At 44.3% G+C, this 288,358-nt stretch overlaps 1 protein-coding gene across 1 annotated transcript; it reads left to right on the top strand.

The window, feature by feature from the left end:
* Window positions 1-80,217: 80,217 nt before the first annotated feature.
* Window positions 80,218-287,791, top strand: RALGAPA2 (Ral GTPase activating protein catalytic subunit alpha 2). Its single transcript, XM_065893630.1, has 37 exons — window positions 80,218-80,323; window positions 102,648-102,758; window positions 107,914-107,966; window positions 127,765-127,822; window positions 137,572-137,615; window positions 140,202-140,379; window positions 141,234-141,349; window positions 144,535-144,673; window positions 146,337-146,536; window positions 153,651-153,878; window positions 161,543-161,710; window positions 162,709-162,846; window positions 166,353-166,501; window positions 170,664-170,775; window positions 177,445-177,682; window positions 180,883-181,047; window positions 191,136-191,336; window positions 192,722-192,858; window positions 197,592-197,682; window positions 199,031-199,207; window positions 208,394-208,587; window positions 209,392-209,490; window positions 209,721-209,876; window positions 231,895-232,023; window positions 235,773-235,901; window positions 236,993-237,051; window positions 242,289-242,397; window positions 246,940-247,050; window positions 248,336-248,404; window positions 249,187-249,324; window positions 249,803-249,986; window positions 254,686-255,457; window positions 256,299-256,370; window positions 260,902-261,025; window positions 263,351-263,506; window positions 269,030-269,188; window positions 287,639-287,791. The coding sequence occupies exons 1-37, from the start codon at window positions 80,218-80,220 to the stop codon at window positions 287,789-287,791; spliced, it is 5,622 nt and encodes a 1,873-aa protein (XP_065749702.1).
* The last annotated feature ends 567 nt before the right edge of the window (window positions 287,792-288,358 follow it).

Here is a 288,358-nt window from a genome sequence, read left to right as displayed (position 1 = left end):
CTCCCTCAGCTCACACAGAATGGGAGAGTCCTGGCAGGTGGTCAGGGGCTGGAGGAGGCAGGCTGGGCACAGGGAGGTCTGGGGAAGAGACCTGGAGATGCACCCATGGGAGTGCATCCAAGTATGAAGATCTTTCCATCCCGTGTTAATACTCACCAGAGCCCTCTGTCTACTCAGCTGTTCAGTGCCTTTTCCAGGTTAGATGCTCTGTGGCGGGGAGGGGTTTTCTCAGCAGACAGGAGCCCAGATAGACCAAGGGGAGCTGGGAGAGCTTCACTCTTGTGACCGGGTGATTTCTGGAGAAGTCATTCCAATCATGGCAATGTTTGGGGAAGATCGTCCTCTTCCAGGGAGGTGAGGTCATACCATCAAGATATCTCATCTGTGAAATAAAGTTCATAAGTCTGGAAGGAAGCTGACGCGTCCACCGCATCCAAGGGCTCCATCACCTGGGCTCAGAGCCTCGGAGGGACTCAGCGGGCATCCAGTGGCAGCTGAGGTCGGACCATGCCTCTCAGCTCGGCTCAGGGCCTGTCCATCTCCCCGCCCACCCACCTGGGGCTGGTACTTTGAAGATCATTAAAGAGCGTTTGAAAAGCCAGCTAATGAAAATATATTACCACCCCCTTGTTTATCTGCTTTTGTGTTAGGGCAAATTGAGAGCGTGAATCGAGGCATTCAAAAGTGCAATAGATTTGCTAGACGCTGGCAACGTACACAAAGGTAGGTGTTATTGTTTCAGTCCAGGCCAGAGGGAGCGAGATATTCATTTTAACAGGAAAATTATAGGCTAGCATCTATGACTGCATGTGAGTTTATGTTCTCTTATCAGTTCCTGGTTGGTTTTCAGTGCGTTCATCATCACGTATTCTGTTGGGCTGAAACAAACATTTCTAAACATTAAAATGCTCTCTTTTTCTCTCCCATCATTCCCAAATCTTGATAAACCACTGCTCTCTAACTTTGTGGAAAGGAAACCCCGAGAGGAGAAATGGATTATGTCTCCTAAAACTTTCAAACAAAGTCAACCTTTTCTGGAAATGAGGCTATTAAGAGCCTGGTGTGGGTTACTCATCTCAGACCACTTGTCTACCCTCCAGATCTGTGTCATAGGATTTCTTTCCTTGCAGTGAGTTTGATCCTTTCATTGCCCAAGGTCTCCCAGGTAGTAAGAGGTAGAACCAGGCAGCTGGACCCCTGAACCCACATCCTTAACTATGTTAACTGGCTGGGTGGGAGGAGCAAGCACTCCTCGAGGACAAACCGTCTTTGGAGGAAGCAGAAGTTGCAGTTGGGGGGAGGGATAAATTAGGAGGTTGAGCTTAACATACACACACTACTATATATAAAATAGATAACTAACAAGGACCTACTGTGTAGCACTGGGAACTCTACTCAGTATTCTGTAATAACCCATATGGGAAAAGAACCCGAAAAAGAATGGATACATGTATGTGTATAACTGAATTTCTTTGCTGTATAGCAGAGACTAACACGACCTTGTAAATCAGCTGTACTACAGTAACATTTTAAAAAGGAAGATGTGGATTGCTGGGATTGACATAGCGGGAAGCCTGGGTGGGAATCCGGAATAAGTGCCTATTTAGTAGTATCTCAACTAGAACTGAGAAAGACGTGATGCAAAAGTTGAAAGAAGGTGGGATGCACGTTTGGAGAGGCTTCAAGGCCAAACTCAGCCCTGAGTAGTTGAGTCAGCAGCTGTGACAGAGACTCAGAGTCTGCGGCTTCAGTACCTTGGGTGGTGATTCTCTCATGGAAAAGAGGGTAGGAGGTCGGCTCTCCAGGGCTGGTGTGGCGGCTTCCAGGACCCAGACTCTGTCTATCTTCCTGCTTCTCCATCCTCAAGGCCACGCACTGGCAGCAGGAACTTCAGCCACCTTGTCCGTGTTCTAGCTCCAGTCCTGGGGAGGGGGGGAAGAGCTAAGGGGAACAGGTCACAGCCTTCCAACTGAGCCGGCTCCCCACAACGAGCTTTCTTATGGAAGTTCTAGTCACCTCCATGTACAGCACAGAGGCTGCAAGGGAGGCTGCCAATGCCATCTTTTTAAAAAAATTGTTTTATTGGAGTATAGTTGATTTACGTTTTGTTAGTTTCAGGTGTACAGCAAAGTGATTCAGTTATACATACATGTATATCTATTCTTTTTCAGATTCTTTTCCCTTATAGGTTGTTACAAAATATTGAACATAGTTCTCTGTGCTATGCTGTGGGTCCTTGCTGTTTATCTATGTTACATATAGTAGTGTGTATATGTTAATTCCAAACTCCTAATTTATCCCTCCGCCCTTCCTCTTTGGTAACCATAAGTTTGTTTTCTATGTTTGTGGGTCTATTTCTGTTTTGTATATAAATTCGTTTGTATCATGTTTTTTTCAGACTCCACCTATAAGCGATTCATATAATATTTCTCTTTGTCTGACTTACTTCACTCAGTATGATCACCTCTAGGTCCATCTATGTTGCTGCAAAGGGCAATGCCATCTTTTAACAGCCATTGCTTCCTGGAAACAAATCAGTGTTCTAAGACCTAAGTGGAAAATGGATATTGGGCAGGCATAGCAGGTGAGTGGCTGTCAGGAACCTCAGCAGACTATTTTCTTAGTCCTTGGGAGACATTGGAGGATTCTGAGGAGTGAGGTGATTAGGTCGAGAAGGCAGAACCGTGGGAGAAACAGAGGGATGAGTAGAGGCTTGTGCTGTGTGACCTCTCCCTAAAGGGAAGGAGGCAAACACACGTGGTCCTCTCTCCATCCCCTGGGAAACCCAGGCAGCGGGACGGCACTGCACTGAGAGATGCCGCCCCTGCAGCACTTGAAGGAACAGGCCTGATGGTCATGAGAGGTAGTGTCAGCTGTCACGTGATTAGTAACTTTATCTCATATCACACTGAATATCTCGTTTCTTCTTTACTCCTGGAAAGCCACCTGAAAACACTTTCTCTTCTGTCTTTTGAGCTCATTCTGACACTAATACCAGGTTTTTTTTTTTTTTTTTTTTTTTTTTTTGGTACGTGGGCCTCTCACTGTCGTGGCCTCTCCCGTTGCGGAGCACAGGCTCTGGACGCGCAGGCTCAGCAGCCATGGCTCACAGGCCCAGCCACTCTGCGCATGTGGGATCTTCCCGGACCGGGGCACGAACCCGTGTCCCCTGCATCAGCAGGCGGACTCTCAACCACTGCGCCACCAGGGAAGCCCAATGCCACGTTTTATAATTGAATAGTATTTCAAACGCTGTTCAATTTGAACCACGTTCAGCTGCCCTTGGAGTTTTTGCCCTTGGGGAATTTGTCATCCCATTAGCACCTACTCATGGACTTTGTAGTCACAATCGAATAGGCATTTACATCAGGGAGGTGGTCAGGAGTTTTATGACTCAAAAAACTAAGCCCAGATACACAAAACAAACACAGCAGTCCTAAATAAAGAATATGGGCTAGGGTGCACAGGATTTATAATAAATTGTAGTGGAATCCGTTGTCGAGCTGATGGGACTTTGAATTTAATCATTACAATACTTAGGGACCTCTTTCAATAGTTTACTACCTGGATTTGGAATATTGGGATTTCTGAGATGTTTCAGAGGTTTATGGGGACAGTAGGATGGAGTATTTGAAGTTGGAATTGTTCTGTACAGGGCCTTGGCTCCCTGCCTCGGTTTTCCACACTGTGCATATTCAAAACTGTAGGGCTGTGTTTGAACTGCAGTTTCTTTGATAAAGGGACCCACAAATGGCAGGATGTAGTTCATTGCCATCAGCACTAAAAGTCAGAAGACTGGCACTAGTGTAAGGAATGGGATGAAAGGGCCGGTTTTCAGGCCACAGACTCTTCGAGGACTTTCAGGGACTGAGCTACATAAAAGCAAGTATCGCCATGCCGGCTGCTTGGAGACGGCATAAATCGAATCAATCCTCGGGGCACCTCATGTTCGCCCGACTCATACCTCACATAAGGGGTGACGTATATGTTTTAAACCCCATAAAGATGTATTTTCACTTTTGTGTTTTAAAACTTAGGTCTCTTATGAAAGAACACGATTCTGCTTCCAAAAAGCAGATGTAGAAGTAGAAAAGGGATGTCCCTGGCGGTCCAGTGGTTAAGACTTTGCCTTCCAATGCAGGGGGTGTGGGTTCAATCCCTGGCTGGAGAACTAAAATCCCACATGTCTCATGGCCAAAAAACCAAAACGTAAAAAAGAGAAGCAATATTGTAACAAATTCAATAAAGACTTTTAAAATGGTCCACATCAGAAAAAAAAAGTCTTAAAAAAAAAAGAAGTAGAAAAAATTCCATTTGTTACATCACCAAATTGCATTTATCCTGTGGGGAAGAATTTTGGTTTGAGTTGGGCACTTCGGCCTCTTTTTTTGGCTAATCACCAACATTAAATGTTTCTTTTTGACAATGGGTTTCTAGCAAAATGTCTGTTTTCATTCAGTGAACTACTGAGAATTATGAATTCCAATATCTGGGCAGATCGGTTAACAACATGATAAACATGGTTTCACAGCTACAAAGATGGAGACAGGGTCTGCATTGCAGGGCCTGGTCCAAAGGATTTATAAAAAATTATAACAGGGCTTCCCTGGTGGCTCAGTGGTTGAGAGTCCGCCTGCTGATGCAGGGGACACGGGTTCGTGTCCCAGTCCGGGAAGATCTCACATGCTGCGGAGCGGCTGGGCCCATGAGCCATGGCCGCTGAGCCTGCGCATCCCGAGCCTGTGCTCCGCAACGGGAGAGGCCACAGCGGTGAGAGGCCCGTGTACCGAAAAAAAAAAAAATTATAACAGTAAAAACAGCAGATCTTCATCTGAGTTCAAGAGTGAGAGTTATTCTTGCTAACAGAGATATCACCTCATTTGCCTACAAACACATATTCATGAATAAGGGCAAAACTAGCAGAGTGCAGGTGAATTTTTGGTGGCTGAAGGTCAAGGTCTCCTCTGGCTTTGCTCAGCTCCTCCCCCATCACATTCCTGCCATATTCTACCTGTAGGGTAATCTTCCCTTTAGTTTCTAGTATCTACCAATCCCTCCATGAAGGCATCCCAAACTAACATACAGGTGATGTCGAGGTGCTTGCTATACTACGGTAGCTCTCATACAGTTACCCTAATCCCCTTCCAACCAGATGGCTGCCCCTAAGCCCTGCTTGTATGAAATTTTGGATCAACTGCTGCTTAGAGAATTTAGTTTATCCCAAGCGGACAGAAGAGGCTTCTCTCTATATCACTGCAAAGCTGGTGAATGAAACTGCCTGAGGACCAGGCACCAGCCAGACATCTGGAGAGCAGTGAGTCTGCTCATCTTTGGAAACCCAGAGAGATCCAACCAGACTTTGAGACCTTTATGATGTCAAAAGCGAGAGAGAACCTTTGTCTGGAGCATGAGCGAGGCCCTTGCTGACTCTGACACCTAAACTACAGGGTTGCTTCCTGCCAGGAGGGCGCAAAGCAGAACGATGGCTCAGCCCAGCTTCCCGGGGCCTCCTGCCTCAGCATCCAGAGAGGGAGGCAGGAGTGCTTAACGTAGGGACCCCTGGCCAACCTCCCCGTCACCACGGTCAGCTGTGGCAGGACACTGTCATCTTGTCTTTGGAGAACGATGGGCGTAAAACAAGCAGGGAGAAGCCCAAACGAGGACAGTGGCATTTGCTCATTTGGTAAATATTATACCAACTGCATGCTGACCTGACCCAGCCATCAAGCGAGGCGCCGGGGATCCAGCCAAGAGGGGAAACAGTGCCTCCCCTCAGGGAGCTCTGTGGTGGAAAAAGAAGAGAGAGGTAGTTGATGGAGATGAGCCAGTGCTGGGTGGAGGTCTTGGGGGGGGTCCCTGAAGACGACGCCACGCCCCACAACCTCATGCTTACTTGCAGCTGGTGGGCAGTTTCCAGGTGCACCGACAGCTTCGCACCTCCTGCACCTGCCCGTCCCTCCCTCTTCTCTACCTGGGGATGCAGAGCAGCTGATGCCCCTAGGGCAACACTCCACCAGGTGGTGGATACGTGCCCTGGCTTCCTCCCCAGCCTCTGTGGGGTGGGGCCAGGCTGAGGCAGGGCCCACCCCTCACCCAGGGGCCCAGCAGGAGGGAGCCCTGGTCACCCACACACCAGCTCACTCATTGACATGGACTTTGTCGACTCCCCTGCCTGTCAACCCCCTACCTCACAGGGCCTCCTGGGCCACCTCCCAATTAGCCCCTTGGCTCAAACCCTTGCCTCGGGCTCTGCCTTTAGGGGGGACCCAGGCTAAGGATCAGCACATGGCACTTTCGTGACCCTCCCGAGGAGAAGGCAGCCGGCCCCAGGTGCACGCTTGGCCGGGCAGAGTGGCCCACCTTGGACGACACGCCAGCTGCTCTCATGACCAAGCAAATTTGCGCAGGTCACAGTCTGACCAGTTTTACACCGCCATCCTGCAGAGGTGACTGCAAGAGGGTTTATAAAGGACTTAGGAAAGTTTGCGCATCTGAAGCACTTAAGGTGGCCCATCTTTTCCCAGCTCCCCACACGATGGGTACATTTCAAGTGGTACCCATGGGGTCACTGGACACCCATCCTACTCCTGGTGTCCAGGCCTAAAGAAACACAGCCCCTCCCTTTCCTGAGACAGGAAGCACAGGTGCACGATCTCCCAGGCAAATTCCTTAGGGCCAGGTGTGTTTCAGCATGTTGGAAGGATAAAACCCTACGTATACCATGTAAGACACCTTACCCCTGGTAGGGTCTCCGACCACATCCCCTGATCAAACAGTTTAAAATTTCTGCAGCTTTGTGTTGAACACGAGTTTGTCCCAGCCCTACAGAAACTTTTGGTTCTCAGCACATTTCAGATTTCAAATTGCAGGTAAGAGATGGTGGAGCTGTCCCACATCCAACCCATCCAAGTCCTATCACCTCAAGGCCCACTGCCTGCCCCTTCTCTGACTTCTGAAGGACTCACAGGACCCACAGACTATAACATAAAATACAGCCCTTGGGCTTCCCTGGTGGCGCAGTGGTTGAGAGTCCGCCTGCTGATGCAGGGTTCGTGCCCCGGTCCGGGAAGATCCCACATTGCTGCGGAGCGGCTGGGCCCGTGAGCCATGGCCACTGAGCCTGCACGTCTGGAGCCTGTGCTCCGCAACGGGAGAGGCCACAACAGTGAGAGGCCCGCGTAATGCAAAAAAAAAAAAAAAAAAAAATACAGCCCTTGATACTACTTTACCTTATATTGTTCTCTCATTGTTTTCATGCACTAATCTTATCTTCCACTGCAGTTATAAAAATCCTTGAAGGCAGCAATTATGTTTTATGCACCATCCTGCATTTAGCGGGGCTTTTTTGGTTGCAGGAAAAATGAATTCATATTCAACTTTTAAAAATTGAATTTTTGCTCTCATAACTGAACAGTGCAGGAATAATCCCTGATTCAGGTCCAGCTGCATCCAGGGGCCCTACCAGTCCATCAGGATTCTATCTTAGAGCTCTCTGTGCCTCTGGGTGCTGCTCCTTCTTTGTTGATGTCATTCCTGACCAGGCTTTCTTTACGTGGCAGCCCCTAGAGGCTTGAGGTTTACAACTAGCTGAGCAGTTTCCAGGGAGAGACAGCTTCTCTGTCCTAATGTTTTCACAAAAATTCCCACCACTCATTCCCATTGGCCAGCTTGGTCCTGAACCTGTCTCCATAGCCAAGGGCAACAGTGCTTTCCTTGACCAATCTGGCCACCTGTTTCCCCATGGAACAAATGCTTCCAGACTTGGCTGGTAGGAGACAAAATGGGACAGCTCCTCAGGAGGGAAAATTACATACACATTTACCTTTTGACCCAGAAATCCCCCCTCTAGGGAGCCGTCCCACCAATGCAGTGGCAAACAAATGCAGTATGTGCACACGAATTATTCATCATAGAGCTACTCATGATTGGAAATAATCCAATGTTCATCAGCAGGAGACTGATTTAATAAACTAAGGCACATCCATGCAATGGAGCTGCTAAAAGGAGTGAGGAATGATGGTTCATTTTATGTGTCAACCTTTTTTCGCCGTAGGGTGCCCGGATAGTTGGTTAAACATTATTCTGGGTGTGTCTGGGAGGGTGTTTCTGGATGAGATTAATGTTTAGATTGCTAGACTGAGAGCTGAGGGAAGCAGATGACCCTCCCTAGTGTGGGTGGGCTACACCCAATCAGTTGAAGGCCTGAAGAGAGCAAAAAGGCTGACACTCCCATGAGTAAGAGAGAATCCCTCCTGTCTGACGGGCTTTGAGCTGGGACATTAGCCTTTTCTTGCCTTTGCACTGGAGTGTTTGACGTCAGACAGTGCAAATAAACATAGGGCTTTACGGTTGCTGAGACTCCTAATACTGGTCCCATTGATACACTCAGCAGCGCTTCCTCAGTAAATGGATGTGTCAGTCAATTAATCCACACGTGAAGGTTGATACTGCAGAGGTTATTTAGCCTGGAAAACAAGAAACTACTCAGACCGGTATAAATCTATACCATGGCTATTCGGGGTCTTTTGTGTCTCCATACAAATTAAAAATTTTTTGTTCTAGTTTTGTGGAAAATGCCATTGGTAATTTGATAGGGATTGCATTGAATCTGTAGACTGCCTTGAGTGGTATAGTCATTTTGACGATGTTGATTCTTCCAATCCAAGAACATGGTCTATCTTTCTATCTGTGTCATCTTTGATTTCTTTCATCAGTGTCTTATAGTTTTTGGAGTACAGGTCTTTTGCCTCCTTAGGTAGGTTTATCCATAGTATTTTATTCTTTTTGATTCAATGCTAAGTGAATAGTCAATAAATTGGGAGTTTGGGACTGACATATACACACTACTATATTTAAAATAGATAACCAACAAGGACCTACTGTATAGCCCAGGGAACTCTACCCAATATTCTGTAATAACCTAATCGGGAAAAGAATTTGAAAAAGAATAGATACATGTATATGTATAACTGAATCACTTTTGCTGTACACCTGAAACTAACACAACATTGTTAATCAACTATAGTCCAATATAAAATTAAAAAAAAATTTTTAATAAATAAATCTATACCATGGATCATAAGCATTGCTGGTTGTAGGCAGGAGGGGGGACCAAAGCAAGCAAAACAGTGGTCTGACTCAACCTTGCAAGATGGTGAAAATATGAAAGGCAGGAAAACGTGCAGGTCCAGAATCATTTAGCCACAGGGTCTGGGAAAGAATCTAAGGATCTGAAACGGGGACTTGTCACAACTCACACTTCATCTTCGGAGCAGAGCGAGCCCAGAAGCCACGTTGTGGAAGATTTGACACAATACCTTCTGAGAAATTGGGCCATTTTAAACTCTTCCTACTGTTAAGCTAGCTTGCATCCAACTGCTTAAACTCCTTTGTGGACTTTCTAATCAAGCTCCTGCAAGGGATTACTCTAATGCTCTGCGGTAATCCGTCATTCCGTGTAACAAGACGTTTCACGATAAATCACTAAAAATGTCCGCTGCGCCATGAAAAGCAGATCTCTGTTTGGTGGCGTATGCACGGATGAAGGAGAGGTGGTTTGTGCTGGGCATCCCACCCTGCTGATCCCCAGCAAAGCTGTAACAGGTGCAGCCACCGCCCTGACTGGCACAGCTGGCTGAGCCCTTGAATGCAAGATTCCAGCCTCCTCCGCCCCTCAAAAGTAGCTTTGGATGATGATGCCCCAGGAGAAAAACAGACCAGATTTGCTTCTGGTACTATCTGAGTCCATTCGTAGTCTGTGCTTGCCCACCAGGCCCCCAGACAGGGCGAACATCGCCTACTTGTTGTGGATTTGAAATAGGTAAATGGGAACCTAGGTGACTAGACTAAACCCAGCCTGGGGCCAGGGTCCCTCTGCAGTGAAGCCTGGAGGTAGAAACCTTGGAGCAAAGACCCGACAAAGGAGGAAGGGGGCTCACCCAGGACTCACCCGGTGGAGTCTCGTCCCAGCAAAGGTTCCAATCTTTGTCCCTTGGGTGGGGCAACATGGGGACTGTGCCGTTTCCCACAGTGGTAGCCTCATCACGATCACACCCTGTATTGGCTGCCTCCCCATCCTTCCCCACTTCTCAAATCCCTGGGATGAGCTGATTACACAGAAATGTTTTCCTCAGGGTCTGCTTCCTGGGGGACCAAGTCAGGACAGTCCCAGAGGCCCACAAACCCCTCTGAGCCCATCAGCACGTGGAAGGGAGTCCAGACTCCTACCAGAGAATCATGCTAGAGGCAGTGTTAGTGCTGTGAGGAGTTGACTGAGAACCACGGAGACAGATCAGCAGGGCCAGTGGTAACACAGGGGCTGAATTCTGTAGAAACAATGCAGGCAGAGACTGATATTCCTTCTGTACGATGTGGGTATGAGAGTGAATCCAGACGAGCCCAGCCAAGGCTGGTTCATATCAGCAGAACTGTCGACTCCTGAGCAAGAACAAATGGTGGTTTTTAGACCTGGAAGGTTTGGGGTCATTTGTTATGCAGCAATACTAACTGCTACATGATATTGAGGTGTAATTGACAAATACAATTGTATATATTTAAAGGGTACAATGTGATGATTTGATATACAAGGAAAAAATTGCTCCGGCTGTTACCAAGTAAGGAAGAAAATTGTAGGAGAGTGCCACTGCCTCAAATGAGGTAGAGAGTGAGGTGAGAGATCACAGCTGGCCTGAAACTTTTGACTAGTGGCATAAAAGGACTCCAAACACTTCCTTCCTTTAATGTGTTGTTGGTTGTACTGGCAGAGGCTCAACTGTAGGTACCTTCTCTGTCATCTACCCCAAATATTTGCTCTGGGGGCTCGGGCTGTTTAGATAACTGTTACCCACTTTCAGGCAGAGGGTGAGAAGGTGTGCGTAGTAGCCAGGTGTTGTTTCGCACTGCATGGTGAGACATATAAAGGCCCTAAAACCCTAGGGGTGAGATTCAACTGAGATGTTTCCATCTCACGGTGGTGGGAAAGAAACAAAGGCAGGTCTGGTAAGAGAAGCAGCTCCTAAAACACCAGGGGCTCCAGAATGAACCACACCAGTCTAGGAGCACCGTCTGCCCTCCTCAGTTCTCAAAACGCCTCCATGGGGTGTAAAAATGGGAGAAAATATTTGCAATACCTATATCCAAAGAGAACTTGTATTTAGAATATATAAAAAAATCTTTTTTTTTAAATATAAATGTATTTATTTTTGGCTGCGTTGGGTCTTCACTGCTGCACGTGGGTTTTGTCTAGCTGTGGTTAGCGGGGCTACTCTTCATTGCAGTGTGCAGGCTTCTCATTGTGGTGGCTTCTCTTGTTGCGGAGCACGGGCTCTAGGCATGCGGGCTCTAGAGTGCAGGCTCAGTAGTTGTGGCACGCAAGCTTAGTTGCTCCGTGGCATCTTCCCGGACTAGGGCTTGAACCCACGTCCCCTGCATTGGCAGGCGGATTCTTAACCACTGCACCACCAGGGAAGTCCAAGCATATATAAACAATTCTTGCAACTCCATATTAAGACAACTCAATTTTTTAAAAAAACAGGCAAAAGATTTGAACAGGTACTTTCACCAAAGAAGATTTTTAAATGGCAAATAAATTCACGCAAAGATGTTCCACATCGCTAATCATCAGGGAAATGCAAGTTAAAATCTTACTGAAACACCACTACTAATCCACTAGAACAGCTAAAATTTAAAAGGCTGACCATACCAAGTGTTGGCAAGGATGTGAAGCAATTAGAACCCTCTCACTCTGCTGATAGAAAGACAAAATTGTGCAGCCTCTTTGGAAAACAATTCGGCAGTTTCTTTAAAAAGTTAGAATACTTCCCATATGAACTAGGTATTTCGTTCCTAGAGAGAGGAAAGCACTTGTCCAGGTAAAAACGTGAACATGAATGATCATAGCGGCTTTAAGTGGAAAAACCACAAGCTGGACCAAGCCCAAATATTCCTCAGCAGGTCAACGGGTAAACAGACTGTAGTGCATCCATACAGCGGAATACTACTCAGTAATAGAAAGGAACAAACTACCGATACGCACAACAGGGATGAATCAGACAATCAGCGCGGTGAGTGAAAGAGGACATATTGTATACAGTGTATATTCTGTTTCCATGTATATAAAATTCTAGGGGTTACAAAATTAATCTAAAGTGGCGGAAGGCAGATCAGTGTTACCTGGTACTGGTAGGGTTGAGGGAGGGAAGGATTATAAGGACATAAAGGAACTTTTAAGAATGATGTCTGTGTTTATTGCCATAATCGTGTTTTTTTCCGTGGGCATACGCATGTGTCAGAACTCATCAAATTGTATGTGTTAAAGATATACATATAGGAGAAATGTGAAGGCAGATAAAGGCATATGGCACCTGGCACATTTGGTGCTCCCGCTCTGGAAAAATTCATAAGCAAAGTGGAATGGGGTAAGGTCTTTGAGCCGCATTCCGCAGGCGGCCTGGTGACTTCGGAGCCCAGAGCCAACCTCTGTCCCCAGCAGACGAGGCACATGAAATCTGTGTGACTTGTCCAAGGTCATTATTCAAGTCACAGCCAAGCCAGTGATTTGCCCTCCCAGATCCCAGCTGTGGACCTGTGCTCAGGTCACCCGGTCACCCGGCTTCTCAAGCCCTTCGCAGCCGCCCGTTGTTTCTCTGGCGTTGTGTTTTCTCTCCGAGTGTTGGACCGAGAGCGTTTTTCTCTGAAGTTCAGAGTTTTTAAGGGCGCTCTTGGAAACCAGTCCTGGTCTTCAATGAAATGGTATTCCTCATTCCATTGTATCCCCAGGTCACAGATAAACAGCTCTTTAGTCCCCCTGAGTCGCTTTGATCACTGGTGCCTTTATCCCAGATCTGCACCCAGCCGGCCTCACCCCCCTGGACCCTGCATGGGCCCAGACTCCGTCAGGGTAATCTGTGGATCAGTGCGACATGTATATGCTGAGCCAGAGTCATAAATGCCTTCATTATCCGGACCACCCAGCTCATATTTTATCTTCAATATGAATGCCCTGGCCCACAATGGCCCTGTTGTTCTGCACCCTTAGGCTGCAGCCAGGCCCCGCCGTAATCTCCCCGTTCAGAAAGGACCCCCGGGGCTCAGGTTATCCTTTCTACTTTTGTGAGCGCTTGCAAAAGCCTTTGGGAAACCGGTGCTGTTGACAGCAGTGTCTCATGCCACTTGTCTCCCCAGCTCCTCCCGGCCATTCAGGGGGGATTTCCAAGGGCCCCGAGCACCACACACAGAGTGGCCGCCCACCCGCCCGCGCCCACGTGCCGGGACCGCTCGGGCTCCACCCGATGCTGGATGCTGGGGAGGCCTCCCGGTCCCCTCTGCCAGGCTCTCGCCTCCCACTTTCTTCTGCCATCTCTCTTGAAAGGAGCTTTGGCTCCACACACAGAACAGAAATGCAGGAGGGCACGAGAAAGAAAAGCCACTGGCCAAACAAAATTCGTTTCATCTGCGTCCGTATACCCTGGAGGAGAGATGCCTGTCTGTGTGGACAAAACCCCCTCCTGTCTGCTCATTATTCCAGCGGTAAAAGTGACTCTTTGCTGCTTCCAAACTGTGGCTGGAAATCTTCAGTTTTAGGTGCTGAAAAAGACGCCCTTTTGCAGAATTGTCCGCTAGCATCTGACTCTCTGCGTGGTCCATAGACCCGCGGCATCAGCGTCACCAGGGAGCCTGCCAGAAACGCTGACTCTCAAGGCCCTTCCCAGTTTTACTGAATCAGCATCTGTACTTTCATGAGATCCCCAGGTGATCAGAGCCGATAAGATCTTCTCCCCAAACCACTGTTGAATATTCTAAAAAGAGAAAGTTAATTGGTCACCTTGATACAAAAAAATGGGGAGAGGGTGATTGTTTCCCAGGCCTTTTGGGCAACTTCTAGCAATCAAGAATTCCCTGAAGGGTTGATTCCCCAGTGGCCTCGGTGAGAATGCTTCTGGAAGAAAATAAAGAACACAGCCCAGGGTGGGACACAAAGGACATACTTGGGGTGGGGCTGGGGAGCAAAGAGAAAGCCACGGGAGATGTAATCTCCCCAGGGCCTTGCTCAAAAGCCACCCGAGGGTCACCAGCTCAAACAACTCTTGCAGATGGCAGCTATCTTTACCCATCTTCAGAAATCTCAATCACATGCCACGAAAACATGTCTATTTACGACGTTGCCCCTTTGTGGAGGTGGTGTTTGTTCCTTCTCTTTTTAGATCCCTTTTTCCATAACGCACACACCACACACATATCCAAATAAACGTGTTCAACGTGGACTACTGGAAAAAGAGAAGGGGAAAAGTTGTTTCTGCTTAGCTAAATCTCTCTCCAGGAAAAATCAAGTTAACGCCGCTGCCCTGGGGTATTCTTCGCTCTGCATCAGCTTGTTCCCTCTGGACCAGGGTTTCTCAACTGATGGGGATTTTGTTTCCCAGCAGACATTTGGCAATGTCTGGGCACATTTTAGGTTGTCACAGCTAGAGAGACGGGATGCTACTGGCATCTGATGGGCAGAGGCCAGGGATGATGCCAAACATCCCACAATATGTTTGGTGGCTTCTAAACAGCCCCAGGATAGAGAAGAGTCTGACCCACGGTGTCAAGTGCTTCTTGGAGAAACCCTGCTCTTGGCCACTCCTGGCCCAACCCCATCCATGGCCACTTAATGTTTATCCCACCAAGAGTTGCTTCTTCCTGCTCTGCCCAGACAGGGCCATCTCTCTCCCTCCTTAGGGAAGACACAAGGGATTTAATAAGAATCTCAAATCACATTTATTAAATGCTGCATCTATTCCAGGCATTGCTCTGGGTGCTTTCCATGTTCTTTCCAGCAACTCATTTACTCTTTTCAACAAATTTGGGGGCTACTATTATCATTATATCATTATTATTATCATCCCCCCCATCAACAGAGGAGGAAACTGAGGCCCAGAGAGGAACACTTTGCCTGAGGCCTCCCAGCTGGTTAGGGGCACAGCCGGCATCTTCACGCGAGTGGATTGTCTCCAGAACCCATACTTTTAACCAGAACACAATTTCAGGAAGTAAATACTTGCCAAGGAACTGAGGGTGATGGATAGAAAGCATGCTGCACGCCAGCTAGGACTTCAGGAGACCCAGCCCTTCCTTCTCAGGAGACCCAGCCCTTCTCAGGAGACCCAGCCCACCCTTTCTTCTCAGAAGAACATGCTCTTTATACACATTGATTTCCTCCTGGAGCCAGGCTGATCATGGGAGATTGGAGGGAAAAGCGGCAGCGTTCATTATAGGAAACCCCAGGGTGAAGAAATTTACAATGTCTCTGGGAGAAGGCATCCCATTTCCCTGACATTTATTATGGAGTAATGAGGGAGAGGAACAGAGTTAGGTCCTCAGGGCTTGTGGCTGCTGATGGAAAAGATGAGGAAGTCGACTGAAATCTGGCCACCTGGCTTGTAAAAGGAGAGGACAAGTGAGCCATGGTGATTCCGTTCTTAGGGTCTGAGGAACAAAACGCAGTGCTGGTTGATTTGACCTGAGGAGTTCCAGTCTTTCTAGGAGAAAAGCTTATTCACCCTCAAGGAAAAGCTTCAAGAGAAGCAAAGGTTTTATTCTGGAATCGTGATTTACCAAAGTACCAGCCCCTTTGAGTGTTTCACCAGCCGTGTGGCTAAATGGATCCTTCCTTACTGGTCCACCTGGCATCCACAACCTCCCCAGCCCACATGGCAGCCAGGACAGTGCTAGGTGGTTCACAAAAGACAGTCAAAAACCGGTGTATGGTAAGTACAGCCATCCACCAGGTTTTATGGAGAGAAACTGAAGTTCCAACACTTAATTTGTATTGAATCATACAGCTTATTTCATTGGCACAGGCAGAATATTTTTAGATGAGGCTTTCCTGATAAGAATGTAAACCAACACAGTGATAATATCAACTAGGAATGAACAGATTCCAGAGTGCCAGCACCACCCTCACTATTTTACATACAAATCTCCTTTAAAACTCACAACAACCTTGCCACTCATGGATGAGGAAATTGAGGTTCAGAAAGGCACATTAACTTGCCCAAAGTCACACAGCTGGCCAGGGGCAGAGCTGCAACTCAAGCCTCGTTCTAATCACCAGGCTGTCTTGTGACCTCCTCTCAATTAAGCTGTCCTTAAAATGCTCACTCACAACTTGGGCACCCAGGGTCCAACGGCACCGAAGTTGCAGCTCCTTCCCTCTTGCAGTTTCTCAGAGTTGTTCAGCAGCATCCCCACATCGCTTTGCCACCAGTCTGGCCTGTGGAGCATGAATTGCCTTCCAAAGAAAGTAGGTCCTGCTTCCCCTCCAAGCAGCTCCTGAGTTGGTCAGGGGCTCTCAGAGGAGAAGAGAGATGTTTGTTCCCTTGGAATAAAGAAGACCACACAGACCAGGCTTCTTTGCCTTCGGGGAGAAGGAGTTTAAAACAAAAGTACCAGGAAGAATATACTGATGCAGGAAAGGGAAGAACTCGCCATGGTTACTTTGGTGCATCTTTCTTGGGATGCTTTACTTCTCTCAATCTGTTGAGCTGCCGTAACAAAATAGTAGAGACTGGGTGGCTTCTAAACAATAGAAACTTATTTCTCACAGTTCTGGAGGCTGGACATCTGAGATCAGGTGCCAGCAGGGCCAGATGATGGCCGTCTTCGGGGTCTCTGACTTCTTGCTGTGTCCTCACATGGTTGAAGGGGGCAAGGGCACGAATCCTATTCATGAGGACCCCACCCTCATGACCTAGTCACCTCCAAGGCCCACCCCCTCACTGAGGGTTAGGCTTCAACATATGAATTTGGGGGAAACACATTCATACCACAGCAACATCTGTGTCCGTGGTTCTCAACTAGGGCATAATGTTTTGGCAATGTCTGGGGACATTTGGGTCACAACTAAGGGGTGAGGGGTGGTGATATTGACATGTAGCTGGTAAGGCCAGGGATGCTGCTAAACGTCCTACAACGCACAGGACAGCTGCCCACCACAAGGAATTACCTGGCCCCTGACAACAGTGCCAAAGTTGAGAAACTCTGCTCTAAGTAGTAAAACGTGGGCTTTCCAAACCCAGGTCAAGGGCAGGATAGTTGGGCCAAAACTGCAAATTACCATCAGCTTTGAGAAACACATCCTTCACTCTTACCTGCCCCCATTTCTCTCTCTGTCAACAAATGAATGGGATTCAGAAATTTTCAGATTCTCCATTCCCGACCCCTGAATCTGGACACAAAAGAAAATGATTCCCAGGGCTCACATGCTCACAGGCCTGATGTGCATGACAATCCATGAGGCTGTGACTCGTGTACTTTTCCTTATGGAAGTGGGGTGTGTAAAACAGTCAGCCTGGCAAATTGTGGGGAAAAAAATGGAAATGGGGACATGCCAGAAACACATTTCACAGGGACCTTCTCACTCCAAGGTAGCTAAAGTGGAATGTATAATTTAAAAAAAGAAAAGTAGATCTAGCAAACACCCAATAAACAACAGAAGTCAGAGGTGCTATCTTTGCAGCCTGAGATGTTTGCAGCTGGCTCTGCAAGTTTGGGAAAGAGCATCACTGTGCCAGCCCAGCCGGGAGCTCTGGGACCAGGGCTGCCCCTTTGAGGAGGCCCAGGCTGGAAGGAAGGGGCCAAGCCCTGTCCCTCCACCTTGCTCAGTCTTTGGCCATCAACCACCCACATTCCGGGCACCCAGCACCTCCTTTCCTAAAGGGGGAACTAAGCTGTGTCTCCCCAGAAGCAGAGATTTGTGGGAAAGGGATTTCTGAGGAAGCGCTCCCACCCCGGGAAGAACCTGGGGTGGGATAGTGGTCCAGAGAAGGGAGGGAGGCTAAGCCAGGTGAGACCTTGGGCAAGATCCCACTGAGAGACTTTGGCTCAGCCCTGGTGAAGGGCAGGCTGGAGCTGACCAATCAGGGCGGCCGCCACTGTCTCCATCCTTGTACCTGTCCCCCAACTCCCCACCCCCACCCCTGACACCGCGAGTCACAGGGCGGGGCCCTAAATTCCCAGGCACTTCCGGTCTCTGCGCAGCAGGCAAAGTGAGTTCCGGCAGTTTAGGGACAGCCCCGCGGAGACGCTCAGGTGCCTGCTGTGGGTGTGGAAACATACCTGGGCAGGTGTGCTTGAAAATGCCAACAGCCCAAGGGCACAGAGTAGAGCTCTGGCAGCACCCAGTCCAATCTGAAACCCAAATTTATAATGATTGTGGCAGAGAAGGAAAACTGAAAATAGAACCAATGATTTTAAAAGTTTGTAAAACTACTCACTTAAAGTCAACCCGCACTTTTTTCCTTTAATAAATTAGGGTCTGAGTGTAGGGGGAGGGGAGGTAAGGAGAGGTTGGTAAAAGGGTACAAACTTTCGCTATGGGATGAATAAGCTATAAGGATCTAATATGAACTATGGTGACATAGTTGACAACACTATATTTATTGTATGATTCAAATTTACTAAGAGAGTAGAACATAAATGTTTTAATAAAAAAAAGGTACGTATGTGAGGTGATGGATATGTTAATTAACTAGATGGTACGAATTCTTTCCCAGTGTGTGTACATGTATCAAATCATCACAATGTGCGTTTTAAATATCTTACAATTTTATTTATCAATTATACCTCAATAAAACTGACAAAAGAATCAGGGAGCTATTAAGAGGCTTTGGGCTTGCTGAGAGAGTGCAAGGAAGCACAGATAATGGTGCCATTTACTGAGGGGAGACGGCTGGGGGCCTGGGTCTGGGCGATCCTGAAAGTAGAGCCTGCCACAGGAACTTGGGTGCCTGAAGTGTATTTGGAAGGTGGTCCCAGGAAGCTGAGTCAGGGGTGGTGATCGGGAATAAGAATCAGTAAAGGATGTGCCTCCAGGCTGGGCATCACCGTGGACCACTGGACTCAGCCCCACTCTGGACCCTCTTTGTGGGACGTGCTTCCAGGTTGTTCCTCTGAAGGACGAGAGGTTAGGATGTTTTCCCACCAGCCCCCATCATTCCCTTTAGTGGAGAGTCTCCCCAGGCCCCCCACCCCAGGCATGAACTCCCCTTACCTCCTGCCCTTCCTGCACCTGCTGAGGACTGTGGACTCCCGCAGCTTCGGAGGCAGCGCTGGGGCAGGAAAGTGAGAAGGCCGTGGCGACGGTGGGGGGATGCGTGCGTGCACTACAGATGCAGGACCGTCAGAGGTGGGCAGAGGCACCAGAAAAGCGGCTGTAACGAGAAAGATCGGGTTTCCAAGGGTGGGGTGGAATTACAGCTTTTTCATTTTCAATTTAATAATTATTTATTGAGCATGTAATATACCATAGTGCATTCCGCCCAGGTGCATGGGAGGTAGACATGGAATAGACACCAGAGGGAGTAAAGACATGGTCCCTTCTCTCAGGGAATTACATCTAGTAATAAAATATAATATAATATGTAATGTAACATAATATAATATGATGAAATATAATGTAACATGTAATAGAAAATATAACATAATGTAATATGTAATATAATGTAATATATAATATATGTAATATATAATATAATGTAATATGTAACAAAATATAATGTAATCTGTATTATAATATAATATGATGTAATATAATAAATAGCACTGGCTTTGGAGTCATGCGCATCAAATTGAAGTCTGCTATTTTCTACCTACGCAAAGTTAAGACACATCACTTGGCCTTTCTGAGACTATTTCTTCATTTGTAAAATGGGATAACATTAGTTCCTCCCTCAGAAGCCTGTGTTGAGTATTACATGAAACCATGCATGTGAGGGGCCCTGCACAGGGTCTGGATTCAGCAAAACACTCAGTAACTATTCCGCGCTATTGTTGTTGCTGTGGTTAAGAAGAGAGATAAGATATTTGCCACGATCCTTATAAGGCAAAGAGATTTTCCATATAAGGCAAAAATTTTACTTATCAACCTTCTTCTAGTCACTTCTAGGATTTTGAGGGGAAAAAATCCCTAATACATGATTATCTAATAAATTCTATATGGCTACAGAATGAAGAGTCACCCCAAAATAATCATTTAAGAATATTTTGCTCACATTCAGCCTTACCTCTTTCCAACTTCAGAATTTAGTCACTGTAGCTTTAGAACTCCCCATTTGTATCAAGAAGTGGCCTGACAAGAGCATTTCTTTTCCGCAAAAACTGTAACCCACACCACCATTATTTAATTGCCCTGACAGCATTACGGCTTATCACTATCATTTTTAGTCTTTCTTTTATAGATTGAAATCAGTGACTCTCAATTTGGAGAATGTGTATCTGTGGATGTATATGTATGTGTGTGGGTGGAAGGAGGGGGCTGTATCAGTTATCTTCTGACAAGCATGTGAGTTCAGCTTTGCGAGGGATGAGAAATCAGCCTGTGAAAGCTGCAGGTGGTCTCACTTGGAGCCCAGTCTAGAAGCCGAGGATCATCTCATGTGGAAGCTGAAAAGTAGCAGGGAGGTATCTCCTGTAGGTTTTAAACCTATAAACTCATTGCTCTTGTCTAGCTGGCTTAAACACGAAGGCCTTCAACAGAGGCTTGACGTGATTCGTGTAGTATCTGGACTTCTGATTCTGGGATACAAATGCAGGGGTCTTCAGGAAGCAGGCAGGTAATGTCTAGGAGTAAAGTGGCCAGACCAATGTATTTCATATTAAGCAGGCATGGCCTTTGCTTCTAAAAGAATCATGCATTCTCCCATTTTTCTTGAAACACATGGCTTTCTGTATCTATCATTTTGCATCTTTGAGAGAGATGGGAGCATAAAAATTATTTGATTTCCCTCTTCCCTGTATGTGAAATAACAGAGCAAGTGAGTTGATAATTGACAGCTTATATCAGCTTAGACACAAGGAAGGGGGTGAAGTGGGGTGGGGGCTGGGATAAACTGGGGACAGCGTATGACATCTTGTCAAAGATAAACAAAGCTGGATCCCGGTTAAAGTGGTAAGGATAGGTTCTAATCAGTAATAACTATTTGTCCAGAGGTGACTAGGGGTTTTAAAGGGAGAATGAGGGAATTGGGAGAGGGGATGGGCAGGGTCCCAGTAGAGCCAGGGAAGTGAAAAATTACAAAAGCAGGAAAGGGAGTGTTGGTCCGTGTGACAGCCATCTGGGTTTGCTCACTGGCACTCCTGCCCTCCCACAGAGGCTGGGAGACGGGGCCTTATCCTCAGGTGTCGCTGGAACAAGAAGGAACTTCTTCTGGCAGCCCTGAGCTTTCTCGGGCAGGCACTTTAACTGGGTCTTGGGTCATTCTAGGGATGTGGCCTTGAGCTTTTAGGAACTGTTAGTGTTTCTTCACGTCTTTTCAGGCCAAGTTTCAGGCCTAGTCGAGAAGAGGCTCAGAGGAGCCTGGCCAGAATTTGGTCAAGGACAGAATCTCCATCAGTCTCCATGGTGTGTCCTCTGCTCAGCTCAAATGGGTTATAGCCATTTGGGACCCAACATTGCTAAGACTTTCAATTTCTGAAAGAGAGCCAGAAATGCAGATACTTGCATGAAATCTCCCAATATTTAAATTTTGGTAACCTATTCCAATACATATATATATATATATATATATATATATTTTTTTTTTTTTTTTTTGCTGTATGCGGGCCTCTCACTGCTGTGACCTCTCCCGTTGCGGAGCACAGGCTCCGGACGCGCAGGCTCAGCGGCCATGGCTCACGGGCCCAGCCGCTCCGCGGCATGTGGGATCTTCCCGGACTGGGGCACGAACCCGTGTCCCCTGCATTGGCAGGCGGACTCTCAACCACTCCGCCACCAGGGAAGCCCTACATATATTTTTAATATGGTGCAGTACAAGCTAACAAAACCTGCCTGTGGCTGGGCTCTGGCCCTTGGGCCACGAGTGCGCAGTGGTTGCATAAGCTCATGGGGGGAAAGTTAATCCTTGACCTTCCTTCTTGCCTCTTAAAAATGTCACCCTTTGGCAATAGCACTTTCCCAAATCTTTATTCTGTGTTCACTTTGATTTACGATGCACAAATAAAAACACGTCCGGACATGTGACCTTTTACCTCCCAGGAAGGTAGATAGGGACATTTTCCTATTTCACTGCTAATTCTAAGGCTGATGAATCCTTTTCCTTTAAGAACTTGCCTTTATCTCATTCCTTTGGGCAACACGGCTACTTTGCAGAAAAACTTGGCAAAAGATTCTATTTAGAAAAGTGTAGAGCCAAGCAAATTCCCCTATCAGCTGCACTGAAACCCATGACCCCACAGGAGGAGAGCCTGTATCCTGCTATTTCTGCCTGTCCTCGGGAGGACCTGTTATTAAACACAGAATTGGGTACTTCTGGCTTGTAGCCCTAAGAGAAGTTTATAAGCACAGATTTAAAGGGACATAATAAATACCTCCCTGCAATCATTGGAATTGCCTGACGTTATTGTTACCTTAAATGCCAGAACTTTAAAAAGAAAAGTTCTTGTGAAGGAAGAGTCAAACTCCTTCCCTCCTCCCCCATCTAGGCCAGGAGTTCATTTCTGAACCCCTTCTGCCTGCATCCACCTCCTTGGAAGCAGCTCCAACGATAAGGTGCTTGAGCACCAGCCCGCAGGAGGAATTCACCGATCCCTCACACTCATGGTGTGCTATGGACTGAATCGTGTCCCTCCTCAAGTTCACACGTTGAAGTCCTAATCCCTGGTACCTCAGAACACGACCTTATTTAGAGCTAGGGCTTTTAAAAAGGGAACTAAGTTAAAATGAGGTCAATAGGGTGGGCCTTGATCCAATATGACTGATGTCCTTAACAGAAGAGGAGATTAGGACACTGACACACACAGAGGGACCACCACATGGGAACACAAGGAGACGACAGCCACCTGAAAGCCAAGGAGAGAGCCCCAGAAGAAATCAGCCCCCCTGACACCTTGATCTTGGTCTTCCAGTCTCCAGAACTGTGAGAAAATGCATTTCTGTTGTTGAAGCCTCTGGCCTATGGTACGTTGTTATGGCACCCCGGCAGACTCATGTATGGGGGCTCGGCTGCTTTGGCCCCTGTGCTGCTACCAACACTCACAAACTTACCCCTGAGCATCCTAGACCATGGCTTGTGCTGACCCAAAGCTTCTGTTTACGGAGCGATTCTGTGTCCTCATGCTTCCTCCTGTTGGGCAAAGCACACAGACCAGCCCTGCTCTCAGGTTGCTGGGTCAAGGTTTGTTGCCCTTTTCCATCTCTGTGGCCAGGAGGTCACAGAGTATGCTTGGAAGAGACCTAAGGCTGTCTGCCTTGGCGTGAGGCTGTGGGAAGAGACTCCCCTTCGAAAGGCGTGTGTGTGCACGGGTGTGCGTGTGTCTGTGCATGTGTGTTCATGAATGTGTATGTGCACGTGTGCTTGTGCCCGTACGTGTGGGTACGAAGCATGCTTATAGTCGGCCCATGGCCACGCTCATTTATGCAAAAGCCACTTTATTCTAGAAAATTCAAACTAGTCTGCAGTGACAATGAGGTGGGGGGGAGGGGGAGGGGTGAAAGGCAATGAGGTTTGAGGATAAAGAAAATGCTTTGTGTTCTGACTGTAGCCATGATGTCATGAACTTACCTTTCAAAAGCTCATGAAATCCTATCCTTTACAACATGGAGGCTGTTGATTGTATTAAATCAAACCTAAAAAATAACTTCAAAAACACGTTGTTGTTTTTAAAAGCCATTGTCTGAGGTTAGTTTCTAGATATTTGGCACCTTGCGGTGTGACAATGAAGCCTGAAGGCTAAGGCCAAGCTTTAGAGAGAGCTCTGTGGAAACCTCCTTCTGTGACCCAAGAGTGTGATTTCTCCACCTTCCTGGCCTGGCAAACCGTGAAGTCGGTCGGCAAGGGCCGCCTGTGTTGGGAAGTGAGTGACTGAATGGGGAAGTCTCAGCGGACGACAGGGAGGGAGTACAGTTTGCACAATGTTCCCAAAACCTCTGATTCAGGGAGAGTCGCAAGAAAAGACCCTCTGGTCTGAGTCCTACTTTTGTTCAACCCCTCCTTGTTCCGGAACCAGGTTTTCTCAAATTTCTACAACAAACCTAGCTCAGTTTCCACTTTGATGTGCAGGCTTTGATACCCGCAGGATCAGCATGAGTATTTATGAGGCGGTGTTGATTTCAGCATAACCTGGAGTGAATCCTGTTAGCGTCAGGAAGGGATGTGCCCAGACCATGCTCAAGGCCCGGCTTTACTCGCCGTGGTCTCATTTTAAATTCTCAGGCTGGCAAGGGTAGATGGAACCAGTATATCGCTGCTAAACCAAAGAGAGTAGAGTTCAAGGATACAGTCAAAATTGAAGAAAAGTGTTTAGAAAGCAGAGAAAGAGATTTTCACCAGATGCTCCTTCTTACAAACACTGTATTGAGCTCCAGGAATTGTCACAAATGGCAAACGCCTGGGTGAGCATCGGATCAAGAGAGAGAACATCACCAGCAACGCTGAAGCCCCCTCATGCCACCTCCCTGTCTCCCCCTCCCCCCAACCCAAAGCTGACCACTACCCAGACTTCTGACAACATTAAATAATTTTACCTCTTCTTGACATTCATATAAATGGAATCTTACAAGATGAATTCCTTTGTGTCTAGCTATTTTGTTTAAAATCATGTTTGCAAAATTTATCTGTATTTATCTGTACTTACCATCATAGACGTTTACTCCCATTGCTGTATAATGCTACTCTCTATGATTACACCACAATTTATTTACCCATCTACTTTTGCTGGGCATTTGGATAATTCCAGATTGGGGGCTAATATGAGTAGTGCTGTTTTGAATATTGTAGTACATTCTTTAGATGAATACATGTTCAGAATTCTGCTGAGTATATATCTAGAAGTTGAATGATTGTCTTGGATGATCAGTTTTAGTAGATTCTACCAAATAATTCTCTATAATGGCTGTAGTAATGTTCACTTCCACACCAGTGTGTGTGGAACAATTCCTGTTGGTCCTTGTCAACACTGCTTTGTTTTAAATCATTTTTTTCATTATCACCATTCCAGTGGGAATCCAGAAATTCCCGAATTCCAGAATTTTCCAGTGGGATTTATAAGTGTAAATCTTCCTAACTTTGGATTAAAGAGTGGTTTCTTAGACCTGACACCAAAACCACAACCAAGATAAAAAAATAAATAAATAGGACTTCATCAAAACCAAAAGCTTTTGTATTTCAAAGGAACTCTCAAGAAAGTGAAAATACAACCCACAAAACGGGAGAAAATATTTGCAAACCATATATCTGATAAGGGACTTGCATCCAGAATATACAAAAAGCTTCTACAAATCAACAATAAAAAACAAATAACTGATTTTCGAAATGAGCAAGGAGTTTGAACAGATATTTCTCCAAAGAAAATATACAATGGCCAATAAATACAGAAAAAGATGCTCAACATCTTTAATAATAGAGATATGCAAATCAAAACCACAATGAGATACTACTTCATATCCACTAGGATGGCTATTGTCAAAAGACCAACAATAATAAGTATTCATGAGGGTGTGAAAAATTGGAACCTTCATACATTGCTGATGGGAATGTAAAATGGTGCAGCCACTTTGGAAAGCAGTTTGGAAGTTCCTTTAAAAAGCTAAACATAGAATTACCACAGGCCCCAGCAATTCTACTCCTAGGAATAACCCCAAGAGAACTGAAAGCATAGGTCCACACAAAAACTAAATGTTCATATCAGCATTATTCATAATAGCCAAGAAGTTGAAACAACCCAAATGTCGATCAATGGATGAATGGATAAAGAAAATGTGGCACGTATATCCAATGGAATATTATTCAGCCAAGTACTGACACGTGTGCTACAAGTTGCATGAACCTTAAAAACATGCTAAGTGAAAGAAGCCAGACACAAAAGGTCACATATTGTATGATTCCATTTATATGAAATGACCAGACTAGGCAAATCCACCAAAACGCAAGTAGATTAGTATTTTCCAGGGTTTGGGGGTAGGCGTACAATGGAGGAGTGAGTACTGATGCAAGCAGGGTTTCTTTACGGGGTGGTGGAAATGCTCTGGAATAAGGTACTGGTGATAGTTGCACAACTATACTGAAAAGCACTGAATCATACATTTTAAAAAGGGTGTATTTTATGGTATGTGAATTACGTCAGTTTAAAAAAGCTCATCTCTACTTCCACATCGCATCATGTGTGCATGCAATGTCATGTTGTGTTTTTTTTTTTTTTTTTTTTTTTTTTTTGCTGTACGCGGGCCTCTCACCGCCGTGGCCTCTCCCATTGCGGAGCACAGGCTCCGGACGCGCAGGCCCAGCGGCCATGGCTCACGGGCCCAGCCGCTCCGCGGCACGCGGGATCCTCCCAGACCGGGGCAAGAACCCACGTCCCCTGCATCAGCAGGCGGACTCCCAACCACTGCGCCACCAGGGAAGCCCTGTCATGTTGTGTTGATTGACCATCCCGATGAAACTTTCATTTTCTATATAAATTCTAGAAAATTCCCATTCTTCCACCTTCCAGCTCTATTTACTTACAGCATTTTAGCTTTGGCACAAAGACATTATTCTGTTGGAAGGTTTTTTGTAGCTTAAGAACTAAATAAACTACAGTCACCGCGACTCAGTTTGAATTCAGGTCAACTGAATTTTTTTCTTTCCTGCTAAGTAAAATTCTGTGAGTTATTGCTCTTCGTCTGTGGTTAATCAAACTTCTTAGATATCAAAAGTACGATCTCGGGCTTCCCTGGTGGCGCAGTGGTTGCGAGTCTGCCTGCGGATGCAGGGGACACGAGTTCGTGTCCTGGTCCGGGAGGATCCCGCATGCCGTGGAGCGGCTAGGCTAGGCCCGTGAGCCATGGCCGCTGAGCCTGCGCGTCCGGAGCCTGTGCTCCGCAACAGGAGAGGCCACAATAGTGAGAGGCCCGCGTAACGCAAAAAAAAAAAAGTACGATCTCGGCCTACCGTTCATGTCAACTCTCACTTTGGAAAATACAAATTTACACATTTTCTTCAGCATCATTTCCAGTATCCTCTATCACGCCATGCTTACACGCCGTCAATTAACAAATACAGCCTTCATTAACAGACAAAAGTCTTTGAATAAATCATATATCTCATTCATGAAAATCATTTTTAAGTTAAATTGAACTTTGTTGAAAGATGGTGTTTTATAGCTTAACTGGACATTTTTTAAAAAGGAAATGAAAAGCAATTATTCCAATCCAGTTTTTATTAAAGTCTTGTCAGATATGTTCCTATTTCCAAATATTTCTCAAACTATGTTATGAGTTGAATTGTGTCTCCCCCAAAAGATAGGTTGGAGCCCTGTACCTCAAAACACACCCTTATTTGCAAATAGAATCTTTACAGTGGTAATCAAGTTACAAGGAGGTCATTAGGGGGGACCCTACTCCATCTGACTGGAGAAATTTGGAAACATGGACAGACACACATGGAGGGAAGAGAGCGTGAAGAGACACAGGGAGAACCCCATGTAGAGGCAGAGGAGTGAGGTACCTAAAGACAGAGGAAACCAAGGTGGCCAGCAAACCACCAGACACTAGGAAGACACAAGGAAGAGGCCTTCCCTGTAGGTTTCAGAGGAAGTGTGGGCCTGGCCACACCTTGATTTTGGACTTCTAGGCTCCAGAACCATGAGACAACAAATTTCTGGGGTTTTATGTTTGTTTGTTTGGTTAGTTGGTTGGTTGGTTTGGGGCCTTGCTGTGTGGCTCGTGGGATCTCAGTTCCCTGACCAGGGATTGAACCCAGGCCACGGCACTGAAAGCTCAGAATCCTAACCCCTAAGTCACCAGGGAAATCCCAAATTTCTGCTGTTTTAAACCACCCAGTTTGTGGTACTGTGTTAGGGTAGCACTAGGAAACTAATATGAACTACGTAATTTCTTTCCTAAGGATAGTAAATGTGTGTGTGTGTGTGTTTATGTGTGTTTTAAACAAATCCGGACTATTTCATTGTTTCTCATTCAAATTCCCTTCTGCTATTTTTCAGCTCAGTTACACGTCCAGACAACAACATGGTGAAGTTAGTTTCATGAGCAGAGTCAACGGCCTTCTGTAGTGATGTAAGTGATAAGACACCATATCTGTCCATAAGTGTCTCCAGAGGTGTGTACAGTGGTTGAGATGACCCTTTAGGGGTAATGGCACTGTCTTTGGTTGAAATCGCCTCTGTCAAAGGCATAAGGACTCACATCCAGGGGACAGACAGCAGGATATCCTAACCTGGATTCTGTAGGCAGTGGGCCCAAGATGAGGCTTGCATGCCAGGCTCTATTGGAGGTGCGGTCACAGGGCAGCAGGAGTGAGGGGAGAAAGGGAGCCAGGATGCAGCCCGCAGCTGAGCTGACCTTCGCTGCTCTAGAAAGTGCAGCTGATGGCTCAGCCTTGCCTCTGGTCTCCCGGAGAGGCCACGAAGAACACATAACCTCGGGACAGCCCGTCAGGGAAAGGAAGGGAGAAGCATCTATTGTGAACCCTTCCTGTTTTCCACTCATCTGCTTCCCTCAGGAGGTGTTAATGTCTCTGTGTTTCGGAGTGGTCTTACATTGACCCTCCAGTAGCTATTGAGGAAGAGAAATCCCATGTCCAATGGGGTTTCAATGATCTATTGTTTCATAGCAAACTACCCCCAGGCTTAGTAGCTTCAAACAATAACAACTTGATAAGTTTTACCGTTGCAGGTTGATGTGCAGGTCTTATGCTGCCTTCACCTGGGCTTACTCTCGAGGCCAGATTCAGCCAGCAGGTTGCCCAGGGCAGGGCTCTGCTGGGGCAGCTGGTGTGACTCAGGTTCCCCTTCTGGTGTCTTTTATCTTCAGCTTCATCCCAGCACAATGTTCTCAGGTGAGGCCATGAGAGGTGGTGAGAGCAGAAGCAGGACAGGCTCCTGACACATCACTTCCGCCACATGCTATGGTCTAAGTAGGTCACATGGCCAGCCCAGAATCAAGGAGAGGGAAACAGACACTAGCTCTTGGTACTTAGATATTTCATCTACTGTATATGGTGTGGTACTCCCTCGGAGTCCACTTGTGTGGGGAGGAGCCAGGTCAGGCTGTCCCCGGGTGCCAGACCTGCTGGGGCTTCCGCCCTGATGGGTGCCCTAAGGCTCAGAGGAGGACCCTCTCACCCAGGGGCACTGAAACAACAGCAGTTGTTGTTAGGAGACCAGGGAATGGCAGCTGTGGCCAGACCTCCCATGTCTCAAGGGCGGCACGAGGATGTAAATCCACAGGACTCACGGATACAGGATGACAGGTGCTGATGGGGTCACAGGGAGCGTTGAGAAGACCCAGAGTAGGACTTAGGAACTGGAGTGAGGGGTCTGGGAAGGGAGGAGGGTCCATGGATAGCGTTCAGCACAACCTGAAGGTCACCCAGAGCAAGGTGAGGACGCTGGACACCTGGCACATCATTGGAGGGCAAGGCCACCTGGAAAACAAACTTTCCTCTGGCCTCAACTCTTTGCCTGGTGCTGCCCCTGAACAGAATATATCTGAGCTCAAACCAGAGTATCAGTGAAAACATTCTTTAATTCATTCCATCGTTAGACTTTCAGTTGTTCACATAATTTCAGTGTTAAAGAGACCTCTAGATTCTGTGTCAATCATAGTCTCTGTTCCCCCAGAAGAGACCCTAAGACAATGACGAGGGTGCAAGTGTTTATTTTTGAGGTGACTTTAGGAAATGGTGGTGGGGAGAGGGGACAAGAGTCAAGGAGAGGAAGCAGCCAGTAAAGGCCGCCTAGTTGACAAGTTACCGAAGGCCTCACGGGGGCGCTCCTATGGGGCAACTTTGGGGCACCTCGTGGAGCCCACCTCTGAGTGACCTTCACCGGTGGGCAAGTTGGTTGGGGTCTTTAAAAAAATTTTTATTTTATATTCACTTACAGTTGGTTTACAACATTGTGTTAGTTTCAGGTGTACAGCAGTGAATCAGTTATGCATATAACTATATCCACTCTTTTGTGTTTTTTTAGATTCTTTTCCCATTAGGCTATTACAGAGTATTGAGTAGAGTTCCATGTGCTATACAGTAGATCCCTTTTGGTTATCTATTTTGTATATGTAGTGTGTGTATGTTAATCCTGAACTCCTAATTTCTCCCTCCTCCTCCCTACCTTTCCTTGAGTAACCATAAATTTGTTTTCAAAGTCTGTGAGTCTGTTTCTGTTTTGTAAGTTAAGTTCATTTGCATCATTTTTTAAGATTCCACATATAAGGGACATCATAGGATATTAGTCTTTATTAAGCAATTCCCACCAACTGTGGGTGGAGGGCCACTCCTGAGGATGGAGGGTCTCCAGAGTCCCAGGAGGTCCTGGGGGTTCACAGCTGGGAGCTTTTGGGTGGCATGCTCAGAGATGGGGGACACTGAGGGGACATGGGAGGTATTGGGTGTTGCTCTGGTGACCGTCCATGTCTTTAGAAACATACAGTTTATGAAATCAACATATGAAAGATCAAATCCACACTTTTGACCAATACTATCACCTTCCAATAATTTCTTTCCATTGATTTCCACCCTTCCCAAATCTGAGTCTCAGAAAACACAAATTACCAAAGAGTGGCTGTAAAAGCAGAACCACTGCAGGGCAGTAAACAGAAGCCACAGGCCGCAGGGATAGGTCATAGTTTGCTCTAGGCTGAAAGGACTTACGTCTTGCTCAGTAATACAGAGTTCACGGAGCAGTTGGCTCATAACCTCCCTTTTTAGGGTCAAACTTTCTGGTTGGGCAATCCTAGCTTCTTGGGCACCACCTGCAAACCGAAGCCCGCAGGGTAAGGATCGTCAGGTTCCTTGACAATGTGCAGAGGACGGTCACTCCCTAAGTGGGAGGGGCCTGGCTCTGGTTTCATGGACTTTCTAACTGAGCTGCCTGCCGTACACGTGTCTGAAAGTCAGTTGTGCCTTTTCTGGAGGCTGCCCTGGCCTGGTTCTTGGTGAGCTCAGGCTCCCGCAGGCAAGGAGATCACATTTTACCCTGTCTGACTCTGTTAATAATGTCCTGATCCTTCCAAGGCCTTCCCGACGGCCAGAGGTGCCCTTCCATAAAAATAACCACCAGCGGCAACAGGGGGATTGCAATCAGCTCAGTGAGCTGTCATCTCACAGCACGAAAGAAAGAGACAGGTGAGGGGGTGGTGGGGGGAGAAGAGTGTGGGGTGTTAAAAAAGCAGGAGAGAAGAAGCAAAAAGGTGAGAGAGAGAGAAGGAAAGGGGTTGAAAAAGGGGACAAGCATTGGAGTGCAAAGAGCTTCTGTGAGGAGTGAAGGCCAGCCAGCACGGAAGGGACCCAGGGCGGAGGCTGCCATCAAAGCTGTGACCAAGCCAGCTTCCACGGTGGGCAGTGGAGCTTAGCCCCAGTGTGGAAGATGCCCCTCGAGTTACCCCCGAAGGGGAGGAGTTGGCACCTGTATACACCAATCTAGGGCAGCCGTTGTTTGAGGGCTGCTCCTGAGGGGTCTCAATTCCCTGATGCTTCTACCCTGTCGCAGGAAGTGCTCGATGGCAATGCAGGGAGTGCCAGCTGGAAATGAGGCCCCTGGACACAGCAGGAGGCAGAGAGGGTAGAGGGCAGGGCGGCCAGTGCGAGCCACAGGTTTCTGCCCAGTTTCTTGAAGCTTCTCCTCTTATAAACCTCTGTCATTGACATTTCAAAGGAAAACAGTGATACTATCTCTGCTTGACTTGAATTTGATTCCAACACTTTCTTATAATGTCCCAGACCGAGGGGACCTGGTGAATCCTCCCCCTGGGAAGCTATACTCCTCCTGGGAGAGCAGAGCAGGGAGGAGCACCTCTGAGGACGCAGCCGTGGAGTTGCCTTCTGACTTGTGGTAAACTGGTCTCAGTTTCAATTCTTGAGAAAGGGAAAAACAGAGATATGTACTTTATGTGAAAGCCTTTCAGAAAAAGTTCTCATTGCTTGAGGTGACTCACGGCAGGTTGTCTTAAGCAAATAAGAAAAGAGCAAAGAATGGGAGCTTTGGAAAAACCCTTTTGAGTCACAGCCAACGAAGTTCCTTTACTGAAATAATCAGAGCATCTTGTATGGTGGTCTCACAAGATGGTCTGATGGCATGGATTTCAAGGGCAAGTTTAATGTGTCTCTAAGTAACATCTGACCCAATGGAAGTCTCAAAATGATGACTATTTCACTTGTTTAAAATACTCATTCATTTAACAAATACTTGTTGAGAATCCCATAAGAGCTGGGCTCTGTTCTCCATGCTGGGAGAACAGCAGTGAACCACACACACAAAGACCCCTCCCCTGGGGGAATTTCTTGTCTTGTGCAAAACCGACAATGAATAAATAAGCGAAATACAGAAGAGGTCAGATGGTGATAGATGCAACAGAAAAGGACAAAGCAAGGCAAAGAGTGAGGTGGAGAAAATCTGGGAGCTGCAGTTTTAAGCAGAGTAGGTGGGCAATACCTAAGCTGAGTCTGGAAGGAGGGAGGGAGGGAGCCACTGGCACCAGTGGGGAAGGGCCTTCCAGGCAGAGGAAACCTCAGGTGTGAAGCCCTGAGCTGGGAGTGTGCCTGGTGTGTTAGAGCTGCAGCTACAGGCTGGGGTGGCCAGGACAGACCACTGAGGGGCTTGGACAGAGGAGTAGTGTAGTATGAATTCGTTTTCAACACAGTCCCTTGGGCAACTGAAGTGAGAACAGCCTGGTGGGGGGGTGGGGGGTGGAGAGGGCGGGGCAAAGATGGGAATAACTTAATCTCCATCCTTGGTGTCAGTATCTGACTGTGGTCACTTTAGGGGTGCTAATCACGGAAGGAACTTTTGAGAGCTGGCAGAGGAGCAATTTGGAAAGAGTCAAGGGCTCCTTTATGCCAGGAAAATTTCCCACAAAAACTTCTTTACATTTGGTGATTCTAGTCCACATATATGGCCAAAGAGAGTGAGACACTAACTTTAAAAGGCAGGCTGAACCTCGTATAAAAATGAGCCAAAGGGGCTTCCCTGGTGGCGCAGTGGTTGAGAGTCCGCCTGCCGATGCAGGGGACACAGGTTTGTGACCCGGTCCGGGAAGATCCCACATGCCGCGGAGCGGCTGGGCCCGTGAGCCATGGCCGCTGAGCCTGCACGTCCGCAACAGGAGAGGCCACAACAGTGAGAAGCCCACGTACCGCAAAAAAAAAAAAAAAAAAAAAAAAAAAAGAGCCAAAGGCCTTAACAGACACCTCACCAAAGAAAGGATACAAATGGCAAAGAGCATATGAAAAGATGCACCACATCTCCTGTTATCAGGGAAATGCAAATTGAAACAACAAAAGATATGACTGCACACCTCTTAGAATGGCCCGAATCCAGAACACTGACAACACCAAATGCTGAGGAGGATGTGGAACAACAGGAACCCTCATTCGTTGCTGGAGGGAATGCAAAATGGTTCAGCCGCTTTGGAAGACAGTTTGGTGGTTTCTTACAAAGCTAAACATACTCTTACCATATGATCCAGCGATCACTATTTGCTCAAGAGTTGATGAAAACTTACGTCCACACAAAAACCTGCACACAGATGTTTACAGAAGCTTTATTCACCATTACTAAAACTTGGAAGCAGCCTAGCTATCCTTCAGTAGATGAATGGGTAAATAAACAGTGTTATATCCAGATAATGGAATATTATTCAATGGTAAAAAAGAAATGAGCTATCAAGCCATGGAAAGACATAAATACATATTACTAGGTGAAAGAAGCCAAACTGAAAAGTCTACATACTCTATGGTTCCAACTATACAACATTCTGGACAAGGCAAAACTATGGAGACAGTGAAAAGACCCATGGTTGCCAGGGTTTGAGGGGAAGGAAAGGATGAACAGGCAGAGCACAGAGGATTCTTAGGGCAGAGAAACTACTCTTGTATGATCCTGTCATGGTGGATACAGGTCAGTATACATTTGTCCAAACCCATACAGTGCACAACTGTCAAGAGCAAACTATAAACTCTCAGCAATAATGTGTCAGTGTAAGCTCATCAATTGTAGCAAATGTCCCACTTTGGTGGGGGATGTTGATAATGGGGGAGGCTATGCTTTGGGGGAGATATAAGGGGAATCTTGGTACCTTCTGCTCAATTTTGCTGTGAACTTATAACTGCTCTAAAAATGAAAGCCTATAAAATAAAATAGGTTGATGGAAAGCACTTGCATATAAATTGTTCTCATTAATTAACACGAAAGGGGAAATTAGCATTTGGTGACCTGCCCTAGGCTGGGCATCCACCGCACCTGCTGTTTCGCTGTCACCAAAGCCCTTCAGGGTGGGATGTAAAGCTAAGCATCCTCTGTGATTCATCTCCACCCATCCTACCCAGCACTCTCCAGGCCTCGGGGAGTGGGGAGGGGTGCAAATTCCAGCTGGTTCCCAGGAGAACTTTTCTTTGGACTTTATTTCCATGAGTTTGGCTCTCTCTGGCCAACTACAGTCAAGTTCTCTGGTGGAGACCAAGGCAGATAGAAAGATATGCCCAGAATGGAGCGTTCTGGTACCCACTCGATGAAGTTTTTTTGTGGCTGTTTAAAATAATAGTTCTGATGACTATGTAACAATATACGAAAGGTTTGGGGGAAAGGTAAAACAAAATACACAGCCGAATTCATGCCACAATTACCGGTATACATTTTAAGGAAATTGACAAGAAAGAGAAAGAGAGTAGGAAGAGCATGAGTATGACGTAAGTGCCACAGGATCACGTGACTAAAGCGTCACAGGGCTATGATCCCTGGGAGTGCATTTTCATTTCTCAGTTGTTTCGAACTCCTTGCTTCCTGGTCTCTCCTTTGCTACCAAAGAAAGTCTGCTTTCCGTGAACTGACAGTTTTAAAGCGTTTGAACATCAGACTGTAGATGGCTAAGTGGGTCTGCTTTCTCCTCTCCTGCATCTGGAAGCTGAGACTCAAGTCTTATTCCGAGGGCTCCTGTGTCCCACGCGGGAGGCCAACCTTTGACTCACTCTGTCCGTTTCAAAGTTCCGGGGACAATATAACAATTTCCTGGCAGTAATCGTTCGTCATCAGCAAATTAAAGGAACAAAGATACCTGATACTGTCTTTCCTCCTTCCTTCTCTCTTTGCACAAATTTAGTCCAACAGGAACTTCGCAGGTCACCTTTCTTGCCATGTGACTTTAATACCCTTCCAACAACCTCAGACACTTTGCTGCAACTTTATGAATGAAAAATCCCTGCTAACAAATGTCAAAGGAGGAAGATTCAACTCTTGAGCTTTAACTAGAAAAGGAGGTAAAAATATGATTTATAAAGAAGTCTGTTCAGACTAAAAGGTTCAGAATAGATGGTTAAAGGTACTAAGTCCACATGTTTATGCCTATAGGAAGGCTGCCATTTACTTCCATCAATGCATATTTTGTGTGTGTGGGAAGCAATTTATAGCATCACTCAGGACCTTAATTTTTCCTTCTATGGGAAGTTTTTAAAACTTGCTGTCCCAAATGCCCGCTGGTAGTACTACAGTGATAGTCATTGAGTATTTATACTACCCGGAGATTTTTGATCTGCGAAACTAGCTGTCACACTGTTTCAAATGCATTTAAAAAGGATTCGAGGGCTTCCCTGGTGGCGCAGTGGTTGAGAGTCTGCCTGCCGATGCAGGGGATGAGGGTTCGTGCCCCGGTCCGGGAGGATCCCACATGCCGCGGAGCAGCTGGGCCCGTGAGCCATGGCCGCTGAGCCTGCGTGTCTGGAGCCTGTGCTCCGCAGTGGGAGAGGCCACAGCAGTGAGAAGCCCGCGTACCGCTAAAAAAAAAAAAAAAAAAATTCAATTTATGAAGTCTTTATTTTCTAGATTAACCCCTAGTAAGATGCTCCCATGTAACAATCATGTATTTTTACGGCAATTTCTTTTCCCTCCCTGTGCCCCTTTCCTTTCCTCCCTCCCTGCCTTCTGAATTAATCATCTGTCACTTGTGCTCCTACTGCTGTATTTCTTGTAATGCTTAAATTATTCAGAGTATTTAACAGGCAAACTTTTTTTTTTTACATTTTAGTAGGTAAAAATGCAATTAGTGACACTCTCCAGTATATTTCCTCTTGTCCTCCTCTCCTGCCTTGTTTTTCTTACTTTGCCTTTGTTCTCTTGCAAATGGGAATGTGGGAAAGCTACACCAAGATATGGGGGGAAATGTAGTAAGGCTCCATCACGCATTAATGTTCTAATTAACGTGGTAGCTGGCAGCGCTCTGCTAATACACTGCTGCATCCCAGTTCCTCTGCTGTGACCTCACTCTTTGATGTAGCTGCTGTGTGGCTCTGCTTCCAACCTTAGCTGTAAAAAGTAGACCCCGGCATAAGCTGGCACATGCCATCATCTCCTGGCCCTCCTACAGACGCTGCATAGTTCCTGCTCTGCTCTGAGCCAAGCTGGCTTGTCCTTCCTCTCTTTCTTCCCTGGTTCTGCAGTTGGACGTGGCTGGCACATAGATGACTGTGATTCGAAGTGAACATTTCTAAGAGTTGTCTTTGACAAGATTAGGTGTCTCAGGAGCTCCCCCGTACCCTGGCTTCCCTGCCATCGGGAACCTGACCCTCGCACTATTGTAACCTCAGTCTGACTCTGAGCCCCAACACCACCTCTCTCAGGTTTCCTCCCGTCCAAACAATGACCCAAATCTGCTGAAGAAAGAGTCCAGATATTTAGACCAAAACTCTTAACACTTCTTTTAAAAATAGCTATCTGGACCCACTTTGTATACAATTAGCACAGCAGGAATTGTATAGGCCCACGCAATGTCCAAATAACTCCATTTATTCTGGTGGTGGACATCCAGAATTTACAAATAGTGCACACATGTTATAACTGGATTTGTTCCCAATAATATACTGGTCCCAGTGTAGCCATTTACTTGCAGCAATGTTTACTACAGGGTTTGAAATAGCCACATGTTTGTGAGAGAAACAATCTGGCGCCTCTGTTTTTGAGTAATTTGCCAGCATAGGGGAAGCTGCTGGGTCACAGAGTATGTACTGGGTTGGCCAAAAAGGTCGTTCCGGTCTTTCCATAGGATGTTACGGAAAAACCTGGATGAACTTTTTGGCCAGCCCTATACACATCAACCCTCTTAGGGTCCCTGGCTGGGTCTGAAAACTAGATTGATGAAGATGAGCAGGAGAAAAGCAGACAAGTTTATTTATTATAAGTTTTACATGACATGGGACACTTTATAAGGAAATGAAGCTCCAAAGAAACAGATCTGTGTACTTTAGTGCTGGGTTTGATGAAGTGTGGAGAGCTGCGGAGGAACATGGTAGGTTAAGGAGTGTGAGGAATTGTAATAACTGCAGGAACTTAGCAAGGCCTGTTTGCTAGGAGTCTTTTCAGTGTCCCTTTATTTTTGGAGAAAAGGATGTTGCTTTCTTCGGGGGGGGCGGGCGCACCCCTCACAGGAAGGTTTTATAGCCTGTTCCAGGGAAGGTTTAGGTGGGAGGAGGTCCGCGTGACCGTCTTGGTTTTGTCTTTTTCTCAAATTCCTTCAGCTTAAAATATTCAGTATGCCAAGGTGCCATATTTTGGGGTGGCGTGTCCGAAATCCCATCAAAACACAACAGTGAGTTTTAAAATATCATCTTTTGACATTGCATTTTGCTTAAAACTACTTAAGGTGACATTTCTGCAGGACCTGAGCACCACTTCCAATTCGAACTTGTGTGTTAGGTTGATTCAGGTGGTTGCCGGCGTAGAGATTTGAAGAGGAAAGAGGGTTTTCTTGAAGTATAAAAACATTTATTGAAGTCTATTTAAAAAAAGAGTATGAGGTATATAAAAAAAAGAGTATACATGTCAAGAGTATACAGTTCAAACTGAACACACCCTTGGAACCAGGACCCAGATCGAGAATCAGCACCTTCCCCATCCCCAGACAAAACTCTCCAGCAAAGGTAGCCATACCCTGACTTCTAACAGCACAGATGAGTTTTTTCTATTTTTGTACTTCTTTCTATTTTGTACTTTCACTCCACATCATATTTGTGGTATTTAACGGCTGCATGTAGTCGCAGTTCATTCATTTTTATTGCCGCAGAGATTTGCATTTCCATGATGTGAATAGACCAGAATCCATTCTACTATTGCTGGGAATTTGGTTGTCTTGTTTTAGCTGTGACAAAGAGCTCTGCTGGCATATGTCTTTTGGTGCATTTCTAACGGGTGTACTAAAGTGACATTGCTGGATCATAGAGTATGGACATGGCGGCTTTATTTGACATGGCCAAGCTGTTTTCCAGGGTAGTGGTGTGTCAGTTCACACTTCCATCAGCAGGTCACGCGTGGTCAAGTTTCTCCACATCCTCACCCACACTTGGCATTATCTGTGTTCTTCGTTTTAGCCATTCTGAGGGTGGCTGTAATTTGCATTTCCCTAACGACCAATTAAATTGGGCAAGGCCCGTATATTCATTGACCATTTGGATATACCTGGGGAGATAGACTTTTAATATTTCCAAGGAGTGTTTGCTTGTGCCATACAAAATGAAGTAGAAGAAACATTTTCCATGAAAACATAAAAATGCAAAACTAACTTCACCCTCACTTAGCTTTCCATCCAAGTATACAAACACAGGTGGACATCACTTTCCTGGCAGGTAACCATCTAACTTAGATGGATTCATGAAGAGCCTTCCACAGTGGTACAGGCGGGATTCACCGGAGAGCAAGAAGCACCCAGGGACACACAACAGTGAGAGCCATTAACACCCCAGACCTAAAGAGGCAAAGGGAGCAGTCCCAGGAGACAGGTGAGAACCGCTCCAGGGAGGAGGACCTCCTGGCAGAAGCCGTGGTTGTGAAGGGATACAACCACTGCCAGGAAACATTTCCCAGAGCAGAGAGGAAATGGGGAGGAGATACCGTAACCCCTCTCTTCCCCTGCCCTACATTCTTGGGTCATGCTGGCCACTGGCCAAATCCAACCAAAGTCCAATGAACAAAGGAGCCCCGAAGAGGTGACCCAGGGCTCAGAGCAGGAGAACAGGAGAGTGGAATGGCCCTGCGGGGGGATGGAAGTGAAGCAAAGAGATTAACCAGCGCATGCAGGTGCTGCAGAGTGATGGGAAGCGTACGAGAAGCTCTGGACTCTTGTCACTCACTGCTGTGTCATTGAGAAGATAAATAATCTTTCTGAGCCTCAATATCCTAATCTGTAAAAGAGGTTTGCCTCAACGGTCTGTGAGGTTCCTTTCTGTCCCCTGACTGTTTTTCGAAAATTGTCGAGTCACTGCCATCTTCATCAGGATGGGCTAGCCTGGTCTCCAAGGTCCCCGCTGATCCTATACAGCACCCATTGGCTTTTGGGTTTACAAACCGTGGCCTAAGCTGTCTAGGTGAAAAAACTCTCAATTAAAACCTGCTCCTGGGTAAATCTTATATTGCCACCTATAAATAGGTTCCTGCTTCATTAAAGTAGTGCCCAGTGAGAAAGAAATGATGCAGCTGGTCTGGGTTTCAGACGTTCCATCCTTCTACAGCAGAGAGCAGTCTAGATGCAGGGCAGGCCCATTGGGGAAGATGATGTGGCATAAAGCACAGGGTGGTACTAAAGCCACCAATATAGGGTAAAGTAGAGGTCCAGCCCCATATGCTAACCAAATACAAGGAAGGGGGAAGAGAATTTATCAAAAGCACCCCTGCAAAATGTACCAGTAGCTATTAAAATCTAAAAAAACACACCCCCTATGCTCCAGCAATTTCACTTCTGGATATATCCCCTAAAGAAAGCCTCGAGCATGGTTTGCTGAAACTGACTTGAATTGGAGTTCTACCCCTTATTACCTCCTTATCACCTAGCCTGTGTGGTTAGAGTGTATTAATTGACTAATAATTTATCTTGACACTGTATTTGTGGAGACTGTTCTTTGAACTTCTGTTATAAGCTTGGTTTCTGCTGTGTATTGGAGTGTTTCTGTTAAGAGTTATGCCATCCAGAGAAATTCAATGCCAGGAAGTGTTGCCCAATAGATAGAGGGCCAAAGGGAAAGCCGGAGGGCCAGCTGTCCTAGCCAGCTCCTCTGCTATTGCTGGCCAACCTTGGGTGACCTTGTCACCGCTCCTGTTCCCCTTATCTGGCGCTGGCAGGTCTTCGCCCCAGATCATGAGGTCACTTTCATTTATGAAGAACCTCAGGAAAACCTTAGGTCTTTCTCTGCTTCACAACGACGAATACCTCTGTGACCATCTAAGGTGGATGCCTATCCTTTCTCTGGCCGCACTTGCAGGATCTTAACTCACTGACCAGGGATGGAACCCAGGCCCCGGCAGCGAGAGTACAGAGTCCCAACCACTGGACCACCAGGGAATTCCAGGATACCTATTCTTTTATCAGCTGCATTTGCATTGTTGATGTACAAAATAGCTGTTCAGACATCAACCCGTGGACGTTGTTTATTAAATGAGACTAAAGTCAAATTGGCATTTATGGCCTCAAGAAGTCAGTGAACTTATGTGATGAAAATTTTATCAGCCATGTAGATTTTCATCTGTCTTCTAGCTTGGAATTGGACATGCCACTGAATTTAATAATTGATGAATAAAGAGTTCTACTGAAATTATGAGTCAAATTATTCAAAATTTACATGATATTGCAAAACATTATGTTTCCTCTAACGATGTGAGATGGTGGGATTTTTTGATTGAGTCAATGAAAGCATGGGGTTTTAGCTTAGTTTCAACTCTCCAATTTTGTCTCCTACAAAAGATGAGCCTTAATCATCAAGGTTTTTGAGTTCTTTAAGAGGAAATTGTATAGTTAAAAAAGTAAGAAACACAACAAGATGGTTTTCACAGACATAATGTTGGGCAAAAGAAATTGAACGCAAAAGACAATAGACTGTAGGATTTCACGTGTGTGAGGTTCACAAACAGACCAAACTGGTCCAGGCTGACAGAGGTCAGAGTCGTGGTTACTTCCGAGGGTTGTAGGGGAGGACATGAGACAGTCCCCTGAGTGCTCAAAATAGCCTATATTTTGGTGATTTCACGAGTGTTGACATATGTAAAATTTATCAAGCTGTATCCTTGCTATTTTTTCCCTTTGCTGTATAGGTTATAGCTAAAAATAAATAAATTATTAATTAATTAAATAGCTTATAGCTAAAAATAAATTAATTACAATAATTTTTAAAGAATTGAGCAAAAAGAAAAACCACCTGGAACACAGTGATAGCTTAAGATGAGTATTTTGCAAATCATCCATCTATAATCTAGACTTACTCTGGTACTATTTTAAGGAACTATGAAAACGAAGAAAGACACTCCACAAATAGTTTGAGCTATATTTCGAAAACAATTGATTTAGGTAATTAATAAATCAGTTTGTTGTATATGAATCTCTCAGAATGAAGAGGCATCATCTTTACTAAACCTGATTTATTTCTCAGCCATACAGAGAGCAATCTCACTGCCCAAGTTATCTGATATCAATGTTTTGGGTCACATAGAAGGTTCCATGATATCATGTATTTTAATTACCTTATTGTCCATAACGTGCATATCTAATTACAAATAATTTTCCTGTAATATTTGCTTGTATGTGTTTGTTCAGATAATATCTTGTGACGAACAGGGTGATAAACATTTTTCCTTTAATATGCTTTCAGAATTGTACAGAGTTTTCTGCAAAGCATCAGCTGTATTGCTAAAAATGAATCCATTTCTTGTTGTGTTCTGCTGGTTGTTGGATGGAAAAAATGTTGACAAATTATTAAATTAATCTTGAAGCTCTAATTATTGTAATTTCTTTTGCAGCAATCCGTTTGAAGGAAAAGAAGTGTCAAGTCCCTAAATTATCAGTGAGCCAAGAACACTTGTTAATAAATCCTGTACACAGAGCTTGCTGGACAGTTTTACGTTTATTTTCAATTGCATGCACAATGACTGTTCCCAGTTTATTTTTTCTAACTTCTGCCCTAGAGACCTGGCACTAGATAAAACTCAGATATACAAGAAAACAAGGAAGTGACTGATAAAAACCATGACATGGAGTCTAGAACTAAACTGCTTATTCTGTCCACAGAGATCATAAAAATTCTTGCTCGTGGTCATTTCTGGATGATTTCCACCGCAGGGATTGGACAAGTCCCCATCTTCCTAAGCCACAAAGTTAGGCTGCCTGAGGCTGGGGTGACCTACAGCAGACACTGTTGACAGCCTGCCCAGATTTCTTTGTACGCTCTTCACTGTGTTTACAGGCCACCCTCACCAGTCCTCAAGGACCCCTCAAACTTCGGTGTGTTTTTCCTTCCAACAACCTGAGGCATGTTCTCCAGCTACCACATTGCCCAAATGTGCGGACAGCCTGGAGAACTGGGAAGTTACTCACCTCCAGTGACCGTTGGGTGTGGGACTTCGAAAGCCCAGCTCCCTTGTCTCAGGTTGGAACAAATTTTCAGATTAACTTACCCCCCAGAGTTCTTCATGGGATCAAGCAGAAGTCACCTTCTGCAGGACTTTGCCAGGCCCTGTATCCTTGCTCCGTGCCCTTCCTCCCTCCTTCTGCTCCCCGCACTGTTTCCCCATTTCCTTAGTGTCTCCCCGGGGGTACTTCCTTAATCAATCGCTCTCACATAAATCTTCATCTTAGGGCTTGCTTCTGGAGAACTTGAACATGACCCTGAACCCTCATGTGCAACCTGCAACGTGGGTTTCACAAATGCTGCATCATTACTGAGATTGGAAGGGGCTCAGGAGCTGAAGACTGCTCACCATGACTGCTTTTTCTCTGCTTTTTTTTTTTCACTATTGCAAGAATTCAGTTCTAACTTACCCCCCACCCCCCATACACACACTCCCTTTTACACATTCAGCACCTTTGGGATGTCAACTCGATTCTGCATACAACACCTGCATAGTCAATTGTATATAACTTCAAAATGACCTTGAGTGCAAAAATGTTGGACCCATCACCTACGTACCTAATTCACCTCTAATAGGTTGGGGGCAAAAACAGAAATCCTTCCAATCAAGGTCTTACAAGTTCAGTGTTATTACGAAGCATCGTCATTACAAAGCGGCATACCTAGTTGAAATATAAGGCAAATATTCACGACTCATGAATTTAAAATATAGGCAGTAAAGAAATAAACAGAATCTGTTGCACATTTTTCACTCCATGTGTATGATTGTAAATGTAATAGTGAAAAACACTTCAACTCTTTTGGAGAAACACAGTCAAACATTCACTCATGAAGACAGATCCTGAATTCACAATATTCCTTACTATAGATGATTGGCTACCAATTTGCACTTTGGTAAGCCCAGGAGACCTTATTCAGCAATCTTGTCTGTAATTTTTAACATCAAAGAGAATTCTTCCTTTTCTAGTTACCTTTAAAATCTCCCTGGAACGATAGGGGGGAATAATTGGATATGTTAGTGTAAATAATTTGGTGTCTATTTTTGTGAATATGTTTTAAAATAATCAACCAATCAAGTAACTGTTAAGTCCCTGAGATCACAGCAGATGTAGCATGCCTAAAAATAGAATACAAAAACAGAACCATTCTTCTCAATATAGTTTTTTTCTCACACCTCAAGGATTAAAACAGAACTAGTTAGTTGGGTTATTAATCTCTGTTACAAACTATTTTTCTGAAGAGTAAGTTCTGGATAATTCAGGGGGCAGTTCTTGTCCCCTATTTCCCAACACTGAAATGAAAATAGGGTAACAGTGATGTCAAGGCATGGAAATAATTGACCCAATAAGTGGCCCCCGGTTCTTGATCTTTATGGAACTGGGTCTTTACCCAAGGGCTTTGGACATAAGAATTCAAGAATGGCTGTCAGAACCCCACTATGGGCCTCAAGTTCTTTTCTGTTTTTAATTAATTAATTAATTTATTATTTATTTTTGGCTGCGTTGGGTCTTCGTTGCTGCGTGCGACTTTCTCTAGTTGTGGCGAGTGGGGGCTACTCTTCGTTGCGGCGCATGGGCTTCTCATTGTGGTGGCTTCTCTTGTTGCGGAGCATGGGCTCTAGGCGCACAGCCCAGGCATCAGGCATGTGAGTGAATGAACCTCAGCTGATTCCAGCCCTTGGCCTTGAAGCCTCCCCAGCTGATAGAGAGTGACATAGAAATGAATTGTGCCCACCAAGTCCTATCCAGTTTACAGATTTCTGAGCAAAATAATTATAAACATTGTTTTAAGTTGCTAAATTTTGAGATAATTTGTTACGCTGTCCTAGCAAGGGAAACACCAAGTGAAGACAGAGTTTCAAGCTCTGCCTCCTGTCAAAGCCTGCTGGGGTCAAAATAAGATGATGGCTGAGACCTCACCGCTGGGTTGATCATGTAAAAGGCTCTGGGAACACTGAAAGGGGGTGAGGGTAGAGCTGGAATGGAGTGGGTTTAAGAAAGAAGTGGCATGGAATTGTAAACAGCCAGTAATGACAACTCATTCAAGGAGTTTTGCTACAAAGTAGATTTGAGAAATGGGGCAGTGGCTGGAGAGAAAGTGGGATCGGGAGAGAGGTTTTGCTTCATATGGCAAACATAATGGTACATATGTCGACAGGAATCAGCCAGTAAAAAGGGGGAAATGGATGATGTAAAAGCGAAAGGAGAACACTGCTGGAGCCCATTCCACAAGAGGTAAGAAGGTTTGGGGTCTATGACTCTGTGACACAGCTGGAGAAGTTGGCTTTAGCTGGAGATGGGCAGTTCATTCATAGTTACAGAGGGAAGGGCACAGATGCAGGCAGGTGAGGGGAAAGATGAGTAGGTACTTGTCTGCTCACTTCCATTTTCTTAGTGGGAGAGTAGGGGGCTGAGGCAGTGTATGGGCTCACCGAGGAGTATTGGGGGCTCACTGGAGGTCCCTCATCATGAATTGAAAGGGAGACCAGGTAGTGTGGTCACGTCCTTGGCCAGCCACATTCGGTGGCCTGGGTGCAAGCACAAAGGTAGGGCATCAGACTTAACCAGGGGTATGGTGTTGCCAAGAGGAAACAAATAAGAGAGAGGGGCAAGGAAGCCGAGGGTCTTTGCAAGGGAGTGATTATATTCACTGGCTGTGGAATTTAAGCTGCATAAAGAGGAAAGGAGAGATGTGTGGGGTTCAGGGGCAGCAAAGATGCAGTAGGATCCACGATTGTCGGTCGCGGTAGAGTTCAAGAATTGCTTGAGCTCATACACTTTAATTACCCCCATTCTGAGAATGAGGAACTTCTGCTTAGAGAGATGAAATTACCTTGCAAGTGAAGTAGCCAGGGAGTGGCCAAGCTGGAGTTCATCCCAGGCTGCCCAGCTCCTGTAATAGTGAGAACACTTTTCACAACCCAGCTTCTGGTCAGAAAGAAAGGAGAGGAAAAAAGAGCAATCAGCATTGATGGTCACCAAAGTCTCCAAGCACCAGATCTGGAAAACACCAGATCTGGAAAAATCTCCAGGAGAGATGCCTGGGGTCCTGAAAGCTTGGTTTTAAGTCCTGAGTGAAATTATATTATGTGCTTTTTGAAAGGTCTGAGCTTATTTTTTGTGGAAGTCAGTTCTTAATTGAGTTCTCTTTAGAACAGGGATGCAGCAGAAAGGTTGGCATATGGGTATAGAAACTACAACTGGTCATTTCAGTCTATCTTGTGTGACTGGTACATGCATGCTTCCCCACCGAGGTATTTCCTGCAGCCCATGGAAGATTTCATCAAAGGAAGCTTGTGTTGGAATTACATCATGATCCCGATTGTTTCAAGTTTCTATTACAGCCAATTACTTATAATGAGAACCAGGGGGCTCTCTGTTTCGTCCCTGATGAGATGCTTTGGCGGGTGGTTATCACGCCACAGTTATGAGAGGATGTTTGCAAGAGGAAGTTTTGTAAGAGGAATTTGACAAGGCCCTCATGTGTATTCTGCCCACCATTGCATTTGCAATAACATCTCCTATAGCTGACTGTCCTGTAATTCTAGTCCGGCGGCAGCTCTGACGTTGGTAATGTTTATTTCCAAAGGAGGTGGCTTGGCTGGGAAAAGGCGATAGCTAAGAGGTGGTTCGTGTGTGTTTTAAAAGGGCAGGTTAGCCCCAAGGTAATTATCTTCTCTTTCTTTTTGCTTGTAGGGAGAGAGAGAGGGGGAAAAAAAAACAAAAGAAAACAAAACATGGCTAAGTTCTATGATTTAGGAGATGAACACATTAAAATAATTTGAAGAAAATTAGGTCATTCAAAACAAAAGTTGTAGGGAAGGAAGGATTTTCTCTGCCCCTTGCTTGGACCACGTTTCTCCCACTTCACCCCACAAGCCCACCCCTAACCTCACCCCCACTGGGACTTTTGGGACCTCCCATTACTTTATAAATACTGATCCAAGGCACAGGGAAAAGAACGTAAGTTTTAGCCTCAGAAAGACCTGAGTTTTTATCTAAATTCCATCTATGAATGAGTAGCCTTGAGCCAGATAAGGCTGTCTGAGCCTCAGTTTTGTCCTCCATAAAGTGGGGGTGATAATGCCTACGTGGTAAGGTGGTTTGTGAGGCTTACATGAGATAAAGCATGGAAAGCATCTAGTTGCTCACAACTGGCACATTTTGTTGCTTTCTTCTCCTCGGCATGTCCTTTGATTCCCCCCACCATCTCGTCCTGACCTTGGTATGTAGTGCTTGAAATTATTTGGCGTGCCCTCTCTCCCTTTCTTTCACCCATTCATCCTCCCTTCCTTCCTTCTTTCCTTCCTTTGAGGCCCCCAAATTCCAGTTCTCTGATAAAGCCTTTCCAACTATCAGAAGCTACAGTTTACGTATCAAGTTTCCCTTGACATTATATGTAAATTTCCATGACTCACATGATTTACTGTGATAACAATCACACGTTCATTATTTCATCCCAGCATCTGATTTACAAGATGGTTCAACATTTCCCTTCTTGTTTATTGTCTCCCCACATTTATATCATACCTGAAATCTTACATTTTTACAGTGTTTAATACTTTGTTTCCAGCATGCTTTATCATATATTATCTCAGTTGAGCTTTATAACATCCTGGGAGGTAAGCAAGACAGATATTATCATTTTCTACGTTGATAAATGTGGAAACAGGTTGAGCAGGCTTATCTACCCACCCAAGGTCAGAACTCTGGTTTCCAGAAGCTTGTTGTAGCCATCTTGACCCAAAGCATATGCATGACCTTCACAAGTCACCTCCTACCTGGTCCAATCTCTCTTACACTGTACGTGACCCTAATTCCATCAGTGGAACTCTCTGGCTGCAGAACCCCGGGAATGTGGGTCACTGTGTACCCAGTCACTTTTCCAGGCTGCACAAGGACATGTTTGAGGTGCCCCTGATATTACATAAATCCTCATTTTTCTTTAATCTGAGATTTCCTTAAGTGCTGAGATAGACTTTGGTTTTGATTTTCTAACAGTTTAGGGCTATCAGAAGCAACATCTTAATCTTTATGGTGAGGACAGAAGATTCCCAGCAAAGCATTAAGTTCTGGCCTAAAGATTTGGCAAGTATTTGACCAAACAGGTTCAGCCATTCCTAATCATAATTCATAAGTTCAAAAGTATGCCGATTTTTATTGTAGCAGAACCTATTTAGCGCTTATCTCATAAGCAGCTGCCATATATTTAGATTAAGTTGATCATTGCTCTTTATGTCTCAATCCTTAACCTGCCCGGTCACCATATCACATCCCCATAAAACAAAACTCACAACACTCCCATTCTGACACTACAATAACCCTCTAATTATATTTTGATTCCAGGAGAGGCTGTGTTCCAAGGGATTTGAATGGCCTCAGACAGGCCTGTGGAATCTTGCTGACCTCATTTGTGTTGCATATGGCCCCATTTCAAACTTGAACCCCACCACGAAGTGCGTGAGCCTAGGTTACAAACACAATGCTGAAAAATACAGTCAGTGTTTGAAGCTTTTTAAAATGAATCATGCTGGCAGTATAGCATGTTTCTGATTCCTCTCGGAACCAGCTTTGGACTCATATGTCGCTGGCTGTTATCCATTTTCACCCCCGTTTTCTTTCAAATTTATCTTGACAAATTGTTACTATTTTGAGTATGTATTTGTGGTTTTCTGTTTTACCCTCCAAGGAAGCTTTAAATGATTAACCTGTTACACATAAGACCGAATTAATGCAGCTATTGTCTCTTGGTCTCCGGAGCTAGATTGAAAAGACAATCCTACATGCAGGAAGGAATATTCGTAAATGAACTTTCAATTCAACAATGTGTTGCGTGTTTACTTTGCAATAGCGACGGGGGAAGGAAAAACAAAGATTTAAACAGGGGCTTGTTTTTGGAGTACATGAGATTTGTCCATAAAATAATTAGAGAAATATTACATATAATCTAAAATAAAATGCTAAAATGGAATATAACCAACGGATAGATGAGATTATTTGTGCTACACCTAGAAGAAAAGAGAATTATCAATATGAAACCCAAGTTGTTGAGGAATTGGTGCCCACTAGGGCATGCCAGGCACCTTGCCTTCTGGGTTCTCAGCATATTAGGTGTCTTGAATGATGGTTAAGGAAAGTACTCATTAGAAGCCTATTTGCAGAGTGAGAATAGAGTCGTAGAGGTAGAGAACGGACATGTGGACACAGTGGGGGAAGGGGAGGGTGGGACGAATTGGGAGAGTAGGATTGACATATATACACTACCAGGCGTAAAATAGATAGCTATTTGGGAACCTGCTCTAAAGCACAGGAAGCTCAGCTTGGTGCTCTGTGACGACCTAGATGGGTGGGATGGGAGGGCAGGTGGGAGGGAGGTCCAAGAGGGAGGGGATATAGGTATGCGTATGGCTGATTCACTTCATTGTACAGCAGAAGCTAGCAGAGCATTGGAAAGCAATTACACTCCAATTAAAAAAAAAAAGCCAAGACATTTCTTGAGTCTGCTTTTGTTATATATACTGGAGAAAAATCACTCCCAAACTTAGGACCTTGGAAACAACCAGCATTTTATTATCTTTCCAGCTCTGTGGGTTGACTTGGGCTCCACTGGGTGCTTTTCTGCTCCATGTGCTGTTGGCTGGGCCTCTAGCCGACAATCTGGAGGCTTTTCTGAACTGTATATCTGCCACGGAGAATTCACATGGCCGGTGGTTGACGCTGGCTGTCGGCCGGGAGCTGAGCTGGGGCCAGACACTGAGTGTCTCGGTTCTCCTCTCCTCCAAAGAGCCTTGGGCTCCTCAGAGCATGGTGACTGTGTTCCAAGAAGGAGTGGAAGCTGCCAGCCTTCTTAAGGCTCAGGACAGAAGCCCCAGAACATCACGTGCCATATAGTCTATTGACCAAAGCAGTCACAAGGCCAGGCCAGAGGCAAGGAGAGGAAAAGTAAAGGCCACCTGTTAATGGCAGAGTGACGTGTGCATAAAGGTGAGGGAAAGAATTTTGTTGGAGACTGTGTACCACACAGCTTAAGCAAACACACAAGACATGCTCTCGAAGGCAAGAACTTTACGTTGGTCTGTCTGCCAGATCCATCCACTGCTACCAGTTCTGCCACCAGCCTCTTGTCTTCCTCTTCCTCCCACCTTTTTCCCTTGAGTGAACTGAACCTACGACCTCTGAGTGCATTCCAAACGCAGATGCCTGCACCTTTCTGCGGACTGACAGTCTTCTGTCACAGACTCACGTCCCAGGCTTGATGCTACCTCCTGCACCCCAGCCCCTCAGAACTACCCTTAGTGCGCCACCAGGGTTCTCGCTCGGGCCTCTGCTTAGGGCCCTGATGCCTAATTGTCTCCACAGGGGTTTCATAGACTCTTAGTCCCACCTTGCCCTTGTCGAATCTCATCTATTGCTCCCAACACTCTGGTTCTAATATTGCTAGAAAATGGGATGGGAGTGGATGGATAGCCATGAAAGATCCCATAGATCTTAACACTTTAGACAGGTTTTGATTGAACAGAGGATGAAAAGTCTGAGCAAAGCTGTACACTTAGGACCAAGCATAGGATGTTTACAGAACAGAGAGGGTGGAGGAAACTTGGCTTGGAAGAGGAAAAAGGTGTGTGTGGGGGGGAAACTGGGGTATTAGGGCTGGATGATGACAGTCAGGCAAAGACTGTTAGATTTGCTGTGATAAGGAGCAGTAAGCCACTGTGCATTCTTTTTTTTTTTTTTTTTTTTTTGCGGTACGCGGGCCTCTCACCGTTGTGGCCTCTTCCGTTGCGGAGCACAGGCTCCGGACGGGCAGGCTCAGCGGCCATGGCTCACGGGCCCAGGCGCTCCGCGGCATGTGGGATCCTCCCGGACCGAGGCATGAACCCGTGTCCCCTGCATTGGCAGGCGGACCCTCAACCACTGCGCCACCAGGGAAGCCCCACTGTGCATTCTTGAGCAGAGGTTTGGCCTGGTGAAATGTTGCTGAAGCGAGATTAGTGCAGTGGTGGAATGTCAGGGAGAGTGGAGAAATCGCAATCAAAGAGGCCAGTGGTTACTGGGTTCATGGGTGTTGAGTGCTAGGATTAAGGGGGCTGCAATGGAAATGATGAAAAAAGATGGATATGAGACAATTTCAAGGAAAAAAATGTACAGGGCAGTGACTTCTTGGATATGAGAAATTAAACTAAAGATGACCAGGAAGTGAACAAATGAGATGGACAATGGGAGGCTGCTGTGGGGTGGGGGAGGGGTTGGAATGATTGACAGCAGCGTGCAGAAAGCAATGGACAGGGAGAGACCAGAGTGAAGGAAAAGTCAGACAGGAATGGCTCCCCATCCGGGCTGGTGGATGTAGAAATGAAGAAAGGTTGAGTCAGGAAATGTCAAAGGCAGAAGAGATGGTCCTTAATGAAAGTTTCAATTGAGAAGAAAAGAAGAAAGGATAAAATAAAAGTGACTTATCTGGATTTCAAAAATTTTGGAGCCATTGGCAGAAAGAGGGACATGGTGAAGGAAGGTTACTTGGAAGGGAAAGTGAATATCATACAGGGTGAGAGGAAGGTAGCAGTTGGTACTCTGGTAGGAATATCTAGAAAGGCCAAGATGTGGGGTGAGAATTAGGTGAGGCAACATTAAAGATTAAGTCCCTTGTTCAGAGTTGAGATCCCGTAACAGTGTAGTTGTGGTGTTCACCTATACTCCTGGACCACCTTGGGTTTGCTCTTCACCATCTTGAGTCAAGGCTAAAATGTTAGGGTAAGAAGGCAGATGGTGCAGGGATGGGACCGGGAGCCCCAAGATTCCAGCTCTTGCATTTATTCTTCTGAGTTCTTCATTGGGCTCCCCTCTTGCATACCTGGCCTCCATCATCCGGCATGAACTGTTCTGCTCACCAGGTCTGAGGGAATATGCGTACATTACTGAGGTATCTCCCAAGTGCGATTCACATCGCTCAGCCTCAAATGAATTTGAAGCCATGGATCCCAGCCGTAAGTCACAGGTGGAGGGCCAGGCTGAAAGCCTCACAACCCCTTATGCAAACACACATTGATAGCCCTGGACCTGAGGTGCTCCTGCATCCTCCTGCTTCTCCCCCACCTCACAGGGAGCCTGCTGCCTCCCAAGATGCCTGGGAGGAGCGAGCCCTTCCCCACCTCTTCTCTCCTCTCCTTTTGACTTGGAACATAGATGCTGCTCCTAGCTTGTCTCTTTGCCTGCCCAGTGGAATCTGGGGATCTTTTTCAGTCCTGTTCTCTCAATTAGCAGCCTGCATCTAAAGAAACTCCATGAACTTCAATCTTTTAATCAGTTAGAAGCATCCTTCCTTTCCTCCTCAGCTGATATCAGGATTTTCCAATATCTTCTCTCTTCTCTCTCTCTCTTAAATCTTCTGAAGGTAAGTTGAATACGTCACAGCTTTTACTCCTAAAGACTCCAGTGTATATTATCTAAGAATAGGGATATTCTCTCAATGACCAATGCAATTATCAACTTCATCTACTGCCTTTGTAAACGTGATTTTCAAGTACACACATTAAGACAGAAATCCACTGTTTTCTTTTCAGCGATAGCACTACCGATAAAGCTACATCTTTGCCCCGCCCCACCTCCAACCCTGGCTCCCTCCACCCTCCTAGATCTCGTCACTGTTGTAAGTCTGGTTTCTATCTTTCCAAAAGTTTATTTTATTTCTTAAACAGTTTTACATACATAACAGCCCAAGAAAAAGGCAACATATTTGAACAATAAAAAGGAACTACTGATATCCAACAACATGGATGAATCTCAAATGCATCACGCTAAGTGAAAAAAGCCAGTCTCAAAAGACTACATACGGTAAGATTTCATTCATACAACATTTTGGAAAAGGCAAAACTTTCAGGAGGGAAAACTTATCAGTGGTTGCTAGTTGCTTTTTCTTTCGACTATTTATTTTAGATCTATCCAGGTTGATATGCAGAGCTCTAGTTCATTCCTTTTTCATGGCTATACAGTTACTCTATCGTATAAATGCATCATTTTTCATTTATCTAGGGACATTTAACAATATTTTGCTAATATAACAAACAGCAATGAATATCATTGTACACATTCGAATGAGTTTCTCTAGGATGGATATGAAAAAGTAGTATTGTCAGGTGGTAAAAGGTCTGTGCACTTTCAGTTTCAATAATTACTGTCAAGATGCCCTCTGATACGGCCATACAAAATTGGACTCCCATCAAAATGGTGTGGGAAGACTCACCTCCTGCAATACCTTACAACACTTAATATTATCATAAAACATAAAATTTCAAACATAAAAATTCACCCAGCTGCTTTTACTACACTTTCTAAAACATTTGAAATGACAATTTTTTTTTTTTTTTTAACAGAGACTGCTGCTGTCGCCTGATGCGGGGTAGGATGGAATGGAGACCGAGGTGGGGTTCGCTATGGATCAGTGTTTGAAGGGGCTTGAGTATTTCTTTCTTATTGACTTTGGATGTGGATGAAGTCATTCAGTGGGAAGAAAGTGGAAAACTTGGGCTGGACCTTGGGAAATACTTGCTTCAGTTCAGGGAGTGAAAATAAAAGAGGGTGAGGAACAGAAAGAAGAGATCAAAGATAAGGACAAAACCAAGAGACAAAGAAGCGCTGGAAAGAGCTGGTCGGCAGCACTTGGGGTCCGAGGGCTGGTGGGAAGCAGGCTATGCTCATGTCTACTGAGCCTTTATTAGGTGCCGGGTTCTGCACTGTTTTGCCTGATCTTTCTGTGTCATCTTCACAATTCGCTTTATAAGTTATTAACCCTGAGGCCTGTTCTGCATTGTTTCTCAGCTTCCCCAGCGGGATTAAGCCCCAGTTGCCCACAGTGGCAATTTGCTTAATAAGGCAAGCTTTCCTGGTTTGTCTTTTCCCTGTTTACTCCCTCACTCCCAATGTCACCTTCCAAATGAACTATTTGCACTCACATGCTTGTGTCAGGGTCTCAGCGGCGTTGCTGTGGGTAGCAGGCCCTGAAATGTAGCTTTCCCAAGCCCTCAGGGGCTGATGCACTGAGAGCTCTGGGTGCAGTCTGGGGGACAGGTAAGGGGTCCGCAGAAGCCGGGTGGATGTTTAGCAGCTGGGGGACTCGGCATGGTTTGAGGGTCTGCATCAGGGAGAGCGAAGGCGATGTTAACCAGCCAGAGGACAATGGCTGACGCTCCTCGTGGGCATGGGAGGACAGACCCCGAATCCTCCAGTGGCCGACTTTGCCCCCCAAAGGCCAGCCAGGTGCTCAAGAACCAGGGGCACAAAGGGCTGTCGCCCCAGGAAGAAGTGAGAGGACACCATCCCCAATGACCCTAAATCTTCCTCCCGAACATCCAAAAAGCCATTTTGCAAAAGATTCTGGGAAAGAAGCAGAAGAGACGGAAATTGGAAAGACCAAGCATCGCTTCATACGACAGTGAAACGATCAGATGGGCAGAATTAAAAGTTAGCTGTTTTCTCTCGCTCAGGGTTATGGGAGGCTCAGGATCAAGGTCAGACCGTAGGAGGAGCTCCCTCTTCTCTGCACATATAAGCCATGTGGTGCGTTCAAGTGGGCGATTCCCCTGGAGCAGCCGGTGGGTCTGAGCTGGGGGCATCCACAGTGGGAGCCAGTCCCCTTCAGGGTTCAAATATCTTGGAGAAATGTCATGTGCCCCACCGAGGGGCAGAAACAGGAAACACACTTCACTTCACCATCTCTTGTGGACACGCTCGGATGTGAATTGGTCTCTTTCAGGGGCTTTCTTTGTTTGCATTAAAGCCCTTCTCCACCCAGGAGTTGTGGCCCTCTGTGAAGAGGATGCTATGCAATCAGGCCAAGTTCTCCAGTGCTCCCTTTCCAGGAGGGCATCAACATGCAAAGGGCACTTGTTGGCCCTATGCTTTGTATTCCGCTGAAGTGGCTCCTTCTGCCGTCTGCTGAGATGGGAGCTGGCCTCCCTCAGTGGTGCGGGACCCGCTCCAGCCCCTCCTGGCCAGGGCTGGGGGACCACGGGCTTCCCAGTGAGACTGACCCAGAACTGCTACTGACAAAGTGCCCATGAGGGAAAGGGCAGCATCGAAGGCTTAGAACTTCTGGCTAAATCACAACACAGATGTGATGGTCTTAGGGGATGGGGGGACATGCCGTTATAGAGAAAATAGGAGGCTGCTCCGGGGCAGGCACAGAGCACTTTGTGTTTAATTATTAATTCCCAGGCAGCCCGATCACAAACGCTCAGCTGACAAAGCTTCGGCCCTTCCCTGTGGCCATTCGAGGAAGCAGTTTGAACCCCCAGGCTTGAATAAACACACAGTGAACTCTGCTTCCTATGTCCTGGATATTATCTGTGAACAGGGCTCCAGACCATTTCCTTTCCTGGCAGAAGAGTGACTTTTCATGAGGACAGCTCCAAATGTAAGGGACAGAGGCCCGTCTGCAGCTCACATCCGGGGGGTGGGGGTGGGTAACCACAGCAACAACAAAAACGCCTCCAATAGAAGCAATTATGCCTTGAGCCCCTTCCACACCTTGGGCAACCTCCCTGCTCCAGAGCCACCCTTGATGATCACAGGCCCCACGTTACATTTGAGGAAACTTGGGCTCAGAGAAGGAATTTGCCTCAAATTTTAATCCTACAACTGCTAAGTGATTGAACCAAGAAGCCAACATGACAGTCCAGACGTATGGTTGGCAGTTCCCCCTCCAAAGGTCTAAAATCAAGTCACTTCACTCAGAAATTTAAAGATAAAAGAATACCCCAAAATTCCATACTGGTTCAGAAAACTGGGTGTCGGTCACCTGCCACGGGTTTCGTTTCCTGCATGATGCGAGGTTAAGCAGGGTGGGTGGCTAAATTTCATGTAGCTTTATGTACATGACGTTTTCGGTAGAAATTTTGTGCACAGTCCCATGTTCCCCTCATGTTGGCGGACAAGCATGGTGACCTCTCCTTCAAGTCTCTGAGTGTCTGAATCTTCCTTTCTAGAACTTTTCCTCTTACCTCTCAGGTCCAGAAACACGGCTGAGAAACAAGGTCTTTGGAGGCGTTCCATGGAGTGCACTTTCCCCGTCACATCCCAGACAAGGTTAACCAATGCTCAGTTGTCTGTATCCATTTTAAAACCGTTAAATTAGCGAGTTCAAATTATACTTCAGACCCTATAAGATGTACCCGCGGTTTGGGTTCAATCACATCAATTTTATCTCACAGGGCAATCATACTGCAAATATACACACGTTCCATACCAAGTAGTGAAAAAAGACAAAGACGGCGGCAAGGTCACTGCATGGGAGTGTTTTCCTCAGCCCATCATTCACGGAGGTGAGCCACACCCTGGCTGTGTCACACCTCTTCTTTCTATGTGCCCACTGTCACCATGGCTGCAGGACAACCCCCCAAAACTGGTTCTGGGAGACCAGGTTGATCTAGCAAGGTATTACTTAAGTGTTTTTATATTTGGGGAGCAGAAGCCACTACTTAGTGGATTTCTGCTGGATTTCTCACTGCTCCAGGGTAAAAAGACAGACAAAATCACTGTTAGATATTTGTTAAAAGGTGACGTTTGAATGATCTCAGTCGGGGTTTTCTTCCTACATCAGGTCGTGTCATATCACCGTGAAGGCTCCCCTGTCCGAGACAAACTCTATTTGCAACAATTGTTCTTGACACAGCATCCAGCGTGCCAGCATAGAGCTCTCTCCAGTCCCGACTCTAATCCTGCAGCGGTTTCCAAGATCCTGTGCTTTGGCCCCGTTGACACCAGCATGCTGCAGAATGCCACCCTCCCTTTCTCCCTTCGAAAGCAGCTCTGCATTTGTCATCCCAGTGTGGCTTCCAAAGGTGCTGTGAGGAGCTCTGATGCAGCGGCACGGTTAACATTTCTGAAGCCCCTCTGACCCCTCGGGTAACGTGCCAGGCGCTTTGGAGGGATAAGCGTCGAGTCCTCCAGCGACTCTGAACTACTTATGCCAGCCAGCACGCGGCACGTCACAGGTGGCCCTCAGAGGCTCAGCTGAAGACGTTCGGCGAAGGGACATTTACAGAGGCGCAGCTGGGCTGGAGGGTCAACAGGAGATGGTGGAGCACCCCAGGAATAGCAGTATTGGGGGGGTCTTAGCACTTGAGGCTTGAAGTAGCAAGGGTCAGAGGGACGAGTCTGGTAAGAGCTGGAGTCACTGAGCGTGGCCACTTGCCAAGAATTCGGCCATAGGCAGAAGGGAATATGGGTGGGGAGGAGGGTGGGGGAGGGAGGAAGGCATGGGTATCCCTGACCCCTCTCTCCTGCACCTTCCAACCTCCTACAAATGCTCCTGTTGGTGACACCTGGCTGGCAGGCCAGGGACACTGCCCCCAGAGAGGCCAGTCTCCTGGGCACAGAGCAGGGCAGAGCAGGGCGGGGAGTGGATCTGGGGGAAACACATGGAGAAAACCCCACATAACCTAATTATTCTTGTTTTTGCCCCCATGTAAAATGCCCATGGAAAAGACAGGGCAACTGGAGCTCAGAGGGTTTCAGTGATGTGTCTGGGTTAGTAGGGGGCACAGGTAAATAACCACGTGTCTGATTCCGGAGCTCACAGTGTAAGGACCTGCCTTGTCATCTCTGTGGTCCTGCACCTTCCTCCCCTCAGATCCAGGTGATGTGAGCCCTGGATATTGTCCAAAGCTATTATTTTCCCTGTGACTAGCAGCTTGGAGCCCCAAGTCTGTTTTCAGGCCAACTTTCTGTTCAAGAAAGTAATTTCAACAGTAATTTCCACACTGTAGATTAGTCCGAAACTGTCAAACTACAGACTTGATTTAGGTTCCATCTGTTATCTTCCCAGGAGGACACCTCACATAAAATTCCCCCTAACAGTCCATGTGCCTTCGGTGACTGTAAGACTGAGCACTGCCCGCCCTCCCACACCGGGTGGAGTGGTCCCACGCCACAGTCATCTCTGAATACCCCAAGCCTTGTGTGTAGAGCAGGAGCTCGATATCTTTCGTTCCTGCTCAAGAGATACTCCGATTGGGTCAGAACGCCACTGTCAAAGGCAAGGGAAGCACAGAGGTAAAAACGTAAACAAGAGTTCCTATAAAACTTATTCCTGCCAAATCTTGCTCTAGAGTTTGAAAGAATACAGCTGTTCTGCCTGATAGCTTACCTTGTCTCAACCATCCTCGTGGCTCATTACTTCAAACTTTCAGGGACTTGCTTCTTTTTGTAAACCACAGGAAACCTGGAAAGATGTCGCACAGCTTTTTGTGGCAAACATACATTACAAACCTGGTTCTTAGGCCTGGAACGTTTTGAGTGACAAAATAAATAATGATAACAATGGACCATAACCCATAGAATACAATCAACATCCAGGACTCCATACTGATATAAATAAATAAAGAGGGGAGAAGGGGGGCTTCCCTGGTGGCGCAGTGGTTGAGAGTCCGCCTGCCGATGCAGGGGACACAGGTTCGTGCCCCGGTCTGGGAAGATCCCACATGCCGCGGAGCGGCTGGGCCCGTGAGCCGTGGCCGCTGGGCCTGCGCATCCGGAGCCTGTGCTCCGCAACGGAAGAGGCCACAACAGTGAGAGGCCCTCATACCACAAAAAAAAAAAAAAAAAAAAAAAAGAGGGGAGAAGGGAAAGCTTTTCATTACAGCAGACTTCCAATTACTAAATGAAGAAGGAATGATGGAATGAGAAAATCACCATTTAGCAAACACCACAGTCATAATGATTCCAGATAAGAAACATCAGTGGAAAAACAGGTGGTAATGAAAGTATGAAAACAAATTATTTGCATAGTCTCAAAGTATCTTCCCACAAGATAATGATTAATTTCAAAGGGCAAAGGTAGTAACTTTGGGGAAACCTGGAGACACCACCTTAATGAAATGAGCACAGTTGACAGCACCATCATGAAACATGCTGGCATTTGGTACTTCCTGATCCGATGCACAGAGAAGGACACAACATCACTTCTGTATGTATTTCCCCCCAAATGCAAGACCTGAATTTAATCATGGAGAAACATCAGGCAATCTCAGATTGATGGACAGTCTCCCCCCAAACGGTCTAGAACTCCTCAGAAGTGTCAAAGTCATGAAAGATAAGGGTTGAGGACGAAAGATTGCAGGAGACTAAGGAGAAACAACACCTGAGTGCAATATAGGGTCTCTGACTGGAGAATAAAGGACATTAGTGGGACAATTGGCAAAATTTGAGTAAGGTCTGTAGGTTAGTGAACAGCATTGTATGCATTAATTTGCTGACTTTGAACAATGGTTATGTGAGACCTTAACACGAGTGGAAGCTGAGTGAAAGGTATAAGAGAAACCCCATACTTACTGATTTTGTAACTTTTTTGTAATTATTTGAAAATGAAAAGTTAAAAAATTAAAGTAAACTGACTCTTCCACTAAATAGTTTCCCTATACATTTAAAACATGGTTAGAATTAAGAAGTGGATTTACCCAAATTAAAAACACTTCTATTGCACTTCTTATGCATTTCTTTTGGTCCATTCTCTATATGATCAGTCCCTTCATTCCAATTTGCTATATGCAAGCAGATTTCAAAACCATTTGCATGGTAATATCTTGAAGACTCTCCCTCTCTGCTTCTCTGTCTCTCTCAGACATATGGCCCTGCACTATTTTTTCTTTCCCATACCTCTCCTGTCCTTCCCAATCAAAACAGATGGATGAGTGGGTAGATTGGTGGATAGATAAGGCCAAAGAGCATGCTCAGCTAGCTCTCGGGGACAGAGCTGAGGCCCAGATAGGGAAACTATGCCTGGGAATGAAACTGTTTGGAAGGAAGACTCTAGAAGTCAAAGAGGAAGCCTGGGAGGACCGATCGCCATTTGGAAGCAAAGCAGGGCCATCTCAAGGAGTTCAGAGTACATGTTACAGCTCTGGAGAGAGGAAAGTCAGGGGTCGTGCCCCAGTGGAAGCACCGTGAGGTGGCGGAGGTGTGGCCTGATGTAGGGAGGTGGCCTCCAGGTCACCCTGCAGACAGTTCTCCTCATTGCTCCCTGCATCTTGGTGTCCAAGGCTTTTTCTGGCCAGAAGGGTGGTGAACCAGCACAGGGCGGTATGAAAGTGCCCAGCTGGAGTTCATGCCACTGAGTGATGGGAATTGGTGGGTAAATATCTCAGCTCCCTTGCCGTATAGGACAACAGTGAGTTGTGTTCCACACGTTTCCCCAGAGGGTCTCCAGTGGGATTGAGCTCCCATCGCCTATACCACATGCCCTACCTTCCCTGATCACGCTCCCATTCCTTCACTGAGCTTTCCCAAATCACCTTCCAAATCAACCACATGCATCCAAATCCTTGTCTCAGAGTCTGCCTTTGGGGAAACCCCCAGCTAAGACACTGGGGAGAGGGATCTTTCCCTAACTGCACAGACACCAATGCTGCAGGCTCTGTCTGTCTCCGATGGAATGGCCCTGCTAATTCCATGTCTTCTGTCAGCCTCATGCTTCATGCCCTTTGAGGATGGCCCAGAGCACTTGACTTTGTTTACCTCCACCACTCCCTAACTTTGAGAAACAGGAGATTAGATTCTCCCTATGATTCTGGTCCAGCCTGGCTAAGCTGTCCAGGTCCACACAGCTCAGATGCTATATAGGTGATCATGTCACCAAACCCAGTTGAGGGAGACCTAAGGATCGACTCCGGACAGTATTCATGACGGTGAACTTCTTCACTTCCCCGGGATCAAAGCACAACCAGACCATCCTGAACTACTGGGGCGATCCCTGAGGAGGAGGAGGTTCTAATTACCCTGTTGGAAGGTAGTCAGGACACCTCCTGTCAGTAGCAATTAGTATAAATCTCTTAGTGTCCACTTAGTTTCTCTATTAGGTTGTTGGAAATGTTTCATTTTCTTCATGGACCTGTATAGGCTTGAAAAGGAAAATATTTTAGCAAAGAAGCTGAATGATCCAGGCAGAAAGTTGCCATGCTTAACTCTTACAATTAATTTGTTTCTTGAAGAGAATGCCATTCAATCCTCATCTGTTTTAAGTGATGTCTTTTTCTGATTGTCAAAAGGAGTATATCCTCATGTAATGAATCTGGAAAGGCACAGCTCTGAAAATAAAAATCAGTGTCTGCATAAAATCTAGGTTAACATTTTGGGGTCTTGTGTTTTCTTTGGTCGGCATTACATAGAATTGTAGATGCTTGCATGTATTTACACAGAATTAGAAAATCTGTATTATATTGCACTTACAAAATTCTACTCTCTCTGCTTTAATCTGGCATTATAATATTAACATTTTACCTTGCCATGATTCATTTGTAAAATAAGTTTAGTGGTTGCATTCCATTGAATGAATACACTATAACCTATTTATTTTCCCTATTTATTTTATTTTAACCTATTTTAACCTGTTTATTTTATTAACTGTACACTTAAGTTAATTATAATTTTTGGTATTATTAAACAGTGCTTTGATATCTGTACATAAATGATGCTGCGATAGATATCTATGTACATATTTTGACTTTCTTATTATTTCCTAAGGCTGGTTCCCACATGGAGAATTATAAGGCCAAGAGTACAGACTTATTTAAGACCAAATTTCTTATTAAAAGGGCTGTCCCAACTTATGACCACCAGTGTATTAGTGTGCTCATTTAACTGTTAATTTAAAAACAACTTTACTAACTTGACAGGAGAAAAATGGCTTCTCAGTTTTGTTTAATTTGTTGTTCTTTGCTTGGTAGTGAAGTTAATATTCTCTTCTGTGAATTTTTTGTTTATATTCTTTGCCTATTTTCCTATTAGAATTTTGGTGTATATAAACTTCAAGTAGTATGAAGTTTATATGCAATAAAAATAGAAACATTTGGTCTATCACATTTATTGCAAATATTTTTCAAGTCTTTCATCAGACTGTAAACTTACTGTGCTTTTAGAAAGTTTGTTGATGTGTATTTCTAGTTTTTAAAAAATGATTTCAATTTTTATGTTAATTCCTTACCATCTCCAGGATTTATTTTGATATAAATGGCCTACTTCTGTTTTATAAGGAAATTATTTTACATTTAAAACTATTTAGTTAAGTATTTTAAGTAAAGATCACTAGAATTTTTCTTTTTTAAGCTGATAGCTAAAGTTACACTTTGTCCAAGCTGGAGGTGTGACACTCCCTGACTTCAGACTATACTACAAAGCTACAGTCATCAAAATGTCATGGTACTGGCATTAAAAACAGACACATAGATCAATGGATGTGTGACCCAGAAATAAACCCAAACACCTATGGTCAATTAATCTACAACAAAGGAGGCAAGAATATACAGAGAAAAAACAGTCTCTTCGATAAGTGGTGCAGGGAAAACTGGACAGCTACATATAAAGGAATGAGATTTTTTATATATATATATAAAATATATTTAAAACTATATATAGTTTTTTATAAACACTATATATATATAGTGTTTATATATATATATATAGTGTTTAAAAAACACTATATATAAAAATAAACTCACAAAGGATTAAAGACCTAAATGTAAAATCTGAAACCTCAAAACTCCTAGAAGAGAACATACACAGAGCACGCTGCCATAAAACATAGCAATATTTTTTAAAAATCTGCCTCCTTAGGCAAAAGAAGTAAAAGCAAAAATAAGCAAATTTGACCCACTTAAACTTAAAAGCATTTGCACAGCAAGGGAAAACATTGACAAAATGAAAAGACAATGGGAGAAAATATTTGCAAATGCTATGACCAACAAGGGGTTAATATCCAAAATATATCAACAGCTTATACAACTCAGTATCAAAAAAACAAACAACGCAATGAAAAAAATGGACATAAGTCCTGAAAAGACATTTCTCTGAAGAAGACATACAGATGGCCAACAGGCACATGAAAAGATGCTCAACATCACTCATTATTAGAGAAATGCAAATCAAAACTACAATGAGGTATCACCTCACACTAGTCAGAATGGCCATTATCAAAAAAATCTAGAAACAATAAATGCTGGAAAGGGTGTGGTGAAAAGGGAACCCTCCTTCACTGTTGGTGGGAATGTAAATTGATACAGCCACTATGGAGAACAGTATGGAGGTTCCTTAAAAAATTGAAAATAGAACAACCATATGACCCAGCAATCCCACTCCTGTGCATATATCCTGAGAAAACTATAATTCAAAGAGATACATGTACCCCAATGTTCATTGAAACACTATTTACAATAGCCAGGGCATGGAAGCCACCTAAGTGTCCATTGACAGATGAATGGATAAAGAAGATGTGGTGCATATATACAGTGGAATATTACTCAGCCATAAAAAGTAATGAAATTGAGTTATTTGTAGTGAGGTGGATGGACCTAGAGTTTGTCATACAGAGTGAAGTAAGTCAGAAAGAGAAAAACAAATACCGTATGCTAACACATATATATGGAATCTAAAAAAAAAAAAAAGATACTGATGAACCTAGTTGCAGGGCAGGCATAAAGAGGTAGACATAAGAAAATGGACTTGAGAACACGGGGTGAGAGGGCAAAGCTGGGGCGAAGTGAGAGTAGTGTCGACTTATACACACTACCGAATGTAAAGTAGTTGGCTGATGGGAAGCAGCAGCATAGCACAGGGAGATCAGCTCAGTGCTTTGTGATGACCTAGAGGAGTGGGATAGGGAGGATGGTAGGGTGGCTCAAGAGGGAGGGGATATTAGGACATGTGTATGCGTATGGCTGACTCGTTTTGTTGTGCAATAGAAATTAACACAGTATTGTGAAGCAATTATACTCCAATAAAGATCTATTAAAAATGTCTACAAATAATAAATGTTGGTGAGGATATGGAGAAAAGAGATCCCTCATACACTGTTGGTGGAAATGTAAATTGGTACAACCACTATGGAAAACACTATGGAGATTCCTCAAAAAACTAAAAATAGAACTATCATATGATCCAACAATCCCACTTCTGGGTATAAATCTAGAAAATATGGAAACACTAATTTGAAAAGATACATGCACCACATTGTTCATAGCAGCGCTATTTATAATTGTCAAGATAAGGAAGCAACCCAAGTGTCTATCAACAAATGAATGGATAAAGATGTGGTACATACATACAGTGGAATACTACTCAGTCATAAAAAGAATGAAATTCTGCCATTTGAAGCAGCATGAATGAACCTAGAGAATATTATGCTTAGTGAAATGTCAGAGAAAGACAAATACTATATGATATCACTTATATGTGGAATCTACAAAATAAAACAAATGAATGAATATAACAAAACAAAAACGGACTCACAGATACAGAAAACAAACTAGTGGTTACCATTGTGAGAGGGAAGAGGGGGACGGGGAAGACAGCCGAAGGGTTTAAGAGATACAGCCTACTGTGTGTAAAATAGATAAGCAACAAGGATATATTGTACAACACAGGGAATTATAACTATTACCTTGTAATCACTTTTAATGGAGTATAATCTGTAAAAATACTGAGTCACTATGTTGTACACCTGAAACTACTATAATATTGTAAATCAACTATACTTCAAATACGTACATACATACATACATAACAAGTAAGTTACACTTTGTCCAAAACTGGAAAAGAAAAAAATCTGCAAATGCTCTTTGCTTCCTTGGAATTGTAGATTCAGATGTTGGAAAATGAATGACCAAAAAGCATTTCAGAGGCTTAAACTTTTCTAAAAAACTATGATGGGGAGGTGGAAAGGCTTGTTTGCCTCTTGGGGAAGCAGAGACAATCCAAGGCTTTGGTCCTGGGATTTTCTGAGCGCGTGAAAACTCTCGGGCAGGCATTCAAATGCTGCTTCTTCACCTCCTTTCCGTAGGTCACACTCAGTTATAATTCTGCCAGCAGGTTAGGGACTGGAGGAAGCCACTTGTTACCAGGCAATTGTCTAATACAGAGGTGTTTGCCCTTCCTGGAATAAAGTGATGATATTTGTGTGAAAAAGGAAACACCAGGCACAATGATCTCTTGTTTGCTACCCATCTCTGGCAGGTTTTAGATTTAGTTTCAGCAAGAAAAGAAAAGGAAAAACATTCCTTACACAAACAAGTCCCCAGCCCACCAAACTGGAGTTCGCTAGCTGATATCAGTACATTTATCTTCTTGGCAAATTGCTGAGTGAGGGGTGGCATTTAAGTAGTTCATGAGGAGCTGGACTCTCCTCCATCATTTTGTCCTAACGCTGCGGCGGCCTCGTGGGTGTTGGACTCCCCTCCACAAGCACTTGCTGTATTTCGCGTGACAGCCCCTCATTTTCTTTGGGGAGCTCTCATTTCTCATCCTCTCACAGGTGGCTTGGTTTTTCTCCATGGTCCAGCCATGGTGATGGGCAGGGGGCCCAACGAGGGCCTATCCAGGGCTTTTGCATGAGCCCCCGACCTGTGGTGGCTACCCTACTGTGGCGGGGTGCCTGCAAAGGAGCCAGCCGATGGGGAGGACAGACAGCTGAGAGCCAGGAGGCCGGTCACACGTGAACCTTGAACCCTGAAGCCAACTCCACGCCTGTTTTCTCACTTACGTGAAATAACAAATGTCCTTTTCTTTCTTCTCCCAGCTTGTGTTGGGCTTCCTCAGACTTATATCAGAAAAAGTCTTCTCATATCATTTCGCTGTTTTACTCCATATTCTGGCAGTTTTAATTCCTTCTTACAATTAACCACATGGCTTTATCTCACTGTTTCACCTTGGGATTGTCGGGAGAGGGTTTTTTTAAATAACTTTTTTTTTTTTGAGATACAACAAAATAAAACAGTTCTAAAATATTCAGCTTGATGATGCTTGACAGATGTATACAACTGTGTAATAACTGTCCCAAACAAAATACTTTTCCCATCTCACCTGAAAGTTCTCTCATTCTCTTTCTGGTCAATCTCCACACCCTATATGAAGAAACCATGTTCTGATTTCTGTAACTAGAGAGTAGCTTTGCCTCTTCTAGAACTTTATATAAGAGGAATCATACAAGATGTGTTCTTCTGTGTCTGCTTCTTTCACTCAAAATAATGTTTTTGAGATTCACTAATACCATTGCCTGAATCACTTGTTCTTTCCTCTTTACTGCTCAGTCATGTTCTGTAGTTTCGATGGGCAGTTTGTCTATTGTTTTTCCCATTGGACATTTGCATTGTTTCAGAGATCAGATGTTTCTTCAAATTCATGTCACACAAAACTCAGGAGTCCAGTGTGAACCCCAGAATATCACAGACATGAAGACTCACCCGCCATGAGTTTTCTCAACTAGGTGCTCATCGGAGAGGGTGGACAGGAGAAATAAAGGAACTGTGAAGACAACGGCCCTCTCTGCCCGAAACAGGCAGGCAGAATTCATCTGTTCAACACACACTTATTAAATGCCCATTGTGCGCAAGGCATTCTTTTTTTTTTATAATTGAAATATAGTTGATTTACAATGTTGTGTTAATTTCTGGTGTACATATTCTTTTCCATTATGGCTTATTACAGGATATTGAATATAGTTCCCTGTGCTATCCAGTAGGTCCTTGTTGTTTATATATTTTATAAATAGTAGTGTGTGTCTGTTAATCCCAAACTCCTAATTTATCCCTCCCTGACCCCCGTTTCCCTTTTGATAACCGTAAGTTTGTTTTCCGTGACTGTGAGTCTGTTTCTGTTTTGAAAACGAATTCATTTGCATCGCTATTTTAGATTCCACATATAAGCGGTATCATATGATATTTGTCTTTGTCTGTCGGACACTATCTTTTCTTTTTAACATCTTTACTGGAGTATAATTGCTTTACAATGGTGTGTCAGTTTCTGATTTATAACAGAGTGAATCAGATATACATATACATATATCCCCATATCTCCTCCCTCTCGCGTGTCGGACACTCTTGACGGCAGTAATACAGCAGAATTCCGGCCGTCACGGAGCTCACGTTCTAGAGGGAGCTTTCATTATGCACAGCTGCCTGCACACACTTGAACAAGATCATTTTGGCTTATGAAAGTGTCCTGGGGAAAACGAAGCCAGTTGATGCTGACGGTGTGCAGGAGGGCTGGGTCCTGTTTTTATCTGGGGTCCGGGATGGGACAGGCCCCCGGGGGTGGTGATGTTGGGGTGAGGGCGGGTCCACCAGTCACCCTGCGCAGAGCCAGGATCAGTTTCCAACCAAGGTGACAGCAAGTGTAAAACCATGAGGCCGGAACATCCAAGGGAAAGAGAACCAACGGGACCAAGCGGGACGGCGTAGGGATTGGGGGTGGAGAAGAGGTCTGGGCAGTTAGAGCCTGCCAGACGGGCAGGACTTTGCAGGCCCTTGTGTGATGATGCCTGCTTAGAAGCTGGTCATGAGCAGAAGGACAGCGTCTGGGATGTGCGGCCCACTCGGTGGGCCCCTCCCCTTCTCCTCCTCCCTCCTGGGGCATCCATCCTCACAGACCCATTTGGGGTGAACAGGAGATGCTGGTGCGCCTTGTACCGACACCGCCACCAGGCACTCAGCTTCTCTCCAGCTCGGTTCTGCTTGTTCCTGCTCACCTCTGGCTGAGCACCCAGGAAAACTGCCCTTTGCCTGGACTTAAGGGTCAGACTTGGAAAAACTATGCAAGCTCGGTTCTGTGCAGGTCAGCACCGTGTGGCCCCAAGAGTGAGGGCCCCCTAAATCTCGTGTCCTAGGTGCCTCCCCCAGGCCAATTTCCTCTTTGTCACCCCACACTGGGACTTCACCCAGGGCTCATCCTCTGCACTGAATCACACTGGGTCATGTTCAGAGAGCTGGTGATTTTGCTAGAGAAGAAGTATCCTTTGAAAATTTAGCTTCTTATAGCATCTTACTTACAGCGTCCTCTCCAGGGCTCCTCACGGAGCTTCTCTTTGGTGTTTTTGCTCTAAAGGAGTCTGGATCATTCCTAACTCCAAGCCACCCAAGAACAGCTGGTAATTTTTGTCTTTTCTATTTCTTGGGAGCAAAAGGCCATAGTTTACCTCCTTCTTCTAACTTTTGATCTTTAGATGGGCCTTATCTCTGCTCCTGGGGCAGGGCTTTCACATATATAACATCCATGTCCTATAATATTTATCATTTGCAACTGTTGGCTAGCACTTCAGAGGTGGCTTGGTAATTGGGAGAAATGAGATTCTTGTATACATTGACAATAAACTAAAGAAGGAACTTGACTCCCCCTTTTTTTTTTTTTGTAGAAAAGTAGTAATTAATATCTTGGTCTTCACAAGAAGGTGATCTGGATTAAAACCTTGGCTCTACCCTTAGATAGCTGTGTGATTATTTGCAAGTAATGTAGCTCCTGTGAGCCTCAGTATGGCAAAGGAATCAAGAACAGGAAGTGAAGAGCCAGGCTGCCTGTTTCGAATCCTGGCTCTAGCATTTACTAGCTGTGCACGTTTAGGTGAGTTACTTGGCCTCTCTCTACCTCAGTCCCTGCATGTGTACAAAGGGGATAATAGTAATCTCTACCTCATAAAGACACTATGTGGATTAAATGAGATAGTGTAAAAAAAAAAACAGTTACAGTAATCTCACACATATTAGATGCTTTATGAATTTTAGCTATTAGTATTTTGAAGTCTTATTTCTATGGACTAGTTAAGGTAAGGTATTGATGGCCTGATAGCTGCTAGCATAGAAGTGCCCTAAAGGGAACACTCAAAATGAGAAGGTTTCCATTATCCAAGGTATCACCTCTAAATAGCAGCAGAGTCCTTGCTGACTTGATTAGTTAATCAGTGCCCACAAAACAGCTGAATCATAGCCCCAATTCCTCTTAGTGGAAACTCACATGGTCATTGTGCTCACTTTCTATTTTTGAACTATACCTTCATGGATGGAATTTTTGGTGAGGAAGTGAGGGAAAACCTGGGCTACCTAATTCAGAAATCTTGTGTGCCAACACATCAATTTGGCGAAAATATTTTTTTATCAAAATCAACTGATTGGAGGTGGGAAAGGAATAATGGCCATTTAATCTCATTTCTAGTAAGAATAAAGAGGTGAAAAGGAATGAATAAGCCAAATCAACCTATTATCTTAATCAAGTAAGCCAGAGCAAACCAAATCCTGAGTCACCTTCCTGGCCAACTTTTTTATTGACTTGAAATAACAAAGGATGAAAGCCTGAAATGACCTAGATGGCTTTTCTCACAGAGCTGCCCACGGATAAAGCTATCCTGGAATTCCCCCAGAGGTGAGGACTGTTTACCTAAGTCAATATTCCGAAAATAGATTTTTTTAAAGTTGGGGGAAGAAGTTAAAGTCAAAGAAAAATGTCCTGTCAGTCACAGATTTAAGAATTCCTTTTTTTAATGATTGCTTTACTAACTTTGCACAAAACTGATTGTTTCTTTAGTACATGCTTCTTGGAGACATCAGTGCTTGAGAGGAAGTTTTAACAAATAAAGGCAACAAGGTAAAGCCAAGAAAGAGTTGTCTCTGGGTCAATTCAAAACCAGAATAGATTTGTGTATTTTTAAATTATGAGCAATATACTTCAGGTAGGAATGATGAGACCAACATCCCTTGAACGATCACACTCCTTCCAAGGACCCACTCTTGCTAAGCCCACCGCCAGAGGCGACCACTGTTGCAGATTTGTTGTTTTCTACCCGTGTACATAACCTAGCAACCCTGCATGGACATACCCACACGCGCACACACACATATGCACACATACTGCGGCACAGACAGGAACGTTTGTCAAAGCACGGGCTGCGATCATGAAATTTTAGAACAGTTTGAATATCCATCTCCAGGAGAGTGAACTGACACATTGTGCAGTATTCATGCCCTCGGATTATGATGAAGCAATTAAAATAAGAGCATATATATCCAAACTGAAAAAAAGTCTCAGAAACATAATATTGAGCGAGCAGAGCAAGCTGCAGGAGGGGAGCCATAGAGAACGATGCTGTCTTTCTATCAGGCTTCATGCAGTGTCTCAGAGTTAGGTGGGTAAGACTGGAGCCTCTTTCCTCAAGTTTGCAGTTTGCCTGACTTCCCCAGGCTAAGGTCTAGACTAATAAGTCATGTGGATGGCTGGAACCATCCTTTCTCTGTCTGTCTATCTGATATCTGTCATCCATCTAGAAGCCCTGAGATTTGTCTTGTTTGAATCTCATCAACGTAATTCACTTTCTTTTAACTTATAACATTGGTTTCTCCTTCACAGAACACAACACTGGCAAAGAAAAACTGGTATCCTAGGTATTGTTCTGTTAACAACCACGGCCGCTTATTAACCTAACTGTGTTCTCTTGTGAGACTGAATGCTGTCTTGGGTTGAAATGGATTTGAGAGCAAGTAGTTGATTTGGGAGGGGAATCCCAGGAAACACTGGGGGAAGTGAAGAAGGGAGACAGAGAGGGGAGGGTAGCCCGTATGGGGTTCGTGACCAAGCAGGTAAGCACGACATTCCCATTCCCGTCATTCCACTCCCAAGGCGAGGCAGCTGGGCTCCTTATCCAGCACCTCCCTGTCTGGTATTGCTGAGGGCTGCTTCTGAGAGCACGAACTCTCCTGTGTTAGTGCTGTGCACGGACCAAGCATGCTCCCACAATGAAAAAAAAGCCTTCGGACAGAGAGTCACAGGTTTTGGTCGTACGTGGCCTTTAGGCAGAGGTGAGTGCCAAGGGTTTGGGTGGAACACCAAGAATCTCTACTCATTCCTGAACCTTGACCTTGAGGGCATTGTGCTAAGTGAAATGTAAGTCAGACAGAAAAAGACAAATATTGTATGATCTCTCTTATATGGAGAACCTAAAGAAAGAAGGAAAGAAAGAACCCTCAAAAAACCAAACTCATGGAAAAAGAGATCAGATTTGTGGTTACCAGAGGTGGAACATGGGGGGAGGAAGAATTGGATCAAGGTGGTCAAAAGGTACAAACTCCCAGTTATAAGATAAATAAATATTAGGGATGTAATGTACAACATGACAGCTATAGTTATATAGTTATGACACTGCTGTAGGATATATTAGAAAGTTATGAGAGTAGATTCTAAGAGTTCTCATCACAAAGGGAAAATTTTTTTCAGCCTTTTTCGTATCTGTATGAGACGATGAATGTTAAGTAAACTTACTGTGGTCGTTACTTCACCATTTATATCAAATCATTATGTTGAACACCTTAAACTTATGTGCCATATGTCAATTATATCTCAATAAAACTGGAAAAAAATCTGAAGGAAAGAATCTCTGTTCAGCTTCTTGAGTGAATATCATCGGGGAAGTTTTACGTCTGCCAGTATTTTCTAATCAAGTTTAACTTATCCTGTGGTATAGCAGATCCAGTTAAATACAAGTTGCTATTTGCTAGGATTTCACTGTCCAAAGCAAGAGACATATAAACCATATAAACATTGCATTGAATGCCACACTTTCAGGACACTGAACATACGTCCGGGGGTCAGGGCTTCTAGAAGGTGGGACTTTGTGTCAGGACACTGAACATACGTCCGGGGATCAGGGCTTCTAGAAGGTGGGACTTCTTATTAGAGACTCACCTAACGTAGGTCCTGCAGCTTGAGAATTGTTAACCTGGGAGGAAAGCTAGTGTTCCCAAGGGCCTCACGAGGTCTGGACGTATCGGTAGGATCACTGTGAATCTGTGTCTGGGGTTTGGTGATGCAGGTCCAGAAGCTCAGTGTTACAATGTCTGCTTGTGGTTTTCAAGCTCTGGGTGACTAGCACGGGCCAAGCAAGCCAATCTGTAAAAGACTTTATCAAGTCAGGCAGAGTAAGAGCCATGGGGATGGACAGTTCTCAAACAACACTTCCCGCCTTCCAGAAGTTTCCATTACAGTATGATTGACAGCTGCACTCTTTCTCTCCTGGGAGTCCTCGGTCAACACTGGCAACGTCTTACAACCTAATCTGCCTTCTGATTAATCAATCATCCAAGTCGCCTTTCCTTTGTCATCTGAAAAGTATAATGTAATTAAATCTGCGGCACCCTTCTCATTTTAGCAATTCCTTCCTGAGATTACACCTGGGTCTCTTAGCAGAGACTGGGAAAGCCCACTAGCCTCGCAACCGACGCATTTATTCCCTGTCTCCTGGGGTTACTGAACCAAACTTGGGTCCACTCACTCACTCGCAGTAAAGCCAATCTACCGACACTGGATTGTGGTGAAGGACAGTGCAGTGTTTATTGTAAGGTACCTTACAAGGAGTCTGGGATACCTAGTGCTCTAAACACACGAACTCCCTGATGGGTGTCAGCATAGCATTTTTAGAGGCCAGGTGAGGGAGGGGTGTCCCAGGGTCTGTGATCAGCTTGTATACAATTCTCTGATTGGTTGATGGTGAGGTCACAGGGGTTAACATTATCAATCCTTAGGCTCCAGTAGGCTTGGGCACTATGTACTCTTGGTTATCAAGTAGTTAACGTCTTTCATTTGGTGGTGGTTTTAGCACCTATAAAGCAGCTCAGAAATGTGCATCAGATACTATTACCTGGGTACTTCAGAGAGGGGCTAAAGCAGAAGATGGGGGGAGGGGTCTGTCCCCGGAAGGCCCAATAAGGTCCTGTTCCTTTACATCAGGGCAGCCTCCTTCTCAGACTCCAAAGTCCAGTGGTCTATCTGGTGGGGGATTTTGAAGGATGGTCATAAAAGGACAGTCACGTGAATGGCCAGGCTGAAATATGAGCTCCTTCAATGTGGATAAAGGACTTCAGGGTAGGCAGGATAGCAGGCACTCCTTAGCAAAGGGGAAAGATTCCTTTGTTTCAATTCCCCGGGGTTAGGAACGCCGCCTAACAGGCAGAAGTTCCTGATAGATCCTTCGAAAATTTCCCTTTGTCCATTTTCAAGGTTGATTTTTACAAAATACCTTCTTCGGCGGATTGATTAATGGCCATAATTCTTAATCCCTCTCTCTATCCATTCGTTCCCAAGACACTCCTCCCCTCTCAGCTCAGCCACAGGGGTTGCTTTGGCCAATAGGATAATAGCAAATATATCACAGTTAGAGGCTCATAACTGCTGTACAATGAGGTTTGCTCACACCTGCTCATTGTCATTATCATGAAAAGGACATGCCCAGGCTGGTCCACTGGCCTCAGGATGAGGATGAGAAAAATATGGACCAGAGCCAGGATACCCTAGTCATTCCAACCAAGGCCACCCTGGATCAACCAATAGGTAGCGAACTCCCAGACATGGAAGGAGTCCCAGCCAAGAAGAGCCAAGTCCAACCCAGATCAGATGAACCCCATAGACTCTTGAGCTGAACAAATACTTACTGTTGTATGCCACCGACTTTTGTGGTTGGCCGCCATACAACATTTTAGTGGCATAGCTAATTGATACGCCCTCTTCCCAGCTCTTCTGGAAATTTCATCTATGTTCTCGTCTGCTTACCTGCTGCAAGTGACTAGTCACAAACCCAGCACATTTTTAAGTGATTCCTATAATACTGGATAAATCAAAGGTCAATTTCTCAGGTCAATTTCTATTGCCCTGCCTGTTTCAGGTGTGCCCCATGCTTTTCCTGTGAGTATTCTACTATTTACTCTGTAAATACCCTAATATCCTCTATGGAGACAAACTCTGGGTTTCTCTCCTTGCTGCCAGCAGCCAAATTCTTGGAGCTGCTTCTTTTGTCTGCCTCTACCTCTGGATGACCTTTTGTCCTCCCTTCTTGCCACTGACATTCCTGCTCTTTGATGGGTAAAGCAATCCCTGTCAAGCCAGTCACTTTCTGGGAACAAAAATCTAAATTATTATGTGGACACCAGGCTAGTCTGAGGTCATAGGGACGAGCCATGGAGAGAGTCATAGGCTCAAAGAATTTGAGCACCAGGAAGATGCTGGAGATAAGCCATCAGAGATAGTGTCTGGCTTTGTCCAGCTGAGGAAATGAGTCTTTGAGACTTGTTAGTTCCGGATCCTTGAGGCTGCAAGCAGATAACCTCCTTGTTTACCACTCTGTAACAAACAATCTCCAAACTCAGTGGCTGAATGCATTTTATTTATTTTTTCAGAATCCTGAAATTTGAGTTAGGCTTGGCTGGGACAGTTCGCCTCAGCTCTGATGGAGAAAAATGTCATCTGGCACCTTTTGGATACATTACGTAAGCCAAAATTTTTAGTCTCTGAGGTGTTACTTTGTTGTTTTTATGATTATAAATGAGTTGTTAATCTCATTTATATTAACCTGAATTATTAATTTAGCTTTGCAAAGACCCATAAACCATTCTTGGGTTTGGTCTTAAGGTAACCAGAGAAAGTAAAATATACCCAGGACAAACTGCTGGGTCACATTATTTAGGTCCATGAGCCTTTGGCCAGCATTCTTAATCCAGCATCATTTAAGGTCCAAAAAGATGCAGCTATTTCACCTGGTGTGATGGGGATGTCAGTGAAAATACCCCTCCTTGCCAAGGGATGCACATAACAAAAGCGGGGTGTAAAAGATTCTGGGACACTGCTTTGCCCTATTTTGATGGTGTCCAGTGTAAACTATGGAAAGCCATGGAAAACCATAGCTGTGTAAAGCCCTCCTATTAAACACATTTAGAAATAAAATGTGCACACAAATGGACAATCTTAGTAAGCAGGAATTTCGTCGTTTGTATTTTCTGGGAGTGGGAGAGAAGGCAGAAACAAAATAATCTTTATTGAACGTTTTGGTAAGAGGCATTGTCCTCGTTCTTTTTATGCTGATTTACTCCTTAGAATAAATTGCCCAATGTAAGCTTGTCTCCATTTTCTAGATGAGGAAAACTGAGGCTTGGAGAATTAAGTCACCCACTTAAGATCGCACAGCTAGTAAGCGGGGAAAACTGGGAGTCAGAGCATTTGCCTTTGCTGTCATCTCATCCTGCCTTCCACAGATCCGGAAGAAGTTCACTTGTCTCTTCTCACTTTGGCATCGCCACCCTTTACTTTCATTTGGTCCTGCTGTTTTTACAAGGCTACGAGAAAACACACATTTCTGCAATCCCAAGAGTATGCTGAATACTATTGCAGCACAAATAGCAACCATACAGAACCAAACTGCTTCTGGTGTTCTTCACACAGCCCTTTGCATCTTACCTCCTAGCCTTGCCTGGGGTGTGTTCAGCTTCTTTCCCAGTTCAGGTGTCACCTCCTCCAGGAAGCCTTCTCTGAGCCCTCCTCTCATGGCCACTCCCCAGTCCTTCCTGCCATCTCCCATAATGCCTTTCATGTATCACTGCTGTGAATTACTACTATCTAGTTAGGTGTCTGTCTCTTCCATTAGACTGTGACTTCTCAGGGAGTTGAGGCTGCATCCTCATTATCTTTGTAACTCCCAGAGCGGCATCAGTATCTGTTTTCCTAGTTATTTTCTAAGCCTGGTTTTCCAACCTCCCTTTGATTTTGACAGCCAACATTCTTTGAATGAATTTTCTTTTGCTTAAACAGCCTGTCAATTTCTGTTGCTTGAAACTAAGAATCCCATCTGAAATACCAGGTAAAAATAGTCTCAGTTTAAGACATAGGTTTATATGTATATTAGGAAAAGAATTTGTATTCTTGTATTGTTTTTCCCAAGGATGGTTATGCTCTCCAATAATTATTTTGAGATTCAGTTTTTCCCAGCAAATTTCAAAAACTTGCAAGTAAAACAAACTGTATGATGATGTTCTCCATTTTGAATGAATAATTTTTGTTGACATTTCATAATCTGCATTCATTTTTAGAAAATCTAACACTCAGTTCAAAATTAAGGTGTATATCTGATCTAATATTAAACCAAATGGTGGCACTTTGTATATTGGGGGCAGATGTGAGGTAATGAACAAATTTTTGCAGACTTCTTACCTTATGTAACTCTGTCTCTCCAGCCTTTGTACATCATCTTTTATTCAAGTTTTATTTACTGTTTAGATAGTTTCCATGATTCTTGGTTTTTTTAATCATTATCATGCAAAGATATGTTTTTTTTACTTATAGATGTTCTCATGTGCTTACTTCTGTGCTTATTTTTTCTAATGTTGATGTATATCCATGATTTAATACTGAAATGTTATTACTGTTTTGATGATAAAAAAATGAAAATATATCCTAAGCAGATGACATCGTGGTTGAAATGCACAGCTGTGAAAACATCTGCTTGAGTACATTTAGAAAAACGATTCTGTTTCTTTCCCTTCGGGCATTACTTCGTTATCAGGAAGCCATCAGACATATCAAAATGAGTAGAACATTTTCAAAAACTTTTTCTGAATTGAAATTCTCATATAAAATGATTTATAGTCAAGCTTAAAGTTAAGTATTGAATCTCCTTGCTTGACAGATATTTGGAAAGAAAAGAAACCAATGGGAAATATTTTTGGAGGAGAAAATAATATATATTTTTAGGGTAACAGTAATACATCATTTGGAAAACAGAGACCGTAGGTTTCTTGTTTCTTAAGGACTGGGTTTTGCATTTCATTCTTATGAAGTGTCGTCATCTCTTCTTTTCTAGGAATTTTAGGTAGGAGTAGAGTCTCAGGAGCACAAGATACATATTGAATACCTTAAGTCAATGTTTCAGGGTGAAAGCTGATACAAGAAAAAATACCTGAATTTATTAGGTTGTAGCTTTTTGTAAGGAAATAAGAATGCAAAGTGTCCCATGATCAATAAAACAGACAACCTGGGGTTGATGTTTGCAGCAATAACATTCAAATGAAGATCCACAGTATGTCTGACCCACTAAAACATCTTACGCTGGAGGACAGGCGCAATGAACATAACTGACAGGAATATTTGAGGCTGAAAGTTGATTTTTTCCAGATATTAAAATTAACATAATATTCATGACTATCAGGATTAACACGCAGGCATGAGGTATTTTCGTCAATCTTAAAAAAAAATTCTTCCAATCTGAAAAATTCTGATGCATGAAATATTTGGAAATAAAATACATGAATGTGTAGGTTACCTGGAAACCACAGAGCTGGCAGATCCAAGTATTTGGAATGATTCCAACTGTGGAAGTTAAGAAGACGAACAAATTGTCTCTGATAGCAATGACTGAGTTTTGGGGCAAGATATGGTCAAAATTAGATGGGGGAAGCCTACGAGGTATTTCTCCTTTGTTGCTAGTAGGAACACCAATGAAGGAAGAGATGCAGGGGGCCAGAGTGGTGGGGGGAGATAAATGATGGTTTCATAAACAATGAACAGTCTGTTTAAGGAGATGTGGATTAATGTACAGCATAGAGAATATAGTCAATAATATTGGAATAACTGTGTCTGATGACAATCTAGATGGTGACTAGATTATTATGGTGATCATTTCGTAATGCATAAAAATATAGAATCACTATGTTGTACACCTGAAACTAATAGAATATTGTGTGTCAATTATAACGCAATAAAAAGTAAGATGGGGAAAACTGAGGTATATTTTAGAAAGATTTCTGAGAAAAGAAGGGTAGAATATTTTTAAAATAAATTTTATTTATTTATGGCTGAGTTGGGTCTTTGTTGCTGCACGTGGGCTTTCTCTAGTTGCAGTGAGCAGGGGCCACTCTTCGTTGCGGTGCATGGGCTTCTCATTGTGGTGGCTTCTCTTGTTGCGGAGCACCGGCTCTAGGTGTGCAGGCTTCAGTAGTTGTGGCACGTGGGCTCAGTAGTTGCGGCACACGGGCTTAGCTGCTCCATGGCATGTGGGATTGTCCCGGACCATGGCTCGAACCCGTATCCCCTACATTGGCAGGTGGATTCTTAACCACTGCACCACCAGGGAAGCCCAAGAAGGTTAGAATTTTAAAATATGGGTGCACGGTATGTTAATTAAATCAAACCCATTGTACTGAACAACATTCTCTAATTATGCTGACTGAGATATTAACGAATGAATGAATGAATGAAGTAAAATGAGAACATAGGACATTTTCTGATTACTTCTTATGGTGGCACAGCTCTGCATAGCACTGCCTTATGTGGATGGGCTGGGTTCAGTCAGCTACTCTCTGGTGTGCACGTATGTGCAGAAATTTATTTTCACACAGTTCTGGAGTCCAGAAGTCTGAAATCAAAGTCAAGGTTAGGCTCCCTCTGGAAAACCCCTAGGGAGACTCCTTCCTGGCTCCTTCCAGCTTCTGGTGACTGCAGGGGTCACTTGGCTGTGGTCACATGACTCCAGTCTCTGCCTCTGTTTTCACCTTCTTCTTTCTTTGTGTGCCTTCTCTTCTGTGTCTTATAAGAACACTCATTAGATTTAGGGCCCAGCCAGATAATCCAAGATGATTTCACCTTGAGATCCTTGACTTGACTATATCTGCAAAGATCCTTTTTCCAAAAAAAGTCACAACCACACATTCTGGGGATTAGGACATGGACATATCTGTTCACTCTGCTATACTGGTTATTATAAATAATGCTAAAGGAATAACCTTCCACATGTGGTTTTATATATTTGTGGAGGTATATCTTCAGAGTAGATTCTTAGAAGTAGGATTTGTGTCAAAGAGCAAGCTTCTGTAATTTGGCCAAATTCTCCCCCATAGGAGTTGTACTGTTTTTTTTTTTTTTTTTGCAAATCCAAATAGCATTTCAGGGTAGTCTTAATTTACATTGTAAATTTTTAACTCTTGATTTCATTATCTGTATTTATTGATGACAGCAGGACACTTTTTCAACAGTACTCAAGAGTCTACAAAATACTTGGCACTCTGAACCTCCAGGGATAAAAATCGATTGCAAAGCAGGTGATGTTCTCAAGAAGTTCACAGTCTAGCGGAATGATTTTGTGGAGCAACAGAGAATAAGAAGTGTTTTTATTTATTTTTACTTCACATGGAATATATATACATGGTGGGTGGGTGAAAAACCTCAAAATAATAACTTATGTTTCTTGATTTTTTTAGAGAAGACCTGGAGTTCTACATTTTCATCAGTGAGTAAAGGCTAGATACGATGGATGAGATGAACCTGTATGCATGAATGCCTATTTCTGTTACTACCAAGTTTTGACCATGTCATGTGTTCACTGAACACTGTTGTTTATCTCTTCATTTATCTAGCTGCTCTGCCTCTCAACTAAATTGGAAGCTTTGGAGGTAAGGAGGCTGCATCTTATACAGCTTTTTATCCCCAAGGTTTAGACTCATGACTTGCACATAGCAGGTGCTCAACGAATGTTTGACTTTGATGATAGGTTGACCTGCGATAGATAAATTGAATTCCCTAAGACAAGTGCATCCTATTTTTTTTCCATCAATGCAATGAAAGTTATCTTCCCCTAAAAGAATGGTGTGGTGAATATTGTGACTTACTATGTGTAGCCAGGTACAGGCTAAATTTCTGCAACAAAGACACCCAGAATGCTTTGACTTAAGAGAGAAGGTTATTTCACTCTTGTGACAGTCTTGGAGGGTTTGTGGTCCTGATGGAGAGGTCATCCAGGGACCCAGGCTGGTAGGGCAGTTCTGTCATCCTGAGTGTGGGGCTTCCATCTCTGGGTCTGAGATTCATCCATGCCATTGGGTTTATTGGTTGTCTATTCCTTTTTACTGCTGAGTAACATTCCTTTGTATGAATATATCCCAGTTCTATCAATGCTATTTGATAACTTGAAAAATAGAGGATCTAACAACCAAGAGATATTTTTTGCATGCCTGGATTAAATATGTAGGATTATTTTAGCTTTTTATCCCATTTTATTTAACGAACTTTTATTGAGTGCTTCGAGGTCAAATACAGTGCCCAGCGATGAGGCTAGAAGGCTGTGTAAATCGCTGGCTCTTCCCCCAAGTTACAGTTTAGCCGAATGAGGAAAAGACAGTTGTGCTGTCTCAATTTGATGGAGATCACGTGATTTTAAACAGCCAGCTTAAGTGTTTGCTAAAATGTTGTCAAAATTTGAAGCATCAAAGGATCCAGATGCCAATAAATAACCCTGCAGATCTCCAGACCATCTTCCTTCTCAAAGTCTTGCCTCAGGTTACAGGCACCTGGCCTTAAAAAGCATCCCAGCCTGAGAGTAAGGTCCCTCAGGTTCTATTTCTGGTTCTGCTACTGTATTGCTAGGTGGCCTTGCACAACACAGAGAACGTGCACTTCCCACAAAGCAAGAGGCAAGACGTTGAGGAACCTGCCAGTGAGGCACTCTCACATCCCAAGTGAAGACGGGTCCCAGGAACCAAGGGGAGTGGGGCTGGCCTCCTCTCCCAGAGCCTAGGCATGCCCTTCCCTACTGCCAAAGCCATTCATTTTAGTGTGTAATTGGAGCTCCGATTTTGGTATGATCAACGGGATTTCCACTCGCTCCCTCACTCCCTGTTGTGAGTTTCTGTGGTTCACGTTGCACTAGAGGGAACTGGATGGGCGCACAGGCCGGAGACTACAGATACAGAAGCCTTGGGCCTCCTGGGGTAGAGGGCGGACGGATGCTGCCCAGTGACTGGGACTCTGGAAATGTGGTCTCAGGGTCTCGCCTCCTGGAAAACTACCTTTCCCAGGAGCACTTGCGGCCCACGGAGGGGGTGGAGAGGGGGCACGTGCTCAGAGCCGGCCCACTGACTCTCATCGCGCCGAAAGCGCGCCAGCCTGATTGGAGGGCTCTGTCGCGGTGCATCCCGGGACTTGGAGTACAGCGTGTGCGCGGGGCCCGCTTCTTTGTGATTCGCGGCGCCTCCTCGGAGCCCGGGCGCGCCCCCGCGAGGCGGGTCCAGACGACGCGCGCATGCGCTGCGCCCAGGGGCCGGACGGCACCTCCCGTGGGGCGGGGCGATGGGTTCAGTGTCGACACCGCCTTCCTGCTCCGCCCCTCGCCGGCCAGGCCCGCCCCTCCTTCCTGGAGCCACAGCCGTAGCGGCGGCGGGCGGCGGCGGCGGGCGGCCCGGGAGACACGCGCCAGCCAGACCCTATGCGGTGACTCGCGCGGCGCAGGCGCCTCCTGCCCCGCCGGCGGGGCCCGGGCTCCCCGCGGCGGGATGTTCTCCCGAAGGAGCCACGGGGATGTGAAGAAGTCCACGCAGAAGGTGCTGGACCCCAAGAAGGACGTGCTGACCCGCCTGAAGCACCTGCGGGCGCTGCTGGGTGAGGCGCGGCGCGGGCGGGGGTCGGCGCGGGATGCCGGGGCGGGGGGCGCAGACCCTCTGCCCGGGCCCCGGCGTTGTTCCCGGGAAGCGGGCAGCCTGGCCCGCGGGCTTGCCCGTCGCCCTCTAGTGTAAACTTACCCCAGATTCTCGCCGGGTGGCCTCGGGGTCGGGCGCGGCCGGGACGGTCCCCTCCCCAGCAAACCCTGGACGCCCGGGGGTCCTCTCACGCACACATCGAACTGTCATCTTCCCTCCCAGTTTTTAATTTTTATTTTTAAGTCCGAGACCCTAAGTAGACTGAGACCCCAAGTGGTCCCAGCACGGACTTAATTGAACTGTCATCTCCTCCTCCCCCCACGCCCCCACTTCAATTTTATTTTTACTTTTGAGTCCGATCCCCGAACAGACTGAGCCCCCAAGTGGCCCCGGGATAAATTTAAGTGCCGTCTCTCTTCCCATGGGTCTGGCTGCTTCATTTTCTTTGTGTTCTTGGTATGAAGGGGGCTCCTCGTGTCTGCTTGGAGGGAGGGGTGACTTTCCTGGGTTCAAGGAGGCTGCTTCTCCTTTATTGTCAGGATGACACTGATGGTTATGTGCCTTCTTCCGTTTTTATGAGCCCTCTGGGTGGAGGTTCTGCAGAGCCCAGGTCGGCCTGCACTTGACCTGGGATGAAACTCACCCCTGTGGGTGTTAAGTGTTCCCAAGGCTTCCTGTCCCCTGCCACCTGTGATCTGTAGCTGGTTTGCTATGCTGTTTTGTTTTCTCTTCTTACCTCCTTAGTCTTAACTTGTGTTTAAGGTGGAAACACCTTTGCTGTCTATAGACAGACTTGTCTTTGTGTTATTTGCGGGCTGAGAAAAAGATACTTTATGTTTCTTCTAGATGTCTTTTTTTTATTCTTAAAATGAGCAAAATCACCTGATTTAGGGCACAAAGTCTTAATGTGTCTGTCACTTGAGGAAATATGGTATAACAGAATTCATCATATAGGTGAGAATTTTAAATAAAGATCTTGTTCATGAGATTAAAATTTGCAAATGATTTCTATTTATACCCCGTGAAGTACCTCTAAGGAAAACAACAAATCCACACACCTGGTTTTGCCAAGTGAAGTTTTTTATATTCTCGGATTCCTTGAGATTCCGCCTGTCTGGGTCAGCTTGGAATGAAATGTAAATTAAGTGCTGTTAGAGGGATTAGTTTTCAAGACTTTTGTAAGTGAAATTCGGTGTTCTTGGTAAACTGAACTTTCTACTTCCTGTACTAAAATACCAGGAGCACACAGGACGCATTGTGTGGGGTTCTTAGTAGTGACTGATAACACCTCCTGCAGGGACATTTTTTGATAAAGGAGAGTAGAGTGGTATTTTAAAGCAGTTGATACTTGGGGACTTTTTCTGTGGTAGAGAGCTTGAACTTTTGTTCTGTCCAAGTCTACAGGATTAAGTTGGCTACATTTTGCAAAGGCAGACGCAATTAAACCTAGATGTTCGTTTTCTTAGAGACACACAGTAGTACATTGTTACTGTTCTGAGAAAGTAGTTAGTTTTCAAGGCTCTGTGGTTTCAGTTGAAGATGTGTGTCTTATTTTGAGGAACTTTCTTTTGTCCTTTCATTGAGCCATCTGACCTCAGTTTCGCAGCGTGGAGAGGCTCTGTGATATTTCTTTATGTATGTTGGTTTTTGTTGATGCATCGCTGGTGGACTGGCCCAGTTTACTTCATTTATTACTGTAATCTTATCTGTAGGTACTAGATTTTTGTAAATGTGTCTGAGGAGTTCTAGTTCATAATGTTTCATGTAAACTTTCACTTATGACTGTGGTTGAAAGGCTTTAAAGAAAAATAGTACAGCAATGTACTAGTCCCACCACGTCGCATATCCTACTGGTTTGCTACTTTAAGGAAAAGTCTACTAGGAAAAAAGTCCTTTTCATCTGAAAAATAGGATTTAGCCAAGATCAAGAAACTGTTTGAATTGGGGTTGACATAAACACACTACTATATGTAGAATAGATAACTAATGAGGACCTACTGTATAGCACAGGGAACTCTACTCAATACTCTGGAATGACTTATATGGGAAAAGAATCTAAAAAAGAGGGGATATATGTATATGTATATGTATAACTGATTCATTTTGCTGTACAGCAGAAACTAACACAACATTGTAAATCAACCATACTCCAATAAAAATTAAAAAGAAAAAGAAAAAGAGACCAGATTTGTGGTTACCAGAGGCAGGGTGTGGGGGGATGATTGGATGAAGTTAGTCAAAAGGTACACACTTCCAGTTATAAAGTAAGTCCTAGGAATGTAATGTACAGCATGGTAACTGTAATTAACACTCCTGTATGTTGCATATGGAAGTTGTTAAAAGAGTAAATCCTAAGCATTCTCATCCCAAGGAAAAACATTTTTTTTCCTATTTCATTCCTTTTGTATCTATACGAGATGATGGATGTTCACTAAACTTTCTGTGATAATCATTTCATGGTGTATATAAGTCAAATCATTATGCTGTGCCCCTTAAACTTATACAGTGCTGTATTTCAATTATGTCTCCATAAAACTGGGAGAAAAAAAAGTATATTTGCAAAAAAAAAAAGAAACTATTTGAAGGAAATGAATAGAAATTATTATTGTATTTTTATTTGTATATTTTGATAATACTCTTGCTTTTCATATATTTTCCAGTGATAATAACGATGTTATTTTTTACATACAAAGTTAATAGCACTTGACCTGGATCTGTAGCCTGCAGCTGCATGACTTTGGACCAATTACTCAGCCTGTCTTTGAACCTTAGTTTCTTTACTCTGTAAATGAGTATGGTGATGTCTGTGAGTGTGATGTATAAGCTACTTCAGCTTGGAGTGGACATGTAACAGTTAACTCTGTCATTACTGTTTTCCTGTCGTTAGTAGAATAGGACAAGCGATTTGATAGGTTGTCCCGTCTCCTTTCTTATTTTAATAATTGTGATGGATTTGCTCCCTCTTCATAAAAATTAGTCTGTATTTAAGACAGCTGGCTGAGAAAGATACAGTTAGCTGTGAAAAGTAGAGTATTTCTTCATATCATGGTAATGACTCCAGTTAGAACTTGCTTAGCTACTTTGACCTGCCTATATATTGTAGATTGGTCTGGTATTATTAACTTTATTTTATTTAATGTTAATTTAATTTAATTTAATTTTTTTGCAGTACGCAGACCTCTCACTGTTGTGGCCTCTCCCGTTGTGGAGCACAGGCTCAGCGGCCATGGCTCACGGGCCCAGCCACTCCGAGGCATGTGGGATCTTCCCGGACCTGGGCACGAACCCGTGTCCCCTGCCTCAGCAGGTGGACTCTCAACCACTGTGCCACCAGGGAAGCCCTTAACTTTATTTTAAAGGGGGAGGGGAAACTGAGACACAGGCAGGGCTTACTGGGGGCCAAGCCATGCACTCAACGTTGTGTATGAATTATGTAATTTAGAGGAAGAACAAAGAGCTGATAGGTCCCCTGACTCCCAGGTCTCCTTACATTGTTGAAATCATCCTTGGGAAAATAAATAAATAAACAAAACAAAACTAAAAAAACATTCTGTAAACTGCTGTCTTGCTGCAGCAAAGATTCCATGTCTAATTACAAGTTGAGTGCCTACTGTGAGTCCCAAAATAGGATTTAGAAATGGCATTGATGTGGCAGGAAGAATAGATGTAAAATACTAGTAAGCACGTAGTGTGTTATGTAATTAGATAGTGGCTTATGTACGGTGGACTCCATTATAGGATTTCTAGGGGCAGAAAAGATCATTAAGAACAAAGATAGGGGCATCTTGAAGGAGACCCTGAAGAATGGTTAGACTTGTTCTGTCCAATAGAAACAGATGTCAGCCACAGGTGTGATTAAAAATGCTCTGGTAGCCACATCTAAAAAAGTAAAAAGAAACAGGTGAAATTAATTTTAATAATATCTATATATTTTTAACCCCATACATCTAATATGTGTTACATCAACAGGTAATGAAAGTAAAATGTTCAGTTTTTTCCATCATTTTTTGATAGCAAGTCTTTGAAATCCCATGTGTACTGTATGGGTGCAGCACGTCTCCGGTCGGGCCAGTGGCATTTCAAGAGCTCAGGAGCCACAGGTAGCCAGCGCGGCATGCTGGACAGAGCAGGGTTAGACTTGGGGAGAGTCGAGGGGGAGAGCATTTCGGGCCGAGGTGGGGAGGAGCTGGTGGTGGAAATACACAGTGATGATGCGGGAGGTTGAGGAACCTCGGGCACTGAGGATTGGGTGCTGGAACCCTGGCCCTGAGGGCGTCCACAGTGTCAGAGCAGTCACCAAAGTGGTGTGTAGGCCAGGGGTAAGGGCAGGACAGCGAGTTGGACTTCGGGGTCATGGGGGAGGGGAGGAGAGGTGACCTGACCGGTAGGAGCTGAGGCAGGTTGGGGCCAGATCAGAAAGGGCCTTGTTTGCCGCAGTTAGAAGCTCAGATCTTATCCTGCAGGTGAGAGGGCCCACTGGAGAATTCTTAGCAGGTCAAATGGTAATATTCAAGCACTGCCTCTCTGCCGGCAGGGCCAGGATAAATGGATGGGGCCAGTGGGAAGGCAGGGAGATACTGAGAAGACTGGTGACGAAGGAACAGACAGGGGCTGGGGCCTGGACAGGAGGGGCGGGGCCACGAAGGACCCTGTGGCAGGACAAGCGATTCTCAGGGAGGAATGAACATAAGGTTTGCAGAAGCTGGGAGAGGAGTGATTAATCTGAAGGAGAAGAGGTTTGGGGTCAGGGGCCACAGGCCAGTCAAATCTAGTGACACCAGGGTTCAGACCAAATATCTGGAACCAGAGAGGAGAGAACAGTTGCTCACAGAGGCTCTATATGCCCATAGAGCAAAACTGAACATTTTGACGTTTCCTTTTGTGCATCTGTTGCTTTAAGTAGGGACAAGTTCACTTACAATTTTAAACGTTGCCTTTTAAGCTTACTTTTAGCATTTCCCCATGTTTTGTTCCTTTTATTCTTATTAACTACAGATGTTTGTTGAGGCGATGTACCATAATTTAGCTTACCATTTCTTGGGTAGTTAAATAGTTTCCTTCCTTCATCTCTCCCTCTTTTTTTCCTCTCTCGCTTTTTCTCTCTTTTTCTTTCTTTCTCTGGTGTAAATAATAACTACTCTGAACATCTTGGGAGGTGGCTTCTCCTGCATTTTGCATTATTTTCTTGGATTAGATTCCATGGAGGTCAGACTGCTGCGTTTATGCCTCGACCCACAGTGCTGTCCCACAGTGCTGTCCTCAGTGTCGCTCCCATTGCCCTGCAGGCAGCGAGGGTTGAGGCAGCCACTTCCTTTGCAATCTGACTAGCAATAAACTGCGTTGTTAGAATTTGATAATTGGTGTTAGGTATTTGGGGGAGTGGAGGTGTCTTGGATAGAGCCAGAAGAGTTGGGAGGAGACTCTGGCTAACGACAGAGCAAGATGAGTTTGGTGCTGATGTGTGTTGAGTTTGAGAAGAAGGTGAGATACAAATGGAACTGTCTGGGAGGTGCTGGATGTGGGGTCTGGAGCTTAATGAGGGGTTAGAAAGCTATGGCATGGTTATTAGCATCGTGATCTCACTGGATCGTCCTACAACCTGTGATGAAGGTAGTGTTCCCACCGCAGACCTCGAGATGGGGAGACTGAGGCTCCCGGAGGTGGGCTCCTTGTCTGCCAGCTCCCTGTCTCTAAGGGGCAGAGCTGGGGGTCATAGGATTATACAGCCTGTGTCGAGCTTTTGCTAGTTACCTGACGCAAGCATATTTACATACCAGAAAATATATTTACCCACCAGAGTGAATGTTAACTTGTAAACAAAAGCCAAGCAGTTTTTGCGCATCTCCCAGAAATGTCGCTTTGAGTTTTGCTGCTCTCTGCCTAGTCTGCTTTACCGTATTCTTCTAGGGAGACTTGAGGCCATATTTGACTTGAACATGGCAGAAGATAAAAGGACTCCTTCTGTGTTTTCGTGTTCACTGGCCTCTCGGTGCCCTTGGCAGGCCTTACAGGTGGTAAAATATTTGCATGGACATTAGTGCCACATGGACATTCTGCAACCAGAGCAAAGCTGGGGGTATAACTCCAGGCCCTTCAGACAGTCTTGGGATGGTTTCTCTCAGTTGACCTTGTCTTAATTAAAGCGATTTTGCCCTAATGCTCCCTTTGCTCATTTTTCACCGGTTACTAACATTTTATATCTGTAACTTCTGGAATGTAAAATGAACTTTGGACACATATATGTCACACAAATACGCCATCCCTGCGCCTAGTGCTTGAAATTGTCTAGCCTTCTGAAGTGAGAAAGGTGGACCTAGGATAAAAGTCTGACTGAGCTCAGATGTTTTGTTTGAGATAACTAGAAAAGGTTGCCTTTGACCTTTATTCTGGGAAGAGAGATAATTGGTAGGTCTGGAATATTTTGATGTAAACTTTTATAATTTGTATTTTTATTTTGTTTGTAAGTGCTTTATTTGCAGATGGACATAAATACTTTTACTAGCTGTTTAGAGCACTGATCTTTGGACTCTAAGTGCCACAGATGAAACTAGAGAACAGTTTATTGCTTTCAAAATAGCAAATTGATTCAATTTAAATTTTAAAATTATTTTTAAAAGAAGGAATATGTTACTCTACTGTAAAATCAAGAATAATTAATATATAAATGTAGTAAGCAACTATCTTGTTCTTGGATTTTTAAAAAATTCAGTTTCACGTACATTTTTTCGAGTCCGTATGTGCGTGTGTGCGTGTGTGTGTGTGTGTGTGTGTGTGTGTGTGTGTCTGCTTGGTAGGGCTGTGTCTTCAGAGATCAATAAGGCACAAGCCCAGGATTTACTGTTTGTTAGGGGAGACAGACAGGTAAACAGCTGCGTTTACCACGAGGATGTTAGTGCTGGGGTGTGGGGATGGGGTAGGGGTGGGGAGTGCGCGTGGTGGGTGGGACTGTACAGGTGGCTGCAGGTGTAGAGGAGGCACAGCAGAAGGGCCCCTTGGAGAGGCTGCCAGTGCTTCCTTAGGGGGGCGGGGCTGAGGTGGGTCTGGAGTAATGAACATGGGTTTCCCAGGTGGGCAGGCTGGGGGCAAGAGGACTGCTGAGAGAGGAGCTTGTGCAGAGGTGATGGTGTGGCCACCACGTGGCTAAGTGCACACTGTCCTTTACCCTGTGCCATGGGTGGACGTTTGGAATCCGGGGAAGAGTTGAGCCACCAAATCCAGTGCCTTCCCTCGGTGATAGTCCAGGAGTCCCAGTCTCCCTGAGGTTTGAAACATGGATTCCTGGCGGGTGAGAGCTCCCATCCATTCGGATTACAAACCAGGAGGATGTAGCCTGGGCTGCCAGTGTTCATCTTTCCCTCCATGTGGGGAGCACACACCTCAAATTGAATTCACAGTCAGAGGGAAGCAGAGAGGAGAGACGGAGAGTGAGGAGTGTCCGTGGACCCTGTGTGAGCTGAGGGGCCCAGCCCTGTCTGCGCCATCCCCACCCCGAGCTTCTCAGTTGTAGGAGCCTGGAGCACCCTGTTTTTGCTCTAGCCGGCTTGAGTCATATAAGATTTCTGGGCCTTGCAATGGGAAGAGTACACATTAATATGCCAGGAAGAGACTGGGAAAGTACAGATCGAGGATGGATGGGTCTGTGTGTGTATGTGTGTGTGTATGTGTATATATATTTATATATATAATATAAATATAAATATATATGATGTGTATCTATATAAATAAAATGGGCACAGTTTAAGTGATGTGGATGCTGCCTGCCCTTCCACTCAGCGACCATGTGCCTGCATGGTGGCATGAGGAGGGACAAGGGACTTTGCTGTGTCCTCAGAGGTCTTCTTTCCTTCATGTCTGTCACTGTGGGAACATCCTCCCAGCTGGGTGTGCCTCTCATGTTTAAGGGTAATTGTGATTTTCTCCATTTTTACCTTTCACGTGACTTAACCCCACCTAAGACGTAACTTGACTGTATCGATAGCTCACATTCATGTAGCACTTCACACTTTTGCAAAATGTTTTCTCATATTCTCATTTGATCAAATTGCTTTCTTAAGGATTTATTACCCTCTAGGTTCTTAGCAGAGCTTTGTTTCTGCATTAGTTCTGAATCCTCATTCCAGAATTTTAACTTTGATATTTAGCAGAGATGTTTCATAACGATTTTATGTCCTTTATGTTGTTTTAGAAACTGAAACCACGTCTGAAAGATACTGAACACTATTTTAAAAGTAGTTGTAATCTTTTTTTTTTTTAATTATTTTTAATTTTTTTGTGTATTTTTTGGCTGTGTTGGGTCTTTGTTTCTGTGCGTGGGCTTTCTCTAGTTGCGGTGAGTCAGGGCTACTCTTCGTTGCGGTGCATGGGCTTCTCATTGCGGTGGCTTCTCTTGTTGCAGAGCACAGGTTCTAGGCGCGCGGGCTTCAGTAGTTGTGGCTTGCAGGCTCAGTAGTTGTGGCTCGAGGGCTCTAGAGCGCAGGCTCAGTAGTTGTGGTGCACAGGCTTCGTTGCTCCGCAGCATGTGGGATCTTCCCGGACCAGGGCTCGAACCTATGTCCCCTGCATTGGCAGGCGGATTCTTAACCACTGTGCCACCAGGGAAGCCCAAGTAGTTGTAATCTTTAACAGTCAATATGTACTTTGATTTTGTTTTTGCAACTGTGGTTTAGTTAAAAAAAAATCCCTTTTGAAAAAGATAAGGAACCCGTTGGTGTTGTCTTGTGTTTGAGTTTCAGTGATGTCATTTATTTATTGAGGCTCAACCTGGCTCTCAAGGACACAGGAGGTACTAGGGACAATGCTTGTGCCCAGCTGTGGGAGCTGTGAGGGTGAGCATTCAGATCAGCTGTGCTCCGGGGAGCGTCACTGGCCGTTGCTCCCAATGCTGCCCTTGGATTCACCACCACTGTGTAGCCAAAGCTGAGCTCTTCCTGGGCTCCTCCCAGCCAGTTACTGAGCACGCAGGGGTACTGATGTGGCCGTTCCTTTGAGACCCAGATGCCTCTGAAGGGAGACTTTGTCTCAAGGGCTCCCTGTTGGCCTGGCCGGCAGCTTTTCAGACCTGTGCTGCCTCTTCCTCCTCAGCCCTCCTCCCCTCTCCTCTTCTGTGCAGGGGTCAGACCTCCCTTCTCAGGTCCTCCCCTTCATCCTTCACAGACAGCTCCCTCAGTAAACCTCCTGCGTGTCCACTCCTGTCTTGGTGTCTGCTTTTCGGAGAACCCAAACTAATACGCCGTCCCTTTTCCCAGAGGTGTCAGCCAACCTGTCATGTAAAACTCTTCCAGGAGCCGGCAGAGGTATATTACATCTTCACACAAAGTGCCTTCGTCCCTTTTCGCTGAAACGATCTTTCCTCAGAATTCCTATAGCATTTTGTGCCTTCCATTTGGCATTTATAGCCTTTGGTTTTGTATTCTACTTAACTGTGTTCTGCCTGATCTCTCTCACTAAGTGATATTGATACTAAATAACGTTGAGAACACCAGCAGCTTCTCGTACATCTTGATTCCTTTTGGTGACATACTTTCTTATTTGTAATAATAATAAGTAGCATTTAATCAGCGCTTTCCATGTGCCAAGTACCGCCAGAAACACTTCACATGTGTTAATGCATTTAATCCTCTTCCAAGTGGGATAGGGAATGTTATTATCCCCATTTTACCAATAAGACCCAGAGAAGTTGAGAACGTTGTCTACGGTTGCACAGCTAGTAAGTGACAGAGTCAGGATTTGAACCCAGGCAGCTGGCTCCAGAGTCCCTTTATTCATTTAACAGTTATTTTTTATCCAACCCCAACCATGTGCCAGGCATTGTACACAGCACTGGGCACGCCTGAGCTTGCATTCTGAAAATCCAAGAATGTGATTTCCACATAGATGGATCTCAGTCTGGGGGAGAGTAGCGACCACCGGTATGGATGTTTAGAAAAATTTCTAGAAGCCTTCCTGCCCCAGCCAGAAGTTCCCATCATTAAAGTAATGATTCGAGGGACTTCCCTGGTGGTCCAGTGGCTAAGACTCTGCGTTTCCAATGCAGGGGCGTGGGTTCGATCCCTGGTTGGGAACTAAGATGCTATATGGCGCGTGGCACAGCCAGAAAAAAAAAAAAAGATTCAAGACCACGAATTAAGTTCTCCTGACAGAGCCCTCTCTCCTCCCATGTGTGCGTGCACTGTCAGACCCACCCCCTGGATCCAAGAGGAAGAGCTTTAAGAAAGGACGATTTCTGTGGACAAAAGGGAGAAGAGGTTGGGGAAACCTTGACTGGGGTGGAGGCTGAGGGCCAGCGGGGCCAGAGGGCTGTGGGTAAGGACAGGCTTGGGTGAGGCTTAGGCAAGCACCCCAGATATTTTTTCATGGAAACAAAATGGGAGAGACACTGTTGTCAAATTTTAAATTTACAAAAACCAAAACTGAATTACCATCCCCCGAAAAGGGCCTGTTATAACTAGTGGTGAACATTCTTCCAGTGAAATCTTGATAGTATTTTCAGGACTGCATGGAAGAGAGGGGAGCTGAGGACACATGTTGCTTCCTTACAGCTTTCTAAAGGGGTTAGTGTATTTTCATTCTGTCTGGTCATATTTCCGGTGCCGACAGTGTAAACCTCTTTATTCCATGGATTCTGTATCTGATAAGATGAGGATGTGTTTGGGCCAGAGAGGCTTGGTAGAGTAGAGCTTATGCTGAGCTCCCAGAGTGGGAGTAAAGTATTACATAGTCTTTCTGTGTATGTGTGTGTGTATGTGCGTGTGTGTATGCATGTGTGTATATGTGTGTGCGTGTGTCATATTGCAGATACTTACTTTTGAGAGAATGGTTCCATTCCTTTCTTCCTGCTCCTAAAATAAATACATATACAAACATATCATCTTTAACTGAAGTAAAAAGTAAATAATGAACTGGAAAAATAACTTGAAACTTAGAGGAGAGGAAATAGTTATATCCCCCAAACATTAATAGGAAAAATTATAATAAATAGATGTTCAAAATGTATGTGTATACATAAGTCACAAATGAAGAAATGACACCTAGGGAGATGGCCTTTGCCCCCAAACGGAACAGTGACTGCAGACAGAAAAGAGAAGAGGGGAGAGAAAGAAGCAGTGCTGGAGAGGAGAAGCCAGCCGTGGCCGGGGAGCCCTAGCTGGCACACGTGGCTGGTCCTTCCTTGTTGCAGCAGTGGGTCCCGATAAGGAGACAGGCCAGGACCACTGTGGCCAGTGGGGCAGGAATGCTTGAGTGTGCCAGACGTGAGATGGGGCCACACATCAGACCGAGCTTGTGATAGTGTGTAGATGCGCTTACTACGTCGCCCCAAATTCTAGTAAGAGCCAAAGAGTAGGTACCTTTGAAAGTGCCCTGATGCTGACAAGAAATGGAGATCAGCCAGTGGCTGAAAATGAATGAGCACAGGAAAACGTTGATGGGTCAGTGCAATGTTAATTAATCTCTGAATGGTGAGAAAGGCAGCAGACGGGCTCAGTTTCAGGTACCTGCTAAATTAGAACACTGTTTGTGCTCTAAGTTGTGTTTCTTTTTTTAAGAACTTGAGCCATTTCAAAATAAATTTTGTTTGTTTTGGCTACGCCCCACAGCTTGGAGGATCTCAGTTCCCTGACCCGGGATTGAACCTGGGCCTTAAGGTAGTGAAAGCCCGAATCCTAACCACTAGACCACCACGGGACTCCCCCTAGGTTGTTTCTTAATGCAAAGGCCTGAGGGAGTCTTGGTCTTTGGCTCAGTGTTAATTGAAAAGACGTGTGGGTTCTAGGACCTGGTGTTGCTGCTGAGCGTGCGCCCAAGGGGAGTCTGCTCCGCGGTCGGTGATCAGTCCAGGTTTAAACAGGACTTGACGTGTGCTAAGGCCACCAGGTCTTGTAAGTGAACCTGCCGGTGATTGGAAATTTCATCACGTTTTTGCATTCAGAGGTGTCACACCTTTGCTTGTTGCTATTCAGTTCAAGCTGTTGAGTGGCTGGACAGAGACTGTTTCTTCCTGCCCGACCGTATCATTTTTCTACCTTTTCAGTAAATGACAATTAGAGAAACATAGCTTTCTCTAAAGACAGCAGAAGTCCTCTACACCTAGATCATTACAAGACATTATGTACAACGTACGTGTTATTGCAGAAGAGGTCTAACGCCAATGTTGGGCAGAGGAAATTTAAATTATTTTCTGTTTTTAGGGCATTTTAGTCTTGGCAAAGATACTACTGTACGTATTGTTTAGGTCTTCAGTGTTCTTCAGGGTTCAAAAGTAAGACACGTTTGGAGGGAACTATGGCTGATGTCATGTCTGCTGTTCTTTTTTATGGTACAAAGTCAGGCTTTGAAAACAAGTTCTTTCTAAATACTCTGGCAGCTTTTTTTTTTTTCTGAAATGAATAATAGTTTTTTCTGAAAAATAGTAGTTGTTTTCTGGTTATAAAATTTTACATACTCATTATAAACATTTGAATAATATGAATAAGCAAAAAATAATTTAAGTATGAAAAAGCTCTTCATGTTCTGCAGTCTCTGATAACCATTGTTAAAATTTTGGTAAACATGCTTTCTGTTCTTCTTGTTGCTTACGTGCAGCCTCTCTCCCTGTGTCTTGTAGGTACACACATAAACACAGTCTTACATGAATAGTTGTTATACGTGGGCTGACACTGTATTTTTGACCTAACACGCCTTGGACATTTTTCACATGAGTAAATGAAGGCTTACATGATACTTCAATGGCCCTATCGGGTCCCACTGGACTCACGCAACAGATTATCCACTGCCCATTCTTCAGGTTGGCAGTTCCAGGCCCTTCCATGCTGTCAGCAGGCCCTGGCTTGGCGGGAGCAGGGTGGCTGCCCGGCGGCCGGAGGGGCCTTTGGTTTCTTATATGAAGGATGAGCGGGGCTGACGGTGTTGCAGCTGCTGATGCGGCAGGGGACAGTGGGATGATTTTCTGGAAGTAAAGAGAGCTCCTTGGGGAGGGCCGTCTCAGTCTCTGCGGAATTAGCTTCACAGAAAGGCCGCCCTTTTAACCTGTCATGGAGGAAGGCCATTCCCCTTGCAAGCTGGCTCTGGTGTCCTAAATAAACCAACTTCTGGGTCCCCTCTGGGGTTTAGTATCTATTTAGTTCCGGGACTTCTACCAGCTCTCTCCTATGGACTTAAAAACCTTGTGTTTCCAGGTGTACTTCCCTGCCCCTCCTCCATCACTTTCAGCTAACGTTAGATGTACTTAGGTAAGCGGTGCGGGAGCCGGACTGCCTGGGTTCGACTCCTGGCGGGGACCTAACCTCTCTGACCCTCATCTAGTGGTGGGACAGTACCTGCTTCCTAGGGCTGTGGGAGGTTTAATTGAGTTAATATATACAAAGCCCTTTTGTAAGCCGTTATGCTTATTAATAATAATTATTTGACGTAAGTAAGACGGCTCTCTGCCCTCAGCACCACTTTTCTGCTGCCTTACTTGTTAGAAATGGAGCAGGAGAGGTTACCGTTTAGCTCCTGTTTTATCTATTTCTATCTCCAACTCTTTCCCTAGTGAGTGGTTTTGACTGTAATATAGGCCAATTCAGATCAAGAAAAGTAGAAGTAGTTATGCATCGCCTTAAAAAATCGGATGAAACTTGATTCCTACAAAAGAAATAGATATATGAAAATATATAAACTGTTATGTATAAATTAAACTACAAGGATATATTGTACAACACAGGGAATGTAACCAATATTTTATAATAAATATAAACTATAACCTTTAAAAACTGAATTACTATATTGTATACCTGTAACATAATACTGTACATCAACTATACTTCATAAAAAATACATGTATATAAAACACATTAGATTTGAACATTATATTTCATTGGTGTATATATTTTGTTTTATTGTGTTGGCACGTGATATCTGTTAAAAATAATGTTTTAGAGTCCTGCATTTGAGACAGGTGTGTCAAAAATGTTTAAGATAAAAATAGCTCTACTTTTAAAAACTAGAGCTCTAGGTACGTGGAGTATATCTTTATCAGAATCACTTTTACATGGGGACTATCAATCCAGGATAACAAAGTGTTAACATCTTTCTGACTTCTAAGAATTTTACTTTTTGCACCTAGCTACCATATAGGTATAAAGAAATGAAAATAATACATCTTAGGAAACGAAGTGGGATGAATATAACTTCTACAACCTTTCAATTATACTAGGATTTGTTTCCTGTTTTACTGTCAGATTTTACTTCAGTATCTACAAGGATGTTTTTGGATATAGGTAACAGAAAACCCAAATATAAACATAAATGATGAAGAATTTTTTCTCCTATAGAAAGCAGTCCCAAAGCAGGTGGTCCCCCGAGCCAGCTGGCATGGCAGCTCAGTGACGTGCCCATCCGCACGCTCTCCCCTCCCTGCTTTGCCCTCCTTAGTGTCCTCTGCCTGGCAGGTTTGTCCCCTGAGTGGCAAAATGCACTGGAGGCATCGCACCCGGACGGAACAGCGTCCAGAGGCAGGAAGAAAGAAGCACTTCTGCTTTGTGTCCCTTTAAGAGCAATGACCCTTTTCCAGGCATCTCCACCAGAATTCTTCCCCTTGCTTGTTGACCAGCACTGGGTCACGGGCTTGAGTCTAAACTCATAGCTGGCAGGGGGCTATTGCCACAGTAACTGGCTCAGCAGCATCAGGTCCCACCCCCACGAAGGGCACACGGATTTGCGGGGTGGATGGTCCCTGAACAAACAGGGGCTCCATTAGGAAGAGGAAAGGTCTGCCGTGGGAGTGGCTGGGCGAGGGGGCAGGAGGGAAAGCGGGATCATTTACTCCAGGCCACTCTCGCTTTCAGTTTAAATTCTACGGAGATAGAACAGTCCAACATGGCTGTAATAATGTATGTAGAAAACACAGTTATCAGCAGAGCTAAAATGTGAGTTCATTTCATTTCCTACAAACAGGAATATGTGGTTTAGGCCTCCACGTGATTCCAAAAGTATTATGTCGGCGTTCTAGGCTCCTCTTCCTTCCGTGGTGCTTGGGCGCAGAGGTACGTGCGCACCAGCTATTGGCCCCAGAGAGGGCTGAGAACTGGATGAATAGTGTGGAGCCCCGTAAAGTGGGGGTTGGGGGATGCTTGATTGAGTTGGTGGGTGGGTTTAAAGTGCTTGTTTTATTATACAGCATCAGTTGCACACGTACAAAACATATTCTTTCGCATCTATTCAGTACTTAAACCAACAACTTAAAAAAATCTTTGCTATCTGGCACGTGACCTGTGCTCAAATAAATACTTTCAGTTGAATTAAGGGTGAAACTGACTGGGGTTTTATGGAGTGAATATGATGCAGGGGCAAGGGAGGTGATTGAGGGACTATGAAAGGGCTGATTAAAAAGATGGACCGTGGAAACCAAATTAGGAAGAAAAAAAGAAGTGAAGACTTCAGAGGGATCATAGATCATGACAGGGTGGTGGGGTCATTGGATTGAAGGACCCAGGAAGGTCGAAGTGTTGTTGGAATTAGGTTTCCAGAAGGAGGGAGTAGGGGAGATAGGGAGAATGGGTTCAGACTTGGGAGGCAGGGAGGTTAGAGGGATGTCCGGGCGGGCCTGGGGGCAGAGGTTGCGGAGGGGGCGTGGAGGACAACCTCAGTGGAGATAAGGAAGTTGGGCATCACCTGTGTAAATGTGGAAATCAGTGCTGGCTATGAGGGCAAAGATAGTGAGCCAGACCCTGAAATCTTCTGGAGAGCGTCCTGGGGGTGGGGGGGCGGGTGTAGACTGTGCAGCCACTGAAGCCGGAGCCTCCACCTGCCATGCAGGTTAGCGTCGCCATCCACACGAGGATTTTGTATTTGCATGTAATCAGCACAAGGACGTTTTTAGGTCTGCACATAGATGCATTTTCAGATGTGAATTTCTCTTTAATAATAATGATGACGATAAAAGTATTGAGTTACCACTGAAGCATAGTCAGCATACCTGCTGTCTTATGACCCGAATACCTGCTGAGTCTTGAAAGGGCTTCATTATGAGGACTTTACCTCCTCACCAGGTGAGTTCCAGGTCGGTTACCTGCCCTTGGAACAGCATTGCACACACAGGAGGTTCTACAACCTACCGGCTGGTGTCAGAAAAAGAAGTCCCTGCCTGCACTCTAGTTACTGTTGCAGAAACTTTCTGCTGAGGAAAGTGTGTATCAGCTGGCAGCTCTTGTCATTCGGACCCATATTGTCTCCTTTTCCTTCTTTGACGGAGGTGACAATGTGTCGTACTTGGGGCACCTCTTCACGGGCTTGCCGGCTCTCATGGCTGGTGAAACTTCCTGGTGATGAGTTGCTTTTTCTTCTCCACCAACATTTCCACAGCAATGGTCCAAGACAACCCATCCCAAACCTCAGGCTTACAGAGACCTTACGGCAACAAGCATCTATTTTATTCCCTCACCTATCTGCATTGCTGCGTGCTACTGCCCTGGCTGCAGGTTGCCTGGGGTTGGGTCCTGCTCTGCTCCATGAGTTTCCTCATTTCCTTTGTTTTTGTTTTTTAAAATTTTATTGGAGTATAGTTGATTTACAATGTTGTGTTAGTTTCAGGTGTACAGGAAAGTGAATCAGTTATACATATACATATATCCACTCTTTTAAGATTCTTTTCCCATACAGGTTATTACAGAGTATTGGGTAGAGTTCTCTGTGCTATTACAGTAGGTCCTTATTAATTATCTATTTTGTATATAGTAGTGTGTATATGTCAATCCCGGTCTCTTTGAACCAGAGACTACTTGACGCTCTCCAGCCACTGCTGCGTCAGGCTTCTAATGACTGGTTGTCCACAGCAGGTCGGGAGATCAGCCCCAGACCAGTGTGGGTGGGCATTTTCTAAAGGAGTGGATGGAGGGCGGGAATAGTTCCTGGCATTATTACAAAGTACGTAACACAAGAGGGAAAGAGGGCGGGGAGCTAGGCAGTTGTGAAAAGGTGAAATCACCAAAATCTCATTAGCCCTTAAGTAAAGGCGCCATACTCATGACGTTTATCCTTGTCGGTGTTTTCTGTCTTGTGTCTGACTCATTTATTTTCCTTGTTCTCACTGTTTCTAAATTATGTTTCATTAAGCCGCCACATTCGCCTTGAACTTTTCACTCACCCCTTTTCCCTTTCACCGGCATGTGATCTTGAGCATCGTGCTTCAGTGCCAGTGTCTAGGGAATCGGAGTAAAATAGCAAATGACACCATCTTCATCTACGTGCAGACGTGTAGGCAGCACTGGGATGGCTCTTGGCCCTGGGGAGGGTGGGGGACGGAGGGCAGGAGGATTGGGGGTCACTCCCTACTCCAGAGGAGCTGGTCTGAACCCCTTCTTCCTCTTGACAGTGTCCACCAGGGCCCCCAAGTCTGAGAAAGACATTCCCTCCTGCCTTGGTGCTTTCAGGGTCTGCAGCAGGCTTTTATGAGGCTGGGCTATGATCCTCCCAACTAAAAAGGAGTAAGATTGCTATTGGGAAGGGTTATATGCGGGAGGAAGTGGAGGGACAGTCCCACTAGTTTTGGAGCATCTGCTGCTGAACTGGGATTAAGTGCTGTGCCTTTTCGAAAGGTCTCCTTAAGTGGGTGAGTTTCACGTATCATTGAGTTTTATGGCTCCACAGGAAGCTGGGTTATTCCCACCTCGTGAGATGGCCTTTGCCAGGAGCTAGGTAATTGGAAAACAACTAACATTTATTTACGTAACGCTGACTACACACTTAGAAGCACTTTGCTTATGTTCATTTTATGGGCACAGGAACCATCGTTGGCCACATTTCTCAGGGGAGGAAATTGAGGCACAAAGTGTTTTAAATAACTCGCCCAGGTCTTGTAGCTTCTGGACTTGAACCCAGGCAGTCTGCTCCAAAGGTTCTGCCTTCAAGGTTTGCTGTTGTCTTCCAGCTAGATGTGGGGAAATCATTGTCAGCAGGAGGCTTAGCTGGACAAAAGGCCAGGGGAGGGTAGCTTCTGGTGTGGAATATAGATTATTTTTCAGATATAATGGGAAAATAATAGAAACAGTTGATTGGCTGTTGGTTGGTGGTAAAGGAGATTGCTTTACAAATCCCAGAATGACCCCTAGCTCTGTAAAGCTGGCTGCAGGTTGCTTCTCTGTGGTCAGTGTGAATGCACTTGCCTGGGTTTTGTGATGCCAGCCAGGCAGCGTGCTAGCGTCGGTGCCAAACACACCCAGGCTCATCACCTCAAAGGTGGTCTACAGCCTGGGCTCTGTACCTGGGGACTTCCCCTCCTTCCCGCTTCCTTACTGGCCCCACGAGGCCATGGGGAGGTTGCTGTGAGGTCATTGTGGGGAGCCGGGCCGTGTCTCCCCTCGTGTCTTACCTGTCTTCTCATCCCCCTGCTCTTCTCCCTCGGGCTCTCCTGCACATCCCATCCCCGAGGGGACGACGTATTTCTCTATATTCCTGACCCGATTTCTGGTTTTGACTTCTTCCGTCTGTTTCTGAGGCCTTTGTGTAGCTCAGGTTTGAGCTGGAGACCCAAACAGGAGTCTCTGACTGGCCTGATATCTTGGGCAGGTTACAGACGATTCTGAACCTGAGGTTTCTTTGTCTTGACCACACCTGCCCCATCCCCCCCACAGGGTTGTGGTGAGGGTCAAATAAAATACAGTCATGAAAGTGTGTCTTTCAAAGCATACATGTACAGTGTTTTTAATGTTCCCAGCCTCCCCAGGTGGCCTTGTCACTCCCTGCTTTGATGTCCTGCCTGAGCTTCAGGCACGCTGCCGTCTCTGTTACTTGCTTGTGTTCCTGTACCCTGGAGGGCCCTGCACCGTATTCTCTTGGAATTTCCCAGCATTTGGCGCAGGGCTATTTGGCAGGGCTCAGGACTCAGTCTTGTTTGAATGAACAGATGAAGAGTGTCTTTCGAAAGGAAGTTTGTGGTCATAGGCTTTTTTTTGGTTATTTTCCTGAGCAGTCTTCCTCCTATATATCTTTGGTTCTCGAAGTTACCTCATTACAAAGTAGACCTGTGATACTCCCTTGTGTTCCCTTCTGCAGGACGCTAACTCCCAGTGCGCGCCTTCTCCAAGATCTATGCTTTGTAAATATTCATCTGATGAGTCTTGTTTTTCCAAAAATAAGACAGATCATGGAAACATTCTAGGTTTTGAAGTAGAGATAGAAAATATTTATTTTTTGTTTGTTCATTTAACAAATGTGTGTCAAGTACCTTTCAGGTACCAAACTCTATTCCTGGGGCTGCAAGTACAGCAGGGAGCAAAACAGATGGGATTCCTGCCCATATGTGGCTTCCATTCTAGTGGAGTGCCTGTCGGTGGAGAAGTAAATGAATAAATGAGACAGTCTCCACTCATCTTAAGTGCTGTGGGCAGGGATCACGTGAAGGGGACTTCCAGACCAGTGAGGAGTCCTCACATGGGTAAATAAACTAGTAGTTAACAGATGTTACACCCTTCGTTCACTGTGTGCTGGGTGACCTGGAGGGCGTCTGCTTGTCTTGTCCTGAGGACTTTAAGCTCCATCCACTGCTAACCCACAAGGAACACAGTGAATGGCTGAGGAGGAAGGTGGCTGCCGCCTGGACTCTGGCCTCATGAGGGTGTCTCTGTCTGCATGAAGCCCCTCAGCCTTGACGAGGACCCTTTTTGCTCAGGTCGCTGACACTCGAGTGTTTCTGAGGGGCCGGGGAGGCCAGGGAAGGTAGACTGTTGGTGGCCCATAAACTTTCTGTGCTGTCTTGCCATACCTGTGTACCCATGTCCTTAGCATGGGGATGCTTTGCTCGCTGCGGCCCATTCACAGGCGAGCAGTTGGCCGCCCACCCGCCAGACTCCGTGAAGGAGGAGGTGGGTGATGGAGGCCATGCTTGGGGACACGGGGGCCCCTTAGATTTCTCTGTGGAGGTTGTGTGGGGTCCCAGCTCTGAAGGATGAGAAGGAATGAGCTGGATGAAGATCAGCGTGGGGAACACGTGTGGGAAGCTTGGGAGATGGAAAGAAGCTACGGCGGCCAGAGTGCAGGGTGCAGAGAGAGTGGTGTGGGACGGACTTGGCCTTGAGTGGAGGAAAGCCCGCAGGGCCGCCAGGCTATGGTAAAGGGTTTGGATTTTATTGTAAGCAGAACTGGAGGCCGTTGGGAGGTTTTGAGTAAAAGAATGGTCTGATTTGGCTTATTCCATTTTACTGTTGACGACAGTGTGGAGAGGGGACCGTGGAGGGGAAGTGGTGATGCGGGGACCCTGGGCAGGGATGGGTGGCGGGCAGGGATGGAGGTACAGTGCCCGGTGGGTCTGTGGAGGAGCCCACACCCCGGACACGGGCTGAGAAGGAGCTGGGAGGAGCCGGGATGGGGACTAGGTTTCGGCTTGAGCAGCACAGTGGGTGGTTCCTGCGGGAAGAGCAGAAAGTGAGGGTGAGAACAAGAAGCCTTTAGACCCTCACTTGGAGCAGGGGCCACGAGAGCTGGGGCTGCAGAGCGGAATCGGGCGTCCTCAGCAGAGGGTTGACATTTCTCTCCTAATAACCCCAAGGATCTGAAGAAGGGTCAGGCCACTTTTTCCCATCGGCATGAGATCTGATGGGTTACAAGTTGTGGTCACTGTCCTGTGATTGTATATTGTAGGCTGTTTCTTTTATTTAGTTCGTTCAAGAAAATATTGAGCTAAATGCTATATTCCCTGCAGGGTGCCTGTTGATGCTGAGACACAGAGGAGGTCTGTGAGGGTGGGGACTGTCTCTAACAGAGGAGACAGACCCTTCCATCAGAACTAAGTCAGGAGCTGCACCAAGAGTGGAGGACAGTGTGACACCATCTAGGACGGGGAGGAATAGGGCTGTGGGCCCCAGAGCAGAGGCCCTGACCTGGCCTGGGGGGCGGGGGAGGTTTCAGCAGTCCCAGGAGCAGTTGGTGTTGGCATGAACATGAACAAAGCCCTCTCTTGGAACTGACACATCCTGCAGAAGGCACTTGAGGATTCCTTGGCAGGGTTTTGTAGCTCGTGAGAATGGTGCTATTCACATGGGTTAAGGATCCTGATGTCATTGTTACCTGCTTGGGCGAAGGTAAACTGGTTAGTTACTAGGAACTTCCACTGCTCTGTGCTCAGTGTTAATTTGTGGCAAGAAACAGAAAGTGAAATTGGCAGTTCCTATGACTTTACCAACACCTATGTGCATTGTTTCAAAGAACCAGGGCGGATTTTTGCATGAAACGCGCTGTGTGGTTATCAGAGGGAGACAACTCTAGACTCACCAGCAGGAGTGTTAACTTTATGGAATGTAAAGCATAGCAGTGGGTGTGTTCATACATATTCACATTAGGACCCTCCAAAGCTGATACGACTCTGTTATAGATTGAATAGCAACACACTTTATTTTCTTGAGTAATCTTGTAGGACTTTAAGGAAGCTGTTTTTAATTTTCCTGAGGTTTCCTAAGGTGTATTCTTCCAAAGAGCTAATACCTTGGTCAGGACACTGCTGTAAACGCACAGACAACCTTGTTTGCTAAGGAACCTGTACAGAGGTGTGTCGACAGTGGGCGACTGACCGGAGCTGCGAGGGATGCTGGCTGTGTTGTCGCTCAGCCCCTGCGGGGGCCAGGGCTGGTGGTGGGAGTGCGGGGAAGCTGTTCTTGGGCTAAGTTCCCTGCACCACCTGCCGAGCCACCCGCAGCCCTGGTTTAACAACACTGGTACAGCTGGGAGACACACTGCTGGGACGAGGCTAGGAGCACATGGCGGGTCCGCCGTGTCCACGCAGGGGTGGGGCGGGTCACGTAGAAGCTGGAGGGACGCGGTGGCAAGTGGCCCAGGTGGATGTGGGCAGGTGTCGGGGGAGGGCCTGCTGTCCTCTGGGCGGTGGCACGGGAGCCAGGAGGGAGGGAGGAGATTCTGGGTCATGCCGGGCTCCTGGCAGAGTTGTTTCTCAGCCGTACAGACTCATCCCTCTTTATGGTCTGGGTCAGCAGCCACCTCTTCCATGAACTTTTACTTCCCCACCCCTAACAGGAAGTCATCTTGTCCCTCCCTGGACCCTCACTTACCCCTGGCCTTCTAGCTGCTCATAGGTGCTGTGCCCCCAGGCTCTGACCTTGAGGTCTGGGACGGGGAGGGGAGGTGCCCCAGGCCACCTCAGAGCTCTCCTTAGGTGGAGAAGGAAGAAGTGGACTGGAATACACTTTGCTTTGTTTTGTCTTATAAGGGGATATGGCTCGTTTTTACATTCCTTCATTTCTGAAAAGATTGTGAACTCTGATAATTGTGTAAGTTTGTCATAAATGGGAACTTTTTCTTTTCAGATAACGTGGATGCAAGTGATCTTAAGCAGTTTTTTGAGACCAACTATTCTCAGATATATTTCATCTTCTATGAAAATTTTATAACACTGGAAAACAGTTTGAAATTAAAAGGTAAGAATTTCTACAAAATGTTTTTGATATACAAAGTTTTTTGTTTTTTTAAATAAACATTCAGGAAGTTCTGAGAGGTTGTGTGTGTCATGTGCCACAAGTTACATGCTTTTTTTTTTTTGCGGTACGCGGGCCTCTCACTGCTGTGGCCTCTCCCGTTGCGGAGCACAGGCTCCGGATGCGCAGGCTCAGCGGCCAAGGCATAATTTACTCAAAAAGAAAGAAAAAAAGTAATGTATGCACATCATTAAAAAAGTTCAGATTCCACTAAAGGGTTTGGAATGAAAACTGATGTGTCTGTTTGGCCAGACACCCAGTCTTGCTGTGCAGAGGCAACCACTATCTAAGTGTCCTGTATATGTTATTAATATACTGTGTTTATATATGTTTATGGTTATGCCCATACATATTGGCTTGGCTAAAAAGTGCCTTTGGTTTTTTAAGTGAAAATGAAAGACACGTTTTTCATTTTCACCAAGAACTTTATTGAACAAGGTATTCACCCTTTAGTCCCACTACCTTCTGCCATTTTTCAGGCAACTTCATGATTCCATCTTCCCAAAACGTTTTATCTTTTTGAGCAAAGAACTTTTCCAGGTGCCTTTTACGGTCTTCCACGGAATTGAAATTTTTTCCATTAAGAGAATTTTATAAAAACCGAATAAATGGAAATCCGAAGGTGCAATGTCTGGTGAATACGGCAGATGACTCAGGACTTCCCAGCCAAGCTGTAACAGTCTTTGCCTGGCCATCAAAGAAACATGCGGTCTTGCGTTATCCTGATGGAAGATCATATTGACTAACCTTGGATGCTTTTCGTCGAGTGCTGCTTTCATTTGGTCTAATTGGGAGCAGTACTTGTTGGAATTAATTGTTTGGTTTTCCAGAAGGAGCTCGTAATAGAGGACTCCCGATCCTACCATATACACAATATCACCTTCTCTGGATGAAGACTGGCCTTTGGTGTGGTTGGTGGCGGTTCATTTCACTTGCCCCATGATCTCTTCCATTCCACATTATTGTACAGTATCCACTTTTCATCTCCCATCACAATTTGCTGTTTTCCTTACGTTTAAGTAGGGAATCTCATGCGGAAGTATGGTCAAGAAGGTTTTTTTCACATAACTTATGTGGAACCCAAACATCAAAGCGATTGACATAACCAAGCTGGTACAGATGATTTTCAACACTTGATTTGGATATTTTGAGTATGTTGGCTATCTCCCAGGTGGTATAACATTGTTCTCAATTAATGTCTCGATTTGATCTCTGTCGACTTCAGCTGGTCTACCCAACAGTGGAGCATCGTCCAGCGAGAAATCTCCAGCGTGAAACTTCGCAAACCACTTTTCACACGTTCGATCAGTCACAGCACCTTCTCCATACGCTGTACAAATCTTTTTTTTTGTGTTTCAGTTGGGTTTTTACCTTTCTTGAAATAATAAAGCGTAATATGCCAAAAATGTTGCTTTTTTCTTCCATCTTCAATAATAAAATGGCTACACAAAAATTCACCAATCTTGATGTCTTTTTTTAAATGCATGCTGATGTGACCTGTCACAATACAATCTAACAAAATTGTTTCGAATGAAGTTTAAGACAATTAAGTGCTATTAGACCGTCTTACGGAAAAAACCGAGTGAAACTTTTGGCCACCCCAGTACTTACATGAAACAGTCTTTGAAAACCAAGCCAGTGAAGCCATGCTGCACATTCTGCTCTGTATTTATGTGGCAGGATAGAGTAGCCCGGGGAGCCACACAGGTTTGGATCCTTGCTCTACCTCCTAGCTGTTTCTCCTTGGACAGGTTACTTCATCTGTGACTGAGTTTCCTTCTGTCAGCATTAAGTGGGTTGACACGTGTCCTGGGATTCCAGGACAAAGCATGGCACGTGGTCCGTGGTAACTGGGGGCTGTCATTATCATCATCATCTTTCACTTTTATGTAATGTGTTTTGGAAATCCTTGCATGTTAGCACCTTTACATCCACCACGGTTTTAAACAGTTGCAGCACTGCGTTGGACAGAAGTGCCATTGTTCTGGATGACTGACTTCTGAGTGACTGAGTCAGGACCACAGAGTTTTAAGGTTGGAAGGGGCTCAGGAGATTGGGTTTTTCACAGTCATCATTCTAGACTTGAGAAAACCGTGTCCAGAGAGGTTATATCACTGGCCTGAGGTCACACAGATTATTTAGTTAATTGTATAGCCGGAATTGCAACCAGGCTTCTTGATGCCATGTTCAGAGCACCTTCCCTGTACCAGTGGCTCTCAGAACGCCTTGTGGTTTTTAGACTAGCAGCACGGGTATCACCTGGGCACTCGTTCAGCCTCCTGAATCAGAAACTCTGCAGGTGGAAAGTCAGCAATTGGTGTTTTAAGAAGCCCTCCGCTGATACTCATGTGCTCGCAAGCTTGAGAAGCGCTGTTCTGTTTCGTATTTCTCCCATTAAATGAACAGCACAGATGATAGGTTGATGGATAGACATTGCAATGTCATCTGTGTTGCTCACCGACAGGCAAGAGCATCTTCTACCTGGGGCCTAGACCGTCCATGCTTTAGCATCCTGAAGGGTGCCTTTCGCCCTTGTGGACCCTGGCCCTGGCAGCTCTGTCTCCCTCTCCTGTTTAATTCTTCGTTTATTCACCCATCCAGGATTTGAAGCTGACGATGAGCAAGGCACTGGGCTAGATTCCTGAGAGGAATCCGGAGACGTGTCAGAGGCTGAACATGCGTCATAGGTGGCGGTAGTTGTGGATGGGTCAGGGAATAAGCCATAGGCATGGTTCACCATGGAACAGGTCAGAAAGTAGATGTGTTGTCAGATATAGACACCCCGTCTGTGGCTGCTGATTTCCCGTAGAGTGCATGAGGGAGGTTTGGGGACGAGGTGGCCTTGGGGACGGAGGGTAGAGAATGAGCGACGGCAGGGAGGCCATCTCTGGGGCGTGTCTGGGGAAAGCATTTCTTTTTCTCTGGACATCAGATGTATGAAAGAGGTTTATGCTTGCCTCGTGGGGAGCCTGCAATTCCAAGTTAAGGCATTTGAACTTCGTTCTTTGAGTGGTCAGGGCTCTCGAAAACATTGGCTACTAAGACAGTGTCTTATAATGTGGTGAGTGAACCGGAGGGAGGAAGACCAGTTAGGAGGCTGATGTTGTCATCCGTGTGAGGTCTGGGGACGCCTGCTTCAGGGACGTGGCAGTTGAGGGCAGAGAAAGTGTTAGGGGTCTGTGGGTGCACCGACCGATCGTGAGACGTGGATAAGGAAAAAGGGATCCCAGAGGGGGAAGCCAGAGACGCTTTCAGGATGTTGAGTCTGGTTCCTCTGCTGCCCTTGCAGCAGAGGGAGCCCTGCAGGGGAGCCAGGTGTGAGGGACGAGAGGGTGAGCCTGGTTTTTGGCAGTCTGCGTCTGCGGTGCCCGGGGCACACCTGGGCTTAGGTGGGCTGTTAAATTATAGGGACTGGAGCTTGGGAGAAGGGAGGTGTGCAGTCATCCTGTTGCCAAGGGAGAGAGTGTATGCAGGGCGAGAGAGTGGCAGTCAGGGATTTGGGGGAATTCCTTCTTTTATTGGGCAGACACAGGAAAATAAGGGGGGTAGCCGGGAGGGTGCCAGGAAGCCTGAGAATAGAGGAGTTCAAGGGATGAAAGGTCAGCAGTGCCCGCCAGTGCAGAGAGTTGAGTACCAGCAGGACGGGGAAGGGTGTCATCATTGAAAGGAATGTTCTGAGCGGCCAGCGGGATCAGAAGGCAGGCAGACAGGGCTGGAGCAACCGGCAGTGAGACAGTGAGCTGCAAGGGAAGTGGTCTTTGCGAAGGTGTGAGGATGAAGCCAGAGGAGCTGCGCGGTCCTGGGAAGGTTTTAGGGGCGCGTTTCCCTGGTCGCAGGCTGAGGAACAGGAGGCAGCAGATGGTGCCCGGTGTGGGGATGGGCTGAGACAGGGTCACATGGAAAGAAGAGGCCGTGGAGAGGAGCGTGTGGACCCCTGGCTGTTCCTGTGAGACCTGAGGCAGAGGCCGAGCATGGAGGGGGGCTGGGGGAGGCCACACAGCTGATGCTCAGGCCCCGCAAGGGGCGCTGCTCCAGCCTCTAGTAGGTCAGGTCACATGTGGGCATGTGCCCAGCATGCCAACATGTGTTCTTTTTAAATGAATTTCTCAGTTTTTTCCCCTGTGATTTATAAATTGGTATAAATCTTGAACTTAATTTTTTTTCTTGCCAAATGTGGTAGATATTTCAAATATGAAATTATGTGATTTTTATCTTGCTTCCTAGCTCTGTTCCACTTCACTATTTTTCACAGGTGTGTGGAGGAGGAAAATGTGATATTACGTACAATCAATAACAAGGAAAAAAATTAAAATCCGTATCTGAAAAACCCCCTACAACCTAGAATCCTGTTTTTAAAAGGCCACCCCCTCCCCCCCTTTGCTCCTTCTATCCTTTAGGAACATGTAGCGGTTCAAGACCATCAGTCAGTTTGTGCTGTGTAACAAATTGCACAACAGACCATCCCAACACTGAGCACCTTAAAACAACTACCAGTCATTTAGCTTGTGATTTTCTGGGTCTGTTGGACAGTTCCTCTGCTTTGGGCTGGCTCACGCCTCTGACCAGTTGGTGGCGGGTGGCCTCATTCACACGTGTCCTGGTTAGCAAGCCATGCCCAGGGTGCCTTAGTGCTCCTCCATGTGGCTCCTCTTCCCCAGCTGGCAGGCTCACTTGGGCTCCTTCACACGGTGGCCTTAGGGCTCCACACTCACAGGTGCGGAAGGCTTTTCAAGCTCGCTTCACATTTGCTGTCATCAGGGAGCAGAGCAGGTCACAGGGCCTCTCCGATTCAAGGGCTGGAGAAGTGGACCCCTCTTGTTGCGGGGAAAGATGCTCCACTGTTGATTAAAACTTAGAAAGCCTGGAAGCTGTGTGTCACCAGCTAGCAAGGAGCAGCTCTGCTGAACGTGGCCCTGGGCAGTCTGGCTCCGTCACGCATCTGCATCCGTAACGCAGGCTGCACAGCACCTCCCGGGATCTTTGACTGAATGTCTGTATGTTGAGGCTTGAATGTTTTAAGATACCTTTTAGCATAATTTTTAATATCCTAAAATTTGTACATTGTCATGATAACTGATTTTTTTTTTATATATTCCAGGGAATAATAAGTCACAAAGGGAGGAGCTGGACTCCATCCTCTTTCTTTTTGAAGTAAGTTTTTATTAATTCATTTAGCTTTTAAGATTCTTGTCAAAAATATGGTATTTTAGATCTTTAATTTTACTTGAAGGTAAGTAAAAATGATGGACATGTATACCCTTCCTTCCTCTTTTACAAACAATGCTGCTAAGAATGTTCTTCTGATTTGTTTTCCTTGTGGGAGAATTTTTCCTGTATGGGTACCTAGATGGGAAGTTGTATGCACATTTTAAATATCGATATTGCCAAATTGTTCTTCGAAAAGGTCATATAAACTTATTTATTTTTTAAAATATTTATTTGGCTGCGCCCAGTCTTAGTTGCTGCACGCAGGATCTTCATTGCCACGTGTGGGATCTTAGTTGTGGCATGTGTGTGGGATCTAGTTCCCTGACCAGGGATCGAACCCAGGCCCCCTGCATTGGGAGTGCGGAGTCTCACCCACTGGACCACCAGGGAAGTCCCCATATGCAAGTTCTGAAGCGTGAGGGTAAAGCTTGCGTGCTTGTCCCCCCCCTTGCCCTCCCCCCAGTTTAAGATCCAGAAGCGGCAGTTGCCTCTCCCCTGACCCCTTCCCTTCTCTGCTCCAAAGGCAGCCATGCCATGCCCTTTGTGCCATTCCCTTTCTTTTCAAAGATGATTTTTCACAAGCATTTGTACCCCTAAACAATGCACCATGGGGTTTTGTTTGGTTTTGAGTGTCATAAACATGGTCTCATCTGGTGCACAGTCAACGTTATTTCTAACCTTTATCTGTGTGTTTGAATCTAGTGCTGGTTTGTTCATTCCATTCCAGTAGGTAGGCAGATGGTCTGGGAATAAAGGTGACTCTGGTCTCCCTTGTCTTCCTCCACTGGCTCGGCCCTGCAGCGCGCTGGTAAATGGGAATGATAAAGGTGGTCTTCCTGTTTCTGATTTAAAGAGAGTTTTGTTAATGTTTCATCATTACGAATGATGTTTTCTGTAAATGTTTGGTAGATACTCTTTATCATAATAAGGAAGTTTGTTTCTATTCCTAGGTCGGTAAGATTTATAAAAAATCATAGATGGGTTTTGAAGTTTTCAAAAGTTTTTTTCTGCATTGATTTAGACGATTCTTCATGAATATTAATGTGGTGAATTCCAGTTCTGAGTTTTGGGCAAGGCTAGTATTATGTTTGCATTTTTGGATGTATTTTCACAACTGAGGTTGGTCTGGATTTCCTTTCCTCATACTGTTTTGAATGATTCTGTTACAAAGGTTACAGTACCTGTTGTCAAGTGTCTGTTCTTTTTCTATTATATAAAATAGTTTGTATAAGATTGGACTCATCTGCTCCTGGAAATTTTTTTAGTCTTCCCTGTAAAAACCATCTGAAACTGGTGCTTTTTTGGTTATGTGTTTTTTTAGTGGGAGGACTTTACTCCTTCCATTTCTTTAATAGTTTTTGGATTACTCTATGATGATTCAGGTTTAATATTTCTTCTTGATTCTGGTTTGGTAAATTATATATTTTTCTAAGAATTCAAGGAATATGGTCTTATCACCAGTTTTAAAACTTATGGGCACGGTCCTTCTTTTAAGAGCCATACATAATCCCTTCAATTTTATCTGCTTTCGATTAATCTTCGCTGTCTCCACACTGTTGCTATTTCTTATTACTAGAAGTAGTAATAAAAGCATTTATGTTACACTTTACAGGTATGATTTTACTATCTTTCAGTTGCGGTCGCAGCAGTTTTAAGCTCTGTTCTCAGTCTAATTGCTGTTCCTTTAAACGCCTTTTCTCTCTGGCTTAACAGTCTTGTCTCAATTTACCCTTTGGTTCTGCAGTCTCACCACGAAATGTCTAGTTGAAAATTTCTTGCTTTGTATCTGTGTGCTTCCTATATTTCTGGATTCAAATCTTTTATAATGTCTGTAAAATTCTCTGCTACTTTCTTCTCAAATATTGACTCTTTCCTCTTCTTTCTGGCCGTATGTTCTAGGATTCCCATGCAAACTTCTTGGTCTGTCCTCCGCATCCCTCAGGCTCACCTCCGTCCTCCCCACCCTGTCTCCTGGCCTTGTGCCCTGCCAGGCGGCCTCGGCTGTCTCTCCCCAGGGCACTTTCTCCATTTGGGTCTAATCCGCTGCTTCACTGTGCTATTGAGCTTTTAATTTCTATGTTTTCACTTCTTTTGGTTTGATATTCATATGTGGCTGGTTGCTTTTGATGGTCTTTTGATCCTTGTTCATTTTTAGACATCTTTTATTTTCTGAAACATTTATAATGGAAGAGTTCGTGCGCTTTATCTGATCATTCTTCTATCTGAAGTAAGTCTTTGGTTGTTGAAAGCTGTTGGTTATTTCTACCATCTCTCACGATGGCTTCTTTTCTTGTATGTTTTGTGATATGATTTTGAGATCAGATTTCATCGGATGCAGATTTAATCTGCTTGAATCCTGTTTTTCCAGAGGGTTTGTCTTTGCTTTTGCTAGGGGTCTGGTTTGAATCCCATTTTTTTCTGGAGGGTTTGTCTTTGCTTTTGCAGGGGGTTCGGGAGTGCTCTTGTTTGGGATCACTTTGGCTCCACTTGAGGGTCCTGGTTCATTACTGGCATCCCTGGTTCATTTCCTCACACCCACCTTGGGATGGGCACGGGTGTCTGGAGCGCACAGATGTCCATAAGTCCTCCTGTGTACTTGGTGTTCCCTCCCCTTCTGCTTCCTCTCTCACTGCTTTTTAAGTCCCTTGCTAGTTTCCCTGTGTCCTCCGAAGCCCAATAACAGTTACCTTTGCTGTCACTGTCCTGCAACAGGAGAGCCCATCAGAGCCTGTGGTCCTGTACCCACACAGAGGGGGTTCCAACACCTTCTCCTCGTGTCCGGAAAGTCTAGATTAAGGAGGGTGTTACTCCCCATACATTACCATCTACAGGGGATATGTTGCCTATATAAGAGAACAAATACATATTACTCAAAGCTTCATAAAACCTTCATTTGGCACAGTAAATATGAATGAAAAATGAACTTGCATTGCTTTTGTTTTTGTTTATGTTCTCTCTCTGTCTCTCGCTTCAGAAGGTAGGTTGTAATTTGTATGGTTCGTTCTGAGAATTAAGTAACTTCATCGCTACCTTCTACAAGTTAGTGCCACGTAAAGAGATGGTTTATGAGGATTTGAAGGTAACTACTTATCAAGGTGTAAATAATTGGGAAAGGCTTCCTTTAGAAGGAGTGGTATTATTAAGACATGTTAAATCACAGAAGGGATACCATGTAAAGACCGTCTATAAATAAGAAATGGATTGAAAGAAAGCGCGGAGGTAAGGGAGTTAAGAAGGCAGGAAAGAGGAGTCTTGGGAGGGCTGCTGCCTGCTTTGTGAGTCAGGGCTGTTTGGAAGGGAACCTTTGAGAAAGGAAGCAGTCATTTGTTCAATGTAGTGAGCTACCGAAGACACCACACTGCTCGGATGAAGCAAGCGGCGGCAGTCAGGGCTGCCAGCCCAGGCCGAGTCTCCTTCAGGCAGCGGGCGGACCTTCCCATCTTTACGTTGGGTGGCAACACTGTACGCCCCAGGAGCTGGCCTCCAGCTACCGTTGCCTGTGGCTTCAAATCTCTGTACCACCTGGAGTTTCTCTTGTTGCTGGTTCATGGAGATGTGCGTCACGTCTAATTGAGGTTATGACTCCTTAATTTTACTCTTCTTTTAAAAAGATATTTCATCTGTCATTGCCATGTGTTTCAGATGGCCCTGCGGGATGATGGTGTGGGACCCCATCAAATGAATCAACGTTGCTGACTTGACCAGAATATAAATGTTTTACTCAGGCCATCCTGTTTAATCCTTTCCCTCGGAAATAGGTTCAGTCTTTCCAGTTTTTATCAATGGAAGGTTGGGGGCTTGGTTGTGTCAGGTGACTTGCCCAAGATTGCACATCTGTCCGGTGGTAGATAGAGATTTAACCTCTGGTCTCACTCTAGAACCCATTCCTTAACTCAGCGCCAGGCTGCTCACCACTTAGAAGTCTCGATATTCAAGCTGTATTCCATGGGCCACCTATACCAACACATGCCTATTCTTGCACAGGTCATTCATTCATTAGACACATTTATTGGGTACCTACTGTGTGTCAGGCACACTTCTAGGTGCTGGAGGTATGGCAATGGGCAGTGGGATGGATGGAACGCCCTGCTCTCATGGAGCACGTCTTAACGTTTCATGGTAAACTGAAGAGTCCAGTGGTGAGAATGGATATGTCAGTGCTCCAGTAACCACCTTATGAGTCAGAAAATTCTGAAAGGCCCTTTTCAGAAGTGACACTTAGATGGTGGCCTTTGAGGTGGCTGCCTACATAGGGGAAAAGGAGGGTTGGTGTAACAGTGTAAGGCACCTGGTGAATGGGTTTCAAGATCAAATAATTCACTTGACTTTGAGCAGCTTCTGCATTCAGCAGTGGGGAGGTGTTCGTGGTTCCTGGGGTTTGCTTTAATCAGGTCTGGTAAGACGCACAGACCTGAAAGTGATCGACATGAAGGAAGACGTTATTCCAGTGCATCCAGTGCCTTAGAAGCAGGAGGCATGGCGCGTCAGGTAGGGCCATAAAGAGAAGCTCCAAGGTGAAAAGGGCAGGCAGAGAGGGAATCCAGGGCTCTAGTGGAATCTCTGTCTGAGAGGTGGTTTCTGCAGGAAGGAATGGGCCAGGCGAGGTCGCCAGCAGGCTGAGCAGGTTAGGATTGGATAGTGTGAATAATTGCTGCGGGCTCTGGGCTCTGGGAGCGGCCCCCAGCTTTCAGTACCTGGTCGCCAGGCGATGCGGGCAGGAGATAATGTCCCAGAGTGTGAGATCCCATTAAAGGAGGTGGCTGAGGTGTGGATTTGGGCTTGGCTGCTTTGCATATCAAAGGTGTGCTGGCAGGTACTCCCAGGAATTCACTAACCTGGGAGGGCAGCTCCTGCCAGTGCAGCAGGACCCCAGGTGTCAGAGCATCGACAAAGTGAGAGAGTGGCATGGACATATACACACTACCAAACGTAAAATAGCTACTGGGAAGCAGCCGCATAGCACAGGGAGATCAGCTCGGTGCTTTGTGTCCACCTAGAGGGGTGGGATAGGGAGGGGAGGGGGAGATGCAAGAGGGAAGAGATATGGGGACATATGTATATGTATATGTATAACTGATTCAATTTGTTATAAAGCAGAAACTAACACACCATTGTAAAGCAATTATACTCCAATAAAGATGTTAAGAAAAAAAGAACACAGAAAACAAGAAGATACAGTTCTTAGATGTTGTTTCAGGCCGTCTGCCATACTGTATGTCATCCCCCCTTTGGTAGAGAAATCAGGTAGTTTGGATAGAGTTTGATAGCAAGGCATTTCCCCAGCCTCCCAGTCCCCAATTAAAATGTACATCAGCAGAAGAGATTTCATATTAAAACTTACACATATCCTGGCCTCAGAATGCTACTTATTCATCTATTTTTCAAATATCACAGAGTTAGAAATCACAGATACACGGACGTTTGATTTCTAGATCCCTTATTTTTGAATTTAGCTAAATTACCCCACCAGATTAAATAAACCCTGTTTTTTTTCCTTCCTAGAGGCTGAACGGGTTCTTGTTATCCTGTGAAGCGTGGTGGGAGCTGGTCTCGCACTCGGAGTCCCTGGGGCTCCCTGTTTGGCTGTTGGAGTCACTCTATGAGAGCACTGTCACCCGCACTTGGCTTGTTGCCCCCTGGCCTCTTTGCGCACAGTTTCACTCCTACCTCTTGGTGTATGCAGCTCTCTTTTCAGGGCCTGCCCTTTGCTCTCCTGCTCTTCCGGCCCAGTCTTTCAGGCTGTGTTCAGACCCCTTGTTTCTCCTGGCAGCTCCAGCTAGAGGTGCCCCTTCTCTTCTGTCTACTTGGATAATGCACTCCCACTTGGTACCGTTGCATTACAGCCGGATGTTCCTGGTTTTCCCTCCAGGTGTCTTAGATTCCTACGGAGACTAGGAAGTTCCTGGGGCCCCTTGTAATCCTTTGTGTGCCCCACACCGATTGGCACTTGTTTATATTTATTGTTGGATTAAAGCCTCTTAAATTCTCGACTTATCTCCCATGGGGTTTATGTGGTATTTTTCTATTAAAACTATTTTCTTTTCTCGCCTATAACTCCCTGGACAAAGGGGATGAGAGAAAGGTAGCAGAAGGGCTGGCGAGGTTTGGATCTGGCTTTGGCACAGCGCGCCGTGCGGCCCTGACTGAGGCAATGAACCTTCCTTTGCCTTGGGGTCCGCGTCTCTGCGGCAGGGGTGGGACCAGATGAGGCCTGGGGGCTCTTCAGCTCTGCCAGCAGCCTAGGGTCCCACAAAGGTAGCTTTGATGGAAGTCTCCAAACAAAGACGTCTTCAAAATAAGAAGTTCACAGGGGAGTCTTTTTCAGCATGACATTTAGTTTCATGCTTTTATTTAGTTTTAATATCAAATCACTTTGATCAGCCTTTGAGTATCTAAACACCTCAGTTGCTTTCTTCTCTCGAGCAGCTCTGTTCACTAGAACTTTCTGGGACGATGGGAATATTCTACATGCAGCTAGGTGACCACTCGCTACATGGGCTACTTCGTGCTAGGAATGTGGCTGGTGTGACTGGGCAACATAAATTTTAATTGTAAGTAGTTTGATTTGATTTATTTATTTATTTATTTTTTGCGGTACGCTGGCCTCTCACTGCTGTGGCCTCTCCCGTTGCGGAGCACAGGCTCCGGATGCGCAGGCTCAGCGGCCATGGCTCACGGGCACAGCCGCTCCGTGGCATGTGGGATCTTCCCGGACCGGGGCATGAACCTGTGTCCCCTGCATCGGCAGGCGGACCCTCAACCACTGCGCCACCAGGGAGGCCCTAATTTAAATTTTAAACTTAAAAAGCCACACGCGTGCTAGTGGCTGCCGATTAGACAGGCCGTGGCGTCTTCCCGTGGAGCCTGGCGACCTCATCTGGAAGACTTGTTTCCTCTTTGTCAGGCACCTGGTTAAGTCCTCAGCATGTGGCCTGTCCCTCTCCTCCTGGGGAGGGGACTTCACTGCAGGTTTAGGGTTTTACCGGAACATGCCTTTGGCCGAGGGGCATGCGGCACCTGCCTCCTTGGGTGGGGAAGCAGGGCCCCAGAGTGGCGTTCTGCAGACACAGGGTTGAAAAGCCACACCAGATTTCGTCCTACTCTTTTCATGCTTACTTTAAGATGAAAATAATAGTATAAACCAGGGCCAGTCAAATGGGTTTATACTTCATCTCGCCCCTTCCCTCCAGCCACCCATCGAGATAAAGAAAACACTGTCGGTGTCCTCCCAGGGCAGTGCCCGCTGGTCCTCCTCACCCTTCCTGCGGTGGGAGGTTCTGGTTGGAGAGGACTGGACATCAGAGCCAGTGGTGCGCTGCCCAGAGAGCACAGGTGACGTGGGGCTTCTTCAGGGGCCAGCAGAGGAGGAGGGGTGATGCTGGGGTCCTTAGGTTTTATTTTTCCGTTACCGGCAAAGATGACAGTTTGTCTGACAAGCCTCCTACCTAGTGTCTGTGGGAGTGATGCTGGCTTGGAGGGGACTCGGGGGTGGCAGCCTTGCTGGGCACGCTGATGTTGGGGAATCGTTACTGACCGGCTGGGAATCCAGGGCTCTAGTGGAATCTCTGTCTGACGTTAATGGAATTCAACCCAGCCTCTCCGGTTCTTCAGTGTTCCAAGGGAGCTTATACAGAAGTGGGTTTAGCCTCAGATTCTTTTCCTCAAAATAGGGGAAAGGACTTTTAATAGCTTCCCAGATGATGATAATTCATCTGGGCTGGTGAGGTGCCTGGGGTTGTGCGAGAGGAGGTGACATGACGTGCTGGTCTTCACTCTGTGCAGTAGCTTTCGCTGTGCCAGCCAGCGATTTGCGGATTAACTGTGTTCACCACACACACGCATTTATTTATCTCTTCACTCTTAATTACCTCATTCTGCTCCAGATGTTAACAGTGAAGAAGAATTGCCTGAAGAGAAACTAGAATTATGGATATAATAGGATTATAAGCAATGCTGAGATGTTTGTCCTCCCAACTTCTCTCCTCCTCCCCCACCATCCTTCTTCTTTTGGTGGAACTGTTTATCTTTTCCAACTCTTTGAAAATGAAAACAAATTAGAAGCTCCTGTGGAGGTTCAGGGGAAACGCTTGGACTGAATCATGGCCAGGTCTGTGCATTCAGGGCAGATGACCTGCAGGATATTAAGTCACAGCCCTCTTTTCTTCTGAGCAAATAACACAGAGCAAGGCAGCAGAATTGTATTTTTACAATTAACTAGTTTCCACAGCCCTGCTCGCCCCTGCTTTATTTGTCATTAGGTATTCCAGACTGTCCAGCGTGCAGAAAACCTCCAGGGCTGCTGCCCTCCCCACGCCGAGGGGAAGGACTTCGCGGGCCTCTCACACCGTTAGTGCTTTTTATTTCTTTTTCCCGTAAGGACCACTTTACTGCTGGTGAGTGGAGGAGGGACAAGAACAAATAAAATGCACACGAAAAACAGATTCCTCTTAAATTCTTGGAATTTAAGTACTTATTGAGAATTTCAAAGATTTGGATGGTTCAATGGACTTTTTTGCTTGTTTGTTTAAAGGAATGATTCCAACTTTGAATGCGGCTCCTGGGTCATTGCCGTAATTCTAAATGACTGATTGCAGCTGAGAGAAGTCAGGGTCAGCTCACAGTTCCCGGAGAACTGGGCCGACAGATACTCCTCTCCATCCCCAAAGCCGCCCTGAGTTCCAGTTGGCAAGCATGACCAGGATACTTGGTCATCTTTCTGACATCGGGGTTTACTTTCATGTGTGACGTATATTTAAAGTGATCATATAGAGACATAGAATTGCTCTGGCTTTCTTCATAGCGTTAGTCATGCTTGCTGTTTTTATCAACATTGGGCCCTTGGTTGGGGGCAACTCCAGGTGGTGATGTTTCTGTCACGGCAGAGATGTGACCTGCTCCCCGACACCCCCTGAGACTTCCTCAGCCGGGGTTGCAGTGGAGGTTGGGTGGCTCGTCGTGCCCTTTCTCCCTGGTCTCAGGTGTTGTTTGTGGTGGTGAGTTAGCTCAGTAATCGCCCCTCAGTGCCGGGTCCTGTACGGGATGCTGGGGACATAACAGAACACAGGGCCCAGGTCTTCTGTTTCTGTAGCACATGGTTATCCTGGTGTCTGCTTTTGATCATGAAATGTTTATGATCTCTGCAGACTGGAAGATGGAAGCAAAGCATAAACATCGAGTCCTTTCTAGAATTCTGTGAATGCACTGTTTGCAGTTACAATTTGATTATCTTATTATAGCATGTTAATAATTTGAGATGAGTGTCTGAGTTGAAAGGAGCCATTTTCAATGGACATTTTAACTCTAAATTTAATACCAAGGCTACAGTTTTCCTTATGCCTTGTAACTTCCAGGTGAGAAACTTGGGATTGACCCAACAGGATATACTGAATTACTCAGTTTACCTCGGAGGAAGGGAAACTGGAGATGTCTGGAGCTGTTTGCGGCTGTGTGAAATTACATTCCCCCTTTTCTCTGCCGCAGCCCGGGTGCCCTGGCCCCACTCTCCTGGGTAGCTGACACCTTCAGGAGTGGGTCGCCCAAAGGCAGCACCAGCAGATGCTTCCAGGAACCCTGCAAGGGCAAAGGGTAGAAACTGCATCAGGACTACACGTATGGAAACCTCACAGTGAAACTCGAGCACGTTGTATTTACTGTTAGAACAGCAGGAGATACGTGAAGAGCCTTTTCTCTCCCTTTAAATTGATTGGAATTCATACGGGAACACAGTTTGGACGAGTTGGTTTCTTTGTCTGTCAGTTTAGGAGATAGTTGTACACAGACTTGCTGTGTTGTCAGTTTTCTGTGGCTTGTTTTGCTTGGATATGTCGTGGTGGCTGTCACAGAGTGACACCCGGTGTGTGATGTGCTCCCGACACAGGATAGGCTGTAGACCCGCTGAGCACCAGCTGCTCCCGCAGACCCTGGCATTCGCCGGGTGAACTTGGCAGAGAGGCCAGTTGTGAGCCAACTGCAGGTCTGCGACACTTTGTAACTGTGGGGAAGCGGGTGTTTAAATCCTCGAAGGTTCTGGGAAGGTGGAGACCACGTGCTGGCATCTCACTGGGGGGTTGTTATTTCTCTACTTTCCACTTACCTGGAAACGCTCTGGAAGTGATTTTTTTTTTTTCATTTTGTGAAAAATGGCACAGAAAAGACAGACAACTGGTTGTGTTGGTATCAAAATTGGAAAGATCTGAAAAATACAGTTTTTAGCCAGAAAATAGAAGCTGGAATTCAAGAAGAGCTCAGCAGATTTGATTGTGACTGAGGTTTCCTGTGTCAGATCCTTGTGTGAAAGGAAGACTCCTCTTGGGTGTGTTCCAGTGAATGTGTTATTCAGGGCAAGACCACATATTACGGGTAGAATTCCGTGCTACTCTGTCATTTTCTGTATTTTATTGTTCATCTTTCTGTGTTTGAAAGCCAGTTCTGATTGACTTGGTCTTTGGTAGAGGAATTTAACTTATTTATATTTATTATTTTTATGTGATAATTAACATTAAACTTTTTTTTTCTACTTTTGTTTTTTGGGGGAGAGGTTACTGACTTTCAATGCTTTGCAATTTGGGAGATATACTTTCACTTTTCTATCATTCCAATAATTGTCTTTAAATTAACAAAATGCTATTTGAACCTTTTTCTTTCTGTTATCCATATCAAGAATAAAGCAGTGTTTGGTGGTACTTTTACTCTAACACCACCTATCTTTTGTACTTCTTACTTTTCACCTATTTTAAATCCAGATTATTTTAATGTTTTTTAGAATTTATTTCTCTTATGTTAATGATTTTGAGGATTTACTCTTTTTCATACCCACATTAATTCCAATTATATAAATATAGCTCATTGTTCATAGTGTTTATGCACCTGCATCCTTGTTTTTGGATTGTTTATTTTAACTAATCTCTTTATTTGCTGGAACATGACTCACTTAGTATGTTGAGGAAGTGAGGTGTGTGGCTGATAAACTCCCAGCTCTAGAATATCTTGTTTTTTTAAACTTCAAACACATACAGCTGGCTCTATGCTTTTCGAATCATCTTTTTTTCTCAATACTTTGAATCTTATTTGCTTTTCAAAAGAGCTGTAGTTTACTCTAGTTCTCTGTATCACATGCTGGATTCACATGTAGGCATCTGGTTTGCTGTGGGACTCCTGTCCTCCATGTGTGTCTGTGTTCTGGTACCCCTTCTTCTCTGCCTGGCCTGCAGTGAGCAGCTGACCATGCTGTCTTCTGAAGCTTAATGTTGCAGAGAGAAAGACTGAGGTCAGCCCGAGTTTTGTTCCTTTGTGGATAATCCATTTGTCCTTTTTAGATTTGTGTAGAATTTTTAATTATATTTTCAATTTGCAGCTTGGAACGTGCTACATCTAGACATTTATCTACGTTCAGCTTATTTAGTTCTAGGGAGGCCTTGGGATGCGCATCGTCTCAGTGCAAGGTTATGGTGGGAAACCGCGGCAGACTCTAGATCCGTGTTTTCCAGGTTTTCATATGCACGTGATATTTTCTGATTTCAAATATCACTTACTTGTGCATCTGCTGCTTTTATTTACCTAGATCTTTAAAAAGATTCAGTGTCCTCTTGGGTTTCTTAAGAATGTGAATCAGAATTTCTACAAAAGTATCCTCCCCTTGCAGCAAATCTATTTCAGGAGGAACCCGTTCCTCTTGAGGGTGGTCTCCTCCTTTGCTGCATATTCTAGGTATGTTCTGCTTTCACGGGAGGGGGCCCCCACCCACCACGCCTCTTTGCAGTTTCCTTTATGCTTTAAGCAGTAATTCCTCTGAGTGTTTTGCTTGTAGATGGGATCTTTAACCCTTTCTGGGTTTTCATTATTTAGTGAGATTTTCTAACATTTTTATATTGGTCGATTTCTAGAATACAGGAGGGTGAAATTAGATGCCCCCCTCTGTTTTTTTTACATTCCGTATTTCCTTTAGATGTCTTTGCCTTGTGTTTTAAGTCTTTTGAAATATTTTTTTTTCTCATTAGCCGAGAAAAGTCTTGCCTTTTGAATGATGATCTAATCAAGTATTAAGATTTACTGTAAGGTTGTAAGCACAGTTGTATTCTCATTTATCTTTATCAAATGCCTGCTCTCCAGGTTCTGTGTTTCTATGATGTCAGAGTATGAGCACCTTCCTTAAACGTGGGCATTTTCTTGTGTCTGCTTGTACACATGCACAAAATTAGAATCCCCTTTGTCTTCCTTTCTTTATTTTTTTCATTTTTCATTCATTCATCTATTTGTGCATGCAGTGCTCGTTAAGAAACATTGCCAGCCACTGATCTGGGTGTTAGGGGTACCAGGTGGCTCATAGGGGGTCTCTTCTCTCAAGGAATCCAGGAGATGCTGGTGGAGGGGGCCCAGTGCCTATCTCACTGGGGAGGGATGTGTTGGAGGGGAGGTTGCAGTGGGCCCTTCTCAAGAGGTGAAGTTTGAGTTCGGTCCTAAAGACAAAGGGATGTAGGAAGATGGACCTGTGTTTTCCCAGCTCAGTAACAGCATGGCGAGTGATTAACTAGAAGGGGACATGGGATAAGAAAAAAAGCATTACTTTTTTACCTAAAAATATAGTCACCTTATTTTTAAGATTATGCAGTTTGTTATTTTAGCTCTATTTCTCTTACATTTTGAAGTCCCAAATGTTGACACTCAAAATTCAATGAAAAGGTTTTGTCCGCATTAGATAGTTGGGTCATTTTTAGTGAGAGAGGAGTGGCCAGGCCCAGGACAGCTGAAGGACACGTTGCTGTGTCCAGAGGTCACCCCGGGAGTGTCCAGGCCGGCGGACTCCTGCTCACGGGGGTCCTTCTGAGACCACCTCACGCGTGGCCCAGGCATTCACAGGATGTTTCCTGTGAAACCATCTGCCCTGTCTCATCATAAGTTTTCCAAACATTTATTACTCAAAGGGCCAAGCAACTAAGACTTCTGTTCTTCCAAACTGAACTTTCTGTTTTCTCCCTGGTCAGTGTTTTCTGTACCTAGCACCCTTATGCCACGTGGCTGGTTTCAGGGAGAGCTGCTCCCATGTTCTGTACTTGTGGGCATAACAGGTTTAGTTGGTCATCGTTTACGGACGTTACCTTGCGTCAGTGAGTATGTCATATTTTCCTTCTTCTTCACTGACCTACCCTTCTAAGTGGAATCGAAATCAAATGTGAATCTACTGGGATATGTTGCAATCATCTGGGAATAATTTGAAAAAAAAAAAAGTTGCCCACACAAATTAAATGAAGATCAACAGTTTTAAAGTACACGATAGCATCTTGTATAAACTACAGCTTCCATTTCACATTATTCCTGGTCATGCAGTAGGTTCTGGAGAAAAAAGGACTATGGATAATCAGTTAAAAGAATGGCAGATTCCCCGATGTGCTGAGCGGTAGTAATACCTAATTTCGATTTCGAGTGTGCTCTAATAGATTACCATATAGATGCAGCTGAGCACTGAGCATTAACTACGGCCATGTGCTTTTCAGAAAAGTAATATTTATTCACACTGTGTGGCTTTCCTGAACTTTTAAAATTTTACTCTCCACTGAAACTACAGACAAGATGTCCGTAGCTTATGTGGCATTTGCAGTAGTGTAGCTTGGAATGTGGGCTGCAGTAGCAATACCTTATTGTGTTTGCCTCCGTAGAGGTAGGCTTCATCTGGGGCTTTCTGAGGGACAGGCTTAGCATTTAGACACAGATGGTTGTTTGGGGCTTCATTTTTATTGACCTCATAGACTTTAATGCATAAAAAATGGCCCTTGCCATATTTGAGTGCAGAAAGCATCTGTGTGGGTAGTTTCAGCCTTCTAGTTGTTGTATAATATTACATCCATTTGGGAATATTCTTAGTAGCTCAGATATTGGGCATGGTGTTTCCCATCCAAACCTTACTGAGTTTATTTTTGAGTATCTTTAAAGTCCATCCATTTTGTAAATCTGAAAACTTTTATCCAGAAGTGGTGATGATGATATAGACCCGTCCTCAGAACAAGTTGAGTCTACCTGTGGCCAACTGAGAGCATCCAAGCATCCAGATGCACGCCACCTTGCTGTATCCTTTGTCCTTCTTTATATTAAAAAGACATTTGTCTTTGTTGCATACTAAGAAAAGAAACCTAAATCAAGAAGACCAGGGGCTTCCCTGATGGCGCAGTGGTTGAGAGTCCGCCTGCCGATGCAGGGGACGCGGATTCGTGCCCCGGTCCGGGAAGATCCCACATGCCGTGGAGCGGTTGGGCCCGTGGGCCATGGCCGCTAAGCCTGCACGTCCGGAGCCTGTGCTCTGCAATGGGAGAGGCCACAGCAGTGAGGGGCCTGCGTACAGCAAAAAAAAAAAAAAAAAAAAAAAAAAAGAAGACCAATGTGTATTTTGGAAAGCTGAAGCGCATGATTCAGTGCCAACTTGGTTTCCTGACTACAGTGAAGATGTGAAGAGCCAGTGGGCATGCCAGGCATTCGTCTTGTCCAAGATGAGCTCTCTCTAACTCTTTAGAGTAATTTTCTCAGCCTCGGCTGTACGAAATTTTTAGATTAAGTAGCAAGATGGGCCCAGAAGATGATCCCGGAATGTAGGCAGGGTGCCAGATCCCCCTGGAGGAAAGCATGACAGAGGAGGACGCCGAGTGCTGCCGTCCCGCTCACTCTGGGAGAACGGGCTGGATGCAAGGAGGCAGGAGATGTGCAGGGATGACGCAGCTGTCCAGCTCCCATCTCCTTGAGGCTGCAGCCAGCCGATGAGAAGTGAAGCCAGTAGAGACCCCGTCCCCGAAGTAGGGTGCACTTCTTTAGGACTTCAGCCTCTTGATATGAGAATGTCCTGATTAGTCCTTGGAAGATGACCGTGGCAGACAGAGACGAGTGCAGCTCGAATCCCCTCCAGCCTGGCTGCAAGGAGTGGGGTCACCCCAGCCCCCGGCTGTCAGCACCGTCTTCAGCTTTCCAGCCACGGCCATGCTCTTCCCATCACGACCCCAGCCAGTGACTGAGCGAGGCAGCAGTACAGTGGCCTGGCCGTCGTCAGGCACGTGGGGCTCCTCTAACATACTGTGAGCTCTGTGTGGGGGCCTGTTTCTCTTTCACAGATGCTATTCCCCATAAACCACTAGGGCTTCTAACTGCACACAGGGTCTGTTTCCCAGAGGACTCAACCTGCAACCATTATTATCCATTTGGTAGCAGACATATTGAAATAGCCTCTGTAGTAAATTTTTCGGTAAAGAGAAAGGATGAATTAAAGAATCCTAAAACTTAACAGCATTATTTACAGTTGCCAAGGTATGGAAGCAACCTAAATGTCCACCGACAGATGATGGATAAAGAAGATGTGGAATATATAAACAATGGAATACTACTCAGCCATAAAAAAGCATGAAATCTTGCCATTTGCAGCAGCATGGATGAACTTGGAGGGCATTATGCTGAGCGAAATAAGTCAGACAGAGAAAGACAAATACTGTATGATGTCACTTACATGTGGGATCTAAGGAATACAACCAACTAGTGAATAAAACCAGAAAGAAGCAGACTCACAGATACAGAGAACAAACTAGTGGTTACCAGTGGGGAGAGGGAAGGGGGGAGGGGCAATATGGGAGTTGGGGGGAAAAAGGGTTATTATGAGATTGTATGAAATCATGTGTGTGAAACTTTTGAAAATTGTAAAGTACTATAGAATTTAAAGACTCATTTAATAAAAATTAAAAATAAATAAATAAATGAATATTGACTGAAAAAAAAAGAATCATAAAACTTAGGCACAAATGGAAGCTGTCTTTCTCTCTTGAGTCTGGAGAGCCCCCAGCCCACCCCCAGATGTGCTTGTTCTGGGCTCCAGAGCTGCTTGTTTGGCTGGACAGCAGCCCAACTGCTGATACCCTCATCTGTATCCTTGGTTCCAGAGTAGGTGGTTTTCTTGTACTCACCTCCTTGCTTGTGATATTCTCCCGCAATCCATAGACCTCTCTCTGGGTTTTCTCTGCTGTCGCATCTTCTGCAGCTCATGGGGACATTCAGGTTTACATTCTGATGGCAGGACAATGCTTGCATTGGTTCCTGTTAAAATGTTCTGTAGAAATCTGACTTGTTTTTTCTTCTTCTTGTGATTCCCTTTTAATGTAATGGAACTTAACAAGACATAACCGAGTTTTTACATTTAGTTCCTTTTGTGTGTTATCCATCTAAAATGCATGCTGGTATAATTGCAAAGTGAAGACCTTTTTTGATTTTTTCCCCCCAGAGGGCCACTTGCCTTCATAGAGTTTATAGACTGATAGATCCATCCTGCCTGGCACTTGGTGTTTGGCCGACAAAGGTTGTGGGTTCTCTGGGCAAGGGAAACCATCGAGCTCACTTGATTTAACGCTGAAGTCACTTTGTTATGTGGCAGTGATTTCCCCACATTTCCAGCATCTTTAGCTTTTTCTAACTAGTTGTCATATCAATTAGTCATACGTATTTCTAATCTTTAACACAATAAGCCTACAAACACCTGACACATCCAGAGTTTCTCCTTTGACTTGTGCACGCTTGCTTCTAACTTCTGTTCCCCCGTCCGGCCCCCCGCGTCCTTACCTCCTTAGCAGAACTTCAGGAAACTGTTAGTGCTTGAGTTTTATCTCATTTCATTTCAGGCTCTCTCCCTGAAGGGTCTCACATACACACACCTTTAACTGCTGCCTGTTTTCTGTTACCATCCAGATCCCATTTCTATATTCTAGACCCATATACCCGATTGCCTATCAGAACATCTTCAGTAAGGTGGTCCACTGACACCTCAAATTCCAGGATGTCCAGAGCCAAACCTGACATGCTTCAATTATGGAATTCCTTCTGGATTTGACATCTTGGATTAAATTGTTGCCATCTACCGAGCCCTCTGGCAGGTGGGGGGGGGGGTCATTCTTGAGTCCTCCATTTACCCCAGCTACTCGACCTGTCCACCTTGACAGTTTCCCCTTCTGAATGTCACTGTGCCAGCTTCTCCTCTTACCCTGCTGCCCCTGGTCCAGGCCATTTCACTCCGACTGAAATACTACCACTGCTTCTTCCTGCACGCCCCTGCCTTTCTTCTCAGCCGTCTTACGGAACCTGCTCCAGGGAGAGCATCAACCCTGGCCTCGCCTGCCTCTCCAGGCCCGTCTCCTCCCTTCTCAGCCGCCTGCCTGCTACGCTTACTGCCTGCTGCTGTCTGCCTCTGAACCTTCACACACGCTCCTCCTCTGTTCCTGCCCTCCACTTGGCAATTTAATTAATCTGTGAGTCTTAGCCCAAGTGTCCTCTTTTCCAGGAAGCAATCCATGAAGTCCCCACTGATGGGAGGCGCTTTCCCCTCACCCGCGTAACACATCATACAAATTTCTGTCAGGCTTCTTTTTTTCCCTGAATGATATTTTCCTTACCGTCTCTCTTGCCCATGAGTCATGAAACCCTTGGAAGTAAAGACAAAGTATTTTATTCATGGTTATTTTATTTCTGCATTTCAAATACCAAGGCTGATAGATATTTTTCACTAAGTGGGATCTGGCATGTGTGTGTGTGTGTGTGTGTGTGTAGATCTGCCGTGTGTGTGTGTGTGGTGTGTGTGTGTGTGTGTAGGTATGTTTGAGTGTATGTCAGTATTATCACATAGTAAAACAAATTTAAGGTACCCTTTAGAATTATGGGGTTAAAAGATAACAAACCAGCATGCTCTAGGGGAAGTCTGAAGTGCAAAAATGGAGGAGAGAATTTAGTGATTTTCAGCATGTGATCAGCTATGCACAGCATTTAATATATAATCAGAAATAATCTTTGATGGTCTGTGTAGCATTTTCATCTTTGTAGATGTGTAGTGTGTAGAATTTATGACAAATTATGTAACTAAATACATTTATATTGTATGTTTATCAGATTTTGAAAAACTTAGTTCTTTTAAATGATGCAGGTTTTATTTTTTGTTTGGGTTTTCTTTATTAGGTTCAGGGCTAAAAAACGCCCACACATTTTAATGTATTTTAACGTAAATGCCATCACTAATTCAGTGATGTTTAAGGAAATATAAGGTACATATTATTTTAATGTGAATATAAGACCATAACAAAGATCAGGATTACCTATAAAATTCAGAATTTCACAAGTAAAAAACATTCAGAATTCTTTTACTGAATATTTATTGAGCACCGACTGTGTGCCAGGCATGCTTCAGGCCCTGGGAGTATTTCAGGGTTTCTGGCCTTCATGGGGCTTCCAGTCAGCCAGGGGTGAGGACTGTGCCAGGGACGATGGGACAGGTGATGGAGGAGGTGACATTTACAGTGAGGCCCAGCTGCTGGGAAAGACGTCCAAGCCGGGACAAGTCGTGCCCTTGATAGTCACCCACATTGGATCAGGTTTACCTGTGGTGGCTTTCCCAGTAGACGTTCTTACACATTGCTTTATTGTCAGGTGGGAACAAATGAGGTAAACACACGTGTATGTTGCTGACTCAGTTGGAAAGTTACGACAAGAAAACCAAACCAAACCCCAAGCTGGTTTGAATGGAAGAGGTGGTGTGTCGATAGCTGCCTGGAAATATACTTATTCCGGAGGTCTGAATATATCAATAAGTTTTTTACCTTAATCTTTTTTTTTCAATTTTTTAATCATAGGAATCTGATATATTTTTTTAAATATTTGTTTATTTATTTATTTGGCTGTGCCAGATCTTAGTTGCGGCACTTGGGATCTTTGTTGCAGCGTGCGAGATCTTTAGTTGGCGGCATTCGGGGTCTAGTTCCCTGACCAGGGATCGAACCCGGGCCCCCTGCATTGGGAGCGCGCAGAGTCTTAGCCACTGGACCACCAGGGAAGTCCCTACCTTAATCTTTCAAAATGTTAGACTGTTAGGCTAGATAAACCTAGAATGAGGATTTTCATAGTAAAATAGAAATATATTATCAATACCAAGGAATGAATTTTAACCAGTGTCTGGATTTTCTACATTTTTTAAAAAGGCAGTTACAGATAGAATACAAGGACTTTTATTGCCCAAGAGTAACTTGCCAATACTTGTTGTAGAGTGAAAAAAAAGTCGTTCTCATTTGTTTGGGTCTTTCGGGAACGGCTGCTTTCAATCTCCAAATACTCTTGTATATTGTAAATTTTGTTCTTTGTTGTATCTACCAGAGGCAGTGGTGGGGGTATTCATAACTACAATCCTAAAACTAATTTTTAGCTATTAATTTCAAGAAATTCTTGCCACCAATTTCATTTCCTTATTCCACTGAGTAAGGTCTTATCCTCTTTGTTGTTCATCTTTCTTCCCAATCCGTTTCTTGTCCAGAGACCAGCGAGGATTTTAATGAAAATGGGAAGTGGAAGGTGAAAAAGAAGACACCTAGAGAATCTGGCATTTGAGAGCTTATTCTTGTAATATTTAAGCAATGGCTGTGATTTAATTAAGATAAAATGATCACTTCAGGTTTTTTTTTTTTCTTTTCTTTCTTATAGGGAGAATTCAAGTTCGGACAGTAATCTCCTTAAAACATTCAGGGAAGGAGGTTTGGTTGGGGCAAGTAAAAGAGACTGTCCCGTTGGAGTCCAAGATAAAGTGCAATATTTATGTTATTACAAAGTTTTTTTTTCTTTTCTGAAATATATCTATATAGATATATATAGATATACAGCATGTACTATAGGCTAACATGAAAATGTGTAATTTCATTTGTTGTTTATTTTCTCTTTATATCTTCTGAATTTTCATTTGTTTGTTTTATAGAAAATACTGCAGTTTCTACCTGAACGAATTTTCTTTCGATGGCATTACCAGAGTATAGGTAAGAACAATTACAAAAATTTTAAGTAATATAGATTTCTTCCAATAGTATTTTCAGTATTGTTTTGTATAATCAGCACCATCAAGATAGGTTACAGCAGGGAATATTAATAAGTGTGCCAGTTAAAGCTGAGACAGTCCCACCTGGCCTTCAGAGGGAAGTGCATCGTCTGTCTCCTGCTCTAAAAGTGGTTCACAGACCAGCAGCCTCAACCTCACCTGAGAGCTTGTTAGAAAATGCAGAATCTCAGGCCCCAGCCAGACCTCTTGAATTACAGCCTGCTTTTCCAACAAGAGTCCCAGGGGATTCCTGTGCACGTAAAGCTGATCTGGAGTATTTTACTTAAATAACTTTACATTTTTTTCTTGCAAGAATATCTTGTTCTTCAGGCCCTTATCATGGACTCAGAATTATTTTGTTTGACGTTTTAGAATGTGGCAGCAAGAGGGAACTTGACATAAAGCAAGTTACCGTGGCTGCCCTTCTGTCCAGCTCTCAGCATCTCACAGTTTACTCTCAATTTGCTGCTCACAGTACAACAAGAGTAATTTGTGGCATTGATTGTGAATTCTACCTTATCTTTAAATAGAGTGTCCGGTTCAGTCCTTCTGCCTTAGAGGACTCTGACATTTCCTATAACTCTTCTGCCTTACCAGGTGGTCATACTTGAGGAGAGCATGACCTTATAGTGGAATCTTAACTATTAGATCATTCATTCATTCAAATATTTATTGACGGAGACACTTTTATTGAGGGAGAGACTTTTCAAATATTTATTGAGGGAGAGAGGCAAAAACAGAGCATCTCACCATGCTGTATTATGTAAGCTGGTTGCCTAATGGGGATTAGGTGAGAAAAAACGAGTACAGTATGATCATTGCTCTACAAGAAGTGTAATGGGCGCAAAGAAGAAAAGTTGAATAATCCTATTCAGAGGGATTGAGGAAGCCTTTGAAAGAGGTCATTTCAATCTGAGCCTTGAAAGATGAGTGTGGGAAGGGCTTTCCAGGTGAGAGATCAATAGGAAAATGATAGGGAACCTGAAAGAACGTGGCACAGTCAGGGGCTGTTCCGAAGTTCAGGGTCCTAAACTTAATTTAGGATTATTTATGTGAAAACTGTAACCGATCTTTATATAAACTGAATTATTTAAAGTTATATGTTGTAAATGTTATAAATGTGAAGACGGTAAAGTATATATACTAAGCACACTATTGAACTGAATGAATGAATCGTTATCTTAAGATCGTGCCTTGGTCTTCCAAGCTTTCAAACACACAAAGAAAGTTTTTCTTTAAATTTTAGAGTTGTTGATAGCCTTTCTGTTTAACTGATGCTTTGACCTTCTGTATTTAAATTAAGGTAAAAATTTAAAAAAAAATTAAACATTAAGTATAAGAGCGACATCCCAGGGATTTGTGATGCTCTGCAGTACAGCAGGAATGGATGACAGTGAAAAATACCTGCATGCAGTGTTTACCTGTGCTCCCTGTAATCCTTCAATGTGGTTTATGTCGTCTGTGTGAAAACCACCCTCATTTTCTTCAGATAATACTTTACAATGTCTGAAGACTAGTAGGCTCCCCTCAGCATGAATGAACTTACTAGAACTATGTGTGGAAATTAACTTGCCACTTGTGTTGTGAAACTTTAGGTACCCATTAGGCAGTGTGTAGTATCACTTCAACTCTGCCCAGGACCTCGTGGGCTGGTTACAATTGCTGGTACAAGTAGCGTTGGTACCCAGTTTAAGAGTATCTTTCTGAGAACAGTGACTTCTGGCTCGGGGGACTGCAGAGCGCCAGATCTCCTGAGCCCCTGGAAGAGCAGGTGTTATCTTTGTCCGTTGTGTAGAATAAGCCAACTCTGTAACTCAGTCAGAATGCATCATGTCTAAGGACGTTCAAGAAAGAGCATTTGTGTATCAAATCATCCTTATTATTGACACTTGTATACTTAATGCTTGAATCAAACAGGCTTTTTTCAGATAAGTAAATTTTTGCGCAATTTATCGAACTGGTAGAAGTTGGTGTTGCGATGGGCCCACATCCCTTTTCTGATGCTCTCCAGGCTAGATGTGGGTTGAATCAGAGTTTCTCAGATTTCAGAATGGCAGTGTGGTGCGTGGGTGTATAACGACCATCGAGTCAACATTAGTGTCTGTAAGTAACCCCCAGGGGCTAGGGCAGCACCCTGTAACCCAGAGTGTCAGGTTTTCTGTAGCCTGAGGTGTAAGTACTCATTATTGTGAGATAACGACACCCCAAATAGCTTCAGGCTAGCCCGGTGTTGCCACCGCATGAGTTCAGGTCCCGTCAGGTCTTTTCCACTAAAGAATGACACAGAAAGAGAAAAACAAATATCGAATATAATGCATATATGTGGAGTCTAAAAAAATGGTATAAATGATCTTGTTTGCAAAGCAGAAATAGAGACAGACATAGAGAACAAACGTATGGATACCAACGGGGTAAGGGGGGGGTGGGATGAATTGGGAGATGGGGATTGATACCTATACACTATTGATACTATGTATAAAATAGATATCTGATGAGAACCTACTGTACCGCACAGCACAGGGAACTCTACTCAGTGCCCTGTGGTGACCTAAACGGGAAGGAAATCCAAAAAAGAGGGGATATATGTATACATGTAGCTGATCCACTTTGCTGTACGGTGGAAACTAACACAACATTGTAAAGCAACTATACTCCAATAAAAAAAATGAAAATGTAAAAACAAAAAAGAGTTACACAGAAAAGTTTCTGTTTTCATAGCTTTTTGGATTTTGAAATTGCCAGTAAGCGACTGTGGATTTGTAATTCTACACATTTTTTTTTTTTAATACCTCAGCTGTACCTCTTGCATTCTTCCCAGTTTGTTTGGACCTGTTAAAACTGTTGCTATTTGTCACTCAAGATCTTGACCAAGTTCGTTATAGAAAGTAAGAAACTGTAGGGAAATACCAGATATCAAAGGGAAAGAATGTGCCTTGGATCTCTCCTTAGCACTGGCGTCTTGATGTGTGCAAAACCTCTGGGGTCAGGACAGGAAGCTTTTCCCAGCGCCCGACAGTTTAGGGACCTAAGCTCCCTTATTGCAGGTTTTGGCATTCTATATAGATATCTGGTATTCCTTACCTAATAGGAAGAACACTGCTGTGTAAACCTCTTAATTAAATGTTAATTGGGCCTGGTAGGGGCCAAGGTACTCTGAAATATTGGGTTAGCACCTTGGAGTTTGGTTTTCACAGCACTGACACAGCATGCTTCCTGCCCCACAGTACAAATGACAATGTTACTAGCACAGAAGCCGAAAATATGAACAACTCCTGCATCTGCAAGTCTTAGCAGCTCTCAGACCCACCCGATAGCCACATTTTACCCTGGGAAGGAAGGAGATGATTCGAAACATCAATTGCCACAGTTTTTGACGTCGGCTTCTTATCTTGTCATCATGTTTTGTCTGTAGCAAAGAGAGACATTCTCTTTCTCTTAAAAGTGTTTTTAGAGGGAAAAAATAGTCTGTAAGGTTGTTTTTTTTGTTTGTTTGTTTTTGCGGTACGCGGGCCTCTCACTGTTGTGGCCTCTCCCATTGCGGAGCACAGACTCTGGACGCACAGGCTCAGTGGCCATGGCTCACAGGCCTAGCCGCTTTGCGGCATGTGGGATCTTCCCGGACTGGGGCACAAACCCGTGTCCCCAGCATCGGCAGGCGGACTCTCAACCACTGCACCACCAGGGAAGCCTGTCTGTAAGGTATTTAAGGCTGGCTCCTTGCTGTAAATCTGTGAACAAGGAACATATTTGAACTCTAAGGCTTGCAGTGTGAAATGAACACTGGCTCATTATTCTAAGCATCTGGAGATACTGATTCAAGTGATGTTTGGAGAGTAAGGAGATTAGGGAAGTGGCTGACACAGCACTTATGAACTCTGTGATATATGCTGGCCTGTTACTCAACTATTTGCAAATTTCCATTACTAATTACAAATGGAAAAAAATTTGTTTATTAGATTTTTCTTGAAGTCCATTTTAGGCCAGTAGTAAATCTTGGTGGGTAAACGTGGCTGCTTGAAGCCTTATCTGAGAGTAATACTGAGAACTGACAGGGAGTGAGATGATGACAAAGAATGGCACAGCAGCAAACCAGGGATATTTGGTACAAGGGCAGGCTGTGGCCCCCCTTCATGTGCCCATGTGTCTTAGCACAGGACTCAAGTTATGCATGTGTTCGCTTTAAGAAGGTTTACTACTCCTGAGTTCCTATAAAGATTTTCTGTCCCATTCAGTGTATAGTGCTGCATCTGTGCTCAATAAACGTTTGCCGAGTGGGTGAAAGTATATATTTCATATTAGAGACGTTTTATATTAAAAATGTTAAAAAATTAAATAACCTTTGGGCTTAAAGGAGCAGGCTCAATTAATGAAAGTTCACACATGTACAAAACTTCATCCATGGTTTTTATATATGAGTCACTGAATCTAGTTTGTTCAACTAGGTTTTTCTTATACATAGTATAAAAACCAGGTGCATAACTAAACTGCAAATATGTTTATGGCTTTTAAAGAGTGTCCTTGCGTTGGGTATACCCCGGGCTACCCAGGGGCTCACATTGCCTGGGATGTGAACACACTCTCTGAGGCTCATTTCTCGTAGTTTCTGCTACTCACTCTTTGGGAGTCTGAGTCTGACAGCCCTCCCAGGGCCCCGCCCCGTCAGCCCACTCTTCCGGAGGGAGCGGGGGCTCCCCAGGCACTTCACACCAGGGCTCCCTCAGGGTGCATCACAGCCAGGCTGGGCTAAGTCCGGGGCCCTGTGTGCCTCGTGCCCACCGAGGGCTGGCTGGGCCTGATGCCCTGGCAGCTCACTTGGTGTCCTCCCAGCATCCTCCTTCGGGTGCTTCCCCCATCACTGCTCTGCGTTTCTTCCCCTCCTTCGCCTTTGTGCTCTGCCCTCCGGAAGCCCTCTTCTTGGGTTAAGCGACAGCCCTACAACCTCGGCCTCTTGCTTTCACCTCCTTGGCTGCAGAAACCTGGGTTTTCTCTGATGCTTCTCTGTCTCCCTCAGGGGTATGGGGGTGAGACCACGGTCTTTTTTCCTTCAAGGCCCATTCCAGACCTCATCCACCACCCCTTCTACTGAAACCTCTCTCCCTTGACGATGCTGCCTTCTTCTCTTGTTGTTGCTATGTCCTCTGATCTTCTGCTCACTTACTTTTCTTTTTTAACGGCTTTACGCTCTCTCAGTCCTTTTCCTTCATGGCAGCCATAGCTACCCATCAGCCTCTTGACCCCCTCGCCTTCTGTGGCTTCCTGACTTCTCTTCCAGCCCTTGTCATGATGCAGATCTCTGTCTGACCACAATCTCCATCCCTGATCTTTCACTCAGTCATTTCCAGGCTACCTGCTCTGTTTTTTTTTTTTTTAAATACAGCTTTTTAAAAGTATAATTGACATAAAACAAATTGTACATGTTTAAAATATACATTTTCATAAGTTTAAGCGTAGGTATACACCTGTGCAGCCATTGCTGCAATCAAGATAATGAACATAGCCATCACTCCCAAAAGTTTCCTCCTGCCCCATTCCACCCTTCCCCAGCTCACCCCCCAGTCCCCAGGCAACCACTGATCTGCTTTTTGTCCTTATACTTTGATTTTTTAGAGTCTTATAGAAATAGAATCATGCAGTGTACTCTTTTTTGTTTGGCTTCTTTCACTCAATACAATTATTTTGAGAGTCATCGTGTTGGTGCATGTATTAATAGTTCATTCCTTTTTATTTCTAAGTTGTACAGTAGTCCATTGAATGGATATACCATAGTTTTTTTATCCATTCATTTGATGATGGGCCTTTGGGTTGTTTCTAGTATGTGGCTACAAATAAAGCTACTGTAAACATTTGTGTACAAGTCTTTGTGTGTGGACATGTGCTTTCCAGTCTCTTGAGAATGGAATGGCTGAATCAAATAAAGACATGTGTTTAACTGCCAGACTATTTTCCCAAGTGGTTGTACCATTTTACATTCCTGCCAGCAGTGTGAGAGTTCCGATTACTCCACATTCTCATCAACACTTAGTCTTATCAGTCTTTTAATTTTAGTGGTAGTGGTATCTCGTTGTGGTTGTAATTTGCATTTCTCTAATGACTAATGATCTTGAGCATCTTTTCATGCGCTATTTGCCACCTGTATGTCTTTGGTGAAGTGTATCTTTGAATCTATTGCCTATTTTTAAATTGAGGGTTTTCCCCCCTAATACTGAATTTTAAGAATTCTTCACATATTCTAGTTATAAGTGTTTCAATCAAATATATGATTTGAAAATACTGTCTTCCTGGCTCTGGCTCATCTTTTCATTTCTTTAATAGTGTCCTTCAAAGAGCAGAAGTTTTTACTTTTGATGAAATCCAGTTTACCAATTTTGCTTTTATGGATTGTGCTTTTGGTGTCATGTCTAAGGAATCTTTGCCTAACCCAAGATCACAGAGATCTCCTGTGTTTCCTTCTAGAAGTTTTATAGTTATATATTTCACATTTAGGCCCTTGATTCATTTTGAGATAATCATTGTTAATTTCAGCTTCCTCCTGTAGACTGCTGCTCCCCTGTGCTTAGATGTTGTAGTGCCAGAAAGTCCTGTGCTTCTGCTCTACTGGCACTTTCAGCAGAGCCAGTACACTAGCACCCACTTGGCATTCCTCCATGTTCTTGCCCCTTCTCTGATGTCATACTGCCATCGCTTATTAATTGGCTTGAGGCACGATGCATACACAGAGGGAGGTTTTTTTAAAATTAAAAGTAAATAAGAAAGCGTTTTATAATGTTAAAGTTAGATTTGACATGTCTTTGTGAAATTGTGGCCTTAAAAGTATCTTTAAAAGATCTTGAAAAGATTGCCACTTTATCAGGAGAAATCTTCAAGCACTTATCAGTGAGATAAGCAAAGAAGTAGACTTTGAAAACATTGATTAATTTGCTTCCATTAAAGCCAGGAAAGTAAAATTAAAATACATTCTGTGTTATAAATATTTAAACTAGTGTGATTTTTCATAATACTTTTTCATTTTTCAGTATTGAGCTTTTTGATTTTTCAATGTTTTTCAACTACTTTACTGTACTCATTCATTTATTCTTTTCTCACATGAGTCAATATAGTGGTAATCAGTAGGCTTGAAGAGGCACATAAAAGAGATGGAGGTGGGTATAATCACAGTTTGGTTGAGGAGTTTAAAAATCCAAACAGGAATGATATACAGAGAGAAACTTTTTGAAATTAAAATGAAACTGATTTCATAATGGTAAAGTAAAAGTAGAAATATCTTTGTGAACTTAGGGTCTTTAAGAAATACCTAACGTGACCAGGGAAGGCTCTCAGGTACTCATCACCAATTATCATGTTGAAACCCTCTGACATGTGCCTGCACTGCACACATTTTTCTTTCTAATGTTGATCTTATTTAAAAAGAGGTCCTTAGAGAATAGCTGATGCCCTGTCTTTCGGGGGGAATGTGCTTCGCATGTACCAGACACTGTTCTAAGCATGTATATAAACTCATTTAAACCTCATTACAGTGCTCTCTGGTAGGCACTGTTACTATCCCATTTTACAGATGAGAAAACTCAGGCATAGTGAAAGTAAGTAAGTGACCCAGGTTACACAGTAAGCACAGAACCTAGATTTGAACCCTAGCAGTCTGGCTCCTGAATCTGGCTTGCAACTGCTAAGCCGCACTGCCTCAGACATCTGAGAGTTTCTGAATACAGCAGGATGGAATAGATCAAATATATATATATTAGTTTTCTATTGCTGCTGTAACGAATTAACAGAATCATTTCAAAAAGTAGGGTACTGTTGACAGATACGGGGCATAGATTCTCTATGTCTCTTTGTAAAGTCTGTCCTTTTCCTATGTATTTTCTCCTCCCTGTGTAGAGAAGTGTAGATATAGGCAACTATGGGTAGGCTGAGAGTTTAAAATAAAAATGTTGAGCCCATTTCAAGAAGGGGAAGGAAGGACTGACAACACCCCCGTGGTCACACACAATGAGCAGGAGAAACTGTTTCTGAGAATGTGTTGCAAGATGATGGATTTGCCGGATGTCTGGGAAGAGAGCTGTGAAGACTTTATCCCGAGTCTCCCAGGAGGTGAGGTTCTGCCGGCTCTGCCAAGTCTTGGGAGGTCCTCATGGACATAATGGAGCAAATACTAAGCTGAGGCAGAGTGGGCTTGGTCCAAGAGTGGATGAACAGGGAGGCGAGGGACGAGGACCAGGTGGAGGACAGGTGTGGGATAAGTAGTCCTGTGAGCACAGGCACTCAGGGCTCGGCTGTGAGAGAGCCCAGCCTAGTCAATGCTGACTCTGGACCCCAAATCACTAGACGTGCTTTGGTGACAGATGTGGAGGGAAGTGGGTGTTTTAACTTCCTACTTCATCACAAACCATTAGTAATTCAGTGCTGCAACCTAGTCATGACGATGGTGAGTTCCCACCGAGCCCAGCGTTAGGTGTTATCAACAGTACAGCAGATAGCTGTACAAGGTTCCTTCAGAAAGCCAATGATTTCATTCTAGGTAATGAATTCCTAAAGTGTATGCATTTAACTGACATACGTGTATCTGTCCACATAGATACAACCTGTAGCAGTTGTCGAGGCACTGGCTCTATTTCTTCAAAATATGTTGGTGGTGTAAAGTGACTTGATATCCAATTTTAAAATATTGCACAGAACTTTCCATCAGGAAATCGAAATAATTTTTTTTTTCTCAAAAAAATTGGGAAAAAAGGTTCTCTTGCTTAAGACTTCCAATTTATTTTTATTTTAAAAGATTACTTCCGGGACTTCCCTGGTGGCGCAGTGGTTGAGAGTCCGCCTGCTGATGCAGGGGACATGGGTTCATGCCCCGGTCCGGGAAGATCCCACATGCCGCGGAGCGGCTGGGCCCGTGAGCCATGGCCGCTGAGCCTGCGCGTCTGGAGCCTGTGCTCCGCAACGGGAGAGGCCACAACAGTGAGAGGCCCGCGTACTGCAAAAAAAAAGAAAAAAAAAAAAAGATTACTTCCTTTTTGAGGTTGAGATCTCATTTAGGGGCTACATGTGATACTGAGGTGTGGTTGCCAAGCCATCTCTATGCTAAAGGCATGAACACATCTAGCGAGTAATAGGTACTATGTCTCTGTCCTCATGAGGAAGACTTCTCCCCCAAGTGGGCTGCAGCACCAGCTGGTGTAGTTCTGATGAAACCTTGAATTCCTCTCCTCAACAGTGACCTAAGTGCTCTGCTAGATGATTTCTTGATGGACAGAACCCATAAATGTGGTTGTCATTGCAAAGAGAGAGACATGCTGTCCTGAATATTTGCAAAATGGTCTTGTAAAAATGTTTTGTGAGTGGTAGTTTTATATTATGTTTTCCTTTAGAGATTTAAAGAAATCATTCATTTTGTGCCTGACAGAGACATTTGCACATAATCCACTGTGGGCATTTGGGTTACCTTAATATCAATCACTTTGACTCTTCTAAAAGAATTTTGAAGAGGTTCATACTTAAAGTACTTTTATCCTAACAACATCTCTCCTTCTATGACATTGCTTTGCTTCTGAAGGTCAGCCTTCTTTCCTTTTATTTTTTAAAAATGATATCTTTTGTCATAAGTACATTTTTTCTTTCTAAAACTAATTTTTAAAAAATAGGTCTTAGATATGCATTCACATACTCCATTTCTAATTCATTGTTTTAAACTTTCAGGCTCAACGTTAAAGAAGCTTCTACACACTGGAAATTCTATTAAGGTATTTATTTTAGAGGAAAGTATAATGGCTTTTTTCATTACTCTTAAACTTATTCATGCCATAAAGTGACAAAATTAGGCCATTTTGAAAAACAAAATCTTTAAAAGCCATTTAACTTAATTTTTAATTGAGAAATGATATGACAAATATTGTTAGAGTTTTATACTTACATCATAATTTATTGTGCTAGACATTTTAAACATTAGTAGGAGAAAGTGGCCTGGCATTCGGAGTTTGGAATCCTGCGTTCTAATTTCTATTCTGCCGTGTGCAGCCAGGGGACCACCGGCGAGGTGCTGACTGCTTCAGCTGTATCATCAGAAAAGAGAAGTAGAACCAGATCCTCCCTAAGCTTCAGAGCTAATGTGCCTGATTCTGTTCACCCCAGTAATCTTGTTGTTAAAAATTATAGTTGTCTCTCAATTATTTTTTGCTTTTTTTTTTTTTTTTTTGCGGTACGCGGACCTCTCACTGTTGTGGCCTCTCCCGTTGCGGAGCACAGGCTCCGGACGCGCAGGCTCAGCGGCCATGGCTCACGGGCCCAGCCGCTCCGCGGCATGTGGGATCTTCCCAGACCGGGGCACGAACCCATGTCCCCTGCATCGGCAGGCGGACTCTCAACCACTGCGCCACCAGGGAAGCCCTATTTTTTGCTCTTTTTGAGAACACTTGTGGGGAAAAAGAGCAGCAGAGGCTGACTCTTGAATGTTTATTTGCAGCGGGTTGATCTTGTAATTTAAGTTAAAATTGGCTTATTTATAATGAATGTGCCTTTTATAAAAGTATACCATTTGATGCTGGAATAAGATAACCCTAAAACGTAAGTGGCAAAAGAAGCCAGCCTGGGATGTATGTTTTATGGAAGATAATTCACTTCATAGCTATTTAATTTATGTGCGTGCCTTTAATAAGCTAATACATTTTTGGTTTTATATCAGTTTAAACAATCCTAGCCACTCAAACTGGATAGGTTCACTCTCTCTTACCTGTTGGAAAAAAGAGATGAGCTGTCCCTAGTTTCGTGACTGTTCCATATTTTGTCCCTCCTATTTTAATTAATGGTCTTATAGCTAAAACTTACCAGCTTATCTTCTGTTTATTATTGGACTTATTTATATTTAATTATCTTAATGTAGTTAACATAAAAAATTGGCGATTTGTTATCGGAGTATGTAGAAAATTTTCTCTTGTTAAATTTGATATAATTTGGTTAGATATACATAGAGCCCTGTCATTTTTTGTCGGGTGCTGAATAGCATTATGTATTCAGCATCGTCACCGCTCATCTTACCTGCTGGGCAGGTGTGAGCGGCTGAGCAGAGCAGAGCTGAGTCCAGGGCATGTCTGGAAGGGTGTCATGGGATCAGTGTTGATGGGGTATCTGTCTTGGTGTATTTGACTTCTCTGGGGGGTCAGCCAAGCTTTTCTCTCTCCCTCTCTCCCTCTCTCCCTCTCTCCCTCTCTCCCTCTCTCCCTCTCTCCCTCTCTCCCTCTCTCCCGCTCTCCCGCTCTCCCTCTCTCCCTCTCTCCCTCTCTCCCTCTCTCCCTCTCTCCCTCTCTCCCTCTCTCCCTCCCTCCTTCCCACCCTCCCTCCCTCTCTTCCTTCCTGTCTCTCCTCCTCCTCTTACCTTTCCTGCAGAGCCTGGGGCTTGGCTTGAACACTTGCTGTGGAGGAATCAGCACCACTTTGGTGTCACTGAAAGGAGATCAGGCAGCCCCTCAGTTACCTGTATTTGGAGCTCACTACGTCTTTCAGCTGCGTCTGACATTTTTTTCATCTCCTTTGCTTATTTAACCTCTTTTATTGACATCATCTTCCCAGCCATTTAGGAATATAAAAATGGAGTTACCTGTGTCTATGAATTCTTGGAATGGGAAGTTGAAAGTAAGTGCAGAGGAGGAAAAAGGGCACATCTGCCTATATTGATATTTTGTACCGATGATGCCAACGATTTGGCGCATGGCAAAGTGTAGGAGAGAATAGAGTAGGGACACAGACAGGGGAGCCAGGTCTTCAGGGTCCTATTCAGCTCTAAGTGTTCTGATTTTCAAGAATATCATACATGTGCATAATGTAGTGACATGACAAAAATTCTACCCAAAGCACAGTGTAAGTTTGGAGGACGATTCTCTTTGCATTGTTTTCATGAGTATTCAAGCGTTGATGGTATGGGTGCTGTTGTCATGAAGAATGAAATACTGCTTATAGGAAATGCTTAGGTAGCACTTATGTGAGCTGGGCAGTTCTAACTCACTTCACCCCATACCGGCACTTTGTGGTAAACCCTGTTATCATCCCTGTTTTACAGATGGGGGCGCCGAGGCACAGAGGAGTTAAGTGGTCCTCCACAGCTCACAGCTAAAGCTAGAAAGTGGCTGAGGCTGCACTGGAGCTCAGGCACTCTGGCCCTCGTGCTGGGTTGCAGTGCCCTTGCTTCCTGGGCACTCAGGGAAGGACTTGGTGCAGGACTTCAGTAATGCTTTTAGCTTCTAGTTTATTTTCCCCCAGAACCAATGCTACATTGCAATGCATTCCTACAAATACATGTACGTATTTACTTTTGTTGCCTTTGATATTGTTTTTAGATAAGATGTGAAGGAATCAGGCTGTATCTCCTGTGGCTTCAAGCACTTCAGACGAACTGTGCAGAAGAGCAGGTGCTGATCTTTGCTTGCCTGGTGCCCGGTTTCCCAGCCATCATGTCGTCCAGGGGGCCCTGTACACTGGAGACACTCATCAATCCTGGCCCCAGCGCAGCTGACGGTGAGTGATGGTGGCACATCTTACAGGTGGAAACAACCCTCCAAGTTGCGTTGAGGAATTCCTTGGTCTGTCCTTTTCCTGAATAGAAACCTTGGTTTCATAGATGGGTAGTCATGTTTTGTACTCACAGTAGATTCTTACAAACATTAGAACTGACAGAGTTGGAGCCTGTTTTATATGAAATGATGACAGGAGAAATTTACTGGAGTGGTGGAAACAGGAACGGAAGGGAGGGGACGGCTGTTGGCAGGAGCAGAGACTCATGGTACGTCCGGAGTGAGTGCTTTTGTTGCTGCTAATGAGATTTAAATCCGCCTCCCAAACTGCTGCCTGTTGCCCTCATCGCGATTGTTCTATAAGTGGGCGTTCATCTGCTCCCCCAGGCTCTTTGTTGCCAGCTGTGTATTTTCATGCAGCATTCATGGAAGGACAGTGGTGGCCTCACCGGACTATTAATGCCAGCCGTTTGTGCCCAGTGAGTTTTCAAGGAACTTGCTCATTAGGGCCACTGATTTATTACTGCTTATCACTTTATTGCCCAGTGACAGGTATTTGATCTTGGGCTGGCCAGAGCAAAATGTGAAAGGGAAAAGAATGGTCCAGTGTGGGAGGAGGCTTCATGGGCCTCTGTCCCCTGTGTCAGATGGGCCTGGCCTGAAGTGTGAGCAGTTCCAGTGGTTGGTACATATATTTTATTTTATTTTTTTGAAATTTTTATTGGAGTGTAGTTGATTTACAATGTTGTGTTAGTTTCTGCAAAGTGAGGTACATGTATTTTAATAGACGCCATTTTTCAAAGCCCTGTTTGAAATTTAACTTTGGTGAAAGAGGTTTCGTTATTTTCCACTCTGCAGCAAAGATATATCCAGAAGAAATCACACCACTCCTGCCAGCCATATCAGGGGAAAAGATCACTGAGGACCAAACATGCTTTTTTCTTCAAATACTGTTGAAATATATGGTTACTCAGGTATGAGCAAAATCGTGGATAATTCAGTGATGGTCGTATTCTCAGTAGGAAGGAGAAAACGTTGCCTCTTTTCTTCCTCTTTGTTCATATTTTATATTTTTGCTTTTTCTTTGAGGTGATTTTATTTGGTATTTCACTAAACATAGAATGTGTGCCAGGACACTTCAGCAGAGACCAGGCCTACATACTAGTATGTGTGTGTATGTGTGCGTAAAGGACGCAATTCCATCCTCCATCTGTCTCCTTTACTTTCGTATGGTTTCATATTATTCACACAGAACACTTCACTTATGACACTTCTGCTCACCAAACGTGTGGAATTTGAATCACCTAGTAATTCTCTGCGACACTAGCCGGGTATCTTAACAATTTAACTCACTTCCGACACTCTCTATCTGGAGGTGGCCTCAGGTCTCACAGGAAAGGACTCAGTCCTCTAATGTGCCCCCACCCCCTCAGATGCCAGTCGCAGGGACTCGGTCCCCAGGTTGCCCACGACTTCTGTCCAATCTGCCTACAAATCAGAGGTTCACATGACTCACTCCTCAGGTTCAATTCATTTTCTGAGTGGCTCACAGAACTCCGGGAAACATTGATTTACATTTCCTAGTTTATGAAAGGATATGATAGAGGACACGGGTGAACAACCGGATGAAGACACACACAGGGTGAGGTCTGGGGGCATCTGGGGCGCAGGGGCTTCTGTCCCTGTGGATGGGGGTGCGTTCCCCTCCTGGAGTGTCCGTGTGTTCAGCCTGGACACTCCCTGAAACCCAGGCTGTTGGGATTTTTCTGGCAGCTTCTTCACGGGGACATGATCAATTATTAACTCCATTTCCAGCCCCCCTCCCGCCTCTGGAACAATGGGGCAGGGGGCGGGGAGAGGTTGAAAATTCCAAGCTTCAGACCGAGGCTTGTCCTCCTGGTGACCAGCCCCGTCCAGGAGCCCCTTCAGAGTTGCCTAGAGCTCTTGTCACTTAGAAGTGACCAGGGTGTTAGGGCCTCTGTGCCAGGAGCCAGGGACAGAGACCAGTATAGGTATTTCTGTTATCTCAGAGTATCTGACGATTTTTGTCTGTTTGCTCCTTTCCTGACCCTGTTGGTGGGAGGATGGGGGAGGAGCAAGGTCAGCAAGGCTGACAGGGTGGGTCCGGAATGATTGGGCAGAGCGGGCAGGGGTCCTGGAAGGAAACCCGTGGAATGATCTCATCCTGCCGTCAGCACGGCCTGCTTTATGGCGCGTGGTCCTTTCTCTGAAATTTACCAGCTGAATACAGAACTAAACTAGAGGATTTATGTCTCTTGGTCTGTATTTCTGAACAGTGATGAGGTATGGAAAAAGCTACTGCTCCTTTTCTCTCAGCGAACACGTCCCTGGTCCCTGAGCTCCTCCAGGGTGTCATCCAGGCTCTGTCCTTCCCGTCCCAACCTGGTTTGTTGACGTGTAATCTCTGCCATGTCCGCTTCCTCACCCAATGGCCCTTTGACACCCGCTGTCACCTGCCTCTGTCCCGTCACCGTGAAATCAGGGACCCGGGATGTACAGGGTTCTAGTGTCAGGTCCAGAGAAGGACACTTGAGTGTTTGTCGTCCTTGACCTTCCGGGTGATTCCAGGGGACCCCCTTCTTTGTCAGGGGCTCTCCTCCTGTGATGCTTCCCCTCCCATCCTTTCCTCCTTTCCACCTTTCTCCAGGAGACTGTGTTTCTCACTGCCCTTTCTGCCCACCATGTCCCCCGGGGCGACCTTGTGTGCTCTCCTCTCCCCGATTCCTTTAGCAGCACCGCAGGCACAGGACTCCCACATCCTGAGCGCCTGGCCTGGGTTCTGTCACCATCGGGGAGTCCCACATCCTAGCTGTGCGGCCCCTCCTGCACGCCTCTCAGCCCCATATGTCAGGAGTGGTTGGGTCGGGCTTTCCATCCATCCCAGGAGAGCAGCAGAGTAGCCAGAACCCGGATGTGCTGGGAGACTTGGGTTTCATTCTAGATGTGTGACCTCAGATGAGTCCTGTAGCCCCTGGGACCCCATCAGAGGAAGGATTGGTAGAGGGTGGAGGTGACCCCCCTCCACTGTGTGCAGGATTGTGTGTGCGTGTCCGCCCACCCCCTCCCTCCCTCGGCCTGTTGGGTGGGTGGGTCCTCGGAGCAGAGCTTCGCCCTTGCCTCACCCCGGGGGGCTTCTGACAGGTGGGAGACATGGGCCCCTCTGCCCCAGGTCGGCCACGGCCCCTCCTCCCTGGGCCGCAGGTGCCCCGGGGGGGCCGAGTCAGGAAGGTGTCAGGAAGCTCTGCTCTAGAGCGCACTGTGGTCTCACAAGCGTGACGGCCAGTGGCAAGCATTCTCTAAGGGCCTGTTCACGCCACGTTTCCCTCAGTCGTGGGAGGACCCCCCCACCCCCACCCCGTCACCATCTGGGCTCCTGGCCTGTGTGGGCCTCTCCCTGCGGGGGAGCTGTTTGCAGTGCTCCCACTGGGGGATGCGGCACTGGTTATTTGAGGGGGAAACAGTGTCTTGACACTGTGAAAGGGTTAAACTTAATCTGTAGCTGGGCTGGCAGGCCAGGTTTATCCCAGCCTGTGGATTGCTCTATTTTTTAAATTGAAACACAGTTGCTTTACAATACTGTGTTAGTTTCAGGTGTACAGTGAAGTGATTCAGTTACACATGTAGCCTATGGATTGCTTTTCATGCCCTTTCCAAGATTCCATAGCTTTGTGTTTTGATAATGATTTTGCATGTAGGTAACATTGGATAAAATTCTTGCAAGGGATTGTTTCCTTAATTCTTGTTTACTGTAAATGGCCTTTTTTGAATTAAAAAAAACCACCCAATTACTTCTGACAGAACATTTTAAGGGCAGAAAGAACATTAAATCATTACAGACAACATGTAGAAAAAAATATGGGCATGATGTAGTAGGACAAGTTTAAAAAGATACGGTATCATTGTTTTTTTTTTTTGAATATCCGGTAAAAATTCTGTTTTTAACCTAGTTACTGTTTTGTTTTGAAGTATTCCTTCTTGTCATCTTTTGAGTTTTAAGATGTTATTACATAATTGTCACTGCTATTTCTCACGTTTTTTATTTAGGATAGGAATTTTAATAACATAGCAGCATTTCAGTTGAGTGTTCATTAACCTGAAATGTAACTATATATATGTTTTTCCCATGTGTTATCTGAAGGCCGCAAGCTTGGAGTGGAAGCACAAGGAAAATCAAGAGACTGGTTTTAAATTTCTTTTTACATTGTTTAGAAAGTATTACCTTCCTCATTTGTTTCCATCATTTACCAAGTTAACGAACATCTACAAGCCTGTGCTTGGTAAGTACTGAGTGGGCTGTGTGTCCCGCCTCTTCCAAAGTGGACTTTGATTATTTTTAAATAAAATAATCATTCTTTCTCATGTTTAATGGTAACTTTGTTGTAAGAAGTTTACGGTTTCCTAATGAATGATTTTAACTATTTGTACAAACTAAGATTTACCTCAGTTCACAGCAATAAAGGGAATCTGTGGCTCCTGTACTTAGAAGTAATTTGATATATATCATGGTATTTTTGGTGTAATTACATTTAATAAAATTTTTAATGTAAAAAAACCCTGAATTTCCTGAAGTATACTCTTACGGGTGGTGGGGTGTGGAGACCCCAGACCTTGCCCAGGGATGAGGCCAGTACAGGCCACAGAGCTGCCCTCAGTATGGCTTTTTCAGCACTGGATCCTTCATCCAGCAGGTGCTACTCACAGCTTCTAACGGAGGGACAGATGTTTGGGTGACTGGGGAACCGAGGGACGGTGAGCCCCCGAGAGATACGAAACGTAAAGGGATTTCTAATTTAGCTTCCAGGGTTTTCCTTCTATAAGAGGTGAGGACGCATAGGACAGAAGCATCCCTTGCAGTGGTGGCGGAGGGAGTGGGGTGGTAGACAAATCTTTCTCTCCCTATTATTTTAAAATGAGTGAAAATAGTTCAAATAAATGATCAAGAACAGTTTTGGAAGAGAAAAGGTCACAACAGCCGTTAACACATCTGGGGAGTATGGACAGCTAATTCAGTTATCTTTGGGTGTCTGTGTGTTCACCCACACACCTGGGCAAGGAGAAGCAGCTGAAGCTCGGCTCACTTGAAAAGTGGTAGAAGTGCTGACTTTTAGTGGTACCAGGGTATGTATTTTGTTAGCTGTATATTTGTGGGTAATTTTTTCAAAAATTGTTTCTGATTTTATAAGTCCTCCATTTCATTGTAGAAAACATAGTATATTGTTACTATCCTTAGATTAAAAGGGATTTGTTGAGAACTTTTCTGCCGCAGGTATTTCCATAAGAGAGTTGAACTTAGAGCAAATGGTATCTCAGATTCAATACCATATCATTTTCATATTAATTATGGTATTTAAAGAATGAGAAGTGGACTTCTTATTAATTCTTTGGAAATGGTGGTGTCTGATATCTCCAAGATGAAACATGACTGTCTGAATTCTTTTAGACATAAAGTAGATTATACTAATTCTATGTCTTTGGATGCATCTAAAGGGAGAAGGATATAAAACTAAAGACTGATAGATTTGATCAGTGTAATGTTAGGTGATAAAATACCTAATGCAATAAAAAATGTCTATATTTGCTTTTACATCTATTCTAGTCATAAAATAAGATTAAATTAGTTATATGTGAAAAGATTTTCACTATTGTAATCTCACGTAATTTCTCAAATTCGTTAAAAAGAGTTATGACCTTTGTTTTTCCACAGCTGTATACATAGTTGTATGTAGATAATAGCAACCACCACCCCACGTTGGTCAGACTGCAAGGCAGACCCAGAGACGAGCCTGCCAGAAGATGCCATTTTTAATCACTTGGGTTTTTAAATCTCAGCTGCTGTTAAACAACCAGATATATGTCTATTTAATTAGAAACTGAAACATTTGTAGGGGTTACATGATGTTAAGACTCACTAACCTGACCGTGTGTTCTTTTGTCTTGCAGACATCCCCCACTTGAGACCAAAGCCCGTGTATGTTGCTACAACTCGAGACAGTGAGAACACTTACAGCACAAAAACCCCATACATGGCAGCTCGTGTTGTTTTTATTAAGTGGATCGTGACTTTCTTTTTGGAAAAAAAGTATCTAACTGCAACACAAAACGCTAAGAATGGAGTTGATGTATTGCCCAAAATCATTCAGGTATATCATTCATCACTTTTTTATCTTTCAATTCTGGTGTCATAACCTATACTAACACAAAAGTAATTGACTATCAGGGTTATTGGCTCTCACAGGTTGTTGGTCATAGGGACTCAATTTACTGGTTCCTCTGTCTGTACTGCTGAAGTCTCAGAGGAAGCCGTGAGTTGGAAGCACTTGCCGTGCTCTGTTGGTGTTGCCATGACAAGGCGACCCTGGGGCCGAGGGAGGCCTTCTGAGTAGGTGGCTGACCTGTGCGCTCCTGGCTCCCTCTCACCTCCCGTGCTTCACTCGGGCCCCAGTGACCTTGAGCATGATGCCGAAGGCCTCTCTTGCCTTGTTCCTCCCAGCCCCAGCAGGGTCCTCAGGAATTGTGAGGTGGTCCGTGGAGAGGACCCCTGAGACTGCCAGGTGCCCTCTGGGATCTCAGGGAGGGAAGGGTGGGTCAGCAGCTCAGGATTTCGGGTGGTTGTTGAGCCACTATGGGGTCCCCAGAAGAGATGGCTGTGTCTCCCTGAGGCCTGGGTGAAGCCCTCTTCTCACCTTGGGGGCTGCGGGGCTTCCCTCTCTCAGTAGCATTGGTCAGACATGTGGGGCTTTCCCGGCAGGCTATGTGGCTTCAGACCTTTGTGCAGGCAGAGCAGGACCACTTGTGGAAGTCAGAGAGGCCGCTGTGTGGAGGAGTCATCGTTTCGTGTGCTTTGTTTCACTGGCGCCAAGAGCAGGGGCAGGAAGTGTGGTCCACTTAGTGCCGGTTGGCTGATGCTCTACAGTTCCCAGATGTGTGATGTCAGCCTGGGCTGGAGGGTGCACTCCCTGAGGGGCACTCAGTACCCTGATGGCAGAGCACCGAGCCGGTCCAGAGCACAGGCTCCGTAATGAGAACAACAAAAGACTCGCTAAAAGAAAGTTTTAAAAACTCTTCAATTTCTGAATTTAAAAATTTAGTAGGTAAACTCTAAATGGTAATGATCACTGCTGAGAACAAAATTGGTTTTCTGACGAAATATCCCACAACACTGATAAAAAAAATCAGAGATGGAAATAGAAACTAATAGATAAAACCTTAAGTGCAGACCTACCTTGCAGATATTGTGAGGACAGAAGGAGAAAAGAATGAGAAGTAATAATTGAACAAACAGTAAGAAAAGTTTACCTAAGCTAAAAAAAAAAGTCGTACCTTAAACTGAAAGGGCCTTTGAGTCCCAGGAAGAATTAGCAAAACAGACCTAAACAGACATTTGGCTTTCAGGGATTAAGGAAAAATGCTACAGACTTCCAAACAGGAACTGCAGTTATTTCAAAGGAATGACACTGAGATTAGCACCAAATATCTAATGAAATCTGCAGCGCTGGAAGCCAGAGGAAACTGTCTGTCTGTCCCTCAGTCTGTCCCTTTCTCAGAGTCTCACTTCATATCACGTACATAAGCACTTGGTCACATTGATTTACGGCCTAAGTTGACTTAAGGTCTAAATATAAAAACAAAGTGATAAAGAACTTAGGAAAAAATCTAGGAGAATGTATAAATTTGGGAAGTGGGAGACCACCTTTGGTAGAGATGAAACCCACAAACCAAAGACTAAACGAGGTTTGACTTTATTTTAAAAAATAGAGCTTCCCTGGTGGAGCAGTCTGCCTGCCGATGCACGGGACACAGGTTTGTGCCCCGGTCCGGGAAGATCCCACATGCCGCGGAGCGGCTGGGCCTGTGAGCCATGGCCGCTGAGCCTGCGCGTCTGGAGCCTGTGCTCCACAACGGTAGAGGCCACAACAGTGAGAGGCCCGCGTACCGCAAAAAATAAAATAAAATAAAAAAATAAATAGAAAAAGATTTAGAAATCTTTTTGATTTTGAATTAGAATGTCAAAATATAACATAAAGCCAGGCCCAAGCAATAGACTGTGAAAACATTGGTCACATCATGACTGTTCATAGTCTCTGCTGTATAAAGAGCACCGATGAATAGACATGAAGACAAATAAGTTAACCGAAAATGGACAAAGGAGGTGAAAGGCAATTCACAGAAGAGGAAATAAAAATGGCCGTGGATCTCTCCAGCAGTCAGGAAAACACAGTTCTGAGCCACGATGAGAGGCCTTCATTCACCCATCAGGGAGACAAAAACTAAAAATCCTCAGGTAGACAAAAATCTGTAGGAAATATAAGAAACTCAGTCACACTCTGATAAATTTTTCATGGTGTCTTAATGTGGTTATGCAGGCAATTCAAAACGCTGTTGTAGAAAGGATGTAATTTTTCCTGCCTAGTTTCAAAATTTCAGAAAATCATCACCCGTATTTATAGAAAATAAGTTGCTCATTCTTGAAAAATACATTTGGAGGATGAGAAGTAGCAAGACTAGCAAATTAACCACTGCCTCCAGGTTCTAATTTTTTTCCTGTTGACTCTTCACACTTGTGACTCATTTCCTTTTATTATATAGCTAAAAGTGTCATAAGGTTCTGACGTCCTGAGTCGGTTAGGAGAGTTTTAGCACCCTAACAGGAAAAAGGCACCAGAACTCAAACTGTCATATCCATAAAAGAAATGTTTCAGTCTTCATAAAAGAGCAGCTCGAGGTGAGGCTGGCCGAGGCTGTGGCTGGTGCCTGCCTTCTCCCTTGTTCTCTCCTTCGCCCTTTCCCTCTGCTCCTCCCTGAAGGTTGCAGCAGCAGCTGGGGCCCTATTTCCTAGTTCATGTTTAAAGACAGTCCAGAAGTGCAGAGCCCTTCCCTTTTGTCTTTGGGGAACAATTTAGGTTACCTGTGCGCTCTGAGGACAAAAATAAGTTGCTGACTGGCTCAGATCTGGGGGTGTGAACAGCCCAGGGGGGCGGTGACCAGCTTCCAGGAAGCAGAAGGCTCCCCTGGTGCCAGGGGTCAGCTTCCTGTGAGGCAGGTGCGCTGCATGCGAGGGGTGAGGTGCAGAGCACTGGGGTTCCATGAAGGGGGAAGGGATGCTGGGCAGACACCATCCAGGCCCACGGCTACTGTGCCCTGAAGGTGGCCATGCCCAGACATGGCCACTGCCATGGTCCAGGCTGTTAATACACCTTGCAGTCGGTTGTTATGTTAGTTTCCTGCTGTTACTGCAGCTAATCACCACAAACGTATTACCTTACAGCTCTGGAAGCCAGAAAGCCAAAACCGGTCTTAGTGGGCTAAAATCTAGGTGTGGGCAGCTCTGTGTTCCCTCTGGAGGTTCTGGGGCGGAGAGGGGGGGTCCATGCTCTTGCCTTACCTGGCCTCCAGAGGCTGCTGCATTCCCCACCTCACCGCCCCTCATCACATCATTTCTCCCTCTGTTTCCATCTTCACATCACCTTCTCTGTGTCTGCTCCTCCTGCCTCCTTGTGGATCCTTGTGGTTACACTGGGACCACCCAAGTAATTCAGGGTCCTCTCCCTATCTCAGCATCCTTAGTCACATCTGCTCAGGCCCTTCTGCCACATAAGGCAGCGCAGTCAAAGGTTCCGGGATTCCGGGCGCGTAGACATCTTGGTCATTATTCAGCCAACCTGTCTCCTTGTGTTTCCGTTTCTGCCTTACAATTCTGTTTTCCCTCTCATCTCACGTGTGTCTACCTTATGTTCTGCTCCTCATTTATATCATACAGGAGAAAAAGCAGTTTAAACAACTGAATATTAAATTTTGGAAATGGAGTTGCAGGAATAAAAGCACATGTAATTGTATTTCTCTCCTGAAAGTTTTTGTTTGGAGTTTCAAGTTTAATATAATTTTACCCGTGTAAAGTGAACATCACTGTCTAAGTCAGGTGATCCAGAATCTCTTTTCAAAGAATGTACTGCTCTTATAAAAGCCCTTTAAAACAATATTTTAAATGCTGCTTCCAAATAGAGTTCACACTTTTGCCACTATTACTGTGTTAAAGGTCATGTATGGGGGTTTTGGTGTGTGTGTTTTTCCAAAGTGAATTTACTTCCCTTTGATCTAGAACTAATAACTTTGACAGTATTTTTCACCAGGGAGGAAAGGAATTAGCTCACTTAGCCCTCGGAGAATGTGGTCTGACAGATATTCTTGTTTGGTGGCATCATTCACCACCAGATCTGGTACCAGATTTCTCGCTCTCTTGGGAGAGCGAGAATATGGGTGCCTGGAAATCTGGTACCATGTTGGCAACAATGACCACAAATCCCCCTTTCAAACCTGAACATTCTTGGTGCTTCATCTCAGCCAAAAGTGTTTTTAGTGAACTATTATTTATTCCTTGGTAATTCATTTTTGTATGACATAGAAGTACTCCAGCACGTATTAGAGAAAGCAGAGTAGTGATTTTAAAATTTCAGTAGCACATTAATTAAGCATTAAAACCCAAAGAAGTCCATGAGGGAATGAAAAACAGTGTGCGATACTAAGACAGTTGATCGCGCTTATTTGTATGATAACTCTTTAGTTACAGTGTTAAAGTACCACTTTTACTAATTTTGAGCCAGCCCTTCAATAATGATTCATGGGCTATGGGTTTCCCGAAATTGTTGTATCTTATGGGATGAACAGTTAGAAAAGATGAATCACAAAACTTGACACCCCTGGGGAAGCTTGTGTATCACACAGACCCACCTGTCTGTTGACTGCCACTCTAGTGCTCTGTGTTCTTACTTCTATCAAGGCAAGCGTAGGCTGCCTCCAACCCCATGGGCAAATCATGATGGGGAATTGAGTGGCATCAGGCATCACCAGCAGAATGGCAGCTGCATCCTCGTTTCACACCTGCTTTGTGGGTGTCCTCATCTGGCCTGACCCTGAGGGTGAGCAAGTCTCAGTATGAGCCATGGGTTGAGAGGAAACCAGGGTGGGGAGGGGAGGGATTAAGTGGATCCTGTATCATGCAATTTCCTGAGCCCTAACAGCACAGACCTAGTCCAAGCAGATATGTCTGCTTCACTGGCTAAGCCTTCATCATATGGCAGAGAGGTAAAAAGCATCTTTATATTTACCACCAGAATCAACTAATACTAAATTATAGTTGAGAATTCCAGCTTGATTGTAGTGGGCAGAAAATGGACCTCTTTCTGTAGTTAATTCGTATTCATTCTTTTATTGTTAATCTTCAGAAAAGAGGCAAGAAATGATTAAACTTGAATTACCAGTTTGTTTCCACTCCCATCACTTACTATAATTATAAATGTCTGTTAAATCATACAGATGTTTTTGGAAAGCAGCCTTTTGCTGGTGCAAACTAGCGGAGGCTGAGAAAAGCACTGTTTTATCAAGAGAAGTAGTTTTCAATTTATGGCATGATGGGAAGTTCATCTATGTTATCATTATGTTCTATTTGGATCACAGAGCTCACTTTTTAAAAACAATTTGGTGCCTTTAAACATAATTCATTACGTACATGATTTTAGTTACCTAATTGCTGCGTTATCTAATTCGTTATCTAATGACCTCAAAATGGAGTGGCTTAAAACAACCACCGTTTAATGATATTACTTATTTCCCTTTCTGGGTCAGGAATTTGGGTGGGATTTGGTTGGACAATTTGTGTGCTTCATGTGGCATTAGCTGAGGTCAGTGGGCGGTGGTCAATGGCTGGCTGGTCCGGAGGGTCCAGGATGACTTCATTCCCGTGCCTGTTACTCTGGTGGATGCAGCTGGAAGGCTGGGCTCTACTGGGCCTCCCTTTCCATGCAGCCCCTCTAACGAGGCAGTTGGACTTCTTCCCTGGCCACTTAGGGCTCCGAGAGCAAAAGTTCACAGAGATGCCAAGCGGGAGTGGTCAGCCTCCTGGGCCCGGGGCCCGGGGGCGGAGAAGGCACAGGTCCCCTCCACCCTTCCATTCTGTTGGTTAACTCTGTCTCCCAGCCAGTGGGGATCCAAAGGAGGGGACGCAGATTTCCCCCTTCTGCAGAGGGAGTGCCAAAGAATTTGTGGCCATTTAAATTTTTCTATGTAAGTATGTGTGTCCTTTTGTTTTTTTTTTGGCCTGTTGGGAAAATGAAAGTTATTGATCAAAAAGTCACAGTTTATTAAGCCATAAAGGACATTAGATTTAATCCAACCTCCATGCTTTACAGATTAAAAATGTATGTATATCAGTAAGAATGAGTAAAATTTTATTTTTCTCTGCAAGGTAGTTGACCCATCAAAAAGATGGAATAATTTCTATAGGGTAGCTCACTGCACAGTGTGGCAGTGCCTTTGATAAGCCACACAGGCTTAATATCCCAGGCATGAAGAGAAAAGTTACTATCAATATAATTTTCTATTAATTTTCTCTAGAGATTATTTTTTGGATATCTGCTTTGCTTTCAAACTATCCTTGGTAGTTACTGAAGTTATTTTGTACGACTCATTTCTTGTCACTTCTTGTAAAAAATATTCACAGTAGGTAGAATTTTAGTGGTATGTGGGTTATATATTTTTGACACAAAAGAATAATACTACTGTAATTTACAAAGATTGAAGCAAAATTACATGTATGTTGTGTTTGGAGGAAATCTTTAATTCTGGGGGAAATGAGAGCAAAAAACAAATTAAACTTTGTGAATGCTTACATAGATTATTTTATTTCTTTGTGCTCCTAAAGCCTCTAAATATTTAAAGTTTTATAAATATTTTAGTTAAGTTTGATCCGAGATTCTGAATATAAAACTCAGACCAAGGTCCTTCTCATAAAATACTCTTTAAAGATATTGACACTCCTCCGATCAAGGTGTCACTTACTCACGTGAATCAGGTGAAGCTTCCCAGCACTGTGGCTGCAAAAAATCCACCAAATTTTCAAATCTCTGTGACCGTAGATTAAGTGCTGAAGGTTGGAGACCAGAGGTAAATTCATTTACACATTAATTTATTCTGTGATTTTACAGATATAAACCAAACGTTTTAGGCTGATAACATTTCACAGCCTCCCTCCCTGCAATACTTTTCCCATTAAAATAACTTAGTTGGGGAGGAGGTTAGTTGGTGAATTAGAAAGTGGGTAAGTGAAGGTCCTGGAGTCCCTTGTGCTCCGAGCAGGGCTGCGTTTCAGCTGCTCTTCAACTGCATGGTAACCAGAGTCCCTGAAAACAAGGCAAGCCTTCAGTCTTGCCAGGTGTTCTGGAGTCTGGGAGGATCACTCAGGAGCGGGTGCCTTTCTTGCAGACTGTTGGCGGTGGAGGTGCAGTGCCGGAGGCGCCGGAGCTGGACAACGGCGGGGCGACCGAGCAGGACAGAAGCCACTCGGACAGTGGCACCTTGTCTGAGCGCCGGCTCAGCAGCTGCAGCGTCTGTGGCGTTGAGGAGGAGCACCGCGCCGTGTATGAGATGGTCCAGCGCATCCTCCTGTCCACGCGTGGCTACATCAACTTCGTGAACGAAGTGTTCCGCCAGGTGAGTGTGTGAGTGTGGTCACAAAGCTGAAGAGGTTTTTTTCTTGTTTTTTCACTCACACTACTCCAAGAAATATAATCGACAAGTTGGGCTCCATCACACAACTCCATAATGATTTCTCTAATCCCACATTTAATGTGTCATATGGAGGGGTGTGATTTGGGCTTTTTGGTAATTTTTAATTTTGTTTTTATGACTTTGGTTTTTGTAAAATTCCTACACAGGTGGGAAGATTTTATATTTGAACAAAATCATCCTGCAAATACCTCGTGTTTCCATAACAAACTTTAAACCCAGAGGGAGGCAGGGAGAAAGCCGCTCCTGAACCCCCGCGGCACTGAACCACCGCGACACGTGAGCACAGCCGAGACGGCCCGAGGCTGGATTGTTCCAGGGCTGTAGGAGCTCGCGAGCTGCAGGTTCCTGCACAGTTGGACTTTGCCCACAGAGGCATATATATGGCAGGCACCTCTAGTAGAGGTATTTATGGCCTGAGGGGAAAAAGGAGGCTGGGGAGGGGATTCAGAGGAAGGAAAGGAGCCGAGGCCAAGACGTTGAAATAATTGACCTTTGGTGGAAACTGGCAGGTGAGAAGGTGTCGGTATGAGCAGAAGTGCAGACAAGAAAACAGGTGCAGCAAGGGAGGATGCTGGAGAGGTCAGAGCAGCCTGCCCACCGCTGCAGCTGATTCATTGTCTGGACATGTGTGTGACTGGACACATGTGTGACTGTCACAGTGGGGAGGGAGGTGCTGCTACTGGCATCTAGTGGGAGGGAGCCTGGATGATTTTAAGCATCTGTGGTGCACAGGACAGCATCCCCCCAACCCCCCCGCCCATGACACATGTGCCCACAAGGCAGTAGTGCTGCTGGGCAGAAACCCTCAGCTGCAGCTTCAGACATAGGAAGCCGGGCCTTGATGGGGTGAGACAATGGCCTGGCACATCGGAGCAGCCGTTGGCCACCTGTGTCTTGGAACCGGTGCCCCGGGAAATGGAGAGCTTGTATGTGATGAGCGGATAGTCGTTCAGTCTGTGCCCCGAGCAGAGGGGGAGGCCCTCAGATGGCAGAAACCTGTTGGGGGGAGAAGAGGAGGAGCCTGTTCACACATGAGCGATGCACGTGCACCGCCAAGAGCTTCCCGCGGAGGTGAGACCCGCATGGGGAATGAGGAAACCTTCACCTCTGAGACTTATAGGAAAGAAACATCCACCAAGAGTGACAGTCCCAGCACAATCCACAGCAGTCTAGAGGTTTTACTGTATTTTGTATTTTAATCAATAAAAAATTTCTACTTAAGAAAATGGTGAGAAAGTGGCCATGGACAGCATGGAACAAGCAAGCATGGCTGTTTTCCCGTAAAACCTTACTTACAAAAATTAAGTGGCAGGCTGGATTTGCATTGTGGATCATAGTTTGCTGATCCTGATCTAGAGTAATGTTTTAAACGCTTGGATACAAATACTTAAAATCAGGTATCATTAACAAAGCTTTTAAATTTTGCACGAGAGAAGTGCTAAATTGATGTGGTTCTACCTATATTGCGTATTTATTTATTTATTATACACAAAGTTCCATTTGCATCCATTATTGGAATTCCACCCCTGGCAATAGTGTGTTCTAAGTTCTAGATTCACTCAAAATCCTAACCCCAGTGTAAGTTCAGTTTTGAAGTAGAAACTGCATCATTGAGGTAACTGCAGACTACTTATGCCTGAAGTTATGAGACATCTTTGTATCATGAAATTCAAAAACGTTTACATTTTATAATTATTCTTTTTTTTTTTTTTTTTTTTTTTTGTGCGGTACGCGGGCCTCTCACTGTTGTGGCCTCTCCCGTTGTGGAGCACAGGCTCCAGACGCACAGGCTCAGAGGCCATGGCTCACGGGCCCAGCCGCTCCGCGGCATGTGGGATCCTCCCGGACCGGGGCACGAACCCATGTCCCCTGCATCGGCAGGTGGACTCTCAACTACTGCGCCACCAGGGAAGCCCTATAATTATTCTTAATCAAATATAATTTGAAAGCTTATATGAAATTTTAAATATGATTATTATGCATTGTTAAAATACTGAAATAGAGACATTTGGGAAAAGGGGCATGGGTTTGAACATTGCGTTTTATTGCCCTCTCTTGGTCAATGATGAACTTTTCTTTTATGGAAGACAAAATGTGACTTCTTTTATAATAATTTCTTTTTTAATTTTAAATTCTTCAGAGATTAAGCCTAAAGGCTGTTAAAGTTTAAAAATGTGCATTCATTCAAGAAGTGCACATTTTCAGTGTGGAGTTAAGATGTGTGTGTACGTAACAGAGAACAGCGCAAGAGGCAGGTCAGATGTCCACACGCATGATGTGGGAACAAAGGCCCACGAGGACCACTGGGGGCTGGGCGGCTCAGGGCAGGGCTGACAGAGCAGTCACCTCAGACTGGATGGTTCAATGAGTTGAAGGCGGTGGCCGTAGACGGTTCCTGAGGGAGATGAGGTTTGGCAAGGTTCAAGGCAGTCTCCAGCAGGCAGGCTGGGCGGGTGGAGTGCGTCAGGAGTGCGGTTCTGATCCCTGGGTCACTCCACCAGAAACTTGTCTCCTAACTGCTGTTTTTCAGGCTACCTTATGTGATCATTTGTTGGTCATGAAATCAATGTAGTGGGTCAAGAGCCAGTATTTTTTAAAAAATTAATGAAATAGAGTAAAATAGAACAGACCAAAAAAACTCACAGCACAGTGCATATTGTAAGAATTAGTATTTCTTTGTGAAACTTCTGACTTATTTTTGTGTATACTATATACACAAATGCATATATCCTTATGGAAAATGTCTTACTTAGGTTATCTGAAATGAAAGTACTGCTCTAAAGGATGTTTGTTCACTAGGTTGTTTTGTTGGTGGTTTGGTTTTATTTTAAAGAGCAACTTTATTTTTATTAAAAAAAAGATGAATTCATTAGATAAAGATAGGATCTTTCTATAGATATAAGTATAGTGTAGAAAGCCAAAAACAAATCACTCAAACACTGCCATCCAAGTAACTGTTATCAGTGTTAGAAGAGCATCATTCTAGGTATTTCTCTGTGTGTATAGATGGCTGCTGGCCTGGCAGCATGAGAGACCAGCAGAGAGGACAGGGTGAGACAGGATATGAACAGACAGGAAGCAGCGTGGTGGACGGTTAGACAGGAGGGCTTACAGATGAGCTGATAGACATAAATGAACTGGCAGGCAGGCGTAGAACAGACAGGAAGGTGCAGACTGGCCAGCCAGCAGAGGTGGAGATAAGCAGGAAGGTATAGCCAGACAGGTGGGTGGGTGCAGGTAGACGGGCAGACAGAGGTAGAATTTGGCTGACAGGGATGGGTAGACAGGCAGGCAGGCAGGCGTGGACAGAAACAGGCGAATTAGACAGAGGTTGACCAAGGTGAAGGCAGGGGCCACGACAGGTGTGTGGAAGTGGCAGGGTTGGGGTGGGGGACCTCAGAATAGCTTTATGACAAGGGAACCTTTAATTCTGAATGCATCTTTAATGCAGTTTTAATGAGTAGTTCTGAATTTTATTTTTACCTGAATTTAACAGAAGACAGCAAACCCAAAGGAATTGTTGAAATTCCAGTAAATATTCCTTTACCACAAGAAATATTCATTGCTAGAAGACATATCTATAATAAAAAGATTATAATAGCATTAAAATATTGGAATCACTTTTTACCTGCATGTTTTAATGTTAGGTGGCACTTGATTTCTTGTTATGAAACGTGAAGAGCTTAGCAGCAGTATTTTTTTGAGCCTCCTCTCCCCATCTGCTGATTTCATTATATTATAAATTTATAATATAATGAATATATAAATATGCATTGTATTGTAAATTTACATTTGCAGTTGATTTTGGAATCCTGATGGGCAGAGGCATTTAATCTTGGTTCTGTATTTTGACAGATTCGTTCCTCCTGGTGTCCACAGCCCTAAAATACTTGCTTTGATTGACTTTTTGGTTGGTCTCGTTTTGTCACTGAGTGGTGTTTTCAAGAAGTTGTATTGGCAGCTCTATTCCCTGAGTCCTACTTATTTATTTATTGAACTATAGTTGACTTACAATATTGTGTTAGTTTCAGGTATACAGCAAAGTGACTCAGTTTTATATATATATATATATATATATATATATATATATATATATATATATATAAAACATATATTACATAGAATATAGAATATAACACATAGAATATGGAATATAGAATATATATGACATACAGAATATAGAATACAGAAGATATATATATATTCTTTTTCAGATTCATTTCCATTATAGGTTATTATCAATACAAGATACTGAATGTAGTTCCCTGTGCTATATAGTAAATCCTTGTTGTTTATCTACCTTGAATCCTTTTGTGATGGGTAATGTTTTCTTTTTGCCTTTGCACATGAACAGTAGTTTAGCTGGGTATAATAATTTCAGGTCACTTTCTTCCTCTTAGGAATTTATACATCAAAACTTTTCTAGATAAACAAATCAGAAGAGGCAAGAAAACCTCACAAGGATTTCAGTTATACAGTTGAGACTTTAGAATGAATATGTTTAACACGTTTAAAGAAATAAAAGACAAGCTTGAAAATGTTTGCAGAAAACAAGAAACTGTAGCAGATGACTAAGCAGATATGAATAGGAAGAAAATAGAACTTCTAATGATGAAAAAAATGTAATAATTGAAATATTAAAGGAAAACTTCAATGGGTAGGTTTAATAGCAGATTAGATACAGCTGAAGAGGGAATGCATTTGATGACAGGTCTGAAGAAATTATCCTGAATGCACCTTGGAGAGGCAAAGAGAGGAAGATTATGAGAGATTGAGACGTGGAGGAGAGTGAGACGGTCTGATGTACGTGTTCAGCTCTCTTGTATCCTTGTTATTTTTATTTTTTTGCGGTACGCGGGCCTCTCACTGTCGTGGCCTCTCCCGTTGCGGAGCACAGGCTCTGGACGCGCAGGCTCAGCGGCCATGGCTCACGGCCCCAGCCGCTCCGTGGCATGTGGGATCTTCCCGGACTGGGGCACGAACCCGTGTCCCCTGCATTGGCAGGCGGACTCTCAACCACTGCACCACCAGGGAAGCCCTATCCTTGTTATTTTTGTCTGCTCTTTTCTCAGCTGAGAAATATCCTACTCTGACTGTGGGTTTGTCTATGTTCACAGTTTATCAGTATTTGATATATATGAATATGAATTTTACTAAGTAAAATTCTTAGTTGCAATACAGATTTAGAATTATTATATGTTCCTTTGAATTGAATCTTTTATCATTAAGAACTTTCTTTTTCTCTAGTAATGCCTTTTTTTTTTGCCTCAAAATTGTTCTTGCCTGTTCTGAATATAGCTCTCCAGTTTTCTTTTGGTTAGAATTTTCATGGTGATCTTTTTCTAACTTTTTGCTTTCAACATCCCCTTTTCATATGTTTTGGATGTCCTCTTATAAATGGCATGTGGTCTTTTTAATAGTTTTTAAAATCCAACCTTATAATCTCCATCTTTTGATTGGAGCATTGTTGCATTTACATTTAATGTAACAACTGCTATAATTGTGTTTACATCTACTATCTTACTTTCTGTCTTAATTTTTTCAGACTGATTACATTTAGCATCCTATTTTTCTCCTCTAGATAAGTATTTTTACACTCATTTGTAATACTTTAAGCATTAACAGTATGCATCCCTAACTTAAAATCTAGCTAACTTCAACTTTTACCTCTCGGTATGCATTTTAGTTCCATTTACTCCTTCTCAGTTTATATACCACTGTTATGTATGTGTATGCCATTTAGTGCCATATTATGAATATATAATATGTATTGTATATACACAAATATATATATACATATACATATATATCCTCTCTTTCAGAACTACTATAATTATTTTATCCAGTTTTATTCATATATATTCATATATATATTATTCATTCAGATTTATCCAAATAATTACCATTTTTATTGCGCTTTATTTCTTCCCAAATCTCTGACCTGGAATTATTTTCCTTCTGCTTAAAGAATAACTTTTAGTATTTCCCTTAGATTAGGTCTCTTGGTAAAAATTTTCTCATTTTCTTATCTGAAAATGTCTTTGTTTTGCTTTTATTTTTGAAATATTTCTTTATGGATGTCAGATTCTACTTTGGCAGCTGTTTTCTTTCTGCACATTGAATATTTTGTTCCATTGGTTTTTGGCTTTCATTGTTTCTTTGAGAAGTTATGCTAAGTTATGTGGTTATTCCTTAGGAAGAAATGTGTCTTTTTTCCCCCTGGCTCCTTTTAAGATTTTCAGATTGTCTTTGGTTTTCAGCAGTCTTAGTGTAATATACTTTGAATGTATCCTGCTTGTGTTTCTTTGTGATTCTTGAATCTGTGGCTTGATGTGTTTTATCATTTTGGGTAAAATTCTCAGCCATTCTATCTTCAGATATTGTTTCTGCTGCTTTTGACTCATTCTTTCCTTCTGCATCTCCAGCCATGGAAAGGATAACCTTTGCATTGAGTCATCTCTCACCTCTCTTCTGATGGAGCCGTCCTTTGTCTCTCTGTGCTTCATTCTGTATATTTTCATCGGATTTTTTTTTCCAGTTTACTCTTCAGCTACGTCCATCCTACTGTCAGCCATTTACACTGGGCTTTTAATTTGGGTTATTTTATTTTTCAATTTCATATACATCTTTTTCTGATACTTTACCTAGATCTCTTATATGTTTAAAGTATTATCTATTTTTAATGTGGTTTTATTAATGTTGACTTCTTTTGTCACATTTCTGATTTTTTTATTAATGTGCTGTATATCATATTAATCAGACTGTGCAAATAATTTTGGTTTTACTGTGCTTTTATTTTCCTCCAGAGGGCATTTATATTTGCTTTCTGGGAGGAAGGTAATACTGAATTTGGGTTACATAGTTGTCTATGTTTGGATTCTGATCACCTTAAAGAAAAATTCTGTGTGCAGATGTGTAAGGGGATTCTTTAATGTTAAAAAGTTCACATAAGTATGCATAATGCTACAACTGGCCAGTTGGACAACTGACTCTCAAAAAAAGAAGGGAGGGAAGGAAGGAGGAAAGAAAGAAGGAAGGGAAAGGAAGAAAGAGAAAGGAAAGGACAGGGAAAGGCAAGAAAAGACAAAAGAAAGAAAACAAAAGCCCTGGTTGGTAACATTTGCCAACTTCTGTGTTGCCACTACTCCCACTATGGCCAATTCAAGTTACCAACACAGTGTCACTGAATGTGAACTTGGGAAGAGACATGACAACTGGCTGTACTATAATCTCTGCCATCTCATCATCTATCTCTCACTTGTGGGGAAAAGTTCTCAGCTGTACAATTATTATTGCTCATACAGCGAATTAATATATCTCTGTAGGTATGCATTTTGGTTATTTTGTGGGAAAAAAAATTGCATTTTGTTTTCTGGCCCAGTTACACAGTTGGCCCCATTGAAGCAACTGCTGTAAACAAAATTGTCTTTTTTCCTCAGATAAGTTTGGCGTGCACAGGAATATGGGGCCCTGTGTAGTCTGTGTTTCAAAGGAAAGTCTGAGATTGGTGCTGGGTGTTGAAAATGTCTGTTGGGCTCTTTGGTGACCTGCACTTGTGTTAAAGGGAGTTTCTCTTATCATTTTAGGCATTTTTGCTGCCTTCCTGTGACATAGCTGTAACCAGAAAAGTAGTTCAAGTGTACAGAAGGTGGATCCTCCAGGACAAACCTGTGTTCATGGAGGAACCAGACATAAAAGAAGTTGCCCAAGGAGATGCTGAAAAATTAGGATTTTCAGAGACTGATAACAAGCAGGTAATATTTTATCACTTAGTGTTTGAGTTGGGAACATCTGTATTAAAACATAAAGCAAAGTATTCTGCTCAGTCAAGGGTCGCAGTCAGGCCACCTCTTTGTTGTCAGCTCTGTTGCTCTCGGGTTGCTGAGTTCCATGATGAGCGCCTGCCTCAGGGAGGCTGCTTCTGTTCTCTGTTCAAGGTCCTCTGTCACATCCTAAGCTCAGGCTTGGCCACATGTGCGTGGCAGCTTCTTTATTCACTACTGCATGAGAGTCTTTGGATAAGCCAATATACTTTGCATGTCTCTGTATGAGACTAAAAATGTCACTGCCATATCATTGATATGCTTAAATAAGTAATATTCACTTAAGTAAATTTAGAATGTTTTGGCAGACTTTCCTTGTACAGTGGCCATACCAGCAACAGTCCAATGTGACACACAATATTAATAAGCGAAGTGAGCCTCGCTTCGGGGCTGGGTGCTGTTCTCAGAGAGGGGTGCTATCAGGATGGACCTTTCATTCCATGTTAGTTAAAGCCACAGGTGCGAGTGGGCCTCTACTTGACGCACAAAAAAAACTTAGGTCGTGTTTATATTTCTGGCATGCTATTTTGACATCTAGTCTGAGAATTCTTTCTAAAAGTGGGTGCTTGTCATGGCAGTTAACACCAAACATTAAAAAATACTTGTAACCAAAGGTCTGTCCCTTTTAAATATCTACATTAATTCGCTAATTTGATTTTTCAGTATTGAAGTCATCTTAATAACTGGTCATGAGATCAAAACAAATCAACAGTCGCGTTCACGGGGTCGCTGGACAAGCGTTATCTATTTCTTCAGCACATGCTAAGTGCTAAGCACCGTGTTAGGGGATGGAGGTAGAATGGGGAACGCAATAGAAGAGACACTTGCCTTCTAGAACCTGTAGTCTCATGAATTCTGGTGAGCGTAAGGAACTAAATACACAACATGTGCTTCTCCCCGCTCTGTTGTCTGACTGTTATTTTCTAAAGACCTCATCTGAAAGTTCTGGTCACAAGCGATCTTCTAGTTGGGGACGAACTTATTCCTTCACGAGTGCTGTGAGCAGAGGGTGTGTGACCGAAGAGGAGAATAAAAACGTGAAGGCTGGGACCCAGGCTATGCTGCAGGTACGCGCTGGCCACAGACGGGAAGGCTCCGGATGGAGTCAGCTTGAACATTTTGTTTATTGGGGGTGACATCGTATAAAGTATGGTGATGTTTTTAGCTATCCATCAGTAAACAGCGCTTAAATTCTCATGCTAAGTTTTCTTTCTGCTTGCCCACCTTCAATTTATAAAGATTTTTTTTTTTTTTTTTTTAGTCAGAGAAGACATCTGAACTGGTTGCAGGTTTTTTTTTTTTTTTTTTTTGCGGTACGCGGGCCTCTCACTGTCGTGGCCTCTCCCGTTGCGGAGCGCAGGCTCCGGACGCGCAGGCTCAGCGGCCATGGCTCACGGGCCCAGCCGCTCCGCGGCATGTGGGATCCTCCCGGACCAGGGCACGAACCCGCATCCCCTGCATCGGCAGGCGGACTCTCAACCACCGCGCCACCAGGGAAGCCCTGGTTGCAGTTTTTTGAGAGGGATTGTTATACAGTGAATATATGACTGAGATTTCAACCTTAAAAGTATCTTCTTTTGATTTATTTATTTAACATCTTTATTGGAGTATAATTACTTTACAATGGTGTGTTAGTTTCTGCTTTATAACAAAGTGAATCAGCTGTACATATACATATGTTCCCATATCTCCTCCGTCTTGCGTCTCCCTCCCACCCTCCCTATCTCACCCCTCTAGGTGGTCACAAAGCACCGAGCTGATCTCCCTGTGCTATGCGGCTGCTTCCCACTAGCTATCTATTTTACATTTGGTAGTGTATATATGTCCATGCCACTCTCTCACTTCGTCCCAGCTTACCCTTCCCACTCCCCATGTCCTCAAGTCCATTCTCTACGTCTGCGTCTTTATTCCTGTCCTGCCCCTAGGTTTTTCAGAACCATTTTTTTTTTTTTAGATTCCATGTATATGTGTTAGCATACGGTATTTGTTTTTCTCTTTCTGACTGACTTCACTCTGTATGACAGACTCTGGGTCCATCCACCTCACTACAAATAACTCAATTTCTTTTCTTTTTACGGCTGAGTAATATTCCATTGTATACATGTGCCACATTCTGAACACATAGGGGTAGTGAGTTACCTGGATTCTAATTTGTAAGACAAACTTGGTGATTATATAATCTTATAAGTAGTATTCCTCTTAAAACTTGCCTGTGTTTATGAAGAATGATGATTAATGCAGTAATTTTTAGATATTTATCTGAATGAATATATGAAATACATTTGGGAGCATTGGGAAAAGCAGCTTTGGCTTATCACTCAGTCTCCCCAGATCTCAGGATTTTATCTCAGAAATGGAGATTTATCTCAAAAAAAAAGATTACCTCTTGGGTTGCACCCAGTGTGAAGGTTGTTAGAAGTATAAGTGAAAACACAGGGTCCCTCTCTTTCCCCTGATCCCTGGCACCCCACCCTCCTCCCCATATCCATATGCACGTTCCCCTGTGTCCAGTTAGGCATCCCACACAGAGGCTGGGCGTAGGGTCTGGGGCAGGAAGGCATGGTACCCAGTTTTCAGTGATACCGTGTTTCTGTCATCTGTCTCTTGAGAGGATTCCTTATCGTGGGATCCTTTTTGTTTTTAAATTAATTGGCAGTTTAATATACTGTAATTAATGAATTTTCTCATTTTTCATTGAAAATCAGCAAATAATATTAGCTTTAAAAAACTCAAGATGATTTTACTTGAATAACTTCAGAGAATTTTGGCGCAGCTCCCAAATGTCACCTGTGTGCCCACCAGAGCAATGGTTGCAGGAGTCCCCGCCCCGCCCCCTCCCCACAGAGCATCCGGTAGTCGGCCAGTGGGGGTTGCGGGTGCCTGTTATTTCCCTCAGTTCAGGTGAGTTATTTATTCTCTAGAAGGAGAACTTAATCCCCTTGGCTGAGCCAAGAAAAAGAATTTCTACTTGATTATAGCTCTACAGTTTTAAAAAATATTTTGTTTGGATTTAGATAGCTGTTTTTGTTCTCATTTTATCGAGTACCTTGGTCCTTGATTTGGTTAATGAGGAAAACGTGGCCAAATGAAGGTTTGATAAGATAGTACTGTTTTATAGTTGCTTCTGACAGGTACAGTTTGGACATACTCATTTTGTTGATTTATTCTTATCCTGATACTAACATGGTAATAAATAGTCATGGAGTCAACATTTTTGATGTTGTTTTGAAAGTAAAATGAAAGAAATATAATATATGAAGACTCCTCACTTTTACTTTGGAGTATGCAAAGGTTTAAAATTAAATCAAGGAGCCAAGTACATTGAATTAAAAAGAATCTGTATTGTAGTATATCATCTATGGCATACTTCTTTAAAAGACATAGTCACTAAAGCTATAGTTCACTAGTCAAAAGGTTCTTTATTTTCATTTTTCTTACTCGAAGCTTAGTACATCTTCACAGGTGCCGTTATCATCTGTTATCAACTATTATAGAGCTGATTTTGTGATTCTTCCTAGAAAATTGGGACACGATACATTTTTAATCTTGCATAAAATTATCTCAGAGGCTGTCAGCATTTTAGTTCGCCCACTTGACTTTTGAGTGTGCTCATTTCAGTTCCTCTGGTCAGTTTGTGCATCTGTTTTGAGATGTTGTGTTAATGGATTTCGTCCACAAGTGAGCCAGCTCTGTTTGTCCCCAGATCATTGGTGTCTGTGCTGTTGAATGGAGAGGAGAACGAAGAGGGACTGTAGGTCTAGAAGGTGGAGAAGCTCCACCCTTGGCACTGGGTTGACAGCTCAGAATGTCCTGACTCTGTGTAAATGATGACACGTTGTTACGCCGCAGCAGTGCCCCCGGGCAGCCTGGACCCGTGCTCCCCACAATTCTCTAAGGATGGTACAGGACAGGGGACTTGTATCCTAAAGGCAGAGTGTAGAGCAGTTGGCGTACTTTCTAAATTTTGTTGGAAATCTCAGTTTTTATCCTAAGAATTTCCTTAGGTTTTGTGTTCTGCTGCATATTGTATCTCTCATATTGAGAACCCATGCTCCTGGAAGGTGTGCAGTGTTGGCCACACGCCTTTGCCCCTTTGCTGGCTGCCCTTTGCGTGGTACTGGCTGCCTCCTGTCAGCAAGGCCTTCATGTCAGCAAAACTGGAGACTCAACAAGAGCCAGGTCGTTCTTTCCAGCTGCTGTCTGACCCAGGGCCCCTACCCTCTCTGCTGGCCCCCCAAGGTTCCTCACCCACAGGCAATGATCCTGTCTTATCTTTTTAAAAAATTTTTGAGGGGGTGTCAAAAAGAAATCTGCAGAAGCCTTTCTGATTCATAAATTTCCAAATCTGCAATATTAATATGTAATAGCCATTATTTTTCTAGAAAAGATCTTTCAAGGATCAGTATTTAAGTAATTCTAAGGGGTGAACTAGAATAAATTTGAGTATGTGTTGGTACCACTTGTCCTATTGAAATAGCTCAAAGGTGAAATTAATATCATTCCCTTTAAACAAAATTTGTTCAGGTTTATCTGTTTAATTATATCTTCTCATGTGAAATGTGTTGATTCTAAGGTATTTTTGACAAACGCCGCAAACGTCTTCTTGCTGGAACCGTGTGTGGAAGTTCCCGTGCTCTTGAAGGAGCAAGTTGATGCGTGTAAAGCTGTTCTGATTATTTTTAGGCACATGATAATGGAGCTTACAATGAATAAAAAGACATGGTGAGTATCTTTTCAGTTAATTAACATTGTAAAACAGATGTTTCTGTTTTCAACGAAATAATTAAAATGCTAAAGCCTCCATTTATTAAATAGCTCTACAAAGTGAACGATGAGATGATAATCAGTCTTTTGTAACAGAATTATGAAGGGAAGTATCCAGTACTTTGACAGTTCATTTATTTTCATTATTGGTTTTAAAAAAAGTTCCCAAATTGAGAGTAAGTAGTCATCTTACTTAATAGTAGATTTTTCCATTTTAAACTGTCCTCAAGCAGTTTGTGGAAAAGCAGTAACTGACGTTTCATAATATCATTCTTCATAATCCCAGGAGGGTTGGTTAATTGCTTCAGAATACTTTTAACTGATTTGGTTGTTTTAAACTTGAAGTTTTAAATTCATTTTAGAAAAACAGTTATTTTAAGTGATAAATTGTCAGAGTGCAGTGAAAAATATAGTGGCGTCATTAAAATACACGTATGTGAAGTGTTTTCCTCCTGGTCGTTCATTTTTGTTTGGTGTCTTTGTGTTTATAATGTCCCAGAGGTAAGCAGTGCGTTAGAGTTTCCCGTGATGAGTGTCTGCACATCCCTCCAACTCCTAAGGTTTGGGGGGTGGGGGGCAGCCTCTCCCTTCTACTTGTCCAGTCCGGTTCTTGCTGGTTCCTCCCACCCAGGGAGCACCCTCCCTACCTGCCTGGCAGTGGTCAGCACCTTCAGACCCGGGCTGGTGGCACTTGCCTCCCGGAAATGCTCGGGGTCCCCGTTCCCAGGCCTGTGCTCTGGAGGCTGGAGCCATTGCTCAGGGAGCCGTGGGGGTGAGATGGGACTGAGCCCGCAGAGCCTCCAGGGCCTTGCATCCAGCCCTTTTCTTTCTCAGATGAGGGGGAGCGGGCCCAGAGGAAGCCGGCGGGCAGAAGGTGCACAAATACAGGAACCACAGATGTCAAAATGGTCACTTGAAGCTGTACCTTCCGGTGTCATCTTTCCCAGACGTTTAAACTTAGCACTGTTTGCCGAGAAGCTGTTGCTAAAGCGTCACAGGGATGAACAAGGCAATTTAAACAAAGTTAAAAGCTGTGTCAGTAATGTTGAAAGCAATGAGAAATGCTGGAAGCTTTCAACGGAAATATCTGCTCCACATACCAGTTGTATCAAGTGTTTTTGATGCTTTTTTTTTTCCTTTGAAAACTCTATGAATTCTGTATACCAGTGTATCAGTAATATTTTGATATTTTTGATAATCTTTTTTGGGGTGAAAATTCTAGGAAATAAAATTAAACAATGCTTCTCTGTTTCTTTAATAATTCAGAGATTTCCAGGTAAAACTATAAAAAAATCAAAATATAGGAATAGATGAAAATACTCACCGAAAAAAAAAACTGAAGTCAGTAGAGCATAGACCAGGGATGTGATCTATTTCCCTAGCAGATTTTCCTGTGTATTGAAGTACCGGACGATCAGTGAATTCCCTCCCTCCCTCCCTCCCTTCTTTCATCTGGTAAATAACTAGGGAGCTTCTACTGTGAGGACAGAGGGTAAACTAGACAGACAGGGTCCCTGCCCTCCCGAGGCATCCGTCCTCATAGGCCTGAGAGACGCGATGAACACAAAAGTGGGGTCAGGTGGGGTTCAGCGCTAAGAACCGTGGAGCTGGTTGTGGGGGGCAGTGTGGAGGGTGGGAAGGCCTCTCTGAGCAGAGCCCAGAGGGAAGAGCATCCCCACGAGGAGGAACTGCAGGTCACAGCTGCTGGGTTCCGGGCAGGACGAGATGGCGGCCAGTGCAGTGGGGGGCACCCCAGGCTAGGGGGCACAGGACCCCGCGGGCTGCAGGAAGGTCCCCGCTACCTCTGCTTGTGCGCGAGAGTGTGACACAACCCGATTTATGTTTCCAAAAGATCTCTGGCTGCCGCGTGGAGAGAGACAGTGCCTGGAGTGCAGACTCTGTGGCGGTGGATGACGGTGGCTGAGAGCAGGCTGTAGCCCGGCAGGTGCCGAGTAGTGGCCCCCAAAGAGGGGATAGCCGGTGTTAGTGAGTAGGTGTGCAAGGAGATGGGGGCAAAGTAGAGAACAAAGAGGCAGCAAGAGCCGCTCCTCCGCCACTCGGGCAGCACACGTAGGCCGTCCTGGGCTCGCTCTGCAGGCAGGTCCCCTTTGAGAGGAGTGACCAGAGTTAATGTTTCTCAAAACACAGAGGAACAAGCAGAGGTCGGAACTGTTAGCAAAGATTTTTCCAAACTGGAGGTAGTTTTCCACCCCCATTCTCTTCCAGAAGACTCCGTGTGGGAATGTTGTGGTTCCCAAGCTTTCTTAGGTTCAGAAGTTAAACCTACCCTGTGTCTGTGTCGGTCTTTGCCTCCATCAGGTCTGCATTTTTGGTAACAGTTCCCATGACTGAGGTTTTAGCTGAAAGTTACTACGTTTCTTGTTCTCACCTTCGCATGATGGGTGTGGAAGGGGCTGTTTTTCCTTGTCTTGAGCATCACACAAGCTGCGTAGCAGAGGCGACCCTGGGTGCAGCCCTCCCTCCCCCGTGACAGGGCCCGGGGGACGCTGGCCGGGGCGAGCGCAGGCTGTCCCAGCCCTGGGCCATTTCTCCCCTCATCCTCCTCAAAGTCGCCATCTGCTGCAGGCATGCGTGCCCCCATCCTCTAGTCCTGAGCCTGCAGGGTCCGTGGGTAGGGGGCCGGGCGGGCAGGCAGAGCAGAGCACAGTGGGAACGGGCACCTGCAGAAACCAGGACAGAAGTCGGACAGGGTCAGCCACAAGGAGGGCAGGAGACCCTGGAGAAGTTTAATGAGATCCAGCATCGTGTTAAGAGAAAACATTGTTCTCAGAAATGTGAGAAAACTATAAAGGAACCATGATTTGAGATCTCATTATCCGACCTGGACCAGATTACTTTGTCCACTTGGTTTTATCACTGAAGAGCCAGGCCAAGGAGGAAGTTACAGAGATGAACGAACGGGGTTCGTGCTCAAGACCTCGAAGTAGTTAAAGGGACCGGGGTGATTTCCCTCCATTAACAGAAAATAATGTGTTCTCCGTTTCCATGGCATCTGGGGGAAGATATGAAGAATGTAACTCAGCTGTGAGAGAGAAGAATGCCCTTTGGCTGTGCTAGGGAACTTACCATCATCATCACAACTGGCGGTGCTATTTTGTGTCTCTAGTGTTTTATACTCTTTAAAGACTTTTTACATAAAATGCCATCTCCGGGACTTCCCTGGTGGCGCAGTGGTTAAGAATCCGCCTGCCAATGCAGGGGACACAGGTTCGAGCCCTGGTCCGGGAAGATCCCATATGCCGGGGAGCAACTAAGCCCGTGCGCCACAACTGCTGAGCCCACGTGCCACAGCTACGTAAGCCCATGCGCCTAGACTCGTGCTCTGCAACAAGAGAAGCCACCTCAATGAGAGGCCCGCGGACCGCAACGAAGAGTAGCCCCTGCTCACCACAAATAGAGAAAGCCCACACGCAGTAACGAAGACCTAACACAGCCAAAAAAAAAAAAAAAAGCACGGTCCGAGGAGTGCTGTGTTGGAGACGTTGTGACCGTGGTTCCGAGGGGTGCCCTGTTTTTGCAGCATCAGGATCTTCCAGGCACAAAGCTCCGTACCCTAAGCGTCCAGTGGTGACCTTTCCCAGCCCTCCTACCTGTGGGAGTGCTGTGGAGCGCGGCCACCCGCCACTGCCGACGGAAGACCTCCCCAGGACGAGGACCAGAAAGTCCATGTTGTTTACTGTCACACAGAGAGATAGGGAGGCCGCTCAGTTTAAGTAAAATAATGGACGTGAAAGTTTGAGAGTGCTGCGTAAGTTCAGTAGGCACAGTTCTCCCCGTGTGCCGTAGGTGCTGGCACAGGTGCAGAAAACGTGTCGCCTCCATTTTTACAACGGGGGCGGGGAGGAGGTCAAGCTGGGATGAGACCTGGGTTGTCCTGTCTACTGATGTGGGCACAAGAGACGTATTTTTAGAACTGTGGTAGCATAAGCTAGCTTATTTTGATAAGTATGGTATTCATTATGTAATGGGCATTGAGATACTTCTGAATGATATGTGAATATCAATTTTGGTGAGTCCTTAAGAGAATTTCATGTACCTATAAATGTAAGTGCTTTGGAGATGTGATTAATAATATGAGCTTTTATTTTGGGTGGCCCAGGGAACAGATGTTGCAAATACTACTCAGGATAACAGAAGCTGTCATGCAGAAGCCAAAGGATAAACAAATAAAGGACTTGTTTGCCCAGAGCTTGGCAGGGTTACTGTTTAGGGTAAGTCTTTTTTATTAAAACACTGCAAATGCAAGAAATGAATTAGATTTTACAGCAAATTAGTTTTAATCACAGAATTTCAAGAGTAAAATTAAACTAACTTTAAATTTCTAAAAATTTAATTAGAAAATTTCCTTCTCAGCTTTGTCTTGAAGGTTGTAATCTTGTCTTTACAATCAGTGCTGGTCTCCTCTTAGGCCTTCCCACCTTTCTGCCATCTACTTCCTCTTTTGATTTGCTGAAGGTTGCTGGAAATTAGGAAGATGACAAGAGCTGATGTCCTTGGTGTTGGGCCAGGTAGATTTGAAGAGGTGAAGGATGGACAGAGCATGGGAATAGGAATAGGATGGGAGAGGTTCGGACTAGAGATAAACGTGTGAGGGCCATTGATGTGCTGAGCGATTGTGTTTAAAGCCACAGGGCTGGGTGGGATCACCTGGGGAGGGAGAGTGTGTCAGAGAGAAGAGGGCCATCTGCCGATGGTCAGATGGAGAGGGCCAGCCAGAGATGCTGAGGAATGGTGGCCAGTGACCTGGGAGGGTAACTGGGGGCGCATGTGTCCTGGATGCCCTGAGAGCAGTGTTGAGTAAGAGGAGACAGCCAGTTGACTGTTGGCTTTGCCAAGATGTTGGTGGCTGAGGATGTTCTAGGGGAATGAGGCCCACCTGGAGTGGATGGAGGAGAAAGTGAGAGCTGGGCAGTGGAGGTCCCAGCTAGAGTCACGGCTTTGCAGAGGGAATGGTGTGGAAGGGAGGGGGGAGGAGGGGGTGAGCTGGAGCCAGCGGGGGTGTGGGGAGCAGGGTTTCAGGAAGGTGGCGGTAGAGTATGCTCGGTCACCAGTGGGGATGATCCAGGGAGGGAGAGTAGCATCGTCTGGGGCAGAGAGAACCTCAGAGGTGAAGTTCTGGACCAGGTGAGGAGCCAGGTTGGCCTCCAATGGGAGCGGAGAGCCAAGGAGATGGCTGCAGTTCCTGCATCTCATGGCAAGAAGGGTCCAGCACAGGAGTCTCTGACGTCACCCTGAGGGACAGAGAGGAGAAGGCAGGTGAGGAACTGACGGCCTGGAAAGAAGTTGAAAGGGTCCTGAGGGCGACAGCCTGTTGCAGCATTGCTCTTTTCTAGAATCACTAGTATTTATGGAATGCATAGTAGTTATGAAATATTTCTGACAGAGAGCAGTGTGAAAGAATGTGACGTTCTATCCAATAAAGGCTGTGGTCCAGTGGATGGGCCTGACTTTGAGTAATCCAACAGGAGAAGGAGGGTGGACCATCAGCTGGGGTGACACTGCAGGGACAGAGGTGGCTGCCCTCCTCGGGGACTGGAAGGTGGTTTTGGAGGTTATGTGTTAAGAGCATATCCAGAATACAGGTAGGTTCTGTGGGTGAAAGTGACAAAAAAGAAGTTAGTACTCTAAATAAAGCCAAATATTCCCTTTGTAACGCAAGAGAAGCCAGCTGTTCATATTAATTTTGAACAGTTTACTATGACTGAATGATCTTGACCTGACGAGAAATGTAGGAAAGGCTGCAGAAGTAATTGGCATGAACTCAGTTAACCCCTCATGGTATAATCACCTTTAGTCTGATAACCTTGCCTTCACTGGATGGGTGAAGTGCTCTGCACACCCTTCTGTGTGTCCAGCTTTGCTGTGCTCTTGCCTGTAAGGTGGCACTGACAACCTGCCCTGCGGTCTGCCTGGACAGACAGACCCTCCGCTCACCTTGCTCTGACTCTGGAGCATCTCACTGTTCGACCTTCCTGACCTCCCCTTCTTTTTTTTTTTTTAACATCTTTATTGGGGTATAATTGCTTTACAATGGTGTGTTAGTTTCTGCTTTATAACAAAGTGAATCAGTTATACATATACATATGTTACCATATCCTGACCTCCCCTTCTTGATGGGACTGGAGCTGCCATGTGACATGGATGGGGGCTGGGCTTAGGCGGCGGGTGCCTGGGCCCCACTCCTCACCAGTTGTCTAGTCCCACGTCTATTGTGGGTCTTGGAATTAGAGTGAGAACTTGTCACTAAACTAAGCAAGAGTGTATTGTGGAGTGTGGTTTCTGTTTGTTTGGTTTTGGTTTGGGGAGGGGGGCAGAATCCTCCTCATTAATGGAGAAGTCTTGTCAGATCTTACTCGAAGATGAGTTTTGAGTCCATGATTATTAATGATTTTGATGTCGTTGTTGTTATTATTTTGGCAGTGGTTCAGCGCATCCAGAGGATTGCTTACATTAATTAAGAGCTAACCATAAAGTAGCGGAGAGAAGATGTGCTTTTTAGACTTAGACAGATTCTGGGTTCTGACCCCAGCTCTGGTACTTCCTGGCTTGTGTGGCCTTGAGCAAATCACTTCATCTTTCTGAGTCTTGTCCCTAATCTGCCACAGTCAGGAAAGGGCTCCTTCCTACCTTCCAGGGTTGTTGGAAGAATCAGAGAGGATGCACCTGGGATTTATGATCATCTGTTGGCCTCCCAAGTCCTTTTGTGAGACCCCAGGAGGAGGGAAATGTGAAAGGTCAGGGCAGATCTGCCAGGCAGTCAGGCGGCTCCATCTTAGTCCCATCCTACAATTAAAATGTGCCGTCTGGGTTCCCTGGTGGCGCAGTGGTTGAGAGTCCGCCTGCCGATGCAGGGGACACGGGTTCGTGCCCCGGTCCGGGAGGATCCCACATGCCGCGGAGCGGCTGGGCCCGTGAGCCATGGCCACTGAGCCTGCGCGTCCGGAGCCTGTGCTCCGCAACGGGAGAGGCCACGACAGTGAGAGGACCACGTACCGCAAAAAAAACAAAACAAAACAAAAAAAGTGCTGTCTGATCATTATTTGTGTGGTCATGCAGCCTGTCTACAATTGCCAGATACTTGATTTTTAAAATTTTGAATAAAGAGACTATTAAAGGGGACGGGGAATTTTAAGTTGCCATTATCCTTTTATCTTTTTCTAATTTTTCCTTTAGTGTTTAGTTTTTTCTCTGTCAGTAAATAAGTTGGGTTGACAAATTTTCTTGAAATGATAGTTGAGTTTTACTTAGTTTTAAATACTTACCAAGTAATGCTGATTGCCATAAATGATGCTTTACATACTTCCATCAGTGCTAACTGTGCCTCCTGCTTGAAGCTCAGAAGTATATCAGGAAACTTGGACTTCGGTCCTTCTGTTTATAGCCTGAGCCAATACCTTAAAATTATGTCATCCCCTAAGTGAGGTGGGTAGAGTGACATAGAAAGTGGTTGGTTCGGAAACTTTGTAAGAAAAGGAGTAATTTACTAGTGAAGGTGTCTTTTATACGTCTTGTGTGCCAAGACATACTTGATAAAACATGACTTTCAGTGCCGAAGGATGAAATTAGGGATGCCCTTATTCAGCTTTTTATCTTTAGAGAGAAATAGGACTCCAGAAAAGCCACGTAAATTGTCCAGGTCACAAACCAGGTTAGTGACAACCGAGTCTGAGGCCCTCTCTTTCCCCCTTCCTGTTAGAAAAGGGAAACCTGTGAAGAGGGGGCCCTGGGCTTACGTCTGCTGACTGTCCTTAGCTGTGAATGAGAATGAGGTGTGATGTGTGATGATGCACATGTTTGTGAGATTTGCGGAGGTGAAGCCTGTAAGCTGCAGGAAGTCACGGTTCTGTCCTTGTCTAATAATTAGTCAATAAAGCGAGGCCAGTGCAGGACCCAGTGGGCATCTTATACACACTTCTCTGCTTTTAAACCTGAAGCCAGCGCCGTGACCACATGTGAGGCTGAGTCCTGGCAACTTGGCCAGTCTCTGCATTCTCCTACTCTGGAAGATTATATGTATAGTTTCAAATTTATTTTATTTTATTTCTGGCTGTGTTGGGTCTTCGTTGCTGTGCGCGGGCTTTCTCTAGCTGCGTCGAGCGGGGGCTACTCTTCGTTGCCGTGCGCGGGCTTCTCATTGCGGTGGCTTCTCTTGTCGGGGAGCACAGGCTCTAGGTGTGCGGGCTTCAGTAGTTGTGGCTCACGGGCTCTAGAGTGCAGGCTCAGTAGTTGTGGCTCGCGGGCTCTAGAGCACAGGCTCAGTAGTTGTGGCGCACGGGCTTAATTGCTCCGCGGCACATGGGATCTTCCCGGACCAGGGCTTGAACCCGTGTCCCCTGCATTGGCAGGCGGATTCTTAACCAGTGCGCCACTAGGGAAGCCCCTGGAAGATTACATTTTTGATCTACCGTTTATTAATTTTATTGTGTATATGCACTTTATGGTAATGACCTCAAACTCATTTTGAAAACAGGAGTGTAAAAAATGAATAAACAGAAGCTGGCATTTTAGTCAGAATAAAAATGTATAATAAAGTACTAATAACAATAAATGGTAACATTATTTTAATTTTTCCTTTTGCATTGTCCTTAATTTTTAAAAAATTCATTCATCTTAGAACCAGATTTTAAATATGAGTGTTTAGAACCTTGTTTTCAATATAATCAACTATTTTAGCTCAACTTTAACATTTTTACCCCTTTAAAAAGTGTAGTTAACATGAATTAAAACAGAGAACAGGTACATTGTCACGAGGGTCACTTTATATATGATTTTTCAGGTGGTCAGAGCAGGCTTGTCTAGGTACAGACTCCTTTCTTTTTCTCAAAGTTTTCCTAGGTCTATATTAGAAAAATTTCTCTTTTAATTAAAAAGCAGTCTACGGCCATATGACCCTGAACCCGCCTAATCTAATCTAAATTAAAAAGCAAATTCACCCCCATCCCATGCACAGTACAACTCCTGACAGCAGTGGGAGCCTATTTGCATCTGGGTTGGGCAGAGATATTGGCGAGTTGGCACCTTACCTGGTACATTTTAGCTCTGACAACAGATCAGGGAAGTTACCCAGACTTTGGCTATAAAGATTCCCTCTACTAAGATTAGGAAAGCATCTGGGGCTCATCTGAGATGGACTTGACACTTCTTTCAAGGGAGATGCATTTTGGTTTTTTGTTGTTGTTTGTTTTTTCTTTTAAAGATTTATTTTTTACTTATTTTAGTTTTAGGCTGTGTCGGGTCTTAGTTGAGGCACGTGGGATCTTCGTTGAGGCATGCGGGATCTTTCGTTGTGGTGTGAGGTCTTCTTTCTAGTTGTGGCGTGCGGGTTTTCTCTTCTCTAGTTGTGGCGTGCAGGCTCCAGGGTGCGTGGGCTCTGTAGTTTGCGGCACGCGGGCTCTCTAGTTGAGGCGCACGAGCTCAATAGTTGTGGCACGCGGGCTTAGTTCTCCAACCACGTATTGAACCGTCGTCCCCTGCGTTGGAAGGCAGATTCTTTACCACTGGACCACCAGGGAAGTCCCGGGAGATACATTTTGAGTTGAGTTTTAAAGGATGCGGAATATTTTGGCAGAGGTAAGGAGCTGGGCACCTTGGAGGTAAGGAACTACCCAGAATACATGCATAATTGTCTTGTTGTAGGGTTGCCCCTGCAAGCAGCTGTAGTACTGTGGACCGTGAGACCAGGGGGACTGAGGGACTTAGGGAAACGAACTCTGATGGGGGAAATGCAGGCTGCTTCCTGGAGGCTGGGGGTGGGTGACATCAGGGACATCCAGGAGGAAGTGACGTCCAAGTTGCGACCTGAAGAGTGGGCGGAAGTTAAAGAAGCAAAATGAGGAGGGAGGGAAAAGAGAGGGAGGGAAAGGTATGTGCAGAGGCCGGGAGCAGGAGAGGCCAGGTGGAGGGCCTGAGGGCTTTCAGTGGAGGAAACTGAGTTCTTTTCACAACTACGCTGCGTGGCAGGTGCCTGCAGGACGTGGCACGTGGGCTACGAGTGAGCAAAGAGAAGGGTCAGGAAACCAGCATCTTGAGAGGTCTGGGTTGAACGTGGGTAGTGAGCAGATGGTCATTGGAGCCATGAGAACGGGGACCAAAACCTAGGCAGAAGGTGGGGTGGCAGAGGATGGAGTGAGTGTGGAAGATGGAGCGGTGTGGGCTATTCTTTCAAGAAATTTGGCTTTGAAAGGGGAAGAAGGGGCTGTAGCTCGAAAGGGACATCAGGTCTCAAGGGAACTTCTGTGGGGTTTTTTTGAGATAAGGAAGAATTGGATCATGTTTACATGCTGATGGGTAGGAGCTGGAGAAGTAGGATGGGCAGGGGGTCAAGGTGAGGTGGGGTTAACAGAAATGCAGAGTCTGAGGAGGAGGCCGGGAGCAGGGGTTAGGGTCGGGGGGCACGCAGGAGAGCAGGGCCCCCTCCCTGCACGGCCTGCAGTGGGGGAGGAGCCGGGCGGATGCAGGCCTGGTGGGCGGAGGTCCAGGGCATTGTTTCCTGGGGTCTGTGCTCTGAAGTCTGCTTTGAGCTCATCTGCTGCCAGTCAGGCGGGAGCTGGTGGAGTTGGAGGTTTACCTGCAGAAGACAAGGCTCGGAGTGGCCCCTGCAGGGCGTGAGGGAGCGAATAGGCTCCCCAGGTCCCGCCAGGACCAGCCACAGACACTAGGATCATTTTGATCAGTGTCTGTTCAGAATGATAACTAATTTCACAGTAGCTCAAATCTTGATTGCAGTGGATCAGATGCATTTTGAGAAATTAAACACAGTATCCCCAAGCACTTTTTATGTTAAAATTCATTTTATTAATAGTGATTTTCAATGTTTTGTCGAAAGTACACTTCTTCCAAATGGAGATGATTGAATTCTCCTGTTCATTGGTCGCTTTCAGACGCTCATAGTGGCCTGGATCCGTGCAAACCTCTGCGTGTACATCTCTCGGGAGCTCTGGGACGACTTCCTTGGGGTGCTGTCCTCCCTCACGGACTGGGAAGAGCTCATCCACGAGTGGGCCAGCATCATGGACTCCTTGACGGTGGTGCTTGCCAGGACCGTGTACGGAGTTGAGATGACAAACCTACCTCTGGACAAATTAAGTGAACAAAAGGAGAAGAAGCAGCGAGGCAAAGGTACTTGCTTCCTGGCTGGGTGGCACCGGGTGTCTGAGTCTGGGGAGGAGTGTGTATTAAACAGCAGGCAGTCGACGCATGGAATTTCATAATCAGCTGAACCAGCTGTACGGACAGTATCTTTTTTTGTGTGTGTGTGGTACGCGGGCCTCTCACTGTTGTGGCCTCTCCCGTTGCGGAGCACAGGCTCTGGACGCGCAGGCTCAGCGGCCATGGCTCACGGGCCCAGCCGCTCCGCGGCATGTGGGATCTTCCCGGACCGGGGCACGAACCAGTGTCCCCTGCATCGGCAGGCGGACTCTCAACCACTGCGCCACCAGGGAAGCCCCGGACAGTATCTTTTAACGGTGGTGTTCAGTCGCGTCTCCTAGCACTGTGTCCCCTTAGTGAGGATGACGGACAGGCTGGGAAGAAGGAAGAAGGAGGATTGGGAACAGTAGTGATAGCAGTGGGGGCCGGGTGCACCTTCTCTGCCTTCACCCTCAGGGGAGCCTGTGATGTCCGTGCCACTCTCCCCACATCACAGACCAAGAAACTCAAGGACAGAGTCCACAGGGATTGGCTCACTCGGGGTCACACAGCTAAGAAGCGGTAAAGCCGGAAATCAAAGCCAGGCAAGTCCCACTCAAGGCGCCCCACTATTTATCATCTATTCTGCTGTGCCCCACCCCCGGGAAGGTGGAGAAGTTCTGAATGCTTCACATGGAGTCATTCTGGCCTTTTTGTGTTTCTGGGTGAAAATTGTTGTGAGACCTGGAGTCAGATCAAGGCGGGAAACCTCAGTACTGGTCTCTGTTGGGGATGACACTCTGCAGCCCGTCTTCATTACTGTTTTTAAGGCTGTGACGCAGTCCTTGGATTAGTTCCCTGTACTCCAGCTTATTGTGTAAAGATTTTGAGGCCGCTCGTAGAAATACACATAATACAATGGATAAAATACATAAGGACACTGGGGCGGAATGAACAGGGGTGGAGCTCCAGGCATGGATAAAATGCCAGGATGCACAGTGAAGAGCCTCGGTGCTGCTGGGGAGGCGGGAAGGGGGCCACCGCAGATTCAACTCTGATCATCACAGAGTAACACGGGAGAATCACAGAGTGCAAAAGGTGTAAACAAGCTAGTTGCTTGGCTTGTCCTGGTCCTGGGACCTGTGAGGAATTTTTCCTCCAGAGACTTACAAAAAGCATGTTACTTGCTGTGGTCAACTACAACCTTGACAGTGGTCTTAGTGTAGATGGTGTCAGTTAGCTTTGCTGTGTGACAAAGCACCCCAAAATATAGCGACTTCAAATAACACCATTTATTCAGATCATGATTTTATGGGTTGGCAGTTGTGTTGGCCTCACAGCTGCATTCGCAGTCAGCCGGGCTGTGACATGCTCAGCGAGCGGCAGCTCCACTGCCAGGGGTTAGCCGGCTGTCGGCTGCGTAGTAGAGGTGACGAGGCCGTACATCTTTCATCACCCAGCAGGCTAGCTCAGGCTGTTCACCTAATGGCTTAGGGTTCCAGGAGCAGGGGAGGACACACTCAGATTTTCAGGTACATTTCAAATCTCTGCTTGCTCAGTTCTGCAACCAAAAGTCATGTGCTGAAGCCCAGAGTTAATGTGGGAGAGGATGACGGAGGATGTGGATACGGGGAAGTGTGAACCAATTATGGTTAGTTAACTGCAGAGCCATCTAGTTAATGTGACTGATTCCTAGAATGTCTTCATTGCAGTCTGTGAGTGGCTTGCCAAGGCACCGATTAGTAAGAGCAAGTCAGTGAGAAACCAAAACTAACTAGTTGAAGTGTGGGGCATTCCAGTGGAATTGTCTAATCCCAGTTTAGATTTAGACTGTCTAATGCAATGTTCTCACATACTTTAGCAGAAGATCCTTTTTTCTCCCTAGTTGAAGTTGTAAGGAGCCCCTTCCTCAAAAAATATATTAGATGGAGATTTGGGATTGAAGTCAGGGCAGGGAGCCCAGAGCCTGAGCCCTGGGCCTCTGTAGTGTCCTCCATAGCAGCTCTGGGGGCCTCTCTGTAAACCCAGAGTCTGGGAGGGTCTGGGTGCTTCCAGCCAGGAACTTGGCTCCCTGGACTGTGGCTCTCAGTCCAGAAGAGTCTACCTGACTGGGGCACCTTTCAGGATGGAGGGGAGTGGCTGAGACAGAAAGTAAGGACTTTCTCAAACTAACCATGTTCCCTGCCTCCTGGAATTCTTATAATCCACCCTCCCCTTCAGCCCCCAAAATATTCTCTTCCCTCCCACTATGCGAACACAGATTCATAGGGAGAGATAGGCTTGTCTTAGAAAGGTAAACAACTTCAAAAAATGCTGTTTTCAGGAAAGATACAGAACAAATGTTACTATTTAATTAATGACCATGGCAAATATTTCTGATTTATTTATTATATTGCCTTATTCTTAAAACACATTTAAATATCCATTATAGAAATACTTGCTGTACAAGCACTAGATTTGTGGAAACAAAGTACACTCTCAGAAGAATCTGGGTGTGACAGCGAGCCACAGGTGGCAGCCACCAGCCACATCGTACATGTGCAGAAACCTCTAAGTGCCTCATTCTCTTTTCTTCTGTCTTTCTTTCGATCCTTGACCACTTACTTAAAATACTTGTCCAGAGCAGTATGAGAGGAGAAAAAAGATGATTCACAGATCTGCAGTATTTTACTATTTGGAGCTTCGCTTAAAATAGGATTTTGTATTGTTTGTAGAATTTCATTAACTTTGCTTATTTGAGTATAATTAGAGTTTATGGGCATAAATTTTCTTTCAGGGATTCATGGAGAGGTTGGCGTCTACAGGATGGAATACTGTTCTAAAATCAGGATCTCTAATTTACTGGTGTACAGAAGCAGTTTTTGGAGTATCCTGGGAGCAGTGGTGTAACTTCCTTTGACATTGTTCTTATGTTGAGGAAGATTTATTAATGTTTTTTTGTATATTAGAATGAGTACTGTGAAGATATGTGAATTTTCATGAGACCGTTGAAGATGCTTGAAAAATACTTCGGCAACAGGAATTTTCAGATTCCTGATATATGAATAACTCCCTGAATTGTAATATAAGGAAGTGGCACCTAATCTGCTGACTTATATGCATCATTCTATGTATGACATTTGCTGAGCAGCACAGGCTATGAAAGAAATAATGATGAATTCAGGCTCTGGATTATTTTTCTTGTCTCGTAGGCTGTGTTCCAGATTCTCAGAAAGGAACCACCGTGGGGAGATCCTTTTCTCTGAGCTGGCGGAGCCACCCCGATGTGGCCGAGCCCATGAGATTTAGGAGTGCCACCACATCCGGGGCGCCAGGAGTTGAGAAAGCGAGAAACATCGTCCGCCAGAAAGCAACCGGTAAGCACGTGTTCTAGTATTTCTCAAAGGAATGGATTTATAGGAATCAAATGTTTTTAAAGTTTTAAAGTTCCACTCAGAACTTAAAACACCAGGCCTTTTATTAACTGAGATGTCTCTGTATCTTTTCAACTTTCTGTCTAACTACTTTCCGAATCAGTTTGTGACATTTATTTCTAAATCCTTCATTGTGAAAAAGAACTTGAGATGTTGATATTGAGTGAGATATTTGTGCAAAAGGGAGAAAATAGATGTTTTGTTTGACCCTTGAAGAAAATAGATTCTTAGTAATCACACAACCAGTTGCATTGTTGTTGCTGTTGAACAATGCTGATCTGAAGAGAGGGTGGAAACTTATTCCAGCAAAGAAAAGGAGAATAAGGGCTTAGTTTTCAGGACTGGAAGGAGACATTTACATTTTTTGCTTCTTTGGAAAATGGAGCTTTACATGCCTGTAGATGTTGACCTTACAGGCTGTTAGAATTAACAAGAACTTGACCGGGAACCTCCAGTTAATCAAACTGTTGCTACAGTTTACTCTTAAAAAGAGAGAACTCTTTAATAAGTAAGCTTGTATACAGTTTTTATTAAGAACAAATAAAGCCCCGAACCTTCCCAGTGACTTTGAGGCTGTAACTTAAGTTTAAAACAGATTCCTATGAGTTTTTCTCAGATTCCTGTAGTTTTTCACATCAATAATACCATGCAATTGTAATTGATATTCAGCATGTTGACCGCAGAGGGAAGGTCACGTTTCCTCTGGTCATAAATCAAGGAGTCATGGACACTCAACATTTTTTCCAATGCTTAGTGAAGGCTTACTACAGATGGCTTAGGATCCTGTTGGAGTTTTAATGAAAATATATTACGCCTCAACCCTAACTCCTCCTTGTTTTCACCATAGTATTTGTTTGTCATTGTCACCTTATTTATACCCTCCTTCTTACTTCCTCCTCTCCCTGAGGAGAGACCTAGTTTCTGGTAACAGGCAGCTTTCGGGGAGGCTTATTCACGCATTTCCTTTCTCATGCCAGCTCCCAAAATACCTTTCTTCCATCACTGGATCCTTAAAAGGGATCAGAAGAGAAGTTTGTGACAAAGGTGGCATCATGCCTGAGCCGCCCAGACTTCCTGCTGCCCCTCACAACCCCTGAATTACAGAGGTGATGAAAGTGTTCATTCAAAGCACTTTTTAAAATTTTATTCTCACATTTTAACGAGCAGCAAATGATTGTATATTGCATGTTCCATATGCCACTACTTGGCCAAAACACAGCCATAGGAGAGATGGCATCTTCCTTTTTCAAGAGGTATTCTAGACCAGCAATACGGTAGAGGCGCCAGTAGGTTTTAGAAAATCTTCTGTGCCTTTATGCCCGTGCGGTTCTGTTTATCAGTGTTCTCAGGGACCTGAAAAGTCATACAAAGCTAAGAGCTTTTATTGGGTTGGCCAAAAAGTAACATCTTACAGAAAAACCCAAATGAAGTTTTTGGCCAACCCAATACAAAGTCATGTAAAGGTCCTTGTAGAGTATGTCACTTCAACACCATAAACCTGGCCTTTGCAGGATTCATTCAGTTAAAAACACTTGGAAGCATAACCTTTAAAAGAGAATGAAGATGAGAGCTATTGAGTAGGACAGATCTATTATCTTCATGTATTCTACACACATACATATATGGATACGTATATATGTATTTCCTATTTTATATTTTTTAATATTATAGAATATTATGACTTGTTGCCTGTGAAAACAATGGTTTTTGAATATTTTATTATATCATGCTGTTTTATAAATGTAATCTACATAAACTACATGAGCTTTTACTCACTTCTATTATTTTTACGTATTTTTAGTCTTTTAAGAAGGCCCAGAACATTTTTATGGTAGATTTTGGTTGTGTAGAGGCCACCTTTTAATGAGAGAACAGGAAGCAGCTCATGACATTAGTTTGTGCACTGTTATCATGAAGATTTTTTGTTATGGAAGACCCATTTGAAAGTGACTTTTTTTTCTAATCTCAGTAAGAGAATATTTTAAGATTATTCTATTATAATTTGCCCCACAGACTACACTTAGACTGAGAAACTGTCAGTGATGGTGGCAAGAGGGAAATATAAAATCAGCAATTGTGGAGTAGGGGAGTGACAATTTATTTAACAGAGAATGTACTCGTTTGCACCTTAAAAGCACTGGCAGGGGGAGTCTTAAGAATGACAGAGTCAGCCTCCATTCCTGAGTATGAATGATGCTAAAACTTTACATGTCTAAAGTGAATGGTTAAAGCAAGTCAATTAATTTTCACACAAAATAATCTATATTTTATTATCTCTAAAATATCTAGTGATCAGTTTTGGAAAAATGCACAATTATTTGAATTATAAGAGGAAAACCTTTTTTCTTTTTTTTTTGCGGTGCACGGGCCTCTCACTCCCGCTGCGGAGCACAGGCTCCGGATGTGCAGGCCCAGTGGCCGTGGCCCATGGGCCCAGCCGCTCCGCAGCATGTGGGATCCTCCTGGACCGGGGCACGAACTCGTGTCCCCTGCATCGGCAGGCGGACTCCCGACCACTGCGCCACCAGGAAAGCCCAAGAGGAAAACGTTTTAAAAGCAACACTCAAACGAAATGTCCCTGACATTGAGCATTAGACAAATCTTTTAGGAAATTTGAAGTCAGTCAGTTTGATGTTTACACAGAAGTCATTTTCACCTAAATAGTATCTTATACGTTTGTGATTATGCCGTAATCAGTTCTGCAGACAGTTCTGTAGAGCTGGGAATTCTGATAGAGAGTGGGGGAAGACAGGAAAGTAAAAAGTTTGTTTTGCCTTTTGCAAATGTGTCACTACCGTTTGTAGTTGTATTCCGTTAATATTAAATAAAATCATGTGAAAATAGTACAGCAAGTAAACCTCCATATTTTTGTTTTAAGGATAAAACTGGTTTTACTGATGGTGGTTTCATATGTATGAGGCCTATTCTCTTCCTGTGTTCATCCATTTTCTCAAATGGTTTTGACTAGCAGTACATAGAAACTTAAGAACACCATAAATTTTGTACTAAGAAATTGTGGATTTAATAAGCACGAAATGTGATTTAAAAGGATGGGTTTCATGGAGATTTTTTTACCTTTTTCCCAAATATCAGACCCTTGAATGTTCAACTTGACTTTTATGTGTTCTGAAGCTTTTAGGCTCTTCAGTTTACTAAACGATTTGCTTCTCAATACAGTCATCTCTCAGTAAACCAATTTTTGAATTATTGATTATTTATGAAACCATTTTAATCTTAGGTTAGATTTTCCGTCCCTCACCGTGGCCTTTTTTTTTTTTACTCTTTTTTTTTTTCGGTACGTGGGCCTTTCACTGCCGTGGCCTCTCCCGTTGCGGAGCACAGGCTCCAGACGTGCAGGCTCAGCGGCCATGGCTCATGGGCCCAGCCACTCCCCGGCGTGTGGGATCCTCCCGGACCGGGGTACGAACCCGTGTCCCCTGCATCGGCAGGCAGATTCTCAACCACTGCACCACCAGGGAAGCCCCTCACCATGGCCTTTTTGTTTGGACCCATTAGGAGGAGAAAACTGGTTGTAATGTCTGCCCAAGTAAACAAACAAGCTAAATGTGAATCTGATACACAGCAGAAAAAAAGGAAAGGCTCAACATACAAAGCATAAAATGAGATTGATTATTTGTGAAAGGCCTGTGCTCCCATGCCATCAGAATGACTGAAAGTTGGCTGTATTTAGAGACTATCATTAAATACTGTGCTTTGTGCTAACTTCCTTCAAAGTTTGAAATGACCTCCTTTGAATATTTAAAGAGAGACCAGAAAAATAATAATAATGAAAAGGAAGTGAAAGATCCTGCAGTTCTTCTGACATGATTGTTGCTTTATCTCTCCTGGAAGCTAAGCGAAGCCAGTCTGTCAGCAGCTGTGCCCACCTCTCTGAGGCTTTGCCCGCCACTAAAAGCGTCCCGCTTCTCCTCCACACCGTGAGCGCTCTCTTCCCTGGTCTATCTTACACCTCTTGCTCTCACAGGCTGTCAGGTACTGTAATGCTGTCTCATGTGGCACCCCCACGTCCCTGGGCTGCGCCCGCTCGCCTCTGCGCCTGGCTTCCTTTGTTAATTTCCCCACGTCACGCATGCCTACCTGGCCATTGCACTTTGCCTTTATTTTCAACGAATATCAATTGTTTCTATGCAGTTAAGATGCTTAGTAGCAATTGGATAGTCAGGCAGAATTTCTGTAACACCACTGGTCTTTGCATTCCCAGCTGAGCACGATAGTTTTTACGAGGGGAAAACAGCGATGCCTGCCTCGTGTGCCTTCAACAGGGAGCCTACAGAGAGGAAGGAAGTCTTTATAAAATTCTGCAACAGTTACGAGTGCGCCCATGTTAGCATGTTTGCTGGGCCTCCCCCGCAAAATGAATAAACTGGAAAAATTCTGCAGGCTAGACTTCCTTGGAGTTAGTAAATCATGTAATAATTCATGTTTAAAGTAATGATCAGTTTATACAGATTCATACTGATTATTGAGCTTAGAGTAAAAAAAAAATGATAAAAATGGCTAATTTCCAAAACAAAGAAATGTTATTCCTGGCCTTCAGCCAGTTAAAATTGAGTTTAGCTACCTATTGTTTATATACAGAGCACTTTCTGGTTTATTAAGATGTTACAGCACCAGAAGAAATTTTTGGCATGGACACCTCAACAAAAGGATTTACTTTGCTCTACAGTGAATAATTAGGTCTATGTCTACTTATTTTTCAGTGATCCTAAAATGAACTGAATCTTCTTGTTAAAGCGGGAAATATTTCCATGTTCTTTTTATTTTCCAAAAGATGGTATTATAGACTAGTACTTATTTAATACTGGAGATAGCTTACTTGTGGCTTTGAGTGGCACTAAATCATGTCATACTGTGGTTTAGCAAAGCAAAATTAGCTTCATTCCCCTGATGAGAATCTAAAATATCATATTATTTAATTTTTAGAATATGAGGGAAGACTAAGAACTGTGTTTCTCAGAAAGCTCTTTTTCCCTAGTAAATACTGAAGTTGGAAAATAGTAAGAATGGTATAGGAGAAGATGGCCACCAGTCAGTTAAATTACCGATGAGCATTAACTGCTTCATAATTTGGTTTTCCGAAAAATACTCCTGCCTGGAGATGATTAATAAAGTATTTAAAATACTTTGGCTTTCTATTTGGCTGATATACATCCATAAGGAACTTTTTGCATGGTGAAAAGTTTTCTTTTTTCACAACCCACTTTTTCCCATTTTGCTTAAGTTTTTTTAACTAGTTTGTCCAGAATGTGTTCTCACAAGAAATCTTTTCCTGTTAGTAATTTCATTTTGGAAGCTTTTTTTCTCATTCGTTATTATATTTTAGTTTACTCAGATTCTTGATTCCTATATTTACATACACAGTTCCAACAGAAGCAGAATATGATTTAGAGCAGGGGTTCTCAACTGGGGATGATTTGCCCCCCGGGGAACATGTGGCAATGTCTGGAGACATCTGTGGTTGTCACAGCTGGGGTCATGCCACCGGCATCCAGTGGATGGATGCTGCTAACCATCCTGCAGTGGAGAAGACAGCCGCCACAGAGAACCGTCTGACCCAAAACATCAGTGATGCTGAGGTTTGAGAGACCCCGACTTAGCGTGGAGTGAAGCAGGCCATGCTTGGTCCGTGCTTTCCGGCCTCTGCCATCCTCACTACTGGTTTTACAGCACAAAGGGTGAAGGGACCGAGCACTATGGTGACTTTGAGGACGATCTGCTGATCTGTTTCATCTGAAAACCACAGTCGCAAGCTCCTCCCTCACCTGAAGCCATTTCTTCTTTACCAGAAAAGTGAGCCACAGTCCCACGTAACTGTCCTATCAAGAGTCTGGGCCCAGAGTGATGCATGTCAGTCCCCAGTCTGAGATTGTGCTTCTGCCACTGACTGGCACACGAGAGAATTAAACGTGTGCTCCAGTTTGAATTCTGGTGTTGGCATATCTTGCTAACCTTTTGCTGAATACAGATGTAGTAGGCATACATCGCATGTGCATGATACACAGGCAATTTTAATGTTGACCTTCTGGACACACGTTCTTTACTAGAAGATGATTGCTAATTTTGTTTTCATTTACGTTAACATTTCTTGGTTTTGTTCCTTGTCTATATGATTATTCAACCCACCAAAATTGTTTTAATAACCGAAACTACAGAGAGTTGCTTACCTTCACCCACTATGATGTCTTATTCTGATCCCTTTGGGGCTCTCTGTTTGGTGGCAGCAGAACTTTGGGACAGTCACAACCACCTGTATTCCGTTAATTAGTATGAATAGCTGCATAAACGAACACGTGGGGGTGGAACTGGCAGTTTCAGTGATTTCCTTTTTTTCTCCTTTGTGGAAACAATTCTTTCTAGCTGTTTTGCAATTTTAACTGCTTTTATGTTGGGACATGTATCAATCTGTAGCACTTACAGGCCATGCAGATGGTAGATTTTATTTTTCTTTGGGGAATATTATAATAGTAGTAATTAGAGGATCAGTGATCTTCCCACATTCCAAAAGAGGTTTAACGGGACCTGATTGAAAGTCTCACTTTGCGGCGTCCGCGTCTGGTTCTCTGGCTTCCAGGTAGCGCCCAGTTATCAGGATGTGCTTGTGGGCAGGGTTCGGGCTGATTCACCTGTGGTCCTCGTGGGACACGTCAAGATGTTGAGTTGATTTATGTCTCTTGTGCTTTTCATAGGGTCAGCTTGGTTTGTGCATAGTGCTTTAAAAGTTAGGAAATGGCACAATTAATTTTGCTTGTGCAACCTCATATGAGGGGTAAATGGAACCCAGAATTTTGGTGATTGAAGAATGAGTCTCAGTATGTTTAATAAGATGGATTAAGGAAGGCTTAGATTAAAGAGTGAATGAAATTTCTTTTGAAAAGTAGTCAGATTCTTGAATAAATAGAAGTTTCTGAAGAGTTTACACACTTAATTTAATCATGCCAATTCTTCTCTCAGTGTGGGAAAAAATGAAATTAATCCTTATTCGATCATTTTTCTGGTGCTTTGAATGAGCTTTAGAAAGCAATGATTTAGTAATGGTGTTGGTGTTGTGTAACGTACACTATCAAGAAGCTAGAAAGTTGGTGCTTTCAGAGTTTGGGTTATTGGGTTAGCTCTGCTTAAGAGAAAGTAAATTCGGTGAATCTGACATAGAATTCAGCTCTTTGAAGTGATTCAAATTGTGTGATAGTCAAAACAGAGAATGCATTAGACCTCCCAAAATTTATAACGCAATTTTTATATAACCTAGACTGTCCTTTTTATATTTTGCATATCAGATAATCCTCTACCTTGATATTTGCATATCAGTGTTAAATGGTTTTAATCTGTCATGAAAGAGCATTTGCTACAGCTGATCCTGTAGACGGGGTGCAGCCTTAACAAAAATAAAAAGCCAGCAGAGGGAGCTCGAGAACTGTTTAAAAAAGAAAGAGGAAAAAGGTATTAAGAAAATGTTTCTGATATTCATTTGTTCATCTATACAAAACAAATCTTGAGCATATACTTAGTACAAAGTATGAGAAAAGGCCAAAAAGTGTACATATACATAACTTGTGGGATAAGGAGAATTTATATCCTTTTTTTTCACACTCTGTCAACATAACAGCCAAGTACAGGGACAGCTCAGGGCACCGTCCCCACACAGCCTGACAGATCCCTGGACCTATGGTTCTCCCCTTCCCTCCCACTCTTCTTGGCGGTTCCTGTCCCACCTCTTCCCATGGTTTCTTCAGGCTTGGACTTCCTCCATCTGAGAAGGCCCTACCAACAGGTTTACAAAAACAGAGCATTAAAGCCACATCAGGCCAGCCTGTTGGGATGGCAGACCAGCTGGCCATGGCAGGCTCTTCGTCTGTCTGTTGTCTGAGGACCAGGGGGGACACTCGAGTTTGGAAGCCGTGGTCCTGTGGCTCTGTTGCATCCCACCAGATGGCGTCGTTCTTTATCTTGAAAATGATGCTGCCACTGTTGGCCCCGCTCTTATTTGTTTCTGCTCAGAGGCCAGAAATCAACATCTACCAGTTCTTGGCATCACGTTTAAGGGAATAAAACCCACTCTTCCCACTGTCCATAAAGACCAGCGGGTGCCAATTATCTTTTAGAGAAGTAGGAAGCTCTTGGGCTCCCTCTGCTGACCTGCTGACTGGGATTTACAAGCAGGTTCATTAACAAGTAGAAACCCTTCCCAGAAGGTGTCAGTATCTTGCATAACTAGAATAAACAATGAAAGAAGACAGTGGGAAGGATGGTCCGCGGGGTCATCTGGCTTCTGTTGCCTGCTGCTGAGGAGTCTGGGAGTAGAGCCGAGGGGGCTGGTTTCTGCTCCGGGATGCTGGGCAGAGCATCCCAGAGCGCTTAGGATGTCCGGTGTTTCTCGTGGCTGTTCAGGAGCAGGGAAGAGCAGAGACAGCCTGGAAAGACGAGGCTGTAATGGGCTGTAATGGGTCTGTCTGCTCCTGCCACCTTCCCTTACTCTGCTTGTCCCCTAAGCCCAGCTTCCCATCAGTATCTGAATGGAGAATGTGGCCCAGGACTCTGCATTATAAGCGAGGGACCACACACATCTCACGGTTTTGAGGCCTGGTAACTTGTATCAGTGTACTTAAAAATGGAGCTTTTATGTGGATAGTAAAAATAAAAGCAGCAGTCCTTTGGTGAAATCCTCCGTGTTATATTTAGAACCTTCCTACATACACCTTCCTGGTTGGGGCCAACCAGCCCTTTGGATTGTGGCTCTGGTGAAAGGGTTACACAGAATGGGGGCACCTTGGTGGCGAGTTGCATTTCAGGTGAGGAAGCAGGTGACACTTCCAGGTAAGGCTGAATTTTGATGAGTCCCTTTTTAAAAGGACTAAAACTTCAGCTGATGAAAATTTGGGGAAAATCTGGGTGTAGAGTTCCGTGACTGCACGGGGGAGTGTGGAGCCTGGGGCACAGGCAGCGGTGGGGGTCACACGCAAGGACCACGTGGCACGTCCTACAGGAGGGGTGCCTGGGTGGCCTGGGGGAGGTCAGCCTCAAGGGGGGAGCTGCAGGGGCTGTGTGGGCAGGGCCTGCTCAAGACTAAAGTGAGGGAGAGCTCCTGGTGGGGGATCAAGCCTGTGGGGTGACCTCTAGGGGCCCTGGAGTGCAAGCCTGACGGACAGTGATGGGGGCCTGGGGCCTCCGCAGGAGGAGTGGCGCGGTCGCATCTCTCTTGTAGCGGGACCTCTCTGAGGCCACAAGTTAGGAGTCTGATGGTAATGCCAGAGCAGAGGGATGATAGAACTCCGGAGCTGCAGAGAGGTGGTGCACCTTGGGTTGTCTTTGGAGATTAAAATGAACCGTGAAGTTTAGAAACGAGCTCGGAGGGACTTCCCTTCTTTAGGGGAATATAGTTCATAGATACCCTAGCTGGGATCACCCAGTGGTCAGTGCTCAGCTGTGGTTTTCTATTTTATGACATATATTTATTGATTCTCTAAAAACACCAATGGGTCGTTTTTGTACTTTAGTGATTAATTCAACCTTGCATTTGGTGAAATGTCATTAAATAATTACAGTATTTTATTTTAGACAATTGTACATTTATCTCTTAAAAAGAATAATCAAGTTGAAATTCCCATTTCTTTTTATCTTCCTTTAGGGTGTGTGTGTGTGTGTGTGTGCGCGCGCGTGTGATGTCCCACTCTTGCACATGTAAGTGACCTTCCCTCGCATCTCCCGGATCCCTCTTCCCTTGACATGCCTGTCCCTGAAACTCCAATGACTTTCACAGTTCTCAACCATTCTGCTCGCTCTCCCTTCTTGTTTTCTTCACTTTGATTGAAAGAAAATGCTTTGCAGAGTGGAATAGTACTGTTAACAAGTGTAGAAAACTTTATGATGTGAAAGACAGTGATCTTACCGCACAATTTTTGTGGAAAAAAGTAGTGTCTAAAACTATGATTTTGAGAATCAGTTGTTTTAAGTAGTGAAATTATTTTGAAAAATCTTGAAATACATCCCTGCATGTTCTGTGTCAATGCCCACAGAAGTAGAAGAATGCCCGCAGCCGGAAAATGCAGCTGCAGCCGAATCCGGCCCCCTGGCAGCAGCCGAGCAGCAGCCAATGGTTCGGAGCAGCAGCAGCCCTGACGTCACGGAGCCACTGTGCTCAGAGGCCCCTCCGGGTACCAGCAGCTTCCCTTACTCACACGGGACCGTAGATTCTGGCCGGGAAGGGGCTGCATGTCGTGTGGCTTTCTACATTTATCCTAACTCTACTCTATTTATGTCAAGGGAATTTATAAGTTGATTTGCAAGGATGTGATTTCTGGCAATGAAATATTTTAACTACTTATTTTAATCTATTTATCCAAATTATGTGTGTGTGTGTGTGTGTGTGTGTGTGTGTGTCTGTGTGTGTGTGTACTTTTTTCAAGTGTGGCATGTTTGAGGACTAGAAAAAAGTCCAGAGTGGCTGGAGTGGGTGGGAGGTAGAGAATGTTCACCACGGGTGAGGGAGGGCAGCAAGTTAGGGCGGAGGCAGGGAGGAGAGGTGTGAGGGGTGAGGAAAGGGCTGCGAGGAGAAACGTCGACAGTGAGAATGGAAGGCTGACCAGACTCGTGAAGAAGTTTATTAGCAGCATGCAGAGTCTGCTGAGGTTGAACATGATAACTTGTAACAGCATTAACCCACACAGTTTCTCCAACAGCTTTTAGCAGCAACTGGTGTGGAGGGCAAAGAGGCAGATGGTTAGACCTGTAAACAGTGACTAATGTATTTTACAGTGAAAGCACATGTTTAAACGTATCTTGCAACAGTGAACACACTTATTTAGTTTCATGGGTTGGAGAAGAAATCAACCCAGCCATCCCCTAGTCCTTAATGTCAGGGTCATGCCAGCCTCATCAAATGCGTAGGAAGTATCCCCTCTTAGAAATCCTCTTGAGATAAGAAAATACGATAAAAATAATTTGAGAAATGTATTATCTGAAAGATTTTCTCTTCTCCAAAAGTCTTTGTGTAAGATCATTATGACTTTTTTTTCCCCCTTAAATACTTGGTAGAATCCATCGGTTGCTTGGAGTTTTCCTCTAGGAAGATTTTAAAGTACTATTCAAATTTTTAAATCACTATGACTATTCATATTTTCTTTTTCCTGTTTTCTTTTGGATAAGTTGTGTTTTTTTCCTAGGAATTTGTTCAATTCATGGATTTTTTTTTTCAAATTTATTGGCCCCAGACTACTCATAGAATGTGATCTTTTAAATTACCTTTTGCAGGCTTGGTGGTGATATTCCCTTTTTTATTACTGACACTGGTTATTTCTCTCGCCAGCAACGCTGAGCCACCTCACTGCTTCCTGTCCCCTTCAGCTTGCCTGGCTGACTCAGGCAGCTCTTGTCTGAGACCCCTTCCCCGAGGCTCTGGGACAGGCCTTGTTGCCTGCCCCCTGGGTAACGTAACCCAAGACAGTGAAGCTGTCTGTGCGTCAGAGACCAGGTCTATGGAGCAGACGTGATCCATAGGCTACCAGTGTGCTGGGCCCAGATCTCTCTCTTTTGTATATCTTAGGATACTTAAATTTAATAATTACCTACGTATAAAAACCTTTTCCAGTTTTACCATCTGAAGTATTCCTGCTGTTGATTCTCCCCTCTCCCAAATCTCTAGGTCAAAAGGTAGAAAATGCACAGAATGTGAGTTCTTCAGAGCCCAGGCCTGTTCAGGAGAACAAAGGACATGAGAAGAAAGAACATGAAGGAATAACAGTAAGATCTTTTCAAAATATATCCATTTATCATTAAAAATAAACATACAAATTATTGGCACAATACATAAATTTAATAGTGGTGTGATGCTATCTTTTAAAACTTTTTTCCATTTGGATGTGTTTTAGGGCCAAATGACCTTGAGGCCTTTTAAAGCCTTGCCTACTTTCTATGTAAAATTACAGTCAAATTACAAAACTAGGGAAAAAATAAACATGAAAACAGAATTTACCATCTGGTCTGTATGTGCCCTTTCTATTTTTAAGGAGCATCCTTACCTTCAAACAAACGTTCAGATTCCCTATTCCTGATATAACTTTAGGTTGTAGCCTCCACCTGACATGAGTTCCTAGATAAGTGAGATGCTGCAAAGATCTGTTACAGTTTCTTTTTTTTTTTAATCTAAAATAGCATTTATTTTTTTAAAACACAACTTTAAAGTATAAAGAAGAAAATGAAAAAGTAACCCTAACTCATTCATGCAGATAATTCCTATTTATTCATTTTCTAAGATTAGTATATATGAATAGAAAACTCAGACATCACTGAAAGGTACAAAATAAACAAAGAAAGTCTCTCCCTACTCTGCCCTGCCTGGAAGCTAATGAGTGTTAAATTTCCTCTGTCTTCATTTCTGTAAAGGACATATACCAGTTTGCACATTCCATATGTATATGTATATTATATGTGTATATTTCAATAATCAGATAAACACCCAGAGGCTCACCACCAGCTTAGGAACTAGAATATCTGCAGTGTTGTTGCCGTGGCCTGTGGGCTTCATCCTGGTCCCTCAGAGAGCAGCTTTCTGTTGGCTTTGTGTTTATTGTGTCCTTGCTTTGCTCTATAGTTTTGCTCAAAATGTATGCATCTCCAAACAATATGTCCTTTAGTTTTCCTTATTTTTAAACTTTATGAAAGTGGTATTATTGCTTTGTTCACTCATTATTATGTATTTCTAAGTCCACATTGCAGCACGTAGCCCTAGTTCATTGCTTTCTGTGCTGTATGATACTCCACCGTGAATAGACCACAACCTACTTTCCCATTCTCTTGTTGACAGACATTTAGATTGTTTCACTTTTTTTTAAATGAAAAATGAAGCTATGTACATCCTTCATCAAGAATGTGAGTGGAATTGATGAGTCACAGAGCAGCATAATGTTGTCCTTTACAAAAGAATGTGTCTTTTTCCAAAGTGATTGTACCACTTATGTACCAGCGGTGTGTAGAGTTACCATTCATCCACATTCTTGTCAACACTTACTATCGTCAGATTTTAAATCTTTTGAGTCAGGTGGGTGGAAATGGGATCTCGTTTTATTTTGCATTTCTCAAATTACTAATAAAGTTTAAAATCTTTCCTTATGTCGATTGGCCGTATGTCTTTCATCTGTTGAATGCCTACTGATGTCTTTTCCATTTTCCTATTGATTTCTTTGTCTTTTTCTCTTTTATTTGTACTAATTCTTTATATAATCTGAATACTGATCCTATGTTGGTATGTTTCTGGCAAATATCTTCTTCCAGTGTCTGGCATATATTTTCACTTTCTCTATGTTGTCTTTTGATGAACAGAAGTTCTTAATTTTGATATTCTTGGTTATCATTTTTGTGGTTATGTTTTATGAAAATTTTAAAATATCAACTGCACAGGGATAAAAGTATTTACCTTGTATTTATAAGTGTTTCAGTTTTGCTTTATACATTTAAGTCTTTCAGCTACCTAGAGTTGATATTTATGGAGTGAGGTGGGGATCCAATTTCATTTTTCTTTCCCCACATGTATATCCACTTCTGGGTCCCGTATATTGAATTCATTTTTCCTTTATTAATCTGAATGCTACCTTTCTCTCATATATACTGCTTCCCAGATGTGTAAGGCTTTATTTTGGTGCTTCTTGAATCATTGGTTTCTTTGTTTCTCTGTCTTAATTACCATAGTCCCCGCACTTCCTTTTTCCTTCCTCCCACCCCTTCTAATGGAAGCTATTTTTCTACTATCTTTTGTCTTTCATTGTTGCTGTTGAGAGGTCTTCTGTTCATCCTGTCTATTTGTTGTTCTTCATCCTTGTCCTTCAGTTTCACCACAGTATATTTAGGTGCATTTTCTTTTGGTCTATACGTTTGCTCTGTTTTGGATATGGTATATGTGCCATGTGTCTTTGAGTACTTGTTTCCATTGCTTCTGGAAAATTCTTGGTAACCATTTCTTCAAATATTGCCTCTTTTTTGTTCTCTCTGGCTCTTTCCTTCTGGAATTCTGGGTAGAAATATATTTAGACCTCATTCTGTCTTCCATGTCTCTCAAGCCCCCTTCCATATTTTCCATTCTCCTTGGCTATGTGGGTGCATTCTGGGTAGTTCATCAGATCTTCACTCAGTTCAATAATTCTCTCCTTACTCATAAATAGTCTGCTGTTTAATACTTTCATTCAGTATTTTGGTTCAACACTTATACCTTTTGCTTCTGCAAGTTCAGGTTAATTCTTTTCAAGTGTATCTTGCAATCTCTCATAATCTCTTGTTGCTTGCTCATTTTTGTGATTGCCATATTTTATTCCTTTAAAATAATCACAGATTATTTTATTCTAAATTCTTTATCATTATCTGAAATCAGTCTGATATTTGTTGTTTCTGAGACTCTTGTGCATGGTGGTTTATTTATTTCCTTTGCTGTTTGGTGATCTTTGATTGTGAGTTCCTACCTGGCTCATCTGAATCTACAGAAAACCTGGATATCTGAAGTGATGAAGTTTCACCAGGGCAACATTTTCATTTGTTTCTTCCAGGAAACAGGGAGTGCTATTAATCCTGGACTCTTGGTCCTTTTGCCACGGGGAGTGGTAACATTAGATTTACCCCTAAAGTAGCCCCATCTCACTGCCCTGGTTTCAGTTTGCTTTGTGGGGTAGGGAGAGGGTGTGGATTTCCTTCCTGTGAGCCCCAAATTTTTATGTAGGTTCTAGTTCTGTAGTTGGAGGATATTTCATCTCTCAGAGAATCAGAAGCAGAAGAGCCCACATTCTGCTTTTCAATTAAGGAAGTATCCTGCGTATATTTCCACTGTCATATTAGACATAGATTATCCTTCCTTAAGGCTGAGTAATATTTTTTTCGTATACTGTTAATCTTCTAAATATTTATGACCTACTTCTGTGTTTTAGCTTAATAATTATTCTGTCCTTTAATTATACATCTTAGTCCCCCCTTTTCATGTGTTTGCTTGTTTAATATTCATTCCTTTAGTTGGCTCATCGAATCCCATGTTTTTGGTATACTCTGAACTGGAGGGCCTTAGATATACATCTTCATTTTTGGCTGTATCCTCCATCTCACCAGTCGTGGATTTTTGTTGCACGCTTATAGCACATTCCCTTTAGATATTCAGCCCAAAGATGAAAATTAAAATATCAGAAACTTTCTCAAGTTCCTCTATCCATTGTCTGTCCATCCGTCCATCCTCCCTCCCTTCCTTTCTCCCTCCCTCCCTCCCTCTCTCCCTTCTTTCCTTCTTTCCTTCGTCACCATCATTCTCATGGTCCCCTAGATTCATATCCTTTTGTGATTAAACTTCCACTCCCATGTACAACTCTTATATAAGCTCTCATATAAGCTCTTGACTGTCATTCTGCAGCATTTTTAAATTTATCTTTTCTTCTCCTTTTCTACCATCAAAAGCCTTATCTGCTCACTCCTGGGTCACTGTAACAGTTCCATAGCAACTTCTTAACTCTGTCCTGCAGATAGCTGCTCGACTTACCTTTCTCGTTTTGTTTTTAATCACAATAAGCTATTGTCTGGAACAGACAGTTGCTCATTTTGTCAATACTGGGTTGAAATTCCTAAGCCTGATGTTGGCAGCCCACTGGCAGCTGCCTCTTTGTAGAAGGTGGTCGCATTTTCTTCCTACCATTTTCACCTGACTGCCCTGCATGGCCTGCTATAATCGGCTTCTTTTCCTGCACATAGAACTTGCTGATTCCTCAGTGCTTCCTGCCCTGAGTCCCCTCCTGCCTTCTCTCTACCACCTCATGTCTGTTGCTTCTTGAACAGCTACTGTCACTGTGAGCCGATCAAGGTAATGCTTTATTCTGCAAACCTTTTAGAGAAAGTTGACTCGCATATTTTGCTACTCTGCATTGTAACCGTTTTGTGTAATTTGTGTATGTTTTGTCTTTCCAAGCCAGTTATGTAAATTGTAGTGGATGCGAATTGCCTCACAGTGTTCTAGTCCCCTGTTTTTAAACCACGGTCCGGTGCTGAGCGGTGCTCAGGAAAGCCTGCTGCACACATAACAAGGGAAGCACTGAATGACCTTTGGGAGTCTGGGTGGAGTTTCTGCCTTCCCTGCTAGCACCCTGGCCATCCACGGGGACTTAGGCTTCCTGGAGGATTGTATCCGTTATCCATGTGTGCCAGAGCAGAGGTACAAGTAGAATTTCAAAATAAACGATTTCCATATAACTTGGCACCCCTCCTCAGTAGACCATTTTAATTGGATGTCAACTGACAAAGTAGAAGCCTTAAATTTCAGGTCTTGTGTAATTTATAATTCAGTTATAGTAATTTGTGAACCCGTATCCTTCCAATGCAAAACGTCATTCAGTTTTTTTTGTTGCCCGTTATTATTGTTTGTTTCTTTTTCTTTAGAAATGTGGACTAGAAACTTACCGGTCTTATAAAAATGAAAACTTCCCTGTACCAAATGCAATATTTCTTTCTGTCTGAAGATCTCAGTACGAAGAAGCAGCAGCCCCGCTGAATTGGATTTGAAAGATGATTTGCAGCAGACGCAAGGAAGATACAGAGGGAGACAGAAGAGTAAGTGCCAGCAAATGTGGTCTGTGTTCCTCCAGCTTCGGCGAGGCTGCATTTTGTTCCCTTTTGACTTTCTAACTCGAATGATGTCTTATCATCTGAAGACACGTGGTTGTGAGATGGGACATCTTTGTTCCTGGGATCCCAGGATGATGGGTGGTTAGTGCATACCTACAGTTGAATAGATCCAGTCAGTTGCCTATACCTTCGAGGCCTGTCTTTCCAGCCCTGGGACTTTCTCCAGGTGAGAAGCACAACCAAGGTTGATGTCTGGGTGAGCAGACAGACCCAGAAGGAAAAATGGCCTTCCCCAGAAAGTTTCCCCAGGTTAGGAGCAAAAGCTTCAGAAGTACCTTGAAGTCAATGGCATAAGTGTTTAAAAAATAAAATCTGACTGGGATGCTGAGACGTACCATCACATACTGTGAAACGCAGTCCCTGATACTCCGCTTCCCTGAGGTCCACTGCCAGGGCCCCTCCTTCTTGGCAGATCCTGGTGGAGGGCGGAGCAGGGCCTCTTAGGCTCCACCTTCTAGAGTCCTGGGGCAGTCAAAGTTAGGGATCTAGCAGGTTGGGGACTGAGACACCTGTCAGTTCTCTGCAGGTGAAGAGCGGACAGCAGATTAGAAGCGGCAGGGATGGGGGACCGTCAGCGGCAGATCGAAACGCAGCCGGCAGAGCTGCAGGCAGAGAGGGCAGACACCCCGAGTCCTTGTGGAGCAGACGGGATTTGGGGGGCAGGCTGGCTGGGTCTATTCTGCGTCAGACTGAATAGTCCTGTGAGGCTTCACAGCCTTTGAAAGCATCCTTGTATCATGACAAATTAGAACTTTTTAGTGTTTAAAGGGGAGAGTCTCTATTGAAGAAAACCTTTTGTGTGGGACCCCTCATCCCCTGGTAATCCTGGGTGATTCACCCCAGGTTCAAGTCTAGACATCAGGCATGAGGTGGAAGGCATCCTCGGGCTCTTCAGCCTGCCAGAATAAACTCGCTTCTGTGGTGGAATCAATTCCCCTCCCCTCCTCCACCCACCCCCATTTTGTAGTTGAATAAGTCAGGGTAGAAAGCGTAAGAACTCGAGGTGATCATCTCCGTACCTGGGGGAACTCAGTTAAGACCCCTGAATAGGGTGCGGCTTGGGCTGTAGGTGGCACAGCCCATAAGGACTGCTTGTGCCCCACGCCTGGAACCTCTGTTTCATTGACCAGGAGCCCCATGCAGGCACCTTTTGAGCCTCTGTCCTGAGAACGATTCCTGCTGGGACAGCTGCTTAGTTCCCTGTGTGCTGGGATTGTGGACATGCTGGTTCCTTGCTCTTGGCTGTCTCAGACTGTGTCTCCCATTGTGCCAGGTGACAGTGTCAGCAGTGACCCTGCTCTGGGCTGCAACACCGAGGCAGAGCTGTCCCTGAGCCCGTGGCAGATCTGCGAGGAAGACCCGGAACTGAGCACGCCCACGGATGCTGTGACTGACTCCGATGCCCGCCACTGGTTACAACTCAGTCCCACGGATGCTTCCAACCTCACAGGTAACCAACTGCGTCTTTGAAAAGAGGTGCCGGTGCTAACACCGGTTGGGAGATCCCAGGGTTTGCCAGTTGCAAGACCTCTAGGGGTCCCTCAGCACAATGATGATGGGGGCTCCCTCCTCCCACATGGGTGCGCCGGCCCCAACCCCCTGTTCATAATCAATTGTGAATTCGCAGAGTCCTATGTGGAGAGGGTGCTGAAACAGTGGTCTAAAAGGGAGGAGGCCTGCCATGCCGACACCCACTGTCCACCATGGGAGGAGGTCTCTGATATTCATGCCAAGGCTTTGCGATCCGTGACCAAATGTGATTTACTCTGGAAACAGAGAAGAGTGATTTTTCCAACTGACATGTGTCCTAAATCCAGGATAAGTTAAAGAATTTGGATAGCTTATTGATTACTATTTTCTTTAACTTTACTGTAGAATGTTTGATATATACAAGGTAAGTTGTGAGGCATGTGTAAGTTAGGGACTGTGGTAATCAAATGAACACCAGCAAACCTGCACCCCGTGTAAGAAGTAGAACAGCTGCCCCACCAGTGAGGCCCCAGCAGGCCCTTCTCAAGTCCTTCCCCTCCCGTCGTCCTGTGACCCTGTCCCCAGTTCTTCCTAAAATCATGCCCTTAACTTCTTTATAATTTTACCACAATATCTGTCTCCTCAAACACTACATCATTTAATTCCGGTTTTAAGCTTTTGAAAAATGTTGTCATATTCTGTATTTTTGCAACTTTTTTCCCTTGAGTATCTGTATTTCTAAGATTCATGAATAGATTACAGATCCGAACTTTCTGGGTCTGCATCCAGGCTCTGCCAAGGAATTGCAGGGTGGCCTTGAGCCAGTGAATCTTTCTGTCCTTCAGTTTCTTTTCTGTAGAGTGGGGTAGGAATCGTCTGTATTATGGGTCGTTGCAGGAATCAATGAGTTGAGCACCTGAGTCCAGAGCGCAGGGCAGTGTGTGTGGAAGCACTCTGCAGTCTTAGCTCTTCACACGCACGCACACACGTCCTGTGACCCTGGGAAAGTGAACCTCTAAAGGCTCAGTTCCCTTACCTTGTGACAGGGGAGGACGGGGACACCAAGAGAAGTTGGGTTTCTGTTTTGCTTTGTTTTGCTAAGTGTCAGGAGAGACTAGTGTTCCGAGGAGCTCAGCGAGGGCGATGCCGACCACCGCCACTTCCCTCCTGGCCCACTGCATTCCTGCATCCATAGGCGTCCTTGATGAGAACAACAGCAAGCCACAAAGCACATGTTGCCTAAAAAGTGGTATTAAAATGCTAAAAACCATCTTAAAATGAGAAGTCAAGGCAAAACTTTGAACTTAGTTTTTTGTTTTTGTTTTTTTTAACCAGGCAAACTGGTTTTCACTAATTACGATATAAAATTTAACCAGTCCCTGATGTTTTTGGAAGTTCCTAACGGAGTAACATAAAAACTTCGTAAAATTTAGTTTTGGGTAAAACTTAGTGTTGGATAAAATCTTTTATCTATGAGGTAGATAAGACCAAGGAGAATAATCTTAATGTTTAAGATTAAGATTATTTAAGACTAGAAACACGAGCAGAGAAAAACAAACCAGTTAACTGTAAATGAGTAACGCATTACCTTATAATGCTGTATATGCCGTCCTTAAGAGATAGTGGACATTTTTGGTCTAAGTATTCACATCTGCCAATGGTAGAAGCCTTGCAAAATCAATGAGAGAATGATTGGCAAAGCCATGTGCTGACTTTTATAAATTATTGGGTAGTATTGATAATTTGTGCTTCTCAAATGTGTGGTTCTTTTGGAAATGATTTAAAATTCTTCATATATATAGCGCTACATAGACATGTATAATGATTTTGAATAATAATACCATAAACTTATAAGGGATTTAACAGTTTACAAGGAACTTTGAGGCATCCTCTTTGATTTTTATGGTAAGCAGACCAAGTCATACAAATTCTGTTCTAGGGATGGAGAAGCTGAGACCCAGAGAAATTGTGTTGTCTCGCTGGGGAGTAAGTGCCGGAGTTGGAACTGGCTTCCAAAGTGTTCTGACTCCAGATGCAGCGCTGTGCCTGCTCCTTTCTTCTACGCTGCTGTTAAAATTACAGCTGCAAACCCCTCTGAACTATTTGAGAATTATTAACACATTTGTGGAATAAATGGCTTCTTTGGGTCCAATATACAGATTGTCCAACGGAAATCATCTTCGTGGTACTATCAAAGGCGATACTGAATTTTCAGTAAGTTGAATTTACTTAAACAAGGACTAGTTTTAATTAGTTTTATTGAAAGGAAAGAAAATGGGGTGATTACGTCTTTTGTCTGTCCTCTGGAAAGATTAGTTCTGATCCCATCTCAGAGTGTGCATGGGACCGCTCAATCTAATAAACTCGTGTGAGGTAATTTTATATGATGCACTCTCTGTTGTGATTAACTCCTCCAGATACTTAGTTCTTCTTTGAAATTCTAATATCGAGAATCAGTACACTCAGTTCAATAGTTCATCTTGTCATCTGTGAAAAGGACAAACCGTAATATGATAAGGTTTAAGGATTATCGCAGTTCTGAATTTAACTTTCTGTTCTTAGGAGAACAATTTCTTCATAAATGGACAAAATAAAACTCATGTTACCCTGATCTCCAGGACACACAAAGAGAGTGATCCAACAATTTGAGTGTGTCTCTGTTTCTCGTTGAATAATCCTACCAGTTATCAAATGCTTAGAATAGTAAACTGCTTCCAAAATCTTAAATTCCTTTATCATTGGCAAGCTAACAGTTCAGTTTTATATTTGCTTTCTTATTTAAATCATTTCATGTTTTCTGAGAATAACAGCTAAATTTATGGTGGATTGTTTCACAATGTGCTGGGATTTGTATGGCAAGACATGGAGATGATTGTCATGAAGGAAGAAGTTTATAGAAATAGGGGCACGACATGCCATGCAGGGGGGCACATGAGGAGGCACAAGGGTTAGGGGCAGGAAGAGAGGGGAAAGCGTGGGCAACAGCCTTTACTGTCGTTTGCACGGGAAAGGGAAGGCAAGGCAGGCTATGCAGACTCAGGAGCGGCTAGTTGGTATAATTTCAGCAGACCCTAGAGCACAGACACTGGCCCTGGTTGCCTGGTGCCGGACCCCATGGTGATGAGGGCACAGGGACATCCCCTTGATAGCAAGAGCTGGACAGAGGAGGTAGGTGGGAGGCCTGGGTTTGGGATTGTGGGGTTTGCATGTGGAAGACCCACTCCCTGGGGAGTTGTTTGCTATCTCTAGGAATTAACTAACCCTGGGATGGGCAGTCCCTTCCTGGTCAAGGAGGCCCCAGATGCCAGAGCGTCAAGAATACCGAAAACAAGAAATTAGAGTTGACTCGTGCATAAGTTTTGTTCTGTTGAGCTTATGATTTTCTAGGGGGGGAGTATTTTTGATTCCATAGGTAAGAATCAGTATTGCTGTTGACCTCATCTCTTATTTAGCAAATAAGCTTATAGTCTAGAAATACTGAATTTGATGCTATAAGAAATAAAAAGATGAATAAGTCATAGCCATGACTGACTTACGAGCTTACCAAAAATAAGACATTTATCCTGATAAGGACAAATAATGCAATAAGTGCTATGTGATTTATTTAAAAGGAGTTTTAATCACAGGGATAGACAAATAGACTAAGGGAATGGAGTATAAAATGCATACTGGATCCACACAGGCACGGAGTCATGATACACGAAAGAGACAGCATTCCAGGTCTGACAAGGGAAGAATGGACTGCCCCCACAAAGGCCTGTGGGACAATATTTAGCCACAGGGCAGAAAATGGGACAGATTCCCTACCTCCCACCTTGCCCACAGCCAGGTCCCTATGGATAAAATACTTAAATGTGGAAAGGAAAACTTAAGAACTTTTGGAAGAAAATATCCTCTAAAAATATGTCTAAGACCTTGGGGTAGGGAAGGCTTTATTAAATGGGATGGAAAAAAAAAAAAGCTAACCATAAGAAACGTGTCAGTTACTAATTCAACTTCAGCATAAGGAAAACTTCCTTTTCATTGTCAGAGAAACTTTAAGAACTCAGGGTTAGCAGAATGCTGCAGGTAAGGGCCAGCTCTGTTGCTCCTTCCAGGTGCCTGTCAAATCGCTGATACGTTTTAAGATAAAGTTCAGTAAGAAGTGGTTTTCAGCATTTTGCTTTAGTTGGGGAAAAAGGTCAGTGGTGTTCCCCCCCCCCCCCCACCGTTGAAAGGTAAGCTTCAGGGGCGGGATTGTCATTGGTCATTGCTCACTGGTCATGTTCACAGCTGATTCTTGGCTCCCAGGACACTACATAGCAGGGGAGGAATAGTCAGTAAATACTTGAATCAGTGAATGAATAAGCTTTAAGCTGCAGGCTGTTGTTTGAGTTAGCTAAAAACAGCAATGAAATTTTAACCTTTTTTGATAATAAAAAATATGTACAATTGCGTTTCCAAGTCTCTTGTTTAGTATATTTATCACAGCCCTGCCTCTAGATGTTGTTATCGAAATCCTTTGACCATTTCTGCTTTTAATTATAACTTGTGCTTTTAATTATCACTGTTACCTGCCACCAAAAGCATTCACAGGAATGGTGTGTCGGCACCATCTGCCGTTGCAGACATTTTTGGCATTTCCACCAGGCTTTGATCTATTTTGAAAACATAAAACTTTCTAAAGAAAAATAACGATGAGAAGTACCGTGGGGTTGCTTGCTCTCCTTTGTAATCTTTAACATGAATGTTGCGTGTGCCTGGGAAGCAGATGAGGAAGGAGAAAGAGGGTCAGGCGGCAGTGATGGTCAGCAGAGTGCCAACCTGTGTCTTCTCCGCTTTTAATCAAAAGTCTAGGCCTAATTTTTCTGGTCCCAGAATTAAGGTGTTTCTGTTGAGCCTTTGGGTTTGTGCCTTTGGTTAAGTTTTCAACTCAAAAGGGAAAATCATTGGGCTTCCCTGGTGGTGCAGTGGTTGAGAGTCCGCCTGCCGATGCAGGGGACACGGGTTCGTGCCCCGGTCCGGGAAGATCCCACATGCTGTGGAGTGGCTGGGCCCATGCGCCATGGCTGCTGAGCCTGTGTATCCGGAGCCTGTGCTCCGCAATGGGAAAGGCCACAACAGTGAGAGGCCCGCGTACCGCAAAAAAAAAAAAAAAAAGGAAAATCATTTCCAAAGCACCAGCTATGTTTCATCAACCTTCCACCAAACCTACAGGAGACTGCTGCTGTGTGAAGTCACCCTTGGGTCCTAAGTGCGTGTTTTACTGATTACCAAGACTTATCTCATGGCTAAAATCTTTTGCATATTTGCAAAGTTCTGAACTTTAGATTGCTCCTGTATTAAAGTCCTGTATGTGTTGGGAGAAAGATGATATAACTTTTATCTGTTTGCAAGACTTCCTACTTTAACAACAACAAAAAAATGTTAATGTCTCTATAGCATTTAATAATAATGGAACAAAAAGCTGCTAGGCTAGCATACTAGCTTGCTCATGAAAAAGAAAATGAACTAAGTGTTTGGTGTTTTTAAGGTGAACATGAAATTTTCAGAAATCTCTCAAATCTCGGTTCTTAACTAAGTGCTGCCTCACTGAGGAACCATCTACATGCAAAATGTCAGCATCTGTTCTGTTACTTATGCCATGAGTGGAATAATTTTGGGTAAAAACATTTCAACTCATTAAAAAATTTTTTTCACAGTAATATTGAGCATGCAGTCGTTTCAAATACCTCGAAAAGACTCCCTGTATTGTGATAATGTGATGGGGGATGCTACCTAGAATTTTATCACTGAGGAATACATTTTTCTGAGAGCAAAGCAGTATTGAAACAGATTCTTTTTTTGGAGGGGGGGATCCTTCCATAACTGAGAATGTGTTTGCTGGCAGGTAGCAGGGAGGTGTAGGTGATAAGACACCTGAACTCTGTTTACTTGGAGCTGTCACTCAAGGGAAGTCCCAGCCTGACTAGAAGGCTGGAGGCTAATCTCCACCTCAGATGGCTGCATTTTGGGGGTGATGGTTGGGGATGGAGCAAAGCTCTAAGTCACTGAGTTCCCTTACTTTTTTTACCCCTCAAGGAATTAAAGACTCATGGATGAGAATTTTTCTCATTCTTCTTGAGAAAAATAAATGCTGTATCATGCTGCTTGTTCACTTGGGAGCTTAGGTTGGTTTGTAAGGTTCATTTGAAGCTTCAGCAAACCTTCTTGGACTGTCAGATGCTTGATACTGCATGCATTTTACAGAGTAAATGTGAGGAGGTCGAGCCTGTCTTCTGAGGTTTTGTAAAAGTCAGTCTGAGAGCCCAGAAGGGCCATAATTAGGCTTTTGCTGTCTATGCAGGCACACTGTGTGGGATTCCGGCTTGGATTATCTGTGTCACGTCAGTTGATTGTATGATATGGATGTGGGAAATACAGATGTGTTTTGCTCTAAGAAGGAACAGTGCTCCTGGATTTGGGAAGATCTGTCCATGACAACATGTACCATCCGTATCAAATCCTCTGTTTCAGGGTCTTGGCATCTTTCCATAATGAATATATTGATAATAAGCTGTCAGCAGCTGTCTCGGGCACAGTGCGGGAAGCGCGCGGAGCCCGCCCTGGATTTGCCCTGGTCCCTCCTCCACCCACTCCTCCTGGTCCTTGCCGGCTCTGCTCATCCCTCTACTTGAGCTCCTCGCATCCGTAGACTGTGCTCCGGTTTCTATGGTTAGGCCCCAGCAATATATGCACCCAAGATGACGCTCAGCGGTGGTTAATGGTTGCCACTGTGTCTGGGTGGGACACAGCTCTTTAAACCCCCTCCAAAGATTCAAAAGAGAAGCAAAGCAGAGGTGACTTAAACGGAAAGCCAAAAGTAAGATGTGAGAGATAAAAATCAAATAAATCAGCAGCTACAATAAAAATAAACAATTTAAACTTGCAATTCAATTCAGAAACTCTTGCGTTAGGTTGAAGACATAAAATCCAGCTATATGATGTTTACCAGAGGTACCCCTAATGCATAATGTACAGGGAGATCCTAAGTAAATAAATAAACACATTGATACATAGGAAGAAAGGTGGACCAGGGGTGTAGCTCTGTGTATGTCAGTCACATAAACTTTAAAGCAGAAGTCATTTATTAGTGACAGCAATAATTCTGAATTTATATGAACTTCATAGCCTCCAGATATATATGAAGCAAAATTTGACAGAATTACTAGGAACTACTGATAAAACCATAATCATAGTAGGAAATTTTAATATCAGCTCTCATTAATAGATGAGTTAAGCAGAAAAAATATTAAAATAGAGAAGATTTACACAATACAATTAATCTTGATTGAATGTAGATCTATATGTATAAAATTTTTTGAACTTAATTTAAAAATACCTGAGATTTTTTTTTTAAAGCACATGGAACAGTTACAGAAATTGACCAGTTAGATCATTAAGCAAGCCTCAACATGTCCATGATTTGAAACTGTATTACATTCCATGAATATGGTGAAATAAATTCAGAAGAACAAAAAGAAAAGAGAAGAAAATGACATTAAAAAACTAAAACTGCATTTCAAATAAATTAAGTCCAAAAAGAAATCAAATTGTGAACTGGAAAATATTTCAAATTGACTACAGCGAAATGTAGCTGAGTACTGATATGGAGGAAAATACGTGGCCTTAGGTGTGTACACTAGAAGCAAAAGACACTAATTTATTCAATGTCTTATTCAAAAAATTAGGAAAAGAATGGCAGCAGAATAATATACAGAAGTTGACAAAAAAGGAACTAGTAAAGCTAAGTACATAACATATACTAGAAAGCAATAGAGAAAACAAAGACCACTCTTTAAAAACATGAATAAAATAGACAAATAGGCAAGACAGATCAAGGAAAAAATATTGGGAGTGAAAAAGGGAACAGAGCTACAAAAACAATATAAAATTAAAAAATAATACAATAGGTTAATTCTAATAGAGTTATTTAAAATTAAGAGGACAATTCATAGCTTTACTGAAGCTTCAAATAAAAGAGAAACTCTCTTTTTCAACCTGTTTCAGACAGGTTGAAACTCTCCAGAGTTAATAATTTTTCACCCCCAAAAATTTCAAGAATTGGAACGCTGCTGACGCTAAAATTACAAAGGAAACTACAGGAAAGTGAGCACTTTTCCAACACAGAATTCTGTACCCAGCCAAACTATGAATCACAAGTCAGGGACCCAAGACTTTCAGACATGAGGACGTGCGCCTTCCTCAGGCAGCCACAGGAAGACGTGGTCCACTAAAAGCGAGAAGCAAGCAGAGAAATACCATGTGCCGTTTGTGATTCTGGTCTTACAAACAAGAAATGTAAACGTGTTCCCACAAAAGCCTGTATGCAATTGTAGCTTTATTTATAATCACCAAAACCAGGAAACTCTCCAATGTCCTTCATCAGGTCAGTGGATGAACTATCATACCTGTGGATACACAGCCCCTTGGATGAATCTCTCAAATAAACGCATTATGCTAAGTGAAAGGAACCAGACAGAAAAGCTGCTTACTATAGGATTCCATTTATTGGACATTCTGGAAACTGCAGAATGTAGGGACAAAAAACAGCAGTGGTTGTCTGGAACAGAGGTTTGGGGAGGGGACTGACTGTGAAGGGGCACTTGTGGAGTGAAGGGGCTATTTCGTATCAATTATGGTGGCAGTGTGTGGTGACAGTTACACCATCGTATACCTTTCTTACAAGTCCTTGAATCCAAGAAGGGTAAAATTTATTATAAGCAAACTGTATACCTCCCCCATAAACCTGAGTGAATAGTAACAGCCACCACAAATGTCACTCCAGCCATGAGGCCTCCCCGGCCACGTTTTTTCATGGCCCTGTTCCCTACCTATCCTGCTCAGGTTCTCCTCCCCACCCCACTGCTGCTTTATAAAGCCCTTCACAGGGTCTCCAGGAACTGTTCTGTCATCTCTGGGCTGTTGTCCTTTTAGTTGGAAAGGAGCGGAATCATCTAACCTTTCCTCATGGAGCCCACTTTTCTGTCTTTCTGTCCTTCCAAGTTGTCAGCCATTTCACACTTCATCTTATTTTACTCTGAACATGTAAATTTTCAAGCACAGGTAATTTGCATGACAGAAAAAAAGGCTGTAACAATGAAATCAAAATTGCGTTTACAGGGTTAACACACATCTTTCCCCACAGATAGCAGCGAATGCCTTGCTGATGACTGTAGCATAATCGCTGGGGGGACCCTCACGGGTTGGCACCCAGACTCGGCCGCCGTGTTATGGCGAAGAATCTTGGGAATCCTCGGAGACGTGAATAATATCCAGTCACCCAAGATCCATGCCAGAGTGTTTGGCTATCTCTATGAACTCTGGTACAAACTAGCGAAGGTAAGTCCTGCCATCACCTTTTATTCTAATACGGGAACATTGCCTTATCACTTGACATAAAAACTGTGTTGCACGTAACTTCTGAACAGAAGTTTAGATGTTTAGACAAAATACGTTTGACGATCCAAGAATAAATAATAATACTTATAGTTTGGTCATTTTATAAACGCCTAAGAGTTATTTCGTTTAATGTGCAAGTAGACTGTTACTATAGGATATTAAAGAATGGGATATTATACACTAGTTTTAGTTACTCTCTTTATCAAGTGATACTGGTTTTATTGTACAAAATTGGAAGAATGTAGAAAAATGTTAAGAAGACAATCTCACCATCCACAGAGAAAACCAATATTAATATATAACTTATTTCTGTGGATAAACATATTTTTATAAAAGAACTATCTTAGAGTCCATACAATTTTCATTCTGGTTTTTGTTTTTGTTTACAACATACATTTTCCCCATGTTAGTACTTTTTTTTTTTTGCCAAAAACACAGTTCGTGTTTATACAGTATAACCTGTGAAACCATCCCTTATCATTTGGAGTTCAGGGAGGCCTCTCCAGGCATTAAGATTGAAGGAAAAACAATGCCCTTGTTTTGTATTAGATCTAAAACCACCACACAGTTCAAAAAGACAGTAGACCTCATGATAAAAGAAAACACTTGTAAATATTGTAGCTTTTCACTCAACTTACAGAAATTTAATTGGGAGCAGCTGTTTGACCGTGGAGCACGTTTCTGAAGTATCATTGGGATAAACTGTGTGTTGCCTTCCCTAAAAGTCTCCTCTTTGTGAATTAGATACGGGATAACCTAGCAATAAGCCTGGATAACCAGTCTTCTCCGTCTCCTCCCGCCTTGATCCCACCCCTCAGAATGTTTGCATCATGGCTATTTAAGGCAAGTGAATATGTGTTTATTCCTTTATTGTAATTTCCTCTTCCTTCCTAAATTGAGTTTAAAAAATGTAATTGCCCAAGACTGCATGTTTTGAGGACAGGCTGGATCTCACTCCAGCCAGCGCATCCCACATCTCCATCAACAACTTTATGGAAAACTGAAAAGTAAGTGAATGGACAAAATGCATCTGCATCCGGAATTGATTAAATCTCTAAATGTCTCCTTGGCAGGCGACAACGCTGCCCGGTGCATATAAGGAAGGCAAACTCCAAGCCTACAAGCTGATCTGCGCCATGATGACCCGACGCCAGGACGTGCTGCCCAACTCGGACTTCCTGGTGCATTTTTACCTCGTCATGCACCTGGGACTAACCAGCGAGGACCAGGTATCTGGGACTCCGCCGTCGCGGTGGCCTGTCGTTCGGAAAGTGCATGTCGCTCTTTGCAGGTGAAATTGGGGTTTATGAAAGTACCTCCAAAATGTTGAAATCCTCATTAGTTCCGCGTCTTCTACACCCAGCAGCACCAGCGGCCTTTCAGAAATGTGAGTCTGACTTGTCTCACCGGAGCTGCTTCTCCCCACTGACTCTGCATTTCACCAGCCAAATTTGAATTTTACCCCTTGGCCTGTCCAGTTATGTATGATTTAACATCTGCCTGTTGTCAGCCTCAAAAATACTTATCTCACCCACTTTTTGTTGGGGTTCTACATTAGCTATTGTATGAAGAAAATGATTTTGGTCATTTAAAAATGTTCGAAAGCTACTGTTTTAGGAGTTAGGATGTTTTTGTGAACAACCTCACCTATAGATTAGGGATCCTGACATCTCTTGATAAGGAGTCTCTCAAAGAAATGTGATTGGTAGTTAAGTTGAAACAGAAGGGCCAAAGGAGCCACTAGCAATCAGCCTGTAGCCCTCGGCCTTCCTCCCTCTGGAAGTCCCCTGGTGGTGGGCAGAGGACCTGGACCGGCAGGAACACTGACTTTTGACTTGCTGTCTGAATATCGAGCAGGCAAGTGAAGAGGTTGATTTGTGAAGCCTGAGCTTATTCTGGACACTATCTGGAGGATGGATTTAGAGATGTGACAGTGGTGGGGTAGAGTAGGAGGCTGGGCCTGGAGGTTAATTAGGAAGTGATTAAAGAAATATAGATTTCTTTTAAATGGCGAGAACTAAGATGGTAGCACTGGAGATGGGGAGAAGGAAAGGGAAAGGTTTAAGAGGTTTGAAGGCATTTAATTTTATCACTAAGTCTTCTTGACTGATTAGAGATTTGAGGAGTGTTTCAGAATTTACCCTTTAAATTGTAGATACTTACCAGTGAACTTGAATCATTCGTGAACTACCAAGTAGCCATCCTTTCTGTCTTTATTTGATGCTTTGAATATATGATGCAGACACACGGACCTTTTGATACATGGAAGAGGTCATTCTTTGGATTTGCCAGCCTTACCTTGGGCCCTGTTTAAAGCTCTTGTAAAATATTCCCTGATAAACACTTCGAGCTTCAGTCACTGAACTTTTCTTCTGAAGTAATAGCCATACTGTCCTACTGGGTTGTCTCTGTCATATTCGCTCCAATTCCAGCAGTGTGCAATGGACATCTGTAGAGCAGAGACTGGACTTAGATGCACAGGCTCGTTTATTTCCTAAACAAATGTGGAAATAGAGACACATAAGTAGACCTGTTTGTACTCCTTGCTCAGATATTTTGCAGCCATCATTGCGGACGGAAGCATGTTTTACAGAATGATGCAACTCAGGGCATGTGGAAGATTAAGGGGTAGAAATAGGGAAGAGAATTAACTCACAGATAATAATGAGATCCCTCAGTGACAGAACCAAGAGAGGAAGGTTTAGTTAACAACGCTGTACTTTAAAGCAGTATCTTGCTAAGATTTGCAGGGAAAACATCTACTTGGAAATGATAATCAACTGTAGAATCTTCTTATTTAATAAAAACAAATTTGAAGTCAGAATTGGGAGATTGGGATTGACATACAGTAATATGTATAAAATAGGTAACTAATAAGAACCTACTGTATAAAATATAAATTAAATTAAATTTTTAAAAAAATTTGAAGTCAGCTGTAAACAGTATTTCTAGAATGAGCTTTCCAGAAACTCACATAAGGAGGTGTGTTTAGAATCCTCTTTCTATTTTAAATTGTGTCGTAGTGAAAATGAAACAATAAAATGAGATGAAATCTGTATAACATTTGAGTACCCAAAACATTATTTCAAAAATGGGATTTTGGGACATCCCTGGCAGTCCACTGGTTAAGATTTCGCCTTCCAATGCAGGGGGTGCGGGTTTGATCCCAGGTTGGGGCGCTAAGATGCCACATGCCTCATGGCCAAAAACCCAAAACTTAGAAAAAACAGAAGCAATATTGTAACAAATTAAATAAAGACCTAAACAAAATTTTTTTTAAAAAAATGGGATTTTACAGTGTAGAAAAAGGAGTTTTCAAATTTTATACTTAAAATAATTTTCACATTTAATGTATCCCTTATTTTTGGTTAAGTTTGATCTTTTGTAGTTCACTGTAAAATGTGTCAATCTTAAATGATGGCCCATTGCTAGCAGTAATCCCAACATTCAGACTTCTAAGAGAAAACGGGGATATCATAAATCTCTATTTTCTAATCAGCCTACTGTTTCGAACATTAGAAGCTTGAGTTGCTATGCGTTTCATAGAATTGACTGTTATGCTTTAACCTTAACAATTATTGGTATATGTTTTAGAAGCCCTGACTGTCTGCCAAACAGAACTACTCTAAATAAACTTTATTCCTTTGCCAGAAGAAAATTACACAGAAGGCTTTCTAATGAAAGAAACTTCTCTCATTTAAGTAAGAAATGTCTCCGGTAATTAGTTTAACTTTTGGTCCACATGTCTAAACAGGTCATGGTGGTTGCTCCAGAACTTACATGACTTCTGGAAACACATGTTATATTAATTATAAGAAAAGAAAGCATTTGCTCTAGAGAATAGAGTTAAATTCAATGTTTTAGTTGACGCACTGGGCACCTGCAACTTGGACCATCTCAGGGCTGGTTCCATCTCGTGAGAGTCTTCAAAGAGCTACACTTCTACGTAGCCTGGCACTAAAAGCCTTCGTTCCTGCAGAGAGAACCTTGTTAAAATGTTCCTTATTTTTTAATAAGTAATAGCAAATCATTTTTAGATTTTTAATTATAATTTTGTCTTCCAACAAAATCCAAAGTGAATTTCCTCCTTTGGCCTCTGGGTGGCACCCTTGTCTGCAGGACTCTCGGCTGCCTGGTTCATGGACCACACTGAGCCTTATAACTGCTGGGAGACCCAGCGCTGTGGGAGCCGCTGTGGCCTGGCCGCTTTACAGATGCTTTCGTAGATCTGAGAGTAGCAAAATCATGCCAGTGGTGACTAATAAAGTGTTGAACTAGAAGTAAGATCTAAAATGTCAAATATCTTTATTCCAAACGTAAGAGTGCTTATAGTAATTGAAGATTTCTTCTCGTTAAAAGAAAAAAATTGTAAAACAGGTATGATTGTGTTGTGTTACAATCATATAAAATCACAATTTCATCTAATATAATAGCAAATTAATTATTTAAATAAATACAGTTATTTCTATATTTTAGAAAGTAATAATACGTATAGCAAACAGCCAGAATTCAAAATGTAGCATATTCCAAACCAACTGTTCTCAATGTTGCTTGGACCAGTTTTTTTTGTTTTGCTTTGTTTTGTTTTTTGCGGTACGTGGGCCCCTCACTGTTGTGGCCTCTCCCGTTGCGGAGCACAGGCTCCGGACGCGCAGGCTTAGCGGCCATGGCTCACGGGCCCAGCCGCTCCGCGGCATGTGGGATCTTCCCGGACCGGGGCACGAACCCATGTCCCCTGCATCAGCAGGCAGACTCTCAACCACTGTGCCACCAGGGAAGCCCGATTGGACCAGTTTTAGCTATTCCAGTCACTCAACAATGTCATAGATAAAACAGGGGCCTTACCGAGTAGTATTTCCCACAGTACGTGTACAGTGGACGTTTACAGTTTATTAGTATGATTGAGAAAACGCTTTGAAATGGCTTTATTCTTCCTTGACTATGAACTTTTAAAAATTTGATTCTGTTACTGATTTAGAAAATATTTAGGATCATAAAAACTTTCGGAAATAACTATAAATTATGAATAAGATTCAGGATGACGTGCAGGACTGCCCAGACTGCCTGTGAAGGGGTCTTCCAGCTGGCTTCATTCTGTCCTGCTGCTTTGTGTCTGGGTGGGGGGGGGGACTGGGCAGGGGGGTGTGCGGAGGGTCTTAATTTCCCCAGCACCCCAGTGCCAGACTGTGTGCTGGGAACTCATGATGTTGTCCCATCAATTCTTCTCTGCAGTTCAGTTAGATAAATATCACAACCCGCTGTATAAATAGCTAAGGCTCAAAAGATATTGAGGACGTCTGCCCAGTGCCACACATAAAAAGGGCTGTGAGAATTCACAGGCAGCCCGGCTTACTCCACACGGTCTGCCTTTTGCCCATTGACTCACACCAAACAGATAAGCTCACCCGACTCACACTGTGCAAACAAACAGGCCCTGGTTGTATTCCTTCTCCTTCTTGTCTCCGCTGGGCTTTGGCCTCGGTCCTGCCCCACCTCCGAATCCTCCTTACCAGACTTTCCTCCCACCCGAGCCTGCCAACACCTTCCCCAGTGGCCAGCCTGGCTCCCCACTGCCTTCTGCTTCTCTTCCAAAGCTGTTCCCGGTTTCTCCTAATACTTAAGCAGCTTTTTCACCTCAGTCTCCCCCAAAATATTTGGACATGAAAGGATTTGGATTTATTAAATACAGGTCCTGTTAATTTCATCGTTATTTAAAACATATGGAAAGATCAATATGTGTGAAATGGAAAAGGACAGCTGAGGAAAGAAATTTTATTTTTATGTTTCTGAGAACATATATCAAAGACTGGAAAGTTTTCTTTGCTTAAAATAAGTAAACTATTTTTTAACAATGACTTACAGATTTAATGTCTTAATGAGATTTGTCTGTTAAATACATCAAAGTTAAATTCACTTTTAAGTGCAAAGTTTACATCAATGCAAAATTATTGTTGCAAATTTGCATATAGAAATTTTGGGAAATGTGGGTCTATGTCGTTTTCATCTATGATGTTGTATTATCGTGACTTGCAGCAAACCAAAAAGCACGAGGCCTCTCTCAGGTGGGGAAATAGGTTTTGTTCCACCCCGAGGTGACCATCCAGCTACAGACTTGAGCCCTCACCATGTGAAGTCATGATACTGTCAGGTGACAGTTAAGAGCGTGGGCTTCCAGAGATAGACCCATGCACCTATGGTCAACTAATCTATGACAAAGGAGGCAAGGATATAGAATGGAGAAAAGACAGTCTCTTCAATAAGTGGTGCTGGAAAACTGGACAGCTACATGTAAAAGAGTGAAATTAGAACACTCCCTAACACCATACACAAAAATAAACTCAAAATGGATTAGAGACCTAAATGTAAGGCAACACTATAAAACTCTTAGAGGAAAACATAGGAAGAACACTCTTTGACATAAATCACAGCAAGATCTTTTTTGATCCACCTCCTAGAGAAATGGAAATAAAAACAAAAATAAACAAATGGGACCTATTGAAACTTAAAAGCTTTTGCAAAGCAAAGGAAACTACAAACAAGACGAAAAGACAATCCTCAGAAAGGGAGAAAATATTTGCAAACAAATCAACGGACAAAGGATTAATCTCCAAAATATATAAACAGCTCATGCAGCTCAACATTAAAAAAAAAACAACCCAATCCAAAAAATGGGCAGAAGACCTAAATAGACATTTCTCCAAAGAAGACATACAGATGGCCAAGAAGCACATGAAAAGCTGCTCAACATCACTAATTATTAGAGAAATGCAAATCAAGACTACAATGAGGTATGATCTCACACCAGTTAGAATGGGCATCATCAGAAAATCTACAAACAACAAATGCGGGAGAGGGTGTGGAGGAAAGGGAACCCTCTTGCACTATTGGTAGGAATGAAAATTGATACAGCCACTATGGAGAACAGTATGGAGGTTCCTTAAAAAACTAAAAATAGAATTACCATATGACCCAGCAATCCCACTCCTGGGCATATACCCAGAGAAAACCATAATTCAGAAAGACACATGCACCCCAATGTTCATCGCAGCACTATTTACAATAGCCAGGCCATGGAAGCAACCTAAATGCCCATCAACAGATGAATGGATAAAGAAGATGTGGTACATATATACAATGGAATATTACTCAGCCATGAAAAGGAACGAAATTGGGTCATTTGTAGAGACGTGGATGGACCTAGAGACTGTCATACAGAGTGATGTAAATCAGAAAACAAATGTCGTATACTAACGCATATATGTGGAATCTAGAAAAATGGTACGGATGAACCGGTTTGCAGGTCAGAAATAGAAACACAGGTGTAGAGAACAAATGTATAGACACCAAGGGGGGAAAGTGACGGGGGTGGTGGTGTGATGAACTGGGAGATTGGGATTGACATATGTATAAAATGGATAACTAATAAGAACCTGCTCTTTAAAAATAAATAAATAAAATTAAAAAAAAAAAAAAGAGCCTGGGCTTTGAGCCTTTCTGAGCACCAGGCTTGGTGTCCCTCTGATGAGCCAGGTGATCTGACCTCACTGTGCCTGGGCTCCCTTATCTGCAAATGCAGGTAATTAGAGTGCCGCCTTGGAGGGCCGTCGGGAGACTTTGAGGGGGCAGAGCGTGTAACGCACTCAGTTCAGGGCCTGGATGCGACAGCGCTCAGTGAGCACAAGCCCTCGCAGTGACACTGAGGACAGGGATGGGACAGCAGCCCCTCAACCAACCAAGCCCGTTTTATTTTTCCGATATCTTAGGGTGTTGATGTTTTTCCCCTTCCCCATATATTTTCTTACTTTTAAACATAATAATTTGAGTAAAAAAAATGTAACTAGGCATCGTGGAATCTCAGACCATGGGGAGAAGTAGCCCCTCCCCCTGCCATGGGTCAGACACAAGGAATGACATCTCCAGTTACCCTTTTGTGACTCGATCGTTTCTTGTGTGTCCTTGGCCATTGGCTCCGCTTCCACCTGCTCCCCGCCCCAGGCAGCGTGCCCTCTGTGGGATGGATGCCGGAAAGCTGGACCCTTGGGGCCCAGTCGACATCCAGCCAGGTTCCGGCCCAGCAGGGGCCCCGGTGTGGCTCTGGACAGCGGGCGGGGGTGGGACAGTTGTGCTGGGGCTGCTGCTCGGGCACCTGCGTCACTGGCAGCCGAGACCCCGTGGGAACCACTCCCGGTGGCTGGGTGCCTGGCTGTGCAGGGTTCCCGAGTGGGTCCTCCAGCATCCTGTGAACCCTCTAACACCCTGGTAGAAACCCCCCTCATCTCAATCTCAGCGAGGGGAATCTGTCGTCTGCAAGTAAGGACTTGGCTTTACCAGTGATGCCCTGCGAGGCACCGGTGGTACGGGTTCCACACGGCTCCATATTTCAGGCGCTAAAGGCACCTGCAGCATTTCTTGTTTTCCCCTTTAATTTGTTTTGTAGCCAAGAATATTTAACTTGTTTTAGGAACATTTTGCTTTCATTCAACTTTACATTTCAATTCAACTTTTCATTCGACTTCATATTTTAATGAACCTTTTCCACACCAATGTTAAAGAAAACATAATTCTAAACATCACGTATAGAGTGATAATTCTATCACAGAAGTCAAAATAGTTTGTGATTTTCTTAGTGGATGTTACAACCTCCTCTCATGAGGTATATGATGGAATAATATAATAATAAGCATACATTTGTAAAAAGATCCCAAGGGGGCCCTCAGTGAGCATAAGACTCAGCGGTGAGCCATGAAAGCAAGGTGCAGGGGTGACACTCGTAAATTGGCCATACCTGACTCTTAATAACCCCAGACAGCCTGTATCATGCAGTGATACGTAATAATTGCATCACCTTTTCTCAGACAGAGAGTTGTTCTTTGCTGGAAATTTAGATATAACTAGAACCATGTATGTTAGATATACATAAATTTATAAATATATTTAAGGCTAAACATAAATGAGCATTCAGCTTCAGAAAAAGTGAAGAATTACATGTCCGATTAAGGACCTGATTTGTCTCCTATCCAAGGAAATAATTCTAATACATCTCTGAAGTACTTCTGTACAGTGAGTGATTTTTACCAAGGTTTGAATTCATGGGATTTTAATTCATTGCTAGCAGGACAAAGTGCATATTTATAAATTTAAAGGTCCAACTGATATTTAGAGGATTAAATAATAACCTTAATGTGTATCAGTAGAGGAACTTTAGAAGTCTACCTTAAAAGCTTTACTGAAATACAATTTTTAAAAACTGTAGGGTTGTACAATGAGTAAAAAAAAGACTAATTCCAGGCCTTATTCCTAAGGTTTTTAAGAATGGGGAAATGTATATTCCAAGACTTCAGGGTATCCTATGACTTCAAAATATATTCAACTTTGACTTTAATGGAGGACAAGCCTCGTACTGGCAACTCACAGACCTGGGCACTAGATTCAGCTCTGTCCCCTGCCGGCCATGGGGACCTTGCCTGACCACAGGTGGTCAAGTGGATGAGATGGACTGGAGGACCTCGGAGGCCCTCTCTTGAGCATTATTGGGTCCTCTGATTTATTGTTAGGCATTTTATTATTAGGGTCACATTGTCCTTTCCTAAATACAGTAAAAACTTGAATAATCTTTTCCTGTTGAATATTTTTCCCCACCACAATAAAGATCTAGTCCAGTTCTGAGGGCATATCCAGTGGTACGAGACCCACAAATAATGAGTATCCGTGATATCCATCCACTTGTGAAAAGGGCCAGGTGAGTGACACACGCACGCTGTAGGGAGGGAACTGTGCTCAACACCCCTCGAGCTCAGTTGGCTTGAGGGCAGCTCACAGGGGAGATGGGATTTGAGTAGGATTTTCAACGATGGTTAGGATGACAAGAAGCAGGATGGGATTTCACGGGCTGTGTTGAAGGAACAATGACCAGGGTGGTTTTGATTTAGTGCCACATACGTATATGGACATAATGCATGGACGAGGATCCAGGCAGCACTGGAGAGAGCCTTGGTTCAGAGCCATGTTCGTCCCACAGATAATGGGGAGCTGAACACAACACTCAACACGACCGAAAAGCATGTTAAGAAGTTTAAGGCACAGTGGTTCTGTGGGATGGATTAGGGTCAGGAGAGAGTGATGGCAACAGGCATAGAAAGGGACCAGGTAACGCGGGCCCAGCAAGGGTTTATGTGTGTGTGTGAATTTATTTATTTACGTGTGTGTATACCTGTCTGTGTGCATATATATATACTTGTGTGCACGTGCGCTTTGTGTATTTTGTGTGTGGGATATCGTGGACCAGTGGGGTGTTGGACTGAGTGGTAAGTGCCCTGAGAAGACAAGGTCTCCTGACACTATTCTCATGATCTCTCAAAGCATATGTTGGTTCAGATAGGCAAGGTGATGAATTGAGAAAAGGTGAGGGCAGGGTAGGACGAGACCCCCTCCTCAGCATGGACCTCGCAGCACCAGGGTAGGCTCCACAGGTGTGTCAGGATACAGCCAGGGGTGTCCCCAAAGAATTCTCGCCTGTTGGGAAGTAGAAATGTACGGGAAAGATTTCCAGGCACATTTTCTCTCCGCGTAAGAGAACGTGTTTTCTAATCCTGTCGGAATTCAGATAGATGATGTGCAAACTGTAGATTTATTTACAGTTATTAAACCAGAACTTCTAAAAGTCTCAGTTATTTTGTGTTATGTTAGCCAGTTTTGCTACTGTTCGGTTTTGAAAGTAATTAGACACTTAAAAACAAACTTTTATTTTTCTAAAAATATAATTGCTATTAGTTTGAATTTACTTTAGTCAAATTAAATGATCTTTTATTGAAGTAAGAGTTTACTGTAGCAATAAACAAACCTTTCAAGTCTGACTTAGGTTTGACGGAAGAAGACGGTATATAAGGATAGGCAGCGTATGTCAGTCCTCTCTTGACATGGATCGTTACGTGAATAATAATTCTTATCATGTGTTTGTTGTACAAACTCAGAGTGATGAAATGTAGCCTGTATCATAGGGTTAGTCTTCTATCATCAAGTAACATCCACTGGTTCCTGAGTGTTTCCCCAGAAGGTCTCGTGAGAATGGACAAGCCATAGATTAGTCAAGTTTCATCAAAGAAGATTTTATTATAACTTTGTTCAGCTCTCAGTGGCCATGGAGACTTAAGATAGATGACTGCAACAGAATAACAGGCTGGAGAGCTTTTTCCTTTTCTTTGCAGTTGTAAAACCAGTCATTATTTTCATTAAGCTGCAGACCGAGCCCACTGACACCTAAGTAAGGAAAGTGGAAATATGTGAAAGGTAACAGATGGCGGAGGCTTCGGTTATGAGGGTAACACGTGTGCAGTGAACTTGTTCCACAGCTTTAAAAGGTGTAAGGTGATAGCATGGGGGGTGGTCCAGAGAGGAGAAGTCCACTGGAGAGGCGGACACTAGAGTTTTGTTTGATTTCCCTTTCGGAGCTGAAGATGTCAAGACTTTCTTTCAAGTGAATGCTACCAGTGAAGGATACGAGTTATCTCTATTTAGCCGTCAGAGTCTAATAAGCACGTACTGCGTGAAATACATTAAATAAAAATGCAATATAATAGCAACTCAATATATGTGAAAAATTAAAAGATTTTATTCCTACTAAATACACTTACCATGTAATGTATAAGCTGGCCTGCATTTTTCAGTGGAGAAAACGTTCTTTGGCCCTGAAGTCTCTCTGGAAGAGACTCTGCTGTGGTCTCTTGCAGCCCAAGTCACCAGAATCTTCCTTTGGAGACTCTTCCCAGACAGAGTGGGCACTCCATCAATGTGTCAATTGACGGAGCATCGAAGGACTAACAAGAGAGCTCCTTAACCCACATGCCTCCCGGGGAGGAGCGGTGACCGTGGCAGCTGAGCTGGACCTTTCGGTTGAGCTTTCGGCTCCGTCAGTTTCAAAGCAGGTGTTGCCCTTGCGCAGTGGGGAGCTCACCCACATTGATGGGAAAACAGTGATTCCTGAGATGCGTGGGCACTCCGGGGACATTGGGCGTGTCTGGAGACGTTCTGTTTGTCACAGTGGGCGGGGGCTGCACTGGCATCTAGTGGGTAGAGGCTGGGGATGTCACACACCCTAAGGCACCCAGGACCACAGCAGAGACTTCACAGCCTGAAGTGTCAGCAGTGCTGAGGTTGGGAAACCCTGTCCTCGAAGAGAAGTTGTTCAGGTGCCACCAGGCCCTGTGAATTAACCCACAAAGCTCGGCAGGTATCAGAGGATGAAAGGCAGCTCTCAGTGTAACCAAGGACGTGAAAGCACACGAAGGTTCAACCAGGGAGACTAAAGCAAGAGAGGCAAGTGTTTTAGGTTGAACTGTATGGAAATTGTCATCATGAGACTGTTTCTCCAAAAAGGGGGGTGCAGTTTCTTACGGTTGAGCTGGTAAAGTTCCCCATTTATTTAGTTTTTCATTAATTAATTTATATTTGGCTGTGTTGGGTCTTCGTTGCGGTGCACGGGCTTCTCATTGTGGTGGCTTCTCTTGTTGCAAGCATGGGCTCTAGGCATGCAGGCTTCAGTAGTTGTGGCACGTGGGCTTCAGTAGTTGTGGCTCGCAGGCTGTAGAGCGTGGGCTCAGTAGTTGCGGTGCACGGGCTTAGCTGCTTCACGGCATGTGGGATCTTCCCGGACCAGGGCTCGAACCTGTGTCCCCTGCCTTGGCAGATGGATTCTTAACCACTGTGCCATCAGGGAAGCCCCCCTATTTATTTTTTACTTTGAAGAAGTACAACATGGAGTGAGCTGATTAATTCAGAGTCAACGAAAAATATTTGCAATGTGTTTTGCCCAGAGCCCAGTCTGAATGAGGGGTGGCGCTGCAGGCGTGAGTGGAGGGGCTGGGGGCTCGGTGGGGTCCTCTGCTCACCCACGCAGGCCACCCGGGAGCCGGCAGGGAACAGGTGACCAGAGCACAGACTGCGTGGTGCAGAGTCAGCCCACAGGCACAGATGATCGCTTTCTCCAAATGTCTGGGGCCCCAGTTCAGTCAGGGCAGGTGGCCAATTTGGGGTTTGCAAGCGTCTCACACTCTGGGGAGTCTTTCCAAGGCCACCTGGCCTGGCCGCCACACGGGCAGCCTGAGGAGACGGACGTCCACTGTGGAGCTTGAGCCCTGACCTTGCGTGTAGGTCCCTGTTTCCTTGCGTCGGTGACCACATGGGCTTTTCTAGCTTGAGCTTCTTGTCCTGTGAAGTGGGGTCCTTACGACTCTCTCAGGGGCCTTGGAAAAGTGAGCACGGTGAGGCCCTGGTGCTGGATGGCAGAAGGGGTTCCCTGTGGCTGGAATATCGCTTGTTGACCTAGAAGATCATCTTTTCCCATTTAGAATTTGACGAAGATTTTGAAGAAAATTCACATTTTTTCTTTAGGCAGAGAAGAAATCAGAGGTCGAGAAAGAGATGGTTTCTACCATTTCAAGTACTAAATGGTTACTTCCGGCGAGGGATGCTTTAACTCCCATTTGGAAGGGAGTGATTTTTGAATGTAAGAGATTTTAAATCATGACTGTGATTTATGATCCATCAAGGTTGGGTTTGGATATGAGGAAATAACATCAAGAAGAGCATTTTAAATGGCAAGTTTTGTTTCTTTGAGAAAGTGCTCTCCTTGTGGGGAATAATCTCTTTTTGTCTGTTGATTTCTTTTTAACACATAACAATAAGTGGCAGATTGTTCCGCTATTAACGCTATTTACTGGAACACATTTCAGAGAGAACATTGTTTTCTAAAGAGACAATAAACAACAGTTTTCTTTCGTTCTTCCATGGAAAAATATCCTTTGGTAGGTATATGTGGGCTAGAGAAATATTAACACGAGAGACCCTTTTAGTAATAAGACATTAAAATAAAATACCTACCTTTTTTTTTTTTTTTTCCTTCTCTTACTTGAGCCTTGGGTTGAGTGTGTGCAGTGTGGTGCTCCTGTCAAGACCCAGTGCCTTTGTGTCAACAATTTGCCTCCCCTCCTGGGTCCCCCTGGAGTACTGGCTGTTCCCCAGAGGATCCCTGTGCTCTTGGTCTGGCCTCACTCTCAACTGTACATCACTGTTCCCTGCGTCTTAGAGGACATTGCTGGGAGGCAGGGGCCATGCTTTACTCTGCCTCAGACCCCTCACAGCGGCTGCCATGTACCTTCAAGCCCAGTGTGCACTCGAGAAGTTTGTCAACTTACCGATAGCTGTTTTTGTCTGGAATTATCAGAATGACTTGGCTTTCATTTCAGACTCTTTTTTTAATGAATAGATTTTTAATCCAGTCTACTTCAAGTCAATTTTCAATCAATCTTTCAAAAATTAATATTTTAATGAGATTATGATTCAAAATGCTGCTGTAATTTAATAATAGCCATGATGTATGGGGCTTTAGAATTTACAAAATGCTTTCTCTTTTTACATTAATTTTTAAATGTTAATCGGGTATTCCTGGAATTTGAAGCGATGAGTCCTGTGTCGACTCTTTAGAGGTCAGTTAATTATCCCGGGTGGCCTGATTCCCTCCCGTTCTGCTCTGCTGGGATTTGTGCCAAATGGTCTCCGTCGCAGGATGGACAGCCGGGCTGGGTCTCAGGGTCGCTGATACTGCTTCTTTGTCAGTGGTTCTGGCCTGAGGTTTCTTCAGAATCGGGTTGACGGAGCTGGCTCGTCTGGTGATTTTTCTCTCAAATCTCAGCTATTCTTGGGAGCTCTATGTCCAGAAGGAGTAGCAGTTGTACTTCTGTTGCCCAAGCAGAAACCGAAAATGGTACCAATTTGGACAGCTCTTGTCCTCTGTCCAACGCTGGCGGGATGGTCTGTAGGCTCCCGGAATTGAATGACCACCGGGTTGTCCTCTTTTTTTTTTTTTTTTTCTTTTTTAACAGAACACAAAAATGTTGAAAGCCTCATTTGTGCTCCTATGTGCATGTGGAATAATTTTACTTTTAAGGAAGCAAATTAAAGAAACATGCATTCTGTGTTATCATAGAATAAAAAGAATGAGTAGTCATCACAATCGAAAGTTTTTTTATTTTCTGGTGTGAGAACACACCAGAAGACATGGAAGCTCCAACAGAGACAGTTTTTCGTCTTTAACTTGTTCCTGGCCATGGGCTGGGAGACAGCCAGCAGATCTCAGCAGCACCAGGCAGGCCTGAGAACCTGGCTTCTCGACTCCAGCAGGTGAGGAGGGGGCGGGGGTAGACGCACTGGACGCTGGGCTTTAACAGCGTCAGAAGCCCTGGGTCTTGCAAGCAGAGTTGAAGCTACAGGTAAATGAACACAGAAGCCACACCTGTTGTAGGTTCTCTGCATTTTCAGGGAAAAATACAAATCTCGATTTCTTGTTGCAACCCTAGGCAATTTCTTGGTGTCTTTCCACAGAATATTTCCAACCACCCGCTCCCCACACCCGTGCCTGTGCACACACACACACGCGCACACACACACACAGAGTTCGTTTCTAGCAGTTTCCTAGGAAGAATGCTTGGCAAAGTCTCCTTCTTATTCAGAAGGTCGTACTCTCTGACCCGGTTCCATCCTGTGATTGCACTTCCGTGCCAGTCAGGTCTGCATGTCTACTGTATACATTCCAGAAGCACATTTTTAAGCCACAGCAGCCATTTGTTGATTTCACTTGAAAGTATAGCTTTAAAAATATATGTGCGTTTTTCAACGATTCGTGGGCAAAGTGAATGAGTTGAAAGAGTAATCTGCACTGGAGAGCCCTCCACGTGGTGCTGCGCTCCACGTGTGAGTCTCGCTGCTTACGGGTGTCCACTGGTGCCTCGTGGACCACAGGCTCACAGTTTCTCTTCCAGTAAAGACAGGGAGCGCACCTGGATTTGTGACCAAACCTTGGGCACTTTCTGGCCTTGATCGACCTCCTACTCCATGTCTGTGAAATGGAAAGATCGAATGATGACCTTTTAGATCTTCTCTAAGTTTTTATGGTCCCAAAGGAACAAGGTAAACACACTGCCACCCAGATTCATTAGAGATGTGTTTTCCCTCCTGGATTTCTGTACTTTGTCCTAAGATAACAGGAGTGTGGGTTGGGTTCTAGCGGGTCCCAGCGTGAGGGTGAGGAGCTATTCTGCTTGGCATCGGGGGGATGTCGATTATACCTGCCCTGCGCCTTTGCCACGGCCTTGGGTGGTGCCTGAGTGTGTTAAGCCTATGGTTTCCTCCAAGAATTTCTTTTCAGTATCCTAAGAAGAATATATTTCTAGCTGATGTAGTCCTGAGACAGGATGAACAGTGAATCTGGGAACAGTATGGCTGCCCGACTCTTTGGTATCTACATGAATTAGACGTGTGCATGGTTCACTCAATGGGGTAATTACTACCTTAATGATTCTGTAGGTACTCGCGTGATTAGGCGCCGTCTGTACGTTGCTAACCGTCTTGTTATTGATGATGCCGTGACTCCCTGCTTCTGCTTCTGCTGCAGAACATGGTCAGAGCTGTAGAGGATGGGGCGGAGGAGACAGTGGAGAGACCTGATTCAGTTTGGCCTCTTCTGAAACGAGCAGCCAGTTGCCGCAGAGAAAGCAGGGTTTAATATTCTCCAACCCCCTCCTGTACCCCACCCCCGTCCCCTGGTAAATTCTTGGGATGCACAGATGCCTTTCTACGCAGACTTGGCTGTCAGGGGCGGTGGATCCTCTTCCAGAGCATGGAGTCCATGTCCGGCGAGCTGAACACATGGTCTGTGCGCACGCGAGTCTAACGCAGCCTCCAGGCCGCCCCCCCCACCCCAAGCCCCCGCCACTTCCCAGCAGCAGCTCCTTGAAGCCCTCACTTGCTTAAGTCTCGTCGCGAGGGGTTAATCACTGCTCTGGAGCATCTGCACCAGCCTCATTAGGCCGGCCTGTTGTGCAAACTGTCATGTTTCAGATTTGAAGCTTATCAGGGTCACGGCTAAGACAGTCCTTACAGAGGCAGGTCGAGGCATCTCCAGGGCCGGGGGCAGCGGGGGGCGGGTGGCAGCTGGCAAGTCACTTCTCTCTATGACCCTCTGACAGTGTCCCTCGTCTTATGGAATCATAAATGTGCCAGGATTTCCTGATGGGTTTGCCGCCTCCCTGCCTGTCTCCCCTAGATCGTGGTGACAGCGCACAATTCTATGAATACGTTAAAAACTACCAAGCTGTACACTTTAAAGCGTAAATTTTATTATAGGTAAATTACATCTAAAGCTTTTACAAATAACAAAAAGAAAAAGAAGCAGTTAAGACAACGCAGTAACATATCAACTCCAGTATCAGATAAAATTCATATAGTGTTTCTTAAAATCAGTTAACCAATCAGTCTCCCCCTTTTCCTGAAGCAGTCAGTCAGTCTTCATCAGTTTAAAGGCGAGCTGAGTTTTTCTTCACAGATGAGGGATTAATTGTAGAACAATCATAAAAAAATATTTGAGGCTCTCCTTTAGGGCTTGAGGGTTGCAGTGATTTTCTCTGCCATCTGCCCCCTTGTTCTGTCACTGATCCCATGCACAAGGTCAAAGCAGCAGCTCCTGAGACCCTCAGAAGTTTGTGTTTGTCACTCCCGCCTTTGCATGCTGCCATGTCTTCTCCGGAGCATTCCTCATGGCGAGAAGTGCGAGGTGATTTTGTTTCTCCAGCTGCAGAACCCAATTACTCTGTCCTGTCATATTTCTTCTGGCCTTGGTAACAAAGTTACACCCAGAGAAGTAACGTTTGTCCAGCACGTATAAAAATCTCCGCCTTTTCTCCAAACGGATTACGCCACACTTAGCCTTTTGAACAGAGAATGTATCGCAGGTACCACGTATGCCTTGGCCCAGACCTTGAAAGTAATTTTTACGCTTGTCCTGCTATGTTTTTATTTCCAGTGACTTTTCTGGAAGGGCAGTGCCTGTGACATGATCTGTTGTGCTTTTCTTAAGGGCCATAATCATAAAGCCTTTCTTTTTAGCAACAAAAACCCTTCCCTGAACCAGTGTAGAGCCTGGACAGGCCAGGTCGCAGCTCATGCTGTGTAAAGGAGGTCTGTGCCGCTTCTGAAGGAGCAGAGACCCAGCAGCAGAAGAGAGAACACCAGGCCTTGGACTTGGAGGGCTCTTCAGATCTGTCCTTCCTGTAACTAAGACTTTTTTGTCACTCAGCGTATCTGAGCCTCGCCAATAAGGTGATAACTGATACTTACAAATTTGTCTTCGAGGTCCTGCAGGATCACGTCTGCCTATTTAATTGTTAAAGAAAGCTTCAATTATATCCAGGGGTAGTGTTAAAAGTATCCCTCTGCCTTCACATCTTCTGCTAATTAGTAATTCCACTTGGGTGTGGAATGAACGGGATCTTTCTATTAACTAGATTAATGGGATAACCAGATCCGAACAGTCCCCATCTTCCCAAACAAAAGAACTTCTTGTAGAATATTCTAGATACAAGGTATCTTCTGAAAAATAGCAATGAAATCATTAATTAACATTTTCGTTTTCTTCAAAGTGAAAGGAGGAGTCCAGTGACTTTGCACACAGGGGTTCTATTTCTGAACAATTCCGTTTGGCCTCCTGGAAGGTCTGAGTGACTTTTGGTGGAATAACCGGATCTGTTTGCTCCGAGGAGAGGGCGCAAGTCCTCTGAGGAAGCAGGGAGACAGATGGCCAGCTATTGTGTTACCACCATCATCTGCTGGGCCGTGAGCAAATATTAAGTGAATAACATATATGTAATTGGTGTGAAAGTACAGTCGCAACATTTCTAATTCCGTCTGAAGGATGGCTACCTCTTGAACATTTGTATTTCATAGAATACTATATTGAAATGTTTCTGTTTACAGGGTTAATCCATTTTAAACCTCTTTAAAGTGAACATTTTCCCCCATTTTTGACACCACTGTGCAATGTCTTGAATTGAAATGGCCCGTAATGGCCCTTTTTTATTTTCCATAACAACGTGAGCACTGAATTATAGCTGTGCAATTATGTAAACAATGGAAATGCTTCCAGAATGAATCCTTCCTTTTAAATTTTCATTTTGTGTAATTGTTGGAAGGTTTGGAGCCATAATAAACAAAATTATTTTACACATTTATCGTTCTAAAGGTCAATTATAAGAGAACTAAAGAAACAGCACCGTGCAAAATGAATAAACCAATTTCTGTTGCCATCGCCATATGTTTTTCTTATCACTTATGGTTTTTCCAGTTACTGTGTACATAGCATTCAATTAAAGCGATTCATTTACTAGGCTGAATGTGGTTGGTGTTTATAGAACTGTGCTTTGGAGGGGAGGAAACAACATGCCTCTATTTGAATTACCTGATTTTTTTGTAAGATCAGTGATAAGAGACAGATGTTCTCACCAGTTACTTTCTCACAAACCTGAATCTCTGGATAAGCTGCAAATTCACAGCTATCATCTTACAATCCCGTTTTCACACTCAGTGTAGCATGCGTGTGGACTTGTAACCAAAAATGAGAGGAAAATACTAGTTTGGTGGTCCGTTCCTCATATTACAGCATTTTGCGGATTGAATTTTATTTCCTCTGAACAAAAAGCGTGCGAAAGAGTTTCATGCTGGTCAATTTTCAAGAATAAGCTTAATTCCTATTTTAGAGTCCATCTTTTTATTGAGCTTATAGTTTTGCTTATTATTTTCGGTCTGTTTAGAACGTGGAAAAGAAACGAATTTTTGCTACCAGACTCACTTGACTGGGTACATTCTAGAACTCCTTAGAAGAATGGACTCTTGAATATCTAAAACAGAGCATTTTCCGGTTTTTATTTCATTATTTGCCCTATAAATTATATACACTATGGCTAATTGCTGTAACACTTTGCTAAGGATGTTATTGGAGAGAATTAGTTTTTAGGGTTTTTTAACTTCTGGGAGAATGTAATCTAAGAGGCTTTGGGGACCACCTTTGAAATGTTTTAAAAAGCTCTTTCTGAGTATCAGCAAAATAGTAGTTCACGGAATTCTACAAAGTAAATTCTAGAAAGTAAAAATCCTTCATAGTCCTTCCCTTCTATTTTTACTCTGTTTACTTCTGTGTGACCTTCTTCAGTTTACAAGGCATGTGTTCACATCTCTCCCGTTACCCACAAGTCCAGGGGGAATCAGTCCCTTCTGTGGAAGAGAAACGAGAAGCTCTAAGCTCGACGTGACCTGTCCACGGTCACATACACGAGGTCTTAACCCCAGGCCTGGGGCTCTTTTCACTCTGCCAGAGTCTGACTTGAGTACAGGGGCATTTTCCACCATGATCACAAAGGAGGGGGCACTGAATAGCCCTGAGTCGAACCCGGGGTGCCATGGCCCTGGCTCTGCCAGCCCTGTGACTCCCGGACAGGTGGCTGGAGCAGGCACAGAACTTCTCTCTCCACCCAGGATGCAAACCACGCTGTTAACAAGGACAGCTTCCATCTGACGGGGATGTTTAGCAAAAACTCAGTAGCCTTGGTTTACCATAATTGTACTGATTTAAGGGTTATTTTCTACTTATGACAGGATACGAGTTTTCCAGAATACTCTTATTTACATGAAAAAAAAGTGAGTTACTTTGAAAAACAGACAAATCATGTTCACTTTGGACTTGAATAGGACAAAAAGCATGAGGGTTGTACGTGAATAATTTGTGTTTGGGAAGCACCATCCTGTTCAGTCTCCCTGAAACCCCAGGGACCCAGGAGAAAGCTTCAGTCTCAAGATTTTCCTTTTCACAAGGATTCCGGCTGTCGCCGTGGTCTCAGCGTGTGGACAGGAAGGCTCCTACCAGAAGTGCCGGCAGCCCTTCGTGGACGTCCCTCTGCTGGGAAGATGCAGCTGCTCTCCTTCGAGCACCACGGTTATTCCTAATTTCAAAATGTTGTCACAAAGATTGTAATCTTTGGGTTGTTCCATTTCAGTGTGGATAAGCAAAAGAAGCAAGCATATGGCCCTAACTTGGCCGACTGGCCATACAGCCCCCTCTTTAACCCCCATATTAACCCCAGCCCAGAGCTGCTGTAACTGGCGGCCTCACTTCTCCTGGGGGCCGCCTTCCGTGGGTGGCGGGCAGGCTAGGCCAGCCATCTGTTATTTTGCCTTCTCTTTCCAACCTTCTCGCCCGTAGAAACAGGTTCCGTTCAAGAGACTGGCCGGGGTCCAGGGGGTGGGGAGCCTGTGACATTTCTGCTTCCTTCAGCATCAGTGGCAACTTAGTCATTTCTGGGAATGCCCCACTTCCAGCTCATTGCCTGGACGCATCCGAACCTTGTGAAGCGAAATGGATTTCATGTATAAATTCTGGCTGTAGCTTGTTAAAGGATTTAGTTCATAATTCCCTAAACGTATCCCAGAAAACCCTTTTTTAAAATTAAACCTCTCAATTCCAGTGGTGAAAAATCTGTGATTTAAGTATGTGCTAAAGGTGTTAAAAACCCACACGGTTCGAGGCTCAGTTCCTCCTCTCAACAGATGGAATTAACACAAACCTAACAAAGTTAACATCATGGTTGTTTGCATTATTAATCTTCCCACGCACGGCATTCTACTACCTTGCGAGCCAGGTTTGCACGAATCCTTTCGTGGCAGCAGATGTCAACAGAAGCGTGCTTCCATCTGCTGCCCGAGACCTTGATGCCTGATACCCCGAGACGAGGCCCAGCACAGAGCGTACCTCTGTGAGTAATTACAGGTGTGTGGTGAGGAGTCCAGGGCATTAATCAGAGGCTTCATTATGAAAAAGGTGGATCTTTTGTTCTGCGCTCAGAGCGGGAGTTGACCACACACTTTCTAAACTGCAGTGTCCATCTGCTCAGCCCCTAGAATGTTTGCCTTGGCTGATGTGGACACTGAAATGTATCAAAGGACGTGATTACAGCAGGTTTAAACATTAACCCGGGGGAAGCGTGGTTCGGGTTTTTCTTTCCTTTCCTCCTTCCTTCCTCCCTTTTATCTGTCTATTTATCTGTTTGTCTCTCTGTTTATTTTTGGTATAGGAAAAAGTCTGCTGAAATGCTAAAACCTTAAGTTAGTACTTGCTAAAATAAACAATTTACCATATAAGAGTTCTAATAAAGCACTGCGCCGTCATTTTAAGGACACACACAGCATGATTTGTAGACACTAAATGAGCCTGCTATGTGAGGAAGAAGCCTTAGAAAAAATGTTTTGTGAACACCTAAAGGTTCTCTTTTAAGATTACATGTTGTTCAATAAGGTTATTTTTATGAAAAGGGACTTAATGTGTTAGAATCGAGCACACTGCTATCCCTTGCTCTAATTTAATCAAGTTAAATCAGGATTATTTTAAAGGATTTTCGAATAGCTACACTGAAATTTGAGAAAACAAACCAGAGGTTTTGGGGGCTTTTTGTTGTTGTTGTTTTGGTATTTTGCTGCTTGTATTTTGCGACTAACTCTAGGTTATATAACTACAAGTCCCATAACTACAGCACTTCAGTGCATTTGATGAATGCACTTGGCCTAGAACTGCATAAAAGCAGTTTGTGGTTTTCTTACTAATCCCCTTTGCACACACTCGCACAGATGGCTTCAGAGACGCGGCCTGGCCGTGGATGGCACGAACGCCGTCCAGGAGAAGAGCCCTGGTCTGCCACGGGCTGGAATGAGGCAACGCCTCAGAACAGAGCTGGCGGGCAGGGGCCAGCCGGCCACCCACCAGTGAGAGGCCCTTCCAGACCCAGGGACACCAGGTGTCTGGGGGCAGATGGTCCACACGCAGCACTGGGCACACGTGCCTTGCCACCCACTTCTACCCGGAGCCCCACCGACCACCTGACCTTGGCGTGTGACCCATCCCAGCGGGACCCCACGCTCCCATTGTTTCACACAGGAGTCGCCCGAAGAATGCGAGTTTCCATCTCTGCCTACTTCAGGAGTTTGTAATAGAACAGTGTGCTTTGACTTTTGAAAATTGAAGAAGATGAGAAGTGATAGCTTCTTGCAGGTTTAATTTATTTGTCTACCTCAACACTCCTGTAGCTTGTCCGATGAGCCCACCTCTACATGGAAGATGGAAGAGTGTCTAGTCCCAATGCCACAATTCAGGTCTTGGACAAGTCACCCTACAGTTTAAGGTCTCCGTCCTCTTACGTGTAAAATGAGTACACAATAGCCCCTGGACTAACTCATCTCCTGGAACCCTTTTCACTGAAAAAGTTCCGTGGTCTGTTTTCTTTCAGATAATCTCACAGTAGTCATATGTACAGACGAACTGATGACTTTGGAATTTTGGTCTGGAAACTTACAGTTGTGTTTTCTTTTCTCTCCTTCTAGGATATCTTAAATACCATTGTAAGGCACTGCCCACCCCGCTTTTTCTCCCTGGGATTGCCCGGCTTCTCCATGCTGGTGGGGGACTTCATCACGGCCGCTGCCAGGGTCCTCAGTGCAGACACGCTGGCGGTGAGTGTGACAATGCTCAGCATCCCAGCTCCCAGGAGGCTTCACAGCGGCTAACAAGGTTCAGATTTCTCCACTCCTAACAGGTGTTGACTCATTAGTGCAACGTGAAACCGGGCTCTCGGGTAGATGCCCTGGCAGCTGATGTGTGAAATTGTAGGATAAGATGACACACTGGTAGTGGAAAGGCGTTTCATCAAAAGGCCAGAGTGTGAGAAATCATGTCCTCACTAATATGGCAGCACATTTATACAGTCAGAGGCAGGACTGGTCTCCTAGAATCTTGTTAGCATTTTTCAGTAAATGGTGGCACAGACACTAATGTCTGTGGTCAAGAGAGATTTTTTTTTTTTTTTTTTGCGGTACGCAGGCCTCTCACCACTGTGGCCTCTCCCATTGTGGAGCACAGGCTCCGGACGCGCAGGTTCAGCGGCCATGGTTCACGGGTGCAGCCGCTCCGCGGCATGTGGGATCTTCCCGTACTGGTGCACGAACCCGTATCCCCTGCATCGGCAGGCGGACTCTCAACCACTGCGCCACCAGGGAAGCCCAAGAGAGAATTTTAAGTGTACACCATCAATAAGGTTTTTTTTCTATTATTAAGTCTTAGTTATAAGTCTAATAGAAAATATTTTCTTAAACTGTTAGAACACTAAAATTTTTAACCAGAAAATTAATATATATCGTTGTATTCATATGCCATAAAACTCTGGCAGAATTCTTGTACTAAGAAGTGAGAAGCAAGTGGACTAAGCGAGCGCTAAGGGCTACGAAAAGAATTGATTTGTAGTCTCCACCTTTACCTCCACTATTAGGGCGATGTATTAACGCCTTTGAGAGGACACTCTCACCCATTTCAATTTAAAGGCCTCTCACAGTTGTGCTCTGTACAGCTGTTACCTGTTCAGAGCCAGTTTTCCCTTCTTTAAATGGTGTAAATAAAACTAGCTTTACTGTTTGCCAGGCACTTCTATTGAAATCAGTGTGAGTATCTAGCTACCTAAATTCTGTTTGACACGTTGTTACTTTCTTATTCTACTTATTTCTTCACTGCAGGGCAAATTCAAACTCCAACCCTGGGTTTTGAATTAAATTGTTTTTTTAATGCTTTGTATAGCTGGTATTTCATGCGCTTTTTCTTCTAGGGGTAAATTAAAAAGCGAAGGGGAGGGAAGAGAGACAGGAGCAAAAGGGATGGATGAGTGAAAAGAAGGAAGAAAGAAGGAAAATGTTGAATTTGTTCAACTGTTTTTCTCTTTTCTAAAGACTATGACAACTTTTCATACTTATTTCTGAAAAACTTTTTGTAGGATAATCATTCTCAAGGAACCTTCTAATTTACTTTTAACCATTCAAATCAACATTGAAAAAACTTTGGGAAAAAAATTGAAAAACTTTGGAAAAGACATTGAAAAAACAGGATATAGGAAGGAAACTACTTTATTGAAATTTTCCTTACTTGCTCTGAGAGTTTCCTGTGAAAATGCTGGCGCCCTTTCTAGTGATAATATCATGCACGGTGGTCATTCTCTGTGAAAATTTATCTTTCGACTAGATGAGCTATTAAAGTGGCCTTCCAAAACATTTGTTTAAAGAGAGAGAGAGAGAGAGAAAATATGAGAATGTGAGTGTAAGATTTATATTACATAAAGGAACAATAACCCTGAATTACTTTGAATCACTCTCTGAATTTAAACTTGAGGTTTAAAATTGTAGGAGAACTAGTGAGAGGTGTTCAGATAGGGACACACCTGCTCAGTCAGAATTTTCTGTTAATTACAAGCCTGGAGGACTCCTGGTACGTAGATCTGCCTGCTGAGGCCACGAGGGAAAGAGAAACGCGTGCACAAGTACCCAGGAGATGGGGGAAGATCGCGCTCAGCAAACATTGTTATCACAGCTCCAAACTAGAGACGATCCGAAAGTCCACCAGCGGCAGAGTGGATGCATCCTGATGTGCACACAGCCAGGGATATTACATGCAATTCTCTCCCCATTCTCCATCCTGCAGCCCTGCCCAGCCAGGCCCAGGGTCCTTCCCAGCATTGTGGGTACTAGTCATCCATCCTGGGGCAACAGACTCACAGGCCTCACTCTTCTGTGTGTAAATTGGGGCTCACCACAGGCCCAGTACCCAGGCAAAAAAATTATCTAGATTTACTCCGTTCTTTGAATAAAGCTGCGTGACAGCTCTTTATTTTATGTAGGAGCTATTGTTTTGTATCCAGTGGTTACAGAGTCACACACGACTCAGGGGAAAAAATCAGCCTCAGCGAGGTTCAAACCAAGACTATATGGTGGGTCAAGGGAACCGTTAGTGAAGGCCGAAAGAACAAGTCTGTGGGAGAAACACTGACTGCGGACGTACTATATGCCAGGACCTGGCCTGCGTAAATGTGACAGGGAACCCATCCTCCGGGAATCGGACAGGTAAACTAAGCGTTAATATTTGCACATAAGTTTCTAGCAGCCACAATAGAAGCACCTCCAGAACCCAGAGGGGTGCCAGTGTGGGACCAGTTAATTCTGCGTGATGAGAGCTGGAAGGGAAGGCATCTGTTAGAAAAGTCTTCATGGAAGAAGCAAAGCTGACGCGGAGACCTGCAAGGTGGGCCCTGTCCATCCGTGAATGAGAACCACAGCCACCACCTTTTCCCCAGGTGGTGTTTACTGGGCATCCTCGGGGGAGAGAAGTGACGAAGACTGTCTGCCCCCTGTTTTCGTGGGGAATGCAAACATCAAATGAATACATAACGTGTCGTCAGGAAGTGATGAATACCAAGGGAAAACCCAAAGCAGGGATGCTGGAGGACACAGAGGTGGAATGACACAATGTCTTGAATTTGCTTTAAAACTGAAAGTGGAAAACTTTTAAACAAATTTGAAATATTGAAATGAAAAAAACGAAAAGGAGATAAATGAGGCAAGACTGGTAACATCTTGAGTCTAGGCATTGGGTGCATAGATATAACATTCTGTCTACTTTTACATTTAGAGATTTTCTTAACAGGAAAATAGAGGAAGGTACAGGTAGCAGGTAAGGGGGCAGTGATGGAGGCTGGGTGGTGTCACACAGAACCATAGCACCCTGTGGCGAGGGGGCGCTTGTCAGGGGAGATGGCTTCTGGACCCTGAGTGGAGATGGCAAACAGGTAGTCGGATCTACAGATCTGGACTCAGGAAGGAAGCCAGGGCTACCGAGAGGTGCTGAGGGGTTGGCGGCACGTAGGAGGCATTTAAACCCTCGGGTCTGGACATCCCGGACGAGTTGAGTGTAGATCTCGGAGGGAAGAGGGCCGAGAATTGCACTCAGCACCCTGGAGTCTATATCCTGAGGAGGCGAGGGGTCCCAGCAAGGAGACTGTCAGGTCCCCTGGGGAACCAAGAAAGGTGTCCAAGCGATGGAAGGGCTCCCGGGTTCACGGGAGCTGTCAGCTGCATCCCCTGCCGTGCGGGGTCAGGTGAGACCAGGCCTGGATGGGAACTGGTGGGTCTTGTGTTGTGGGGGTCATGTAACGAGAAGCTGTGTGCTCACTGACCAACTTTGAAAAACCTGAACATTTTGGTGTTAGTAGTTTCAAATCTTTGTATTTAAAAAGTGAAGTAAAACAGGAAACAGTAAACTTCACCCCTGATGCCGTTGCCCCAGCAGGGCTGCCTCAAAATCATGAAAAAGTAAAACACATTGTTGCTTATCTAACGTTTATAACCAGAAGGAAAATGTGTGTCTCACTTCCCTTTGCCGTGTGCAGGCCCCTCGTTTGGAAGCCCTCACCATTCTCGGGTCTCTGGTCTGCTTTCCCAACACCTACCGCGAGATCCCTCTGTGGCAGCCGGTGCCCGAAGTTACTGAAGTCACCAGGGGAACGGAAGATGTCAAGGTACGTGATGCAATGACCGAATCTCAGGTTAGCATCTTCTATAAATTTTATTTATTTATTTTTTATTTTTGACTGTGTTGGGTCTTCGCTGCTGTGCACGGGCTTCCTCTAGTTGTGGCGAGCGGGGGCTACTCTTCGTTGTGGTACGTGGGCTTCTCATTGCAGTGGCTTCTCTTGTTGCAGAGCATGGGCTCTAGGCGCGCAGGCTTCAGTAGCTGCTCCGCGGCATGTGGGATCTTCCCGGGCCAGGGATCGGACCCATGTCCCCCTGCATTGGCAGGCGGATTCTTAACCACTGCGCCACCAGGGAAGCCCTGGTTAGCATCTTCTAACTCGAGCTGTGTGGTTCTCTCTTCCATTATTATGCATTGAGCTGTTTATCCCTGAAAGTTTGGCTATATCGTTTAGATGTATCAGTTGTTTTTTTTAGAAGGCTGGTTTTGGGGGGATTAAATGAACTAGATGGAGAGCGATGGTTAGGTTCCTCGGGTGTTTTTTATTAGATCTGTTTATCATGCCTACGGATCATGATTATGTAATGAATCATTCTTTGTAATAATTTTATTAGTGTAACTATGCTGCTTTAGTGCATCAAGTGAATTTATAAGAAATAATTGAAATAAGCAAAACATTCAAGCCCATTGTTGGCCTGATTAAATACTACTACTATTTGAGGTTCTAAATTAATCCTTGGAGAATAAAATTAAACAGTCTCTCCTCAGCTGACTTTGGGGCAAAGAAAAATGCTTTTCAAATCAATCAATTAATTTATCTATCTACAGTACACAAGTACAACGTGTGGTTCAGTGTACGATGTATAATCCAGTTGAAGTAAAAGAAAACCGAGATTTTTCCTATGACGAAGAGTCATTTGCTCTGCTTGGTTTTTATTGTATACACAGAAAAGCTCTTCCCTGGGCAGGCTCAAAGCCCTGCGAGCCCCCGGCTGAGACCACCATGCTGCTCCCCTGAGCCCCTTGTGTCCTTCCCCCAGTCCTTCAGTGGCCCCTCACTGCCTAGAATGAGGACAGAACATGTGGGAAATCAACTACTAAACAAGGTTTTTATTTTACGTCATTTTGTGTTTTTAGCACTACCTCATAAGTATTTTACTGAAGAATGCCACAGAGGAACCAAATGAGAGTGCAAGGTAAATGCTAAATAAAAGGTAAACTAGTTTAGAATTTTAAGATACACATTCATGTGTAATCAGTTAATATTAAAAATACTTATTCTTTCACATTACTCTTACACTAAAAAGTACAGTAAGAATTATGTGGGGAAAATGCTTTATTAATTTTCTCAAAGGTGCCATTATTAAGTGCAAAGCACAAGGTGTAGATGATTGTGTGTAGCACATGCTACCTTTTGTGTAAGAAAAAGCAAGATTGTGAATACCTAGGTGTATTCCCTGATATTTTTAACAAGGAAGAAAATGGAAGGATAAACCGAAATGTATAAAAATGATGTACTTACAGTATAGCGATTCTCAATCGGCAGTGATTTTGTATCCCAGGAAACATTCAGCAATGTCTGGAAACATTTTGGTCGCTTCCACCAGGCATCTGAGGTTGCTGGCAGTCTGTGGCCAAGATAGGAGGTTTTCTGGGGCACGTACAGAGTGAAGAGTTCCTATCTGTTCTGCCCAGGTGAGGCCCGGAGCTGGGAGCACTGGTGGCGGGCACAGCAGTTTCTGATCCTCAACCTCCAGGCTTGTAAGGTCTCCAGAAGCCCAGCTCCGCCTCTTGCTCGTGTCCTGCCCCCTCCGGGCCGGTTCCAAGCGAGCAGCGGGCACTTGCACTGTCTTGTTAGCTCTCCGATCATTTTCAAGGGTTTTTTCTTTTGTATTTTGTCTAACTTCTTCACTTACCTTCAGTGGACGGTTTAGTCACGATTTTCTAGTCTGCCATTACCAGAAGCTGTAAATTCATGATCAATTTGATAATATTAAATAACCTTGCATTTGGGGATAAACACAACTTGGTTTACACAGCACTGGATCTGATTTGACTAACATTTTGTTCAGGAAAGTTGCATTTATATTCATGGCCTTTAATTTTCTCTCCCCATCCTGTCCTTGTCAGGTTTGATTACAAGGTTATATAGTCTCACAAAATGAGCGAAGTGCTGTTTCATTCTGTTCAGTCAGCAAGAGTTTTTGTAAAATTGGACTTGACAGTCTTGTGTATTTATTTAATAGACCTTGATAGTAAAACTATCAAGGTATTTTCTTTATAAGAAGGTTCACCACGGACTCATTTTCTTCAATGATTTTAAGGAAAAGGTTTTTTTTGACAGTTTAGATGAACTAAAATTTTCTAAAAACTTGTCCATTCCAAGTTTTGAAACATTGTGGCATCCATGGTGTTTCCATTATCCCTTTGCTATCTTTTATCTCTTTCACTTCTATAGCTATAAGCGCTTTTTAATCTCTGACACTTTTTGTGTGTTCTCTGATTTTTCTCACTAGTCTTACCAAATATCTGTCAATTTTATTGGTCTTTTCAAAGAAGAGACTTTTGTCTTTGTTCAACCTCTCTAGTCTATATTTTAATTTCCTACTCTCTGCTCTTTTTTTAATGTTCGTTCTACTTTCTTTACATTCTATAATTCTTTTTCTCACTTTTGAAGTTGTATACTTAATATATTAATTCTCAGCCTTTCTTTTATGCAAATATGAACAGTTAAGTCCATATGTTTATTTCTAGGTGCTACTTTGTCTGAGTTCTTTAAGTTTTGATATGTAATATTTTTGCATTACAAAGTTTTTCCAGTTTCCATTATGATTCCTTCATTGAGTCATGATTTATTGAGCAATGTATTTCTTAACTTCCAAAAATATGGTTACTTCTCTTTATCTTTATGCTGCTGATGTCTTAGTTAATTGCATTGTGGATCAAAAATGTTGTTGGTCTTTGAAATTGTTGAGATTTGCTTTATGGTCTAATATGTAGTCCGTTTTTGCAAATGTCCCATATATGCTTGAAAGAATGTATATACTATTCTTCAGTTGTTGGGTGTAGTGTTCTAGATGTGTCCATTAGATTAATTTTTTAAATCATGTGTTTCAAATATTACATATTCTTTCTATTTTTTTCATCATCTAGATCATTTACTGAGAAAGATATGTTAAAAATCTCCCAATTTTATGGTGCATTTATATATTTCTCTTCGTATTTCTGTCAGTCTTTGTTTTATATATTTTGAAGCTATGTTATTAGCTGCACAGAAGTATAAAATTATCCTATCTCTATAGTTAATCAAATCTTTTATATTTACGTAGTGACCTCTTTATCTTTAAGGGTGATTTTTTTATCTTAAAGACCAGTTGTCTGATATTGATTCAGCTATATTTTAAAATAATATTTTCTTTTAAATTTAACCTTTCTATATTCTTCTCTTTTAAATGTCTTTGCAAAAGCTGTACATACTTGATTTTATGTGTTTATCCTGTCTGATCTTTAGCTTTTAACTGAAGCTTTAGTTCATTTGCATTTACTGTAGTTACTGAAATATTTGGATGTAACTCTTTCATCTTATTTTATATTTTGCTATTTGTCTTTTTCAATATTTCTTTCATTTTCTCCTGTTTTTTTACCTTCATTTTTTTTCACTCACCTTTTCCTCCTTCCTTCCTTCCTTCCTTTTTTTGGGAGTGATTGTGTTTTTTTCACATTCCATTTATTACCTCTATTTTTTTAGAAGTCATAGACTTTCAGTTCTTTTAGAGGCTGCCTTAGAAATTTTAATATGCATACTTAGCTTGCTAGCTCTTAGTCTGTCTTTATCCTCCTCCTGAACGATGCCAGTTCCTTAGAATGTAATATTCTGATTTTGCTCCTCTGTCACTGTAGCTGTTCCTCTCCTGTCTGCCTTCTCTGCCTACCTCTGGGGGTTAGAGTGACTCGGGGTTTAGGGCTGGCTGTCTTTCCCTCTGCATGACGTTCCTAGGTGCTCTTATTCATTTCACCAGACTTTTTTAACACCATCTGCTTGCTGATGATACTCAATTTATTTTCCTGGCCCCTTCTGTCAACCCCTTAAGTATTCAGGCTTTTATATTAAACTGCCTACTTGATATCTCAACTTGGGTGTCTTAACACATGTAGACTTAACACAACCATAACTGAAGCCTTGAGTCTGCTGTCTGCCCCAGAGCCTAACTGTCCTCAGACATCATCTCAGTACTTGTCACCATCATCTGCCCAGACTGTCAATTCAGAAACTTGGGAAAATCCTTGATTTCTCCTTTACCTGCACCTGCTACATTCAGACCTTCAACAAGTCTTGGCAGTATCTTTCTTCTCTCTTTTCCTTTAGTGTAGAAAGCCAAATTCCTGTGGAGTTAAAAGTGGAATAGAAATATGTATAATATGGTCAGTCTTTCTTAGTTGTGTGTAAAAGGAGTTAGGCAGTTAGGAGTTAGGAGTTAAGGTCATATGAGTGTAGATAAGCAGACTGAAATATGATCAAGATTCAAATAAATGGAGGAGAACTGAGAGAGAATATAGTTATAATTGTGAGTGATAGTAATTCAGAAAAATTAAGAAAAAACAAGAAGTTTTTGTTATATACATTGGAGTGGTATGAGATGGCATAGTAGCAAACAGTATTAAGAGAGTGTATTGGAATACAGACTGAGAGTGAGGTAATACTGCCATTAGCTTAAAAAGAGTCTTGATAGATAAAACTCATTCACAATCACAAAGGACATCCTGGGGATATAGAGAACATGAGGAGTCACTGGGAGTGTAAGAATAGGAAGATGCTAAATGAGGATGTTAAATGATGAATTTCAAAGAGAGAAAATAGCAGGAAGAGCTGTTATAAGCGAGTGTGGCTTAAAACTCAAGGCAGGTGAGAGTAGCTTAGGTTATAAAACCATTTTACAGGTCACAGTATTCTCCATAGTACAAGGCTAATAGTTACAGAGAAATGCAGGTGTTCCTAGAAACGAGAGCTCTTAACAAATTACACTTAACAAATAGGTTAATGGGTCGTAAAAAAAAAGAAAAAAAAGAATATACACACATATATATACACACATGCACTCAAAGGAAGAGCAGCTCTTAAAATGGTAACAGTATGATTTGGGGCATAATTCCAAGTGGTATAGTTTTCATGGGTCAAACAATCAGTCTGAGTTCGGCTGAGGGAAGATAAAGAGGCTTTGGGAAAGAATATAGAGTTCTTGGGAATAACTATAGACTAAGATGCAAAGGGCAATTTCTAGGAATTGGGCAAGAGAAGAGAGACATGTAGACAATTCTAGACAGTCAGGAAGGTGTGGAGCTCCGTCTAATGCCGGCGCCGGAGAAACAAGAAAGGCCCGGCACACACCTTGTAACCGAGGTAAAAGCACAGCTGTTACCGAGGGAGTTTTGGTAGAAGGTGACTTGGTCGCCAAAGGGGTTTTAATTAACTGGTTCGGAAGCACTTAGTCCATTCTGATCGAAAGAGGTGAGAATCCAGTGAAGTATGGTGGTTTTAAAACCTCAATATAGCTTGATTTTAATTGCTGAATTATATTGATGGCCTTTAAGGGACGTTCAGCGTGGAGGGATGGGCAGCGTGTCCGGTTTGACTGGCCCTGGATGTGACCTCCTGCTACAGAGAACAGCATATTACATATAACAGCAAGCATCTGGTTCCAAGTAGTGGTTTGAAGCCCCTTTTTGTTCAGAAAGTGAGCAGGTTGGGGGGCAAGCATTTAAATTTCATATACATGCATTCAGGAAACATTCAGAAGAATGTGACTTTTTGATCATTGCAAAAGATAGTAGAGTGTATCAATTCCAAAGAGAATTGCTATCCAATCTTGACTTATAATTGAGGAAGGTAATTTTTAAAGGAGTATACAACTTAAAGAATATTTTGTCTTAACACATTTTTTAAAAGAAGTAACAGTGAAACTTATTTTGAAAGTTGTACTCAGGTATTCTTTACGATAAAATATAGGATTTGTCCTCTGTTTTTGGTAAGTGTTGTGTATTTTATTGTAAGGAAAGCAATTACAAACTCAATTTCCAACAATCTTCTAAGATTTGTGTTTTTGATTCTTCCTCAAAAATATCCTGAAGCAAGAAATTGTAATAAAAAAATTAGTTTCAGCAAAAATAAGTGATACATGTGCTGTGACAATTAACAGAAAATATACCATTTATTTCATTAAATATTTAATTACTAACCATTATGAATATTTCTATTTGTCCTGAAAACGGGTCTCTTGAGGGTACCTTATCTTTTTTCTCAAGAAGACATTTTGTTAATGTGTCTGTAACTTTTGTACTTTGTAAACAAGGCTTAAAATATTTTGTCTTTTGAAAGTACCAAGAAAATGAATCTCTTCGTGAGAGTTTTCCTCCTTGTCTCCTTCTTTTTCAAAAGGTGCATTGCCATTTGCTCCCTTGGGGTCTGGATCTGTGAAGAGCTTGCACAGGGCACAAACCATCCTCAGCTGAGAGAGGCCGTCAACGTGATAGGCGTCACTTTGAAGGTATTGCCAGTTCGTCATGTGTATTTGACATTAAGCTGTTTCCCAGGTATTCAACCCGTTTTAGTTTGAATTAGCCCCATTTCTATTTCCCCCTACATTCCAGAGAAGTTTTGATTCAGAAATCTTTTCTCTCACACCCATGTTGAACGTTCTGTGAGGGGTCCTGGCAAAGCCACCGATGGCTGCTTACCCACTGGCGGCTGCAGCCTGGCTGTCCATAGCCTGAGCTTCGTGGACCGGCCCAGTGGGTTCCTCTGGTGGCTGGGCAGCTCCTGGGGCAAGCAGGATGCCTGTCACCTGTGGGTTGGAGTGACAAGAAAGTGGGGTTTCATGCCCTGGCCTCCTTGGCAGGACCAGGAGAGACCGGACAGCTCCTGGGCAACAGCCTGAGTGCTTCACGTCAGTGGGGCCTTGGGCACTTTGAGGATGTCTCTCTTCCTTGGCTTTGTTAGTAAGAAGAGCTGCCATGTGCTGCGTGCTCACCTCATGCTGGGCCAGATTTTTCTTAGTATTTCTGTAAATTTTCAAAAAGTTCTTTAATTTTTCTATAATTATGAGGAGAAACATTAAGGCAGCAGGAGAGAATGTACCTGCCGTGTCGAGCCCTGTCAGGGGCGTCCCAGCGCAGTGCACGGGCTGAGCCGTGGAATCCCGTCACCCCTGTGGACACTGCTGCTTCCCCCATTTTAGAAATAAAAGAGAAGGCGACTAAGGGGAAGGCCAGGGAACCTGCTCCAACTTGAATTGCTGAGAAATCAGAGGGCCAGGATCAGTCAGATTGGCCTCCCTTTAAACATTGTAAATAACAGAGGAGAACTCCTGGACAGAAGTCCTGGGCCCTGGGGCAGCTCCGTCACCTTTCAGTGCCTGTGTCGCCGTGCTGGTTGGAAGGGGGAGCACATCAATATAAGAGAACCGAGGGCCAGAGAGGAAAGAGCAGCCTCAAGGAACACGGGGATGGTGAGCAGCCACTCTGGGAAGAGGGCCTTCGGGGGCTTGGGGCTCTACCAGGGGGAGGAGAGCGCAGGGCAGGGGAGGGGGAGGAGGGGAGGGGGAGGGGAAGGGGGGAGGGGGAGGGGAAGGGGGAGGGGAGGGGAGGGAGAAGAGGAGGAGGGGGAGAAGGGGGGAGGAAGAGGAGGGAAGAGGGCCTTAGGGGGCTTGGGGCTCTACCAGGGGGAGGAGAGCTCAGGGGAGGGGAGGGGGAAGAGGGGGAGGGGAGGGGAAGAAGGGGGAGGGGAGGGGGAAGAGGAGGAGGGGGAGAAGGGAGGAGGAAGAGGAGGGAAGAGGGCCTTAGGGGGCTTGGGGCTCTACCAGGTGGAGGAGAGCGCAGGGGAGGAGAGCGCAGGGGAGAGGAGGGGGAGGGGAGGGGAAGGAGGAGGGGAGGGGAAGAGGAGGAGGGGGAGAAGGGGGGAGGAAGAGGAGGGAAGAGGGCCTTAGGGGGCTTGGGGCTCTACCAGGTGGAGGAGAGCGCAGGGGAGGGGAGAGGGAGGAGGGGGAGGGGAGGGGAAGGGGGAGGGGAGGGGAGGGGGAAGAGGAGGAAGGGGAGAAGGGGGGAGGAAGAGGAGGGAAGAGGGCCTTAGGGGGCTTGGGGCTCTACCAGGGGGAGGAGAGCTCAGGGGAGGGGAGGGGGAAGAGGGGGAGGGGAGGGGGAAGAGGGGGAGGGGAGGGGGAGAAGGAGGGAGGGGGGAGGAGGGGAGGAGGAGGGAAGAGGGCCTTAGGGGGCTTGGGGCTCTACCAGGGAGAGGAGAGCTCAGGGGAGGGGAGGGGGAAGAGGGGGAGGGGAGGGGGAGAAGGGGAGGAGAAGAAACAGAGGTGGGGGTGGGGGGGAGGAGGAGGCTCGGCCCTACCTGCCCAGTTGGCAGCAGGGAGCACGAGTTCTGCCTGTGGGCTTTGCATGGCTCCGTGTCCGGGCTCTGCTCTGCTGGAACCGTGCCGTCCAGGAGCGCTTGGCGAGGTTGACATAGGTGTCCCCTCAGGCACGGGAAAGGCATGGGCAGCAAAGCTAGGGAAGCGCCCGCCAGGGGGTGTCGATAAAAACCAGCCTCTGGCCATGACAGCGATGGGAACAAAGTGCTGTGCAGCCTCTGGAGAAGTCCACTCGGCTACTCGTTTGTTGCGGGTGGGTGCTCGTGTGGGCAGCGGGGTGGGACTCTGCTAAGCCAGAGCCAGACTTACAGACTCCGGCGTCCTCATGGGCGAGTGGCAGCATCGGCGCTCGGGCCCTGCGTTCCTGCCCTCAGCCCCACTGTCCTCCTTCTCTTGCCCATCTTAGGAGCCATAGTCGATTCTCCCTTCCTCACCACCGTGGTCCTGGTCACCGGGTCCTGAACGGCCTTCGCTCACTCCCGCCTGCTGCCCGGGGCCACCCCTCCCACAGCTGGCTCCCTCGGCCTCCTCCCCAGCCCACCCCCACCCCGACCCCCATGGCCCGAGCCTGGACCTGCAGATCTGCCCTCCGTGCTGCTGCCAGAGAGGGACGTCCGTGAGTGGGCCCCTGCCTGCTGCACCAAGCTGCCAGTTCCTTCAGAGCAGGGACTGTGTCACCCTGTACATCTTGTCCTCTGTGCTGCTCATTCGGTGCCGGGTATATTGTTGGTACCCCGTGGGCCTGTGCTGGTGAGCAAGTGGGTGATATGTTTCATCCCCACATCCCGCAGCCCTCCACATGTCAGGAACACCACCGCCCTCGCAGACCTCCATGCGACTCTTCTTGCCTTGGTGCCTGCACCCTGGGCCCTGGGCCCGCTGCCTGGAAGGAAACTGGCCCCTGCCCGACCCCACGTTCTTCCCGGCTCAGCGCAGCTCTCCCCCTCCCTTCCCCCGCCCCCCCCCCGGCCCCAGTGGCTTTTCTCTGTCATCTGCCCCCACCTCTCACGCCTCATCCCTCTCTGCCCTCTTGTCTGCCATGTCCCTCATTTCACCATTGTCACTTTGTCTCCGGCCATAATGCAAGAGCCATGCCAACCTTATGTTTCTACCATGTGACCCGACCAGCGGGATGCAGCAGAAATGCCCCCAGTGCCCACTCTTCCTCTTCCTCTCCCTCCACATTCCGACATCCCCTCAGACCTCCTTGGGGCTGTGCTCAGCATTAGGAATACGACAGGGAATAAGATGCAAGAAGATAAACACACAAAACAGCAAGCAAACAAACACAGAGGATCAGCTCTGATAACCCTTAATGCCGTCTAGAAATTACAGCAGGGGAGGAGGATGGGACGGAAGAGCTGGAGGGGGTGGGCTCCACACCTTTGGACAGTCTTGGTGGCCTCATGAGGGAGATGACATCTTGAGCCGTGATCTGAAAAATGTGGCAGCACCTGCCGAGTGCAGACCTGGGGAATGAGTGTCCCAGGCAGAGCAAGGAGCAGGTGCAAAGGCCCTGGGGCAGAAATAAGTTAGAGTGTTTGAGGAGTGGACAGAGGCCATGAGGGTCAGGGGGTGGGAGATCTGGGTGGCCGGAGGAGGCTGTGCAGAGCCCCTTGGGGCAGATGCTCTCACCCCAGGTTTCCTTGTGCCTGTCAGGAGGGGAGCAGTCAGTAACTGTTCTGTAGAAGTAAAACTGACCACCTTTCCCTTCTCATACTGTGATTTGTCACTGAGGTGCTAAATGTTGACTTCTCTCTGTTGTTTTTGTGGCCCTCTGGTCAGTTGGCATCTGCTTCCTGCAACCTGGAGCTCCTGGGGTGGAAATAGCTGAGACGCAAGTCCAGAGGTCTCCCTAGACAGGGACACAGATTTGGTGACAAAGCGTTCTGCCCTAGATGGTGGGGTGTGGATGGCAGTGTGGCCCAGGGTCTGGCCAGGGAGGGAGCACTGGGAGTCCTCATCCCTCCCACACACCCCCAGCCCACAGTCCCTGCGAGAACTGCCCCATTGCTGTGCCATCTCCCAAGAAACAGGGGCACCTAGAGGACCCTGAACACACACCAGACGCAGAAAACAGACTCAATAATAACAGAATATCCCATAACTTTGAATTATGTTCTCCTAGCTTCACATTTTTCACATTTCTTAGAATGTCATATGTGCAGGTAAAGTTTAATTTCATCAGATAGAAAGGCTTTTGATCAATCCTTGTTTCTCCAAGTGTAAAATGAAGATAGCGACTGCCTTATGGAGCTGTTAATGAAGAGTTATCAAGGCGAAAATGAGCACAATTCTCGTAAAAGGTTCAGTACACAGGGGGTACTCAATAATGTACTACATTTCAGTTCCCTCCCGTCGGCAAAACTATCATTTGTGTGATCTGAATAAGGCACTTGAATTTATGCTTTTAATTTCCAAATGATTAAATGACAACTACTTGTCTCTATAGAATGTTATGTAAATTAGTACAGCTAGTCTAGCAGAAGGCAGTTACAGGACAGTGACCGCATAAAAACTGTCTGGTGATAAGATACATTTTTCATAGATTTAATGCACGACAGGGACATGGATCCCCAAATGGAGCTGGAAAGAAATCGTTGTTGGGTTCTTCTTTAGGAATACTGCACACGTGAAGTGAGGTTATTTCGTTTGGGGTTCTGTTTTCTTTTCTAGTTTCCTAACAAAATCGTGGCCCAGGTAGCTTGTGATGTGCTTCAGTTGCTGGTTTCCTACTGGGAAAAGCTTCAGATGTTTGAAACCTCTCTGCCTCGGAAAATTGCAGAAGTAAGTCTTTTTCCCATAATGCTCAAACATCAGCGTGTCCCTTTTATTACATTGGATATTTAATTAATTCTAGATACTCAAATAATGGTTGGAGAACCAACCATTAAACTGCCGTGTGAGTCACCCATTTTCAGAGTAAATTACGCTGGTTCTTCTCAGCTGCGATTTCAGGCACCACGTAAGAAGCCACCAGTGTTCCAGGGCAGCCTTACACTTGGGGAGTTTGAAAGGCAAACGCGACCACAACAAAGAGACCTTTTGTCGGTTGGGCTTCATTCATCCAGAGTAATTTGGATGGTGCCAACAAGGAGTCGGCAGCTGGTTGTGATGCCCTGTGTGTGTGGGCGGGGGTGGGGTATGGGGGCCTCTCCCAGACCGAAGGCCCGGACCGAGCTTTCTGCCATAGCGTGATCACCCGACTGTAATGAGATTACGACTGTAATACCCTCCGTGGGGTCACTGGTGGAGGACGGGGGCAAGAGGAACAGGAAGAACCTCCACGAAAACACCCCGGACATCAGTGGCACGTGAAGGTGCCGGCTTGCACAGGGGCGGGTGCCCTCACCCTGTAGGTGTGGTTGGTAAGGCTCGGCTGTTCCTGCCAGGTTTTGTAGCTGCCCTTCTTTAAACATGCCCTGTTCTGTACACACCCAGTGCAGAGGAAGGGATATGATTTATTTTCTCTCAGCCCTAGACAAATTTCACCCGTGAGGTCACTTTGTTCTCTCAGAGATACAGCAGAAATCACAAGTGATTTTCAACCTCAAGGGACCTAGAGTGAAACAGAACTTTGGACGATAGGCATATAAGCTGCTGCAAAATGTATAGTTGGGTTTTAGGGCGACCATATAATTTATCACCTAAACTGGAATACCTTTGAGAATGAAAGTGGTGCTGTTACCCTGCAGCCGCAGGTGTAGGGAGACCTGGGGTAATTTATAAGAAAAGTAAATGGGAGCATCTTCAGAATTACTTTTGCAAGTATTTGTTGCTTTCCTTGTGAGAAGTGTGGAGATGGAAAATGGAGATTGTGTGACTGCAGAGAGAAATACTCCTTCCTCTGGGCCCCCGATTTCACTGCCAGCAGAGTGGAAACAGGCATGGCCATGGCCTTCTGGTTTTCAGGTCACACAAATCTCTGAGGTGACTCTTCGCTTGATGTCACCTTCCTCTGGGAGTTGGCACCAGGCTGGCTTTAGTGGCAAGGCCGTCCTGGGCCTCCTTTCACACGGCTTCCAGAACTGTTACTGGGGTCTGTGTGATTGGGAATTTGTCTTCTCTGCAGATCCTCGTGGCCACGATTGCTTTTCTTTTACCAAGTGCAGAGCACTCCTCAATGGAAACAGATAAGAAGGTAAGTGGCACATCAGTCAGGTCCTCCCTAGACTTTGTTTTCTTTACAGAATGGCACTTCTTTTTTTTTTTTTTTTTTTTAGAATTTTGTTTTTTTATACAGCAGGTTCTTACTAGTTATCCATTTTATACATATTAGTGTATATATGTCAATCCCAATCTCTAGAGGGTTTTTTGTTTGGTTTTTTGCGGTACACGGGTCTCTCACTGTTGTGGCCTCTCCCGTTGCGGAGCACAGGCTCCGGACGTGCGGGCTCAGTGGCCATGGCTCACAGGCCCAGCCGCTCTGCGGCACGTGGGATCTTCCTGGACCAGGGCACAAACCCGAGTCCCCTGCATCGGCAGGTGGACTCTCAACCACTGCGCCACCAGGGAAGCCCTCTAGGGTTTGTTTTTTAAGAATGTAATAAAACAGATGGCAAATACTATCACATGCAGGGCTATCCTTTATAATATCCCCTGTTAGGGGCTGCTGCGGAGCGGCTGGGCCCATGGTGGCCTCTGAGCCTGCGCGTCCGGAGCCTGTGCTCCGCAACGGGAGAGGCCGCAACAGTGAGAGGCCTGAGTACCGCAAAAAAACAAAAAACAACAAACAAGGATATCTATAATATCCCCTGTTAGGACTGGCCCTAACAGCCTCTCTGTGAAAACCTCATTCATTTCTGTGTCCCTGAACAATGGCTGCGATGCCGGGAAGGTTCTGCTTCACTGAAGGTTTGCTGTCACTTGGGGTGGAGTCTGCGAGGCTGCAGCCTGAGGCTCTGGGTCTGCTTCGTCTTCCAGTTCCTCGTGTCCCTGCTGCTCTGCCTCCTGGACTGGTGCATGGCGCTGCCGGCGGGCACCCTCCTCCACCCCGTGTCCACGGCGGCCCTGGACGAGCAGCCCGCGGCCCGGACCCCCTTGCTGGATTACATCTACAGGGTGAGTCTCCCCCAGGCCTCGGGGCACAGAGCGTGGACAGCAGCATCAGAGAATCACCAAAACAGGTTTTAGGCATTCACATACTTATCTGTGCCCTTTTGACAAGGATTTATGGGGGTTCAGCATTTTAAAAGAAATGAATGACTTAAGGAGTGAGAGCAGAACAGTTATTCTAGAGAAGCAGTGGTTACCCAGTTCACGATGTGCGCGTTTTACCCGACTGTTATCGTCAAACACCTGCAGTTTGGTCAGAATCCCCCAGTGTTCATGGGACGTGGTCTGTATCTGCTTCATTATGAAAAGAACTGTTTCTGCTGTAGGAATATCCACAGCCTTAGTTGGACAAAATCTGTTTACCAAAGGAAGAAAAAGCATAATGGTCCCAGTTATCTCCTAAGTGCTGTTGTAGTTTGACAGGTCGTCAGGGGGCAGGAGGTTGGGGGCACCCCTGGCACACAATCCCTTCCGTGCTTCACAGGTTCTGCACTGCTGTGTTTGTGGCTCAAGCACGTACACCCAGCAGAGCCGCTACACCCTGACCCTGGCTGACCTGTCATCCGCGGATTACGACCCCTTCCTCCCACTGGCAAACGTGAAGAATTCTGAGCCGGTCCAATTTCATTCATCAGCAGAACTGGGCAACCTGCTTACTGTCGAAGAGGGTAAGATTCTTCAGAATAGTCATCCCAGTTGACAGGAAAAGGAAAGACGGTAGCCATTTGTTAATACTCGCTGTGTTACTTTTTAAGAATCCAGTGGCTGAAATCCAGGTTTCTAGAGTGCTCTGTGATAGCAAGTCCTCCCTTCCTCGTTTCCTCTCTTTTTCTGTTCTCCTCGCCTTTCTTTTCCCATCTTAGTTAAATTTTGTATTATCGAGGACCCACGGGACCCACAAACCCACAAACACAGTCCATTTTCTGTCCCCAAGGAGCTTTTCATCTCATGGTGGCAGGGGTTGGGGGTGGGGCGACAGGATTCAGGCAGAAGGACTCGTGTGTGGCCCGGCAGCACCATAGGGCCTTCCCACAGAGAAGGACCTAAGCCAGACTTGGAAGGACAGGCTGACTTTGCGAGGAGCTGGTAGAGCGTCGGGACCAGGCGGGCATCACAAAGGGATGGTGTGAGGCCACTCTGCTCCCGGCGGAGGGCCCATCGTAGACATGTGGGTGTGTCAGGACCTCGGGGCTGTGCTTACCCCCCTAACCACCTTCTCCCCAAATGACAAGAGCCCATCTCTAGGCCTTGGAATATGAGTCAGTATGTGGATGTGTCATCTGTATGTGTGATAGACGCCATCTATATGCCTAGACTCACATACACACGCGCACTGAAACTAGTGAACTCTGAAGACTGAGGAATTCTTTCGGTGACAAATGTGATATTATACTATGGTTACTCAAGATGTTACCATTCGGGTGAAGGATATCTGGGCTCTCTCTGTATTATTTCTTACAAGTGCGTGTGAATCTTCAGTTGTCTCAAAAATTAAAAGTTAAGGGGCTTCCCTGGTGGTGCAGTGGTTGGGAGTCCGCCTGCCGATGCAAGGGACACGGGCTCGTGCCCCGGTCCGGGAGGATCCCACGTGCCGCAGAGCGGCTGGGCCCGTGAGCCATGGCCGCTGAGCCTGCGCGTCCAGAGCCTGTGCTCCGCAACGGGAGAGGCCACAACAGTGAGAGGCCCGTGTACCGCAAAAAAAAAAAATGTGGGTATAAAGTGTTAGATCATCCATGAAAATGTTATGGACTTTGCAAGTTAAAAACCTAGGCCTAAGAACAGAACTTTGCGGGTAAAAAACTTCCTTAAAGAAAAAGGAGCGAGGGCGTGTCACCAGGAAAACAAAGTCAGGGAAATGGTCAAAGAACCAAAAGGAGTCATTTCTAGGAGGTCAAGGGAAGAAGGCAGACAAGGAGCTGAAGAAGGTCAGCAGGTTCACAGGCTTCCAGAAGCTCGGGGAGGGTGAGACCAGAAAAGCAGCTGTTTTATTTCCCAACCAAGTGTTTGGTGGTGGGTTTTGCTGAATACTTTGCACAGCGTGGTTGGTCTGCAGCCAGACAGCATAAGCAGGTGACCTGGGGCGTGACTGTTTGGAGCCCCAAGACAGTCCCCTGTGGGGCCTCCTGGGAAGGGAGGAAGGACACAGCGGCATTAGCCAGTGAGGGTTCAGGTCCAGGGCTGTGTTTGCAAGATTGCAGAGTCCAGGGTGTGCTTCTGGCTGGGAGTGGGGGACAGGAGTGGGGCGCCAGTCGGGAGCGAGGCCTCATTTTAGCTCCTTTTATAGACGAGCAGACCAAGGCAAAGGGATTTTCCCAAGGGTGTACAGGTCAGAAGTAACAGAGGTGGAATGTGGATTTAAGGTTTATCCACAGGGTGCCGGAACAGCGAATTCTTCACTCGGGGTTTTGCGTAATGGAGACAGAAGACTGATCGGGGCTGTGTTGCTGGCTGGCAGCACGAGACACCTCGTCACGTTGTGTTGCCCATTTGCTTCGTCATTTGTGGGTTTCCTTCTGGATTCCCTTGTTCTTTCCAGTTGCAATCTTTTCTTGACATATTTTCCCCACAGTTGTAAATTCAAAACTTTTTTTTTCAGTAAAATGACCTTTGATCTATTTATTTTTGCTGTTTCCTACCTTGTAGTCCAAAAACAGGTCCACTGCTGATTATGACTCTTGACAGAAAAATGGCAGAAGATTAACAGGGTAATGAAAAAGGATAAACCTAAAATTGCACGTTTAAATTTTTGTACCACTTTCTTTCAATGTCCAACACCCTTTGACTTGACCATTCATTCTCCAGAAAACCTCAGGACCTTATGCAAACTTGTCCTAACACAGCTCTGTGTTACTCAAAATGAGGTTTAAACTTCTACGGCAAAGGAGTTTTAAAATTCTCTAAAACTTTTGCTAAGTTAAAAAACAAAGCTTAAAAACGTACTAGCACCCACAGCCTCTCTAACCAAATAAGTACATCCTTGTTAAGAATGAAGAGGAAACATAAAGATATAGGTATTTCAGGTTAAACCAAACGTGCCCATATTTGAGGGGTGTTTTCATTCAGTGTCATTAATTCATCATTTATAACCACACTGTTTCTACTCAGATAATGTTTCTGATAAGCAATGTTATATTTTTATCTATTATTTTCAGATGATTCTTTCATAGACCATTTCCCACATTTGATGTAATTGCTACTTTCAAATAGAGTTACAAGCGGGAGAGACCCAACCACCTACAGCTGAGGCGGCTGCTGGCCCAGCTTGGGGAGGAACCATCAATGTCATGACACCTGCTCACTTTTCTCATCATTAATACCTAAGTGCTTAAGAAGAAGGGAAGGGAGGAGCTTTAAAAAAATGAAAGTTAAAGGACAACCTAACGTTACCATTTTTATATTTCATCTCTAAATTTAGAAAAATAAATATTTGGAATATATTTTTGCGTACTTTTTGGACGTCACAAGCTTGTTCTCTCATAGATGGAGTCTAGACTTCCTCTTTATTTTTCAGGGCAGCCCCGGGCAGTTGATGCAGCTGAAGTCTGCCAGGGAAGAGCAGTGCTTATTTCACAAATACTCCCTTCCTTACTTTTCAGTACCAGAGATATTTGGGGTTTTTATTGGGTGTGTCATGGTTTATGACTTGATTAACGTGACTCCAGGTTAATTTCCCATTGTAGAATTCAAGCACATTCATTAAAATACAAACTTGTATTTACTGCAAGTTGAAAGTACAACCTATGTAAGTAAAAGTAGAGGAAAGTCGCTTTTCCAGTTGTTGTTTTCTGCCATGGCCTTTATCCAGTTGGACCTTTCTTGTTAGTTTCGTAGCCTGTGCTACCGTGTCATCACCATGCGGTGTCTTACATTATGGACTTCCGAGCCCCCAGCTGGCTGCACCTTTGTCGTTGGAGCATTAACATTTCTGATGGAGCGTGTATTCCTATGGGATGACAAGCATGAATAAAAAGCATCTGTAACTTTTGAAAAAGTTAATATGGACACAAAAGCAAAGGCATTCATAACTGTGATTTCAAGGGAATGAGTTGAGGTGTTTAAATTTCTCAGCTGTATGGAAATCATGCACGCTTCAGAGGGTCGGGAAGAAGCATTTCATTTCAGAGACAGATGTAGATGACCTCCTCTGCTTCTAAAAAGTTACGATTTTTAAATGAAGTTTTATTTTGCATTGTTGAACACAGGTGATTTCCTGTTCCTCAAAAAGAAAAAATTAAGAAGAAATCCAAGAAAAGTGAGGACAGTCTGGTTCTCACTCATCACACAGAATTTCCTAGATTCTAGGATTTGATTGTTTCTAGGATTTTTACATCATAATATTGATTATGTATAAATAAGTCAGTTAGATTTCTGCTGTCTGAGAGGGAGGATGGTTAGCATGAGAAAGCATATTTATAGTTATTGATGTTTTAATTAATATTTGATTTTTCATGCTGTGAATTTAGAAATCAAGTATTTCCTAAACCTTTAAGCCCAAATTCGAAATCTTAGTTTGTTTAAATGTCTAGTGATTTTTTTTTTATTAAAAGGTTTTATTTTGACTTGTTCTTAGATTAATACACAGTTCCCTTGTAAATTTGGTGGATTAAGATTTCCCTAACTGTTCTCAGGCTTAAGTAATCGTTTCAGTCCCTACTTGTGGATTTCATCTGCTTCTCCCTCATATCACAAACATTTCACACAGCCCCCTTTCACATGATATTGTCAAAGTCCTTCTATACATCTGAAGTCTTAAAAATTTTATAAATTAGTTGCTCCTGGGCATTTAATCATCAACTACAAACTCAGTGAAACCCTTCTAAGTAATTCCATGAATTATTAATATATCAGATTCTGTTAAATATTTAAAATGACCTCACAGCAAAACATAAATAGCCACAATAATCCTAAAGCAAATTGCTTCAAATATATTTCAGTAGTCCCAGGCTCAGTTCATCCCTTATGAATGTCTCCCGTCACCCACTGAGGGGAGTGAGGCCACCTCCCCAGCCCCCAGCCCTCTGCGCTGCCATCCTATCCAACGGCAGATGTCCACCTCCTGGAGCTCCTAAAACTGTCACCCCTTCAGGATCGGGATCTGTCTCTGGTTTATGTCTGTATCTACACGTTTTTAAATATCCCTTTCCGAATGAGATCTTCACGTAAGTTGGTTCTTTCAGCCATCTATCTAACTTGTGCTTTTAAATTCAAGTAGAATGAATGTCAAAAAGAGAAAACGGGTGGAAAAAAATCCCCAGACTAAAAAAAAAAAAAAATCCACCATGCTAGGGACCGATTGCAATCCGGTGGTGGTCCTTTTTCACTTTCATTCTCCACTGTCTCTCGGTGTCCCCGTCCTGCTGTCGGCAGAGAGGAGGCGAAGGAGCATGGAGCTGATCCCGCTGACTGCGCGCATGGTGATGGCACACCTGGTGAACCACCTGGGACACTTCCCCCTGCGCGGGGGCCCCGCCGTGCTGCACAGCTTGGTCAGTGAGCACCACGACAACACACATGCCGACGCTGCCGAGCTCTCCCCCGACGTGTTCAGGAGCCCGAACCTGCAGTTGTTTGTGTTCAACGATAGCGCCCTCATCTCCTACCTGCAGACACCCGCAGCGGGTCCTCCCGGTGGGTCGCCAGAGGGCGCCCCCTCGGACGTGAGAGTGATCGTGAGGGACATCTCGGGGAAGTACTCCTGGGACGGGAAGGTGCTCTATGGACCTCTGGAAGGCTGCTTGGCCCCAACGGGCAGAAGTCCCTCGTTCCTGATCTCGGGCTGGCATCACCAAACACCTGGACCTCAGAGGGATCTTTCTCAGACTGAGGAGGGGGAGGACGTCCTCAACAAATTACTTGAAAACATTGGCCACACGAGTCCCGAATGCCTTTTACCGTCACAGCTCCATCTCAACGAGCCTTCCCCTCCCCCGTGTGGAATGAACCGTGCCCAAGAGAAGGAAATCACCGAGATCCTCCTGCGTCAGAGCGCCCAGGAAGATGAGTATGTCCAGAGGTGCGACTTGGACGTGGCCATGAAGGTTGCCAGCCAGGAGCCGCCATCACCGGTGGAGCCCCGGGGAGCCTTTTACTTCTGCAGGTTGCTGCTCGATGACTTGGGAATGAATTCTTGGGACAGAAGGTAACGATCCACTCTAGACCTTCAACTGTCTTCTTATTTTTGTGTGACAGTTCTTATCAGTTTCGGGTTTGGGAAGCAGAACAGAAGTGGAGATTTTTCTTCTCTATTTCAGGATTTATAGCTTATTTTCTGCTGCTAAATTAAAGCTAGAAATGAAATTAAGTGGGCTGTACTGATGCACAGATGGAATTCCCAACATTGCTTGTGTATTTTAAAGGGTATCGAGCATTTACTCTGTGTGTGTGTTTAAATTACTGCTCTGTCCATTGTTGCTTCTGCCTTCATTAAAGATGCCAGTGGACTGCAGAGGTGAATAAGCCACAGTCTCTCCTTAGCTCTGGTGAGGGAAGAAGACTTAATATTGAGTTGGCCAAAAAGTTGGTCCTGGTTTTTCTGTACCATAGTACCCGATACAACTCTGATGAAAGACAGTGTGACTCAGGACCTCTAGAAGAACCTCCAGGCCCTCCAGAAGTAGGGGGCAGTGGAGCAGACTCTGCGGCAGGGGTGGGTTTGAGCTGCAGAGATGGGGAAGAGTCTCATGGCAGAGCTGACAGTGGAAACAGAGATACAGGCACACACACAAGTCACACACTCATGGACCACAGCCACCCGTTGTCCCTGGACAGTAACCGGATGCAGTGGAGTCATGATGCCTTCGAATATCTTAAGAATGAAGTTCATTCTATAGGCTTCGGCCGCAAATCTTTGGTGAGTGATGTAGTTGTGGATGGGTAGACAGATGGATGGATGAATAGGTAGGTTTGTTCATTGACTGATTGCAAAGGGCAAAATTGATGTGTGATCACACGACTTTTCTTCCATTCCTTTTCCTTTATAGGAAGAATTTCCATCTGTTGAAGAAAAATTCAAAATTATTGAGAGAGCTAAAAAATCTGGACTCCCGACAGTGGTATGTGAAAGTATATCAAACCACCTTATTCCTGTCTGTCTTTGTGGGGGTGGGGGATGCCGGATATGGCTGCAGAAGTGATACCCCTGCAGAGACCTGGCAGCTGGTGGCATTTGCACAGGCCATACCTTTGGTAGTTTTACTCTGAGCGGTAAACTTACATGTTTGCTACACAAGGAAGAGGTCCCCTAACCTCTGCCTTGATTGAGAACCTTTCAGCCAGTGGACACTGGTTCTCATTTCATCTCTGCAGCCCCTCTTGTCCCGCCGGCCCAGGTCCCAGAGCTGCCCATGTTCACGGACCTCGTGGTTTGGAGCCTGTGAGTCTGACTCCATGGGCTGGCGTGCAGTGGTCTCTGCTCTGTGGGGTAGGCAAAGTTAAGACCCCGGTGCTGTAATCAGGCGCTCTCTAGCCCTAAACCTCATTCTCCAAAGCGGGTCGGATCTCAGATCTACCTCTTTTCCGTACAATCTTAGAAGCAGTTCCAAAGATGAGCTCCAACCAGTGTTTGATCTGGGGAAATGTGTGCTTCCGAAAACATCTCAGTCCGGAGCTGGTGTTGTACTGGGTACATAATGGGTGCTTGGAAGAAATTAATACACTGCTGCCTTAATCTTGAGTTTTTAAAAATGCATTTAAAAAAAAATAGCTTTCTGTTCCTCTTGTATTCCCTTTAGGAGCATCGTTAGACATCTCATTAGAGAAGAAAACCTGAAGCCCTTATTCCTCACACTGTCCTTCCCCACATTCAGTTTCCTAATAGTTGTTGCGCTGCTTTTTCTCCAGAGGAAGAGACCGAGTTCTCTGTGGAAATTTGCGGGGGGTGGATTTTTGCTGAAGGGCTCAGGGATTCACTGCCCCTTCCCTCTTGTCCTCCAGCAGGAAACAAGCAGTCACTTGGGTTCCAAACTCAACTTTTCAAACGTACGCTGAATTATTTCATGCTCCTTCGTATTAAGTGAAAACATTGGTATCTTGTGATTGTGGCCAATTTGTTGAGTGTTCATGCACTTTAGTTGCATGAGGTACAGTCAAAGTAGCTCCCTGGCAGGGCTGTTGCAGTATAATACGGCTTTGGAGAGCTGATTGGCAAGTCCTCCCGCCCCCCCCCCCCCCCCCGATTAACCTTCACCTAAAACCCCAACTCCTGGATTGAGTGTCTTCTCAACATCTAAAAAGGTGTCCACTTACTTTATGGTAAAGGGTGTTTTCAAGGTTCTTTTTAGAAAAAAAAAAACCCCAGAAATAAGTTGAGGGCTCTTTAGCTCTGAGATCCCGCGTACCAGTAAGTTAGCAGGTAAGAACGTAACCTCGGCCCTCAACTTCCAGTCAAGATGTTTCCGTTTATTTCTGGCGTCAATTTATTTCCCTGCTGTCAAGGCAGAGTTTCTGCTTAGCATGTTCTTAGGAAAAGGAGAGACCACCTCACAGCTACGATTTGTATACTGTGAAGTTAGCAAAGCTGTAAATGGTGTGATGAACGTACATGCAAGTTAAAGAAGGCTCCCCTTTTCAACATTAACACCTCTTGCCACCGCCTGGTAAAGTGCAAGTTACAGTCGTGTTTCTTTGTTTGGCTTTTTAATGTGACAGCACAAGGAAACTGAGCGATTCTGGTCTATTCTTAATAAGAAAGAAAACTGCGTTCTAATGAGGAAGAGGAAATGGTTGCTTTTCTGTACGCGTGCCCCTGAATTACCTGCTCCTTCGAGCACTGGCCCTGCCGCTCGTGGATATGAAGTGCTGTTGATGTTGCTAATTGTCATTGCAAAAGCCTGGCTCTAATAAGGCCAGACACAGCGTCTGCATCCTCCCAGGCTCTCCGCGGCGCTAACATTTTGGAGGCTGTGAAATTTGATGAGTGTTTACAGCTAAAGGTCACCTTTGCTCACACCTCCATCAGTCACACAGTCACCGGGCCGAGCTCTCTCTGCTCCACATTGAGTTGGTGAGGACCTGTAAGCAGCTACAACGTAAAAAGCTTGGACTTTAAGGACAACAAATCATTTCAGATAAACCTGAGATTGTTTTATGTATGTCAAGTGTATAGACTAGAGAAAAATTAAATGCTGAGGACTTTTAAATATATAGACAGAGCTGCAGAGAGGAATTGAGTGACTCTCCTTTTCTCTCCATTTGTTGAAAGAGACTGTCTTTTAGTTCACAGGTTATGACCTCTCTTACCATCCAAGCCCCCACATGATTACAGCTCTTAGAATAAGCTAGTCAGAGTCCAGACTGCTGGCCAGCCCTGCCTGCAGTCTGGAAGGAAACGATGTCACAGTTTTGGGCTCCACGTGCCTGAGGACAAGCTTTCTGACAGGCTGAGAGCACAAGGTCTCTGCTACAGCACCGCCCACTAGCATCCATCACCCCCTACATCTGTTCCCCTGAGAGCAGCACCCCACCAGCGTGTCCGTCAGGGCCTTCAGGACACCCACCTTCCCCACTGGCAGCAGGACAGTACACTTCAAAAGCCTTAAAAGTGGACAGTGACCGAGGCTCCATGTCCATGAATTTATTTTAAGGACATACCAAAGATAATGTGAAAACGTCTTTCAAATGGAAGCAACCTAAATGTCCAATAGCAAGGACTGAGGATATGGAATATTAATATAATGGCATGTTACACAACCATTATTAGTAACTTTGTTATACAAGCACACGGTATAGAAATGTTCACACTCCAACATGGTTTAAATGGTGACTTTTCGGTTATGTATATTTTATACAATTAAAAAAAGTGTTCACAGATATTTTAAGTGAAAAAATTAGTGGTAGAACACAAGGTAGTAGCTTCTCATTTTGTATGCAAAAATGCATTCTGAAGTAGTAACAATTGTGATTTCAACATAGAAGCAAAGAACATTAGTGGGTTTGTATTTTTGGTGGTTTTTTGTTTTGTTTTGTTTTTTGCGGTACACGGGCCTCTCACTGCTGTGGCCTCTCCCGTTGTGGAGCACAGGCTCCGGACGCACAGGCTCAGCGGCCGTGGCTCACGGGCCCAGCCACTCCACGGCATGTGGGATCTTCCCGGACCGGGTCACGAACCCGTGTCCCATGCATCGGCAGACGGACTCTCAACCACTGCGCCACCAGGGAAGCCCATTAGTGTTTTTTTTTAATTCTTCTTTTTCCTTTCTATATTTTCTAATTTCTCCTCTAAGTATGGTAATTTCATGTAAATTATGGAGGGACATGAATAAGCTATCTAGACAAATAAAAGGAGCGTACTCTCCTCCTTGATTTATTTTTATGACTTTCCAGTTGAGTTCCAATTCATTCTGCTAATTCAGTAGAAAAATAACATTCCTGCAGAAGGAGATATTGGAGAATATGTTAAAATACAGAGCCCAGATTCCACCACTATCGATGTCTAATCGGATTATAATGTTGAGGTATTGAACGATAAGGCAACAGAAACATTTCCATGTTGTTTAAGTGCTTGGTAGTTTTTCCTATGAGATTTTTTCAAAGTGTGTGGTAGAAATCAGGAGAAGAGTGGAACTGCTCTGGAAATGATAATCTAAAATTTTAGAACGTAGAGAACTGGAGTCAAGGTCTTGGGTGATGGAGCTGCGGAATGGTTCTTGATGAAAGCTCTGGTCCAATAAGAGCGGTGTCTTTGCCTCTGAACTGTCTCCAGATCACTTGGTGTAGGTCTAGTGACTTTGACACTTTACTCCAGGGTATAGTTTATAGAAATGGTTATTGACATGTTCAAATATATCATCGTATCTCTGGTCACTTCAACAGAGTTTTAACTGAGCAACTTCTGTGCACCAAGGACTATGCTAGATGCACAAAAGGTTAAGAAGCAGGGCTGCTTTCCTCAGAGTGGTGTCACATTTACCTGATTTAACAGCAAAGTGCCCCAAATCCATCATGGAGGAAGTGGACGAACAGTTTATATGTCCAAAGAAGTTTCCCTGGACAGCTGTCCACCCTGCGGGTGCCACCTCTCACAGAGAAAGTACCTAAGTGTGTTCTGCTTTGAAGAAGTAGTTTCCATTTCTCACAAAGTCTCGGCCAATTTTACAGTTCCGATCAGGGAGCTCCCCGGTTTCCTTATCTCAGAGTGTGGGAAGTGAAGTATGTGTGGTCACAAGGATCTGTTCACAACTGATATCTATCTGAAATGCTTTCAGAGGTATGTTTTTACCGAAGTTGGAGAGAATTTGTCAAGCCATGTGCTCTTACATGCTGTTCGTACATCGTACCTGTGAGAGAGTGGTCTTAGGAGCCCAGGCTGCCCTGTCTCAGCTCCCGGTGTCCTGCTTGCTACAAGTGCTTTTCTGTCACTTTCTGTGCCTCCTTTCCACCGTGTCCATGAGGAGGTGATGATAAGACCTGTCTCATTAGGGCATCTGCAAGGATAGATGAGACGTGTGTTGAGCCTTCTTGGAACAGTGCCTGACCCCTTGTAAGTTCTCAGCAGGTGTAAGCTGTGTAGTAGAAGCATAGGTGGCAGCAGTAAAACAAAACTTTGTATGTAAGTATTCTAACTCCTTTAAATCTAAAAATTTACAGCCGTGAAACGCACAAAATCGCCGTGTTTTACGTTGCTGACGGCCAAGAAGACAAGTGCTCGATCCTTTCCAATGAAAGAGGAAGCCGAGCGTACGAAGACTTTGTTGCTGGACTGGGATGGGAGGTAATTCATTTCATTCAGGAGGCGTTTATCGATCAGCACTTTTTAAGGATGTATGTAAACTGGTCATTGATGGTCTAAATTTTTACGTATGTTTTTACATTCAAATATAGCATGGGTAGAGTTCTGGAGTTGAAGAATATATCGAATTTGACATCTTCTATCAGTTATTTTTGTACTTTATACACAAACTTTTGTTTCCCCTTAACTTTCTTCTTAATATGATTTCATTTGCTTTTCATCAGAACTGAATAGTCAGGTCGGCTCTCCCAGCCATAGACAGTGTGTAGTAAGAGAGGACAGTGGGCAGGGAAGCAATGGCTTTTGTCCCTACATGGAGGCTGGAAAAGAAATCAATGGTGAAAAATGAAGAAGAGTTGGATGAAGTTAAAAGTTGACTTGACGGTAGCCATGATGGTTTAGCTCTCAACCTGTTGCCCTAAGGTAGATCCCAGGATGGTTGGTATTTTAAAATTTTGTTTTCTCTTTACTAAGTCATACTCTGACCAAAAGACATCTATACATTTATACACATACACACACATATATCTGTCTCCAGAACATATTCCCAGAATCTAAAAGAATTCAGAGTAGTTAAAATGGAAATCAGCATATCTGAAATAATTTTCTTACTTTTTCTTACTTTTGTTTTGGTTTCTTGGTGATCTGTGTTGTGGGAAACTCTCTGGGTGCCTAAGCGAGACTTACCTCTGAGAGCTGAGTGTTAGTGAAGGGACCGATGTGGAGGTGGGGACAGGGTAAGGGTACTTCAAGGTCAAGACCATATACTTTCTGAAATGTCAAGTCGGTTTTAGTCTAAAAGAGTTGCTGAACTTTCAGTAAACTGTTCTTCTTACCAATAAGATGACTTCTTGTCATAGAATATACTTACTATTTAACCAACATTTTTTTTAATTAGTTAATTATTTTTATCTTTCGTTGCCTTGGGTCTTCGTTGCTGCGCGCGGGCTTTCTCTAGTTGCGGCGAGCGGGGGCTACTCTTCGTCGTAGTGTGCGAGCTTCTCATTGCAGTGGCTTCTCTTGTTGCGGAGCACGGACTCTAGTCGCACGGGCTTCAGTAGTTGTGGCACACGGGCTTAGTTGCTCCACAGCATGTGGGATCTTCCCGGACCAGGACTCGAACCCGTGTCCCCTGCATTGACAGGTGGATTCTTAACCACTGCGCCACCAGGGAAGTCCTAACCAACATTTTTAAACCGTACATTTCTTTTTTGTTTGTTTTTTGTTTTGGGGTGTTTTTTTTTTGCGGTATGTGGGCCTCTCACTGTTGTGGCCTCTCCCGTTGAGGAGCACAGGCTCCGGACGCACAGGCTCAACGGCCGTGGCTCACGGGCCCAGCTGCTCCGCGGCATGTGGGATCTTTCTGGACCGGGGCACGAACCCGTGTCCCCTGCATCGGCAGGCGGACTCTCAACCACTGCGCCACCAGGGAAGCCCAACCGTACATTTCTTAACTAGAGTTTTAAGAAAAGATTAGACCATTAATTCAGTGTATGTATTGATTGTCTTTAGCACAGAAGAAATTCTTCCATTTCTTTTTCTTTTTCCAATTGTGTTACCACAGGTGCTTTACTGAAAGAATAGTAGTTTATGAAAAGTAAAAAAACAAAAAAAGAAAATACCAAAATGGAATCTAAGCACTGACTAAGTGAACATTCACACATAGCTTGAAAAAGAATTATAACTCAGAGACTTTTGGCAGTGGTATAAATTGGAACAACCCTTTTGAAAGGCAGTTTAGGAATGGCTGTTAAGTTTGGAAACTTTTGTACCCCTTGACCTGAAACACTGCTTTGAATGCTCCTTCTGGTTTGAGAAAGCAGAAAATCCCACAAATCCAGCAATAGGGGAGCTCCGTGTGTGTCTATACATATATACATATTTATGTATAGGAGGGGATAAAGTTGGAGAAATATGCACCAAACTTTTTTTTGTTTTCTTTTGTTTTGGGTTTTTTTTTTTTTTGCAGTACGCGGGCCTGTCACTGTTGTGGCCTCTCCCGTTGCGGAGCACAGACTCCGGACACGCAGGCCCAGTGGCCATGGCCCATGGGCCCAGCCGCTCCACGGCACGTGGGATCCTCCCAGACCGGGGCACAAACCCACGTCCCCTGCATTGGCAGGCGGACCCCCAACCACTGCACCACCAGGGAAGCCCAATGTCATCTAACTTTGTGTTACGTTTGCTTATAATCAGAAAACTATAAAAATGAACATACTTAGATTTTTTAAAAACTCTGCATTCCTGCTAAGTGAATAAGAACGGCTCCCGTTTGACCTCCACTTCTTTCCCTCGTGCCTGTGTCAGGTGGACCTCTCAACCCACTGCGGGTTCATGGGCGGACTTCAACGCAACGGCAGCACGGGCCAGACTGCCCCCTACTATGCTACCTCGACCGTGGAAGTGATTTTCCACGTTTCAACTCGGATGCCATCAGACTCAGATGATTCGCTCACCAAAAAGGTAAAGGGCCTCCTTGGGGACCATGCTTGGGGGCCCCGGTTTGTAGGTGAGGCACACCTGGGACAGAGTGAAGGCCATGGCCTGATGTACATGGAGACTGGTTTCCTTTGGATGTGACCTTGGGGTCGCTCTCCTCAAGCTACACTTGTCATGAGTCTGAAATATCCAGCTTGGCACAAACTAGGTAAAGAAATGCATGAAAAGCAATCAGTCGTTTAAGTCTTAAATCCTGAGATTAAGATTTAGGAAAAGGAAAGGTCTTAAATGTTGTTAACTTTGGATCTTCTCTCACATGACTATTAACTGAGAGAAAATGATGCTGTCAACCTCTCGGGTTGGCCAAGGTCATCTGACGTAAGGACCCTGTACTGATGGGGTCAGAGAAAGCAGGCGCCCCCCAACCAGAGCTGCTGGGGGGCAGCTTAGCAAACGACTGTCAAAATGGCAAGCGCAGGTGCGCTGCTGCCTGGCTGCCCTCCTCTCGGGCTCCCACCTCTTGTTCTCCAGAGTTCAAAGGAAACCTCCTCCACCTCTGAGAAAGCTCTGCAGGGTTCCCCCTATGCTTTCTAACCTGCAGGATGTCCACCTCAGGTAACTTGCAGGAAGTGAGGGACATCCTAAGAGAAGAGGACTTTTTACTCTGGGGAGAAAGCCTAGGAATCTGACCCACGTCTCTGTTTGCAGATGAGAACATCTGGGCCTCGCCTGCTGGTGGGGGGCAGAGCCCGGAATCCCTACCTCACACCCACTCTCTTCCTGCAACGATGCCAGGAACCTAGGGCAGTAACTGGTGGGTGGAAAACAGACCATTCCCATGCCTGATGGGCGATGGCAGGGGGGCGGGGGGGCGGGGGGGCGGGGGCGTCTAGCATGGTGGCTGTAGCCAGGGTTCAAGCGTGTCTCAAGGTACCTCACCAGCCTGTGCCTCAGTTTTCCGATCTATTAAATGAGATTAAAAACACAGCCCACGTCCCAGGGTTGCTGGGCAGTAGGTGAACAATGCCTGTGAAATGGCTGAGCGTGGTGCTGGTAGCATCCCTTCCCGTCAGCCCCCGTTGTTGCTGACCAGTCTGATGGACTCTTTCCTCCTGGCCTGTTAGGCAGGTGATTGATACTGGCCAGAGGGCCTCACTGCACCTGCCTCATTTCTCTCCTCCGTGGTTTTGCTCTTTCATCACTGCAGCCACGGACGTCTGGACCATGTACACAGTGGGCAGCGGAGCTAGTGGGATCTGAGAAGTTGGGTCACAGCATGAGCAGATCCCTGTCACAGCGACCAAGGGTATCGGATGGACAGAGCATGACAGGCTTTCACTCGGTGGCCACGTGCTGGCTCCCGAGGGCCTGGGGAGCTGCCTCCACATCTTAGGTTTTGGTGGCGGCGGTGTTCTTAGCGAAGGGGACTCTGCCCACAGGGATGCCACCTCAGATTACCAAGACCCTAGGCAAGACTCACACCTCCTTTTTATTGGCTGTACCTTGTAAATCACTGCTACTCTGCAAATGTGTCACCATATTCTCTGATTTTCATATGACTGAAAACTATTTTGTTAAAAGACAGCTTCATATTTTAAAAATTATTTCCTGAGTAGGATTGTCTTTTTTTTTTTTTTTTTTTGAGAAAAGACAGTGTTTTCTTGATAAAACACCATGTTATGAATACTTTTTCAGGGCTTGGCCAGGTTGTAAGGTTCCCTACTGTCATAATCAAAACGCAGCTGATATCTTTTGCAGCTCCAAGACTTAGCATCATTAGTGACAAATTCTCTCTGTCAGGACGTGTCACAGCTCAACTAAAAATCAGTCACAGGAAAAGCAGCCCCACAGTTCCTTGACTTATTCTGACTAAATTGCCCCTAACAGCTTAAAAATGAGCTGCAAAATTCTAAAGTGATGCATGCTCTCCCCTGCCCCCATCATGGGGGCACTTTTTCAACCCTGCAATCTGGTTGTAACCCCATACTGAACTTTTGATCCTTCACTGCAGAAATTTGTTAGCTCCAGCTAGATTAGATTTTTCACAGCTAATCTAACTGCTGTAGGGGTTTGCAGAGTGGGGACAGAGCTGTGCTATTGGATTTGTCCAATTCATTTGACTCCAGGACTATAATTGCACTTATGTCTTACAAGGCTTTTATAGCCCCAGGCTGCCCGGCCACATAAAAAACAAATTGGCAGTGATACAGTGTGAGTGGATGGGATGAAAGGCCCACATTATCAGACTGCGGGCAGCACTGTTCTGGCAGGAAGTTTCTTGGTTAATTTACAAATAAAACTTAGATTTTAGGATGGGCACACTGTCAGCTGAACAATGGGGATGTCAGGCCTGCCTGTTACTTAGTTCAAAGTAGCAGCCGGGCCCACTGAGGAGCAGGAATTCTTCAATCACACAGACGACTCCTTCTGGAGCCAGCTGGCGCCGTAATGCAATTAGTCGGGAAAGGAGGTCAGCCCATTAGGTGTGTCCCAGGGCCAGTGTCACAGTGCGCGCCGCCTGGCAGCGATGGGCAGAAAGGCCCGGGCAGAGGGACTGCAAAACTCTGTCAGGATGAGAAGTGGCAGCACACGAGCTGATCTCTTAAGGCTTAAGCCCTGGGCGCTCGTTCCGAGCCTCTTGTGCGTTTGAAGTAGTAGCTGGCATGAAGGACGGCTGCGTCCAGATGACACACGACTCTGGTCAACGTGACTTGTGTGCACGGGTTTCTCACTTGAGGGCCTGTCGTCAGAATTCTCCAAAACTCACAAAACAACGTCTCCGTGATGAAACCCCCTTTAAATCGAGTGACACTTGGAAGCTTCCAGAGTATTTCCGTGTGTTCTGACGTGGTTGACACTTTGGCCGGGTTGATCTTACTTGTTTTACCTGCCTGTGTTCTTGTCGTGGGCAGAAGAGGGTGTGTCCTTGCTCTTTGCTCAACGACCGACCGGTCCGTGGCCTCAGCTCTTAGTTCTGTGCGTTGCCTAATTAAACTGACTCGTGCGGAGGTCTGAGGCACGTGACCCTGAAAGCAGCTTTCAGATGATGAATCTCGTGTTATCACCACCTGCAGAATCACCACACTGGGAGGGTGGGCCCATTCCTGTGATAACGTCCTCCCTTGCCCCCCGTCCTGAGGATATAGTTGCAAACAGAATTGGGAGAGACTTCATTGGGTTATGTAATTGAGTTACCTAATTTAGAAAAGGGAGGGTAACTGCAACATTTCAATAGTCACCGTATTACCTCAGAGCTAATGCCTTGCAACTTACACGTCTGGCCGGGGAGCTGTCCCAGGTTCTGGGGTGCTGGCCTGTGGCGGGACAGCCACACAGGAAGGCTGTTCCGTAGGTGTGTTGGTCCCATTCAGAAGTTCATGCCAGCCCTGCATCAAGGGGCACAAAACTACCCAGGAGGTTGGCTCTCTCTGCGGGGCGAGGAGGGTGGGTTTGCACCCTGGGGCGGCCCCGGCTCTCACAGTCCCCTTCTGCTGCTCTAAATTCCTCCCAAAGTTTCCATCTGAAACTACTCCTATTTCCCTCAAAAACATGCCTTTATTGTGCTGCTGGTAAGCTGCTACCACGTGTTTGACTCCAAAAGGATTGAATTTCAGGAGTGCGTTGTGAACTCCTTGCATGCTTTATTGAAAAGGAAAAAGAAAGAAAAATGGAAACAGAGAAAGAGAGAGATAGATGCCTAGTGTTACTGTGAAAATCTGGGGTCTTCTTTTTTAACTATTTATGTAACGGGTTGGTACACCTTTTGCCTGCGACCCTTTTAGTGTTTGTATGTAAGAGAGGAGGAGAAGGAACAAGACATGTACTGGGTGATTTTGCATTTAGAAAGCTGTAGACGCCGTTGAAGTTTTCTGCACTGCCGTGCCTCATGCTCAACGCCCGCAGTGGCATGTGTCGCAGAGCCCAGGTTCAGACTCAGCTGAATAGAGCGCCTCACCTAGGAGCCACCTGAGCTCGCACCTCACCGTAGGTGCAGAGGTACAGTGGTCCCCAGAGGTGTGACAGAGGGAGGGAGAAGCAGGCATTGCAGCAAACCAGCCTCCTTTGTGACCTTGTAAACAGAAAGGAGGCCTATTGGGGTGATCTCAGGTTTTCCCTTTGTGGTCAGAGAGTCTATAAAGAAATTGTATTTATATTAAAGTGTTTTAAATACATAGTACTTCAGAGCATCCTTTTTTATACTTTAAGACAAAACCAAAGCATTAGCTTTGACATAACATCTCTGCTGTACTAAAGTGCCTCCGAATTTAGTCACTTTTAGGATTCACCTGTTAAATAAGCTAGGAAGCAGGACACACTGTCATGGTGGTAGATGGCCTCCTTCTGCAGTGTGTGCAGGGCCGGGACCTCACATCCTTAGGAGGCGTCCAAGGGCCTTCACCAGTCAGCCTCTGTGGGTTTAGGACTTCAATTTCAGCCAGCATTTTAACCTTTACAATCGAGTTTGCTTGAGTCACACTGCCAGGCCTGCCCAGATGACCTCACCTGCACTTTCTCCAGCCTGGGACACGCAGTCACTGTGCCGGAGCTTTGTCGAGGGTGTTCTTGCATTGGACCCAGCTGGGCCCTGAGGGATGCTCACAGGTTCCCTTCCTTGGAGGCATGGGAAGCCCTTCTCGAGAGGCCAGGAGTCTCAGACTTGTTTTTGGACCACGAGACCTCTTGTGTATAAAGTGACACACGAGAGGGCTGGGGGAGTTGAGCTGTGACAGCGCAGTTGCCCTGGCTACAGCTTAGATGGCCATGGGCAGTGGAGGCCAGGTGGGTCAGAAGCCCCAGCCAGCTTCCAGGCCGCCCTGCCTCCTACACCGTGGCAGGGGTGTGCCCCGCCTTCCTGAGCCCCCTCCCCTCCTTATCAGACAACATAAAGATAACGTGGCCTACCTCAGAGAGTTCGTGGAAAGACTGAACAAAATGTGTGTGTGAAGACTTTCTCTACAGTAAGGCACTCTTCAAATGCTAGGTACTAGTGCTTGGTATTAGTCTCTTATGAAATGTAAGTAACACATTAGTTTCTTAACAAAGGTAGTGTTATACATACTTAATGGTTTGTCATAAATCTAGTTTTTGTGCCTTTGGTAAGGACTGTATTATAATGGCTTCTGTTCTCTTACACTCATCTCCTGTTTTCTTTACTAACCATTGAATTCAGAGCCTAATGAAGCTCTACAGTAATACGGAATAAAAGTCTCGCACCGTCCACTGTGTAGAAACATGCTCAGCCACATACTGCGTAAGGCTTTGCTACAGGAGTAAAATTAAATTTTTAACAAATCCTGGAAAAGGTCTTGTACCTGCGATGCTTACATGCCTCTCTCTCGGTTCCAATGTGTTTCATAGCAGGGCGAGCTGTGTTTTTTTCGTGTACCTGCGCTTTTTTAAAATCCCCACAGAAGGCATCGGTGTTGTAGCCTTTTTTGGTGGTGAATTATTTTTGCCTCTGTGTATAATAATTCAATTTGTAAGCCACGACCCCTCCTAAAGTGCTGTTATCGCTCTGATTAATAAGGAGCCAATTTGCCGTTGCAGCTCCGTCACTTGGGGAATGACGAGGTCCACATCATCTGGTCTGAACACTCCCGGGACTACCGCAGGGGGATCATCCCCACCGCCTTCGGAGACGTTTCAATCATCATCTACCCCATGAAGAATCACATGTTCTTTATCGCGATAACGAAGAAACCCGAGGTACGTTTTCACCGCGTTATTCTTCTGGCTCGTACAGGCGTTTGCCGTATGATTCACTGTTACTGAAAAACAGTGATACCAGTATGCTAAAGGGGCCACTTTACATGTATGTGAATTACACATGCTAAATAGGAATTAAATATGAATTGGGATTTTCAAAGAATCTTTCATCAGGAGCACAGAATTCTGTATTTTATTACTGAGACTCTGAAAATTATAATGTAAAGACACATATCATTTTTTAAATGTTTTTAATTTTTAAGATTTTATAATTTAAAGAAATTGTCATTTAGAACTTGGGGCATGTTGATTAATAACAATAAGAGTTGAATGAGCCCCTTGTCACACCTAGCATTTTGTGGGTAGCTGTGGGTACGGGATCCAGCCTTGCCTCTGCCGCTGCTAACGGGGGTCAGTCCTGAAGGATCGTGGAAAAGTCCTAAAGAGCTGGGCCTCCATGGCTCGGCCCATGTCGGGGCTTCTAACAATGGACGTGCCTTGCCACCCGTCAGTTCAGCCGGGTCCATTGGCATCGATCATGGGAACAGCCGGAACCATCCAGGGCCTGAGTGCCGGGACCTGGATTGGCTTCCGTTTCTGTCTTTGCCCTGCCTTTAGTGGTGGTTTAACAGTGCTTGATAACAGTGACTTGATTTTATTTGCAACTACTAATACAAGGTGAGTTTTTGGGGTTTTTTTTTTTTAGTTTTTTAATTAGACATTTAGTGTATTAAGTCTCTCATTCTCAAGAAAATGACTTCGTGTGTTTCAGCTTGATATTAAATACAACCTTCATTTCCATTCCAAATTGTCCTCCTGCAGGAGCTAAAAGTTACTGTTCTAAATACTCGCTATTTTTAAGCTTTAAAAATAGTAGGTAAAGATTTCCTGGGATTTATAACCTAATCTAAAGTGTTCAAGTTGTGAGGATTAAACGAGCTAAGAAATGGAAGGTGCTTCAAACAGTGCCTGGTCCAGAGGAAAAGCTACTTAAGTGTTAATGATAATAATAATAATTTTATTATTATTATTGCTATTATTTTTTTTGTCATTGTTACTACCATGAAAATAGAATAAATAATGACAGTGCTAGTCAACTCCTGAACTCAGAAAAGCCCCTACTCTGGCTGGTGAGAAGCCTGACATAAAGGGAACCCTCTTTTCTATTCAGGGAGCAAAGATGCCAAAGTTCTTCGTGTTAAATATTTGCGTTATCTTTGGTTCAAGTCTCTGTGCGTGCGAAGTGTTCACGTTTGTATAAGAAAATGGCTCTTAGTGCTAATAACATTTGCGTGTGTCCATGAAGGACATTAATTTAAAAAATTAAACTGAAAATTTTAATATTAGACAACCAATAAATTCAGTATCCTGTAGCTTTCAAAACTGGAGAATGTGTTTCTTTAATATTTAGTATGGATTAACTGGCTTTATTAGTTCATTTTCAACACGGCCCTCTAAAATGTCATTTAATGTCCTAAAAATGTCACTTTTATTTTTATAGTAAATTAAGAACATAAAAGGCATTTGAGTTCACTTCATAGTGTCAGAGTGATTTTTGAAAAGGTATTATAATGCATGAAAACAAGTTTCTTTAAAAAATGTGTACGTTTTATAAATTTGGCTGTAAATTCTGACAAGATGAATCGAGCAAATCGTTTTCTTAATATTTCAATTCAAAAAGCCTAAAGGGAAGAAGAGAATAATGGCCAACTGGAAATTTAGTGTTATCCCCACATTTAAAGGACAAACCATTACAATGTAATAAAATTAATCCAGACATTTCCAGGGCAAGTGTGGCTGACCTTTTGTTCACCAACCACTGACCCCAGGGTGAATGCGAGAGGCTTGTGGAGGGAAAGTCTGTTTGTTTGGCTTCGGTCCCTGGTATTTAAATTGCATTCCCTAATCAAATGAAAAGGCTGTCCTCTCTATCAGGTTACAGAATCCATGGCAACATTTGGCCTTTTATATCCATAATGTTAGCCTTTTTGTTCGCATCTAAGTAGAGACACCTGGAGCAATGTTAACATTAACTGATTTAGCATTAATAGCTTCATTATATAAGAATTTCTGATCAGATAGCTGTTACTTTTGTTATATTGCTTCAGCTTGTATTGTTGTCATTTTTTATCTCCCTGCTTGGCAACCAGGCAATGATTTGCAAATTTTTTTTGTCTTGATTAATTAAGCAATATAATTATCAGTAACCACGATGCAGCCTTTGCTCAACAAAGCTTCAGAGAGAAAACAATGGTAAGTCTGTTAGTATGAATGCATTCCACGCGTCCCAGATGCATGAGGATATTATGAACAATGAGGGGAAAGGCCGCCTGGGAGCGGGGACAAAGGGTGCCACGCAGACTCGACACACTGCGCATACCGCCAGGGACGCGCCGCGGGCTCCCGGGGACACAGACGCCTCGTTAGATTACAGCTAGTCAGCAGAGATTAATTCTCAGCCATTTGGTGCAATAATTTACCCATTCCCCAGTATTTTAACCAGAGCGCCTTACCACGGAAGGGAAGGCTTTGTACTTGAAAGGTTTATTTAACCTTGCCTACTTTTAGGGATCGCCACCAAAATCAGTATTTTTGCTTAGAAATTGTCATGACGCAGCTGTTTGAAGTTGAGGAAGCTCCTTCTCGGGAGGGCAGGCTGTGCACGAGTTTCCAAAATGATAGGTAGCATCAGAGCTGTCTGTGGAGGACCTGTATCTTTTATCTGAACGTGGTGTGACTTCGTGGTCTGAGTACACTTTACCAGCCTCTGGGTAGCCATACTTCTCTAAGAATAATTTTAATCCTTCTTTAGGAGGGAAAAAAAAAAAAAACAAACCTCATCAGTACACAAAAGTCCTGCTCACTGGATAGAGTCATGCATATTCAAATTGTACTTTCATTCACTGGGCCTCATTAATAGCCTGTGTAATAATGTGAGGCTGTTTGTAATACAAGCTCACAGACAGCACTGCTTCCAAGGCCTTTGAAATTTAACATATTTCGCTTTTTCATCCATACACCTCCCTTAAATATACAAATTATGTGCCTGGCAGAATCCGCCTCCTCTTCATAATACAGCCTTTGCAAAATGGTATGTCGAAGGACCACGGCTGTGTTCGTGTCAGGCAGGCATCTGAGAGGGTCTGCTCCCTTCTTGAGCTTTTCATTGAACTTTTTAAAAGATACATTTAAAAAAAATCAGTGTGCTGAGCAATGTAATACCATTGTTAGGTTACTTTCAAGATAAGTCTGTCTCCATAAGTGTGGATACCGTAGCCTTTGGTCACGGAAAAGAAATGTGCTGTTGTCAGACTTGTGGTTTTTCCTACTTGTATTACTAAGTCAGTAGTCAGAGAAGACGTACACGTGGGGCAGAACGTGAGTGATATGCAGGGTTTGTTAAAGCGCCCAGTTTGTCCTGCAGAAAAGTGATTCATAAAGCCTCCAAACTGCAGGAGGTACCCGTGTTACTTTCCTTCTTCCAGTAATTGGAAACACTATGGGTACTCAGCACATTGGCTTGTATGAATTCGTGAAGGTACGTTTTAGCATTTTTCTCATGTTTCTCTCCAGGCACATGAGTGACTGGCTGGTGACTATCTGACCAAAGGGTAGATGAGCAGAAGAAGCCTTGACCAGGAGCAGTTAAGACAAGAGGAAGCTGTGGGAAAGCATCCTCTTTGTCACCCCAACCAGTGTCCATTTTGTAAATGAAAAACATGTTAACATCCTCTAGACTCTCCTTACTTGGCCTTGGTAGTTATGGGCCTGGGAGGAAAACAGGTGATGATTCAGTCCTTTCTAAGAAGCACAGGCAGGAGAGAGTAATAGGATAGGAGCTGGGGACCCCAAAGTTCCAGTTCCTGTGCTGCCACAGTGGGGGGTGTCTTGGGCAAGTCTCTTAATGTCTTTGGACCTTAACTTCCTCAGGTGTAACATTCAGGTTGGGGACCAGGGTGTCTACAGTCCTTCCGGGGATTCTAAGCACCCTTTAAAGAGGATGGGCCCTCCTTGGGTCCTCGTGATCCTAGATGCCCATCCTTTCCCCAAGTTGCCCTGAAGCTGCCGTTGAGGTAGTTTCTGGCTCCCTTGCAGGCTCAGCAGCTGTTGTGTGTGTGTGTGTCTCCAGAATGACACCTAGCCCAGGACCTTTCCCTGGAGTAAGTGCTCAAAATGCTAGTTAGGGCTGATGCACCAGAAGCCACAAGAGCATCTGCACATGTGAGGCCAAGAGGAGCCAGTGTTGGCACCTGTGTTTGGAAGGAAATCTTTTCCTAACGTGGCTTTATTATAAAGGGAATGTGTTTGACTGCAACATGGTTATGTAAATTTCCTCTTATTTCAAATGTTCAATTTTCTTATTTATCTCAACCCCAACCAAATAACCTTTTTGAGATTAAGTCATACATTTTTAAATACTTTGGGACATTCTTAGGGAAAGTAAGTTGTTAGTTTTTGAATATGTAAAGAATCATCTATTTTGAAAAGATAACTGAGAATACTGAATGACCAGAATTCACTAAATATGTTATTAAGTGGATTACTGCAATATGTTCTGTTTTGGTAATTTATTATTATCGTTATTGGGAGTTTTTAAAGTAGAGGAATGACACTGGGAACTTTGTGAAAAGGCAGCTGTCATTTGCAGATGTTATATCAAAATCAAATTTCTTCTCTAATTCATGGCCACTCCTAATCTGAGGAATTCCCTGGGTACAAGAGATCTATATTATTCCTTTTGTCCAGTTTTGAAAGACTATCTGAGTCACCCACAAACAGTTGCCAAAGAATAATAAGGAACATTTATTTATAAGATAAGCCTCAGTACAGATGGAAAAACATCTATAGCCTATTATTAACTCATAGCTCCTGTTTTATCTTTCACAACAATTTGGCTATTAAGAATTCCTTCTCAATTGATTTTCCTCAAAAGTTGCCATTGTTTTCCCTTTTTCTCAGTTGGTCTTTGATAATACATCTTCCTGCTTTTGCCTTATCCTCCTCCTTTGGCCAGAGCCAGCCTGTGTAAATGTATCCTGAGTGGCCAGTGGAAGAGCCCGCTTTGTGTCAGAAAGTAGGACAGTTCTCATCCTCTGCCCCAAGTAACCTCAGCAGGAAAGGCCTTCGGGCCCACGATGCCCGTTCTCTGACCCCTCGGCAGACACGCATGTGCCTTTCAAATCTCCTGCACGCGGCTGCACACACCCTCGGCCAAAGCTGTGCAAGGCAGGCTGGGGTGTCAGGAGTGTAGAGAACTCCTCCGTAAGCAGGACACAGGCCCACCGCCCCCAGAACAAGAGGCGTACTTTCTGTGCTGTACTTGAAGTTCATTAGTTTGTTGTTTGCTGTAGTTGGGTTTTTTGTTGTCTAGTTTTCTTCATGAATTCTTTTATCACAGCTCCATCTCACTGATTACAGGACTGCTTTTCAGGGTTAGGGTTAGGATTAGGGTTAGGGACCTCATGACAGGTCCGTGGAGCACTTCTCCCCCACACCTCACCATGGCATCAGCCAGACTTTTGTATAGTAACAGGAAACAACCAAAAGAGCTGCACATCTGAGACCTTATCCATGAAGTCTCTAGAGAAACCCAGACACAACAGGGGAGTCAAAAAACGGAGGCATCCAAGGAAGCTTTAGCCTCTGACACCTTCATCTACAACTTCAGCAAACCATAAACACAGCCTAGCTCCTAGCCAGACAAACATAAAGCCTTACACTAAGGGCCTATTTACTTCAGTTCCTTTTACCTGATATATCATGTCCAGCTTTCAACAAAAAAATTACAAGGCATACTAAAAGGCAAAACAACCCCCACAGTTTGAAGAGACAGAGCAAGCATCAAAACCAGACTCAGATATGGCAAAGATTTTGAAATGATCAAATCAGGAATTTAAAAGAACTATGATTAATATGCTAAAGGCTCTAATAGAAAAAATGGACAACATGCAAGAAGAGATGAGTAATGGAAGCAGAGAGATACAAACTCCAAGAAAGAATTAAAAGGAAATGCTAGAAATCAAAAACACTGTAGCAGAAATGAAGAATGCCTTTGATGGGTTCACCAATAAACTGGACGGGTGAGGAAAGGAACTGTGAGCTTGAAGACATGTCAATAGGAATATCAAAACTGAAATGCAAAGGGAAAAAATGATAAGAAAACTGAACAGAGCATTCAAGACCTGTGGGATAATTATAAAGTGTTATATACCCCTAATGGGAATACTAGAAGGAAAAGAAAGAGAAAGAAACAGAAGAAATATTTGAAATTATAACTTAAAGATATTTTTATATAACATGTATTTTAATATATAATTATAATATGTGAAAAATTTCTTAGTTGATGACAGATACCAAACCACAGATCCAGGAAGTGTAGACAACACCCAGGAGGATAATACCAAAGTATCTACACCTAGACATATCACATTCAAACTGCACGTTGCAGACTGAATGTTTGTGTCCCCCCACCACCCCCCAGAATTCATATTTTGAAATCTAACCGTCAGTGTGATGGTATTTAGGGGTAGGGGTAGAGAGGTGATTAGGTCATAAGGGTGGGGCCCTCAGGAGTAGAATTGGTGACCTTATAAAAGAGGCCCCAGAGAGCTCCCTTACCCCTTACTGCATGTGAGAACACAGAGAGAAGACAGCCATCCATGTACCAGCCATCTTCTGACGTCTTGTTCTGGGATTTTCCAGCCTCCAGAACTGTGAGAAATAAATTTCTGTTGTTTATAAGCCAGCCAGTCTATAGTACTTTGTTGAAGCAGCCCAAACAGACACTACCAAAAATCAAAAACAATGGGAAAATCTTAAAAGAAGCCAGAGGGAAAAAATTAACAACTATAGAGGTTCAAGGATAGGTATTACATTGGACTTCTAGCCAGAAATCATTCAAGTTAGAAGCAAGTGAAGTAAAATATTTCACGTGTTGAAAGAAAAAAACCACCAGCATGGAATTCTGTATTCTTCAAAAGTGAAAGAAGAAATGAAGACTTTCTCAAACAAAAATTAGGAAATTTGTAGCCAGTAGACCTGCCTTGCAAGAAATATTACAATAAGTTCATCAAAAAGGGAGAATGTTACAGAACAGAAACACAGATCTACTTTAAAAAGGAAGAGCTTTGGGCCTTCCCTGGTGGCACAGTGGTTGAGAGTCTGCCTGCCGATGCAGGGGACGTGGGTTCATGCCCCGGTCCGGGAAGATCCCACATGCCGCGGAGCGACTGGGGCCGTGAGCCATGGCCGCTGAGCCTACGCGTCCAGAGCCTGTGCTCCATAACGGGAGAGGCCACAACAGTGAGAGGCCCGCGTACCACAAAAAAAAAAAAAAAAAAAAAAGAGCTTTAGAGAAGGAATAAATGAAGGTAAAATGAAATGTTTTATTTTCTTATTCTTAATTGATCTAACAAATAACATTTTGTTCCAAACAATAATAGCAACAATGTATTCAGTGATTATAACTTATGAATAAGTAATGAATGACAGCAGTGTTATAAGGATGGGGGGGAAGAACTAGAAATATTCTGTTATATGGTACTTGTACTACCTGTGAAGCAGTAAGTGTTATTTGAAAGAGGACTTGGATTAGTTATAAATGTATATGTCAAACTCAAGGGCAAACACTAAAAGAAGTAAAATGTATATAAAATATATACACACACACACGTATGTGCATGTCTGGAGGACAGGGCCATGCCTCCCCCTCCACATCCCACCCTGGACCATGGAGCACATGAGAAGTGCTTGGAATTTAACACATTTTAACTTTTTATAAAGTTTTCAGTCTGTGGACTTCTCAGTCTTTCTGACAGATAACGTAACTGATATTTCTTTTTTCCAACGGAAAACTTGTTATACTTAAATGCAATTTTTTAACCGATGTATATGTCACCCACTTTGGCATCTCAGGCACAAATGCAGGGCCAGAATACACCCTCTCAGTTCAGAAGTTCATATCATGGGATCGTGAGCTTCCCAGAGGGGGAAACTGGCAGGTCCTGGAATCCTAGACACGGCGGGTAGAAGCGCCCTGAGAAACCACCAGTTCTGACCTCACTCACGCCCAGATGACCCTGTGAGGGTCAGCCTGTCTGTGCAGCCAGCATCCCTGGTGCCTACAGCCCTGTGAATAACCACGCCCAGAAATCACTCCTTTCCCTTCGGCCTCTCATTTTGGCCCTTCGTTATTTCCAGTCTGGCACTTGATTCTCTCATTGTTCATTATAACTTTTTGGTTGTTTTAGGTTGACTTTGGGGATCTGGTCAGAAACGTGAGAAACTGTGTTGTTTGCAATTTTCATGAAATGCCCCCAAATAGGTTCTCTTCTCCTCGGTTCATAGGCAGGATTTGGGGCAAGGCACATGGTGTCCCCGGTGGTGGGGCTGCTCCGCCCTGGTGCCTTGGTTGGTAGACGTGAAGGCCTGCCCCTCAATGTGAGCCTTGTAGGACCACATCTCCAGGGATGGCCCCCGTCCCCATGGGTGATGAGGCGGTTCTGGCTTCGGGGTAGGTAACCAGACGGCTTCTCTGGGGGAATGGGCGTCTCCCCGCATGCCTAGTCGCCCGTGTGTAGGAGCTCTTTTCTTCCGTGTCTTTCCTTCCTGACCCCTTATTATAACATTATTTTCCAGCTCACAAAGTTCTGTTCATAGAGATTGTGGTCATTATTGCCATTACTCTTCACTTCACAGGCCCTTGCTTTACTCCCATCTTTTTGTAATGTGGCTTTTCCCTCCGAGAATAAAAACATGCATTCTTCCCTGCCTGACTTCTGCGTTTGGTTCCTGACCACTTAGTTTGCAAAGACCAACTCCAGGTTAGCTCTGTGGCCTCTACCAGGTTGTTATCTCCTAGCGACACGCACAGACTTGAAGAGCACGCTTTCATCGTGGCCTTTTCATCTCATGAATAAACGTAGAAAATTTACCTGGGGCTCTGTGTTGCCTGCATTTGGTTTCCCAGGACATTAGGTGGGTGGAGAGGCTGCAGGTGGGCAAATATAGCAGCAAGGAGTTGTGAAAACGAGCTGGTTATTTCTGCTGGGCGTTCACGGAGTCCGCTGTCAGCTGGGTCCCCCGGCTGTTCTTCAGTATTTTCCTGTATCTCTCAGTGATTCTGATGTGCCATGCATTTCCCAAGGTACCAATTCCAGAGCTTTTCAGTCTTCTCAAGTCCACAGTCTAGGCTTCCCTCCTGCCTTCCCTCCTTTAGTGCCCAACCTCAGACTTACCCAGGAAGCCCCTCGGCAGCAGCGTGCAGGCTGTTGCCCGGTTCTGTCGACACCCTTGCTCTTTATTTATCTGTAACCTTTTAGGCATGTCTGTTCACACAACACCAACTAATGCTCAGCTGGATTAACACCTCCTGACGTACGCGGTGCGGAAGCTGCCTTAGCAAAAGAGCCAGTGCCCCCTCACCCTTTCCTTCCCGTCTTACACTGTTTGCCTGGGCTGTACCTCCCCTCCCACCACCAGTCTCTGCTGACGCCCACGGTCATGACCGCCTCCTACATGAAGGTTTCCGAGGCTTCTCTCAGCTAGAAGAGGACTCTCTCTGGCTACAGAACGTTATGTCTGTACTCACCCTAAAGCTCTTTTTTTCTCTTCATCTTTTTGCCTTCTTGAATACTTACTTTTATCTTCCGTGCAAACTGCCTGTGGACAAGAGCCATGACTTATTTTTCTGTATTCCTCTATAGCCCTCAAAGCAGGCAAATACGTAACTATGAAACATGTTACGTATGTTTCTATGAAACTATGAAATCTGATCTCCCTGCCCCTTTCAGCCTAGAAAGATTCTGTGTACTCTTCAGAAGTTTCAGGCAAAATTTGAGAGTCCTCTGATTATCCATTTTTTCCAAAAATTATCTTCTGATATTTAGAAAACATATTTATACATATACAGAGATTAAAATATTTGGAAATAAACATTCTCCTTCTCAGAAACATACCTTATATTTCTTTTAAAGTTTTCACCCTTATCTCAAAAGTATATGATTCTTCTACATTCTCTCTCATTAGGACAGTACTGTTTGCACCACACTTATTAATATAGCATTTGAACCTTTCAGCCAGTCTGTGAGGGCAGTAGGGCAGACCACACTGCCCCTGGGCTCCAAATACGTCCACAGTTGGTGCAAGTGTAGCAAACTTGGTTTCCGGGCAGCCAAACCAAGTCCAGAATTTGAATCCCAGTAGCGTCCATCTCTTTCTGAGTAGAAGAGTGTTAGTTGTCACACCTGTGAGCAGAGGCTTATTAATGAAGGACTGTGTACACTTTACAGGCATATGTGCGGAATCCTAGACCTTTGATTAAGTCACCCACCTTTTACGTGAGAAAAGCAGTGTCGAAGAGCTGGGCACAAAAATCGTGGCCATATCTTTGTTATGAACAGATGCCTTTAGTTTTTAAAAAGGGAGGCATAACAGACCAAACTGGGTAAGTCACACCACCCAGACTCTGCATTTACAGCTTCCAGCACAGCCTGGGGCTCAGCAGGCCTGGATCTCGAGGCGGTGTTCCAGTTCTGGAAGCTAGAGGTCATCCATGAGGAACTGGAACAGACCTCAGTTGTTGATTATCCAAAATGTCTCGACTGAGTCCTTGAAAGATTAATTCCCACAAATCAAATGGAGATTTCCAATCACTTTGTGTGTCCCAAGGATTCTCCCTTGTCCTTTCTCCAGCAACTGGGTGCATCCCTGTGCTGTCAGGCTGCACAGAGTTGCAGCAGGAACTTCTCTGCAGATGCGAGTCTTCTCTGCTTTCACGGGATCTGGCCAAGAGAGCCTGGCTGTGAAAGTGCCTTGGACTAGACCCGGGCCTGATGAGGAGAAAATCCTTGGGGCTGTACTTTCTAGCTTTGTGCTTCCTCTCACAGCTGTTCTTCCTTTCAACGCGGAGCACATGAGAGGGGCTCCATATGCATCTCCTAATTTGCAGCTGGAAAGGAAATCTAGTTTGTCAGCAGTCTTGGAAAATCTTATTAATCTCCAGGATTTGGTCATCATGCAGAAGCTTTAGTTGGTTGTGAATATACATGCTCAACAGGGACGAAGTGATGGATTGAGGTTATGATTAGGCCTAATACTTGATGTAGTCTTCCAGTAAATTTCCCGTTGGGCGTGGGAGCAGGACGGGGTGCGCAGGAGATTCCCTTTTCCCCGTCCCCATTGTGTAGCAGAGCCACTCACCCAGGCCACCCCAGAACTCCCTGTACTACCTTGCTGTCCAGTGATCTGGGGAGCCTGATAACCAGGGGCAGTTTCCCCTTCCAACTGAGGGGAACCACAGTGCCTTCTTCTGGTAGGGTTGCTGCTCCCTTCCATATTAAAAACTAACATCAGAGACCAGCATTGTAGGAGCAAAAGAAAAAACTTACGTGTGGGTCAGGAGGAGTAAAGGGAGCAGTACTCTCCTTCCCCCGCTATACCTAGATGTGAGTATTCTGAATATGGAAGAAAGGCCACCATGTATTGGTTCCTGGTTCCAAGGACATACCGTATCCTATAAGTCAGTATCCCACCCTCACATGGCAGTATGTCCCAGTGAGCATGGGAAATGAGTTTTCAACAATCTTCCTGCATGTAGGCCCCTCCACTCAGCTCCACTGGGTCCAGTGGACCTCTGTCACACTGTCTTGCTTCCTACAGCTTATGGTGTAACTTGCTATAAAATGAGGCCAGCCCCTACCCTGTTCTCCCTCAAGAATGTCTTAGCTTTTCCTGGCCTCTCTGATTCCCATATACATTTTAGAATCAGCTCATCAGATATGGTGTGTTGAATCCACAGATCAGTCTGGGATGGGAAATAACAAATGCTGAGTCTTCTAGTCCATGGACAGATACATCCTTCCATTTATTATATTCAGACTACTGGAACATCTCTCAGTGAAGTTTTACAGATTTCTGTATACTTTCCTTGTTAGATCTATTCCTGTGGACTTCATATTTTTATGCAGTTGTAAATAGTATCTCTTCATTTCATTTTCTAATCATTGGTTGCTGGTAGATAGAAATGCAGTAGGATTTTTCTGTTTATGCTGTGTCCATTGACCTTGATAAACCCTCTTACGAATTTGGAGCGTTTTCTGTAGATTCTTTTGGAGATTCTGTGAATATAATCGTGTCATCTGAAATAATGACCGTTTTGCCTCTTCATTTCTAATTCATAATCTCCTATTTCTATTTCGTGCATTACTGTATTGGCAAGGATCTCCAGCACAGATGTTGACAGATGTGATCAAGGGGACACTCTTCTCTTTTACATACATAAAGCTTTTAATGTTTTACCCTTAAGTTTAGTGGTTTCTGTAGGGTTTAGTAGATATTCTTTAACAGATTAAGGAAGTTCCCGTCTATTCCAAGATGGCTAAGAATTTTTTTTATCATAAATGAATTTTGAATTTTATGAAACATCGTTTTCAACATCTGTTGAGGTGATCCTCTGACTTTTCTCATTTCTACTACTAATGTCGTTAAGTATATAGATTGATTTTTAATGAAAACCCACACATATTCCTGGGATATACTCAACTTGGTCATGATGTTTTATTATTCTTTTGCACGTTATTGAATTGGTTGGCTAGAATTTTGCCAGGATTTTTGCATGCATGTTCATGAGTGAGATTGGCTCCTGATTTGTTATTAAGACTACACTAGCCTAATAAAAGGAATGGGTTTGGTTTCCCTTTTCCTATACACTGGAATTGTCTCTAAAATAATAATTTGTTCTTTAAAGGTTTTGTAAAATTTGCCAGTAAAGCTATCTGGGATGGCTTTTCCTCTTTAAAATAGTTTTTTTTCACTGTGATTCAATTACTTTAAAGCTTATAGAATTATGGTTTTTATATATCATCTTGTATCTATATTAGCTAAGTTGTATGTTACTGGAAATTTAGCAATTTCGTCTAAATTTCCAAATGAATAGGCATAAAAAGCTATACACATTTTCTAAGCATCTGTGGTCGTGTCCCCCTTTTATTTTTAATATTATTTACTTGTACTTTCTTCTTTTCTTGATTCATCTTGCCAAAGACCTATCAATTAATTGTATTAGACTTTTTTCAAAGAACCAGCTTTTGATCTTGGTTATTCTCTCTATTGTGTTTCTATTTCATTAATGCCTAGTTTTGCCTTTTTTTTCTTTCCCTTTACTCTTCGAGTTTATTTTATTCTTTTGGCTTTCCAATATTTCTTGAGATGGATGCCTGTCTCATTCAGTTGCAGCCTTTATTCTTTCTAATATAAGCATTTAATCCTACACATTTCCTCTGAGTACTGTTTCAACATGTAAGTTATAATATCCACTATTTTCATTATTATTCAGCTTAACATATTTTAAAATATTCATTTCAGTATTTTTGTTGGCCCCTGAGTTATTTTGAAGTATTTCTTCATTTCTAAACATAGAGATTTGTTCTGGTTTTCCTTTTGCTGTGGATTTTTAACTAATAGCTCTTTGGGCACAAAATACGGATCGTATGAGTTCAACCCCTTGACATTTTTTGAGACTTGCTCTGTGACCTAGAACAGGGCCCAGCTAACTTTTTCTTTAAAGGACCAGGTAGTAAACATTTTAGGGTTTGTTGCCCATGCAGTGTCTGTCACAGCTGCTCGGTTCTGCCATTGCTGTGTGAAAGCAGACACAGGTGAAGAGGGTGGCCATGTTCCAGTAAGACTGTATTTTGGGCTGATTTTGAGTTTCATATCACAAAATATTTTTTTCCAACCATTTGAAAAAGTAAAAACCATTCTTAAGTTTGCAGGCCATTCAAAAAAGGCACCAGGCTGGAATTAGGCCCCACGGGCTATATCCTTGGCCTAGAATATGATCAATCTAAAAAAAAAATTCTGCGCATGCTTGAAGAGAATATGTCTTCTGCAGCTGTATTTTGTATGTATCCATTAGGATGAGTTTGTCAGTTGTGTTGTTGGAATCATCTATATTCTTACTTGTCTTTTAAAAAATATTTTCTTTGAAATGTAACATAAAGAAAAGGGCACACATTGTAAATGCACAGCTTGGTGAATGTCTTCAAAGCAGACGATTTATTTATTTTGGCCACGTCGTGCAGCATGTGGAACTTCCTCAACCAGGGATCGAACCCACGTCCCCTGCATTGGGAGCATGGAGGCTTAACCAATGGACCACCAGGGAAGCCCCTCAAAGTAGACAATTTAATACTACCCAGATGTAAACACAGGATATTACCAACCCCCAGAAATCACCAATCCTCCCCAAAAGTGGCCACTATTCTGATTTCTGTCAACGTTGATTAGTTCTACCTGCTTTTGAATAGTATTATATAGCATGAACTTCTTTGTGTCTGTTTCTTTCACTCAGCATTATATTGGGGCATTCCCATGATGTTATAGATTTGTTCCTTTCATTACTGTGGACTATTCTTTTGAGTCAACATGCCACAAATTTTGATTCATGCTCTTGTTGATGATCATTTAGGATATATCCACTTTGGTTGAATATGTGTGGCTTGCCTTTTCACTTTCATGATGAGCAGAATTTTTTAAATTTTTATTGTCCAATTTATTTTTTTCTTTCATGATTGGTACTTTTATTTTTTATTTTTTGGGGCTGCGCCGGGTCTTAGTTGCACCATGTGGGACCTTTTAGTTGCGGTCTGCGGACTTCTTAGTTGCAGCATGTGGGATCTAGTTCCCCGACCAGGGATCGAACCTGGGCCCCCTGCATTGGGAGCACAGAGTGTTACCCACCGGACCACCAGGGAAGTCCCTGGTTGGTACCTTTTGTACCCTAAAAAATCCTTGCCTCACCTAAGGTTGCAAAGATTTTTTCATGTTTCCTTCTAGAAACTTTGTGGTTTTAGCTTTAATATTTCAACCTAGAATCCATCTCAGTTTTGTGTGTAGTATGAGGTAGAGGTCAAGGTTCACTTTTCAATATGTCTATGCAGTTGTTTCATTGTCTTTATTGAAACAGACTTTCCTTCCCCATAAAATTGGTATGTTGCCTTTATCGCAAATCAATTATCATATATGTGTGATTCTGTTCTTGGACTCTATATTTTGTTCTGTTGATATATTTGTCTAACCTGATTCCAATATTATGTTATAGTCATTATTATAGTTTTATAGTATTTCTTGAAATCAGGTAATATGTCTTATTATTATTGTCTTGGCTAATCTATGTATTTTCATTTCCATGTAAATTTAAAATCAGCTTGTCCATATCTATAACAGCAGCTTGCTGGAATTTTTATTTGTTTTGTACTGAATCTATAATTCAGTTTCAGAAGACTTGACATTTTTATAATATGGAAACTTCCAATCGATGAACATTGTACATCTTTCTGTTTGTTTTGGTTGCCTTTAATTTATCTCAGTAATGTTTGGTAGTTTTAAGTATAGTTGTTTTGCATATCTTTTGTCAAGTTTATTTCCAGGTATTTGACATTTTTGATGCCATTATGAATAGTATTTTTAAATGTCATTTTCCAATTATTGGTTGCTAACATTCAAAAATACAATTATTTGGAGGATATATTGTACACAGTGACCTTTCACAATTCACTTAATTAGTTCTAGTTAAAGTCCTTTGGATTTCTCATGGACATAATCATGTTACCTGTGAATAAAAATTACTTTACTTCTTTCTAATCTTTATGCTCCTTTCGTTTTTCTTCCTCTCTTTTATTTTTCTTTGTTGTACTGACTAGGACCTTTAAAAATGTTGTTGACTAAAAGGGGTGAGGGTAGACATCCTTGCCTTTTCAAGTCTTTAGGTAGAAAACATTTATTGCTTTACCATGAATTATGCCATAATTTTTTTTTCCCTCAAAGCTTTCATCAAATTGAGGAAGTTCCCTTCTATTCCCAGTTTGCTGGGAATTACTTTTTTTTATCATGAATGAGAGTTGAATTTTATCTATGCTTTTCGTGTTTCTATTAAGAAGGTCATATGGTTTTTCTTCTTTATTCTACTAATGTAGTAAATTGCATTGATGGATTTATGGATATTGAACCAACCTTGGGTTTTTTTTATGGAAAGTACCCTTTGGCCAAGATACAGTGTCCTTTTTATATATTGCTGGATTTAATTGGCTAAAAATTTGTAAAGGGTTCTTGCATTTTTGTTGAAGGATATTATCAGTGCATAGTTTTCTTGTGTCAGCTCCTCATGTCAGTTCCTACGGGCAAAGATAGTCCTTCATTCACTGTGTATGCCAAGCCCCTCCCCCAATTCTAACCACAGAAAAGGTGTTCTACAGATAAATAGTCTTTGACATGAGTCAAAAGACCTAGGCTGGAGACCCACATTTATTAGTTTATTTAAATTATTTCAAATATTAATGAATTTTACTCATTTGCATTCCAGCCGTGTACCAGGGTCAGTGCTGCTCATTGGAGGTTTTCCTCCTCCACATGCAGCCACTCCTCAGCGTTATTTGATAATTCTTCCTCATGTCTCTAACCTCTAAACATTGGAGGGCTACAGGATGTAGTTCTTGAACCTCTTTTCTTGATCATCTGAATACCCAGCCTGGGCTATGGCCATACCACCCTGTACGTGCCCTATCTTGTCTGAACGTCCAGCCTCATGGCTGTGAGCACCAGTGTCAGATCTTACAAATCTCCAGCCTGAGCCTCCCGCTTGGCTTCCCACTCGATGTGTCCACTGCCGCCCTCGAGCATCACCACTGGGCAGTTAAAAGACATCTCAAGCTTAGCACGTCTAACACTGAGCTCATGGCCCTCCCTGCCAGTCTTTCAGGACAAGGTGGCTCCAACCTTCCGGTCATCAGGCCACACCATGGCATCATCCATGCCTCTGTTACTCTCCCGCTTCATTAGTAATTCTCTGCAAATCCTCTCAGCTCTACCTCCCCACTTCCCCTGCTACCACTGGCATCCAAGCCAGCATCACCCCTCGCCTGGATCACACAGTAGTTCCCTAACTGGTTTCCATAATGCTCACTCTTCGCAGTTTTCCCAACCTAGCAGCCAGAGCAATACCTTTAAAGTGCAGGTTTGGGACTTCCCTGGTGGTCCAGTGGTTAGGACTCCACGCGTTCACAGCCAAGGGCGTGGGTTCGATCCCTGGTCGGGGAACTAAGGTCTCGTAAGCTGTGCAGCGTGACCAAAAAAAAAAAAAAAAGGAGGTTAGATCATAAATCCCTCACTTCCTAAACCCTCCAGAAGGCATTTGCCTCACTCAGAGCGGAAATCCAGATCTATAAAATTCCCCTCACAGCCCCTCTTATTACCTGTCTGACTTTATCTCCTTCCATGCTTTCTCTCGCTCACTCAACTTCAGCACCGTGGCTTCCTTACTGTTGCTGAAACATACGGATTCGGCTCCCACCCAGGGCATCGTACTTGCTGTTGCCCTGCCTGGGATGCTCTCCCGTCAGCCGTCCTCGAAGCTTGAGGTCACCCCTCCCTCTGTCTAGTCCTCTGCTTGCAGCGCCCCCGGCTGTGCGACCTCTAACTGGAGGACCCCCCCACCCAAGAAAGAGCCCTGTTGCTCTTCCCTGCTTTCTTTTTCACCTTAGCACTTTACTACCTGACATATTACATATTTTATGTATTTAAACTGTTTATTCTCTGAAACCTCCAATAAATTCTAAGCTCAATGAAATCAGGAATTTTTTTTGTTATTTGCTGCTGTGTCCCCAGTCAATAAAACAGTGTCTGTCACATAATAAATATTTTTGAATAAATGAATAAGCAAGTGATAGGAATAAATACAAGAGTTATAAGGAAGACCCAGTCCTTGACCACGTGGAGCTGCCAATCTCCATAGTAGTGAATGGATTAGATGAAATTCTAATGAAAAAAACAAACAAACAGTGAGAGAGAGAAAAAAGAAATCCAAAAAAGACAGGCAACAAAACCTTGTGGGTGGCCCAGGCATGAAGGAAAGCCGAGTCTCTATTAAAGAAGTAGAAGGAAATGTGGATAATGCAGTGTCTCGGAAGCAGAGGGAAAGAAGGTTCAAGAAGGAGAAGGACCTTGTGGGGACAGTTGTCATCTCCTTTAAGAGTTAACATGCATCGGGATTCATGCAAAAATATTGCCAGTTCCAAAACCGGTTTCAGAAGGTTGCCAGGCTAGGGGTGTACAGTGAGGCCTGGCTGCATAATCCACACAGTGGAGATACTTAGAAAGAACAATGCCACTCCCGTGAATGACAACGCGAGAAGGAAAAGAAGAACTTGGTGACAATCTGTCATGAGACGTTTAGCCAAAGAGTTCGCCATAGAGGAGCGTCGTGGAACAGTCCTGCTTGGCTTGATCCGAAAGCCCTGGAACTGGGTCCAGGTCTAGCATCCAGTCTGTGGGTGGCAGCCTGTGCAGTTGTGACAGGTCCGAGACATCAAGCAGCTGTTCTCATGTCTTTGGTTTGACTTTTACTGGTTTTTTTTTTTTAAAATTAAGTGGTTTTGTTTTGTCTTGAATCAACAGGTTCCGTTTTTTGGGCCCCTGTTTGATGGAGCAATCGTGAGTGGGCAGCTCCTGCCAAGCCTTATCTGTGCCACTTGCATCAACGCCAGCAGGGCCGTGAAGTGCCTCATCCCCCTCTACCAGAGCTTGTATCTTTTTGCGCTAAGTGTGTAATGTATTAACCATCCCAGCATCCAGCTTCCAGGCACCTTCTCGTGAGAGGTAAGTCTTAACAACTGGGTGGAAGAGGGAAGAGGGAATTTTTTTCAATCTGGGTGGAAGAAAACTATGATTTTCATACCATTCCTTAGTTTATATTAAATATAATAATTTTGTGCTACATCAAACTTAGAAGAGTTGATTTTCATAATCAAGTCACATATGTTTATGCTAAGAAGTGGTGCCTATGACAAGATGCTCATTCCTCCTGGGGTATTTCTCCCCAAGTTCGGTCTCCTCCTCCCTTCCTGTTTGCTGCAGTCTGTTGTGTGTAAGGTGGGGTGCTGAGAAAATGCAACGGGGTCACTCCACGTGCCTACCAGAAACGACACTAATTAATCAAAGAACGTGGCAAGTGCCACCAGAGAAGCACAAATGGTGTTCCAGGAGGTCGGGGGCGGGGAACATTGCGTCTGGTCGGGAGGACAGGGAAAGACACCCTCAACAAAGTTGTAGTTGAACTCATCAGTAAGAATGGCTGGAATTCCTTTTGTCATTTTCCCAAATCATTAATATCTCCTT

This window comes from Phocoena phocoena, chromosome 15, assembly GCF_963924675.1.
Source record: "Phocoena phocoena chromosome 15, mPhoPho1.1, whole genome shotgun sequence".
NCBI classification, from domain to species: Eukaryota; Metazoa; Chordata; class Mammalia; order Artiodactyla; family Phocoenidae; genus Phocoena; species Phocoena phocoena.
The sequence above is the reverse complement of the archived record's forward strand: the minus strand, read 5'-3'. Positions and strand labels throughout refer to the sequence as shown.

Coding starts and splice junctions, on each gene's coding strand:
- RALGAPA2 (XM_065893630.1), top strand. CDS start 80,218: ATGTTCTCCCGAAGGAGCCACGGGGATGTGAAGAAGTCCACGCAGAAG. Junction 208,588..209,391: donor TCTGGTACAAACTAGCGAAG/GTAAGTCCTGCC, acceptor TTTGTGAATTAG/ATACGGGATAACCTAGCAAT. Junction 249,325..249,802: donor TGCTGGATTACATCTACAGG/GTGAGTCTCCCC, acceptor CGTGCTTCACAG/GTTCTGCACTGCTGTGTTTG.